General features: G+C 47.6%; 7 protein-coding genes, 1 long non-coding RNA gene, 2 other non-coding genes and 2 pseudogenes across 16 annotated transcripts; 4 read left to right on the forward strand and 8 right to left on the reverse strand.

Moving 5' to 3' along the window:
• Positions 1-4,569: 4,569 nt before the first annotated feature.
• On the forward strand, positions 4,570-25,050 carry OST4 (oligosaccharyltransferase complex subunit 4, non-catalytic). 3 transcript variants are annotated; one of them, XR_016511895.1, is made up of 4 exons: positions 4,570-4,665; positions 4,789-4,926; positions 20,177-20,296; positions 24,968-25,050. XR_016511895.1 is itself a non-coding variant. In XM_090281050.1 (3 exons), exon 2 carries the CDS (start codon positions 4,790-4,792, stop codon positions 4,901-4,903), a length of 114 nt encoding a protein of 37 aa, XP_090137176.1. In that variant the 5' UTR covers positions 4,570-4,665; position 4,789; the 3' UTR covers positions 4,904-4,926; positions 20,177-20,309. The 3 variants fall into 3 exon arrangements, 2 of the variants coding, with proteins under 2 accessions (XP_090137176.1, XP_090137175.1); XM_090281050.1 differs by lacking the exon at positions 24,968-25,050 and having other exon boundaries at positions 20,177-20,309; XM_090281049.1 differs by lacking the exons at positions 20,177-20,296; positions 24,968-25,050 and adding an exon at positions 5,608-5,854 and having other exon boundaries at positions 4,573-4,665.
• Positions 5,711-24,494, reverse strand: AGBL5 (AGBL carboxypeptidase 5). 3 transcript variants are annotated; one of them, XM_090281045.1, is made up of 15 exons: positions 24,374-24,494; positions 23,006-23,266; positions 22,618-22,789; positions 22,132-22,295; positions 21,385-21,562; positions 20,936-21,114; positions 20,073-20,529; positions 19,425-19,594; positions 18,958-19,093; positions 18,095-18,297; positions 16,547-16,761; positions 8,818-8,973; positions 7,528-7,640; positions 6,579-6,709; positions 5,711-6,235 (listed from the first exon to the last, which is right to left on the reverse strand). In XM_090281045.1, the coding sequence occupies exons 2-15, from the start codon at positions 23,218-23,220 to the stop codon at positions 6,064-6,066; spliced, it is 2,661 nt and encodes an 886-aa protein (XP_090137171.1). In that variant the 5' UTR covers positions 23,221-23,266; positions 24,374-24,494; the 3' UTR covers positions 5,711-6,063. The 3 variants fall into 3 exon arrangements, with proteins under 3 accessions (XP_090137171.1, XP_090137172.1, XP_090137173.1); XM_090281046.1 differs by lacking the exon at positions 24,374-24,494 and adding an exon at positions 23,932-24,174; XM_090281047.1 differs by lacking the exon at positions 5,711-6,235 and adding an exon at positions 7,187-7,233 and having other exon boundaries at positions 6,592-6,709.
• TRNAA-AGC (transfer RNA alanine (anticodon AGC)) lies at positions 24,861-24,933 on the reverse strand. The gene has a single exon. It is a non-coding gene; the product is annotated as a tRNA-Ala (tRNA).
• A 237-nt stretch (positions 25,051-25,287) lies between the features above and the next one.
• On the reverse strand, positions 25,288-25,376 carry TRNAY-GUA (transfer RNA tyrosine (anticodon GUA)). Its single transcript is given in 2 exon segments — positions 25,288-25,323; positions 25,340-25,376. It is a non-coding gene; the product is annotated as a tRNA-Tyr (tRNA).
• A 5,041-nt stretch (positions 25,377-30,417) lies between these two features.
• TMEM214 (transmembrane protein 214) lies at positions 30,418-38,708 on the reverse strand. The gene is made up of 17 exons (XM_090281051.1): positions 38,492-38,708; positions 37,370-37,569; positions 36,655-36,805; positions 36,221-36,355; positions 35,930-36,012; positions 35,380-35,485; positions 35,186-35,267; positions 34,814-34,915; positions 34,292-34,433; positions 33,792-33,883; positions 33,457-33,505; positions 33,152-33,265; positions 32,804-32,921; positions 32,132-32,228; positions 31,805-31,961; positions 31,521-31,660; positions 30,418-31,323 (listed from the first exon to the last, which is right to left on the reverse strand). Exons 1-17 carry the CDS (start codon positions 38,634-38,636, stop codon positions 31,197-31,199), a joined length of 2,040 nt encoding a protein of 679 aa, XP_090137177.1. The 5' UTR covers positions 38,637-38,708; the 3' UTR covers positions 30,418-31,196.
• Positions 38,709-41,997: 3,289 nt separating this feature from the next.
• MAPRE3 (microtubule associated protein RP/EB family member 3) lies at positions 41,998-93,258 on the reverse strand. 2 transcript variants are annotated; one of them, XM_090281054.1, is made up of 7 exons: positions 93,080-93,258; positions 46,426-46,553; positions 45,676-45,821; positions 44,903-45,059; positions 43,453-43,607; positions 43,165-43,317; positions 41,998-42,919 (listed from the first exon to the last, which is right to left on the reverse strand). In XM_090281054.1, exons 2-7 carry the CDS (start codon positions 46,544-46,546, stop codon positions 42,851-42,853), a joined length of 801 nt encoding a protein of 266 aa, XP_090137180.1. In that variant the 5' UTR covers positions 46,547-46,553; positions 93,080-93,258; the 3' UTR covers positions 41,998-42,850. The 2 variants fall into 2 exon arrangements, with proteins under 2 accessions (XP_090137180.1, XP_090137179.1); XM_090281053.1 differs by having other exon boundaries at positions 44,858-45,059; positions 93,080-93,257.
• On the forward strand, positions 63,187-63,791 carry LOC150005750 (proteasome maturation protein pseudogene; annotated as a pseudogene).
• On the forward strand, positions 92,595-112,586 carry LOC150005751 (uncharacterized). Its single transcript, XR_016511896.1, has 4 exons — positions 92,595-92,738; positions 102,532-102,622; positions 111,933-112,010; positions 112,406-112,586. It is a non-coding gene; the product is annotated as an uncharacterized LOC150005751 (long non-coding RNA).
• A 1,665-nt stretch (positions 112,587-114,251) lies between these two features.
• On the reverse strand, positions 114,252-196,113 carry DPYSL5 (dihydropyrimidinase like 5). The gene is made up of 13 exons (XM_090281052.1): positions 195,996-196,113; positions 160,001-160,265; positions 139,411-139,569; positions 137,219-137,398; positions 136,543-136,611; positions 134,852-134,896; positions 130,699-130,774; positions 128,638-128,794; positions 124,218-124,359; positions 122,896-123,038; positions 120,773-120,980; positions 117,426-117,594; positions 114,252-115,571 (listed from the first exon to the last, which is right to left on the reverse strand). Exons 2-13 carry the CDS (start codon positions 160,259-160,261, stop codon positions 115,486-115,488), a joined length of 1,695 nt encoding a protein of 564 aa, XP_090137178.1. The 5' UTR covers positions 160,262-160,265; positions 195,996-196,113; the 3' UTR covers positions 114,252-115,485.
• Positions 196,114-204,360: 8,247 nt separating this feature from the next.
• On the reverse strand, positions 204,361-213,816 carry CENPA (centromere protein A). The gene is made up of 4 exons (XM_090280194.1): positions 213,537-213,816; positions 205,487-205,593; positions 204,986-205,063; positions 204,361-204,713 (listed from the first exon to the last, which is right to left on the reverse strand). The coding sequence occupies exons 1-4, from the start codon at positions 213,628-213,630 to the stop codon at positions 204,579-204,581; spliced, it is 414 nt and encodes a 137-aa protein (XP_090136320.1). The 5' UTR covers positions 213,631-213,816; the 3' UTR covers positions 204,361-204,578.
• A 5,647-nt stretch (positions 213,817-219,463) lies between these two features.
• On the reverse strand, positions 219,464-233,381 carry SLC35F6 (solute carrier family 35 member F6). 2 transcript variants are annotated; one of them, XM_090280195.1, is made up of 6 exons: positions 233,173-233,381; positions 224,841-224,913; positions 223,936-224,107; positions 223,467-223,679; positions 222,567-222,677; positions 219,464-221,288 (listed from the first exon to the last, which is right to left on the reverse strand). In XM_090280195.1, the coding sequence occupies exons 1-6, from the start codon at positions 233,247-233,249 to the stop codon at positions 220,819-220,821; spliced, it is 1,116 nt and encodes a 371-aa protein (XP_090136321.1). In that variant the 5' UTR covers positions 233,250-233,381; the 3' UTR covers positions 219,464-220,818. The 2 variants fall into 2 exon arrangements, with proteins under 2 accessions (XP_090136321.1, XP_090136322.1); XM_090280196.1 differs by lacking the exon at positions 223,467-223,679.
• Positions 233,382-234,960: 1,579 nt separating this feature from the next.
• On the forward strand, positions 234,961-241,256 carry LOC150005755 (small ribosomal subunit protein eS1 pseudogene; annotated as a pseudogene).
• Positions 241,257-251,226: the final 9,970 nt, after the last annotated feature.

A 251,226-nucleotide genomic window follows, 5' to 3' on the forward strand; every position in this document is an offset into this window, starting at 1 on the left:
CAGGCCAGGAACTCTGCCAGACTCAACTATCAGCCTGGCCCCACAGCTCCACTTGAGACGTTTGAATGTGTCAGCTGGCCCTCTTCATCAGATGGCCCCTCTTCACCAGCTGGCCCTCAGTGTTGTGTTCTGGACTAGGTCTCCCTGGGTGGTGGGACCCTCGGGAGAGCTAAGCAGAAGTACTAGGAGAGAGTGCTGGGTAGTGAGCATCATGGAGGCGCCCGGGGCAAAGGCATGTGTATGTAAGACTGAGTAAGGAGCAGCTGGGGCTATGGGGGAATGGGACACACGCTCCAAAACAGAGAACTAACACAAGGCAGGATAGACAGAGTGCCAAGGGGGCCAGACAAATGGATGAGGCGCGTTCTGGGTAAGAGGAGGGGAAAGACAGCTGGCTGCTGGGGGAATCAGAGAAGAGCTATTGAAGAGATAGAACCTGAACAGTGTTGGAGGCAAAGAGGGAAGAACAGAGACAGGAGGGGAGAGGTTTCAGGTTGTGAAAAGTGACCCGCCTCAGTTTCCTCATCTGTAACATGGGAATAATAACAGTACCCTCCTTCTTAGGTCTGTGAGGATTAAGATAATATATGTAAAGCATTTAGAATAGTGCTTGGCGTGTGGTAAATGCTCAGTACATGTCGGCTCTTATTGGTGTCAAGGTGAAGCAGCACAGAAAGTCAGAGGTCGACTGCAGAAAACTTAGGGAGAGACTCAGGTGACTGGTTAAGAGCTTGGATGACAAGGTTTTGAGTAGGGGGTCAGTACACACACAGAAAGAAGACACTGTCAGCAAGAGCGGTGGCAGGGTGCTGGTTCTAGCTCCTTCCCTAAGTACTGTTATCACTTGGAGCAAGTCCCATGACTCCCCTGGGGGTCTGTTGTCTAAGGTCCCTTCCAAAGTCTACTTTGCAAAGAGATGCAGACCAGAAAGAGAAGGCTTGGTGATTGCCTGGGTAATAACGGACCAGATGAAGGGAGACAGCAGAGAAGAGTCCAGGGTTCTAGCCAGGATGGGCAAACTGAGAAGAGGAGCAGGTTTGGAGAAGGAAAGAGACCTTAGTTTAACTATACAAGCATTTCACTTTACTATGCTTCACGGATGTTGCCTTTTTTTACAAATTGAAAATCTTACAAATTTTAACAAATTGACTTCCTCCACCAGCAAAGAGATTACGACTTGCTTTATTGTGATATCCACTTTATTACTATGGTCTGGAACCAAACCCACAATATCTCCAGGGTACACCTGTACTGAATTTAAGATGGGATTAACACATCTCAATGGGAATAAATGTCCAGAATATGATTAGAAATGGCAGTCTTGACTCTGGGAACCACTTGCAGGGCAATAATTGGAAGCCACAAGAGGATGCCACCAAATCTTCAATGTGGATCTGAGTGATCTGCTTCTGAGGTTCTATGACCCAGCATGGGATCCTGAGGGTTGGGAGAATGTCATGAGAAAACAAGACGGTGAGAGTAAGCACTGGAGCCAACAGGAATGGAGGTTTGTGGCTGCCCCTTAGAGGTGCAGGGATCAGCACACAGGGAGACTTAACAAAAGTGGTCGGTCCTAGAAGACCCTGATTTCAAAGTCGCTGCTAGCGGAAAGTTCAGCATTCAGTATCAGTTCTAGGCCCTGCAGGAAGCCATTCACTTCCCCTAAAAGTTGCCCTGGAACTTTCTCTCCTCTTTCCCCTCTTCTATCCCTTCAGGGGACCTCTGGCAACCTGAGGAGTCATCCCAGCCATCTTGTCACTGCCCAGTTGTCACCCATTCCTTTGTCTGACCCCTTAAAATTAAAAATCTGTTATATTTTAAGTGTGTCAAGTCAGAAATGTTGGCTTTGAAATACAGTTGCAGTAGGTTGGATATCCATTAGTCTTGTAATGAGGGGCCAAGACCTAGAGACTGACATGAATATCTGTGAAATCTCAGATAAATCAGTGGCCCTGGGTTCACTAGAGAGGCCTGAGGTGTTGGGCAAGCAGGCTGCAATGGAGACCAAGGTTAGAGAGAATGCAGTGTGGTAGTTGCGGTGGTGGTATTGGCAGATAGCCACACATTTCCAAAGCAATTTTAATGCCAAAGAATTCCTGAGATCAAAATAGGCTACATCCGGGGGCACTAGGACAAGATCTATTTTATAACCTCTCCAAGACAGGGAATTTCCTAGGGTCTAGTGCCAATGGCTATACTAGGCAACTAACTCACTCAGTTAACCATCAGTCTGAGCAATGGACTCATGTGCCCAAGGCCAGGACAATCAGGGGACACCAGCAGTGAGGAACATTCTATGTCCAACATCATCTGTCAGAAGACTGAGTATTGGGAAGGAAAAAAGGGGAAATATGAGTTGGACCTTGGGTCATGCAAACCCAGATGGGAATTCAAGCTTGTGGGGACTCACAAGCAAAGGTCGACTCTCCCTCAAATGCATACATTTTCTTTTCCTTGCAACCCTTCCTACAGGCACAATGCTTTAGGTGCCAACCGCCCTGGACTCAGGTCTAGCCCCCCTTTCTCAGGTCTTGTTGCTTTTTCTCTCCTGAGTCTAATCCTAAACTTGTCTTTTGTTTGAAAATGCCACACGAATCACACATGGGCCTCTTCCAGACAGGCTTTGCCTGTCTCATTTCCCACATACTGTCCACCCAAGCTTTTTTCAAGTTCTATTAGTTCTTTGCTGTGTCTAGTTTTGCCCTGGAGACCATTTTTATTTCAGTTCCTCCAGGTACTAGGGCAAATGACCCATTAAAGGCTGATAAAGTCTCACTGACCTAGGCACAGGAAGTTCTGGGAGGTGAAGGACATTTCTGGATAGTTTTAAAATAAAACCTTTTCCTCTTGTCCCTGACCCAGGACAACCTACTGAGACCACAGTCTGAAATGAAGTATGGAATAGAGGAAAGAAAATCAGGTGACACTGTCTCTACCCAGTTGTAGAACCTTGGTCCAATCAATTACCTTCTGGGCCTCAGTTTCCTTCTTTATAAAATGATCCTGAAGGCACCCTTCAGCTTTGACAGCCTAGGAAACCTGACACCTGGCTCAGCTGTTTTCAGGACAGCCTTGAAAATCTGTAGTGCTTCATGTCATTTGCAGTCTAGAGTCTGCTTTCCATGTTCTAGTTCTGTTCAACAGTAGATCTCAGACCTGGTTGGATTTGAATCTGCTTCAAATTTCCAAGAGACACGAAGCACAATGTGTGTAATCCTTTAAGACCTAGACCCTCATTCTCCCAGAACAGATCTGGGAACAGACTGATCACTAAGGGTCACATGAGAAAGTACATTCTGGGGTTTTGAGCTTATGTGGAGGAGACATGGGCCTGGGATTCTAAATAGGAAACTTCTGGGAAATACTGAGTGGGGGCTGGAGGTCAATGGGGGAGGACAGGGGAACTAGACTACTAAAGGCAGAGGCTGAGTTTAGGAGTCACTGGGCTGGAGCATGGAGGACAAATGGCTGATGGTCCCAGGCCAGAGAAGGCCACTCTGGGCTAGTGTACCCTAGCTCACTGTACACATAGGCAGCACATTGGTCCCCTGATCCAGCTGTTCCAGCCCCATAGCAGCTCCTGTAGTTTTCTTTGGCTCAGAGAAGCTGAAGCGTCCCCTGGGTCCTGGCCCCCCTCTACCGCAAAGCAACTGGCTTCCATTACCCTGACAGCTCCAGAGCAACAGCCCGGCCCAGCTCAGCCCCCAGCCCCCGGCCCCAGCCTGGCTCAGTGCCGTTCCCTTTTTTGGTTAAGCTGAGGGAAAGCAAGGAGTGAGGGGGGAGTAGTTTCTGGCTAGGCAGAGGGTTGTAGAGCCCCAGAGTGCCTCTACCCTCACCAGAGACCCTCGACATCTACCCACAGTCATCTTTCTTCTTTCTCCTCCATGACCCCTTCTGCTCTCTCCCCTCCCTAACATCCGGGGGCGGGGGGGATTTCCCACTTGGCCGAAGTCCCAAGGTTTGGGTTTTGATTTCGGGAGGGTCTGCTCTATTTCCGACGCCTACCTCTGCGGGTGGGGTGGTGGGAGGGAGGCAGGGAAGGAGGTACTGGTTAGATCACAGGCAGGATCGATCTACTTGTTGGATGTGGGGCAGGAAGGCTGGTCTGCGAAGAGCACCCAGTCTCTCCAGCCCTGTCTCCATTCTGCACCGCCTCTCATCCCTCTCCCTGCTGCCCCGGCCAGGGAGGGGACCCCAAGGGCAGGGCCCAAAGGAAGCACCTGGCTGGGCCGGGCCGGGAAGCGAAGGGTGGGCAGCATCACGGGGGATCAGGGCGGGAAGAGGGATCAGAGTCTAAGGTCAGGCCGAGCCTCCCACCCAGCTCCACTGCCGCACCCTCGCCCTAGCGCACCCCTAGGCTCCACAGAGGCGGTCACACCACTATTAACCACGTCCCCTGCAGCGCCAGCTGCGGCCAGCTGCGTGCATCCAGCTGCGCCGTGCGTCCCAACACGCGCTTTGGCACGGGAGCCCCACCGGAGACCCCGCCCCTTACGAGCCCCTGCGGGGAGCAGGCGAGATGGCGAGGCTAGAGAGACCGTTCCGCAGAGCCGCACGGCCGGAAGTGCCTGGCCTGGGACAGAGCTGGAGCAACTAATTTCCGGTTCAGGTCTCCTACCTCGAGCTAGTGTGCGGACCTCGTCGGAGCCGAGCCCAGCTGGTCAGGTGAGAGGCACGCAGGCGCGGCCCGGCGCCCATCTGGTGGTGGCTGGGCAAGGGAGGCGAGGACTGTCCTGTCGGAGCGCGGAGTGTGCCGGCCCGAGGCTCAGTCCGTCCTCTTCTCCGCAGGATGATTACAGACGTGCAGCTCGCCATTTTCGCCAACATGCTGGGCGTGTCGCTCTTCCTGCTTGTTGTTCTCTATCACTACGTGGCTGTCAACAATCCCAAGAAGCAGGAATGAAAGTGGCGCTTTCTCCGCCCCAGGTAACCGTCCGGGGCTGTAGCGCCCAGCCCCTGGAGAGTGGAGTGATGAGGCCGCGTCAGGGCCTGCAGGGTTCGAAACTTTAAATCAGAAAGTGTTGGGCCAAGCATGACACAGTCCAGAACTGGGCCCCGAACTGGGCCCCCTTATCCGCACAGAGAAGGGAGTGCCTTGCCGTGCCCTGTCCCACGCCCTTAAACTGTTTGCTAGAACGGGGGTGGATTCCCTAAGTCCCCTCCGTCCCCAACTTCATGTGGTACCCGGATGCCCAAGTTGGGGGTATGGGTACAAGGACACACTGACACCGGCAGGAACAAAGGAACAGAGGCTGCTATCACGAATGAGGATTTGAGCTCTTCACTTAAATAGTCTTCACGTTCCAAGGTTATTTAGACTTATTTAGGCAGGTTTTTTTTTGGGGGGGGGGGCGTGTGAGGGGTTGTAAAGATAGAATTCTAGTTCCATGTTCTGGGGCAAGTGGCACTGATTTAGGGTTTGGCTACTGTAGACCCAAGTCATAGAGAAGACGGGGGGTGGCGGCTGAAGGGCTCGGACACAAACCTTAAGTGTGAGTCAAAATGTAAAGGGGGGAGAGGCTGGATGGGAGTTGATTCCTTAAGGGTTCCCCTAGCGGAAAGCTGCAGCATTTTCCTTACCTCGGGTCTTTTCCCCCTCTTTTCTAGGGTTCCAGGAAATAGTCTGAGGCAAGATGGAGGGTGTGAGGGGCCTTCACACTTCACTTCATTCCTTCTACCCATCACAACATGTAAAGGCAACTACACCTGGATTTTTCCAAACAACTTTTATTTCCTCAAAGTCTTAACCCTATGGAACAAGAAGCTGCCACTGAGTAGGGCCCAGTATAGGGGCTGCTTTCTTTTCTACTCCCTCCCCCCAATATAAAAATATAGATTTTTTTGTGGTCCCAAAGTCTTGTGCTGTTAAGGGAGGGAAGGGGTGGCACATTCCCTGCTTTGTCCTGTCTCAAGGTGATGCTCTGTGATGCCTCAGAACAGTGTGACTGGCATTCCAAGGAGCTATGGTTGTCACGTGGAGCTGGCAGCTGAGGAAGGGGACTAGCACATTTCTCACTGTGTTCCCCATCTTGTGGCTACATCCTGGGCATGAAGGCCAAGGCATCAGATCCGGGGAGAAACAGTGAACGGGGGAGATTTAGGGACAAAACAAACCTCAGGTTGGCCCAAGGGCCCCCCGCTGTAATAAGTCCGAGACTGGGAGTCAGACAGATTACAAGAAGTAGGAGAAAAGGCAGGGGCAGAACGGGGCCGTGGGGGTCCGGCCTGAGGCAGCCTGCAACAGAGAAGAGAGGAATCAGGGTTGTGAAAAAGCCTGCCCTTCTGGTGCGTCAGCTAGGGGCCAGGAGGTGAGAGGTGGGGTGGGTAAGGACAGGCGGGGTGACCATTGCACGTCGTCTGACGCTGGCACCAGCAGGCTCCTGGGCCTTAGACCCTAACAGTGTTTTCTTGTTCATTGGACTGAAGAGTGAGGCCATGATGGGGGGAAAAAAATCAGGGAACTAGAATTTTAAAGTATTTTTAGTCTTTTTTGGGGTCAAAGGGAGCAGAGAAGGAAGAAAATGATTTTGAATGGCAGAAATGAGAGGTGGGGTGAGGGACTGGATCCTTGTGCTCACCCTGGTGCAGAGCGGGGTCCTGGCTCTGGCTTACTGCTCTCCTTGGTCCGGGGGATAGGGGATGTGGGGTCCGAAGAGCCTGTCATCCCTCTGCGAGTCGGCGGTGAGACCTGGCCCAACCTGGGCCTAGCCTGTGGACAGGGGACGGGCTAAGAGGCTGGGTTCTTCCATGAATATTTTTTGCTTCTAGAGTTTCCGTGAATAAGGGTGTAGATTAGTGGTCAACACAGGTGCTGGGCCTTGAATTCCTGGGCACTGTCCCTAGCTGAGAGGGGAAGGCAGGATAACAGAATTCTCGGGTTCAATCTAGAACTATGTATTCTGAGTCTTATTTAACTGGGGGAGGCAAAGGGATCCACCATTTAACCGCCATGGCTATACTGTGGCCAAGGTCTAGCTGAATAGAGAAGTACTGTGTAGAAAGATGCTGGAGGATTGGTCGATCTTCCTCAGAGCCTTCTGTGCCTCAGCCTAGCCAGACCAGCTTAAGCTTCACCCATCGAGTCATCTTCTGCCTATTCCTAACTTGAGCCAACCTAGCATGGGGATCTGGACTGAATTGGAGTTGGTGGCACAGCTGTTCCTGGGGCAGTAACCAAATGTGTTACCTGGGGAATCCGGGACCCCTCCTGGCGGGAACTCTCCTCGGGCAGGTCTGGGCAGAAAGAGAGGAGAAGCTAAGGGCAGGGGCAGATGAAGCCAACACCAGCAGGCTGAGGTTGGGGTACATCTGGCAGGGACACGGGGTTGGAAGCAAGCAAGAGACCTGGCTAAAGGGGATGGGAACACTGGACAGACAGGCATTCAACACCAGAGCAGCTCTGAGATGGTTGCGGGAGAGGTAAAGCGGTGCTGGGCATTTCCCCTCCTACTGCCCCGATGAACAGTTCCTTCTTGGGCTCTGCCAGAGGTGTTATGCTGGGGACTGGGAAAGACCTAAAAATGTTACCTGCATTCGGGTCTTGATACAGGGGATCCGAGGTCCAGTTCCTAGTAGGCCTTTCCCAGTCACCATGACAGCCTCTGGCTTGTCCCCTGAGGATAGAACCGAGCAGCTGCCCCCTAGGGAACAAAGGAAACTGATATCAGGGTAGGGGCCACAGAGAAGAATCAGTAATTTCCTTCACATGAGGGTTTCTCAATATTGACAACATTGACATTTTTTGCCGTTGTAGGGTGTTTAGCAGCATCCCTGGCCTCTACCCACAAGGCGGCAATCAGAAATGTCTCAGACATTGCCAAATGTCCAGGGGTTGTGGGGTGGTTACCCTTGGTTGAGAAGCTTGGCATGTTCTAGTTTGTTCCGAGCGGTGGAGCAGCAAATCAGAGCTTGAATCAGAACTCACTCAAGCTAAAGCTGAACTACTATGAATTTATAGACCTTAGAGCCTGTTCTAATCAAATGTATGAGCATGTAAGGATCAAGTGAGCAGTACCCGCCAGGTGGGTTGAGGGCTGCCCAGTGACGGGAGGTAACATAGGGAGTGGCAGGCTCTGAGGGAGAGTCTTAGAAATCATTCCTGTCCAGTCCCTTATACAGGTGGGATACAATGAAAGGAGAGCCGAAGGCCAAGGTTTTATGTGGATAACATGGTCACACGTGTGCAGTGGTGACGGGAAAGGCCTGTGCACTCTTGCATTCTGCAGTTCTGTCTGTTGCCCCGCTCCTCCAGTCAGGGAGCTTGAATACGTGGGTAGGAAAAGTTCTGAGGTTCCTCAACTGTAAAAGTGAGAATTAGATAATGTGCTTAGAGCAGTGACTGCCACATAGTAAGCACTCAGTAAATGATAACTACCATTTTATTATACAAAGTTGTTCTTTAAATTCCAGCTTCCTGCACTGGCTGGTGTGGCTCAGTGGATTGAGCGCTGCCCTGTGAACCAAAAGGTCACTGGTTCGATTTGCAGGACAGGTCCGCAGTTGGGTGTGGGTGAGAGGCAACCACATTTTGATGTTTCTCTCCCTCTCCTCCCTCCCTTTCTCTCTTTAAAAAAAAAAAAAAAAACAGCTTCCTGTACAAGGGCATTGGTGTTAGGAGTTTGGGGTAATCTTATAATAAGAAAACTGATGGCCCTGGCCTGGAGTGGCCAATATCACATCAAGTCAAGAAAGAGGTCCAGGTCAGGTGGTGATCGAGCTGCAGGGATTTCTTCAGGCCTAGTCAGGAGCCTGATCTATGCCCTGTGTGGTAAGAAAGGTCGCTGGCCAACCTAGATCTCAGTGGCAGTGGGTACAGACCTGATACGCTGAGTGAGTTGGGCAGTAGGCAGGGGCCCATGTTGTGTGAGGAGGCTGGGCTAGAACTGCCTGGAGTTTGGGATGGGACCAGGCTGCTTGAAGTAGGGCGATGTGTCAGTGGCTGCTCTCGCCGTCTCCTGTCCTGGCCTCGGGGCTCTGAGTGGAAGGGACACAAGCAGATAAAAGGGCAAATAAGTGAGAAGTGAGGCACTGCCACTCCACTGCCCCACTGGTTGTCCTTAGTCAGAAGATGCCTGTTTTCAAGCTTGTCATCACACCAGCATCCCTGGTCTGAAGTAAATCTGAGATGAGTAGAAAGACCTCTAATGCTTATTCCAGTTCTCCAGTTCTCAGCCAGTCCTCATTCTGCTTCACCTCTGTAGCTAACGAGCTTACCCACCAGTTCGTTCTTCTGGCAAAGCAGTAAAACACAGGTTCCCTAGGTTCTCCTCTTGCTTCTCATTGCTCCTCTTCAACTACCCTTCTTAAATGGCGGTGGCCACCCACCATTCTATCTGTGTTCCTCGTGCACAGCGTACTTGAAACTCCCAAATCTCCCTCTGGCCCTTTCTCCTGAACTGCAGTTCTAATTGTCCACTGGACATTTCTACCTGGCAGTCTTTCATGGCCCAAACAAAATTCATTTTCTCCCACCCTTCCTTTAGTTCTCCCTGTGTTTGTGAAGAATCTGCTAGAAGCCTTGTTTCATCTTTCAACTCTTCCCTCACATTTAGATTTGCATTTAACCAAATCCAGGGAGTTCTGCCTCTGCCTTCATTTGAATTCCTTCTTTATTCTCCCTTGCCATTGCCTGTGTCCAGATACAGGTCTTCAGCTCATTCAGGCTTTTGAAAAAAATTCCCCACTGGTCTCTTCTTTTTCACAATCCACCCTTTACACAGGTGCCAGAGATTGTTCTTCTAAAATGCAGACCTGACCAAAAATCATTTTGGCTAAGTCATGGGGGAGATACTGAAGGTCTTTTAAAGGATTGAGTCTAAACTTTAGCACATAGCATTCAAATCCTGCCTGCTGTGGATCAGGATGCTGACTCAATCCTTCACACCCTCTGCAGCAACCCCTGGGGTGTCTAGCTGTGGGACCCTCTGCATTGTCTGTTTCCTAGTGAAACTGTATATCTCCATCCCACCTCTGATGTCGCCTCCTTGACTCTTACAGGTAGGATTAATTGTTCTCTCTTCATTGTCCTTTGTTCACATCGCTAGTAATTGTTTATGGTTTCTGTCTCCTTCATTAAATAAATTAGTACATGTAAAAGGCTTAAAATAGTACCTGGCATATACTAAGTACACAATAAATGTTTGCCAATATTTTAATTAGAATTTGAGCCTCTAGAGCAGTGGTTCTCAACCTTCCTAATGCCGCGACCCTTTAATACAGTTCCTCATGTTGTGGTGACCCCCAACCATAAAATTATTTTCGTTGCTACTTCATATCTGTAATTTTGCTACTGTTATGAATTGTAATGTAAACATCGGATATGCAGGATGTATTTTCATTGTTACAAATTGAACATAAGGCATAGTGATTAATCACAGAAACAATATGTAATTATATATGTGTTTTCTGATGGACTTAGGCGACCCCTGTGAAAGGGTCGTTCGACCCCCAAAGGGGTCGCGACCCACAGGTTGAGAACTGCTGCTGTAGAGGGTAGGGACCTTCTCTAATACGGTGTATCCCAGTGCCTGTCAAACAAAGACCTTAGTAAGTGTTTTGTTTACCTAAATAGCAGACACCTACTCTAGACCATGAGCTGGCTCAGTGATCTCTGTCTAAGGTCATATGGTTATGCCCTATGGGGCAACTCTCTCCGGTCCATTCCTTGTGCCTAGAGCCTCACTGCAGGTTTCTGAGAGGTGCTGGCCCACTGGCATAAGTGGTGACTAGTCAGGGTACGGATGCTTTCAGGTTTGGCTGGTCCTTCATCACAGAGGGAGAGCAGGTGCCAAATGCTCTCAAATCAAATGAGCTATTAACATTCATGGAGCTGAATTGGATGGAAGTTCCAGGAAGCCAGTTGACACCTAACAAAGCAACGTATGTTAGATGTGAAAAGCCTCCAACTTATTAGGCAGTAGGTGACAATAACTTTATCTTGTCTGGCTACACTGAGTAGTAGCCAGCAGTAATAAGGCAACTTCTGGAAGGTCCCAAACCAAATTTTTAAAAAATTGATACAATTTTTTGTAAGGACTAGAAAAAAGGGAAAGATCTCAGGATGGAAGTTACTCTAGCTTTGAGTTTGCTGGGTACCAATTAGAGTCTAAGACGACAGCCAAGATTCAAAAACAATCAGAACTTAGGGGCTAGTAAGAGTTGGTACCACAATGCCAATAAGACAGTGGAAATCAGAGACACAATGCCATAGTCAACCTGAAATGTTACCCACCACCACCGATTTGGAGATGATGCAGAGCCCAGGCCTGGGTAGTTCTCTGATTAAAATGGGGATGTCACTGATCTTGAAGTGACAGTGTACAGTAGGCAGAAATAATGAACTCAATAGAGGGGGAAACAGTAGGTTTCTGGATGGCTTGAGAAGATCCATACACAGAAACATGTTGAAAACATCATAAGAGATGAAGCCTCACCCACCCCAAGAAAAGATGAGAGAATAAGCAAGAGTTGGCGAGAGCCTTTGGAATTTGTAGGTTCTAGTAAGAAACTGCGTGATACCCCAGAAGGTATAGAGCTAAACAAGCAAATGATGTTAAAAAAAAAAAAAGAAAAGGAAAGTCAGCGTGAAATGTAGGAATCATGGGAAAGATACCAAGGCTACAACTCAGGAATCCTGCCTTAAGGAAAGTTTCAGGATGGAAGACAAGGTCTGGTTTAGGGAAGAAGCCTGACCTGGAAAGTAAGGCATTTAAAGATAGCATTGCAAATCATTACTTAAAAGGACTATCTTAAGATCTAACCAGGCCTGCCTATAAATTTGGCAATGTGAGCACTGAGATGAGAATTAATGGGAGGAGCCCCAACTCTGTTACTTCTTGGTTCTGAGCTATAGAAGCCATCGTTTAAGTGATACATGATCAGCTCTGCTTCCAGGGGCTGTGAGATGATGTATTTTAATCAATTTATTTATTTTTAGAGAGAGGGGAAGGGAGGAGGGGAGAGAGGGAGAGGAAGAGAAACATCAGTGCATGAGAAAAAGCCTCTCACACACCCCATAACTGGGGACCTGGCCTGCCACCCAGGCATATGCCCTGACCAGGAATCAAACTGACCACTGTTCAGTTCACAGACTGGAGCCACACCAGCCAGGGTGTGAAATGATGTTTCATGGTAATTAGCTATAGGTTCCATTTTGGGAGTGGCAGGATAGTCCTGAGGCAAAGGTCTGAGAGGAAGGGCCAGACCTCACCCTTGTATGAATTAGAATGGATATTCTAAGGCCTCACAAGGTAGAGGAGCAGTTATATGATTTGTGCATTCATTCACCTCCCAACTTGTTGCTTTTTATTTGTTCAGAAAATATTTGTTGATCATTTAATAAATGCCAGGCATGATGCTGGGTGATACAGGAATAAATTGATGTGTTAGGAGACATCTCCTGCCATCAAGTAAGTTTTAATGTGCTATTTAACATGAAGCTTTTGTTTGCAGTGGACAAAGTAAAAGTGATGATAGAGTAGAGGCACTCTTCTGTGTCCTCTGACTTCTCAGAGGAATCTCCACTCACTATTGGACTTGAGCTTCTCTACCAAACGCTGCCTTTCAGCTGAGCTGAGGCATCACAGAGGCCAGGAAAGGGCTCTAGGAGCCTCCGATTTATGTGCCAGGTCTGGGAGGAATGAGGCAGCAGTGGGAGGACAACAGCTGAGGACTTGACAGGTCCCTTATCTTCTACCCCAGTATCCCACTGGGTGGCCTGGAGAGCCAGTGTATGTGTTCCAGTTCGAGACTATTGCTTGATGAATCCAGGGCCAGGACTGATAGGGAGCAAGTGAGGCATCCAGGGCGCACATGTAAGGAGACCCTTGCCTGGCCCTGACACATGTGCCTTCTTTAATTGTGCGTTCTGGGCACTTCACTGGCCTCCCCCTAGTCCTTGCCCTGTTTTTGCCAATACAGAACCAATAAGAGACACTGGTTTACCTCTCCGCCCTCTCCCAGGTCCTCCTTTGGGCTGTTTGCACCTGCTATTGCACTAGTATCTCACAGACTTGACTATCCTCACTCCATCAGTGTATTAGATATTCCCCAGTGATCTCTCCTTCTTCCTCCTCTGCAGCAGCTGCTGATAATGCTGTCTGCACTTCTGAGCCAGTGGATGGGAACTTGACCACAGGTCTGGGGAGGCAGTGCTCACAGCCTCATTTGCCACAGGGGAGAAGGAGGTAAAGAAGATCCTGGCACTATGGTCAGTGGTGCTGGGAGTCAAGGCTTACTCAGAGTCTCTTCCAGCCTCCTGCCCCTGGAACATTCCTGTTCACCTCAAGTTAGCTATTTGTTAGCCTTCTAAAATGTCATCTCCCACCCTCTGAGGACAAAACCTGTCAGACTAGATCCCTGAACCTCTGTCTTAAGCTTCTGACTGGGCTGTCTAGATTTTTTCTGAAGTTTCCTGGTAGCCCAAACTCATGTTTTGTTCTAGCCAATGAAGGACAGTCACTAATTATAGTGAATGTGATATAATTTTTTATACATTAGTGAAATTTTCTTATAAATTCACAAGACAAAAAAATCTTTTGTCAAATCACAATCCCATTTTGGGGTTTGGAAAGCATAGCTGTTTTATAGTTAGATATCAGGGTTCGTATTCTTCCTGTCTTGGAACACCAAGTGTGTCTAGATGTGGCAGAGGCCAAGGAGACAGATGTGTGCAAAAAGGAAATGTGACAAAGCTATAGTATAGACAGATCACACTAGACAAATAAAGAAGTTGTTCTAAGGGTTGAAGATGCCAACTCCAGACACCACAGTTTGCATCACAGGTCCCTGTCCCAAGCCAGGACCAGTCTCACATCCTGGAATCATAGAAGGGACTTTAAGAGACAAAGCAGCAAAGACTGCAGGACCAGCAAATGCCCAAGGGAACACAGGAGGCAAAATTGCCAGGAGCTGACCTTTCAGCGCCTCACAGTATTCCTGGTTTGGTATAATTAGCAACCCTCTTCTTGACCCCTTTACCTTAGAGACATAGCTTTTTAGTTCTTAAAAATATTTATTCAAGTCCTTGGGGTTTCTCTTGACTCAGACCAGCTCTTTTTTTTTTTTTTTTTTGCTTCTAATCTCTTTCAACTTGGGGTACATAGCTTCTCACTTGGTTTTACCGGCACCTATATGTGGATGACTCCTAGATCCAACCCTGGTGTCTCTTTTTCTACAATTTGGCCCTATTCTGCCTGCAGGACATCTCCATCTAGATATAGTCCATGACGTCCAAGCAGATCTAAATAAGATACACTCATAATTTTTCTTCCAACAGTGCCTGATGTCACCATGATCTTTTTCTTTAGCTTGTAGCCCTAAAGATAAGCTTGTCTCTCTCCCAGCATCACTGAGTCCTGCCACTTCCATTTCTAATACATATATTCATCTCCTTTCCAGACTCTGGTACAGGCGCTAGTCTTCTCATGTATAAGCTACTCCAAGGGCCCCACCTCCCCTCCCCTGCCTGATTAATATACAGTTCAGACAGCCCTTCTAACATCTTTTTTTAAAAAAAACGTAAGTCTTTTCTTCCCATCATTCTCAGAAGTATGTATGTCTTGTTAACGCATAATCTTTGTTTTCAAGACACTTCTTCTCCTGCCCTTTTCACTTGACTGCCATAGTGAAAGGCTTGGCACTCTGAGCCAGCCAGGACACTTGCTTTTTGTCCTCTCTGCACAGCAGCTCTGGTCCTGGCTATCGTTCTCATCTCTGGAATGTTTTTGTCAAATCATATACCGCCACACAGTCTTCAAAACCATTTCTCAACTAAACATTCCTTGGCTAATGATCCCTGTGTTTATCTATGACAGTGGCTCCCCAGGTCCCCTGGATGTTTATAATGTGTGTGTGCTTTTATGTTGTGTTTACTGTCCTGTGTCCCCTATTAAGTTTCAAACCAGCCAACTGGGAATTACTTTGTACTAACTGCCTATTTTCTATTAGTTATTTGGGGAAGTAACAAAGAAAAACAATTCATTCAAGGAGCTTAATACAGCACTTGCATTGGGAGGGGGACAGGGAAGATGTTCAAAACTGCCTAGAATCCTCCAGTGAGAACCTAGAATAGATTCCTTCCTATTTCTCTTTTGTAGAAAGGAAAGGGGAATTTATAATGCTGATATTCTTTCCTAGGAACTATGCATTAAGAGGAAAAGAAATTAGAAGAAAAACGAAACTATCCAGATTTAAGATGGGAAACTCAGGTATACTGGGGCATGAAAAATATAAGCTCTGCCACTTAATAGCTGTACAGTCTTGGACAAGTCACCATTAAACAGGCTCAGTTTCCTCATCAGAAGTGGAAACTCCACCCATCCCACAGGGACCTCGTGAGGATTAAATGAGATATATGTGATACGGTTTTGTTCACTGTTTAGTGTTACTTAAATATAAGTCATTATTATTACTTTACTAATCCTTCAAACATGGTATGCAAAAGTGCCCTTTTCCATTGAAGATAGAATCTCAAAGAAGGGAAGTTGGAATATAGCAGAGGTAACTAAGATGCATGTTGTGGGTCAAACATCGTTACTGGTCAAAGCTGGGAAGGAGCACTGCCCTCCCCTGTGGCTGCTCTAACTAGTGCGGTCAGTTTCCTCAGCAGCGGCCCAGTGCATGTTTCTGGTCTGCACCAAGAGCTTGGGTGCAAGCCGAGTAGCAGGGAAGTGCTAACAAGGATGAGTACGGCTTGAAGACCAGGAAAGCTGTTAGTTCCAGCTTATAAGCCTCCATACTCTGGCAAGACTTCTGTAGCCCAGAAGCCACATAAAATATTGACTTGTGGTTTAGTGTACTTCCAGAAGTGGCACTGCACCAGTCTCCCCACCACAGTCCAGTCACTCCCAAGAAATGGCTCCATGGTCCTTTCCTCTTCTTTTCCCCTAAAGGCCCACCTGTTTTTGATTTTGACCCAGAATCTCTTCGTCTTATCAGGCAGGGGCCTGTCAGGCCAAACTAGGGGTAGTGATGCAAAGTTGAGCAATTGGGGCCACTGTTGGAAGAGGCTAGACTGTTGCTGTGTAAGCCTATAACAGAATCTGTCTGTAGCTGCAGTTTTCTTTGGAAAAGTTGGAATCCTTTCGATAACACTTTATGAACAGGCTCTGAAGCCAGGAACAATTTTCGTTCCCAGGACTTCAATAGGATTCTCTATCCTTCTACACTGCTGTATTTTGGATTGAGAGGGCATTTCCTTCTACTTTCTCCAACAAGACGGCCTACACTGTCCTTGAGGTGGAGGCTCCATGTCTCATTGTGGCCCTACTTCAGCTAGTGTTTCATTCTTAGAAACTTCCCTGCCTCCCAACATGTGCTGAAGCACAGAGATCCAGGACACCCACCTATGCCACACACAGGACCGCTATGGAGCTCATGCCGCAGGGAACACCAAGGTCGCAGGAGAGGCTGCAAATTCTGCTGTGAACTAATTTTATTGATTCACCCCCTTGGTCCCAGTCCAAGTGTGGATCTTCAAGCTCTCACTTCCCCCAACAATGCCCCAAACAACCAAACACCTGTTGAAGGGGCTCCCAGACTAGCTTACCTCTCATGGGGCCCAGCACCCGGTGGCTGACCTTTCGGGTGCTAGGGCCCAGGCCTGGCAGCCCTGCAGAGCGACTGCTGTGAAAAGGAAAGCTGGCGGAGGTCTTCGTCTGTGGAGAGTTTTGCTGGCTGCTGCTGCTCCCACCAGCACTCGTGCCAGTGCTAAAACTTCGCACATGGCTCAAGGTATTTTCAGAGCAGGAAACAGGAAATCCACTGCAAAGAGGCAGACGGTAGTTAACCACGGGCCAGGGAGGTTGTGTCCCAAGTCTTTCCCCATGATCTGATAACCTTCACCTCTAGGGTGAAAAGGCATAGAGGCTCATGCCAAGGGAGAAGGGAAGAATTCTTGATGTCTGAGGTATCTAACCTGGGGCATACCAACTGGTCTTAAGAATGCCTAGTTCATACATACATGCTCCTGTAGAAAATTACCAAGAGACAGAAGGGCCATTCCTGGGGAGCTTAAACTCCCAGAGAATTCCTCCCTTCCTGCCTTGGTGCTGGCCTTTGGCCCCCTCAACCATTGGAAGCTGAGTCCTGTCCCCACCCCAGTTATATTTGATTTTGTGCAGGGCTCTAGAGCATGGAGTCTCCTAGCCTGGTTTTCAGATATCTAGGAAGTACAAGGTCTGTCTGGAAAAAGTCCCAAGTCTACCCAATTTGATCTTCTCTCTTTTTCACTCTCACTTAACCATATGGCATAGGTTTTTAAAAATAAACACAGTTACATGTATATTTAATATATGAGGTATGTCCAGAAAATGTCCAGCTGTCGTTGATGTAACAGGAATGGTTTGCGTGATATCAGTGTAACCTGGCAGCCGAGAGGGGACTGGAATGCACATACGTGAACAATGATGGCTTCAGTGTACTAGTCAGTGGGGGCAGTAGACACCGGTGAGTGAGCATGTGTACTCTGTGGCCATTGCATTCAAAATGAGCATGTAGAGCAACAAATCTGCATCATTTATGTAAGCTTGAACATTCCTCCATGGAAACTATTCAGATGATTCAGAAGGCTGCAGCTATGGGCAACTGGTGACTGGCAACATGCCTGCTCATGCATCATGTCTTGTACAGTTTTCTGGTGAAACTTCAAATCACCCAGGTGACTCAGCCCCCCTACAGCTCAGACTTGGTGCCCTGCGACCTCTGGATTTTCCCAAAACTAAAATCACCTTTGAAAGGGACGAAATTTCAGACAATCAGTGAGATTCAGGAAAGTGCAACAGGGCAGCTGATGGTGACTGGGAGAGCTGTGTGAGGTCCCAAGGTGCCCACTTTGAAGAGGACTGAGGCATCATAGTCCAATGTACAATGTTTCTTGTATCCTCTTCAATAAATGTCTCTTTTTCGTATTACATGGCTGGATACTTTCTGGACAGACCTCATAGTAAAAGGGAACTAATCTTACTAATTTAAATTTACCCTGAAAATATATGGTCCTTTTGGAAGTAGGAAAAGAACACAAATCCCTGGGAATTGCTTGCTCTAGAGCCCTGTTCCAATCTCACACCCCTTTTCCCTTACATCCTGCTCGTCTTACTTGTTAGCTTTGGGTGGAGTTCGAGAGCTTCTCTTCTTGTTGACACCCACGTTCACAGTGTTGCTTGGGCCTCGAATGCTACGCACATGTTTTAGCATCCAGGCCCGGAGGTTTGTGAGGCTGCTGTGCTCTGACAGCACAATTCGGGGCCACGGATTGCATTCTGCCATGTCCAAAGCTGCAATGGCCATAGCTCGTCCCACCTGTGGGGGAGTCCAGTTTGGCTCAGTGTCTTGGTCTTCCAACCAAGGCTGCTGTGTTGGGGTGGTGTGTACAGCACAGTGGAAGGGAAGGAGAGGTCAGACCTCGAATCTGTTCAGTGTGTACTCTAACTTTTATGCTCAGGCTGTTCATCCCAAGTGGATTTAGAGCTACTCCCTAAACTATTGTTCATTTGGGAGCCCTCATCTGTTACGAGCTGGAGCAGGTGCGCTTTTTGGCCGGCACCAGGAGGAAGTTCTCCCAGCAGATGGCATTTGGATCTCTTCTATAACCCACAGCTCTTCTCCTCTTGTGTGCCCTAGGACACCAGGGATCACCAAGACCACTGCAGAGGGAATGCTTTTAGCCCAGGAGTGAACTAACCCGATATAAGGAAGACTAGCTCAGAGGCTAAGAACTGACTCAGATGTGCTAGGGGATTCTCTGTGCTGGGGAGGGGGTGGTTAGAAATAGCGCCCATTCATCCTCCCAATACACGTATAGTCAGAGGCTTGCTCCTGCTAACTGAGGAGAACAACCAGTGGTGAGATGGCGACAGTGCTGAGCCTCTCTTCAGAGGACCTTAAGAGTCAGGCAGCAGGAGTGAAGGCTTTTCCAGACTTTGAGGTTCACCTTTCCCCATTTATCCCATGTATTCATACCTGCTCAAACAATTCCACAGTGTATCTGGAGGGGAAAGCCGGTGGGGGAGGGGGGCTGGCACGGCCGTTGTCGTGGCAGGCGGGAGGGATGCTGTTTACTGAGCGTCCAGTGTTGTAGTTGCATTCAAGTGTATAGCTAAGACAGAGACCTTTATCAGTGTCCTGCCTGGACAGAATCAGGACAGAACTATGGGGGACAGCCTACGTAGTCTAAGGAGGTAATCGCTTGGAAAAAAAATGGACAAAAACAGAAAGTCCTAATTCCCAGCCACCAGCAACCAACCTTGGTATTATATCACATACCCAAGAAGTCCCAAAAAGGTCGTGTCCCAGACTAATGCCAGTAATGCTAATTGTGAGCCTGCCTTTTGAGAAGACTTGGGCTGTCCCCTGCCCCTCAAACCCCCTAGACTGGGTATTGCTTTCTTTAGGGAAGTATTTCAACCGTATCCCAGTCTCCATCCAACCTGTGGATTATCCCTGAGGCTTTGTAGATTGCAACCCGGCCGCTTCCCTCCTTAGACTGGCCATCTCTGCGGTCTCGGGCATACATGTTCTTCTCTGAGAAATTGCAGCCCTGGAAGTCGAAGTGGGCTGAGTTCAAGGAGATGAGCTTTGGATACAGCATATTTTCCACCTGTTCGGGGGAGGAAAACAGAACTGAGAAGACAGAGAAAGAAGGGATGAGGGCAAGGAAGAGATGGCAAGCATGGGGCCATGTGACATAGATACCTTCACAACCATCAGCAGTAGACAGCGTTTCTTGAATTCTCACGGAATGTTTGACATTATTTCCAGGGGTTGGAAAGGTGCAACTCTACCTCTTTGTAAGCTCTTAGCTTCTTCTCTCCAATAATGCAAAATTTTCCTTCTCCCCCGGTTTCCCAAACTCTAGAAAAGACTACGATGCCGACAGTTTGACACTCTTTCAAGGTCATGATGTAATAGGCCCCAGTGCCATCCCTTCTTGGCCCTTTGAAGCTTGTTCAGTAGTTCACTTTTTGCAGCCACAGTCCTTCCTCCCAGAAGGTCACTTTCCCCCTGTTCATGGCCTAACCTTTATCTCCTAACCTGCAACACTTCCCACACTCACATGACATTCTGTGGATTCCTACCTGGGTGCTCTCATCACTAAAGCTGTTTCCATACATGAAGCAGCCCCTTTTGGAAGCATGTCCGTGTAGGTCCACATAGTAAGCAACACCACTCTCTTTGGCAGGGATGGTGTCGGGGGCTGGCTGCTCAACCTCAGTGGACTGCTGTGGCATAATCCACACACTGCTGGCTTTCTGTTCTGCTGGCTCAGTCTGTGGCCAGGCTTCAGGATTATCCCCATCAGGTGAGTACCCTAGGTGAGCTTCATTTTGGAGATTGTTGGCTTTCTCAAGGTCAGAAAAGGGAGCATCGGGAGGGAGATGAGGACTGTGCTGTTGCGCAGAGGGACTCTGGGAGTTCAGACGGGAGTGCACATGGTGGTAGAGAAGCACCGCTTTAGCCCCGTAGATGGCCGGGTGCAGCACTGCATCAGGCCTCAGGTACTGGCGATTCAAGTTCACTCCACGCGAGTCTGTGCTGTAGGGAAATAAGGAGGGTCTAGAGGGCTGGACAGTGAGGGAGACACTAGAGTAGATGAAAAGGACACTATGGGAGACTGAGTTATAAAATGAGAGGCTGGACTTGCATTAGGATAGAAAGAACTGAGGACAGGCCCTCTCTTTGCTCTCCTACCACTCCTGCAGAGAAACCTAAGGATAGCTTCCAGACAGACCTGCGGTAATTCTAGCTCTGCTCCTTGCAAGAGTGCCACCAGATGGGATCCCTTTCCTTCTCTGGTCACTGGATGAGTACATGGGCTTGCTCTTGTTAGGGTGTGAGAAGACTGGGAACCCAGGAGAAGGTAGGTGAGAGACTGGTAGTATTGAGATGCAGGGCATGAGGGGGACTGCAACAATCCAGAGAGGTTGGGGAGGCTTCTTACCGGTAGTGGCCCCGGACCACACCATCGGGGTTCAACATGGGAATCAGTTTAAAGACAAAGAGACGACGTAGGGTTTGGGCCCGGGGATCATCAGGTCGAAGGATGAAGTCCAAAAAGCCATTGAAGACAAAGCTAGATGGAGTCTCCCCAGGGTGTACCCTGCTGCTTAAGAAGAATATCTGATGTGGAGAAGAGAGCAGTCGTTACGTCAGTTACACTGGTTCCACCGGAACAGTATCTGGGGCAGAGGCTAGGGGAGGGAGGAGGCAGGAATAGCCACTGGATTTCCAGCTGGCTGAGTTTGTAAAGTGGAGTGGGAGCTGTCACACTTGCCCCATAGTGCAGGCTGAGGCTGTGTCTAAGATGCCTAGAGGTAACATGGCTTTAAGCTATCAACTGCCTGGACTAGGGAAAGGTCAGGGGCCTACCTTCGTACTCTTCCCACTCACCCTCTTGCCTGTGAAACAGAATGGGCGGGGGGTATTGATATCAGGAAATAGCTGCTCTAGACGGGGTTCTCGATCTTCTCGAAGCCCATGGCAGGAACTGATGGTTAGCAGATCTACACGAAGTCCATCCAGAGAATAACAAAGGATCTCCCGGTGGTAATAGATGGTATCCAGGGGGCTGTAGGGGTAAAAATCATTAAGCCAGTCGAAGTCCCTAAAGTCTTAGCAAGAGGTGGGCCTTGTCACAAGCCCAGAATTTGTAGGATCTGGTACTTCACCCTAACCTTTGGGGCCTGACAGTTCCTCAGAGTGTTAAAGGAGGCTGAGGATTTGGGTGGGCATTCACTGCTAGAATGTTGGGTACAGGACAGGATGAACTTGATTTCCCCCCAGTTTATGACTCCCTAGGATAGATTACTTTGCATAGACAAAGAGAGTTGCCCTCTACTGGGACAGAGAAAAGGTGTGCTGAGCACTGGCAGTGCTGGCCGAATTCTGGATAACAGATGGGAGCTGGGATATTAAGGGCTTGAACTGGACAGGTGGGTGAGTGGAGTGTAAGTGGTGGTATGCTGAGACCAAGGTCACACAGAGATATTTTTGTCAAAGCTACCGAAAGTCCCACATTTTGTATAGAGAAAAGAACTGATGAAGTTTTGGTTCAGGGCTCTTAGGACAAGTTCCGGAAGTAGCAGAGGTGCTATCTGGTCTAGGACCATTCGGCAGGAGTAAGAATGGGGTTGGCACCTGCTATGGGTAGGGTGGTTCTCCAGAAAGCGCTGGTCTAGCTGGTTTAGCAAATCCTGGCAGTCACTGTAGGAGAAGGGGTAGCAGAAGGCGAAGAAGGTGGTGGCCCCACGGCCCTCCACGAACCGGTGAACAAAGGATAACACAAACTGTGTCTCTGTCATCTGAGGAGCAGAGGAGAAAGGGGGAGGGGCAACACGCCATCCATGGCAGAACAAAGAGGCAACTGAAGTCACCAGGAACTGAGTTCACACCCTCATCACTTTACCAACTTCCCTCCCCTCTGAGACTTCCCATATGACAACCAGCTCCTTCTGGAGGCAGGCACTTATCTTGGATTCCTGCTAACGCTGCAGGGAGAGCTGGGACCAAAACCCGGTGTCTGTCCTGCCTGCCTAGTGCTCGGTACTGAGGGTGACTCCTCTTTCCTTTCCCTCCTCCACTTTTAGCACCCAGCTCTTTCTTTCCTCTTCATGGATAACTTACCTCAAAGGTGGGCCGGTCTCGAATGCGTTCCCAGCGTGGCCGGGTGGGCAGTGTACGCACAAAGGGGGCCATGCCCTGGGAATAAAGCTTGCTTTGCTTGTTCATGTTCATAATATTGATCTTGATGAGTTTCCCTGGAGATCCTCCCCGGACACTGAAGTAGAACCATGACCTGAAGGCCAGAGTAGGAGAGACAGGTCATTGTATACCAGAGGGCCGGAAAGAGGACATGCAGGAGAGCAGTGAGGAGAGAGGGAGGGAGGAGGGGTAGGAAGAGAAGGAAGGGTAGTATGCTGTTAGGAACTATATCAAAGGGCTAAGCATGGGTTTGGTGACAGGGTCATGCCTTCTCTGTTCCTTCTTCCACCCTCCATTACTTCCCCCTTACCTGTTCCCATTCTCAAATTCTGTTTCAGCACAGTCTGGTCGGGTCCACACATTGAACTCATAGTCAGGGGAAGAGGCAGTGCTGCTGGTGGGGGCTAATGCCCCTCCTGCTACTCCTTCCCCATCACTAGCCACAGATTCCACCTTCTCCACATGGGCTAGGTTCCCTGAATCAAATCGAGAACTGAATAGCAGTCCCCCACAGCGCAGCTCCATGGTGGGGCTGGGAAAGCATCCTACTGCTCCACTCTGGCCCTGAGAGCTGGGGAAAAATGGGCACTGGGTTAGGGAGGAGAGAGAGGAAAAATGAAAACAAGTTTTTTGGGTATCTCCAGATAAATGAGAGCTACTCTTACGGAGTGCCCTACGAAGCAGGAGGCTCTCCCCCTGTGGGGAAGTCTTCCAGTAAAAACCAAGCAGTATTCTGTCCCCACACTAAGGGCTATAACTGACCAAAAAGGACTCCATTTTACTACAGCTTGGCTATTCCAAAATGAAATATTCAGTGGCTCAACTAGGTTGAGAGAAATACTAAGAAATACTAGACTCTAAGCTTCTTTGAAGCCCAAAGATTAGAGAATTAGAGGTCAGATTGCCCAAACCTAGCCAAGATACTGACACACCCACCACAACACATGGCCTTCTTGCAAGATAGGCCATTCTGGATCTCTGCTTCCCGGACTGGCCCCCCCACTCTCCAGCAAAGCAGAGTGGAAAGAACTAAGTTTCTAAGTTTAAATGGGCTGCTTCCTGTCTCCACTCCTTTGTCCTCACAAGTACTGACCAGGCATTCTTCTGTTGCTCCCCCGCGCCCTGGAAGGGCTGGTTCTCCCTTTTTTGTTATTACCCTATGCCTATTATGGAAAAAACTAGAGAAGTGTGGCCTTTGCCAAGCCAAAGGAAACTGGGCAGAAGCCACTTGCTCACCTAGAGACGGCAGCTCAATTCCAATTAGGGCACGGGTCTGTTTCCACCCTTCTCCACCCTGTAAGCATTGCAGTCCCTGAACAGGCTATTCTGGTAGTTGGGGGTGTGAATAATGGGTGTTGTAAGTACTCCTAAAAAGTGGCTGGTCGGGACCCACCTGGGGACGCGGGGTAACTTCTAGACCCTCAACTCTGAAGGACCCAGCTGGCCCTGGGCAGGGTGAAGTTTGTTGGCATGGACTGGGTGAATACAGACTCACAGTAGAGGGAGGGCAAGAAGGCAGGGAACAGGGGTCGGAGGTGAGGTCACTGGAGCGGGGGTGCGGCCGGGGAAGCCGGGTTGAGGGGCGGGGTGGGATTCCAAAGGAGCTCAGGGCTGAAAGGGCAGAGAAGGGGGCGGCGCCGGGGCGGGCGGGGCCCGCACTCCACGCGGAGCCCCTCACCTCTCTCTGGGCCGATGATCCCGCTCCCTCTCCCGCTAGCGAGGCGCCAGCTCGGGCCCCGGCACCCGGGCCCTCTACCCAGGACCCAAACAAAACCCGAGCGCCGCGGTGCCGGGACCCCGCTCTGCCAGGAGACAAGAAGTCTCTCGCCTATTGGCCACAGATACAGCTGGCTACCCACCCAGTAACGCTCGCTGCCATTGGTCAGTGGGCAGGGCTTCCCTTGCACGCGGGCGGGTTCCTGAGCCAGTGCCGTTTCGGGGCTCAGACAGGCTGATGGGTTCCGCCCGAGTCTACTCGGAAGATAGTTAACGGCCTGTCCGCGGGGAGGAGGGAAACGTAAAATAACCAGGAAGTAAACTGTAAAAGACTTACCTTCAAAATAAAAGGGCAATGTGTGAAAGTAATCGTTGCCTGCCGTGTACTATATATAAACACCCGACCCCCACTGATCAGCGATCCTCCAGCGCGTGGGCAAAAACCTGAGTGGAGGATGCGGGCATCGATCCCGCTACCTCTCGCATGCTAAGCGAGCGCTCTACCATTTGAGCTAATCCCCCAGCTGTTCCTCGTGCCTTTCCTTTTCTCTTACAGGCTGTTGCAAGCGCTCTGCTGACCAGTAGACCAAAATTGAAGAGATTTATTCAACACCAGAGTACAGTGGAACCATGGAAAAAATTCTTTTAAAGCAGGAATAGCTACACGTAAGCAATAGTAATAAAGCCTTATTTAAATTAAAACGCTAGTTAATATCGCAACATTTAATCCACAAGAGAGTTGACCTGTACGTACCCTACCTATCGCATATACCTGTATATTTTACCGAACATCGGCAGTGCTGACGCAAATTCAGCCTGCCTTTTTCCCCACGAGGGGACTTAATTAAGTGGAAGTTAAAAAAAGTTTTTACGAAGTCCTTCGAGCCGGAATCGAACCAGCGACCTAAGGATTGCCACGGCTCATCCACTACAGTCCTCCGCTCTACCAACTGAGCTATCGAAGGCCTCGCTGGTTTTCTCAGCTGCCTACTGCCCTCTAATGCTTACGGAGGGCTCGCTACGCTAGGGCTCCAGAGGTTCCAGATTCCACCTTCTAAAGAAGCTCACCTCCACGGAGCCCGTCCAGGCCACACAGAACAGAGCAAGCCGGAGACAGAAGTGAGGGTAAAGGACCTGCTTCCCAACCCTGGGTGGAAAAAACACGGGCAATACCCTTCCCTTCCGTTTCCCTGCTTTCTACAATACAACACACACACACCCGGCCCCCAGTGGCTTCTCTAGGATTGTGGACGCTTAGAGATCCCGCCCGCAACCCAGAGCTTCTGGGCAGCAGGGCCCAGCCGGGGCAGTACGCACGCCTGCTCTACAACTGCAAAGCTCAAGCCCCAAGTGTGGCTCCCGCGGCTAGCTTTTGCTATTTCTGCTCCGTATTTCCCTTCGTTTTCTCCGAGAACGCCAATAAAATCCTACCGCTTTCCTGCTGTGAAGTACATTCATTCAGTCAATTAACCAACGTTAAATTGACTGAATGTCAGGATGTATTCGTCCTGACTAGGGCAAGAAAGATACAAACCATGGAGTTAGTTGCTCCAGGATTGCAGAGATGAGCGGGATCCGGCTGCGCCGAAACTCCGCGTTGCAGGACTGCCGGGAGAAGGGCCCTGGGCAGGGCCATGCCCACCCGGCCCCCGCCCCTAACCGGCCCTGCCCACCCGGCCCTATCCAGCTTACACCTTCACCTCTGTTTCCAGGGGCCTGCAAAGCCAGCCCGCAATCCTTTGCCCACCAGAAACCCCCAAGATTTAAAAATAAAGAAACCAACCTAAAACCCAACTCTTCTGTGAAGCCTTGCTTCGTAGTCTGGAGGGGTGGGTGTGCGGGGAGACCTAGCCTCCATTTCCAGCTCTGTGATCAGCTGCCTGTGCAACCTGGAGTCACAGTCGCCCTGGGCAAATCCAGGTGATGATTTCATGCCCCTTGCAACTCCGACATTTCATGGGTTCTCGTAGACTGACTTTAAATCCGAGGTCTCTGAGGTTGTTGAGCACAACACGGCTTTGCGCCCACCCACAAAGCAAGAGGTTAGTATCTTGGCTAAATTTTGCTCTGTTGCTGCAAATGTTACCCGTGTGTCCCCAGATCGTTAGCTTGGGGTGTTTAGCACTCTTTTTCGGGGGATGGGTGGTGAAGAAAGCTGGTAAGCAGTACACACTTATGTTGTTTTGGGGGGGCTAAATTCACATAACACCATTAACAATTTTAAAGTATGAACAATTCAGTGGCATTTAATGCATTCACAATGTTGTGCAAATTACCACCTCTCTTTGTTCCAAAACTAGAACAATCCATACCCTTTAAGCAATTACTCCCCACTGCCGTCCCCAGGCAACCACTAATCCGCTTTCTACCTCTATGGATTTGTCCCTTCTGGAGATGTCGTAGAAATCACAAAACATGGGACCTTTTCTATCTGATTTCTTTCACTTATGCTATTGAGACTCATCAAAGTTGTAGCCTGTATCAGTACTGCCTTCTTTTTAATGGCTGAATACTAGTCCCGTGTATGGATACACCACTTTGTTTATCCCTTCATCTGTTTTCATGGACATTTGGGCTATTTCCACCTTTGGGCTTTTATGAATAATGGTTTTATGAACATTCATGTGCAAGTTTTATGTGGATATGTTTTCTCTTGGTTATATATCTAGGAGTGGAATTGCTGGTTTTTAAGGTAACTATATGTTTAACACTTTGAGGGATTGTCAGATTGTTTTCCAGTGTCTGAACCATTTTACATTCCCACCAGCAATGTGGGAGAGTTCCAATTTCTCCACATCCTTGTCAACACTTATTTTCTGTATTTTTATTATAGCCCATATTTCAATAAATTAAGCTCAATTATCAGCATTTTATTATATCATTAAAGGTTATTTGGAATCATATAAGTACCCATTTCTCATCCTTTGGTTTTACCACAACTAAAAAAAATATTCATCTGATTGTCGGACATAGTTTATGTCCAAATTTTCATTTTTAATACTCCTACAATAAATATTTTGGAACAAATCTTTGTCTATATTTTTATTTTCTATTGTTCAGAATATATATATATATATTCTGGAGACTATATATATATACAAACTATATATATAGTTTTTAATCTTTTAAAATTATTTTTACATTTTAGGAACCTCACATAATTTTGATAAAATTATGCAAAAAATCAGAATATATTTTTAGGAATGGAATTACTTGGTAAAACAGTATGAAACCTTTAAACCTTTTGATAAACATTAACAAATTACTTCCCAGAAACATTATATGAATTTCATCATAGTATTCACTGAGCATATTATTAAAATAATTATTAATATGATATGCAAAAGTGAACTGGTATTTTATTTTACATTTGCACTTTTTAACCAGTGAAATGAACTCTTTTCAAGTCTGTTCATTTGCATTTATTTTATGAATTATTTCTTTTATCCATATTGCTTTCAATGCTTTTCTAATTGACTTGTAAGAGTTCTTGAACATTAAGAATGTGTTTATGATAAGTCAACGGAGTCCTTGATCAATGCAGCAACTTGACCTTAGAAACATACGCAGAACATTCTACCCAACGGCAAGAGAACGCACATCCTTCTCAAGCACACATGGAATATTCTCCAGAATAGCTCACATGTTAGGCAACAAGTCTTAACAAATTTAAACAGACTGAAATAATTCAAAGTGTGGTTAATGTAAACTATGAACTTCGGGTGACAGTGATGTCAGTGTGTGGGAGAGGGTGTGCAAGTACGAGGGCAAGGGCTATGTACTTTTTGCTCAACTTTGATGTGAATTTAAAGCTGCTCTAAAAAAATAAGTCCATTAAAAAACTTGATAACTGGTGTGCTAACCCAGTGAATAAAAACTTATACCAAGGCACACCCAAAAATGTGTCTGAATTCAATTTTTTAATTCATAGGCAGAATAGTCAATATTTAATAAATATTCACTCATACCCTGAACAGAAGCTTCCCTCCACCCCCAAATTTCTTCTTATACCTAAGTCTGGGGCAATGAAAGTATCCAGTAAAAATGGAATGCCACATAAGGAAAAGCAAGGTCCTTTGTCTCCTCAAGCTTTTGGGGGAGTAAAAACAATGAAGAGTATGTACAGAAAGGATGGATCACTTTAAATGTCCACTTAAATTCAAACTCCTTAAAATGCTGAGGTCACCCACTCGTTGAAATTTCAGTGTAATTGACAACTGGGTTATTCTGGGACAGGGCAGGGAAGGCATGTCCCTCTCTGTGTGAAACACTTCACCCCAAGGGTGGTGGCATTTGAGAATGGACCAGCAATGCCACAGGTGTGAGACCAGCAACTTTATCTGCTTGGCAAGATTATCTAACCACAGTGAGGCTGGCCCATCAAGCTGGCCTGCTCTAAAGCTGATGCTGTAGACTGGGAACAAATAACCAGAGGAATCCAGAAACATATTTTAAGACTTAGAAAAATGGAAAGAAGTGTTTTAAATGAGTCATGTTCTACAATTTGCACATTCACATAACTTGTAATAACTAAAGTAAGAGATAACCATATTTAAACTGCCCTTCAGTTTTATGGCATGTTATCTGTAGAACTCCAGCTGTGTGTGAGAAGTAAAGTTACAATGTCCAGATGTGATTCTCTGCGGTGTTGGTTTACTTCTGTTCTTCCAGTAACACCAACAGTAGTTGTCTATCTGTCAGCACGTGTACTCCACTAGTCCACATTGGGTCAACTCACTGGCTCAGTTTGGATTCGTTTGTTGACAGTTCTGCAAAAATGAAACATCTGGATGTCTGGTTTAGTTTTAATGGACAGCAGGTGCAGTGTTGGACCACTCCTCTGGCAGAGGAAAAATTCTGGGCAATTCCAATACTGGGTCAACCAACTGCATCCATCAAACAAAGCCAATTCAGGTGTCCAGTGTCCTTGTGAGAGACTGTGGAGACCTCAGTTAACCTAAGTTGAAGAGAAATGTTGCACCCCAGGATTACATGTCAGAAGTGAAATGAACCCAAGGTATAGTACACACATTAAAACCAACAAAGCCCTTTAAGTGGCATTCTCTGAGTTGATGGATTGAGGACTTGGCCCAGCAGCCTTGGTTGGACTCGATGTCATTGTAGGATAGAATGTCATCACTTTGCCCTCTGTGTTGCCAACCTAGGATCATACCAGCCCCTTTTTCTACTTGCCTTGAACACAGGCCAGTTCCAAAGCTTCATTATTCTTAAGAATCGACCACGTTGATTGGTAAGAACTGAGGAAATGAAACATGTCTTGGGACCCTTGGACCGTCCTGCCTAGCAGTCCTAGACCACTGCTCTTTGCCAGACAGGGTTTCCAATTTCTGTGAAATATGGTCATGGCTAACTGCCACTAGGAGAGCAGGGTTCTGCCCAACGTTGGCTATTCAATTTCCAAGAGGTAACATACTAACAAGGAAAGAGAACAAAAACGTGAGCGGGCAGTGCACCTCTAGTACTGCCTACATTTGGAAGCATTCAAGAAACGAGGTGAAAACTGAAAACCTGTGCAGCTATGACATAGTCTAGAGTCAAAAATTAAAAGGGAGTTTGGTGATAAACCTTGATTCTGATCTCTTGAGTTCTCAATCTTTCACTCACTGCCTTATAAAACCAATTAATTAAAATTAAGGTCCTGGCAAGGAAGAAGACACCCCAATTGCTGGCCAGGAATTCCCCTAGGAGACTCTTCCCTGCTTTCCCAAGCATAAACTACTTCAGCTGTCAAGGCAAAATCACAACTGGGACACGAATCACAGTGACAAGTGGGACAATACGACTAGGGGAGCAAGGAGTGTGGCTGGAACCCTCACTAGGCTGGGGATGGGTGATGGGTGTGGCCTTTCCTTGTCAGAGCTGTTACTGCTAGTGGCCACAATGCCCAGGAGGGCAGGGACCAAAGGGGAATAGGCAGGTGCCCATATTTTGCCCTGTCCACAACTATGGGGATTCCTATATGAGGAGGCAGAGGACAGCTAGAAATCAAATCTGTGTCCTTTATTCCACCTAGTAGGCATATCCAGGAGCCAGATGCTAAATCCTGTCTCCACAGGCTGTTGGAAGGTTCCCTGGGCCCAAGGCACACAACTAACTGGGCCTGCTTTCTGGACAGACAGTGGGAACAAGCAGTAGGGAGAAAGTGAATTTGGAGGCACAGTCCCCCTAGCACTGAGGGGGAATGCTGAGGAAATAGGATCACAATGGAGGGGGTGGTGCCCGGCCCCGAAAGGCCTAAGGTGGGCTTTTTGAGGTGAGAGGTTTCTTCCAGCCAGCCCTCTGTGTCTAGGCTGTGGGCAGAGGTGGAGCGGCTCTTCCCCACTGTGGTGCTGTATTCTTCTGGCAGTCCCTTTCCTTCGCCTGCTGTGGTGACAGTATGGGAGCAGAAATGATTCCCTGGGAGGACGAAGAAGCCACTTGCTGGAGTCTCACCTTTGGGGATGAGCTGTTGGGGTCTCAGGAATGAGATGGAGGGCAGGAGACCAGAGGCGGCTAGGGAGACCCCGGCCCAAGGACAGAGGCTGGGAGCTATGTGCAAAAGGGCCAGAGAAGCATTTGGTGGAATCGTGGGTGGGAGGCTGAGATACCCCTGGGCTCAGTCACCACTGAATAGAGGAACTGGGGCAGAGGCAATCGGCCACTTGCTGAGGAAATAGAACTCAGGCTCCCAGTGAAAAAGGTCCCACGAAAACTGCCTCCCTCTGCCCCCCAGCAGTCTCAGCTGGCCCGTCTCAGACACAGCCCAGTGGCCAAGGAGACAGGGCCTATTGCTGGGATATCATGGCAAGTGCCCAGTCCAAGAAAGCCACCGTGATGTCCTGTAGGCAGAGCCAGGTCCAGCGGGCAGCCTCACTGAGTTGTGTCTTCATGCAGTCCCAGGTCACCTCGCCTCTGGGAGGAAAAGCAGAACACACGAAGGGGCTGGGAAGCAGTGGTATGCAGCTGTGTGAAGTCACAACCATGTACCAGCGCGGCCAACAGACGCGCACCGGGCTGCGCAGTGAGAGACCGAAGAGAGGAGCCGTGCCCCTGGCAAGAGGACAGAGGGCTATCAGGGCTCCTGCAGGAGCCCTGGATGAGAGGCTCACCTGCACGCCTCGTGGCAGCGATGCTGGGCCTGGGCCAGGGCCTCAAGCAGCCTGTGCCACACCGGCAGCAGCGCGCTGTGGTAAAGCAGCAGGAGGAGCTCCCTCAGAAAATGGAGCAGCTGGGTCAGGACATCAGGGAGCTGGGGCATGGAGAACGAATGAGATTAGAACACCCAGGGACTGCATCCTGGCCCTGAGGACCCCATCTATGTGGGGCTACACCTTCCCCAGAACTCAGCTCCTGGGAGGGCGGCCCTTCTCGGACCTCTCTGTCCCTGGCTTACCCTCTGGAAGAGGCTGCTGAGGCTGTCACTGAAGCAGGCAAGGTGGGCCGAAAGGAAGCTGACAGTGGCACTGATGTGCATCCAGGCCAGCTGCAAGCTGGGGCTCACCGCGGTTAGCAGGTGAGAGCCCCAGGCCGGCAATGTCTCCTCTAGCCAGCTGCAGAAGACGGGGGGTTGGGGGTGGGGGAGTTAGGGTTAGGCAGCTCGGCTCCCCAGACACAGCTGGGGGAAGGGAGGCCTTGGAACAGGAAAATCACTGAATGTCAATGCCATTGTGCTCTGAACACCCAACCCCTCTCTCTCCTCCCTTCCCCGGGAGGTACTCACCTGTAGCCTTGTAGGCTGTAGGAGTAGATCTTGGCATATGCTTGTTGGCCAGCAGACAAGAAACCAGATGACTGAAGCAACTGGCCAGAGAAGGAGGCTGGGTAAAGGGGACCTCTGGTGAGCTGGGAAGTGGGGTTAGGGTGGGGAGGGACTGGGCAGACAGACAGTACAGGCTGCAGAGCAGTCCCAGTGAGGGATGGGGCAGACCTCGGTGTGTTCACAGGGCTGCAGAGCACGCTTGGGGGGAGGGGATGCAGGCCTGGGGAGCTGAGCCCATTTCCTGCTGGGCCAGGGGAACAGCAATGGTGCAGCCAGGGGGAGCCCTGGACTTGGGCATCAGAAAGCCTCGTGTCTGCCGTCTGCCCTTCTAGTTACCAGCTATGATCTTAAAACTAATTGATAAAATCTCTCTGAGCCTCAATTTCCCCAAGAGTTAAAAAAAGGAGATAACACCTACTTAAGTGAGACCACAGACACGCAAGCATTTCTATCCTGCAAAGTACTAATCCAACCTGCAGTGGTAATGTCACAGCTGCGGACACAAAAATCTGTCTGAAAAGTGTTTATTTTGCAGCATCAAGGCAAAGCTGTGTGTGCTGGGGACAGAGATGCTACACACACCTCTCTGCCCCACCTCCATGCTATCTCCCTTGCCTGTCAATCCCTGCTTACCTTGGAAAGAGCTATGTGACCGGAAGTCGTGGCACAGGAAACCAATGGCAAAGATCAGCCCCAACAGGAGTAGCCGTGCCCAGGGCAGCCGGAAGCCCCGAGCCTGCTGCAGCAGACCCTAGGAGGAGAGGGGCAGGAGCAGCAGTCAGAGGGAGAGGGGCTGGTCTCGCCTCCTCAGGCAGGCCTCAAGCCAGGAGTTCCAGGGAGAGGGTCAAACCCTCACATTACCCTAGAGGTAGCGGGGGCTCCAGGGGCAGGTGGGGCAGGAATGTGACACAGGCCCAACCCAGGTTGTGCTAAGAGAGACGTGGAACAGTGTGTGGGTTGGGAAGGGCTGGGTGCTGACACCTTGCAAGCCGTGTCACAGGTGACGACATCCTGGTTATTACAGCTGCCTTTCCTTAGCAGCTCCTGGTTGGTAAGCTTGAAGGACTGGATGGTTTCTTGCAAAGACTTCTGTGCCTACAGGATAAGAAACATCTTGGTTGAGAGTATAGGATTTGGCCTGTGAGGAAACCCTGAGCCTCCACAATGCTTTGCTCTCCAAGTCAAATGTACTAACAGAGCACCTTCTCAGGGAAGTGGGCAGTGGCGGGGGTACGAACCCAGAACCCAGACGAGGCTCAGCCTGCCTTGTCCTGCCAGCTCCTCACCTTCTTGGGAATCCGCTCCCAGGACCTGAGCAAATGCTCCAGCAACAGGCTGTGGGGAAAGCACAACCCCTTCCAATCAGAGAGTCCACTAAGCCCTCCCTGCTCATCCTCTATTAGGCCCCTGGTGGCTTCGGACTGAAAGACTGCACCCCCCACCAGCAGGGGAACAGCTTCCTAGAGGCCACCCAGCAATGTGCCCACTCAACTTGAGAGGCATGAGCCTGAACAACAGTAGCAAATATTCCCCTTCTGCTTCTAGGACAGGGATAGGCTGGGAGGCATGAACTAAGGCTTTTCTCTGGGTGAGGAGGGGGCGACGCCCCGCCCCCACCTGCCTGGATTGTGACAGGTGCTTAGGGTACAGCTGCCTCCAGACACTGGCACTGAGGGGATCCACCGTCAGGCATTCGGTCAGGCTGCTCAGGAGCTGCGGAGGAACAGGGAGACGCTGCTGTAGGCGACAGTGCTGAGAAGTAACCCCTCTGCGTGAGACCCCGCAGGCAACCCATCCACTCGAAAGGGTGGTGAAATCGTGCCCAGACCCCAGAAATCTCAGAGGCTGTAAAGGGTGAGGCTGGGGTCCTGAGCTAGGCCTCGAGCTCTAAGATCATTTGTCCAAAAGGGGGAAGACATGAGAGACCAGCCAGACTGGAAAGTGCTGTCCTTTCAGCTCTGTTCTGAGGCAGAACATGAGGGGGTGGGGCAGGAGGCCTTCCGGAGTGAGCTGAGGGGTGTTCAAGAAACAGGCCCATGAAGGAAGGGCCTTCGTCAGCAGCCAGGGACTTCAGCAGCTGACCCCTTGGAGGGAAAAAGGGGCCTCCCCCCATTTCCTCACCTCTTTCTTCATCTCAGGAGGGCAGTTAGGGGTGGCTCTGGACAGGAAGGAGGGGAAGTAGGTATGCAGGGTGGATTCCGGCTTTGCCCCAAATGCCAGCACCTTCAGGCGGGGGTAGAGCTGACACAGCTGCTCCTGCAGGCTGGGGTGGGGTGGGAAGGAGAGTCAGGCATAGGCTCTAAATGGAGCTGTGCACTGGGTCCCCTCTCCTGCCTCCGAGTCCACACCCTGCCCGAGGGAGTCTGAGGGCCTTGTGAGGACTCTGAACGTAGACTCGGAGACTCTCTCGGAAATCTGTCAGAAGTCATGGATCCTCTACCCAGGAAAATGCCCACATGCCAATCACACTCGAGGGTCCATATAACTTCGAGGGGGTTTTCAGGGGGTTTACTGATTCCTTGAACCTGCAGGTTTGGCTCTTAGATTTGGGGTGACTGAAGAAGGGAAGGGGCAGGAATATCCTGCCTGCTTCTAACCCTGCACAGGTACTCTCCATGGCAGGCGTGTCCCAAGTGGCCTTACCTGGGTGTCAGGGAGTTGTTGGGCATATAGGCAAAGTCCAGAAGTGGGAAGAGGTCCTTGGGGCCAATCATGCCAAAGCCCTTAGTGAGGTTGGGGTGCATCCTGCGTGGGAAGAAACAAACAGGCTTGTTGGGGACCACCGCCATGAGCTCAGCTAAGACCAATGTCTAGGAAAAAGGACATAAGCTCTGCCCCGCATCTCACCCCCTCAGGGATCCCTCCCCTTCCTTCCTCACCAGCATATTCTGAGCTGGGAGGAGCTGATCTTGACTTTCCCCACATGGGTGAAGACCAGGATCCTGGCATCCCATTTTACTGAAACAGCCACTTGGAGACACCAGGGCCCTCCCCTTGCTGTCCCTGACTACTCACAGGAGCAGCCGATCCAGGTATGCGATGGCGAAGGGGGACAGGGACTTGATGCCCAGCACAGGCAGCATGATCCCCAGCCACACTGTGGAGACAACGGTCAGGGAGGAAGCCTCAGGTTCAGACCCACTGAAGGCATTAAAGAGGAGCTTCTCAGCTCCAGGAGCATCCCTCTCTCTTCCCCATTGCCTTGTTACCTTTCAGTCCCTCGGTGAGGCTGGCAAAACCTGCTTGACCCAGGGCCCACATGATGGTCAGACACTTTGCTGGTCGATTCTGGTGGGACCTCAGCAATTCCAGGAACTGGGGAGACCAGTGGGAGAGGCAGGCTGGGATAGAGCAAAGTATCAGGAGCACCCCCAAAACCACGCAGAAAAAGCTGTCAACTGGGAGAGGAGGGACAGGCCAAGGGACAGTGGAGCACTATGGCGGTGTGGTGCAGTCTTCAGAGGGCAGGCTCTGACACCAGCCTGTGGCCCTCGCCCATACTGGTCACTTACTAAGTGACTGACTCTAGGAACATTACTGAACCCTTCTGTGGCTCAATCTCCTCTTCTATAAAATGAGAATAACAGCAGTAGCTGCCTCTCATATATATAAGACACACGGTCTGTGCTAATAGTGTCAGCTGTTATGATTGGTCTTACAGGGTCTTCCGCTAGCCCTTGATGGGGTCCAACAGTGTAGATTCTGGCCCCGTCTCCCCAGGCCTAGCCTCCTGGTGTCCCCCCACCACCCTAAGCTCACCTTGCCCAGGTTCATGGTGGCAATCTTGCGCTTGTCTTGCAGAATGGCCTGGATACAGATACGGTACCCATGCAGTGACTCCCCTGGAGAAATTCATGTTCTTAGACCCACACACAGGAACAGGCGTCCCAAACCTGAAACCTTCCTATTGGCAGCTGCAAGCCCAGAACCCAGGCCAGTGAGTCCTAACTTCCTCTTCCCTTCCTGGAAACAACCCAGCCACTCTTAAAGCAGGAAAAAGGGAACAGGCCCCCAACTGGGGCTGGACTATCCCTCATGGGCCCCTCTTACCTGGTGTCTTATCCAGCTCTTGCAGCATGGTGAACAGACAGTGGTCAAAAAAGAGCTCCAGAGACCCTGATGCCTTTGCCAGCAGTCCTCGGATGATCCCCCGCAGCTCCCGGCTCACCAGGCTGTAGGGATAATCTGGGGCGACAGGCCTCCTCCTGAGAGCTAGGACCAGCAGCCTCTGCCATGGGGGCACACTGCTGTGCTCCCTGAAAGCGGTGAGTTGGGGCAGAGGTCCTCAGCATTCCAGTGAGGCCCCGTAACTTGCACAGCCATGATCATTTGAGCACAGCGCCACCTACATACACCAAGGCGGGGGGTGAAGGGGCGCTGGGGGCGGGGGTCACCGGGGTCTGTTACTAAGTAATGTGCTCACACATAGCCATTTCAGAATTTTCTTGAACTTGTCTGAGCTTGAGGGAGTGGAGGGAACTAACCGTGAGTATGCTGGCTCAGTGTGGGTTCACTGGGAGGTGCTTGGAGCTTGTAGTTGAGATAGCTGGCCAGGTCCTTCAGCCACACGGATGGGTTCCCAGAGAACATGCTCTGGCTCTTGTCCAGTTCCTTCTGCAAAGCTGCCACGTCCAGCTGCCAGGAACAGAGGCCCCCCAGGGTGAGTTGTGAGTGGAGGAAAATGGGGTAGAGGTGGGGAAATGGGTGAACTAGGCGGTGGTGGGAAGCACAAAGGGTTTTTGCTTTTAAACATGAGTATGTGGAATGCCAGCCACAGTTTTGCTGCATCCAGACCTTTAGAAAGTCTAGGAGAGCTGGAATTGCTGATCTCAAGGCCCTGTCTTCTCAGGGCTTTCACACAGTCAAGGGGAAAGACAAAGAACAAAATGAAAAATGAAAGATCACTGCTTCCATGGCGTGAGGAAGCACAAGCGGTTTCTCTAATCTCTCCCTGGTACCTCTGGATTTCAAGGCTCCCTTCTCAGTAATCTATGTTTCCTATAAGCTTCTCATGTCCTTTTTATCCTAAGGGCAAGCAATCCAACCCTTGGGGTTTCCATCCTTCCCCAAATGCCCCCTCCCAACTAATAGTGCCCCAAGTTCCACAGGTCCCCCGGCTGCCTGTCCCCGGCCACTCCTTTCGTCTCCTCCACATCTCTGGCCCTCGCCCTCTCCCCACCACAGTCTAGGCACACTCACAGCTTTCAGGGCCTCCTCCAGGCTGCGGAAGCGGCCCTGCTTCTGGTTGTGGTTAGGAGGGGTCGGCACCTTCTTTGCCTGCTTTTTGTTCCCGGGTTTCTTAGGCTCCACAGCAGGGGGTGGAACCTGCTCCTTATTCTGCTTCTTCATGATTTTCTCAAAGCCCCGCTCGTAAAGCGTGCTTGTCGTCTGGATGGGAGCTGAGGGGACAACAGGCAGAGAAAGGGGGGGCCATCCTTGGGTCATGAGGACCTCACAGGAACAGGCGTCCCTTCTCCCACACTGCCACATAACTCATGTCCTGGAGGAGCTGCCTCAAAGCCCCTCCGCGCGGTCCTGCTTGGGGAACAGGCCAGGGCGCCCTTTCAGGTGCTTCTTTCAGTCACCCCAGCTCTTGGGTTTGTGGGCTCTTTCCCAGAGGGGAGGCCTTTATCGGTAAATCAGAGTGTGTGTGGGGACTAGTGGGAGGGTGGAGACAGGGGGCTGGCTTCTCAGGTGAATGGTTACTAGTTGGGGAGGCCAGGATTTTTCCATCCTGGTTCTACCCCAGGTCCTCTCGGTTCAGACGTGACAGCTCCATCATCAACAAGTGGCAAGCTTTCTCCACTCCTCGGGGAGGCTTTGAGGAAACTGGCGCCACTTAGGATAAGGCGCGGTGGGTCCTTTCTCCCGGCCGGGCCTCCTATCCCTCCTCCCCTCACCCCACGCGCGGGTTACCTAAGGAGGGGCCACCTTGTATAAAATGAGCCAGAATGCCTCTTCCCAGCTCCGGCCACCTGCCCAGGGAGGCCAGCCAAGGGCCGGTAACAGCTGGTGGGGTGTGTGCCGTCAGCTGGGCGTCCCCAGACCGGAATCCTAGTCCCTCTGACAGGTGATGCCGGGCAAGGCATCTAACTTCACTGGGCCTCAGTTCACTCCTCCGCCCAGCCAGGACGGCGACCTCCCTCGCGCTGTCTACCATTTGGGAGGCTCCCAAGAAACAAGGCAAGGGGAGCGCCCGCTGAACCGGGAGGCGCCGCTCGGCAGGAGAGCTCGTGCCTGCGGCAGCCAGGGCTGTTCAGCTGCTGGGAGGCCTGGCCCGGTCGGGGCAGCGGCGAGGGCGGCGGGCCGGGGGTAACTCACGGGTCAGGTCGTACTTCCACACTCCGTTCGCCTCCCCGAGCGCCCGGCGGTCCACTCCGCCGCCTCGCCCACTGCCGCCGACCCCAGGCCGTCGCCCCTTCTTCACCACCTCCCAGCGACCCCCTCCCGCCGTCTTGGCAGCCATGGCTCAGACCGTCCCGCCACGGGCAGCCACCTCCCCGGGCTTTCCGCTCGATGCGGACTCGCCGCGCTTTGCCACGTCTCCTCGCAGAGCCTCGCGGAGCGTGACGACACCCGCAAGGCACCCTGGGACTTGTAGTCTTTCGTTTTTGCCAGGCTATTCCTAACGGGGGCTCGCGTAGGGGGTCTGGGCTCCTTCGTAGCAGAAAATATCCAGGCAAAGATGCTGAGTCGGAATGCTGTTATGTTGAGCAGACCGTTCTGTAGCACCTACTGTGAAGGCCGCTGCGTCAGGCGACTTGGAAATGGAACTGTTGCGGTTTTTCTTTCTCGTAGTGCCAGAAGGATGGAATGGAAATAGTTCTTTTCACCTCCAGGAAGAGCGTAGATTAAATGCTTCCTTCCTTCTATTGTTAGTGATTAAAACTTGGAGTTTAATGGGCTATAAAAATCTATGGTGAAGAAACAAGTAAGAGGATGAAGTTGAGGGAAGGGGCAGTTTTGGGAGGGTGCTGAGTGCAGGGTCCTTGTGATAGGAGGCAGAGAAAAGTCTAGGGGTCTAGGATGGGCAGGGCTGGGTTTCCCCTTCCAGGCAAAGAGAAAGAAAGGGCTCTGGCTCCCCATTGCAGTCAGTCCCCAGTCCCAGGTGTGGCAAGGAAATGATCAAAAGCTGTAGACCTCAGGAACCACCCAAACAGGTTACTGCTCAGACATTCACTACCCGTGGAGGGCCTCCTGCCCTGCTTGTAGTATCATGTAAGACCACAAAGCTTGAAGCATCCCAGCTCGGGAGGATGAGGGATGGTAAAATGAAAGTAACTTATCACAATTAAGGAAATGTGCTATTTTGTTTACACTCCTACATTTGAGGATGAGTTTCATACCTGCCATACTGAGGTACAAGGCAGGCCGGGCCTTATAGTGTTACCTAATAGAGTCCAAATTCCTACAGGATGGACAGCTTAGGGAGTGATGAATTCCTTAGGAAGGAGATGAAGGAAGGCTTCCTGGAGGAGTTGGCATTTGAGATGGGTCCTGAGGACTGGGAGAGTTTTCATGGGTTTGGGGATCAGAACAGATGGAGAGAGCAGGCCAGTTGTGTGGATTTATTGATTTAAGCAAATGCCTAGACTCAGGTCAGTGCAGGGCAAGGCTGGGAAGCTGGAAGTGGTTTAGTGTGACAGGGCTTAATGGGATTTTGGAGGTGATGAGATTGGAAAGGGTCTGAACTCACATGCCCTGGGTTGGTCTTGACTGCCAATTTGGACTTTATCCTCCAGACCCTGGTGAGGCAGGTTAGTAAGAAACTAGGAAAATTCCTTGGCAAGTGGAATAGGGAAACTAAGACAGAGAGCTCAAAAACAAACAAAAAACCCCCCAAAAACTAGCCAAGCAATTTATAGCCTGGTATAGATGGTTACCAGGGAGGAAGGTCCAGGTGCCTGGCAGGGGGCAAAATTGGGAAAACAAGGACCTCGACCCAAGGGTAACCTCTCCTCCCCTAGCCTTTCCTCCTTAGAGATAACAGCTAGGCCTCAGTTGTATTGGGTTAGCCAAAAAGTTCATTCAGTTTTTTTTTTTTGTATAATGGCTCTAGTAGGTCTTAGCTGTCTTTCATTCAAAACAATTTTGTTAGATTCTATTGTGACAGCTGTCATATCAGCATGCATTTAGAAACATCAAAACCGGTGCATTTTTGTGCAGCCATTTTAATATTGAAGATGGAAGAAAATATGCAACATTTTCAGTATATTATGTTTTATTATTTCAAGAAAAGTAAAAACGCAATTGAAACACAAAAAAAGATTCCTGCAGTGTATGGAGAAGATGCTGTGACGGACCAAATGTGTCAAAAGCAGTTTGTGAAGTTTTTTAGTACTATTGACATTTTAACCAAATAATTCTTTGCTGTGGGGCTGTCTTATGTATTGGAAGATGTTTAGCAGCTCCCCTGGCCTCTACCCTCTAGAAGCCAATAGCGGGAGATAGCTGACATGTGGTGAAAATGAAATATGTGTCTTTTATTTTACAGAAAAAACTAAACAAACTTTTTGGCCAACCCAATATTTCAGCCCCAGGCCCAGAAAAGCAGCAAAACCAGAGAAGCAACGCGACCAGCTGCATTGAATGACCTCCTGCCCTGGCTGCGACCGACCTGGTGGAGGCCAGGACCCTGAGAGGACACACCTGGAAAGCTGATGGATGCGTTCCCTGAAGGTGAATGTTGGGCAGTGCCAAACAACTACCTTAGCCTCTTATAGTATCTACCTGGGATAATGGAGAAAAATTACACAAGGGGATTAAAAAATCTTAAAGATCAATAAAAGTAGGCAAGGAACTTGTTGGAGAAGAAAAGAAATAAAATAAAGCTGGGAATATCTGTATGTGGGAATGGGAGTCAAAAGAAATGAATGAGGAATGAACATTTGCTTATTTTAGGCCTCTGTCTGGAGCCTTTAGGAAAATGGTGGTGGTCTGGAAGAGGGGCCACGGAGTAGGGCCTCAGAAGAAATAGCCCCAATTGTATTTCGATCATACTCAAGATGGTGAAGAAATAGCTACCAGGACTAGCCTGTACCTAGAGGAACATTCTGGAGGTGATACCTCTATGATCTTTGGGGATGAGTACCCAACCATGAGTTGGGTTTTTACCACTTTGAGGAAGTCATGCCACATGTGGGCCTCGGTTCCCTTCCGTGTATGTGATAGCGCTGGTCTACGTGACTGCCAGTGCTCTGCGTGAACGGGCCTAGTGCCCATGTTCGTTTCTGCACCCTCAGCTCTCGCTGGGCTTCCAGGACTTGGCTGCTACGGCTCTCTGCAGGGGCACAGACCAGGAATGTAGGGCTGTGTGGGCGCCGTGAAGGGCTTCCAGCTCCTGATTCCCGTGAGACTCTGTTCTGCAGAGGGAACCACGTGGGCACTGCTGTCCTTCTGGGCTTCAGTTGCTTACTCTTTGTAACCCACTCAGCTTTTCTCTGTCACATGAGCTCTTGTCCCCAGATGGGTCACTGCTGTGAGGTGTGTGAGCTTTGACAAGGGGTGGGAACAACCTGCAGTCTAACTGACCTAAAGGAGACTGTAACAAAAGCACCTCTTGGCCAGGCCACCCTGTTACACTCCAGTGGCTTTACTGGGCTGCCTGTCGTCACAGCCATGGCCCTGAACCTTGTTCCTCCTCAGGGCCTGGGGGTGCGGCATCCATGCCTTCCCTCAGAACCCTGGCATCATGGTTGGGAGACGGGGACTAGGTCAGAAAAGGCGGCAGTGGCACTGTGCTCCGTGGCCATCGCTTTGGAGAGGAGAGCACTCGGGAGGAGCAGAGCATTGAGACCCAGGCTGTGGCTCAGTGGAGGGAGACATGGCACAGACTTTTACCACACAAGTTTATTTAAATAAAAGTGAACACATATGCAGGCTGGGTGGCCTGAAGGGCAGGGGTGGGGGGGGCAGGTGGATGGGAGGCAGACGTACAGAAGGGTCTGAGGGGAGTCTGTGTGGTATGGACCGAGCTGCAGAGGGAGTGGCTGGGGGCTTCGGGGCAGTGCTGGCCTTTGGGGCTGGGGGAAGGGGCGCAGGGTGGGTGAATCTGGTGCCAGGAGGTCATTTTCATCCCTTGCATGCCCCCCTCCCTCTCCCTGACCATGGGGGCCTAGGCACCCCCACCTCAGACCGCTTATCCCTCTCCTGACATCAGCCTTCCCCTCAGCTATTGGGGAGTCAAAAGACAAAATAAATAAGAATCAGTGAGTCCTGCCACAGCCCGGCAACAGGGAAGGGGAGCCACGCCAAGCACACTGCCCCGGAGCCCGTGCTGTGAGCCCTGGGAAAAGAACAGGTAAAGTGCAAGGAAAATCCAGTAAGTAAAAATATACCAATGACTTTGTCAAATATACAGCTGCTGGCTGTCAAGGGAGCAGGCGGCTGCTGGGGCGGGTGGCAGGAGCACCCTGGGAAGTGTTGGCCAACGCAGCAGAGACAACGGAAATAAACAGGGGTGGGCAGTGGGCAGGTGTCCCACCCCCTGGGCCAGTGCCTCAGAAGGACAGGGCCTCTGCCTGCCCACTGCCCCAACCCCTACAGCCCCCCTGGCCTGACTCCCCAACGCTGCGGCACTGACACAAAGCTCCCGGCCGACTGGCTGTGAGGGAAGGATTATAATGTGGGGGTGTGGGGGGGGGGGGGGAGGCGTGCAGTCAGCCAGGGCTGGAGCCGCCCTCAGTACTCGTCCTGGTCATCTTGTTGGTGTTCCTCAATCTCATCGTCCTCCGGGGGTGCAAATCCTTCCTGGGGGGTGGAAACGGAGAGTGAAATGGTGAGGCAGGCAGGCTGGGCTTAGGGTGCGGACTTGCATAGGGAACCTGGGGGCAAGGGCCCAAGTTCCAGACCTCCTTTCCCTGCTAATGCTCTGTGATTTCAGCTCACTCTCCTTATCCGTACTTGTTCCGCAAGGCCCCTTCTGGTCTCAGGGCCAGGGGGCACAGGGGAGGGTCCAGTGGGCCAGGACACACGCGGGGGCAGGCAGAGCTCACCTCAGTGGCGTAGAGAATGCCGATGATGCCCGAGATAACAGGGCTGTTCTCACTTTCGTGCTCCTGGCAGATGAGCTCGATGTCTCGGAGTTTGCTGAAGTAGAAGTCACGCTCCTTCTCCAGCCCGTCCACTGTCAGCTTCAAATCCAATAGCTGCTCAGAGAGAAGGTGGTGCTCAAGCCAGAGATCCCTGCCTCAGGCTCCCCTTCCTGCCCCGACACCCTGACACCCTGAAGGCCTGGCTGTTGAGGCGGGGCTGTCTCAGCCACACTGGCCCACCCCACTCACCTGCTGGTTGAGTTCCAGAATTTGGGCATCAGTCTCATGGCCGCCATTTCGGGCTGATGGGGGATTCTTCCGGAGGATGCAGGGTGGGGCCACGTTGCTCAGTCGACCAGAGGTCTGCATATTTTTGGGGCCTGTAGGGGACGTCCTCTGTGGAACTGCCCAGAGGAGAAAATTCGGAGGGGGCCATGTGAGCCCGTAGCTCAGGTGGCAGGGAACAGCCTGGTGTGACGAGTGCAGGGCAGGCCTCTGAGAAGGGCAGGTGCTCTTGCCCTCCCCTCCTCTCCCACTTGAGGGGACATCTATGTCTAGACCTCAAGCCACGGCCACACTTGACACCATAGCAGCAGGCAGCCCCTCGGCAAGCCTGGGGAGAGCAGGGACTACTGGGAACTAAACACGGGGTGAGGCGTGGGAAGGGAGGAGAGCTGGCCTGAGGGAGACATGGGGGGGAGGAGGGACCTGGGGTGGGGAACACATGAAGTGGGGCTGGAGGGTGGGGGCCCTCTTGGACTGACAGCTGAAGCCTGAGGGGCAGCAGCTGGTGCAGGGGCTCGAAACTAGCTGTCGCTGGGTCTTTCCTGACAGAAGCCTGAGCCTGAAGCCCCCCACATGGGTGACCTCAGACTGGCGGACACAAAGGAAACCTGCCCCTGCCCCTCCCTGGCGGGGCTGACGCAGGGAACAGCATGCTGTGACAACTTGTTCTCCCTAGCTGGACAGCTCCCCAGGCAGAGCTGGCTGCTCCTAAAGCAAAGCAAGCAGGTGAGCGGGCAGGCCCGGCGGGGCGGCAGTGCAAACGGGAGGACTCTGCTATGACGGGTTCAGATGCGGGCTGGGACTGCTCCTCTCCCAGCCCTCCCGCCTCCCAGAGGCCCTGCTGCTTCTTCCCTCTCCTCTAGAACCCAGACAAAGCCTTGTTGTCAGAGACTCGTCTCTTGAGGACTTCGGGCCATTGGCCTTTGGAATGGCTGAAGATACAACCAAGTGTGGTAAACTCCTGTCCCCAGGCGTCCAGAGGGCAGGGGGCAAGAAGGATGCGTAGTGCTGGCACCAGGCCCTTGGCCTGGTTAGACCTGGACAGAGGAACCATGCCATGTGCTGCCCTGTCATCTTGAGGCAAACGTGTTCACTCATGTGACAGAAGGAAGTACCCTTGGCCCCCCACTGCCAGCTGCCACCTTGGCTGGTGCCAGTGACTCGCCGTTTGCAGCAATCTTTGGAGCCCTCTCCTCCCTACTGTGACTCCCCCTGGTCTAAGGGGGCAGCAGGCGGCATCATCTGAACTCCGTGATAACAGTCTCCTCTAGGCTGGCAGGGCCGGGCCGGGTGGCCCAGGAGGCACTCCTGGTGTAGAGCCCTGCCGGCCCGGCCCCCCACACTCCCTCCCCCAGCTCGGGCACGTTACCTGCTGTGCCAATGAGTTTCTTGGATTTGTTGAAGATCTGATCACCTGGGTTAGGAGGTGGCGCTACGTCCTGGCCCTGCCGCGCCAGCAGAGGGTTGTATTCCTTTCCATCATAGTTTGCGTCAAAGAATTTCTTAAACCACTGAATAAACTCAAAATTATCTTGAAATTTTCCTTTCACTAATTTCTCTACAGGAATGATCTGAAATAGACCACATAAGCAGAGAGCTTTATCCGCCTGCAGCTGGAGGGCTGCCTTCCTCTGCAAGAGGGCCGCTGCTCTCAGGACAGCCAGCCCTGGGCAGCGGCTGCCTCCAGCTCCTCCGCCGGGCCACCCTCCTGCGGCGCGGGAGCAGATGGGGCGGCTGCAGGCCCGGGCCTGGCATCCAGAGACAGCGTTCCTCCAGGCCCAGAGAAACTGTGTGGGGAGGAGTCCCTTGGTGCTGCTGCCTCCACGTGGGGTGGGGGCTGCTGGAACCAGGGGCCTGGGGCCGTGGGGCAGTGGAGTGAACAAGAGACTTTTCTTGGGCGCTGGAGGAGGAGCTTGATAGGAGCAGTCCACCAAGCCTCAAGTGCTGGGGTGGACAGGGGCCAGAGAGGAGGAAGGGACAGGAATGTCGTCAGGATGGGATGTGAAGTGTGGGGTTTTCCACTGTGCCTTGAGCTGGGGGAACATCCCCTCTGGAGAGTTGGGGGTGGTGGTGGAGAGAGACGTGAGAGCTGGAATGGCCCTAGCAGCCCCTGCTGCCCCTCTGTGGGCCATCTTCTTCCCCAGGGTCACTCAGCTCCTCAGGGCCCCTGGGAGCACAGGCACCTACTTTGTCAACACCCATCTTCTTGAAAGCTGCTTGCAGCACCTTGAAGTTGTGGATGTATTCATGCTCTAGTTTGGCCTGGAACTTCACCTTCCTCAAGTGCACACAGCCGGGGAAGAGCATGTCCATGAACTGGCAGTAGGCTGCCCCTGTGGAGAAGCATAGCGGACCGACGGGGTCCAGGCTGCTGCCCCACCTCGGCTTCTTCCTTTCCCTTCACCAGGCCCCCAAACTACCCAATCTCCTCTTTTCTCTCTTTGTTCTGGAGCCGTGGCAGGCCTGCTTGTGGGAGAGACACAGCCAGAATCCCCCCGCATTCCAAGAATAAGAGCAATTACTGTTTATTGAGGCAATTGCTATGCACCATAGCAAACGTAAATTAATCTAACAGCAACCCTAGTGAGATGGGTGACATTATCTCCATTTTACACTTGGGGAAACTGAGGCCTAGAGAGGTGCAGTGACTTGCCCAGAGTAATACATTACAAGAAGGGCTGAGATTCGGACCCGGGGTGGCTAGATTGGACCTCATGCTGTTAACCCCTGGCTTTACTGCCTGTCCCCACTGCCCGGCCCTGCCTGCAGCCCTTTCTGGTGCCTCTTCTGCTCTTCCCAGTTCACGGAGAACCTGACTAGGTTGGAGCTCTACTGCTCTTCTCCTTAATCCTAATTATAAGTTGCATTCTCTGCTGTGGCTCCTGCCTCCCCGCCCACCCCCAGCAGGGGTCACTTTCCCCCACCCCAGCCTCCTACCTGAACAGAGCTGTTCTATCTTGGTATAGTTGAGGTGCAGGGAGTCGTTGACCCACGCAAGCATATCATGGCGACTCAGATTCTCACTGGTCACGGATGTGGAGTACACATTGACGGCCATACCCCAGCTGCAAAGAGAGGACAGGCAAGGTCAGCACGGGGGAACTCTGGCTGTTCTTTAGCTGCAAGGAGAGCAGGAGCTGGGTGACCCCTGGGGAAACGAGAGGCGTCTTCCTCCGGATAGCCCTGCAGGTTCCCTCCTGGATAGGGGCACCTCTCCACTCTTTAAACATTTCACGAGTGTCTCCTGCATGCTAGAGGTGTGCTAAGAACCAGTGCAACAACGTTAAGTAAAAAGTGGTCTCTACCTTCAAGGAGTTTACAGACAGGCAAATCCCCGCAGTAGGGCACATACAAGGTTCAGGGATGGCACAAAGAAGGGAGTGATTGCTTCTGATTGGCAAGGTCAGCAAAGGTTTCAAAGTGGAGATACTGGAGCAGGGAAGGAGTAGGAATTTTCCAAACATACAAAGGGACAGGGTAGAAGGGCACAGCAGGCCCCAAGAACCAGCAAGAACAAAGGCATGGCTTATTCCAGGGCTCTGAGTTGCTCAGCAGGGCTGGGGAGCAGGTTTCGTGTTGGGGCGTGGCACAGCGAGGTTGGCAGGAATGGATCACGAGGGCTTTATTCACCATGAGGAGGAGTTTAGACAGAAGTGTTTAAGAGGTGTTTAGAGGTGTTTAAGCAGACAGTATCCTGACTAGATTTTTGTTTTAGAAAGCCAGCTAACCTTTGCCTTACTTCAGATCCCATATTCCTGTGGGGCCTGTGGTCTGCTAGCTGACCCAGGGGCACTTAAATTCTGCTTGTCCAGAACCTTTCCTTAAGCCCTGGCTGGTGTGGCTCAGTGGACTGAGTGCTGGCCTACGAACCAAAGGGTTGCTGGTTCAATTCCCAGTCAGGGCACATGCCTGGGTTGTGGGCCAGTTGGGGGCGTGTGAGAGTCAACCACACATCGATGTTTCTCCCTTCCTTCCCCTCTCTCTAAAAACAAATAAATAAAATCTTAAAAAATAAATAAATAAAAGAGGCTTCTGCTCCTGTATCCACTATCCCAGAAACTGTCACGGTCACCATCAGTCACCCAATATCCATGTCGATATCCATGTTAGAGACCCATGGGATCCTACTCTTCCTCATTCCTGGTATCTAATCGAGTCCTGCAACTCTGCCTTCCCAATATGCCCTGTTCTTCACCACCTCTCCTGCTGCCTTGGGGTTTATGGAGACGTTCTCTCTGGCCAAGGCTAGCGAAGGCCTCCTAGAAGGCCTTCCAGCCTCCGGTGTCCCCCAGGTCCCCCTGACAGTACTGCAGTCAGAAGCTATCTAAAAGCAGCCCTGGCCACAACACTCTCCAGCTTAAAGCCCTTGCAGCCAGCAGTCACAAATGAGACACCCGCTGGGCAAATCTGCCTTGCAGACTTGAACTCTTTAGTACTCACCGTGTTGGAAACATTTTTGAATTAGTTCCCAATGTTTTAAAGTCGGGCTGTTTCATACAAACAATTTTGGATTTCTGGCTTCTTTTGGTGACCCTGGGCCTATGCTCCCTGCACAGCAATCTGTTTTGGAGCTGAGCAGAGGCACCTCCTCTGGCCCACAGGTGGGAGCCCCTCCCCGAATCTCCCAGCAAAGGCCAAATGTCAGCGATGTTTATCGCTGATTTGTGCTGTTAGGGGAAGAGGGAAATATTTCCTGTAATGAGACTTTATCAGAAATGGAGAAACAGAAGACAGACCAAAAGGGCTGTGCATACAGGAACTGTGACAGTGTGTAGTTCTGGAGCGAAGACTGTTTCCTGAGGTTTATTTACTTGGCAGAGTGTCCCTGAAGGAAGAATACACCCAGCCCACTTCCTTGCCCCTACCTATTCTGCCTCTTCCTCAAGTCTGGTCTGGCACTGAAAGTGAATGACACCTATCCTGCCTCATGCACCCCAAAGGTTTTTATTAGGAGGGTACCTCAGAGTCTCCTACAGAGACTTCTCAGTAGGCTGGAGTGAAGACCAAGTGTGTGCATGTGTGTACCTATATATAACACATGACTATTTTATTTATATCTATTATCATATATAACAGATGTTACATATATAACTATATATAATATACTATGTAGAATATATATGGTATATTATATATATTTATACACGTTATATAAATGTAATTTTTAAAATACTGCCGGTAATTCTGGTGCGCAACCAGACCAGGTATCAGAACTACGGTTCTCATCTGATACACACCCTTGTCTTTACTCAAGACTGGCTCAGGTTCTCCAGATGATGCTCTCTCTGCCCTGGTTGGGGTCCTTTTTGGCTCAGGAGAACTCATGCAAGGCACCCAGGGGTCTCTGAAAGGATTCTCTGCCACACTTGCTCAGAGGTCATTGCCCTGGCCAGTATCTCGGTTGGTTAGAGCATTGTCCGGATACTCCCAGGTTATGGGTTCAACCCCATCAAGGCACATACAAGAGTCAACCAAGGAATGTATAAATAAGTGGAACAACAAATCGATGTTTTTCTTTCTCTCCCTTCTTTTCTCTCTCTAAATTCAATTTCTTTCCTTACCCCTCAGCATGACAGGGAGGGCAGGATGCCCTTTTAATTTTCCTCTCGTAGATTTGGCCCTGTAAATACAACTAAATTATGGCCAGCAGGTGGCACCCAGGTCCTGGGCAAAGACTTCTTTAAATGTTTCCCCCCAAGCGCCCTTTCCCTAGCTCCATTTAGAAAAGGAGAGCCCTAAATGTGATCTGGTCCCCCAAAGAGGGAGTCTGGTTGGGTCACAAGCTAGTGGTGTCAGGACGGGTGGCTGAGTGCAGTGCTTATTAAGAAGAGCTGGACTGGCTCAGAGGACTGGGTCTACTCTAAGATTCTGGACTTAATCAAACCGATTTTCCTATTCCCCAAAGCCTCGCGTTAAACTCATCAACAGGTCCAACTTCTGAGGACTTTTTTTAAAATTGGGTGTTGACTCAGGCCTACACTCAAACCAGATCAGCTTCTGGGAGTAGAGGTATATAAACAGTTGTCCAAACATCTGGCCCTCCAACTAGAGTGGAGACATTTTTCTGAAGAAACTCTTAAAGTCAACATGTCCATTATCAAGGGTTGCTTCACGTTCCCTGAGATAATGGTAGACAACCAAGAGCTATAATAGCGAGGTCTTCCAACCCAGTCCCCATGTTTCCACCATCACCTCTGGCACATGTGACTGTCAGGAGAAACAGCCCCTGATTTAGATGTGACATGTCATCCTCTAGGGCACCTGAAAACCCCATTCAGGATCAGACTGAGGACATGACCTTGGGAAGAGCCTGTTCTGCAGGGTCTTGACTCCTGCTATCTGGTGTGGAGTCATGGGAAAGAAAGGGTGAGGGGGTTTAATCTGGTGATTTTGCTAAATCATTCCTAGTTAGGATCATAAGGGTGATGGTGTATTCACTGATGATAGACAGGTTGTTAGCTCTCATCAGGAGAGGTGGAGCTGACTGATGGTCATTCTGTGGCCTGAGGCCTTGAAAATTGTCATCATGACCAAATCTTACCATCCCATGGCCAGAAGAGTTTTGAGAGACCATCCAGTTTCTTCCCAGACACACAGGACTGCACTGAGATCTAGGTATTTATCCTCCTGAATCACAAATAATTATGCATAACTCTGAAATCTCACATTTCATATTTATGAACCTTATCATCAGACCACTCTAATTTTGACTTTTGTTTTTGTCTTTGGTGGAAATCTATCTTCTTGAAGATAATTCAGGGTCCTTATAGTCTTTTCTAATTCTCTGGTCCCTAGAAGACTCCTCTGCAGTTCCCAGGCCTCTAGCCCCTGTTATGAAAGACATCTCAGGTCTTTCTGCCCTGCAGTGGGTGTTGGGCATGCTTCCAGCAGGCTCCAAAAGGTGCTGCTTAAAGAATACTGGCTCTCACCCTCACTGGTGTGGCTTAGTGGATTGAGTACTGGCCTATGAACCAAAAGGTCTCCTGTTCAATTCCCAGTCAGGGCACATGCCTAGGTTGCAGGCTAGGTCCATGGTTGGGGGCATGTGAGAGGCAACCACACACTGATGTTTCTCTCCCTCTCTTCCTGCCTCCCCTCCCCTCCCTCTAAAAATAAATAAATAAAATCTAAAAAAACAAACAAAAAAAAATATTGGCTCTCTAGCCAGACCACTTGGGTTTTAATCTGGGCCCTCAGTTTCCTCATCTATAAAATGGGAACAGTAGCCCTGACTAGTGTGGCTCAGTTGGTTGGGCGTTGTCCCGCAAACCAAAGGGTCACCAGTTTGATTCCCGGTCAGCAGTCAGGGCACATGCCTAGGTTGTACCTTCGGTCCCTGGTCTGGGCATGTACAAGAAGCAACTAATCAACATTTCTTTCTCACATCGATGTTTCTCTCCCTGTCTTTCTCCCTCCTGTCTCCTTCCCCTCTCTCTAAAAATAAATAAATAGAATAGAATAGAATAGAATAGAATAGGAACAATAACAGTCCCCACCTCATAGAGCTGTTATGAGGATCAAGTGAGTCATGTATACAAAGTGCTGCACAGAGCCTGGTACATAGTAAGTATCTGGTAAGTGTTATCAGCATTACTGGGACACACAGCGAGAATTCAAGGGCATTTGTTTGAGAAGCAAGTGCCCAATACACATCCAGGTTCAGGTATTCAAGATGCCAATCCAGAAGGAAGACTACACACTGTGCTTTTCTCTGCCCTTTCTGTCTGGAAAGAGCCATCTCGGCTCCTGAAGTAGGCCTGTGACCACCCCAACTCCAGATTTCCCATAGATTCTGCTTTGTAGATGTCATCCTACCAGCCAGGAGAACTGGAACAGATGCTGTGGGATCAGAGGAGGAAGAACTCCGCGGCACCTGCCAAAACGTTTCAGGCTCCTGACATGGGGCTATGCCCATTGTCACTGGGCTACCCCTTTCTGTCCGGGCCCAGGGGGGCTAAAGTCACCTGTTTGGAAAATATGCAAAAGTGCTACCGTTTCCCCCCTTGGATTACACATTCAGGTTATTCTGCGGTTGCATGGAGGTAATATGCGTAGGCAGGGATGAAGGGGTCTGAGGGACTGGAGGAGCCTGGCTGGCGGGTCACAAAGCCCTGGCAGCCCCAGCCAATCACATTCTTTTCATGGCTGAGCAAAGACCTGACTCACAGGGAGGCTCAGCCTCTCAGAGCTGAATTAGTCAAAGGGAGAGAGGGAGCAGGTGGAGCACTTCTGGGACCAACTGGGAACCAGCACATGCCCAGCCAGCAGAGAGTTGGAGGTTCAGGTAGGGACTGGAGCCTCTCCAAGATTCTGTCCTCAGGACACCTTTAGGTACATCGATTGGCTCTCGCACACCCCCAACTGGGGACCTGGCCTGCAACCCAGGCATGTGCCCTGACTGGGAATCGAACCGGCGACCTTTCTGTTTGCAAGCTGGCACTCAATCCACTGAGCCACACCAGACATGGCCAACTGGCAAATTTCATTCACATTCTTTTCAGCATCCTGGATGAATTCCCCACAAACCTCTGATCAAGGTCCTCATTAGGGCCAGGCCTGGCTTTCAGTTGTGGCTCTCAGGCAGAAGGATAGCTAAGCTTCTGGAGTTATGTTGCCATTTCTTTAATTAGCACGCCCTGGCTGGTTTAGCTCAGTGGATTGAGCGTCGGCCTGCGAGCTAAGTGTCGCTGGTTCGATCTTCCAGTCAGGGTACATCAGAGAAGGAAAACTCTGACTCCAAAAAACCTCCGCTGCCTTGCGGCATACCTCTTCAGGGGAAAGGCTAAGGGAGTAAACCCCGACAGAAAATCCGGAGCCGGAGTCCCTAAGGCGGTTTGACGTTGTAGTCAACACCGGCAACTCCTGCGGCGCACCTGAACCCAAGCTGTATCGACTCCGTCTTTCCCTTGGACCCTTCAGCTGCGAAGAGAGGGGGGGTCTGCTGCATGGGCAACAGCAGACCCTCCATATTACCCTGCCCAGGCTCTGTAGCTTCAGCGTCATCACAAGATGTCGATTCAACACGGGAGGAGACAGATACCATGTCACTCCCGAGTCGGACTGCACAGCCATTCTCGGCGGTGCAGATAGACTCTTAAGAAGCTACACCATCGTCTCTCGAGACGGACGGCTGCCGACGACGAGGGCCCTGTACATAATAGCTGCTCAGTAAATATTTGTTGAACGAACAAATGAATGAATGGAGGGAGAGGTTCAACCACAGTGTGGGGCTTCACGTGATAAGGTGGGCTCAGAAAGAGTGGTTTTCCAGCCTCATTTCTTGTTTGTCGGCCGGGGGAGAAGGGAGGAGAGCAGAATGCTAGCTGCACTACGCCAGCTGCACTCTGGCCACACAACCAGATGCAGCACGAAGCCTCTGGGTACTCAGCGAGAGATTTACAAAAGCTCTTCTTCTGATGCAAGTAAAAGAGAAACTGTATAAAATGCTGCCAGATTCCTCAGAGCAGGGGTAGGAGGGTTCCGAGAACAGAACTAGTTAACCTGCTGGGAAGACTGCGGGGTCAGGACCGCCTCTCAGTCCAGCTCTGTGCACCACCACCAGGTGGGGGAGGCCCTTTGCCCCTGGCCTGCTTTTTGGGGGGCTGGGTCCCTGGCCCATTGCAGCTAGCCTGAGAACAGAGAGGGAACAGGGCTATGCCATGCTGGGAAGAGAACATTAGTTTCTACAGCCCTAGTGGGCCTGCTGTTTCCTTAACGACCATTCACCCTTCCAAAGCACCCTTACCTCTTGGGGGACATATAAGCCATCTCACATTATTTTCCTTTAAAATGATGTTTCTGCAGACTGTGTGGTTTACAGTTGTCATCATGCAAAGGGGTACGCTTGCCTCTCCTCTGAGTCATCTTTGTTCAGCCTACTTTTCCTTGACCCCAATCCTTCTCTGCTCTCGTAGCTCCTCCCGCCTCACAGCCAATCCCTCGCAGAATCCTTCGGCTTTATTTCCTTGTCTTTTTGACAGACCACTCATATAAGCCTTTAACCTTTCCACCAGGAAGTCTACTCTGCCGATGTCTGAACAAACGCGACCATGTTCAGTGTTAGATTCTCTGTCCTCTCACACAGAATGCATAGCATTCTTTTCATTTTTTTATTTTCAGACAGAGGGGGAGGGAGGGAGAAAGAGAGGGAGAGAAGCATTAATGTGAGAAAAACATCAGTAGAGGAACATCAGTTGGCTGCCTCTCACATGTCCCCAACTGGGGACCTGGCCCACAATGCAGGCATGTGCCCTGACTGGGAATCAATCTGGCGACCTTTGGGGTCACAGGCCAGGACTCAATCTACTGAGCCATCCCAGCTAGGGCCAGGATGCATATCATTCTTACCACCTGCAAGACTCTATTCTACCTGCCCACCTGCAGGAGGAAGCTGGCCCCATCAGTGGTGATGTTCATGGGAATGGTTCCAGAAGGCTTGCCTAACCTCATATAGCTTCTCTTTGGTCTACCATGGTGCCTGAAATTCCTACCATAAATGCCATTATTGTGGATTAGAGCATTTGTATCCAAAAAGCCTTAGTTATTATCTTGATTTTGCACATAAGGAAACGATGGCTCTGGATTCAGGAGACTTGCTCAAGCTCAAGATCAACCACTGGCAAGGCCTCTGAACCCACACCCTCTGTTCTTTGCAGACCATCACACTGTGGCAGGAAGAGTGCTTTGATTTCTCACAGTTCTAGTGCATGATGACTCGCTCTGATTCAGGCCCCTGAGCATTAGGAGAAGGGGAAGGACATTTCAAAGGTTTTTTACTGCAAGATCGCCTTCATCTCAATCAGTAAGTGTTCACTGACCACTGACACAGTGGGCTAACCACTCCATGAGGTACCATGAGGACACAGGCTCATTTTAAGGCATGGGTTTTGTCCTTAAGGAACCTTTGGCTGAAGAAATAAGTAATTCATAAAACAAGGGGCCCTGCAAACCAGAATATATGAGGTACTAAACAGTGTAAGTACATTTGGCTTGTAGGTGCTCCAGGGGGGTGAGTATTAAGGACGAGGTGGGGCTCAGTAGTTAGATGCTTGCTGGGAAAAGTGGCACCGAATTTGGGCCTTTAAAGATAACAGAATGTCAGAAAGCAGTGAAGAGGAAATGGAAAATTTGGGACATGGGAAATATGTTTATTATTACTTTTATTTTTAAAAATGAACCTAAAACCAATGACTAAATCTTAGAGGAATGCTAAGGTACACGGTCAAGAGAGGAAGCGGGAGAGGTAGTGGTGTTTCAGGAGCCAAGGGTCAGGAGCAGGCTCAGGGAGGAGGTTACCTACCCTGTTTAATGACGTTACCAGACCTTCAGTGAAGAAACGGTTATCGGATTGTGCAAGAAGAAATGAAGGAACTCTGAGTCGTTTTGCTGGAGTATGAGGACAGAAGCTAGACCTGCAGACAACTATGGGGTCAGGTCATTCGCCCAGGAGGATGCTGAGGAGGGAGGTCAGGAGTCTGTCGTCCAGGTCATTTGTGCCTACTGCAGCATGGCAGGTAGACCGGAGAGTGACTGCGTGCAAGGCGGAAAACACCTTGCTTCTTTTAGTACAATTCTGCAGTGATACAGAGATTTATCATAGTTGTGTTCTTTACCTTGGCATCTCCCCCTTCCTTTTTAGGACCTGTGTTCTGTCCGTAAGTGCTAGGTCTCCTCTGTCCAAGGAGGCTTATGAGCACAACCTCACGGTCTTTCTAAAGCTTCCTACATCACTGTGTCATGAAGGAAAAGGAAGGATGGGAAAAATTTAAATATAATAATGTCTTAATGAAGTTGGATGTTTTAGATATTAATTTACTATTCTGTTCAACTGTGGTTAATCAGAATCCCTTTTGATCTTTGACAATTTTGCTTTGAAAATGATTAAGGCAGGGTAGACTAAACAAAATGTATTACTAAGGACTCTAAGAGCCTCAGACTCACTCACTCATTTTTCTGGAGTGTGTGTTCCAGGCACTGAGCCAGGCTGGCCTATAGGAACATTTGTTTCTACAGCCCTAGTGGAATGAGACCCAGTCTCGGCCCTTGAGGAATTCACAGACTAGAGTGGGAGCTAGACAAGTGAACCAAGATCAACACGTTACTCTACAACCGCCACATGCAGGAATGGCATGTGCTTTCTGGGTCAGGGAAGGCTTTGTAGTTTGAGTTGGGTTTGGAAGAGAAGCTCATCAAGCAAGTAAGAATCATGAGGACAGAGGAACGGACTGGGAGGAGGGATAACACTATGAGTGGTTCACCCCAGAATGCGTGTTGGGGCAGAAGGTGATGTGGCTAAAAAGTCAGACGGAATCCACACACCGGGAGCTCGGTAAGAAGGTCAGGAGCTATTTCATCCTGGGGGACACTCACCAAAGGATTTTTTCCCCTATGTATACAACATATTTGTAACAATACTATATTTAAAATAACAGCATAATTTCCAGATTGAAATTACAGCAAATGAATTAGTGCTTAGAAACTGCATAAAATCCACAATTCTTGAGGCTTTATCTTTTGTAGTAAAAACTGAAGAGATTCCCAAGTGCTGCTTGCAGAAATCAGGGTCCCTCCCAATTTTTATACTCTCTATTTTGAAGTAATTTTAGATTCACAATTGCAAAATAGGCCAAAGAATTCCATGTACCTTCCTCTAGCTTCCCCCATGACATCTTACATAACAATTGTTAAGGCCAGGAAGTTGACATTGGCACATTATTAACTCAGCTACAGACCTCATTTGGATTTCATCAGCTTTTACATGCACTCCTTTTTGTTTTTTGGTGTACGGTCTATGAAGTTTTTATCACATGTATAGATTCATGTAACACCGCCCTACTAGGGCACAGAACTATTGTATATCCTCCAAGAAACCCCTGGTGCTCGCCCTTTATAGCCGTGCCCCTCCTGCCACTCTTGCCCCTGGTAACCACAGGTCAGTTTTCCATCACCATAATTTTCTAATTTTAAGAATGTTAACAGGCCCTGACTGGTGTGGCTCAGTTGGTTGGGTGTCCTCCCACAAAGTGAAAGGTCGCCAGTTCAATTCCTGGATTGGGGCACATGCAAGAGGAAGCCGATCGATGTATCTCTCTCACATGACGTTTCTCTCGCTCTCTTTCTTCTCCCTTCCTCTCTCTCTAAAAATAAATAAATCTTAAAGAAAAAAGAATGTTATGAAAAGGGAATCATACAGTAACTTTTCGAGACTGGCTTTTTTCCCCCCTCAGCATAACACCTTTTAGTTCCATCCAAGTTGTTGCATGGATTAGTTCTTTTTTTATTGCTGAGTAATATTCCAAACAACAGTACAAGTGTGAACGTACCACAGTTTATCCATTCACCTAGTGAAGGACATCTGGGCTGCTTCCAGTTTTTGGCAATTACAGAAAACCTATGAGAACTTTCCTTAGCTTCATCTTGCTTTGTCCATGAGAGTCTGGCTCTAGGCGAGATCTCTGTACATTTTCCTGCTCTTTGGAATTACAAACTACAAGTCAGGTTGGGTTTGCAGCTGGAAGGAGCAGGAGTTAGGCTGGGGGCGAGGGAACTGAGAAGACATACCTGTACAAGCAAGTCTTTGGACTGACTGTTCCCAGAATTCTCAGTTTGTCAAGGTCTAAACCTGTCTGCGGCCCCAGCAAGCCAGATTCTTGCCTCTTACATGCATTTACACTATAACCCAGATTTGTGAATGTATCTTCCTAGTGAGCACGTACCTCATTTATCTGTCCTTATTTTGAAAGCACTGGCACAATTTCACCAAGGAGACTTTAGTATAATAGTGGCCAATTCAGGGAACCTTCACTATGAACAAAGTTAAGAGATGCTTTAGAACCAAAAGGAGAATAAGGTTTCAAATATTCAATTGTTTGAGTATTATTGGAGCTCAATCCATTAAGGTTCAGAAAGACCTGTCTAAATTTCTATCCAAACTTGCACAAAATCCTTTTAAATCAGAAGCTAAAGAAGGACTAAAATAGTCAAATATAAGATAAAGGATTCATCATACCTAGAATAAGTCCTTGTAACACCCCTACCCTCAGTCAAAAAACCAAGTGGAGGGGTAGAGATTTACTTGGCGCTTTACATAAACAGAAGAGTCATTCCCTGACCAGAACCAAGAACTCTCTTACCTCTAGTGCCTCCCACTGCTGCTTTTCTTTCTTGCTTGTTTTTTTTTTTTTAAATGTTTCTTTTGATTAAGATAGTCAATACTTGTTTGCCTTCTTCAGGGAAAATCAACAATATACCTGGTGTGTTATGCCCCAAAGATTTGCTGAGGCTTCCCCTACTTTTCACAAGTCCTCAACCACAAGCCCAAGGGCCTTGAATTTCCCTGATTCTGTTTTTTTTTATTTTTATGTTTTTTAAAAAATATGCTTTATTGGTTATGCTGTTACAGTTGTCCCAATTTCTTTTCCCCTGGTTCCCCCCCACCAAGTGACGCCCCTCCTTCCAGTTGTCCCCCTCTAGTCCATGCCCATTGGTGTGTATATAGTTCTTCTCAACATCTTCCTGTCTACTCCACTCCCTCCTACTATGCTTCTTAATTCCTGTACCATCTCACTCCCTTGCCCCCTCCCCCTTCCCCGCTGACCTCCCCCCAAAATATTCCCCATACCTATAATTCTTTCCCCACTCTCATTGCCTACTTAGTTTGCCTTTGTTTTGATTCCCTAGCTTCTGTTGTTGGTTGTTGTGATACAGTTTTCATTTTAATGTTCATAGTTTTGATCCTCTTTCTCCTGAACAAGACCCTTTAACATTTCATTTAACAGTGGTTTGGATCTGATGAATTTCTTCAGTTTACTTTGTCCTGGAAGCCCTTCTATTCTGAATGACAGCTTCGCTGGATACAGTAATTGTGGTTGCAGGTTTTTGTTTTTCATTACTTTGAATATTTCTTGCCAGTCCCTTCTTGCCTGCAGTTTCTTTTGAGAAATCAGCTGACAGTCTTATTGGGACCCCTTTGTACGTAATTCTCTTCTTCTCTCTTGCTGCTTTTAATATTCTCTCTTTATCCTTAATTTTTGACATTTTGATTATAATGTGTCTTGGTGTGGTTCTCCCTGGGTTCAGCTTTTTTTGGAAATCTCTGTGCTTCCTGAACCTGCAAGTCTATTTCCTTCCACAAGTTAGGGAAGTTCTGCTTCATTATTTTTTTCACATAATTTTTCAATTTCTAGTTCTTCTTCTTCACCTTCTGGCAGCCCTGTGATTCGGATGTTGGCCCGCTTATAGCTGTCCCAGAGGTTTCTGAGCCTCTCCTCCTTTTCCTCACTTTTCATTTCCTCTTTCTGCACTGGTTGACTGTTAAGTCCTTCCCTATGTTCCGATTCGTTGATTTGGTCCCTGGTTTTCTTTCCTTCACCACTAGTTTCGTATGCGTTTTCATTCATTTCAGCAGGACTAGCCTTCATTCCTTCCCCATCTTGTTTAAGATCTGCTGTCAGGTCTGTAAGCATCCTTATAACCAAAGCTCTGAACTGAGCCTCAGAAAGATTTCTTATCTGTTGATCCATTAGATTAGATATTTGCTGGCTGGTGAGCTGCGTCACCGGGATCTCTATCATGATCTGTGCCATCCTGACAGTTTTGTGTTTACCTTTGCTTCCTGCACAGGGCTGTCACACCTCCTAAGCTATAGGGGGCAGAGCCCCATGCAGTCGTCACTACCAGGTGACCCTTCTCACCACGCTGTGCCGTTTTGTGTGGGGGTGGGGTTCAAGATGGATTCTTGTCATTCACTCTCCGCTGAGAGACCAGGAGCCTCCTCCTCTGTCACTACCCCCTCCAGCCCTCACAGTCCGAGGCAATGGGGGTCTGCCTTCCCTGGCATTGGGATTGCGAGCTGATGTTTCCGGTCTGCAGCCGGGGGTGCTCCCCAGGTGTTTCTCGCCTCTTTTTAAATATGGGTGTCTGTGCTTACCGCTGTCCCGCCTCCGTCACCACAGCTGCTGAGGGCAGCACAGCTTTACCTGTCCACCCCGGCTTCGCCCCTCCTACCCATCCGGACAAGCACCACTTGTTTATAACTTCATACATTGGACTTCCATGTAGCTTTATTTTCTGGAACTTCTGACTATTTCTGGTTTTTGTATTCCTTCTTAGTTGTGGAGGGAGATGGAGCATGTCAGCCTAGGCCTCCATCTTGGCCAGAAGTCTACTCCTTGTGATTCTTTATGTGGATGACCTTCTATTGGATCTTACAGATGAGGTAAGCTTTACAACTAATTCTAGTATCTATTGTTTTCTTTCAGAAAGAGTATAAGATTTTCAAAGAAAAGTCACAATTTTGTCAAAGTGAAGTTCATTACCAAGGACATGATTTCCCCCAAGGAGGTAAATTCTTTACTTCTGACAGACTGTAGGCCATTGAAAACTTTCCAACTTTTCTGAAACTATCACACTCACAAGTTAACCATGTCCAAGGTATGCAAATCCCTTCCTTAGGAATCTGCACACGAAGAGGTCTTCTGTGAATTCACTAGCCCTTCAACACCACCCACTCTGGGCTTACCTAATTATCATAAACATTTCTACCCACGTGTACGTGGGCCATGTGGTCAAACCTTTGGTGTAGTGACTCAACTTCATGGGACTCATCAGACATCAACAGTCTACTGCAGTCTCTCCTGACCTGTGGCAAAACCTGCTCAGCTCTCCTACGGGCAAGAGCCCTAGCAGCTAAGCTAATGGGGACTTCTGTACACCTGGTTTTAGAGTCTCCTTTAAACCAGGGGTTTCACGCTGTACATCATTAGTAGCTCACTGAAAACACACACATTTCTTAGTAAACAGGCTCACCACTGGTGAAATCCTATTATTTTCTCCCCACATGTTTCTTTTTTTTTTTTTAAAGATTTCTTTTTAAAAAAAATATTTTATTTATTTTCAGAGAGAGGGGGAGGGATGGAGAAGAAGAGAGAGAGAAACATTAGTTATTACCTCTTGCACACCCCCTAAGCAGGGAGCTGGCCCACAACCCAGGCATGTGTCCTGACTGGGAACCGAACTGGTGACCTTTCAGTTCACAGGCCAGTACTCAATCACCGGAGCCACACCAGCCAGGGCTCCCCACATATTTCTATTCATTGCAGTAATACTTTGAATCCTGCTACCTTACTTTTAGATGTCTTGTTTTCAATGAGGTCATTTTGGCCCAGTGGTTTCTGCTCCAGGAAAAAAAGATTGTTAGATAATTCAAGCAGCAGAAAAACTGGGCCTTGATTTAAGAACCAAAGCTCTAGCCACTCAAGGGAACTCAGGCTTGCTTTTTTCCCCTCATAACACCAAAGGTTTGTCCGGACCTCACATGTACATAAATTTTAGTTTCTCTTCCTTTTTCTTCACTCAGGTGATCATAACTGACTATAGCTCCTCACACTTGGGGTGTCACCTCTCTGGAGGTCAGGGGAAGGTCCTGAAGGGATCACCAAAATAGAACCCTTATCATTTCCTTCCTGGAATCAGAATTCTGGAACTTTTTCTTACTTTAGAGAGGTGGTAGTGAGGCCCTGGGATCTGGCCTATGTTCCTGCACTGAGTACAAGTCTTGGGTTCATCACTCACTCCTTTGTTCACACATGACCATGTGCCTACACATAGGAATATTTAAGCGCCTCGTATGTGCATGTAGATGAACTGGCCAGAGGAATCCTCCTCTCATCTATGAGAGGCTCCTCATTTGATGAGGACTGTACATACAGAGTAGACAATGACTACTCCAAAGTGACGTATAGGGATAATTTACTCTTTTGACCACTTCCCCAGGAAGTTGCAGCATTTTGCAAAAACAGCTTAATATGATTAAATTCCCCCAGAATCCACTGATGCTGTCTTCTTCGCCTTCTCTGTTATACGTGATGAAGCAGGCCTAGGAGGCTGCCTTACTTGAGGTATAGCAGGTACCTCTGGTATGAGTGAAATGTTACCTGGGGGGAGGGCTGTTCCAAAAGAGGCCAGACCCCAGGGTACCTCATTTCCAGAGAAGCCAGGACGAGCTTTGAATTAGGACTAAGAGAGGGCAAGTGATGAGCTTTCAAAATAAGGATGGATGAGCGTGGTACACGCTCATGCGGATGGAGGACCCATGCCAGCCTCCTGAGAGCACAGGATCCTGCAGTCCTGGCACACCGGGCAGAGATGGAGAAGGGTGGGGGCTGGCTGAGGTTCTCAGGGTCACTGCTCTGGGTCCCTAGTGGTCACTGGGCACTTCAGTCTGGTCAGGGCTGGCATGAAGCTAAATCCATGTAATGGTCATAGGATAATAGTTTAATGATAAACAAAAACCTGTTATTGAGGATGCAGGGAAATGCACTTTTTTTTTTTTCTTTTTTGAGGATTTTTAGAAGAGTTTGAGCCAAACCGACAACATGCCAGGAAGCAAAATCTCAAACACTGCCTTGAAATGCGCTCTGAAACATGGTTGGTGAGAGTGTAATTTAGTACCATCTTTCTGGAGGGCAGTTTCGAAAAAAAAATTATATTAAACGCATTTATATGTTTTATATACTCCTTGACCTTTATTCTACTTCTAGGAATTTTATACTAAAGCAGTAATTGTGGGTGTGTAAGAAGCCTTAGATATAAACATATTTATAATAATGAAAAACTGGAAACGGGTGAAATGACCAATTCAATAATGAATTATTATATAAATAGTGGTGCACTTAAACTCTACAGCCACTTCAGGGAGTGGTATTGTTGAAGACTATGTAATGGCCCTCCGGCACTGTCGGCTGGCTGACTCAGCACGTGTTCCCAACACCCTTTCTCCTGCCTCTCTCCACTGCAGAGGTCAGAAAAAGGAAAAACCTGCTCTACAGCCCAGCAGTGTCTCCTGGGGAGCTTTCCCAACACACACCATCACGCACCTCTTTAGAAAGAGACTCAGGTATGTAGGAAAGCTCTCCATGTGATTTTGATTTGGTCTCTAACTTGTTTGAGAACCGCTTTCTTCTCCTAACCCCATCATTAACTAGGAGCTTTTCCTTTCCCATTTATTTTTTCATTTATCCCTTATATGAGTATAAATTCGCAGATTTTATTCAATGGGTTAAATACATTACAATGATTTATTTTTATGTTCAAACTGTCCCAGCATTGGTCACTGGGCGCTCCTTCCAGTTGGCTCCTCTTTTTGACACATCCCCAGCATTCTTGGAGAAGTTCCTTACTTTCTGGTGCAAAAAGATGTTCAACACTCAACTTATGCTTTCCTTGCCTTAGTCTTGGAACAAGCCATTTCCCCTAAGGATTCCTGGTCCTTTTTTTTTTTCTCTTAAATATTTCATTTATTTTTTTAGAAAAAAGGGAAGGAAGGGAGAAACAGGAGAGAAACAGCAATGTGAGAGAGAAACATCAATTGGTTGCTTCTTGTATGCCCCCTGACGGGGGACCAAACCTGCAACCCAGGCATGTGCCCTGACCAAGGATCAAACCAGCAAGCTTTTGCTTTGCCGGAGGATGCCCAACCAACTGAGCCACACTGGTCAGGGCATCTGGTCCTTTTAGGGAAGAGTGAAAACCACTTATGAAGACTTAAGCATCGTATTAATATTTGTGATAAAAGAGGACTGAGCAAAGTCAGGAAAGAATAAGAAAGAGCCCCTCTGTGATTATGACCAATAAGCAGGGGTCAGCAATTATGAACTGGAGCCTTTTTAAAAATAAAGTTTTTTTTAAACAGTGCTGAGAGGCTGTTCGCAGAGCAAGCTGAAAATGGCTACCAGAGGACTTGGATCTCAGCTAAAGGACAGCATTCCAGTTACTGAACTTTCAGCAACTGGGCCTTCGGAAAGTCATGATCTTCTTCGAAAAGGTTTTACTTGTGTGAAAAATGAACTTTTGCCTAGTCATCCTCTTGAATTATCAGAAAAAAATTTCCAGCTCAACCAAGATAAAATGAATTTTTCCACGCTGAGAAACATCCAGGGTCTGTTCGCTCCACTTCAACTGCAAATGGAATTGAAGGCAGTGCAACAGGTTCAGCGTCTTCCATTCCTTCCAAGCTCAAATCTTTCCCTGGATATTTTGAGGGGTAATGATGAGACTATTGGATTTGAAGATATTCTTAATGACCCATCACAAAGTGAACTAGTGGGAGAACCACACTTGATGGTGGAATATAAACTTGGTTTACTGTAATGCAGTGTGGTGATCATGGAAATGGAGGGGCTGCATCTTGTCTGTAGTCATCTTTTTACTCTAATTGTATGTATACAATATTAAAAGTACTGACACATGAGAATAGTTTCCTAAATAATATCTCATTATTTGAAATTGTTTGAGTCTTTGGTTCATGGCTATGTGAGAGTTGAAAGCACTAGAAATGATTTTAAAACTCCTGATTTATATTAAAACAACAGCCTTCTATGTCTTTAAAAAATTGTTGCTGATGAATAGTATGCTAACAACAGATTCTAGTTCAACCTATATTCTAGGTATTCTATAAATTGAATATTGAATAACCAAAAAAAAAAAAGTTTTATTGGAACATAGCCATGCTCACTCATTAACCTATTGTCTAGGTCTTTCTTTAAAAAAAAAATATGTAGTGTTTCCAGTTTTTAAAAAGTATTTGTAATTTTTTAAAAGATTTTATTTACTTTTAGAAAGAGGGGAAGGGAGGGAGAAGAAGAGGGAGAGAAATATCAGTGTGTGAGAGATACATCGATCAGTTGCCTCTCACATGCCCCCATCTGGGAACTTGGCCTGCAATCCAGGTCTATGCCCTGAGTGGAATCGAACCGGAGACTTTTTGGTTCGCAAGTTGGCGCTCAATCCACTGAGTCACTCTAGTTAGGGCATATGGCTGCTTTCATTTTACAACTGCAGAATTGAGTAGTTTTTTTTCTTTTGATAAACATTTATTGAGCACCTACTGTGTGCCAGGCACCATGCTAGGCACTGGGGATACATCAGTGACTGACACACAGTCCCTGTCCTTGATGAGCTAGAATCGAGTAGTTTTGACCAAGACTCTATGGCTTGCAAAGCATTAAATATTTACTATCTGATCCTTCTAATAAGTACCTATACATTACAGACAGGATCACCTATCTAGAGGAATAGTGTGACCTGGAGATATTGTAAATAAGACCAATATGTCTTCCCAGATGTCACAAGGCAGCACCTTTAACAATGCAAAATAAGCCACAAATCTGGAAAAACTGTAATATGTCATGATGTAGCATCTGGTTGTAAAGGCAACTATAAACAGAGGGAGTGCTTTCTATGGAATATAGAAAAAAGAATGGCTGGAAAGTCAAACTATGTTAGTGCAATTTTAACATTGTCCAATGGAGTGACACTTTGTTCAGTTGACATTGGTATTCTGGTCACTAGGACAGTGTCTCTTCCAGTGGAGAGGGGAGAATTAATCAAGCTTGACCACAGCGTGGATGACATACCATTTCTTAACATCTTCCAACTCTATTTGCTCTGATTTTGTGCTTGCAAAGGAAGATCGGATTACCTTTCTGATTTTCAACACACCATAATATAGGGAAGAAGTATATACTTTGCTGTATTAAATTTACTTTCTGGTACAAATGTGCCTGAGCAGAGAAATGTAAGTCAATTTTCTCAGGGCTCAGTGACTTTAAGGAGAGCTGATCACTGAAATATTAAATATAAAGACACCGAACTGTATCAATTCCCCTAAAACATAGCTCATGATAAAACAGCCAGATCAGTACATTTCTTTCAAAAAGGGCACATGCAAAAGTATGCTGAAATGTTGGACAGCTCCCACCCACAAAGATTAGGGCTCTAGCCAAATCCTGGGGTATCCTGGAAGCATTCTTTTAAGTCACTGTTCTCAAGATTTCCATTTTAGTTCTAGCTTTTCTGACAGACCTGATATTTAAGACCCAACCAGTGGTCAGGACCAAGCTGGGCCTCCAGCAGTAGGATCAAGAACCAGAACTGCCCTATTTCATAAGCCCTGCAAACATTAGCGTTGGAAAGACTGAAAAGGGGGTGGAGGGCTCCCCAGCTAGCCCTTTACCAGGCCATCTCACTGGGCAGGGAGACACACAGCACAGTATTTTAAAAATCTCATTTGTATTTTTAATTCTAAATCATGGCCCTAAAGTAGGTGCTTGTTTGCTGAGTGACCTGTGTTCTCTTCTCCTCAAACAATCCATCCCCAACTCCTAGATCAAGTCACTATTTAAAAAAAATTATCTAAGAATGTTACTCAGTGAGAATAAGTGTCCTATTTCCTCTAAACTATGACTTTAAAATCATGTTTTTTTTCCAACTGGCAAACTATTCTTTATTACTTATTTTTTTGACAAAAAGTATTGCTATAGCTTTTAGATGTAAATATAATGTCAACATATTGTCTCCCTTAGTTATAGAAGTAATAACAGTTTCTGATTTCCCAAAATCATGAAATTAGACAATTATACACACCTACTTCTCAGAGGAAGTTGGCACAAAGGAAGGATATGTGCAGGATGGTGGTGGTGAAGGTCAGGGAATCAGTTCTCACATGCGTGGATGAAGAAGGTCAAAGTGAATGGTCTATCATGATTTATAACAATGAGTTATTTCAATAAGGGAAGGAGAGGAAAAAAGCCCATTAATATTAGTGGAATGGAGAGAACACAGACAGTTATTGTCTGTGTACCTCTGGCCTCGTTAAGTTTGGGAGCCTGGTAAGACTGGGAGTGGATGCCTAAGAGTTACCAGGGCCTCCCAGAGAGATCATTTAAGCAATATCATGATTGCACAATCCTGGAGGGACAGAGACAGAAAGGAGATACTATGGAAACTGTGTGAAAATGAACCCATTTCTTTTTTATTTCAGTGGGGCTCTACAAAGTGAATGAGGAGTTTTATTCTTTTCTTTTCTTTTTTTTTAAGTAGGGGTTACTTTGGAGCAGGCAGACAGGGATCATAACTATAGAGCAGTGATTTTTAATAAAGCCAATGGCAGTGACCCACAGACCATTTGTGGTCCATTGTTAGACCCAAAGTCCTCTTTTCCCTATCACCACTGTCAAGCTCTTTATTTCATGATCAAGGCTGTGGCCAATACTGGTTCAATCACTGCTGTCAGTTCCTTTCTGCTTTATCCTGCTAGTATAACATGCCAGGGCCTCCAGACTCTGTTTTAGAGCTCTTAAAGTCAGTAAGTGTATACTGTGTAATGACTGTCAGGGACAGTGCTGGGCACTGGTGATAGACAGATGAACAAAACAAGGCTCCCACCATCAGGGAGCCCACGACTGAACCGTAGAGAGAGACATACAGAGACATCATATACAAAGGCCATAACATCAATCGATTCTTCCCTGGTAATTATTTGAACAATTATTCTCTGATAATTGTTATTGAATATGAAAAATTATAAAAGTGGTATTAAAGTTCAAATAAAACAGAATTTGTATAAAAAAAAGAAAAATTTCCTGGTATCAGGTATGAGTATTCTTCAGACCTCTTAATATACATATTCAAACTATATACACACATATTTGTTCCATTGTTTAAAGAAAAATAGAATTAAAATGTAAATATTCTATGACTGTGTTTTTTCCCCTCGAAAAACATCACGGCTACTTTTCTATGCAGGGTACACAGATTCACCACATTCTTGATGGCTGCATTTTTATTTGTATCCAGGAATAATGAATTTCTTTGAAAAGGTTAGGGAATGTTATGGGCAAAAGGAGATATGTGATCTGGGCCTTGAAGGACGAGCTGGGGTTCATTTAGTAGTAAGCAAAGCCCAGAGAAAATGCTTGAGATGCACATGTGGGGCAGGGACTGAGAGGGAGGTGGTTGGGGAGTGTGGAGTGGGCACAGACTGAGCATGCAAGAGGGTGTGGGGACACACGGCTTCGGGGCTCTGGTGAGGGCACGCTGTTCCTCAAACTTTGATGTGCAACACAGCCACCTTGGGAATTTCTTAAAAGCTGCAGCTGCCCATCCCCCTACCTTGAGATTCTGATTCAGTAGGTTGGTGACCCCAAAGTCTTTGCTCTTAACCCACTACACTAGGCTGCCTCTCCTTCCATGACAGTGTGCAGTCACACCATCCTTCATACAACAGGCAAAGGGAGGCCCTGAAAGTCCCCATGGTAGCAGAGCACAAAATCCCAACATCCCTACATTTCGCTCTCACTTAGCCTTCTCGTTCTTTGTCTTCTAGCATCCTCTTCTACACCAACTCTTTAGTCTGTAGTTTTATATCATTTTTCATCTGAGAAGTTCAAAGTATTTCCAACACTCACCTCATGATTGTGCAATGGGAGCAGGTAATAACCTAATTTTATAGAAGGATAAATAGAGGCCCCGGAGAGCTCACTTTCCCACCATGCTGAGTCAACACTGAAGCTGAAGACAGAATTCAAGGCTGCCTTTTATTCTGTGCATGATATTATTGTCCTTTCCCTGAATTACAGACTCTGCATCACTTTTCTCATTAATTGAGGCAGTGTATGGAAACCAGCCTGCATAATGCCCAGCTCACGGCAGAGACAAGTTGTTTCTCTCTGTGACACAACCAAGCGGGGGCTGCCCAGGTGCTCTGGAGCTTAGTGGGTGTTTCACGATGTTCTGCAAAACAGCCACCGGAAATTCCACAGAGCCTTTCTTTTAAGGTTGTCAAGAAAATCTTCCAAATGCCACCAAACGACGAAGACAGTGGCATCTCAAGGCTCTGCTTCTGTGTCAGCTGGGGAGACAGGGCGCTGCAACTGCACAGCTGGCAGACAGCAAGGACGAATGATAAACCGGGGACTGCATGCAGTGGTGCTGGGCTAGGGCGGGACTCCTTCCTAGGCCCGAGGGGGATGGAGAGAAGAGCGGAATTAGTTTCCTGCTAAGGAGCGGCAAGGGTCACATTTGAGTTTGGATGAAGCCTTTCAAGCCAAAGACACTTTCACCCATTACTTCAAGAAGGAACACTCTCTACAGCAGAGTTTCTCAGAATTTAGGGTGCAAGAGAACCACCTGACTGGTCTATTACTGACGCAGATCCTGGAGCCCGTTCCCAGTGAGGGACAGTGCTAGGCTGGGGCTCAGGACTGCGTTTTTCACAGGCTTTCCTGGTGAGTCAGATGTAGGACGACACCCGAGACCACCCTACCCTAAAGAATACATGCAAACATCCCTTTTACCTGCTCCTGTCCCTGTTAACCAGTCAGAGGCCTGACTAGCATCAAGCTGAATCATGGCCAAGCGTTTTTTGTTTGTTTTTTTGTTTTGACATTGCAGTATTCCCTCATCTCCAACAACTTCAGGCTTCTTTCTGGTTGGATTCCAGAATCTCATGATAGAGTAAAGCAATTGGGGAACAAATACGAGGTTTGTCCAGAAGGTATACAGCCATGTAATATGAAAAATAGAGACATTTATTGGGGAATAAGATATAAGAAACATTGTACATAGGACAATGATGCTCAGTCCCCTTCAAAGTAGGCATCTTAGGACCTCACACAGTTCTCCCAGTTGCCATCAGCTGCCCTGTTGCATTTTCCTTAATCTCATCAGTGGTCTGAAATCTCTTTCTTTCAAAGGTGATTTTAGTTTTGGGAAGAGCCAGAAGTCACAGGGCGCCAAATCTGGGCTGTAAGGGGGCTGAGTCACCTGGGTGATTTGACGTTTCACCAGAAAACTGCACAAGACGTGATGCATGAGCAGGTGCATCATCGTGATGAAGCTTTCAATCACTATTTGCCCATAACTGCGGTCTTCTGAATCATCCAACTAGTTTCCACGGAGGAATGTTCAAGCTTAATGCAAAATTTAATGCAAATTCATTACTCTACGTTTGCTCAGTCATTTTGAATATGATGGCCACACAGTACACGTGCCCACTCAATGGCATTTACCGCCCCCACTGACTAGTACAGTGAGGTTGTCATTGTTCACACATGCGCATTCCAGTTCACTCTCCTTGGCTGCCAGGTTACCTCAGTCTTGCCCAAACTGTTTTTGTTATGTTAACAATGGCTGGACTTTTCTGGACAGACCTCATATAGAGAAATATGGCTTTCCATATGGATGCTGAAAAATATTTGAATGTGGGGTCACAGCTATTAATGACCACTTAGTTAACTGGTTTCTTCTGCCACTATTGAAAAAGCAGCTAAATGTATGCAGTGTTCTTTCTTGATAATCATATATGCAAGTTTAAAAAAAGAGCTACAGACTAGGACAGATATTATCTCACACAATCACATACTGCCAAGATGCTGGAATGTTCTCACATTAAAATTTGTTCAGGAGGCACCTCCCCTTCCACCAAGACAGGATGCTGGTCCCTTGAAAGACAACTGGTGCCACATCACTGTGACTGCACAGACCAGTGGGCCAAGAGACACACCACATGACAATGGTCTTGGCTTTTAGAACCTGACATCCAGCAGGTCCTTCTGCCTAGGATGTGGAGGTAGAATTGTCAACAAAGAGGTGGCCCCAGGATGATGGGTTTTTGCCCCCTACCTTGAGTTTTATCTTGTAAACAGAAGCAAGCACCCAACAAGCTGCTTGTTTTTAAAGTGAAATTCGTTCACTAGTTTCAGGTCTTGGTGTTATGAAAAGAGGAGCTGAGGCAGAATTAAGCCATTAATTATTTGGCAAGGTTCCAAGGCATTGACCGAGCAAGTAGGACACCTTTGTCTAATGCCTTGTCCTAGAAATGAGTTTGAGTGGTTAGGAACACAGACATTTCTGTCCTAATGGACTCTCCTATGATTCATTTATTGGTAGTCAACTACCTTTTTAAAATTCTCTAACTTTATATTCAACCATCAAAAAATTTCCCAAAATAGGCACGAGTGTTTTCTAGTAGATAATTTTAACATTGAGGATTAATTCTCTTCCCCAGTCCCAACTCTACTTCTTTGAAGTTAGTGTGCCTTTCATCTGTAAATATGAAAATAAACATTAATAATTAATGCATTCCCATCCTCTCCAAGTAGGAAGTTTTATTTATTTCTGAGAAAGAAAGTATTACTTCCCAGAGTCAGAGAGACAGGCAGAAGCAGAATGGCACTCTGCTTTTGATGGTCTTGTTGCAGATTCAACCTGCTGCTAGTAATTCCATCTGCCTTCAAGAACAACTATTACTGGGTTGCCCCCTCATGAGTTCTCACCTCTTGATGGAAATATGTTTCAAATGGTGGCTCTTTAGCTCTCACTGTCCCTTCTGACCAACACTCCCCATGAACCACTTCCATCTTTAATGTAGGGAGCCCTAATATCTCACACATGCCCTGTAGCTCTCCCAGTACAATGAACTTGCCCCACTTACCTCTAATCCCAGTACCAGGTATACTTCCGTGACTAATCCTTCAGCTCATCCCAGAGGGCTGTCTCCACCGGCACCAGCTTTTTGACTGATGACGGCATAAAATGCCCTTATAGGCCCATTCAGCTTAGTCTGTATGATAAGCACCAAAGGGGGGTGGCTGTACAAGACCCCCACTCCATACATATCATCATCATCTCAAAGACTTAAAGGGAGCACTTCACCTTTCCTAGCTCACGTTCATACCTCCACCCTTTTAGCACAGCTGACACTGGCCTTTCTACACTGTCTGCCTGTAAGAACCCGTGACGGTAATGCATTTCATGTTTTTCACCTCTGCATAAAGAAGTGTTCCCTTCGATACTTCCTTTCTCACTTCAAGGACTAGCATCTCATTTGAATGCTCAGGGATGTGGTGAACAGATGCTATCCACACCCTTTAGGATTATACAGATTGTAGTAGGCCCCCAAAGAAGTCCATGTCGTAATCCCTGGAACCTCTGAAGTCCCTGGAGTCCCTAAGGCGGTTTGACATTGTAGTCAACACCGGCAACTCCTGCGGCGCACCTGAAGCCAAGCTGTATTGACTCCGTCTTTCCCTTGGATCCTTCAGCTGCGAAGAGAGGGGGGGTCTGCTGCATGGGCAACAGCAGACCCTCCATATCACCCTGCCCAGGCTCTGTAGCTTCAGCTTCACTGGAGAGGACACTCCAGCGTCATCGCAAGATGTCGACTCAACACGGGAGGAGACAGATACCGGTTATAAGCTCATCCGATTGGCGAAGGAAACGAGCGCCAGGGGTCTCCTCTGACGGTGGGAGAGGTCATCGCACCTCACTGGACAGCTACCGCCCGCCTCAAGCTGGGCAGCCCCAGCCAATTAGGTGCCGTCTCACCATGGCTCGCCTGCCCCACTGGGTGCGTGGGGATCAGAGAGGCGCCTCTCGAAAAGTGGGCCACAAAACACCCGCACCAGTTAATTCCAAGCAAACAACAAGAAAGAAGCCTCCGGCTCTTCGCCTCGCTAGCTGGAACATCAGGACCATGTGCCCCGGACTTACTGCAGACCTTCCGTGGATCAAGGGTGCCAGGAAAACCGCTGTCATCGATAGGGAACTGGCACGACTAAACATCGACATTGCGGCTCTACAGGAGACCCGGTTGGCCGACAACGGAACTATCAGAGAAACCAACTACACCTTCTACTGGCAAGGGAAGTCTCCGGACCAACCAAGACAGCACGGTGTTGGGTTCGCTGTGAAGAACACGCTTGTTAACTCCATAGAGCCACCCACAGGAGGCACAGAGAGATTACTTACCCTCCGATTGTCAACAACTTTTGGCCCAGTCAGCATTCTTAGCGCGTACGCCCCAACCCTCTGCGCCACCATCGAAGAGAAAGAACAGTTCTACCATGCACTGGACGAAGCGTTATCCAAGATCCCCAGAAGTAACGCTCTCTATCTCCTTGGAGACTTCAACGCAAGAGTAGGAGCCGACCACATGGCCTGGCCCACCTGCCTTGGAAACTTTGGGAGAGGAAAGATCAATGAGAATGGTCAGCGACTGCTTGAGCTTTCGTGTCACCACGGCCTGTGCGTGACAAACACATTCTTCAAGTGCAAAGAGATCCACCAGGTGTCATGGAGGCACCCCCACTCCCGCCATTGGCACCAGCTTGACCTCGTCATCACCAGAAGAACGGATATTGGCAGCACCCTCCTCACCCGCAGCTACCACAGTGCAGACTGCGACACGGACCATGCCCTCGTGGTAAGCAAGGTGCGCATAATGCCAAAGAGGTTGCACCACTCCAAGATGAAGGGTCGCCCACGCATCAACACCAGTTGTGCCAGCAACCCAGTTAAGACCCAGCAATTCATCAACAAGATGGAAGATGCACTCGGCGAGGGAGTGGCAGCAGATGACATTATCGAATCCAATTGGCCACGTCTCCGCGACGCCATATACAACTCCGCCATTATTGCTTACGGGAAGAAAGAGCGGAAGAACGCTGACTGGTACGAGGCTCACTGGGAAGAAATGGAACCCGTGATCGAGGCTAAGAGGAAGGCCCTACTGGCTTACAAGGTCACGCCCACTCCCAGTACACTTCAAGCTCTACGGGCTGCCAGGAACAAAGTCCAGAAGACCGCCCGCCACTGTGCCAACACCTATTGGCTAAACCTGTGCAGAAGCATCCAGGAAGCCGCCGATATAGGCAACGCACGAGGAATGTATGAGGGTATCAAGAAGGCAACAGGCCCAATCCCCTCCAAGATCGCCCCCCTTAAGTCCAAGACAGGTGAGGTCATCACTGACCAGGAACAGCAAATGCGGCGGTGGACCGAGCACTACCTCGAGCTGTACGCAACGAAGAACACCGTAACAGACACTGCTCTTAACACCATCCCAGACCTACCAGTCATGGAGGAGCTAGACACCCCACCTACTGCAGCAGAGCTCAGCAAAGCCATCGACCGCCTCGCTTGCGGGAAAGCACCAGGAAGCGACGGAATCCCTCCAGAAATCCTAAAGAGCGGGAAACCAGTCCTGCTACAGCCGCTCCACCATCTACTCTGTCGCTGCTGGAAGGAGGGTTACATCCCCCAGGATATGAGAGATGCCAACATTATCACCATGTACAAGAACAAAGGAGACCGCAGCGACTGCAACAACTACCGGGGCATCTCTCTCCTCAGCGTCGTCGGCAAAGTATTCGCCCGGGTCGCTCTTGCCCGCCTGCAGACCCTTGCTTCCCGCGTCTACCCAGAGTCCCAGTGTGGCTTCAGAGCTGGCCGATCAACAGTGGACATGATCTTCTCCCTACGCCAGCTGCAGGAGAAGTGTCACGAGCAGCATAAACCACTCTACCTCGCCTTTATCGACCTTACGAAGGCGTTTGATCTGGTCAGTCGAAGCGGTCTCTTCAGCTTGCTACGGAAGATTGGCTGTCCACCACATCTGCTTGCTGTGGTCATGTCCTTTCACGACAACATGCACAGCACGGTGTCCTACAACGGCGCAACCTCTGAGGCCTTCCCAGTCAGCAGCGGAGTAAAGCAGGGCTGCGTCCTCGCGCCTACGCTGTTCGGAATCTTCTTCTCCATTCTCCTCCAATACGCCTTTAAGGACTGCAGCGAGGGTGTCTTCATTCACACCAGATCCGATGGCAAGCTCTACAACCTGGCCCGTCTACGAGCCAAGAACAAAGTCAAAGAGGTGCTCATCCGTGAGATGCTCTTCGCCGACGACGCAGCTTTGACATCACACTCCGAAGAGGGACTCCAGCAGCTAGTCACTTGCCTTTCCCACGCATGCAAGGAGTTCGGACTAGCCATCAGCCTGACGAAGACGAATGTTATGGCTCAAGGCACGGGGACTCCCCCATGCATCACCATCGACGGGTACACCCTGGAGGTTGTCAACGACTTCACTTACCTCGGGTCCACCATCTCGAGCTCTCTGTCAGTCGACTTGGAGGTCAACCGGAGAATCGCCAGGGCAGCCACAGTTATGGCCAGACTGAACCGGCGAGCGTGGAACAATTCCAGCCTCACTGAGAAAACCAGACTGCGCATCTACCAAGCCTGCGTACTCAGCACTCTCCTCTATGGCAGCGAGACGTGGACCACCTACGCAAGGCACGAAAGGAAACTCAACAGCTTCCACATGAGGTGCCTGCGACGCGTCCTGCATGTCGCCTGGCAGGATAAGGTTCCCAACACTGAGGTGCTGAAGCGAGCCAATATGAGCAGTTTGCATGCAGTTCTTAGTGAGAGACGCCTCAGGTGGCTCGGCCATGTCAAAAGAATGGATGCAGGCCGTATCCCCAAAGACCTCCTCTACGGCGAGCTAGCAGAAGGCAAGAGGATGACAGGGCGCCCAAAACTGCGGTTCAAAGACATCTGCAAAAAGGACATGACACAACGCTCCATCAATCTCAACACATGGGAAGTTCAAGCAGACGACCGCCTAGCCTGGAGGCTCGCAGTCAGGCAAGGTACGTCACGTGCAGAGGCTGCGCGCAACGAGGAGGCGGTCCAGAAAAGATCGAGGCGGAAGCAGCGTCAACAGCAGCAACAACGGCCATCTGCCTTCACCTGTAACAAGTGTGGCAGGGATTGTCACTCCCGAGTCGGACTGCACAGCCATTCTCGGCGGTGCAGATAGACTCTCAAGAAGCTACGCCATCGTCTCTCGAGACGGACGGCTGCCGCCGCCGCCGCCGCCGCCGCCGCCGCCGACGACGAAATGGTAAAAGGGGCTTTGAAGATGAGATTAAATTAAGGATTTTGTGATGGGAAAATTACCCTGGATTATCCAGGTGGGCTTCATGTAATCACAAGGGTCCTTACAAGGGGAAGCAGGAGGGTGAGAGAGAAGATGAGGGTCAGCTGAGAGCACAGTGGTGCAGGAGCACAAGCCAAAGAATGCCGGCAGCCTCTAGATGTTGGAAAAGGCAAGGAAACATGTTCTCCTAGATCCTCCAAAGGAAATATTGCTTTGCTGGCACCTTGATTTTAGCCCACTGTGGTTGCTTTAACAAATCACCACAAATTGGGTGGCTTAACATAACAGAAATTTATTCTCTCGCTGTTCTGGATGCCACAAGTCCAAAATCAAGGTGTCAGCAGGGCTGCGCTCCCTCTGAAGGTTCTAAGGGGAATCTGTTCACTGTCTAGTTTCTGGTAGCTCCAGGCACTCTGTTTGTAATCACATCACCCCAGTCTCTGCCTCTGTGGTCACACTGTTCCTTCCTTTCCTCTCTCAAAACTCCCTCTGCCTTCCTCTTAAAAGGATACACATGATTGCACTTAGGGCCCACCCAGATCATCTGGGATAAGTCTCTCCTATCAAAATTCTTAACTTAATCACAATTTCTGTCATAGAAGGTAATTTTTTTCTTTTTCTTTTTTTGGGGGGGGAGGGGGGAATCATATAAGGTAATATTCACAGGTTCTAGGAATTCAGGTTTTTTGGGAGCTTCCATTCAGCCCCCTATAACCACCAACAAGGATTTTGGACTTACTGACCTCCAGAACTGTATTAGATCCATGTTGTTCTAAGCCACTAAATTTGCAATGATTTGTTACAGCAGCAATAGGAAACTAATAAACGGACAGGTCATATCTTCTCTCACTTGGACTCATGAAGGCCACTCTGGGTTATGTTGATTGCTCTATGGCCATGGCACTTGTCTGGGCCAGACCTGAGGTGTGGGCTTCTTTCTATGAGAATGGTCTCACCCATTCAGATCTACACTGTCAGAACCCTCCCTGGCTAAGCATTTGTACATGGAGAAAGGTGTACAGACGAGAATCTAGAACTAGAATATTGTGAAACATGAACTGGGAGAATGGCCCAGGTGGGACTCTGTCTGACTTTGAGGGCCAACACCTTTCCCCAAAGGGGAGAAAAGAGTTTCAACATGTCTTAACCTGCCTCAGGGCTAAAGCACCTTTATCTAAATGGTACTGTCGGCAGCCGTCCGTCTCGAGAGACGATGGTGTAGCTTCTTAAGAGTCTATCTGCACTGCCGAGAATGGCTGTGCAGTCCAACTCGGGAGTGACACGGTATCTGTCTCCTCCCGTGTTGAATCAACATCTTGTGATGACGCTGGAGTGTCCTCTCCAGTGAAGCTGAAGCTACAGAGCCTGGGCAGGGTGATATGGAGGGTCTGCTGTTGCCCATGCAGCAGACACCCCCTCTCTTCGCAGCTGAAGGATCCAAGGGAAAGACGGAGTCAATACAGCTTGGCTTCAGGTGCGCCGCAGGAGTTGCCGGTGTTGACTACAACGTCAAACCGCCTTAGGGACTCCGGCTCCGGATTTTCTGTCGGGGTTTACTCCCTTAGCCTTTCCCCTGAAGAGGTATGCCGCAAGGCAGCGGAGGTTTTTTGGAGTCAGAGTTTTCCTTCTCTGATGTGCCCTGACTGGAAGATCAAACCAGCGACACTTAGCTCGCAGGCTGACGCTCAATCCACTGAGCCAAACCAGCCAGGGCTAAGCAACTGGTACTAAATGGTACTAAGCAACTGATAACCAGGCTAGAGAAGGAAGAATTCAGTATCTGGGAATGTCCTTTCTTCTCTTTTCCAAATGTTTTAGTGAACTTCAGCAATTAAGCCAGTGACCCTGGGCATTAAGGCATGTATATGTCAGTCTAGCTAAGGCAAAGTTTTATTCTGCTCTTAAACAAGTCATTGTCCCTCCGTTTCAGCTTCTCCACCGGCACAGTGAAAGCATCTCCCAGGGTTGAGTTAAAACAAAGTTCCCTGACACGTGATTTCAGTCTCTTGGAAACAGTGCTACTAGGGACAAAACCTGGGCAATGGGAAGGGCTTTCCACATGTGTCTTGCACCGGGACTTGGACATGACTACTGGAAAAGCCCTAAATGGATATGATTCCAATTTAGTTAAAAACTGGAGAAAATGTGGTAAGAATGTTCACTATAGTAAACAGTAATGGTGGCTAACTGTTTTCTGAATGGAGGGGCTGAGGGCTGGTAATCTCGTGGGAAGAGAGAGGGAGAAGAGGGTCTTGAAGCTGCCCTGGCCGTACCAGCACACACTTGTATTGGGACTACACGTTTCCTTGGGTGGCACGGGGACAAGGCAGCATCAAAGACCTCCCAAACCAGCCCCTGAGGCTATGTTCTCACTTACTCTTTTCTATCTTTCCCAGCTTTTCTATAAATAAAAAGAGCCCATGTTTTAAAAAAGAAACCATATGTTATGTGTGTGTAGGAAAAAAGTTGGAACATTCAACAAAATAGTGGCAGTGATTCTCTTTGGGGGGGGCAAGGGTATGAAGGACTTCTACTTTCTGCTTTATGCATTTCTGTAATGTTTTAATTTAAAAATATTTTAAAGGCAATTCTGACTTACATTTGTTATCCAAAAAAGGGGTTTTTGATGACTACTATACACTAGAGGCATTAAACACACAGTGCTCGTAAAGATTCTCTGAAAATATGGGCAAGGTAATAGTGATTTTTGAGAATAAGTTTTAAAAACTCTTGGGAAAGCTAAAGCACAGCTGCCAGCTAGTCAGTAGGTAAGGGTTACTAGTGTGAGAGTGTGACAAGTGATACAAAAAAACTCTCAAGACAGCTGGGGACTTTGCAGCCGTTTGAGGAATCCCTTTCCAAACCCCAAGTCCCCACTGAGGAGAAGGGACCAGAGGGAGAGGCAGCCCCTGCTCCAGGCCAGCCTGTGGGCAAAGGCTCCTCAGCTGTTCTGGAAGCTCACCTCCCGCCCTCAACACCCCGACTGTAGCTCAGGTGCTTGGGAAAGCGTCATCAAACAGCTGACGGGCCGCCTCTTCGGAGAGGCAGTTAGAAAAGTCTGTCAATTCCAGAAAATGAAGCTGAAAGCAACGTATAAATTGAGCTATTTCAACTAACAGTTTTGGAAGCTCTAAAACAACTAGTTGTTCCCTCGTCCCTCCCAAAGAGGTTATCTGCTCTGGAAAGCACGCAGCATAATTTCCACAGAATAGCCCGATGTTGGCAGAACTGTTCAAATGATGAATTTTAAAGACAAAGAAGCAGCCCTGGCTGGTGTGGCTCAGTGGATTGAGCGTTGGCCTGTGAACTGAAAGATCATTGGTTTGATTCCCAAACAGGGCACATGCCTGGGTTGTCCTGTCCCCAGCTGGGGGCGTGCAAGAGTCGATTGATGTTTCTCTCTCTCCCTTCCCCTTCTCCTTCCCTCCCCCTCTCTAAAAGTAAATAAATAAAATCTTTAAAAAAAACATAAAGAGACAAATTAGATCTTCTTCAATATTCTTGACGAAGCCTGTTCTACCACTGGGTTCCTGAGGGCCTCAAAGGCACAAGTCCTCTTGAGTTGTGTGACCTTTAGTACATTCGAGAACAGCTTTGGGGCCAGAGCAGTGCCTGGCTGGGCCTTGCTAATGGAGGCTTCCAGGCCATTGGAGCCATGGGACGTCTCTGGGCTTGTTAGATCTGGGAAGGCACAGGGTACTCATGCTACCTGTTGGTACACTGGCTGGATTCAGACTGACACCTTGGAAGCAGATCAGTTCTCCGGAAGTGCTGGCAGTCAGGGTGGGGGGTCGCTGTAGGGGGCAAAGGAGTTCTGGAGTCTACCGTGCAACCCAGTGGGCTCCTGGGTCAGGATCCGGTTGCCCAAACCCAGGAGTGGGACATGAGCCCTTGGGAGAGGTTACACTGGACAAGTCGGCTTCCCCTTTATATAAGAACAGTTGTGTGGTGGGTTCAGTTTCTGAATGCCCTGTCTTTGCCTTACTAGGAAGTTAACTCTGCCCAAGTGAGGCCTATTGAATAGGGTAGAGGAGTCGTATCCTCTTCTCCTACTTCCTCCAAGAGGAGCTGGTAGGGGCCTTCCTGGTTTCCAGTGTCACCCCCAACCTAGAGACTGAGAAGTCAAAGAACTCTTTCTGGACTCTGGTCCACCAGGGACAAATGTGAGGCCCTTCTAGGATATTATGCAGTCACTGCCTACTCACTCCTAGGAGCCACTTCACAGACTAAGGATGTCAACCACAAAGTACCCCTCAGAAAACACTCATCCAGCAATTATTTGTTGAATCTGAACTATTTCTAATCTTATATCAATGAGTAAGTCAGTCTTAGTCCCTGACCCACAGAGCTTGTCATCTAGGAAATGGATGATCAGTAATCAAATAATTAAACAAATAAGTATATAATTATAATCACATTAAGTGCTATAGATGGCCCTGGCTGGTTTGGCTCAGTGGATTGAGCGTCGGCCTGCGAGCTAAGTGTCGCTGGTTCGATCTTCCAGTCAGGGCACATCAGAGAAGGAAAACTCTGACTCCAAAAAACCTCCGCTGCCTTGCGGCATACCTCTTCAGGGGAAAGGCTAAGGGAGTAAACCCCGACAGAAAATCCGGAGCCGGAGTCCCTAAGGCGGTTTGACGTTGTAGTCAACACCGGCAACTCCTGCGGCGCACCTGAAGCCAAGCTGTATTGACTCCGTCTTTCCCTTGGATCCTTCAGCTGCGAAGAGAGGGGGGGTCTGCTGCATGGGCAACAGCAGACCCTCCATATCACCCTGCCCAGGCTCTGTAGCTTCAGCTTCACTGGAGAGGACACTCCAGCGTCATCGTAAGATGTCGATTCAACACGGGAGGAGACAGATACCGTGTCACTCCCGAGTCGGACTGCACAGCCATTCTCGGCAGTGCAGATAGACTCTTAAGAAGCTACACCATCGTCTCTCGAGACGGACGGCTGCCGACCAAGTGCTATAGAGAAAAAATACAAGACTGGAGTGTTTTAAAAGCAATGGCTTTCAACCTTTTAGTAAAAAATACATTTTACACTACAATCTAATATATACACAAACAACACATATATACATATATGAGTATAATAAAACAAAGTTTCATTAAACAATTCTTACTCTTACTGTGAGTGATGCACTGATATTTTCTGGTCTATTCATTTAAAAAATGCTAGCTACGAAGGAATTACGCAGAATAAAAAGCCCTCACAGACACAAGCAATAGTATAGTGACCACCAGAGGGAAAGGGTGTGGGGGAGGTAGAAGAGGGTAAAGTGGGGGATAAATGGAGATGGAAGGAGACCTGACTTGAGGTGGTGAGCACACAATACAATATACAGATGATGTATTATAGAACTGTACACCTGAAACCTATTGCATTTTATTAACCAATGGCACTCCAATAAATTCAACTTTTAAAAATGCCGGTTACAGCCTGATAAATTGATTTGTAACCAACTACTGGCTGTGATGCACAATGTGAAAAACCCAGTCATGGGGCCCCAACCTGGAGCAGAGCTGGGGTGCAGGTCATGGAACACTTCATGAGGGAATGACAGTTAAACAAAGACATGTGAGGGTAAGGTCAGTTAGCCCGAAAAGCACAGGAAAGAATTTTCTAGGCAGAGGGAACAGTATATACAAAGGCCCTTCATTTTATAGAAAAAGGAAACTGGGGATCAGCGAGAGATTTGATTTGTTAATGGTCACATAACTCCAAGCCCAAGTCTCCAAACACCAAGTTCAAGGTTCTTTTTTTTAAGATTTTATTTATTTTCAGAAAGAGGGGAAGAGAGAGAAAGAGACATCAATGTGGTTGCTTCTCACATGCCCCCAACTAGGGACCTGGCCTGCAACCCAGGCATGTGCCCTGACTGGGAATTGAACTGATGACCTTTCAGTTCCCAGGCCAGGGTCAATCCACTGAACCACTCCAGTCAGGGTATCAAGGTTTTTTTTTAAATACTGCAGTCTATCAGTTGTAGTCTTCCTCTTCATTTTATTAACTATGGGTCAAGGACTAACTGTTCTCACCTAGCTGACTAGTAGAAAAGAGAAAAGAACAATGGCAAGAGGCTATGTTTACAAAGAACTGATTTAATTCTCGGAGCAAAACAATGCACCTCAGGGCCTACCCCACCTGGCTTGAGGCCTGCAGGCAAGCTGTTTGTTCCTTCCTGGTAGGGGCTGGCATGGAGCCATACTCCTGCTTAGTCCTGGCTTTAATGAAAAGCCATTTACAAAATGCCCCAGCAAGGTTTAGACTCAGCTGAAGGGCCTGGAAAGAACACGGAATGTTGGCCCCCGCTTTTCCATCTCCCCATGTTGATGCCGCACCTGACTTCCACATGTTCCGCTCCCTCGGTTCCCTGCTATCAGCCCCCGTGACTGCTGTTCATGGTTAGCTGTGTAAATGCTCCAGTTGTGCCGCATGAAGGTCACATGAACCCTGCAAGTGAAATACAGGCCACAACCAAGGGTGTCGGTCAGGATCAGGGTCAAAATGGATGACCCAGGAGGACATGAGAAAGAGGGGTCAGAGGAAACACAGGCCTTAGGCCAAGTTTCAAAACAGGCACTAGAGAAACAGGGCTGTCGGGCGCAGTTGCTCAGTCTGTGCATGGCACGAAACAACCGAGCAGGGGGTGCGTGAGGCTGAAACAGGGCCCATGCTCCACTCCCAGGCTGGCTCCTGACAGGGGCTGTGTCTGCCTGGAGGAGGAACCTCCACTCCCAGAGGCCAGAGAGGAATGGCTCAGTCGAGCTGGAAGCAGGCAGACCCTCACCACAACACACTGAAGACATGACGGTCAAGCTTAGGGAAGGTCTGCCTCCTCAGGTTTTAAACCTTTCTGGGGTGTGGGGGGAGATGAGGGCTGGTGCTTAGGTGCTGCTCCGTCGTCATGACACACTGCGACCATGGGAGCTACTGGCTGAGAAGCAGAGACACCTCCTAGTTCGAACACCTTGTCCAGCCATACTGCGACCCCTCCACCCCCACTTCTCCTTCATCAGGCTCCGAGGAACCCAGCCACACCCTGGAGGCGCAGCTCTCCTCCTGAGATTTTAATTATTAGTTTAAAAGATGTTCCTGGTAATACATGCCCACGTAAAAAAAAATCCAAACATTACACAAAGGTAAATAATTAAAAGTAAGAAGAGCCTCTCCCAAGTTTTTAAATTAGAATCTTTCTCTGTCAATAACCTCCTTACTGCGCATCGCTCATATTTCAAACCAGCTTTTCTGTCCTCACTGGAGCCTGTAATTACTCTGCCCCCTCATTCTGCTGACAACCAGCGCCTGTCTTAGATTTGTAGCGCTTTCCTCCACCTCTGACCTCAGGGCCAGCTGCTTCACTGTCATGTTAAACTCTGCCTCCTCAGGAACCTTGCCCCAAACATGCCAGGCAGCCCCCTGCATCCTGATGCTCCGGCACCCACTGCTGCTTCTCCAGGCCAGACTTCAGCGATTTAGCCCATTATGGATTCATGGGTCCAGCTCAGCCCTCACGCCTGTGCAACAAGACTTGTATTCATCTCGCATACGCCCAGGCTTATTTCTCACAGTGGTTCATTCAGGCCCTCAAGCCCTCATCCTCCACCTCGGCAAGTGGAGAAAGGTCTTTTCTTAGCAGGAACTCCAGTCATCCTTCCCGGACTTCACCCTGCAAGTCAGGGGGCAGAAAGAGCCACACCCACCCCTAGCAGTCTCAGAGAAGGGGACCCCTCGCCTGCCTGCAAGGTTGCCTCTTCCCGGGTGTCCTCAAGATCCTTCCAGTTTGCTCCTTTTCTCTCTTGCATGTGGATTACTTTCCTCAACTCTTTTTCCCTTTCTCCTTACTATCAGAAATCATTCCAAGCCAACACCAAACTCTTGCTCTAATTGTAAGTTGGTTGGATCACCACAGAAAACAATGTATAATAAGCCTATTAAAACAACAGCATGGAAGCAGCCGAAGTGCTCCTTGATGGCTGAAAGGATAAAGAAAATGTGGCATATACACACATATATACAAAATGTGTGTATGTGTATGTAAGTATTATTCAGCCATAAAAAGAAGGAAATCTTGACTTTTGTGACAACGTGACAGACACTGAGGGCATTATGCAGAGTGAAGTAAGTCAGACAGAGAAAAACAAATACCACATGACCTCACTTATATGTGAACCTCAAACCAACCAACCAACCAAAATCCACAATACCCTTAAAACCGAACTCACAGATACAGAGAAAAGAATGGTAGTTGCCAGAGGTGGGGAGGGGGGCAAAGTGGGTGAAGGTGGTCAAAAGGTACAAACTTCCAGATATAAAATAAATCAGTCCTGGGGATATAATGCACAGCATGGTGACCATAGTTAGCAATATTGTATTACATATTTGAAAGCTGCTAAGAGAATAAACCTTAAAAGTTCTCATCACCTGAAAAAGAAATTGGTAACTATGTGGTGACTGGTATTAACTAGACTTATTGTGGTGATCATTTCACAGAATATACAAATACTGAGTCATTATGTTGTACACCTGAAACCAACATAATGTTATATGTCTATTACATCTCAATAAACAACAATAACAATACTGTGTGTACCCTTTGCTTCTGTAATTCGACTTTGTGGGATATATCCTGAAGAAATAACCCACAAAGGAAAAGCAACTTGTACAGGGATGTGCAGGGCAGAGATATTTATGCTTGCGAAATGCTGGAAATACCCCTATTGCCCAATACAAGAGTGGTGGTTAAGCATATTTTGATATCAGTATGATGGGATACCACAGAAGGAATGGGATATTTGAAGTGACAAATATATGAATTATGTTGATATAGAGAAATCTGCAGATGAAGCACATTTTAATACACAAAATATAGATATATATATAAACAAAAAATACATGCTTATTACAATCTTACATATGTTTTCTGATAACAAACAGAATTGTTTATAACAATAAGAAATTTGATCCTGCCCCGACTAGTGTGGCTCGGTTGGCTGGGCATGGTCCCGCAAAGTGAAAGGCCCATTCCTGGTTGGGCCACATGCCTGGATTGTGAGTTTGGTGTCTGGGTAGCGGCGCATGCGAGGGGCAACCAATTTTTTCTCTCTTGCATGGATGTTTCTCTCCCTCTCTTGCTCCCTCCCTTCCCCTCTCTATAAATAAATAAATAAATAAGAAATGTGATCCTCCTGCTCTGGTTACTATTTTTCTTCCCTTCCTTGCTGTCTGGTGACCATTGCCTCTATTTTCTCTCTATCCAATTTCCCCCTTAACCCTGTGCAATCTGGCTTCTATCACCAGCGTTGTACTGGACTGACAGTGTTAGCAATCATCATGATGTTCTTCTAGATAAATCCTTCAGTCTAATGAAACTGCAGCACTGAAGCTCTCAATATTTCCTCTTACCTTGTGGCTAAACCATCCTAACGTCCCACATCTCTTCACTTTTTGCCTAATGATGGACAATTCTCAAAGCTTATTATTTGGAACCCTGGTCTTTGTATTTCACACCCAAGATGTCTGGGGAGAGCCCTCCTCGGGGAAGCCTGCCCTCCTGTCTGCTGACATCAGCATCTTAGCTCCACCCCAACCTTATCCTCAGCTTCTGGGTCTGCGTGATCAAGCCACTGATGTCTCCAACTGTCCCCTCTAGTTCTCCGTGTCTAAAACTAAACTCATCTCCAAACTGTCTCTTCAGCTTCCTAACTTCTGGATAATGTCACCAATGTCACCAAACTCAGAGTCAGCTCACTCCTTCTTACAGTCCTCGTCACCCGCATTCCCGCTGTCCCTTCGTCGATGCTGTGCCTTGCGTCGTGGAAGCTCTCCCTGGTGTCCCGTCTACTCATTTTCAGGGCAAGCTCAGGTTCTGCTCCCTTGTGACGTCTTTTCCAATTACTCCAGTTCACGACGATGTTTTCCTCTCAGAACCCTTTGTGAATGAGGCTGTATAGTACCAATGACACAAACAGACTGTTCTTTTCATTTCTTCTGTCTGGACTCTCTGACGCATTCACCAGCCCTCTGGTGGGCAGCATCCCGCACCACCCTGCACTCTCAGCTCCAGTGTGTCTCCTCTGAAGCCTCCCTGGCTCAGGACCACTCTTCCTTCTGGCTTACCAGAGCACCCCTTCCCATCACTGCTGGGGTTCCCATCCCTTTGTGTTGTAGTGACCTACATCACTGTGTGTCCAACTCACTCACCAGAATGTCAGCTGAGTTTCTTTGGGGCAAAGACTATGTCTTATATGATAAAGCACCACAGATGTATTAATGACATCTGATGTCATACACACTACTCATTCCATCCACCCATCTTATCTTCCAAACCAGACTCCCATCTCCTCGTGGACAGGAGTTAAATTTCATTTCTTTTACATCTCATAGTGATTAAGAATACAAAGCAGAAAGGACTTGGAGAGTACTTACTTAGAGTATAGTTAGAATAGGCCTTGTGAAGACAATACGCAAACTTATATGAATAACCTATAAACCTGGAAACTATACTTTCTGGGGAATTGAAGTCTTATCAAGTCTCAAAACATTGCACCTTGCTATTTTGGGGCCAGCATAACACATCTCGTACTTAGCAGTGGTCCTGTCACTTAAAGGTGTTAATAGGACGCCAATGCTGGGAGCTTTCTGCTGTGAGCAGTACCCATCTAAAATCAGAGCAAATCAGAGACTAAATCAGAATCCCTGATAAGTGGCAATAATCTGCAGGGAAGGGGGCGGGGGGTGGCGGCTGTCTGCCAAGAGTCTGGTGCTGCAGAAAAGTCTGGCTACACAGTACATATTACACCACCGGAGATAAGCCCCCACTGAAACACTCCTCATAAGGGAAAGGATATTTAATTTCATCCAGTGGTCCAAGGCCTGCCCCTTGCACATACAACACACATTAGTCCAACTATGATCTTGCTGACTCAGAGCAGCTAAGATTTCATTTCTTACCAGTCAGGAAACACCATGTAAATTACAAAGTGACCAGGACAACAGCACCCTCAAGAGAAGATGAAGGTCCCTCTGACAACCGTGTCCCCAGCAGCATACCTAAAGACTTACTAACAACCCCAGGTGGCAGGGAAGGCCTCCACCCCACTTGGCACAGGAGTTAAGCTGTTCAGAACCATTTGGGAGAAGCAGATCCTGCCTTGCAAACATCCATCACAGCACAGGCTGAACTGTGTGACAGGCCATATGGCCCTCAACTCTAAGTCCCAGATCCCTAGTGGTCAGAGTTGGGCAGACTCCACCACTAGTAGAAGGCAGGTTTCAGTCCACTGGACTGGGCCATCGAAGCAATGCACCATGTGCGCGTGGATGGGAAAGATGAGGCGAGGGGACAGCTGGCAGGCCAGCCCCTCCCTTCAAAACCAGCGGCTCTAGGGGCCCGGGGTAGCAAAGAAGGAGGTGCCCCGCCTGTCGCTGCAGAGGGCTTTTCTCATCAGATGACCCCTGGCGGGCACTCAACCTTCTCTATCCCTGGAAGAAAAAGGGCTTCTGAGCTGATGGCTGGTCAGAATACACGCAAGGGCAAAGGGAGGAAGGTAGCCGCAGCAGGCCTGGGCACAGTCTTTCAAAATAGATAGTTCAGATAGGTATGTAACCGCCAATCATGGAAGTCTCAGATGAGGCCCCCGAGACACTGTGGAACTGGGAATCCAGAGAAGCTGAAGAAATGGGGAAGGAAAGCCCACCCAACACAGCCCTGTGGTATGTATGGTTTTACTAAAACCTAATGAATTTAAACAGTAGAAGTTAAGAGACAAAGTAAACTATCTTAAGACACTTTCTGTTCACAAATCTTTTAAAATCTCAGTTGAGTGAAGACAGATGACTTTGGATGGATGGACCTGGAGTTTCTAGGCTGTTTTTAAATCACACACAAGACTACTTCAGCACACTCTCTCTCCAAAAGGAAATGAAATAGCTATCTAAAGAAACACCTTTGAGAAGTGTTTATCATTAATGATGGCAATATGTGAAACAAACTAATCATGAAAAATGGAATACTTTGGGATTTTCTTAGAGACTGCTCTACTACATGGAATCTATAAATCACTGGCTTAAATTTTTTGTAATAAAAGTTATAGTTCTTTAATGCAGAAAAGTTTGGAAAACACTTAAAAGCACTAAGAAAGAAACATTCATTTATAATTCCTTTACTTAACAATAATCACTTATGATTTGGCTTATGCTCTTCTAGTACCTTCTCATGCTTTTTGTTATAAAGATACATACTATTTTACCTTACTTTTTTCATTGATTATATCAAAAGTTTATGATATTAATACATATTCTTCTAAAGGATTTTTAATACCTGTGAAATATTTTCTCTAGGTGAACCTACCTAATCCCTAATTGTTGACCCTTTTGGCAGTTTTAAGTGTTTGATATTACTAATAATGTTGCACTAGTAAAAACCCTTATACAAGTATTTTTAAATATGCCTCTGGTTTTCTAAATATTCCTGGGATGACAATTTCTGGTCTAAGGATATCTGTCCTTTCAAGGTTTTTGATATATATTGCCAAAATTACTGAGCAGATTTTAAGACATGATTCTTGCTCGGTGATTTTAAACATATCACACAATGGTATGCATCTCCTATATATAGAAAATAGTTTCAAGAAAAAAATAATCTTATACAGAGTCAACACACTTCAGAGAGGCCAAGTCCTTATTTACTTCAGGCAAATGTCCGGAGCTCAAAACACTGATATTATGCTAAAAAGTTGGGTAACACTGCCTGGCTGGTTTAGCAAAGTTGGTAGGGCATGATGCTAGTTTGAACAATAGCTAGGGCTTAGGGCGGTATTGGCCAGTCAACTCTACCGAGAGAAAACACCATCCTGGGCCAAAGGGAAGTCTGGGTGATGGAATGTGGATTACTCAGCATAACACATCCTAATTCCTGGGTAAGCGAGCACGTGTCCTAATGATAGGTGTGTCATCTTTCTACAACAAACAGGACTTCTGGCTAGGAAACACAACTGCCCAATATATGAAATGATTAAAAGCTCAAAAATATTTAATAAAGTTGTCATAGTTTATCAGTAATTCTGAAGAGAAGCACTTAATAAATCTCTGTGTGAAAGGAGTGCTCTGTCAGTCAAGTCGTATCTAAAACGTGGCTACCGTAACAGAGTGTGTTGGCATTTCAGCTGGGGTTCCTTTAAACTTCAAGCCCTCTTGATGTTAGGTAAGAGGCATGGACTTTTCATAAAGACCATATGCTCATATGGTCTGATGCCATTTTCATCAATAGTTGAAAATTAAATTAGCTTATTAGAATAGTATTGATTATTTCAACTGGTCAGAGAAGGAGGGGGCCATTCTCAATAAGGAGATGGGAAAACTAGGAAAACGTGTTGAGGTAGGAGGTCAATGAAGTATGCTGGCCTGCCAGGGGAGCAGCCGCATTGGAGGGGCCTGCCATCACCCGAGAGCCTGGTTTGATGCAAACGGGCTTGGCCTGCTCAAAGGAAGCAGTCTAACACCCCTTGCCCCATACACTGCAGGCTCCGGGTAAAGGCAACTGCTTCCTTTGTACCAAGATGTATTTACCGAAAAACAGCCACTACCAATTCTGTTCGTCTTCATTAAATTGCAAGAGCATACATGATTCTTGTAAAAATTCATATATAAAAGCAGATATAAAATAAAAGTTCCCCTTTGAGTCCTTTCTTCCCTCTCCCACAACCAAATCCCACTTCCCCGAGGTAAACCCTACTATGTATATGTGTGGTTTTTTTCTAAGTCTTTGGATGCTATTCCTAGGTATTTTCTTCCCTCATGAAATTTACAGGAATTTAAATGCATTTGTGTTCTCCCATCTGAATGGCCCTGGCTCATTAATTACTTGGTAGTCTGCCTTGAGCCCATCTGGAGTTGCTGTCATCCAAAATGACCTCCCTTTATCTCTGCTCACTAGCGAGTAAGTTTCCCTCGGAAGATGGATAGCTCCTTTCCCTGGTCCTCCAGGTCTCCTGGATGTGGACGCTGATTTGAGAAAGTCACAGATGACAGCTCCACCTCTAACAGTAGAGGAAGTAAAAGCACGCCATGTGAGCTTTACTCACAAGCAAGAGCTCAGCAGCTTTTCCATTTCAAGTTAAGATCACTCCCCAGACTGGCCTCCCTAGCTGGAGGACCACCCACCCCCAGAAGACACATTAACACACCAAGTCTGTGTTCTCAGTCAACCGCTAAGAGAGCACAACCCCTGCCATCGCTCAGACAACCAGGTCAGCTGAAGACATGGAGTCAAAGGGGCATTTCTTATACTCCTACTTTGGCAGTTGAAATAACACTGCAAGTGCCAGGTGTTCACCGGACAAGTCTCTCTGTGCGTGTCAAGCACACCCGAGGGCTGCCAGGAGGTGGGGGCTGCGGAACTGAGGATCCCAGGTGGATTTAAGTCCCAATAAATTTTTGAAAGCATTATTTTTTATTTTATACTTTAGTAATATAAAACAATGATTGCTATTTCTCATTAAGCAGATACTTTATATACTTTCTTTCATTTAATCCTCACAACCACCATGTAAAAGTTATTTCCAGGCTTGCAGGTGAGGAAATCGGTACTCAGAGGATCCACAAGTCGCTCAAGCCCATGGAACCAGGAAGTGAAGGACCGGAGTGGGATTAGAAGTCTCTGTGGCTTTCCGGAACTAAAGAAGCTTACATTCTGGGAGCTGGAAGAGAAATTAGCCTCCTCCTCCTCTTCACCTTGCTTTCTGGAATGTAGCAGCCTCACAGGTAGGAAGTTAGGAAGACTTCAAACACCCACCTTCACATTTGCTTTATGTTAGATAATGCAAATTTAAAAATGAACAACCTTCCTGAAGTTGAAATGTGCAAGGAAAAATGATTATTTTTAAGGTGCAAGAATAAATATTAATTAGCAACATGACATTGAATTTTGCCTGACTTTGCAACATCTCAGACAATAAAACAAAGCCTTGTCTACAGGGCTAATTACAGATAACTAAATTATTTTTAATAAAACCCTCTGGAATATTAAGTATGAGGGATGAAGCTACATGGTATTGGAGAATAGCTCTAGTCTGGAAATCCAAGTTCTAATCCTGACTCAGCCACTAACAACCACCAATGTTTATCTGCATGGTCTACACAGTTTATAATGTTTTTACATACCTGCTACATTAGTTGGGTGACCTTGGGTAAGTCACTTAACTTTGGCGTCTGGTGTCAAATTCTGGAAATGAGGACACTGAACTATACCATTTGAAGTCCCTGCCACTTTTAACATCCTAAGGGTGTAGAATATGTGTTTTAGGATCTTTACAAATGTAATCAAATCAGGGCAGGTGCATTCTAGTTTACAAAAATTATATTTTCTGTTCAGCTTGTGAAAGATGTTGCTTGACTAAATTCAAGTATAACTCGTAAGGCATTTGCGTCCACATAGTTTGCTCAGCTTCTGGAGGGAACCCAATTAAGACCCTGAGTTGGATTCCCACATAGGAACTTTCCTCTGTTCGGTAGCCAACTACAATGCCTAACTTCAGCCAATCATGGTTTGGGGGAAGGACTTGAGGAAATCTGTTCTCATGATGCATGCATCTCAGGATGCTAAGTAAGTAATGGCTTCATCACACACCCAGGGATATTATAGATATTATTATTTCTCAGTTCTAAAACACACCAATCCCTCTTTCAAGTCTTGCCACTTACTGGCTGTCTTTATGTTCCTTAAATTAGGATGCACCTTAGAACAACAGTATATACTTTGATCTGGTAGTGTTCAATTATTTTACCTAAAAGGTGTCGGTAAATTGCTGGTGTGCTTAAGAGTGAAGAAAATATAGTGCTAAAAAAAAAAAACCACAACATAGATTACACAGATTTAAGTCTAACTTGGTTCAGACAATGTCTCTCTCCCTGTTCTTAACAACGACATTCAGTAACAACTGGATAGGTAATGTGTAAGAAACAGGTATTAGTTCTGTTTCCCAATAGTAGCAGTTTAAAGGGCATTCCAACATTATCTCATAAAACACTGGTATGGATTTCAAAGGCAAACCAACCCATGTAAAAACCCCTGTGATGCCCTGAAAATTGACTATCCCGCAGCAAATTGGAAAGGGAATATTTTACTTACACCCTCTTGATCTATCTGGCCTTGACACATTTACTTGCTTCTTAATTCACAACCCTCCACCCCAGGAATATTGCTGATTCCCAAAATACACTCAGCCCAGGAGGAGCAGCTCTCCAGCACAGCTGTCTGCTCCTGCCCTGCCCGGGTATTTCGGTGAGCTATGTGACACAGAGAGGACCACACCGAAGGAATGCAACTCTCAGGCCCCACAGCTCCCATCACCCCACGGGCAGGTGCATCCCGCCAAACCCCAGACTGGCATTCGAACAGAAGAAACTGCACTGCTGCATGGGGGCCGTAGTTTTCCTGAACTCCATCTCTATGTTTAAAACTAGGGCGACAGCCGTCTTTGCTCCTGTAAACTAATCTGATGGGCATGGGGTAGGGAGTGGCTCTGAGGAGGCTGCCAATAGGCCATGATTGAGCAAAGTCAAGGAGCAAAATCGTTATGTCTCACTGTTGGCAATCCCAGAAACTCCACATTAGTGGTTCCTTCAGCATGATTTTTAGGAGTGAACCATCTACTTCTTTTGCAGCCTGGAGTAAACAAAACCAAAGCCTCGAGTGCAGTTTAACTGGTTGATATTTACACATATTTTCTAACCGTGCATTGAAATCTGAAAGTCAGGGGGGAAAAAAAATCAAAGGAACTTGGCAATGAGGTGTGCACACAGTAGTTAGGAGCCCTCAAGTTGAGGCATGTTTATTTAGAGACAGCTCCTGGCTGTGGGCAACAACTCTGGCTTCAGCTCAATTTCTGCTGGAAAAACAGTTTGGGCTCTCTCTCTAACTCCAGATCAGGGAATGCAAGATGGGCAGGTGGATGGGTAGCAAACATAACCCAGGGACTCGTCCAAATATTCTAGAACCCCTATCAGGTGTCAATTCCCACAAAGACTCACAGCTGCAGGAGGCCAGGGGTACAGGCCTCAGAGAAACCTCAGTTCCTCTCCAATCTGCACATGTTGTGTGAAAACTCACTAGTACCCAGTTGGTTACGGCACGGAATTCACAGGCATCAGAGATCAAGTCCTGCCGCAACCCCTCAACATACACACAGTAAGCACTTGCTCTGCATGATATCAGGCCTGTTTCCAAATCTCACAATATACCAGGGTGGTACTACAGGAAAAGAAAAAAAAAAAGGCATTGCAAAGAGTACTGCAAGATGCTTCTTCACAACAACACGCCGGAAGCGCAGGAACTTCAGCTCCCACACGCAGCCGTGCCCCCTCCCTCCACGGCAACCCTCAGCCCGCTAGAAGGCCACCGTGACTAGCGGGTGCTCACTAACCAACCAGACCACGACGGGGCTGAACCTTCTCTGCGAAATCTATTCCGAAAGCCCCACAAGCTCTTGGCAGCCACTTAGAACTGTCCAGACCTGCTTCCCCGCAGTCAGGGCAGGAGCGGGTGAGGAAGGAACCCGAGGCCCCACGGTTTGGGCGGGTCGACTGCCCCCTCCCCCAAGTCTCCCCTTGGTCTTTCCCTTGTCACTCTTTTTCGGGCACAGCACTGGGGAAAACCGGGAAGGCCGGAGATGTCAGCCCAAGAGGGGTAAGGAGAAGGAACAAGGACGGACGGGAGGCAGTTTGGGGGAAACATCGGTCCGGGGCCGAGGTGCGGTAGCGCAGCATCCCGCGGATAAGGACCCCCGAGGTGGGTCTGGAGGGAAGGGAGGGCAGGGGGAGTGGCTCGCGAAGGCCTGACGGCGGTGGCCGCCAGGAGCCCGGGAGAGAGGGATGCAGGGAGGAAGGCGGGCGGGAGTGAGACGCGGTTAGGGGGCGGGGGCGCGGGTGGAGAGGCGAGGGGGGCAACCCGGCTCCCCTCCCCCAGCCCGGGCCCGGGCCTCCCGCTGACTCAGCCCCACGGCGTCCGTCGCCTCGGCCCGGACTCACAGTGCGCGAGGCGGCTCCGGCAGAGGCGGCGGGGTAGGGGACAGGCGGCAGGGGCGCTGCGGCTGAGGCTGCGGCTCCGGCCGGCGGCTCCGGGGCGGAGGGTCCTAGCAGAGGCCGCCGCGGTCTCCGGCTTCAACGCACAGAGACTGCGGGGGACGAGAGCACTGCGCAGGCGCGATGCGGCCACCGCTGTCAGTCCGAGCGGGGCGGGGCCAGGGCACCCGCCGTCTCCAAGGCAACCAGGCGGCGAGGGAAGGACAGCCCCTACTCCACCTCATCTTAGCAACGGCGGCGGGAAATGGGGGGCGCCGAGAACAGTCCTTCTAGATTGTCATAGCAACAAGGAGACGAACCAGCTTTATAAATTTACCGGGGTACCGAGGGAACGCTCTTACCTTGTCACCATAGCAACCGGGAACAGCCCCTTCCTTTTTCCTTAGCAACAGGGTAACAATTCCTCCACCCAGTCTAATCGCAGAAGGAATAACCGTTTACACCTGATTCTATAGTAGCCAGATGTCGGATTCTTATCTGTCTTACAGCTACTGCCAAGGAAAAAGTAGAGAGTATTCTCTTTCAACACCATGAGAGCTAAGGCTAGGTTTTACTTCCACTCTTGGTTTATGGCTTTGAATCAGAGCCTGTTATGCTAATCCTCAAATTCAATTTTCCTCTACCTGTATTAAACATTCTTTATCATTTTCTACCAGAAGGTCTACACTCTTACTCCTAAATCGAGCTAAGAAAATCGTGTGCACACACATCACTTGAGTTTTAATCAACCTTATTGTTTCTCTCCCAATGCATTTGTAAACAATTCTTGCTTTTTTCATCTTGCCCACTAGCTGGTTCAGATTCTACATCCTCATAACTAGCTCCCTCCTTAATATGTTCATTAGGGTTCCTGAATTCCCTATCCCAAGACTGCTTTTCTGGTTCTCCCCAGCTCTTCTAGATCCCTCCTCTTGCTGTCCATGCCTACTGGTACTGTCTCTCAGTGTCCTGCTCAGGGTTCCACTCTGCTCACCTCCTTTCTGGTTCTTTGTGCAGATGACTTCTGGCTCTCCCTTCCTCAGCCCTGGCTTCCATGGGTGTCTTGAGGTCGCCTCTGTACCCACATTCTATTGTCTTTGGTTTACATGTCTGTCTCCCCAATCAGACTATGTGCCCCGTGTGGTCAGGAATTGTCTTACCAGTTCCTTCAGCATCTGGGCATGGAATGGAACACAGTGTGGAGTTCCAATAAGTGTTTATGCAATTGAATCAAGAGAAGACAAAGATTTCTTTCAAAAAATTTCTTTGGCTCCAAAGAAATGGGTGAACGGGGTCAAAAGGTAAAAAGAAAAAGAAAAAGATTTTCATTCTTCCTCATTTTCTCTGACCTAACTGCCCTGAGTCTCAATAAATATTTTCCTTACGATCTTTACATGTATTTAATCTTTAGGTACTATTGCTACTGTTATAACTCACTTCCTTAGCTCTCCATCTTAATGCCAAAACTCTAGCCATCTATTAATCGAGACTCTCGTATTCTTTATTTCCTGAATGCTTACCTCTAGCCAGCCTCCCTTCTACAATATCCCAAATGTTTCCACTAAAGTAAATTTCTTCACTGGGTACTGACCACCTCCATGACTCCTGCCACCTTCTATAATCAGGAGCTTCTTCACACCTTACTAGTCTATCATCTTCTAACCCAGCTTGGATCGAGCCCTTTTGGTGAACATCCCTGGATGCCACTGGCCTTGTTGAAATGCTGGAGATGCTGCATTCTCTTTGAATGACTCAGAAGTAAGAAGGCTAGTATTCTTCTTCATGCTTCCCTGTCTAGCTCTCAGAGATTCCACCCAGAAATATTGGTGTCAGTGGGGTCTTGACTGAGCGCATTTTCTCAGGGGAGAAGGAGAAGGCAGCTGATTACAAATAGAGTGAAAAAAGAGAGGGACACAGCCCATGCTGACTTAAGCCCCTCTCCTCCCATCCAAGGCAACTCTCAGAAAGGGCAGGGTTCCTTGAAGAGGACAATTCCCAGGACAGATTAAGAGGTTAGGAGAGTGAAAACACAGGCTACACTTTTTATTAGCCACAGAGCTGGGGAACTGAAGGTGTTCCTAAATGTATCTGTGGGGTGTCTGGGTGCTACAGAGATATGGGAAGATTTCAGACTCAGTTTATTTTGCTTGTCCATTCTGAAGTTCCAACTCAGCTCCATAGATGTAGGTATAGACTCAGGTGGAATAGGAGACCATTCCTGCACGCCCTTTACCTAGGTTCTACACATGGTAACATTTTGCCACGTGCCAGTTAACTATTGCTACAAAATAAATCACTCCAACTTAGTGGTTTAAAGCAAGAACCATTTTATTCTCACCCTTTCTGTGGGATGGGAATTCAGGAAGAGCTCAGCTGGTTGGTTCTGGCATCCTTTTTATATAACAGCTTCAGATATCATTTCTGCCCTATCCTACTGGTTGAGCAAAATCATAAAAGTCTAACTAATATCAAGGGGAAGGGACATAGACCCCACCTCTCAATGGGAGGAATGCCCATGCCATGTAATAAGAGCATGTGGATGGGAGATACTGTTGAAGTAATCTTTGGAAAATAGGACCTACCACACTCCACCCTCTCATGACACCAATTTACACCCACTCAATGCAAAATACACTCATCCCCTCCTTCAAGATCCCCAAGTCTCACCCTGGCTGATGTGCCTCAGTGGATTGAGCGCTGGGCTGTGAACCAAAGGGTCTCTGGTCTGGTTCCCAATCAGGGTATGTGCCTGGGTTGCAGGTCAGGTCCCCAGTTGGGGGCCTGTGAGAGGCAACCACACATTAATGTTTCTCTCCCTCTCTTTCTCTTTTCCCCTCTCTCTAGAAATTAATTAATTAATTAAAAAAAGACCCCCAAATCTTATTCCATAGTAGCACCAACTTGAAGTCCAGGATCTCCTCATCTAACTCAGATCCCAGTTCATTGGCTATAACTCCTTGAGTACAAGTCCTCTTGATCTGAAGACCTGCGATGTAAAGAGACATCATTTGCCCCATGCACACCTACCATATACAAGTGGCATAGACAGGATAATTGCTACAGACATCATAATTTCAAAAAGGAGAAAAACAGAAGGCACACACAGCAGTTACTAGTTCACAGCAATCCTCAGATCCAACCAGGCATGTTGCTGCCAGTCCTAGTTTAGAGCTTGGACTCATAGCCACTTGTTTACTTCAGTGTTGACATGTTTTTTTCCTCTCAGTTGGTTATAATCCTTTCCTATGATTATTTGTTTTGATGCTCTATTTGTCACAGATTTGGCCAGTGAAAGAAACTTCAAGCTCCTGGGTCCTTTGGGTTTGTCCCCATCACTCTCTGAACATTTTCTTGCTTCCTGGCACAAGATGTTTCAGGCTCATCTTGTCCCTTCCCTGCCCCAGCCCTGGAACTGGCCATTCACCAGGGAGCCATGGGCACTCCTGACTTTTTGACATTTTTCTTTCTTTTTTTTTTTTCATTTTCCCTTGCTCCCTAAATCTTCCTTTAAACAGTGATGGTTCCCAGAGTTCCTATCTCATTTTATTCTCTACTCCCTGTGTGGCCCCACCTAGTACCACAACTTCTGGATCTGTATATCCATTCCAATCAGTTCTTCCAGCTGTCAGACCTGTATATGTAATTGCCTTCCAGATATCTCCAGCCCGATATCCCACAGGCACCTCAAACTCAGTGGGCGTAAACTCACTTACCCCTCCCCCTCAAACCTACCTTTCCTATGTTTCTAATGGCCTCACTGTCCAAGAAGAACTTGAGGGTGATCCTAACCCTCATCTGCTCTCCTTCTCCCTATACCAGAACAGTTTCCTAGTATTTCTATTTCTCCTTTAAGTGTCTGTCAGATCTCTTCCTCTTCTTTATCTCCATCATCTTTACCGTCTCTTGCCTGGATTATGGCAGAGCCTCTCGCCCAGTCTGTTTGCCTCCAGTCACTCCTATATTCGACCGATCCTCAGTATTTTTCCTAGAAGGCCCTTTCCAAATGGTAAATCTTATCACATAACTCCGCTGCTTAAATCTTCTCAAACTGGCTGACGCAACCTCGGAGCATGGGGGGTCCATGTGAGGAAACAGCGGAGCAGCGATGGAATAGTTACATCTTCCTCATTTCATTTTCTGTAGAATGTAAGAGTCACATGATTTCAAAGACAAGACTTTTAAAGAGAGTTTGAACTTAAACACCTCTGTGCCTGTACTATTTCCTGTTTTTGAGGGTACTTTCGTGGAGAGTCTGAGGAACCCTGGCTTAAAGGGTAAGACGCCTTCACATGGTGGGCGAGCTCTGTTGTAATCTGGCCCTTGCTAACCATTCCCACTTCACCTCCCATTCCTTTAATGCCCCAGCTTCATTACCTCTCACCGCAAATGGCCACGTAGAACAAGCCCTCGTGCTTGGCCGAGCAAGCAGTTTGTTTAGTGGCGGGGCCTGCGTAACAGGATTCATCCTCTTGGGGTCTCTCCTTTTCCTTCATTGGAAAAACTCCTACCCATTCTCCAAAACCAACCTTAGTGTCATTTCCTCCGTGACACCATCACGGACCTCCTCCAGAGAGTTAACATGCTCTCTTTGGTACCGGGTACATTCTTGATCATGGTCCCCCATTGCCTTGTGTTACCATGTTGTTCACATTTCTCCCCACCAGAGGTCCTCACACTCAAACACTATCTTATTTAGCATCACACGTGGGACTAAAAACAGCCAAGCAAGTTAAAACGGATCTGACCTTTCTGTAGTTTTCCCAGGGTGACTGGTGAGGCCAAGGGATGGAGAGAGTATAAAAAAGCAGGTTAACTCTGGCTGGTGGGGGTTTAGGTTTTAGATCAGAACACGCAGGGCAGTCCTGCCTGGGTGTGAGCTGGAGGCAGGCGAGAGCTGTGATGCCCGTAACTGTTAACAACAGTGTTCATTATTCATTTGAAAGTAGCTAAAAGTGGAACAGGGCACTCAAATAGGACTGATTCCTACACCTAGGAAACCCTTGACACGGTTTCAAAGTTTACAAGGACTTGTGTAACCAATATGTAATTTTACTGAGGAACGAATTTTAATCACACAACTTGCAGAAGACAAGTCCTTTTCTAGAGAGTGAATCTAACCCTCCACCCTGCTAGAGCCACACTAACATGGGGTCCAATACTTCCTGGTTATATGACCTTGGGCCTTGGTTTTTCTCCTTTGCTGTGATGGTTAAATGAGATAATATATGAAAAATGCCCAGCAGTGTCTTGTACACAGCAAATACCCAATAAATGGAGATTCTCAATAGTAACCGAAACTCTCATTAGGGTCGAGAGGTAAATTGATTTTCCTTCTCAGGTATACCCTGTTATATTAGATAGGAAAAAAGATGCAAATTTGAAATTTGCAAAGGTCTTAAGACTAATGTCCTGTGAACATGAATGACCTCCTATATTCAGAATGAGCAGCAGCTCTTGCCAGGGGCTCAGACTGCAAGAAGTTATCCTGCTTTTCCTGGAAGAAACCGACCATGATGTGAGGTTGATGGTGAGGGCCTGGGTTAACTTGGATGAGTTCAAGGTGGCCTCGGGTCCCAGGGCTCTTCTCTTTCACCCCCCTTGGGTTTTGCATCAGCACCAGCTGTTCCTGCTGCTCAGTGGGCATGAATAATGCCTCTCTCCCAGTGATCACCAACTCAAACGTCAAGGCCAATTATGCAAAGGTATCAGACTGAGGTCAGGAGCATGGGTTAGGAGCTGCATGGACTCGCATGGAAATACTAAGTCTTGTCACTCACTAGGCCCATGGCATGCTATTTAACTCAGTTTCTTCATCTGCAAAGTGAGGACAATAATAGTTAAAACCTCAGAAAGTTAATATAGTTAATATAAGGATTAAATGGGATCATGCTTATCAATCAGGTGCTTAGGACAGCACTTGGCATGTTGTGGGCATTCAATAAATGGTATTGGCTAGCATTTTCATTTTAAAAGTGAAGTGTTACATTCTGTGTATAGACCTTCCCAGAGCAGGTAAATGTCAGAACGCGGAGGCAGCTAGTATGCACACCTGGACTTTTGATATATACTAATCAACCTGGCCCTGGCCAGGGCTCCCAAAGAATATGCTGATGGACTTAGTCCATTCCCTGAGGATATGGTAACTAACCTGGTGATGGTGGTTTGGGGGGAAGCAATGAGATGCAAATGACCTACTGTATATGTTGATAAGCAAACTCACCCTCACCAAAATATATGGTTGACAAGTATAAAAAAGGTGCCTGCAGAAGTGCCGGTGGGACTCCTACAGGTCCATGAAGAGGAGCAGGAATCCCCATTCCCCTTACTCCTATAGGCCCTTGAGTCGGTCCAGGGGTTTTCTCTCTCCTCCACCCCCTTCCCCCTTTCCCTCAATAAACTGTTGTCTGATCCCACAGTGGTCTCTGGGTGATTTCTCAGAGCAAGGCTGCCCTGACAGTAAAGTCCATTGCTCCTGTGGCAATTTTAGTTCTCTCTCTCTCACAGTATTTCTTATTTAGGAAAGGGAAACTTGCATTTCTTCAGTTTCTACTACAGCCAGGCATGAAATGCATACCATTTCCCATAACCTCCCTGGTCATGTCCTGCGATTGGTATCATTCCCATTTTCACAATAAAAAGCAGAGGCCCCAAGAGGTTAACTCACTTCCTTAAGATCACACAGCTACTGAACATCAGAAGCAGGGTTTGAACCGAAAGCCAACGCCAAAATCCAAACTTCTTCTCTTTTCCCATGCCTACATTTTCCATAGTATAATTATTTGTCAATATATCTTTCTCCCAAACTGATCCCTAAATGCAGGAGCTGTACTTGATTCATTTCTGTACCATCTAACACATGCCTGACAGATATTCCATCAGTACACATTAAATGGAAGGTGGAAAATTCATAGAAGAAAACATAAACTAGAGTTTCCAGATAGATTAAGATGCTGAGTTAAATTTATATTTTAGATAATTAACAAATAATTTTTATTTTTAAAAATTTATTTGAGAGAGAGAGAGAAGGGGGGAGAGAAAGAGAAACATTGATTTGTTGTTCCACTTATTTATGCATTCATTAGTTGATTCTTATGTGTGTCCTGACAGCAATCTTGGTGTATTGGAACGACATTCTAACCAACTGAGCACCCTGCCAGGGCACAAATAATTTTTTAGTATAAGTATGACAAAGACACTATTTGAGACATATCTACAATAAAAATATTAAAAATTATTTATCTAAAATTCAAATTTAATAGAGCATCCTGTATTTTTATTTGCTAAATTTGACAACCTTAACTAGAACCCTGAGATTGGCCTCGCAAGGGACAACTTCTTCAGGGGTTTTCCTGGTACAGGAAAGGCTGCTATGACTACTCATTCACACTCACGACTGACCTCGTCCTGAGCTGCTCTGGGGAGCTGGGATTGAGAACATGGGAACCTAGACATACCTGCTTTTCTTGAGCCTTAACCTGTTCACCGTAAAGTTCAGGGTCCAAACCGAAAAAGTAGCCATTGATGAGCTTAAAGCGCCATCTGGAGGCCTTTATGAGTAGTACAGTGGTCAGGGGCCATCTCAGCCACCCATGACTTAGAGGAGCAAAGCAAGGCCAAGCAAGGAAGAGACAGGGGCCAGTGTGGAGGCAGGCAGGGGAGTATACAGCTTCTCGGAACTTTCAGTTTACAGCTGCTGCTCTGGCTGCCTGGGAACCGAAGGCACTGGCTCTCCGAAGGAGGTCATTGCTTAGGGCTTCACTTTCCCAAGATGCTCTGCCTCTCCAGCTGTTCCTTGGTGGTCCCCAGGCCTGGCAGTTAGTTGGCTGCACTGCTTCACATTCCCACCAGCAGTTGGTGAGGGTTCCAATTTTCCGCGTCCTTGCTAACACTTGTTCTCATCTGTCTTTTCCATTATAACCATCCTCGTGGTTGTGAAGTGAAATCTCATTGTGGTTTTGATTTGCATTTTCCTAATGACTAATGATGTTGAACTTCTTTCATGGGCTTATTGGGCAGTTGTAAATCTTCTTTGGAGAAATGCCTATTCAGCTCTTTTGCCCATTTTTTTTTATTATTGAGTCATAGGACTTGTTTATATATTCCAGATACAAATCCCTTATCAGATCTATGATTTGCAAATATCTCCTCCCATTCTGTGGGTTGTCACTTCACTTTCTTGATACTGTCCTTTGAAGCACAAAATGTTTTAAATTCTGATGAAGCCAAATTGATCTAGTTTTTCTTTTGTTGCTCATGTTTTTTTCCATCATATCTATGAATTCATTGCCAAATCCAAGGTCATAAAGATTTACCACTATGTTTTTTTTCAAGAGTTTTATAGTTTTAGCTCTTACATGTAAGTCTTTGATTCATTTTGAGTTAATTTTTATTTATGGTGTGAGGTAAAAGTTCCAATTTCATTCTTTTGCATGTGGATGTCTAGTTGTTCAAACACCATTTGTTGAAAACACTATTTTTACCCATTAAATTATCTTGGCATCTTTGTCAAAAATGAGTTGACTATAGACGCTTTGGTTTTATATTTTTTAATGAACTTTCAATCCTATTTAATTGCTCTGCATGTCTATCCCTATGCCAGTACTACATAGTGCTGTCTTGATTACTGTTGCTTTGTAGCAGCTTTTAAAATCAGGAAATGTGATCCCTCCAACTTTATTGCCTGTCTCTCTTTCCAGTCTTAGGGACAGCGGTTTGCCCTGTGTCCTCGCCTTTCTTAGGGATCCAAGAATCATTGTTGACTTTTCAGTCTGTTCAGTTTTTTGCTTGTTGTTAGGTTGGAATAGATACTTCCAAACTCCTTACATGTGGAAGGGGAAACTGCCATAAGCATTTTATGGTGCACCTGTTCCACTCAAAGTAAAGCATTTGAATTGAGAAAAAGATACATTCCTAGTATTTTACTGGACAAACACTAGGATTCTTTACAGATGTATATCTTTTTACTCTTTCAAATAGATTTTTTGAATTTTGCTTATAACCATAATGTCCACTCTCCTTTCCCAACTGAGTATCATGAGGTTTTCTTCTTTCTCCTTCCTGGGTTATAAAAATCCCCCTCCTCCATTGGTCATGAGGCAATTCCTAGAGAGGGCCTTCATTCACACCCATGGATATCAGAAAGCCTATCCTTTTGATTATTAAGGAATTGAGATGGGACAGTCATCAAGTCACCACTTGGTGAGAGTTTAACCTTCTCCTTCCTGCATGCAGACTCTCAGTAAATGATAAAACTTAATTTTAAATTCTGCATGTGTGGTTTTTTTTGAGTGTGTGTGCAACATTTTAACATAGTTGTGGCAGAATGTGGCACAACAGGGCCCCCGATGATGGTGGCAGACGGTTGCCAGACAAGGCCTGAGTGTACACATGGGAAGACCTATTGATGTCCTACTCTACAGACACCTTCCATACCTCCCCTCTGCTGCCTGGGATGCTGTGGTTCAGCGCCACCCCTGGGTGGTTTGAGTTCAGAAAGCTTTGCCACATAAGGTAGGTATTGACATTTTGATTGGACAATTTTTTAGTGTGTGTGTGTGTGTGTGTGTGTGTGTCAGGGGAGGAGGGGGCTGTCCTGTGCATTGTAGGATGTTTAGCAGCATCCCTGACCTCTACCCACCAGATTCTACCAGCACCCTCCACTACCTATTTTTGACAAACAAAATGGTGCCCAGACATTGCCAAATATCTCATGGGAGACAAAATTGCCCTGGTCCAGAGCCATTGGGCTAGATTGACTTAATGGGTTATTTCATCTCCAGGGTTTGGAAGGGAGCTCCTACCCCTGATGAGACATTGTTTAAACATTATGAAACCCAGTCTATTAAATTGGCTTAAAAAATGGAACTGGCCCTGGCTGGTGTGGCTCAGTGGATTGAGAGCCGGCCTGCGAACCAAAGGGTCACTGGTTCGATTCCCAGTCAGGACACATGTCTGGGTTGTGGGCCAGGTTCCCATTTGGGGGCACGTGAGAAGCAACCACACACTGATGTTTCTCTCCCACTCTTCCTATCTCCATTCCCCTCTCTCTAAAAAGAAATAAAATATCTAAAAAATATGGAAATGGTATAGCAGAGATGTCCAAAATGACAATTTCAACTTGATAGTTCCCATGACCATGATGCCAGTTGAAGGTGTGATAGCTATGAAAAAGTGAGAATTACAAAAGAAAAGCAAAATTATTTCATAATTTCTCACACAGATAGATACCCAGGAGAAATTACAGAACCGTTTTATGGACATCAAGTAAAAACTATAAAGTGCTCCCAAAGCATAAGTTCAAATCCTCACAACTTAGAAAAGATACCAGCCTTGAGTGTCCACCAGACCACACTGAGGAAAATTTAACTATAAAGTCTTGGCCATTGGAAAATCGAGTGTCTAATAGATCTCAGCACATGAGGCCCCTCGTCCTAAGACACCCTCGATGGCTCTTCCAGATTCCTCCTTCTGTGGACACCAGGGATTCTGCTGGAGCACTGTGAGACAGGGACAGGCGCTCCAGGCCCTGCCACCGAAGTCTCCTTTCCCTGAATGCCACAGTCCTCCCTTACAGACATTGTTCCCCAGCGGCTTCGGCTCCCATAGCAGTTAAGGGATCAAGGGACAAGACCAGTTTACTAAGAACTGCTCCAGTGCCTTGAAACATGGCATCTTTGGAAGTGATCAAAATGGAGCGACTTACCGCAAGGTAAGCCTGGACTGCAGAACTTCAGAGGATAGTTCAAAACCAAGAATTTTAATAAAGCCAGAGACACTGAACAGATGATGACATTGAAATACGCATAAGTGTAAGCGACTGTTTTTCATTGTGAGGCGATCTTTGATTTTTATAAAGAATTTGTTTCCCTCCAAAGGGGCTCAGAGAGCTGTAATTCACATAACATGTTGTCCATCTGTAGAGAGAAAAATTGTGTTCAGAAAGCTCAGGGTCTCCAAAATGATTGTTTAGTTTTAATAGTAAATATGCGAAGAATTTGCATTTCAAGGAAAACAGTCAACACATTTGTGTGATTCAAGCAGGAGAGACAGTATGACAGCCGGAGTGTATTTGTGTGAAGCTAAAAACTATAATAATTAAGAAATTGGTGTTACGTAGCAGAAATAAAAAGTATGGGTGTGTGTGTGTGTGTGTGTAAAAATGCCTCATGTGGCACTCTAAGATATTGGTATCTTGATCTCCCATTAAAAAATGAAAGATTTTACAACTGATACTGAATTTTAAAAGATTTCTAACTAGGGAAGTCATTTAGCACACATTCACAAACTTTAGCACAATATATTCTATGATATATATATGGGCGTGTGTGTATTATTTTTTAAAATATGCTTTATTGATTATGCTGTTACAGTTGTCCCAATTTCTTTTCCTTTTGTTGCCTTCCCTCCAGTTGTCCCCCCTTAGTCCATGCCCATTGGTTGTGCGTATAGTTCCTCTCAACATCTTCATATCTACTCCACTCCTTCCTACTATGCTTCCTAATTCCTGTACCATCTCTCTCCCTTTCCCCCCTTCCCCGTACCTGCTGACCTCCCCCCCATAATGTTCCCCATACCTATAATTCTTTTCACACTGTCGTTGCCTACTTAGTTTGTCTTTGTTTCGGTTCCCTAGCTTCTGTTGTTGGTGGTTGTGATACAGTTTTCATTTTAATGTTCATAGTTTTGATCCTCTTTCTCCTAAACAAGACCCTTTAACATTTCATTTAACAGTGGTTTGGATCTGATGAACTCCTTCAACTTTACTTTGTCCTGGAAGCACTTTATCTGCCCTTCTATTCTGAATGACAGCTTCACTGGATAGAGTACTCATGGTTGTAGGTTTTTGATTTTCATTCCTTTGAATATTTCTTGCCAGTCCCTTCTTGCCTGCAGGGTTTCTTTTGAGAAATCAGCTGACAGTCTTATTGGGACGCCTTTGTATGTAATTCTCTTCTTCTCTTTTGCTGCTTTTAAGATTCTCTCTTTATTCTTAATTTTTGACATTTTGATTAAAATGTGTCTTGGTGTGGTTCTTCCTGGGTCCAGTTTTTTTGGAACTCTCTGCTTCCTGGACCTGTAAGTCTATTTCCTTCCCCAAGTTAGGGAAGTTCTGCTTCATTATTTTTTCACATAATTTTTCCATTTCTCGTTCTTCTTCACCTTCTGGCAGCCCTATGATTCGGATGTTGGCCCACTTACAGCTGTCCCATAGGTTTCTGAGCCTCTCCTCATTTTCCTCACTTCTTGTTTCCTCTTTCTGCACTGGTTGACTGTTTGTTCCTTCCCTGTGTTTCGATTTGTTGATCTGATCCCTGGTTTTCTTGCCCTCACCACTAGTTTTGTATGTGTTTTCATTCATTTCAGCAGGACTAGCCTTCATTCCTTCCCTGTCTTGTTTAAGATCTGCTGTTAGGTCTGTAAGCATTTTTATAATTAAAGCTCTGAACTGTGCCTCAGAAAGATTTTCTATCTGCTGCTTCGTTAGATTAGAAATTTGCTGTCTGGTCAGCTGTGTCACTGGGATCTCTATCATGATCTGTGCCATCCTGAACAGTTATGTGTTTACCTTTGCTTTCTGGGCAGGGCTATCACACCTCTTACGCTATAGGGGGGTGGGGTGGGGGAGCCCTGGCCACTCGTCATAACCGGGTGTGTTTTCTGCGGGGGGTGGGGGTCCAAGATGAATTCCTGCTGTTCAATCTCCGCTGAGAGACCGGGAACCTCCTCCTCCGTCCCCACTCCCACCCCAGGCCTCACAGTACAAGGCAATGGGGGTCTGCTTTTCCCAGCTTTGGAATCGCAAGCTGACAGGTCTGGTCTGCAGCCGGGGGTGCTCCCCAGGCACTTCTCGCCTCCCCTTATATACGGGTGTCTGTGCTTACTGCTGTCCTGCTGCCATCACTGCTGCTGCGACGGACAGCACAGCTTGACCTCTCCTCCCTGGCTTCGCCTCTCCTACCCGTCTGAATGAGCCCCACTTCTTTATAACTTCATACGCTGGACTTCCATTTATTTTCTGGAACTTCTGGTTATTGCTGGTTTTGCAGTAGTTGTATTCCTTCTTAGTTGTGGCGGGAGATGGGGTGTGTCAGTCCAGGCCTCCATCTTGGTTGGAAGTCTCCTGTGTTTGTTTGCTTCTGTGTCCTAGGAGAGCTGTCGCTCCTACTACGTTTAAGGGGCGGAGCCTTAGGGATTCATCAGTACAGGGCGACCCGTTTCACCACGTTGTGGCGCTGTGTGTGTGGGGGAGGGGTCTGAGAAGGAACAATGCCGCTTGCCCAGTACTCGCCCCTTTTCCAGGCCCCTCTCCCAGTTCCGCACCAGACTGGCGCCCCTCTAGCTGCTGCCCTGGCCGTCGTTCCCAGAGTGGGTGGGTCTGTGGATGTTCTAGGTCCGTGGGGGCCCTTTAAACAAGCAGACTGCTGAGACTGGCAGTTGCTGCCTCCGTCTTAACCCCCACTGGTCTGCACAGTCTAAAGCAATGAGGCTTGATTTTCCCCAGTGCTGGGACAGTGAGCTGCTCTGGTGAGGAGCTGGGAACGTTCCCAGGTGTCCCTCCCGACTTTTTAAAACTTGTAACTGCACTTCCCACTGGCCTGTTGCAGTTGCCACTGCTGCCACCACCATGCTGTGTCCTCTCTGCCTGGGTTCCGCCCATCCTACCCGTCTGGATGAGTATTTCTTCTTTATATCCTTGTTTGCTGGACTTCCATGCACTTTGATTTTCTGGAACTTCTGGTTGTTTCTAGTTTTGAGGTAGTTGTATTCCTTCTTAGTTGTGGAGGGAGATGCAACATGTCTGTCTACGCCTCCATCTTGGCCAGAAGTTCAGTAAAACTGTGTGTGTGTTTATTTGCTCAAGGAAGTTGCATATTGTAATAAGAGAATCATGGAGCTCATAACAGGGACTAATGTAAATTTAAGTTATATCAGACTTTACTCAGGTGACCAAAGTCAATATCAACAGTGATAAATCATGTTGGTATATGAGTATATACCATAAAACTAATGTGATAAAAAAGGTCACTTCTGTGGTATTCCTCCTAAAAACCTATTAATACCAGCCAGCTTAACCTTACCTACCTATCTGTCTATCTATTTACTTTGAGAAGAACAGAAGACAAATTCCAATAGAGGAACATTATACAAAGTACCTGACTAATACTACTCAAAGCTATCATGGTCATGAAAAGCAAGGAAAGCCTGAGAAACCGTTAAAGCCAAAGGGAACCCAAGGAGACCTGCTGATTAAATGTATTTTGGTGTCCTGGATGGGATTCTGGAACAGAAAAAGGACATTGGGTAAAATGTCATTGGTTGTAACAAAGCACCATATTAATATCAGATGTTAATTATAGGGGGAGCTCAGTACTGTAGAGGGTGTATGGGAACTCTCAGTATTATCTTTTAAATTTTTCTGTAAAGTCAAAATTGGTTCTAAAAAAAGTTTTTTTAAAAAGAAAGCTATACAAGGACAATTTAAGTTACAATTCAAGAAAACCTTAAAATACAAAGGATTTAATTTATTCAATAAATTTTAAAGGAGGCAGAATCCATTTGCTAGAACTGGTATATAAATCTTGCACTGATAACTATATAGTTATTGTAAATGGACCCGATAGTGGTACAGTGAGACTCTGGTACCTAACTTTGGAGGTTTGAGCCATGTGAGTGGAGCTAGTCAGCAGCTCTTCCCTGCACCCTCTAGGAGTGGACTTGCCACCAGGACAAGGCTCATAGCTGAAGCCCATGAGAACTAAGACCTGGCAGAAAGTACAGAATCGAGAAATAAAGATTTTAAAGAACTGAAACCATAGTGTTAATATGTTTGCATTAAGAGAGAATCTGGCCCTGGCTGGGTGGTTTCGCTGACTGAAGTGTTGTCATGTGCACCAAAAGGTTGTGGGTTCAATCCCCAGTCAGGGCATGTACAAGACTCAACCATGAATATATCACTAAGTGGAACAACAAACCTGTCTTCATCTGTTTCTGTCTCTGTCTCTCTCTCCCTCTCCCTCTCGCTCTAAAATCAAGTTTAAAAATTAAAAAAAGAGAGAATCTGCACATTTGGTATTTTATGTATTTGTTAAAGAAAATTTTGACTTGTTGGAGTGAATGCCTCCTGACTAACTTTTAAAATATGTATCTTAAGACTTACGACTTTAAGTTAAAATCTTACTAACTTCTGGCCAAGATGGAGGCCAAGACTGACACGCTCCATCTCCCTCCACAACTAAGAAGGAATACAACTACCACAAAACCAGCAATAACCAGAAAATAAAGCTATATGGAAGTCCAACGTATGAAGTTATAAACAAGTGGTGCTCGTCCGGACATGTAGGAGGGGCGAAGCTGGGCGGAGAGGTCAAGCTGTGCTGGTGGCAGCAGCTGCAGCGATGGCAGCAGGACGGCGATAAGCACAGACACTCGGTTTTAAGGGGAGGCAAGAAGTGCCTGGAGAGCACCCCTGGATGCAGACCAGACCTGTTAGCTTGTGATTCCAATGCCAGGGAAGGCAGACCCCCATTGTCTCGGACTGTGAGGCCTGGGGTGGGGGTGGGGACGGAGGAGGAGGCTCCCAGCCTCTCAGTGGAGAGTGAACAGCAGGAATCCATCTTAGACCCCCCACCCCGACACAAAATGCCACAGCGTGGTGAGAAGGGTCACCCGGTTGTGACGAATGCATGGGGCTCCGCCCCCTATAGCACTGGAGGTGTGACAGCCCTGCCCAGGAAGCAAAGGTAAACACAAAACTGTCAGGATGGCACAGATCATGATAGAGAATCCGGTGACGCAGCTGACCAGCCAGCAAATATCCAATCTAACAGCTCATCAGATAGGAAATCTTTCTGAGGCACAGTTCAGAGATTTGCTTATAAAAGTGCTTACAGACCTAACAGCAGATCTTAAACAAGACAGGGAAGGAATGAAGGCTAGTCCTGCTGAAATGAATGAAAACACATACAAAACTAGTGGTGAGGGCAAGAAAACCAGGGATCAGATCAACAAATCGAAACACAGGGAAGGAACAGTCAACCAGTGCAGAAAGAGGAAACAAGAAGTGAGGAAAATGAGGAGAGGCTCAGAAACCTATGGGACAGCTGTAAGTGGGCCAACATCCGAATCATAGGGCTGCCAGAGGTGAAGAAGAAAAACGAGAAATGGAAAAATTATGTGAAAAAATAATGAAGCAGAACTTCGCTAACTTGGGGAAGGAAATAGACTTACAGGTCCAGGAAGCAGAGAGTTCCAAAAAAACTGGACCAGGGAGAACCACACCAAGACACATTTTAATCAAAATGTCAAAAATTAAGGATAAAGAGAGAATCTTAAAAGCAGCAAGAGAGAAGAGAATTAGGTACAAAGGGGTCCCAATAAGACTGTCAGCTGATTTCTCAAAAGAAACCCTGCAGACAAGAAGGGACTGGCAAGAAATATTCAAAGTAATGAAAATCAAAAACCTACAGCCACGATTACTGTATCCAGTGAAGCTGTCATTCAGAATAGAAGGGCAGATAAAGTGCTTCCAGGACAAAGTAAAACTGAAGGAGTTCATCAGATCCAAACCACCGTTATATGAAGTGTTAAAGGGACTTGTTTAGGAGAAAGAGGATCAAAACTATGAACATTAAAATGAAAACTGTATCACAACCACCAACAACAAGAAGCTAGGGAACCGAAACACAGACAAACTAAGTAGGCATAGAGAGTAGGAAAGGAATTATAGGTATGGGGAACATTTTTGGGGGGAGGTCAGTGGGGAGGGGGAAGGGGGGAAAGGGAGGGAGATGGTACAGGAATTAGGAAGCACAGTAGGAGGGAGTGGAGTAGACAGGAAGATGTTGAGAAGAACTATATGCACAACCAATGGGCATGGACTAAGGGGGAGGACAACTGGAGGAAGGGATCACTGGGTGGAGGAGAACAGAGGGAAAAGAAATTGGGACAACTGTAACAGCATAATCAATAAAACATATTAAAAAAATCTTACTAAGTTTATGCTTAGCAGTAAAACATCCAACAAACCCCTAAGCTCACTATATTTATAAGCTTAATTTATTAGATTGGTAAAAATTATTTAGGATTTAAGAAAGATAGTAAAAAACGGAAATAGAATTTTAAATATTGTTTAAAATGTAAGGTGTTCAGGTTTATAAATGGAATAAAGTTCCCTTAAAAAGAAATGACAAAATTTGTTAGACTTACAACTTTTAATGGAATAGTAAGGTCTATAAACTAAACTGAAAAGCTGAGGAATGTACTCTGACCTTCACCACTCTGCTGCATCCACAGCCCTGAGACCTCATGAAGCCTCCAAGAGCTGTGTGGAGAATCAGGGCTGGTGACAGGAAATCCTTGTCCCCACCCACTCCAGAAGGAACCCCTTTCCCCTCCTCCCACCATCCACTGCCCCTCATCTCTCAGTGATGGAAAATTTTAACTCCTGGGCAGACATGTTAACAGTTTAACGAATATATAAGTGCACATATAGTGGCCATGTCACTTATTATCCAAACCAGGACATATTTGAAAGTGAAAGGTGGCAGTATTAATAATTGCCCTGAGACGATAGACTTAAACCAGGATTGTCCTGGGCAAACCAGGAGAAGGTTCCCCTAAGTATAAATGTGTGGTTTGTAAATACACAAGGGGAAGAAATTGAAGAACTCAACTTCCATCATAAGACAATATCAAGTGTCAACAAAATGTTAGATCTTTTAATGTTTTACTGGAAAAGTACTAAGAGCCCTTCAAACGTGTTATTAGCCACACTGTCAAATAGCCTTTTATTAACCCAAGACTCTAAGGTCTACCCTCCCCGTGTAGCATGATGTTTCTTGTTCCTACCTGGGGTGTCACGAGGCTCTTCCTCCTTCACCAACTACAAGGTTCTTCTTAGTGTTAGGTTGGACCTGTATATAAAAGTAAACCTGTAATTCTGAGTGAAGAAATTAAGGGTGATTGTTGCCTAGCTGCTGTCTGGCTCAGGTTTCCCCAAATGCAGACTCTTTTTTTTTTTTTTTAAGACTTTATTTACTTTTAGAGCAAGGGTAAGGGAGAGAGAAAGAAGGGAGAGAAACATCGATTGGTTGCCTCTCGCACCCCCCCCCCCCAACCGGGGACCCAATAGCAACCCAGACCCATGCCCAGACTGGGAATGGAAGCAGCGACCGACCCATCAGTTCCCAGGCTGGCGCTCCACCCACTGAGGCACACCAGCGAAGCACAAATGCAGATTCTTAGACTTGACCGAACCTTACTTTGCCATCTGTGACCTTTTATTTCTCTACGACTAACTACATACATACAAAGGCGTGAAGTGTGTTCCTGGCACCTTGTATTTTCCCTCTATAAACCACCTGAGACTGTGCAATGTGGCCTGCCAAATGTGTGGTCATGTCATTTTTCATCCAAAGACAATGGATTTGGGGCAGTTAATCAAATTCTAGTGTGCTCCAATGTGACTGGAAAAGAGTAACACCGATGCTTTGACTCATCATCCCAGGGACTCAGCATCCTGCAAACCAGGTAATGGTGTTTCCACGGGGCTCAGAAACCCCACCAGAGCTTGCACACACAGCTCCTGTCACTACAGCCAGGTGTTTTTCCCTAAGGGCTGTGCTCCGGGTATTCTTCTGGCCACAGCCTGCCTTGCTTGCAGAAGGGGCGCGTCTTTAGTGAGAGCTGGACAAGTTCCCCTGCCCCAGCCATTTCCCTGCACTACCTAAAACCCCCTCATTAGGGTTTTGTCTTTGGGGGCTAAGAAATAAGTACAAGTGACCCTACAGTACTGGAAGCAACACTTTTACTCCCTCCTCAGTGTGAAATTGTTTGAGCAGATGATTCCTCCGAACCTCTGGCTGAGATCTGGAGAGAAGGCAGAGCAGTCTTCATGCAGGTGGGTGGGGTTTGCGGAAAAGCGGGCCAATCCAAAGCTTAGTTCTGGGGGAGCCAGAGAACAGCTTGAAGAGCCTTCAGACACAGTGGCCTTGGGGATCGTCGTGATTTTTCCAAGACCATAGTCCCATTACCTCAAGGTCCCACTGTGGGAAGAGTTTCCAAAATGGTAGCTAAGAGAACAGGTGACCAAGGGGAGGTAGGGAAAGCCTGGTTTTCCCCTTTTATATCTAATGTGTCCCCCTACCTGTCCCTGCTTCAGATAACTCATCAACCTTGTCCTGGGAAATGTGGTACCACAGACCTTGGTATTGTTCCCACCGGGTGACAGAACTGCTAGGTGTTGGGCCACTGAGGCTCCCATTTCTCAACTTAAAAAAAAAAAAAAATCTGCAGGTCCTGCTCAGGCCTCCCAGGAAGCTGCCACCTGCCAACATGAGCGAAAACCCGAAGCTGAGTCTTCTTAGCAATGTCAGCTTTACCGCAGCTACTGTAGAGGCGGTCCTCTGCCAAAGCCCCTCTTCTTTGAAGAAACACAACTGAGACCAAGTGAGAATAGCTACAGTTTAATACAAACCTGCACCAGAACACAATGTGTCGGGCTGTTTTGTTTTTGCCTCGGATGGGTGGCCAAAGCACAGGACCATGTGTTGTCTTGGGGTTGACACAATCTTAGCACCATGACTTTTACAGAGGAGTGAGGAAGTCACTTGGGTGCTGGAGGTTCTGTCCCGACCCCAGGCTGTGCCTGCCCCCTGGGCAGCTGGAGGGGGTTTGGGTTTCTGCGTGGTTCTGTGGTTTCTGGGTCAGTACTGGAAAGCCCTCATCACGGCATCGGCTTGACAGAGACCTACTGTGGACTCCTAGCACTACACACACACACACACGCACACACAGTAGCACGATTTTCTGTAACTTAACCCCACAAACCTAGAGAGCAGCTAAGGCAAGAACAACAGTATTTATTCAGCAAGTACAAGACCAGTTTGGGAGCTGCATTCAGTGCAACCAGAGACCCTTCTTATTCCAACCAGGAAGGAGCCAGCGGTGCTGGTGATGGAGCTGGCTGGAGCTCTGCACAGTGGCAAGGAGCAGGTGGCGGGGGCTGACCATTTATTTGGTTCCTCGAACCTCCTTCTGATTTTCATCTAAAAGCTCCTGGGCAAGGGTGGGGTCTATGTAAGGATCGGGGTGGATGAAGTGGAAGGCCTACGGTGGACCACTCCAAGAGGTGGCCTCCCGGAGCCCAGGCCACGCAGCTCTCAGGGGCAGGCACTCGGAGGAGGTAAAGCTTTTCTAGCCCAAGCAGGGACGCTCTGCCCATGGGCCACCACCACTGCGTGGCTCTTTGGCATCTGCCCAAGGCCCATGACCCAGCAAGGGCTGAGAGAGATAAAGGTGATGTGCACTGTACCAAGGGGTCAGTGTCATGGTTTCCCAAAGCCCAGACCCCTACCCCTGTCCCCATGGCTGCCACTCTCCGGGGATGCCTTTGCTGCATCTGCTCCCTGGGTTATGGTCCCTGTCATCTCAGCCCTAAGTGAGGAAGATGAGCATGAAGTGACAAGTGAGGGTGTGGAGAAAGCTCAAACCACATGGCAAACCCCCAACATGGAACTGGTTCTAGCTGAAACAGTGAGTATGCATTATTAGTTTGTTTACAACAAAAATCTACCCATCTGTGCAAAACAAAGTGAAATGCCTACCAGGGGGGTAAGTCTTCTAACTGGTTAAACTCTCAGTAGGGTCTACAAGGGACATCCCCCCACTCTTCCTTTCCACAGCTGGGGTAGGCAGCCACGCTCCTGAGGGTAGTCATGGTCACTTCTGGGGTCCAAAGGCCTAAACTTTCTGGGCATCATCTTTGAAATGGGAAGAATAATACATGCTCTGTTGTGAGAAGCTTGTATATGGAAGTGCTTTGAAAACATGTAAAGCACAATAGAAATGTACAGGGTATGATCACTAGCCCAGGAGTCCAGGAGCCACGTGCAGCCTGGGGTGCTCCAATGGAATGTGCAACATGGAATCACTTCCCCGAGGGGAGGACAAAACTTAACAAGGGCAGACAGCTGGGCCACTTCCCAGTTCACTCAGGGTGCATGAAGTTCACCCAGCCTCTAGTGTTTCCATGGAAACCCCCTGGAGCTTTGGAGGCAGGGAGGGCCCAGCTGGATGTGGGAGGAGATGGAGACCACAGCAGGTGAGGGCACAGTGCTGAGCACAGGGGGCTGGGGCCGCTGCACAGAAACGTGGGTTTTACAGTCAGGCCCTGCTGCCCTGGTCTCCTTCCCAGGCACCTAGCTCGCCCCTCTCCCCAGTCTTGCTCCCCCCCTCTTAGCAGGCATCAGGTGGCTTGCCAATCACACAGGAGGAGCAGCCAGGCCTCTGTCCAGTAGGGGGAATTTGCAGGAAGCTGGGTGATTGCGGGGTGTTACTGCTGGGAGTGATGGGGCCAGAGACTGGCAAAGGTCTCCTTGCTTCCCAAAAGTCTCCAGGGCCAGCATCCTGGGCATCCTGTCAGAATGGAGGGAACTAGACCAGGAGGGGAAGGGATGGGAGTCGGGCCTGGAGCAGCCTACAAGATTCCATGTGGGGAGAAGGGCCTCTAAGTCTAGCAACCGCCCCGCGCCCCCACCTGTGCTCTAGGCTGTCTGGTTGGCGTCAAGTGCAGCATCTCCTAAGGTCCACATCTATTCCTGTTCCTATGCTATGCTAGTGACACAAAGCACCGTTATTTTTCACAGGATGCACAAACAAGTCAAACCAAACCACTGCGTAAACCAAACGTGCAAAACAAAATCATGTACACGCGCCTGGCACCAGCCTTGCACCCCACCCAGCTAGCTCTTCTGGGCGTGACTCCCAGAGGGCGGGGAGGGAAGAGGAAGAAGCTGGCAAAGGGCGCAGAGTGTCCCCACCACACCCACACCCAGGGTGTCCCATCCACATCCACACAGGGCCAGAGTTGAGTCAGGAGAAACGGGACATTCTGGGCATGGCTGGGCAGCTAACACCTGGCTAACTTGAGAAAGGTGACCACGGGCCCTAAGGGGATGGGGAAGGGAGTCCTTTTAAAACACATCTGCTAAAGTGCTCTGGACAACTGGCGGCTAAGCCAGGGGCAGGGCACTAAGGTCTGGGCTTCCCCAAAGCCAGCACATGGATGCAGGTGTGAGAGGAGGGGCTGGGCCGGGCTCTATGCGTTGGGCTCTGTGCATAGTGTGGGCTTCCTGGGCCCCACAAGGCAGGGCAGGAAAGGACTGCAGCAGGAGGAACACATCTCAAAGTGCCTGTTAGGGTCAGCTTGAAGCACAGTGAATCGCGCGTCAGACATGGGGAGGGCTCCTGGGTCCCGTGGCCCCTCAGGTGGTGAGCTGCCCAGCCCAGCCCCTCCTGCCCCCGCAGCTGCAGCTGGAAGGTGTGCGGGCTGGTGACCGCGGTGCATCCTCACTTCGGGGGGCTTGTTGGTGCCTTTACCAAATGCCACTTGACCTGCCTCCGGGGGGAGCAAGGATCCGAGCCGAAGCTCGCTTTGGAACGTGGTCATCAATCTGAGAACCTGCAGGGAAGAAAGCAGAGGGTGAGCTGGGCTGCACCTGCCTGGTTCATAAAAGCAGGGCCACCTCTACTGGTGGAGGCTGTTAGGTACCCCATGTGTATGATCTACTTTAATCCTTGTGACACTCCATCCCATTTTACAGATAAGGAAACAGGCTCCAGGAAGTTAAGCAATTTGCCCAATGATACAGTGTGTGAGTGGCAGAGTCTGGATTTGAACCCAGGTCTTCCTGATTCAGAACCTCCACGATTAACTGTCCTACTAGGCCACCTTCACTGCTTCCAGACTTGGACATATGGTCTCTTGCTGGGAACTCAGACTACAGATTGGCCTGTTAACAAGTTGGCCTTTGTCCATATGCCTTAGTGAGTAAGAGAGAAAGAAGGGAGGGGTGTCCCATTGTTTCAGAAAACCAAAGAACTGCACTCCAAAGGTCCCCACATTGTGATATTCCAAGACATTTTTAGAAAAGGAGGCCTGGTACCCTGGGGAGTGCGGCGGGACAGTCTTCAGCCTGTTCCATCTAGAAGAGACAAGGTTTGGGGCAGAGGGCAGGTGGGATGCCGCTTAAAGTTGGCCGAGCCTGACAATTCTGCCCAGTCTCTGCTCCACCCAAGACTTGGGCTGGGAGTAGAAGCCAATGACCAGCGGGGCCCATGGCTCTGGGGGCCATGACCAGGCAGCCATGGGAATCTACACTTCCAGGAGTGGCAAGGCTGAGTGCCCACGGACACCCCACATCATGGATCCCTTTCTTACTCCCTGCACTCCTGTCCTGTCGCTGGGAGTGGTAGTGACCCTCAGGGCTGGGGAGCAGTTATCTTGGTGAGGAGAGGGAGGGGGATGGTGAAGAGGCCCCTCCCCATGGGCTATCAGGTACTCAGACAGGAACCATGTGACTTCTGCCCTGGGATGTTCTAAGCAAACAGCTGGTGAGAGGACAGAGGACACTCAGCTGGCAGCCCTCCTCCCTTGCGGTCCTTCTGGTTTGGTCCTTGGCCTCTCAGGTGTGGAGGGTTTGTATGCAGGTCTCATGCCACCGCCCACCCCCATCCCCATCTCCAGGGAAAAACCAAGCTGCTTGCAGAAGGATCTTGTTCTTGTGCTGTTCCACCCAGCAGAGCACCTGCGGAGCAGATGGACGCTAGGTCTGCACCTGGGCTAATCCTGAAGGCCATTCCCAGAGGTCTGGCCCCGCCCCTTCCACATGCTGTCAGTTTCCATAAAAGCTGCCTGCAGGGCCAGCTTGTTCTCCGTTGAAGGTCTCCATTTATGAAGCAGTGACCCCTGCACCCCCACCCCATCTTTAACTACTGCAGAACACCTGGAATACGGACGGCGCTGTTGACAATAAATTTCCTGCGCATCATCACATCCCACATATTATATATTGTATTACATAAAATTCCTAGCAAAAAAGGTGAGGGAGGAAAGAGAATAAAGGAAATACCAGGTCTTTCAGAGAGGCTAGTGAGGAGTAGGGATAGGGGAGGGTGGTAATGGCGGTACAGTCCCATGTGGCACAGAGAGGGTTAACCTTCCTGAGCTTGGATCATCTCTGGGGCACTACCTGTGTGCATAGTCCTCAAGATGTTTCAAGGGACCAAAACAGGAGACATGGAGAGATTCTCCTGCAACCCATGGCCTGTTACAGTGGCGCCCCGCGACCAGGAGAGCCCTCCTGCCCCCTAATATTGGTGTGTGTTTAATACTGGACCTAGCACTCATCACTGGACATGTGGTAGGGGAGGAAGGGGTAAGACAAGAGGAAAAGCAGCATCAATCTCATTGCCTGGCAGGTCTCCTGGCCCCCTGGCCCTCCTCCCACACAGCTGGAGTGGCTCTTGCTCTTACCAGAGAGGCTGAAGCTGGATTCATGAAGGTCCCTCATGCCCCCGTGTCGGGTAACGGGCCGGGTAGGAGTGTCCGCGAGCGGTGTTCCCATCTCTTTTTTCCCAGGATGCACAACCACAGCGACATCCCCCAGGTAGGGAGTGCGGTCCACTCCCTTAACCTTTAAGGTCTGGTGAAGGGTGGAGGAGGATAGGGGAAAAGACACCATCAGAGCCCAGACACCACCCCCACCAGAGCTTCCTCGATGGCCGACACAACTCTAGATGCTGCTGTTATGCTTAGGACCCGAATTCCTGCGACAGTCTTCCTTGAGCACAAGGGATGGAGAATTATTTTCTTGTACGTCCTAAATAGTGCATGTGCGTGTGTGCCCGTGCACCTGTGTGCATGCACAGAGATGACCACTGGCTCCCCCACAGTATTGGGGAATCCTTTCCAAGGTGGCAGGTAGACTTCTGAAATATCCAACCTTATAAAACACCCCTCACATGGAGCAATGTCATTCTCCTCACTTGCCTGGCTACCAAGAGGCCATGCCTTTTACTGTGATCTGACAACTTTGTGGGGATAGAGGCTAACTACAGTCAATTTGTAGATGAGAGCTCCCCAGTAGCAATACTAGTTTATTGTGTACTCAAAAAGGCCATGGAATTAAGAGCCTATATTCTGCAAACAGACTGCCTAGGTTCCAATCCAAACTCTGTTACTTGCAAGCTGTGTGACCTTGTGCAGGTTACCCAACCTCTCTGTGCCTGTTTCCTTAACTGTAAAATTAGGATGATAATAGTACCTATTAGTACTGCATACAGAGTTATGAGATAAAGGAAATAATGTATGTGAAGCTCTTAGAACTGCTCTGGCACATGGCAAGTGACATACAAGAGCCAGCAGCTATCATCATTGCAGAGGTCACTTAAGGGTGTTCGATCGTATCAAAAAGTGCTATGATGAGGAGGAAGACATGTGTTGGAGTGTGTGCATAAGGTCTGAAGGAGTGGCCCACCCCTCAGGCCCTCATCAGCGACCAGACGTCAATCTCCTTGCTGCTTATTGAAAATCTTGTTGAGAGAAACAACAGATGGGGTGATTTCTGGAAGGTTCTTCAGTCTACACATTCCCTTATATTCTCTGACAACAGACCTGCAGTTCAGCTCCGGCCCCAGAATGTCACGCTTGGTCAGACCTATTTTGGCCTTTGCCAGGCTGTATTTTGGCTCCCACTTCAGAAGCCTGGGCCCCAGTGAAGGGCAGCAGCAGAGGCCCTGTGAGAACCCTAGTGACCCCCAGCAGAGTTGACCCTTTGGAGTTTACGTTTAGATGACTGTTTTTCAAACATCAGTTTTCCATACCCTTACTTCATTGAGAGTGGAGAGAACCCAGCAATGGCAGTACTTCAAGGCCCTGAGCCTGTGAACCAAGAGCGCAGTGGTCACAGACACGCTCGTGTTTCCCTCTTGCGCCTTTAGGAACTCAGGACTCCCTCCCTGTCTGCCTGATCATTTGAAACGTTCTGCGGTCATCAAAGATGGACAATGGAAACCAGCATTATCTGACTAGCATTCCCTTTGCCCCACCATGCACTCCCTCTCAGCACAGGAGAGCTGGACCAGAGAGTGGAATAAAATTGGGGTTCTTGTGGCAGGGGCTCCACTGAGGACCAGGCTCAGGGTGAAATGAAGTCCTGGTTAGGGAGCCGAGAGAGAGCAGGAGGCCAACTTGCCCACCATCCCACCTGATAGAAACTTCCCGCCTCTGGTCCTCAGGTCGCCCCAGGGCTGGGGCTCTGGGACCAGCTGGAGCAGAGGCTGTTCAGAAAGTGGGAGGGTAGGGTCTGCAGGAGCTACCCCTGAAAGGCTCTGGGTGGTCCCAGGAGGGAACAGGGGTGGTACAGAACAGGGAGGCCTAAGGAGCTCAGAAATGGAGCCTGGATTTTGCATAAAGGATTAGAGAACTAAGATAAGAAAATTTGGGTGAAGGGAGGTCACGGGACCATTTGATGGCAAGTGTACCAAACTCTTATAAGGCCTATTCCTTAGGTGTTATTAAGCACATTTCTAGAGCTCAGTAATATGGTAGCTGAGTTTATTTTCAGCCAAGGTCCTTTAAATCTCTGGTCCCCTGCTGGAAGTCAAAGCTGGTCATGAGTGGATAGAATGGGACCTCAGAATGGGAAGCTGGTGCTGATCTGGCTGATTGTGTGATCAGAATGGGGAGCGGACGGGGATGGAGAGATCACCTAGAAGCAGCCCAGAAACTTGACCCTCAGCTGCTACTTAGGGCCTCTGGCTAAAACACACAGACTGTTTACTGGGTCTCCTTCCCAGGACAGAAAAGCAGTGACTAACAAGGCCAGACTCTGTAGTTTTCCTGATTCCCCCAGAAACCATCCCATGACCACCTCCAGAAGCCAGATTAAACACCTGCTGTGTATAGAGGATGGGGTGTCCAGGGCAAACGAAATAAACACGTAGGACACAGGAGAAGCTGGGTGAGAAAATTTAAAACAAAAAATGTTTTTAAAGGATTGCTATCTCTTAAGTGTGCAATGATTATAGCAGTGGCACCCCAGGGCCTGGGCAGCCAGTGAGGCATGGGACTCCTAGGCCCTCGTGTGACATTTCTAAGGGCACCTACCCTTTTAGACAGCACCTGGAAATAGCTAGGCAGTAGCCTTTTGAAGCCACAGTAATATTGCTTTAGGCCAGAGGAAGGGGAGGACAGAGAGCAGGCTGTCTCTTTACCAGATTTGTTCTGACAACTTGGCCACAGGCTCTAACACCTGGAGCGGTCCCTGTGGATTCCGGCCAGACTCTAGGGCAGCTCTGAGTTAAGGCTGGACATCAATCCCCAAGCAATGTGAAGGTGGCTACCCAGAGGACGGCATACTCCCAGGGTTCTTATGGAATCCGAGGACTGGGTGCAACCCCTGAGACGTGAACTATTTCAGACCTGGCCTGACCAGTATGTGTTGGGGGGCCCAGTATCACAAGTCCCAGCCAGCCTACTGCAATCACAAGGAGAGGGGGCGGTCAGAGAAAGAGCAACTCCAGGCCATGACAGGGATCCCTTGCCCTGGTGGACGGCAAGAATCCTCCCAGCGACCACATTTTGGGACAGCCATGAACAGCTCATAGTATTCCCTCAGCTCCAGGGGAATTGGGGACCCTTCCCAATACATTTTACTTTGTTACAGGTGCTTCTTTCCTATTTCTTGTCCCCAAAGGGGCCACTCCAGGCAACAGGATTTAGTGAGAACATCTCTGAGATTTAAAGCCATCATACGAAATGTTCCTAACAGGAGGCTCCAACCTCTTCTCACACATCTTATTCCCCGTCCCTCACCTTACCTTTTCTCTCTGCACCAGCTTCTTGTAGACAGTGTCTGGGAAGGACCTCAGGGGACAGAACTTGCCGGTGCCCTCGGCACACATGAAGACCCCATTCTCATACACGACCCGCCCCCGGCTGATGGTGACCAGTGGCACGCCGTGGCAGCGCATGTTCTCGTACAGGTTGAAGTCTCCTCCCTGCACCTGGGTGCTGGCTGAGATGGTCCTGGTGGGGGGGCAGGGGCAAGAGAGAAAGCTCTGAGGAGAGGTAAAGATGCCACAGCTCGCTGGGAACTGAAGCTGTTCAGAGGGAAGGGGAGCAGCTCAGAGGGAAGGGGAGATGTCAGTGGGAAGAAACGATGCCCAAACGGTGGCTGTTGTGGGCTGAATTGTGTTCCCACCCAAATTTACATGCTGAAGTCCTAATACCCAGTACCTCAGAATGTAAATGTATTTGGAGTTAGGGCCTTTAGTTAAAGCAAATTAAAGTAAAATGAGGTCATATTGGTAGACCCTAGTCCAATCTGACTGGTGTCCTTATAAGAGAAAATTGAGGCACTGGGAGAGCATAAGCAGAGGAAATGCATGTGAAGAGGGAGAAGATGGCCCTCTACAAGTCAAGAAGAGAGGCCTCAGAGTAAAATCAACCCTGCTGACACCTTGATCTCTGACTTCTACCCTCCAGAGCTGTGAGGAAATAGATTTCTGTTCTTTAAGACCCTCAGGTGGTGGTGTTTTTAAAGCAGCCCTAGCAAACTAAAACATTGGCTAACCTCCAGGGCAACGGTTCCCAACCTTTTTGGCACCAGGGATCCATTTTGTGGAAGATAATTTTTCCATGGACCGGTGGTGGTGGTGGTGGGGATGGCTTTATAACCTGCCACCAGATGCAGCTTAATTGTCACTTGCCACTCACTGATAGGGTTTTGATGTGAGTCTGCAGTTGATTTACTATGGTCTCTGTGCAGTCAGACCTCTCTGCTAACGATAACCTGTATTTGCAGCCGCTCCCCAGCGCTAGCATCACCGCCTCAGCTCCACCTCAGACCATCAGGCATTAGGTTCTCATAAGGAGCACGCACCCTAGATCCCTTGCATATGCAGTTCACAGCAGGGTTCCGCTCCTGTGAGCCTAATGATGGTGCTGATCTGACAGAAGGCGGAGCTCAGGCGGTAATGGGAGTGACGGGGAGCTGCTGTAAACCCAGATGAAGCTTCGCTTGCTGGTCCGCTGCTCACCCCCTGTTGTGCGGCCTGGAGGTTGGGGACCAGCACCTGGTGTCAGGATGCAGAATGTGGCTCCTCAAGGGCCCTAGTGGAGGGAACAATGTGGGGATCCTAGTGGTGCCCAGTGTGAACTTTCTTTGCAATGCAACCTTTATTTTCAATGTCCCAGCACATTTTCTTCTGTCTTGCTCACTGCTAGCTTGTGCACCTAGAAAAGTGCCTGCCAGACAGTAGCACTTAACACATGGGTGGGCAAAAGTAGATTTGCAGTTGTCAGAACACGAAATAGTTTATTCTTATATTATTACTTGTTTTTGTATTATTATTAACCAACTTTTACCCACTCTTGTATTTGTTGACTGAATGAAATTTAATGTTAAGAAACGATTCCCATTTCCCCTGCCCAAATCTCCGAGTGAACATTATCCTCTGCATCCAGGGATGTGCTCACTCATTGAATGCGGGTTCATTAATGTTGTGTCCAGAGCTGTGTGCTCAAGGAACCACACCCCCAGTGAGAGGAGCAGAGGAAGGAAGAGCCTGGAACTGAGTGTCAGGCTGTCTGTCTGGTTCAGCCACCTATCAGCTATGCAATGTGGTGAGTCCCTCTACCCTTTTAGTTTCAATAGTAAAAAGAAAATAAGAACTCCAGGCCCGAGTGCCTCCCAGGCCCGTGGATCAAATCAGATGAGATAATTGATGCAAAGCTGCTTTGCAACAGGAGCTGTTCACTGCTGTGTTCCGGGTGCCTGGACTACAGGAGGCCCTCAAACATGTGTTAAACCAAACACCCCTCAGGGTCATAATTCTCTATGCTAGAAGCAGTGCAAGGATGATATGCGTTTGGAGTTCTGTAACATAAATTCCTTAAAATCCCAAGGCCCCTAGCCCCGGAGACCAGCAGCAGGTTTTACTTTGTGGCTTCTGGGTCCCACACCACCACATCGGCATCGGCTCCCGGGATGATGCGACCCTTGCGGGGATACAGGTTGAGAATCTTCGCTGCATTGGAACTGGTGACGGCCACAAAACGGTTCTCATCCATCTTTCCTCCAACCTGAAACATTGCAGAAGTGTCAAGTCAACCAGGCTCTGTGTGTGCTTCCAACTCCTAGTCACCCTTGACTCTGGCCTGTGGCCTGGTAGGTGGCCAGAACAAGGGTGCTGAGGTGAATGATACCATTTCAGACAAGCCCACCTGCTTGGCTTGGTTCCAGGCACTCACTCACTTCTTTCTCCTTCACCTGGTGACAACAGCCTTTCTTCCAAAAGCTTGCCTGCCTGGTAGAAATCTACCTCCTGAACGTAAAACCAGCTCTACTCATGTGCCCACTATGGAGGAGTCAGGGGCCTCCCTCATTCTCAGAGGGACATATATTCTGTGCTCTGGAAAAGCATTCTATTGCCCCACCCCCCGACCCACCCACGACAGCACCATGGACTCTCTTCAAAGAGCATCCCTGAGCCATCCCGTGGGTCCTCCCTGAACTGGCGACTTAGTCTTGAGGACATCAAACCTCCTGGGGCTCATACTCTATGCTGCACCTAGTCTGTGACAGGTTAAGACCAATAATGCATATGCTTCACGGGCAGAACAGGTGGTATTCTAACGAAGTTCCTGTCCCTATCTTTATTGAAAAGTAATTGAGCAAAATGTATCAAGAGCCTTAAAAATGTTCATATCCCTTGGCCCAGAAACTGACTTCTAGGAATCTGTCCTCAGGAAATAATCAGAAGTGCTGACATATACTCATGAACAAAGAGGTTCTCTGTAGCATCATTTTTAAGTGCAAACATTTAAAATTGTTGAAAGTTCTAAACATCAGGAAAGGATGTACTGATGTTTAATCCAATGATACTTCCATTGGAGATAATATTTAGCCATTAAAAAAGATGTTTTTAAAGAAATTATTTTTACTGATATAGGAAGACACTCAACATTTGTTATATGAAAAAAAGGATGAACCCCACTTATTAAAATATAGTTCATCATAGAACTAGGAAGAAACATATGAAAGTATTAAGTTCAATTTCTTGGTGTGGAATTATGGGGAAAAAATTCCTAATACTTTTCTGTGTTCCCCAAGTTTCTATGCTAGGCCTTATTACCTTTCTGATAAGGAAAAAAAATCTTTTTGGTTCTGTTTTTGAGTGAAACAGGAGCTGTGGTCGACACGCCCTTCTAAGGGTGAGACATTTATTGGACCAGAGTGGGGAGGGGCTCTCCAGAACCTACCACGCCTCTCTCCCAGATGACGCTCATGCGGTCTTGCACGCCACTCACTCCATGCGGGATCTTGGTGAAGTCCTCCTTGCCCATAGCTTTCTGCTTGGTGGTGAATGGCCGATGATCTGATGCCACAATATTCAGAGTATCACTGGGTAGAGAGAAGGATGTGACTAGTAAAAGGAAGGAGACCATGGTCCCCGAGGGTGGCGACAGGTACAGGGAAAAAGTCTGCCTAAGAACCAGGTGGTGGGATATAAGGGCTCTAAATGGTAATGGAAAAAAAAAAAATACAATAAAGATTAAATTAAAAAAACAAGAAAGAACTAGGCAAAGCTGATTTTAATCTTGGCTCTGCTACTTAGTAGCTATATGACCTCTAATGAGCGGCTTAAACTGTGAGCAGCTCAGTTTACTCATCTGCAGAACGGCATCGGGTGCTGAGGGGGCACAGACCAGCAGTGTCACAGGGACATCGGGAGTCTTTTAAGTTAAGATAGCGGGTAGAGGAAAACTGAGCTTAAGAGTTTAGCTAGAGTAGAGGGTGGAGGTACGTTTACTACCTGAAACCATGTGAAAACTTCCTCTCATCTCAACCTTTTCCCCACCCCTAGTCCCTGCTGGCAACAAGCATGCGCTTGGGAAAACATGCAAGTTCAATGTTAAGCTTTGCAAATAACTCCAAGCCATAGCCTTCCTAGGATGTGGGGACTCTAATGGCCCAGCAGGGGAAACAAGGGACAAGATGGAAAAGTTTGCCTTATAAGCCAGCAATGGTATGCAAGTCAACTGGGTCATTGTCACTGCCATCCACGACCATCATCCTCAGTTACTGAGGCTGGCCTCAGTGCAAGGCGGTGGGCGGCTAAGGCATGGCCGGGCTCTCGAGCAAACTAAGAACTTGGGGCAGAGATGATGGTGAGCCAGTGTGCATGGGGGCAAACCCTCTGCCTGATGAGGGAGGCACATGGCCGGCCCATGAGCAGAGATTGCTGCAGGCCTCAGAGTGGCGAGGGGCAGACAGGAGAGAATGCCTATGTCGCCCAGGCCAGGACAACCTCGGGAGGGCAGGGAGGGGCCTGAATGGAGCACAGCGGTCATGTGGGAGAGGTGGACCACTGCTTGGACCACACATTGGGGACCTGAGAGTCTAATTTTACTTGTTGGAGGCATCAGAGCCTTGTGCAGGTGGGCCATCGAAGACACGCACTTAGGAAGGGGACTTTGGGAACAGAAGGCATGATTTCCCTTGGGGGAAAGAGGCATATCCTTAAGGTTCTCAAATGTTCTGGGTTAGGCTGCAGCAAGGGCTTTCCCCACTGGGGCCTGGCACGGCTCCTCAGTCACAGCTCTTGCCAAGTGACCGATGTTCGTGGCCAAATCCACAGTGAGAGGACTTAGCTCTTCCCTCAGCATGGCCTGCTATCTCCCTGGGCCAAAGACACGGACTGGGTCCTCTCAGAGCCTGTGGGAGGGACTCTTCCACTGAGCAGAAGGTTTTTCCTGGGGTCCTCGAGGGCTCCCCACACTCTCCAGGCCTGCAGAACCCACCAGAGACAAGCGGAATCTTTAGGGTCTCACTTTCTCCTCAGGGGTCCTCTAGATACCTGGACAGGGCTCAGATCAGACGAGGTGCCCATCAGTGTCATGGACTGAGGATCCTTAATGCCAGGAGCAGCTGGCTCTCCTCCCATCCCTTAACAAACAAGTCTTATTGAGCATCCACCTTTCTTTTTAGGGTGCCCCCCGGGGTGGGCGTGAATGGGTGTGGTCACATGTCAGGAGGGCTTCTGAGGTCTCCCAGTGCCGCCCTGGATCTGGGAGACAGGAAACACCCACCCTACTCTTTCAAGTGTAAAATATGACTGACTTTGTTAAGTAAAATATTACATGTTCAAAAGGAAAAAAAAAATCTGGTCCCCTTAAGAAGTCATATTTTAAATAAAGGATGAATCCTTACATCTAGAGGTACTTTTCACCCTGATATAGCCTGAGAAATTGTATCCTAAAGTAGATCATTGTGAAGCAGCTCATATTTTCTTACAGGAATATAATTGGTGTCTGGGCTTTCTATCAAATGTTTTGCATAATATCAATTATCACCAAAAAATGTGTCATAAAAACAAAATTACAGTAATCATAAATTCCTATAAATAATGAAAATGTTAAAACTATGCTCCAAATTTTATAAAATTGCACACATTTACCATATGCACTGATTAGAAAAGGGATTCAAACTATTCTCATAAGAAATAGTTCACATGAAATTGCAATTCTTTCAAAATGAATAGAACTTGTTTAATAATTTAAATAAATTTGCCAAAATAGGTTAGATATAAAAACTTGACTTATTCAATTAACACTACTTTCCCCCCTGCCTGTTTGCACTCCCGTGCGTTTCGGCACTGTAATTTGGGTGGATTAAAGCATTTACTACCTTTTTTTCTTTCAGTCCAGCTGCTTGTGGCAAGCAGGGATATTTTAAAAGATTCACTGACTTGGAACCTAGCCCAAATTATTATAGTAGATTCTTGATACTTGTTTTTGTTGTGTTGATAATAATGGTTTCCCCCAACAGAAAGCATTTTTATTTATTTTTTGAAGATTTTATTTATTTATTTTTAGAGAGAGGGGAAGGGAGGGAGAAAGAAAAGAAGAGAAACATCACTGTGTGGTTGTCTCTTGCACGCTCCCAACTGGGAACCTGGCCTGCAACCCAGGCATGTGCCCTGACTTGGAATTAAACAGGAGACCTTTTGGTTTGCAGGCCAGCGCTCAATCCACTGAGCCACACCAACCTGGGCACAAAAAGCATTTTTAAAAGTAACAGCGGATCTAGCATTTATTTCTGTCTTCGGCCTCTCTTACTCTCTCAATTTATTTCAACCTGTTTAAGAGCTGCTGCTGCTTGATAGCAGAACAAAACTATGGGACAGAATATAATTATTGCCACTGGGCCACCTCCACGGGCCACCTTCATCCTGGGCCGCTGAGGACTGCACTCCGGGACTATTTGGAAAGCTTCTGCACCCCGTACTGCTCTTTAGGTTGTTAACACAGCAGCACGTTGAGTGGGAGTTTTCTAGTTGTTGGAAACCAGGACTGAAAACTAAGAACGTGGATAAAATAAGTGCTCCATTATCTAAAGACAGCCACCTTCGGGAGGGGCTGGTCACTTCCCTCAACCCTCATCCCCCATCAGCCTGGAAGAAGTTTATCAGCACCCAGGTCTATAAAAGTAGAAGACAAGGAGGAGACTGAGGTGTTGGCGGAATGGTAAGTCCTGCAGTCTTTCTCCCCTTCCTCTTTTCATGGGCTGAGTGGTGCTTGCCTACCCTCTCCCCCACCTGTCTACCGCAAAGGCAAGGAGGGGACATTTTCAAGAGGTTCACTTGCAGAGCACAGAGGGGCTAGCAGTGGGCATCTGCCTGGGAGCTGGACTGGGAGGCCTGCCTCTGAGCCCCTGGGTGAGGAGATCTGTGGTGTGGGGACAGCCTGCCCTCCCACTGTAGGGAGTGGCAGGGCTGTGTGAGTGTCCTCTGAGCCCCAGACACCGGAGAAGGTGGCCAGGCTTAAACTGCCATGCCCGGGCCCTTGTTCACAGGGACATGCCCGGGCCCTTGTTCTGGAAGCTGGAAGGTGCAGGAAAAAGAGGCCAAGCTGGAATCCATCTCCGATATCAGGGGACTGTGTGAGGATGACACAAGAGGGCCCCAAAGGCCAGTCGCTTTTAGCCTGAGAACGATGACAACTTAATGCAGGAGCACAGGCATGAGCTTGAGCTTGGGTGTGGAGAAGAATCACCCCCCCCCCCCCCGCCACCCCAGTCCTGGGCTTGAGTTGGGGAGGGGAAGAGATTGACTTTTAAACTGAACTGGAATTTAATAACCAAAAGGGAAGAGAAGGCAATGGCATCTGCCCCAAATGTCACTAGAGCAAAGAGAGAAGTTTCAAGCAGTTATTGGGACAAAGCAAAGCCTTTTCATATTTGCGTCCCACCAAATTCAGACTGTTTACTAAACCATTTCCTTTAGGTTAGGATCCAATGGGGAAAAGCAGCATTAGGAAAAGAGAAGCTGGACCAAAGGGGTGGGGGGCTGCTGGAGACAGAGTAGGAAGGGACGGAGAAGGTGCAGAAGAGGGAAAAGGGGAAAACAGAGGGGAGGAGCACAGAAGAGCAGCACACAAGGAGAGAAAACCCACCGGAAACAATGAGAAGGGGGAGAGGTAAAGAACAAGAGGTAGAAAGGCCCACACATGTTCTAGGATAAGCCAGAGGCCACATCCTAAAGTTTCCCAGCAGCCTTCAGTGTGAGATATCTACATCCTTTGAAATTCTGAACATCCACTGTTCAGTTTTCCTGGAATGGCACGTGCTATGAGTTAATGATGTGCTAGGGGCCACGATGGCCTTGCTAACATGTCTTACTTGGCCAGCAGGCTCATGAGGTAGGTTGAGGTGTTGGTGTCCAGTCTCAGGGGAGGCACTGTGACGTAGGCAGCTGCATGGGACCAGTCCTGATGGTAGTAGTGCAAGCCCGTCAGCGTGGCATGCGCAGTGGTGGTCTCGGCCAGCACAACCTTCCCTGGAAGGAGGAGAAAGGTCAGCCATAACTAGGAAGCCAGTGAACCTGAGGGATCACTGGTCTGGGCGTCTCATTTGACAGGTGGTGGAGGTGAGGTCAGAGAGAGGAAGGGACTTGCCTAAGCTCTCTTGGGTGTTTGAGAACACAGCTGGGTTCAAGGGCAGAGTGCTCCCTGTTCCCATGCTGACTCCAGGCAAGGGGAAGGGAATGGCAAAGCCATCGAGGCGGGGCAGCACCAAGAGCTCCAGGGAGCAGTTTGCCTGGCGCATGGGTGCTGCAGGGTGCAGGTGGGAGGATGAAGGGCTATGGATGTCAGCTAAGGGCCAGTCTGGACTGTTTCCTGAGCAGGCAGGTGCTATGAGCCTCTTCAGGGGTCTTGCTGGGGGTGGGATCTGTAGCAGGGGCTAGAGGCCAGGGAGACGGAGGTGGGGTCGCCAGGAGGCAGAATGGTGGAAAGGCTAGAAGCCCTTGCTCCTGATTGATGCCCCCAGGTTTATGACCATGACTTCTCCTGTTTCCAGGACGTCACTGGCACCCCGAGCCCAGTGGGCACTATGAGCAAGTACAAAGCCTTGAGGTGCTGCCTGGTGCTCTGCGACAGGAGTCCCATCAGGTGCTGGGCTTATACACAGGGTTCCCGGGGGGTGGGGTGGGGTGGACGTGTTACAGAAACAGGAGAGTCCAAAAACAAACCCCAGAGTTTGCGGCTGGGAGATAGGGAGCAGGAAGCAGCTTTCAGGATGCCCTTGCATGCCTGGAGCTAGTGGCTGGATACATTGTTGCAAAGATCCGCTTTACATCCAAGACTCAGGAAGATGGGAGGGATCTTGGACTGTGGGCTGGTAAGGAAGAAGCAGGCAGAGCCTACGTAGTGTTCTGTGAATTGTCAGGATGGTTTGCAACACCCACTGCGTGAGAGGACGCAGGGAGAGAGAGGAGGCAGGGAGGAAGAGAGAAGCAGCTGCGGACACTTTGGGCTGGCTCTGGCTCTAGGAGGCTCTCTCTCTCAGGCTCTCTCTAGCCCTCACGCCCTCACTCTCTGGCTCTTGTGGGCTCCCTCCATGTGGCTTGGAGAAGGGGTCTCCAGGCTGCTTTAAGAAGAGGCTCTTGCCAGGCTGCTTTGAGAAGGAGAGGAGATCCATGCGGTTTACAGGAAGAAGGCAGTTTACAAGGAGGCTGAGAATCCAGGCGGTCCTGCATTGAGAGCTGGAGGGCACCACAGCACAGAAAGGACCTCCCCAATCAGAACTGAGTGATTGGCAGCTACTGGTAAAGCTGAACTGTGCCTAAAGTAGGGAAATGGTGTTTCTGACTTTCCTAAGACTGGCCATGTCTGGGAGGGGGAGGCAGGACTATGCGTAAATAAATAATTCTTTTTCTTTTCAGCAAACTCTGGTATTCAGAGTTATGATTCTGGCGGCGGGCAACTGGGCCCCTAACTAAACAGCCCGTGGGTTCTGTTTCAATCGAAGCAGCCCAAGGGTTCTGTTACAGAAGGAAAGTTGGGTCCACACACTGTTATTTCTCTAGAGATGTCCCAGACATCCCCTGAAATGTCCATTGGAACTGGTCCAGGATTTCATGCTGGTTACCGAGACAACCACCAGTAAAACCCAAATTAATGAGTTAACTGAAAACTTAAACAATTTTGCCAGACCCAAAAGAGATGACAGGCACTTCTGCAAAGCTGCTGAGCATATGCATGTGCAGAGGAACACTCTGATTCTAATGGACTGAACCCAGGCTAGTGCAGGGTGCTTCTGGGGAGGACAGGTGGAAACGAGGAAGGACAGGCACAGGCCCAGGCCTCCAGAGCCAGGGCCATGGAGTGCACAGAGCTAGTGGGCCCCATCTGGCTCCAATCCCACACCACATACCTTGTTCATCCCAGCTCAAGGACTCACCTTGCATCTTAGCAGCTGCAATAACGTCACCGGCCGAGATGCTGGACACATTGACCAGGTAGATGGGACAGTGAGTCTAAACACGGACACATGGCAGGAGGGAGAGAGCATCAACCCCATAAACCTACCCAGCACCAACATCACCCTGGCCCTGCCTCTGGCCCCAACCCCTGGATCGCTTAGTCCTGCCCTCAGGGTGCCGGTCTCACGGGAGTGCAGCACCCGCAGCCCCAGCACAAGCTGCAGAACTGCATGGCACCGGAGCCCAGCAGGGGAGCGTGGGGCAAGATGTCGAGAGCTGAACCTCATATTTTCTACCAACCGACAAAAGGTTTTTTATAACCTAAAACAAAGTGTAATTTTATCTTAATTTCATGTTCATGAATGTGGTAGCTTAGAGATAGCTGTACTATATTCCATATTAAACATTACGATGCCTGCCATCTGAGGGCTGCTTTCTCAGTAGACAGAATGTGCCCTGGAGAAAACAAAATACAAAGGGTTCAGGGTTCAGAGTCTATGCCAGACGGGGCTGGTCTTACCGACAGACACCTGGATTGTAATATTGATTAGCTTTCTTTCTACCGAGCTGTGTGACCATGGCCCATGGCTTAACTTCTTTAAAAAACAAACTATATTTTATTGATTATGCTATTAATTATCCTCATTTTCTCCCCTTCGCCCCACTCCTTCTAGCACCTCCCCCACTCAGGCAATTCCCTCACCATTGTTCATGTCCATGGGTAATGCATTCAAGTTCTTTGGCTGCTCCATTTCCTGTGCTATACTATACATCCCCATGGCTGTTCTGTGACTACCTATCTGTACTTCTTAATCCCCTCACCTCTTCACCCCCCCCACGCCTCCCAGATTGCAATCATCAAATGTTCTCTGTATCCATGATTCTGCCTCTGTTCTTGTTTGCTTTTTTAGATTCAATTGTTGATAGATTTGTATTTTTTGCCATTTCATCGTTCATAGTTTTGATCTTCTTTTTCTTAAATAAGTCCCTTAAACATTTCATATAAAAATGGTCTGGTGATGATGAACTCCTTTAGTTTTTCCTTGTCTGGGAAGCTTCTTATCTGCCCTTCAATTCTGAATGAGAGCTTTGCTGGGAAGAACTATCTTGGCTGTTGGTCCCTGCTTTTCACAACTTTGAATATTTCTTGCCAATCCCTTCTAGCCTGCAAAGTTTCTTTTGAGAAATCAGCTGACAGTCTTATAGGCACTCCTTTGTAGGTAACTCTCTGCTTTTCTTTCATTATTTTTTCAAATAGATTTCCAGTTTCTTGCTCTTTGTCTTCTCCTTCTGGCAGCCCTGTGATGTGAATGTTGGATTTCCTGAAGTTGTCCCAAAGGCCGCTTATACTATCCTCATTTTTTTTGGACTTTTTTCTTCTTGTTATTCTGATTGGTTGTTGTTGTTGTTTTTTTTTTTTTGTTCCTTATGTTCAAAATCATTGATCTGATTCCCAGCTTAATCTACTCTACTGGTGTTTCTCTGTGAATTATTCTGTATTTCAATTAGTGTATCCTTTGTTTCTGACTGGATCTTTTCCATGCTGCTGAGATCCTCAATGAGTTCCTTGAACATCCTTATAACCAGAGTTTTGAACTCTGCATGAGATAGATTGCTTATCTCCATCTTATTTAGCTCTTGGCCTGGAGTTTTGATCTGTTATTTCATTTAGGCCATGTTTCTTTGTCTCCTAGTTTTGGCAGCCTCCTTGTGTTTGTTTCTATGTATTGGGTAGAGCTGCTCTGACTCTGTGTCTTGGTAGTGTGGCCTAATGTAGTAGGTGCCCTGTAGGGTCAAGTGGCACAGCCTCCCCTATCACCCAAGCTGGGTACTTGAGATGCACCTTTTGTGTGGGCTGAGTACACTCTCCTCTTGTAGTTGACCCTTGGTTGCTGTTGGCAGATCAGTGGGAGGGTTTACCCAGGCCAGTCAGCTGCAAGGATTAGCTGTGACCACTGACCACCAATCTCTGCCCTCTGTGGAGGATCAGCTGTGCAGGGGTAGGGTGGTGGTGCTCTGATGTGGTCTGTAGCTGTCCGCTGCGTGCGCTGACCCTGGGGTTTCCTGAGTGGTGCAGGCCAAGGTTAGCCCCCACCTGTGTTTTTCCCAGGGCACCTTGCCTGAGCTATAAAGCAATATGAGATTGCTGCTACATGTGCTAGGCTTGGAGATTCCTGGGTGAAGCCAAGCTGTGAATCTAGGCAGGCTGCTGCTAGTGCTGGGCCTGGGGCTCACTAAGGCCAGCTGTTGCTTGTTTGAGAGGATTTAGGAGGTTGTGAAGCGTGAGCCAAGACCAGCCATTCATATTGAAAAGGAGCCTATGTGGGCCCCATGTGCCATAAGTTGGGTAGGGCAGAATCTCTGGGGATCTATAAGGTGGGGCAAACAGTGTTAGCCAGGTTGATGGAGTCTCAGATATGGCACCAGCTTGCTGGCTCTGTGGGGGAGGATATAGAAAAGGGACAATGGCCCTGCTGGCCTTAATGCTAGAGACTTCATTTTCTCCCTGTATACCACTGATGCCTTTCGAGCTGCTACCCTGGTGCAGGGGCTCATTTGGTGAGTCCGTGTGTGGGTTCTTTAAGAGGAACTGCTTGGGGCTCCAGCAGTTTCTTCCATTGACTCAATTCCCACTGGTTTTTACATCCAGAAATTGGGGGGACTTATCTTCTTGGCACTGGTACCCTGGGCTGGGGACCTTAGTGTTGGGCTGGGACTCCTTGCTCCCGAGATATCTCTCCTGAAATTTTATCCACCAAATGTGGGTGTGGGACCAACCTGTTCCACGTCTATGCCCCTCCTACCAGTCTGGATGGATGTGGCTTCTTTAATTCTGTAGTTGTCAGACTTCCCTTCAGCTTGATTTCTGGTGGTTCTGAGTGATGGTTGTTACATATTTTAGTTGTAATTTTGATGTGGTTGTGCGAAGAGGTGAGCCATGGCTGCCTACGCCGCCATCTTGACTGGAAGTTGACCCATGGCTTAACTTCTCTGGGCATATATGTTGGAGCTAAAAGATGAGGAACTGCCCTCTTGTTGTTCAGATCCTTATTCTGGGGTAACTTTCTATCAGGAAGTAATTGATAACAAGATTGTTATGACTGAAAAATAATGTCCTTATCCAGCCCCCAGATTTATAAACTGCTAATGGGAGACTGTGTTTTCCCAACTGTTATTCTGATGCCTTCCTTACTTATCAAATTCGGATAGAGTTTAGGAGCTGGACTGACGTTTGATGTTCTTGGCACAAGTTTGCTAGTTCTGAGACAGCTGGATTTCCAATCTCTCTGTTTTTCTCGGGTATTCCTAACAGCACACCCTCTTGTTTACATCCTTCCAGGGAGCCCAGGCCTTTCCAGGGGAGAGATTCTCAAGCATTAGCACCCTTGGAATCGCCGGCAGGCTCGTTAAAACACAGATTGCTGAGCATCACCCAAGTTTCTGATTCACTTGGCCGGCAGGGGCCCGAGAATTTGCATTTCTTTGTTCCTATCTGTAACAAGCGATGCTGATGCTGCCGGTCCAAGGACCACACTTAGAAGACCAGTGTCTGGAGGAGGTAACTTAGATTACCTGAACAGATCAAACCAATGATGCCAGAAAGAGAAATGACCTTTGTACAGTGCTCTGATGTTTCTAAAGTGCTTTTCCTTTCATGACTCCTGTGATTCTCACAACCAGCCCATGAGAAGTGATATTATCATTCTAATTTTAGGTAATGAAGTAGCATAACAGAGTGGTTGAGTGACTTGCATATGAATGAAAGCTTGTGTTTGGTAAAGGCCCTACATACATCTCTTGCTGCCCCCCCGCCCCCCCACATGCATCAGCGCCCTGGCCCCGACTTTACCCTGAGCCACACCAAGAAAAAACAGGACTGGCCCAGAGGCAGAGGTATAAAGCATGGCTCTCCAAGCCCACTGTCTGCCTATTCCTCCACAAGCAGCACTGTCCAGGCGCAGAGAGACTGCCTGTGGCCCCATGGCACCCGGCCTCCCTCCCTGGGGAGCCTTTCCCCTGGAGCAATGATGCTGGCACCCAGAACAGAAGGGGACTCCACTGTACAGGTTGGCTTCTGATGCCAGATTCAAGAATGGACTTAGGGCAGGTGGTGGGTGGGGTTCTACTCACCCTGTTTGCAATGGTGATAACTCGGTGAGTGGCTTCTGCTTCCAGCTGTTAGAAACAAAGGAAAAGCACAGGCTTCACCGTCTCTCACAAGCAAGCCCACGTGCACCTGAGAGCCCACCTCACAGCAAGCACACTAGAGTGTCTGGCACAGAGCCAGAGGGGCCACCTGCACCCCAAGGCTGGCTCTGGGGCAAGCCCTGGGCAGGGGCACCAGACTTCAACCACCTATGCTCACCCTGATGGACTCCTAGCACTTGGGGTACCAAGCATATCCTTGCTGGATGCTACTCAGGGCTGAACTAAAACGGAAACCAAAGCAAACAAAAACCCGGAGTTAGATCTCTCTGTTTTCTGGTGTTTTATCTCCACAGCCACCTCAGCACTGCAGCAAAGGAGCAACGTTGATTGATTTCAAGCTGGAAATTAGCCTAGATCAGGGTTTCTAAACCTCAGAGCTATTGACATTTTGCGCTGGATGATTCTTTGCGGTGGGGAGCTGTCTGGGGATGGTAGGATCTTTAGCAGCATCCTTTGCCTCTGCCTTCTAGATGCTAGGAGCATCCCAGTTAAGATAATCAATACCATCTCTAGACATTGCCAAATGTCTGCTAGGGAACAAAGTCCCCCCTGGTGTAGACCCAGGACCCTCCCCTTGAATCAGCAGACGATGATGGCGATAATTTTTGCTATTGCTGCCACTGCAGTCAAAGCTTTGCTCTTCCCCTCATATAACTTAACAAAGTCCACTCCTGTGCCCATCCCCCACCCACTGTGGTTCTCATGGGCACAGTATTTACTTTGCTGAATCGGGTGCATATTCTTGACCAGTTTGTAGGTATCAAAACAGGTGCTATGTTCAAGGACTCTGACAGATAGGGCCAGACCCAGGGGAGGAGTAAGGTGGGACCCCTCCCCTCCAGGCTGACCCACTATAGGCCAACTTGATTCCTGTCTGATGGAAGGACTGTTACATCCTATCTCCAGCTCCTTGCCCCTCGAGGCCTCCCCATGGACGCCTCCTGGATGTCCAACCACCACTCTGCACTTAAGGCTTTGAACAAATGGAAGAGAGCTTTCCCCTCACAAATGGCCAGGGATGTCTGAACAGGGTCATAGGGCAGGAAGGCATTATCTGTCTAATGGGGTCCCTCTAGAGCATATTTCTTTATTGGGGAGCCCTGGGGGATTTGTATTGACGTCCTGCAAGACTAAACAAGGGCAGAAGCAGAGCAGGGCTCTCAATTAGCATTGCAGTGAGTAATAAGGGACCAAAGGGGAAAGAATAGGAACCTCTGGTTTCGGTGGAAAGGGTCCCACGTTTTCCTCGGATACTCAAAGGGATCTCGTCCCCCAAACGCTGACCCACTGGCTTATAGTCTGGAATTTCTTCTAACATCTGAAGGGAGATGCACCTTTTCAGTCTGTCTTTTCTCTCCCGATTCAGTTTTGTGTAAAGCCACCCCTGGTGTGCTCACATGGTCTTCCCCTCAGATCCTTGAAATCAGAATCCAATGAGGCCAAGTCAGCTTCAGCCCAGAGGAAGCTGCTCCCCGAGAAGCTTCCCTGTGGGAACTTCACCCACAGAGAAGATGATGAGACAGAGCTGACATATATCAGCGTCTCTTCCATTCTAAAGATTCTGCGAATCTCAGGAAAGAGGCTGACAAAGGACACACAGGGGCCTTCCTCACCTCTTCTGGACGGCTGATCTCAATTCCTTCCGGGCCTGTGATACCCAAATCCAGTGCCTCCTTAGCACCCTGAATAAAAGCAAAAGAAAGAAAACTGAGAGACTCATAGAGACAAGAAAAACCAACAGTGAACCCGAGGGGCAGCAAAATATGCCAGACCCAGCGCGTTCTATCGGCCTCCTGCCCTTCTCACTTCTGTAATATTCATCTGCTAATGAGGGCAGAGTACGTACAGGAAGGCTCTCCTGAGGCTCACATCATAATAATCAATAAAATCTTTTCCTCTTAAAAATACAGTTCCATAACTAGAGAACAGGCCTGAGACACCAGAGACAAGCACGCTTTATGGATCTGAACGTCAGAATTTCCCTGCTGGAAATCTCATTAAAATATTTCTTAGAGCTGCTCCAAATTCCTTTGCTGTAATGGAATTCAAATATAGCATTAGAATAAAGACATCAGTTGAGACTCAGAAACCCTTCTGGACTATAAAGAGAGATCTGTTTTTCACAGACAGTAGAAAAGTTGAAATTTCCTAACAAAGATTTGTCATCTGGGGTGTTAACAACTTGCTTTGTCTGAACATGTGGGATAGAAATGGGTGGTCAGAAATCAACCTGCGAGGGGCCTCCATGGGTGTCCTGGCCCCTCCCCCCAACATTCTCTCCTGCCTTGCCTCGGCCACCAGCTCTCCATTTTCGGCATGGACTCGGGCGATTGCCCCGATGTCTCTGCAAGCGTGCAACACTTGGTACAGCTCACTGTCCCGAAGCATATACAAGTCCTTGTAGGTCATGAACATCTGGAACGAGTTGACACCCTTCTCTCTCACCAGTGTCTCCATTTCTGCTTTCACCTGGAGAGCAAAATGCAAAGGCCACGTGAGTACAGATGTCCAAGAGGCTGGCTGGCAGGTGCTGGCCTGGCATGGAGGAGACGCGGCTCAGTCAGAGATGTCCCATATGACCACCACATGCAACGTCGCAGCACTCACTTGCCTCCCAGCTCCCAGGCTATTCTCAGGTCCCATGAGCAAATGGATGAAGATGTACTTTGAAAACTGTCAAGCATGACACAAATATAGGAGCTATATTGTTTATTGTTACTGTCTAGGCATGTTTCTCCTACCATGTAGGCTTGTCCTGTGTTTCTGGCTACAGATCAGCCCCACTAACAACTTTTATTCCTATGGCCTAGTCCCCTGACCCCATACAATGGTATTACAAAAAAGGCACAGTAATGCTAGAAATTCAGAGACCCTGGGAAAAATGTAATTTAGGAACGAAGCTATGTGATAAGGAGATACATCCCAACATTATTTATATTAAGACAAAATGGAAACAACATTGGTCCAATGAGAGAAAAGTAACTTGAGGTCCATCTCTTTGCCAGAACGTTAGGTGGCCATTGCATTGTTGGTCATGAAGACCTTGCAGCCAGACAGAAAATGCTCCCACTTAAGCAAAGGAGTTACCATGTAAAAAGCATGTATGAAAAAAGACTGGAAGGAAATAAGCTAAATAACAAATAGTAACTGTGTTGCGGTGACCAGATTATGGGCTTCCTTTCTTTTCTAATTTTTAAAATCTATAGTTGGAAAAAAAAGTTAGAGAAACAAATATAAAATCTTAGATGCACGAGAGTCCCCACAACCTCTGGGGACAGCTGGTCTGACCTCAGGTTGCTGAGAATCTGACTGGGCCCTCTATTCCAGGCCAACACAGGGAGAGGGAATGGAGAAAGCCTGAGTGTAAGGGTCACCCATCCAGGAGACTGTCTGAAATGGACAAACCCCCACCTGAAAAATGGGATGACTGACATTCAGCATGGTCTGTGCCTTTGTTCTGGTACCAGGAGTGGGGGGTGTTCATAGTGCAAGGCTTGGGGGCTCCAAGGTCTTTTATAAGCACCAGGTTGGGAATAATGGAAGAGCCTTGGGGAGCCCCGCAGCCAAGGGCAGAAGTACAGTGATGCTTTTCATTACCATCTCAGAAGGGTTCAGACCCTTTAAACCAGGGTCCACAGCTGAAGCACTTTGAAAAATTTCTTCATGCTTGTTTATTTTTATGACTCCAGAGCACCCACCGGAGTCCTGACACATGGTGATTCATAAATAATTCATGAAACAAATATCCAGGTTGCTTCCCTGGGGTAATAAGCAGTCAAACTCCAGAACCAAAGCAAAAGCTACACGCCTGTATATCTGTTTTCAGGAAGATCAACAAGTGGGAATGTGGGAAGAAGGGGATGGACGCTGGCCCTGGGGCAGTGGGACCACAGCAAAGCCAGGGGCCTGGGGCGCACACTGAACGGAGAAAGGGCTCAGAGGGAGCGAGCGGCAGCCACACACCAGGGCAGCCTCGGGGCTTTCAGGGCAGGAGTGGGCTCTCAGTGGGAAAGAACTACCAGTCCATTTGTGCCAGGCAGCACTGAGCCAGGACAGGACTCTCCATTCTGAGCCCTCAGCTCAGTGCTGTCTCTCTCAGCACAAAAACATCACAACCTTTGGAGCCTGACCCTTCCTGAGCCCAGCACTTGGCAGCCTATGCAGCAGCTGTCAGAGGCACCTAATGTCAGGCAACAGGAGATGCTGAAAGCCTTGGTGTCAGTGGAAGGAGCCAGCGCTCCCGAGGACTCCCATCTCAAACCCCATGTCTGCTGGACACTGGCTCTTTAAATTACACAGGACAGGCCCACCCACTGCCTTATGGAATCATCAGTGTTTTATCTTTTGGCATTGGGGAAATTAGGATGGTGGTGGGAGGGGTGTCCCACACCTGCGGGACAGCACCCCATCCAGCTGGCTCTCACCAAAAGGCCCCTCTGCCTAAAAGAGCATTCGTTCATCTTTCAGGATTTCACTGTTACCTTCGGTGCCCACCAGGTGATCCCCACATGGAGGGCGTAGTCACAGCAGACCTTGGGGTCGGCCAGACCCCGGCACTTCTCATAGGCATCCACGAGGGAGGTCTCCTTGTCAGGCAGGACATGGCCGATGATCATGGTGGTCCCTCCGACGAGTGCTGCCTGAGGAAGACGGGCAACGGTCTCGTCACATCTCTTCCCACACCCAAGTCTCTGACATGGGGAGGCATGGGGTCCCCAGGTGGACCTCCCAGGGGGCTGTGAGGCCCAAATGCAGCAACGTTTGGGAAAGTGAGCTGCCTGAAGGTGCAGTGGCCAGTGTGTAACCATCATTACTGTCGGGTCAGCACACAAACCTGCTTCTTCCTCATCTTGGGTTGCAGTTTGGTGCTTTGGAAAACCACTTAGTGTGTTACCCAAGCCTTAGGCCAACCCCTATTTCCCAATGAGAAGACCCCTTCACACATTATTTTGGCCCGTTTGAATATACAGATGACATAATCAAATATCTACAAATGATATGATATAATACAAGTGATCATCAAATGTTTACTTAAAATATTTATTAATTTAGTTGCACATATGCGTTTAAAGTTTAAACCATAATAAATAAAATGTTAATTTGGATGTATTTTTTTGTTTTATTCTCTCACATTTCATGAAGTAATTCTACTCAAAGTTTTCATACGCATCTTCAACATCAGGGTCTTTGTCTTTAGTTTTCCAAGCACATTAACTTCATTTCCATCTATCCATGTTTATCAGCGAAAAATTGTCCTACTCATCATCTCCACAACATACCACTTAAGAAAGAAATCTTTTAAAAAGCCTCACGTGTAATCACATTGCATACTTCAAGGGATAATTACTAAATTTGTATTAAAGATCCCCCCACTCTACCCTGCGCTTCTTTAAAAAACAAATTTGATCAGGTGAGTTCCACGAGTTTCCAAAACCAGTATTGACCAAAGGCTGTTGTTCCAGGCTAATGTGCTATTCCCAAACAAAACTTTATTAAAATTAAACTAATTGAGTCAAGACCTCATAATATGAGAGACTTTGGGAGGGCTCTGATGATATAAGGTGCCTCTCTTTTTTCTGGTGAGTAAAAAGTCCTTCTGTTTGGGTCCTCACTGTGAGTTGGAGTCAGATCCAAGTTCTAGGCCTCACTCTTCCACCTCCCAGCTTGATAATCTCAACCAGGTTGCTTAACCTCTCTGAGATGCAGATTCTTTACCTACATGATGGCAATAGCTTCCTTCTTGGAGAGTTGTGAAAGTCAAGTGAAACAACACTTATAAAATGGACTTTGTAAAAAAAAAACAAAACAAAAACGAAAAACCAAAAAAACTGGACTTTGTAAAGTCCTGTCCTAATATGTGTGTTTAATCATCCAGAACTCAGCTGTTTGTTTTCTGTAGGAGAGAAATGAAATAGTCTTCAGTTAAATCCTTGATCATAAATCAGAAATATTGCTGGGGAATAAGGGCCATAAAGAAAATTCGTTCAGTGGCCAGACAACAATTAAAATGAAAATTCTTGCAAAATTGATTTTCCATGCTGATTCTGGTCGGCCACGTTGTCATGGGAAACCCAGGGGTATGACTTCTTGCACGATTTACAACGACCACCAGAGGGCGCAGTTCTGCAGCACCCATGAAGGAAGGAACCGTGATGAGTGCGGCAGAGTAATGCAGAGAAGGGGAAAAGCAGCAGATTGTAGCTTTACTAACTGGCTTCTATTTCTGATTTGGCTGGATTTTGCTGGGCTGATTCATCTTCATAGCAGGTGGTTGTACTCTACGTATTTTGTCTTGAAATACATTTCTTGCTTTTACACATGGACATGTGGGAGTCTCATATATTGGGATTTTAAACACTAAGTTGCTTCATTTTTCTGTGGTTCCAGATTGCTTTCCTTTGCACTGCACTCCCCACCCCAGGATGATAGTAGCCTTGGATAGAAAAAGGGAACCTGGAAACAGAGGAGTATAATTAGACTGCTCTTAAAATCTGAGGGTCCCAGAGCAAGAGTAGAAAAGGAGATCCATGTACCAAATCTCTAAATAGTTAAGTTATAGATCTAGCTAGCAAACTGTTACACAGAATACAGCCTCTCCTCCTACTTGGACAAGCATATTATCATAATGACCAAGGAGGCCAGGCCTGAATTTAGAATTCTCAGAGACCTTGTAGTTCTGAGCTACACCATAAGGGTTATTGACCTATAGCCTCTGCACCTGCCCCCAGCCCACATCCCCTGACCCATGATTCATCCTGCGGCCCACAGGTCTAAGCTCTGCTCACCACCACCCCTGCAAATCCTGCCCTTGAGCCTAGGTGGGCACATTCTGGTGGTCTGGCCCCGAGGAGGATAGATTCAGGCTTGTGTGGGTCCTGGAAGAGCTCAGGCCTTCCAGGGAATTCCAGGCACCCAGAGTGTGGTCTAGCAGTGGGATAGCGGGCTCTGGGCAGACATGGCCCCTCTTGCCTGGGTCTAAGGATGGTCACTGAAAGGGTTCTGAAAGAAGTCAGGAGCAGAGGATGGTGGGCCTGACGTTCCCACTTACTGCTGTGTGCCTACAACTCATCTCTCAGGTGCCCAGAGAAGATCAGATGGGAATGGATGACAGAGCATCAACAAGCTGGGAGGGGGCACATAAATATCTGGACTAATTATTTCTGTTCTCACCCAGGCCTCAAACTAAGGGTTTAATGGAATCAGCAAATACTCCCCCAGCTGCAGGTTCGAGCACTTGTTTCCTTTCAGGCAAGCGAAACACAGAGCTGGCGTTTTAAATATGTACAGTTCCTACCCACGGGATGAATGCTGACGAGCTCAGTCCTCCCGGGGATGTGATATCACAGATGTGACAGACCTTCATACTGTCATCCCCCACAGAACAGCCTTGTAGAAATCAACAGCGAGCATGACCCAATCCGGTTCCTCCGGCTTCCAAAAGGATTATGTTTACTAATATGTGACTGCTGAATGTTCACCACTGTTTTTATGCAAAAATGGCATTGGTGAAGCAAGCTGTGGAAGATCTTTAATGGAAGTCAATAGAAATGATGTTCTTGGTGGTTAACTTATAACATAGAAAAAGGGTGATGTTATAACAAGTGAAAAAGGCACAATTCAATGTGTATCCAAGATGCTTAGAACTATGGTTAAACACACACACCCCCACAAAGAACAAAAATGGAAGGAAATATACCAAAACATTAACAATGAGTATTTTGGTGTGATGCGATTCTGAGCAATTTATTTTTTCTCATTTTCTGAAATTTATTTAATAGAATACATTACTTCTATAATATACATTTAAAAATAAATTTAAAGGAAGATAAAACTATTTAAAATTTAGTTAACTATGCTTATGTGTTTTAAAATATTTTAAAGTTATGAAATGTTTCAACCATACAAAGTATAGAAAATAATACAACACATTCCTATGAACCTACTAGTCAAATGTAAGAGGGTTTTTTTGCTATATTTACTCTACATGCTTTTTTATAAAAAAATGAAATAAAATATTCCCAACATAACTGAAGCCCTCCTTCTTATTCCCATACCTCTCCCCTGAGGTTGATAAAAATCTTCCCCCATCATGTTTTTATGCCTTTACTGTATTTGTTTCTTAAATTTTAAAAATATGTACAGCCCTGGCTGGTGTGGTTTAGTAGGTTGGGTATCATCCGGCAAACTGAAAGGCCACTGGTTTGATACCCAGTCAGGACACATGCCTGGGTTGCAGGCCAGGTCCCTGGTTGCGGGCCTGAGAGAGGCAACCAGTTGATATTTCTTTCCCTCTCTTTTTCCCTCCTTTCCCCTCTCCCTAAAAATAAATATGTAAAATCCCTTTAAAAGTGTATATAGATGGTATTGTATTGTCCATATCGTTTTGCAGCTTACTTTAAAAAAACTTTAATATCATTAAGATTTATTTATGTATTTATTTCATTCATTTTAATTTATTGTATGAACACTCCTCCAGGTATGTGCTCATTTCTGAGTTCATGACATTTACTGTGACACAAGGTGATTGGAATTAGAAAAGCAGGATCTGCTACCATCTATTATAGATGAATAGATTAAGGGCAACTTGGTCTCTAAAGAGGGAACACCAGCGCACTGAGAACAGACAAATACATGGATGTGCTTTGCAAACTAAGTGCAATGCAAACATTTCAGCATTTCTGAATGCAGTTGAGAAGGCCATCGTTTGTTCCAATCGATCTGCTTCCCTTGGAATTGCTGAACCCCTTCCTTCTCTTTTCACATTAAAATTATCTTCCATCTTTGACTCACACAATTCCAAAGCACAAAAGAAGAAAAAGGAACAGCTGAGTGGTTTTTCTCCCTTCACCTTCAGAGATCTGTCTGCTGCTTATGAACCCTCTGGAAAGCCAGCTTTTTTTTTTTTTTTTACTTAAAACTTTTTAATTTTATTGTAATAATAATATTATTATTTTATGAAAGACAGCTTTTAAGCACCGTTACACCTTGGGACATGAAAAATTCCCCAAAAGAAGGACCTGAACATTTCACCACGTGAGAAGATGCATGTGTGGTACTTAGAAATATGCTTGGTGCTCAGTAGATAGCACCCTGCCCCACCCCTCTCACCCCCATTCTGAAACACAAGCACACCAGGCAGGGCCACCTTCATGGGCTTGTGACGCAGGCAGTCCTGCAGAGTCCTGTCTTTAGAAGGGCTCCATGCTTAGTTTAGTGTCCTGCTGTTGCCGTCTTGAAATTCCTAATACTAATCTTCTAACAAGGAGTCCTCATCTTTATCAGCTACACTGGCCAGATCTCGGGAGCTTGGGCTCTCACCAGGCTTTCACTGGTCTTCACTGATAAGTCAGCCAGCTCACCCTGGGGGCTCAGGACCCCGACCCTTTCTCTGACAGTTCCCTTGCAGGCTGCTTCAATGTGACCACAGCCTTATCCTCTTTCAGAGTCTCCCCAACACCTTCTAGCAAATGCCCCTTTTCTTTGAAAGACAAACAAATAAACAAAACACACAGAACACCCCCCCCCCCAGCTTTTCTCCAGGGCACCCAAGTGATTGGTTCCCTGAGGCCATTCTCTCTGTCCCTCCGGCTACATGTGTTTCTCCAGCATTTTCTTGACCCATAATTTGCAGCCTGTCGAGCTCTTCCTGCAGTCAACTGGTTTTCTCCAAACTGTGCATTTGCAATTCATTGCACCCCGAAACTTCCTTTAACTTTCCACTCCTGGCATGCACAGCCTCTACTACATCATCTGGGGCTCAGTCGGAGGCTCTCACTCTAAGCATTACCATCTTTAAAACTCACACTTCCTTCTTTGAACTTTCTACAGAGGAAACAAGCAACATTCAATCCACAACACACTCCGGGAAAGGGACAGTTTCCTGCTCTTGCTCTCCCTGTCATTTAAAGGCACATTATAAAGTTAAAGACAAAATAGCACAGTGACAAGAATCAGACTTTATGGCAGGCAGATTAAGGTTTAAGTCCCAGCTCCAGCACTTATTTACTGTAAGACCTTGGGCAAACTATTCTCCTCCCTGACTTGTAAAATGGGTTAATGATACATACCTCCTGGGCTGTATACATACTATGAGAATGAAAGGAGATAATGCATGTAAAGCACCTAGCACAGTGCCTGCACATAGTAGGAGCCCAGTAAATAGTAGTGATTTATAGTATTATAATAGTTAATAAATAAGCATCACTTGCAGGCAGCACTAATGAGCCCTCTGTTATGTGTATGGGATGCGCCAGATGAAGTGAGAAATGTAAGCAGCTTGAGGGAGTTTATGAGCCCAGTTAGCAAACAGGACAAAAACAAAGTTCCTGTTTCATAGAAATGACTTCAAAGTACAATGAGAGTCCCGGGCATCACAGGGTAATATTCCTCAATGACCACAGCAGCGTCAAGTTCAAAAGAAGAGCAGAGGAAGGAAAGATGCCTTAGGATGGGCTGGCGGAGAACTGAACAGTGGGCATGATGTAACACACCGGGCTAGCAGAGGATGTGGGGAGGCTGGGGACACAGCTGGGGGACAGAGAATAGATCTGTTTGGTTTCAGCTGAGGCAGGTCTGATTAGGATCAAATGTATGAACCTTATTGAACCTGGATTCCCTCTGGTTGGCAAAGTCGAGCCACTAGTGTTGGTGGAGGTGATGGTCATGAGGGAGCTCAGGGGTTTAGAAGGACTCTGGGCACACCTCTATCCCTGGACACATCTGTAATCACAGCAGGCTTCTGGGCAGAGGAAGGCATGAAAATCAGACTTGGGCACATTTCTGTGGCTGTGGAATGCAAACCCAGAAGCAGTGTTGAGGGGATGGACCTGAAGCTCAGGGATGGGATGGCAGGACATGCGTGTAATGTGTTCCTTGGAGGAAGCAAGGTTTGATGACAGAAGAGGAGGTCATGTAAATAATGGGGGAGGTTTTACGGTGTGTGGCTGAAAAAATGATATTAGGAGAGGAATAATTGAATATAGGAGGGAAGAAAATTTTTAGACATCTTAAGACACAGCTGACTGAGGGACATTTGAGTGGAGATGAAAATCTAATTATAACCATCATCCATTGAGCACTTATTCTGTGCCTGTTTAATTTTCACAACGGCCCTTTATAATAGGTGTATTATTATCTCCATTATTTAGATGAGGAATCTGAGGGTTGATGGTCATCTCTATTAGGCTGAGAGGAGCACCTCCTCCCATCCATTCCGGAGGAGGGCAAATAAAAGAAGAGATGATCAGAGGTGACACAGAGGAGAAATGAGGGCACCCAGTTCCTCTTAGCAAAACAGGAAATAATGCCAATATCCTGGAGGAAAGGTTTTGGGGAAATCAGGAGTACTGGCCTGAGCTAAGATGAGGCTTGGGAAAACTGTAAGAGAGACATACAGAATCAACAAGAACATGCCATTGTAACCAGCTAGTTCTGTCACGCTGGGAGCAGGGGCAGAGAACCCAGGCCGAGCGAGTGGGAAACACTGAGTCAGGGATGGCTGACAAAGGGGTCCCGACAAGGCGCTGCATAGCCAGTAAATGGGGAGGGGTTAGTTAGAAAAGCAGTTCGATTCTCTGACGGTGTGGGAGGAGGCAGGATGCTCTGGTGGGAGAAGCCTGCACTCTGGAGCCTGGAGGCCTGGATTCGAGTTTGCTGAGGAGTCCTGTAGTCCCGGGCAAGTGAGTGCTGGCTCGGGAGGATGGGGAGCCATTCCCGGAAGGAGGGTTCTCTGGGAGAGGAGTGGAGTTCTGATGGATGTGTTGAGTTTGGGGGGGTGCACAGAGGTGTCTAGGCTGTAGCTATAAACACGGGAGTCATCGGTACCAGATTAGCTACAAAGCTAACTAAAAGAGGAAGGCAAATTGGGTAGGACAGTGAGAGGTAGCCACATAGGGAGGATTAAGACATAAAACCAGGAAGGAGACTGGGTAGAAACAGCCAAGAGATAGGAGGAAAGCCAAGCTGGGATGGGGTTATGGAAGCCAAGCAAAACCTCCTACTGAGGCAAGAAACCCTGGCTCACTGGCTCCCAGAGAGGTGAGCTGTTCTAGAGCGGCCCTCCCAGGAAACACAAGGTCCTCCTCCCTACAAGTGAATAACCCCGGGCAGCTTGCAGGTCTCAGGGACAGTGAGCACATGGGTTCAGAAAGTCTGGATTGAAGCCTGCCTGGCTCCTGCCCGACAGGTAGACCCTGGGAGCATACTGCACTACCAGCAGCGGTGACTGAGAAGTGAGCAAGGTCTGAGCTTCCCACGAAATCCCCATGTCCCTTCCGTCCTTCAGCCTCATCAATAAAGAACAGGCCTGACTGCCAGGCTGCCTGGGTCATGCAGGGGTCGCAAAGAGGGGTCGCAAGGAGGGGTCACAAGAGCTCCTGCGCCCCTCCCCTCTGGCACAAGTTTCTAAGTACAAAGGGGAGCTGACTCCCTCCAGGCTGCTCGTGCTAATTTCAAAGGATCTACCGGGGAAGACGGTTCCTGGGATCCTAGATGTCCCACAGCAGGAGCCAAGGCAGCAGGGGAGTCACCCCCACCATAGAAACTTTTGGATGAAACTAGACCAGAGGGAACCTCCCCAGAGAGCTGCAAACCAGCCTGAGGGCCTGGTCCCTTTCTCCCCCAATGCACGAAGTGTTCCAGGAGTGTGTCCTCTGCAGAGCAGAGCACTTCCCTCATCTAATTGTCACGGACACCACATGCGACACATTTCATTGCCTCAGTTGTTTAGAGGTGAGCGAGACTGGGATCTAGGTATTTTTACTCCAAATCCCTCACTCTTCTGTAATACTGAGAACAGATCTGATAGTGCTGAAATAGTGGCTAAGCACAGAATCTCACAGCCTGGGGGGATCCCACTGCAGCTTCAGGGTCTCCCAGAGGGTGTACTTAAAATAGACAACTTATAAGGAAGTATAAGTGTCAGTCCTAACATTTCTCATTTTGGAACTAGGAACACATGAATACCAACCTATAGGAGACATGTAAAAAATGCATGGTTTTATTCTTTTTAAAGATTTTAGTTATTTATTTTTAGAAAGAGTAGAAAGGAAGGAGAGAGGGAGAGAAACATTGATGTGTGAGAGATACATGGAGGGATTGCTTCCCTCACATGCCCCCAACCGGGGACCTGGCCTGCAACCCAGGCAGGTGCCCAGACTGGGGGAATCGAACCGGTGACCCTCACGTGCATAGTTTTTATTGTGAGACTTAATGAATATTTCCATGCTTAAGACGTTCCCTTTAAACTCTGGAGTGAATTGTGTTCACTCCCAGACACAGTTGACTAGCTTATTCCAGGGATATAGAAGCAGCCTCGCAGCAGAAAGTGACACCACTCTCACTAAAGCCACTGGACCACTGTGGCAGTTCACTCCTGCAGTGAAGTCACCATCAGGAGAGAAAGTCGTATTTACTTATGGCCTACTACGTGCAATGTTCTTAACATTTATTATCTAATTTGATCCTCAGAGTGACTCTGTAATGGGAAGCACGGGCTCGGATATTTGCACACCGTGTTCATAGCAGCATTATTCCAAATAGTCAAAAGGTGGAAGCAGCCCAAGTGTCCATCAAAGGATGAACAGAATGTGGTGTATCCATATAATGGAATATTATTCAGCCTTCAAAAGGGAGGAAAGTCTGGCACATGCTACCACGTGGATGAACCTTGAGGACTTTATACTAAATGAAATGTCAGTCACAAACAGACAAATATGACATGATTCCACCTACATGAGGCACCTAGAGCGGTCAAATTTACAGAGGTGGAAGGTGGAGTGAGTGTGGTTGCAGGGGCTGGGGAGGTGGGAGGGGGACGTTAGTATTTAACAGGTAAGGAGATGAAAAAGTTCTGGAGTTGGATTATTGTGGTGACAACATTGCTAACGTACTTAATGCCTCCGAACTGTACACTTAGAAAGGATCAAAATGGTAAATTTTATATGTATTTTATCACAATAAAATTAAAAAAAAAACAACAAACGATTCCATAGGGTGCGGGTTACTCTTCTTATTTTATGGATAAGAACACTGAGGCTGAGAGATCAGGCAGCCAGAATGAATGAAGGTCCGCCAGACTCTAGACCCCCAGGTTTCCTTTCCATGATGCTGCCCCTTCTAGGGCTCATAGTGCTGGCCTGACCCAGGGTCTCCTGGCTCCAAGATTCCTCCATCAGAGTGAATTTGGACCTCACTAGCTTGGACACAGAGTGGTAGGTGTGGCTTGTGCTCGAATGCCAGGGCTAAAACGGAGACTTGTGCCAACATTGAAAATTATGAAATGAGGAGCTCCAGGCTTCTCTCTAATCCAGAATGAGTATCTTTACTGTTGAACACCCAATTTAAATTCATTGTGTTTAATACAAAGCCACAGTACAGAGCCGGCTGTCTCCTGACTTGCAGTTACCATGGAGACTGGAGATGATCCTCAAAGGGAGTTATGTGGCAGAGAGAACGTGGCTGCCAGCTTCCGAGAAGCCCAGGGGCCCGGGAAACTATTCTAAAATAGAGCCACACAGAGGGGCCCTTTGTCACCCTCCTCCTTAGCAAAGCCACTTCGAATCCTAAAGTGGGAAAGTTTACAGGCAAGCAGGCCACGACCACCTTTATGAAAAATCCAAGCTGCCCACAGAGGGGAGGGATTGGTCAACAATCCAGAAATAAACCACATGTAACCCTGCTGTCTCTTCTCCCCTTCGAGAGTCCTCATTTTGGTCCCAAAGCTAAATGACAACAGTGCTACTGAGGGAGGCTGCCCCAAGTCCTCCCTGCATACTGACCTGGAGGAATGGGGGGCTGGATTGAAAAGGGGGGCAGGCAGACCTGTCCCTACACTTATTAACTTGGCAAGTTATTTCACTTGGGATTCAGCCTCCCTGCCTCCCTGGAAAAGAAGAATAATAAGACCTGCCTGAGGGGGGCTTTAAAGATCAAAATAAGTGTATAGTGCAAAAATAAGTACTCTGACAAGTGGGCCTGAGGTCCAGCTGGTAGCTCAGTCAACCCCATAGTAGGAGCAGAGAACGGAAGTTCAGGTGCAGGTCCCTTAGAGAGCTGTGCACAACCAGGTGCCATTTGGGGGTCTGGGATCCTAGAGCCTCTAAGGAGCTCAACAAGCAGGAAAAATATCTTCTTTGGAGGGCCACTAAGCCTAGGGCTTAGAGATCCAAAACCAGAGCGCTCTACCAAACAAGGGGAAATAAGCCTGGCAAAGTGTGAGTGAGGGCACCAAACCAGAAAAGAGAAGCCATAGCCCAGGCCTGGCGCTAACGAAGGATACTAAGAATGAAACCTGAACGAAGGGAGAGGAGAGGGTGGCAATGGCTCAGTGGTTAGAGCTTCAGTCCAGGAAAGTGTTATCCTAATCCAGTCATCTCTGAACCCCCTGGTCTACCCCTGTTCACCATTGACTCTAAATGGAGGCGAAGAGGGAGCTGAACGAACACTTCCCCATAATGTCATCACAATTTACTGCACACTAAGATATGGATCATGTGAGGACAATATATCTGCATCAACATGTAGCCCTCTGTCATGGAGGACAACATGCTTGTGGACCTCATCTGAATCCCAACACCTAACACACTTCCTTTCGTATCAAGTGCTTGGTTAATACACTCAGTTTATGGTTCTTTTGGTTTACAGCCTGCACTAAAAAAATTTGCTCGCAAGGGCACAGAATAGCCAAAACAACTTTGAAAAAGAAGAACAAAGTTGCAGAATCTATAATACCTGCTTTCGAGTCTTACTGTAAAGATATGATAATCAAGATGGTGTAGTATTGGTGTAAAGACAGACAAATAGATCAAAAGAACAGAAAAGAGAATCTAGAAATAGACCCATATGTATTATAAAGTCAGCTGATTTTTTTATAAGGAATAATCTTTTAAACAAATGGTGCTGGAACAATTGAATAGCCATCTGCAAAAAAACCTGAACCTTACCATATACCACATATAAAAACTAGCTTAGCCCTGGCTGGTGTGGCTCAGTGGACTGAGTGCTGGCCTGTGAACCAAAAGGTCACCGGTTTGATTCCCAATCAGGGCACATGCCTGGGTTACAGGCCAGATCCCCAGTTGGGGGCGCGCGAGAGATAGCCACACGTTAATGTTTCTCTCCCTCTCTTTCTCCCTCCCTTCCCCTCTCTCTCTTAAAAAAAAAAAAAAAAAAAAATATATATATATATATATATATGTGTGTATATATATGTGTATATATATATATATTAGCTTAAAATGGATCATAGACCTAAATGTAAGAGCTAAGATGATCAAACTTCTAAAAGAAAACACAAAATTCTTAGTGACCTTGGATTTCACAAAAATTTCTTGATTACAGTACAAAAATGAAGTATAAAAAAATCAATAAATTGAACTTGAAAATCAAACACTGTTGCTCTTCAAAAGACACTGTTAAGAAAAAAAAAGAGGGAAATCACAGACTGGGAGAACTATTTGCGAAACATACCCAACAAATCACTCATACCTAGAATAAACAACTCTGACACCCAATAAAAACAAGACTAATGACTCATTTAAACATTAGCAAGGAACAAGTTTTAAAAATGTGAATACTTCACCAAAGATATATAGAGGGCACATACAAAGACATTCGACCTTAGCCATTAGGGAAATGTAGATTAAAACCATGAGACAACACTATACACACCTGTTAGCATGGATAAAATTTTAAAAACTGAATGTAGGAAGTGATGGCTGAGATGTGAAGTGTGGAAGGAATTTGAAATGTTACAATCGCTTTGGAAATCAGTATGACAATGTCCTAAAAAGCTGAATACACACATACCATGTGCCCTAGGCATTCCACTTATAGATAATTATGCAGGGAGATGTAACCATAAATACACACCAACACTTGCACACAGATATTCATAGCAGTTTGGTCTGTTTTAACCAAAAATTAATAATGCTGAGTGAAAGAAATCAGACCAAATGAGGAATACATACTGTATTATTCCATTTACATAAAAATGTGAGAAAATGCAAACTGATCTAGTGATAGCAGAGCAATGGTTACCTGGGGTGAAGAAGAATTACAAAGGACACAAAGAAAGTTTTGGGCATGATGGACATGCTTATTATATTAATGGTGATGGCTTCCCAGTGTATACTATACATTTTAAAAATGAGCAGCTCATTGTATGTCAGTTATAACTCAATCAAGTTGTTGGGGGGGAAAAAGCAGCAGAGATTTAAGAAAAAAAGGTGGCTTTCTAGGTTACTTAATCATGAACTTAATTCTATATATACTCTTCCCAAGAATAGAGTTCCCATATATCAAGTTTAATTTTATTTTAAAATATTTTAATTAAGAATACCGTAGAGAGTTTAAATCTAAACAGGAAAGTTATTAATGGATTAGGGGTTAGATTCATTAATGTAATGGTTGGTCCTTCCAGCTCTAAAGTTCTGTGTATTAGTGAGTGTGAGTGTGCATATGTGTGAGTACGAGTATGTACAAGTGTATAAATGTGTGGATGTGTGTGTGTAATATGAGAGATAAATACTGGTTAATGAGAACATTCTCACTAGAGCTGGCCCACCCAGAGTTTTATATTCTTATGGTCACTAATTAAGGATCCTATAGCTCCTAATTTTTAATTAACTAGAAACAAAAAGGATCGCAAGGAGAAAAAGATGTGGTTGGCTGCAGCGACAATTGAGGGAACAAGGAGGCAGGAACCACCAGTAGAGGAAAATGCGGTGTCTACCCACATTTCTACCTGTTACTGAACCATTCTAAGACCCTTACATTCAACACTGGAATATGGCAAACCTCAGTGAGGTCTGGGAGAAGAGTTATTTCCAGCTGAGACTTTTGAAGCTTTCAATAATTCCATATTCAAATATTTCTTGAAATGTTAAAAATATATGCAAGCTTTAAGAAAAAAAAATGGAAAAAGTATCATTCATATACTATATGCGTCATTGAAGTGTACACACCATACATAATGTGTTTTCCTTCTTCTTTTTTCTTTTTTTAAACCCCAAAGGATGAGAGTATAAAAGCAGAACTTCTTGTATGAAGTATGAAAGGTTTCCCAGGTGCCTGGGCTCCATCACAGAGGGTGTGTTGATCTCTTCTTGAACCAAAGGTTTTTAAAATGCAATAATCTCTCTGTAGATAAATTCTTTGCAAATACTCTTTATCATGAGAATGGAGGGCCTGCTTGGACACCATAGGAGATTTTTTTCCAATACTAGCTGTGAAAATTTATAAGAAACAATAGATCCTCTCTTGAATTTGTTCTAAGGAGGGTCAACCTGGCCTACATTTTGGCCTGCCAACTGATGTAAATGTGGAATGAAAGTTGCCAGGAAGTTCTCGTTGAGCAAGTTAACTGATCTGAAGCAGGACATCTTTAAATAGCTCCGAATGCCTGCAGAGTTCAGGACTGGCTAGTTCTGCTTTTAAGAGAAAGAGAGAAAATTAACTAGAATTCATCACCATTACTATTAGGTTCCATTTGAAATCTAAAACACACATAGTCAAATCTAAGAGTCGAAATGGAATCCAGTTTTTTTAGTTTCTGTTGGATGTTTAATGCATCTACTCATGAGGAAACTGTACAAATGGATTTTGTAGGGGTCGGTCCTGCAAATAAATGATCTATTTATTTATTTAGCAAACACTCATATTGTGCTTCGTAAGCGCCCAAGACTATTTTTTGTTCTTTAAAAATAGTCATTCATATTCACAAAATACTACTGTAATCTCCATTTTTCAGAGAAGAAAACTGAGGGACAGAGAGATGAACTCACTCAAGTCACACAGCTAGTAAACGTGGAGCTGAAATTCAAACTCCTGCAGTCTCCTAAAGTCTGTGTTCATCACTACATGCTATGATGACGTTCATCTATCTCTTTAATGTCTACTATATGTTTGGAGCTATGTGAATTCTGTGGTGAGTCATGAGTTAAATATAAATTGTGGTCTTTGCCCCTCAAAGAGACTCCAATCTAGCTGGACATAGACTTTATACAGGAAACCATGGGACAGCCCCAGGATGCCAAGTTATTTCAGTTGGTGAGAAGAAAGGAGGGGTCTGGATTTGAATGAGCTGGAGGAAGAATGTGGCAGGGGTGGGGCAGGCCTTGAAGGAAGGGTTTGTGGATGGGTGGGGAGCAATGGCAGCAGGGGTGTGGATGCTCATGAGGGAGGGACTGAGAAAACCATCTTCCTGATGGATGGGCACATGCTGGGGAGCAGCTCGGAATGAGGATTAGATGGGAACACAAGGTCTGATGGGGGGCTTCCCCGGGTGAAGATCCAGACATCCACACTTGATGTCTTAGTCAATAGGGACCCACTGCAGGTTCTCAAGCAGGGACATGACGTGAGGCACAGAACGCTGTGAAGGAAAGGATGGCCAAGGTGGTTTTGATGAAAAAAAAAAAAAGGTAAATGTGGGATTTTAGAAAGGTTTAAGTAGTTTAAGCAAGAGATGACCCAGGGCAAAATGTCTACAGGATGGTCATGTTTTAGTATGGGACCACCATAAGGTAGGTAGACTCCCAGTGACCCAGGCTCTGTATAGTCCTCTCAAATTCAGAGTGGGAGGAACCCTGTGAATAGATGGAATACCACACCCACGATTAGGCTATGTTATATGGCACAGCTGACTTAAAGAAAGGGACATTGCCCTGGCTGGTGTGGCTCAGTGGACTGAGCGCTGGCCTGTGAACCAAAGGGTTGCCAGTTCAATTGCCAGTCAGGGCACATGCCTGGGTTGCAGATCACCAGGTCCCTGTTGAGGGTGTGCAAGAGGCAACCACACATTGGTGTTTCTCTCCCTCTCTTTCTCCCTCCCTTCCCCTCTCTCTAAAAGTAAATAAATAAAATCTCTAAGAAAAGAAAAGAAAACAAAAGAAAACAAAAGAAAGGGACATTATTTCAGTGGGCCTGAGCTAATCAGGTGAACTTTGAAAAGGATGGGTTCTACCTGTAAAGAGATTCTAAGTCAGAGAGATCAGAAGCGTCAGAGGGATTCACAGTGAAGAGTGTGTTGCTGGCTGTGAAGATGGTGGGGCCACGAGGCAATCAATGCTGACAGCCTCTGGGAGCTGAGATGGGCCCTTAGCTGATAGCCAGCAAGGAATTGGGGACTTGAGTCCTTGACTGCAAGAAACCGAATTCTGCTACAACCACGTGAACTTAGCAGAGGACCCTGAACTCCAGATGAGAATACAGCCCAACTGACACCTTGGTGGCATCTTTGTGATACCCTGAGCAGAGAACCAGTCCTTCCGTGACCGGATGTCAGACCTACAGAACTGTGAGCTCACAAATGGATATTGTTTTAAGTTGCTACATCTGTAGTAATTTGTTATAAAACAGGAGAAAATTAATACATCCCCTGTGAGGGTATGAGGTGCCACCAGAGAGGTAGGAGAAGGGATGTCCTCCCAGGTGGCTGGGGAGGGGAAGTCGCCTCATGAAGCTCTCACGGAGTTCTAGTGTGATGGTGGATGATTCAGAGAAGACAGACACTGACCCACACAGCCAGGCCAGAAGGGTGGCAGGTCAGCGGGAAGAATGGGCACTGTGTGGCAGCAGCTGGCCCAGGGACACAGGCAGGATGGGCGCTAGATGGACAGCAGAATAATTTCGCTGCAAAGTCAAAGTGGGTGGATCAAGTAACCTAAAAGACTGGAGGACAGAGAGCCTAGGCCAGGCCTGCAGTGAGGGCCGGTAGTTGCAGCCTAGGGACAACATTTACCGCAGGCATGCTCTGTGCCAGGCCCCGTGTGCAGTGCTTTTCACGCATCACCTCGTTCATCTTCTTGATGACTGTTTGTCGGTAAAAACTGTCAGCTCGAAGGCACTGACATCAGTGTTACTCCTCCAGGGCCGCGTGGTGCTTTATAAAGGAGCAGAGCTCACTGCACTGTCTGCCTGAGGCATGTCAGTTCTGCAATGCCTTCCTCTGGTCCAGGCAAGTGTAAAGCCATGTGTCAAGGATACTACTTGTGTGAAGCCCATCAAGAAGTCACAGACTGTCTGAAAGGGGTGACTGTCCAGCTCTGAGGTTTCAGGCGTGGTGAAAAGGGCCTCAGACTGAGAAACTTGCATTCTGGCCCAACTACCTGTGAAATTTGGGGCAACTCATTCACCCTTCTATCAATGGGAAGGTAGGACTAGATTTCTAAGGTCCCTTCCAGTTTTTCACAGACATACATGAACGTGGGAACATCAATTAATGAGCAAGATCCTATGAGTCTGGATCCCAATAAGCAGGAAGTGTTATTGCAGAGCTTTTTAAAAGACTAAAAAGGTATTTTGGTCAGAATTAAACAGTAATGGACAGAATAATGTAGTCAAGCAAAAAAAGAAAGGGAGTGAGAAGCATTGAAAGATTTTATTCCAAGAGAGCAAATTTCAAAAGCAAAGAGCAGTCTGTCCAATGGATAAGTGGAAGCCTTGGCAAGGATGTTGGCAGGTAGGGCACCAAAGGAAATCATTTATGTCCTAGCCTGTCATATCTCAGGACTCAGGATGGGGCAGAGGAGGAGGTGTGTTAGGGACCCTTGGGGAGCTGGGATGTAGCAGGCCCGCCTAGTTTGATTATGCCACAGGACATTCCCTGGGCAGATCACGTGCTGGCTAGGCACCCTCTTGGTTAGAATTTGGCTTCCATTGTAGGTTGACTACAAGAATAGATGTCCTGCTGCTACTGATTAGTTAGTGGGAGGCTGTCTCTGTGACCAGATGGCTCTGGCACAGACAAGAGGGAGTCTCTGGGCCCTTAAAGAAGAGGGAGAGACCCAGCCAGACTTCTGTTTGATGACACCTCTACCGCGGCCAACTCCTCTCTCACTGATGGTTTCTATGGGGTATAAACAGGAGGGCAGAACACAGGGCCAGGGAAACTTAGCAAGTATAGGGTGGGGTTTTGGAGCCTGATGATGGGACCCTGGAATATAAATAGGAGAGAAGCAGATGAATAAGACTGGCAAGGGCAAGGCAGGCCCAAGTTTTCAAAAAGGATTTCAGATGTCAGCCCTGGTATGTAAGGGGAGGGTCAGTCGGATGACAGAAGTAACAGGCAGGACGATGTGCCATTCAAAATAGCTGAGAAAGTTCCTTAATAATGTGCCTGCCAGTGTTAGAATCACCAAAGATGCTTTAAAAAAATACTGATGGGGGCCCTAGCCAAGTAGCTCAGTTGGTTAGAGCATTGTCCCAATATACCAACGTTGTGGGTTTGATCCCCAGTCAGGGCACGTACAAGAACCAACCAATGAATGCATAAGTAAGTAGAAGAACAAATTGATATTTTTCTCTCTGCCAATCTCTCTAAAATCAATAAATTAAAAAGATTTTAAGAAATACTGATGGGGGAGAGGTAGACTTAGAGACATTGATTTCATTGGCTGGAGGTGGGGCCTGGACACTCATAGCATTTAAATTAATACCCCTCAAGTATAATTTGCTACCAAGAGTTGAAAACCATTGGCCTAGATAGTGGTTATTAATATACTTCTGGAGGAGCAGGAGGCAGAAAAGGCATCTAGGAAGCTTGTTTCCATTGTCCACTCCTGCCCCCTCTATCAACATCTGAGTGAAGGGGTTGTACCTATAGTTTAAAAAGCCCGATTCTGATATTCCCACCTGGCCATGAAGAGCCATTGCTGGGGTGCATTCACATCCTTTATTATGTAATATTAGATACACATTAAAGAAATAAATATAACTTGCAATGTAAGCAGAAGAATAATAAAAGACCCCGTGACCCTTCCTAGACCTTTATTAAGCCGGTTGGTGTTACTGGTTCTCTCTCCTCCCCTCATTCCCTTGCCTTTTCACAGGAGATAATCTCTGTCTTCAATGGAGTCTGCAGTATTAACAAGCAGGTGGTCCTGGCACCTCTGGAAACCCGGGTACTGGACCTTGGGGAGGGAGGGGTCTAAAGGTGTGGAGGATGTGGGGTGTGGGGAGGAGGATCAAGTGACCAGCTGTGAGCATGAGCTGCAGAGCCAGGGGAGCCAGGCAGAGCCTGCCACGGCTTCTGACAGGCAAAGGCAGGTCAAGCGTTTGTTAAAGGAGTGCTAGAGAAACCCCTTCAGACCCAGCACAATAGAGAGCCAGATGCTCTTGGAAAGGCCAGGCTTTCAACAGTCTTGTTTTCCCAGCCCTGGCTGCTGCTGCCAAACTGACAAGCCCACAAGAGCTTAGGGGGTGCAGAGTTTAAGGCTCCATGGATCTGTCCGGGGAGAACAAAAAGATGCAACTTGATCTCTCTTTTTCTCTAGGCTAGTCACTTGGGTGAGCTTTTCCTTGGGATTATTATTCCATTATAAACCCAGATGCATAAAGTGATTCAACTGTTACGTTTCTTAGAAGGTACTAAGTAGGTCAGCGGCAATTTATCAGGGTACGGACTCTGTGCAAGAGCCACAGGCCGTGTGAATAATTAAATCCACATGTCCCCGGGAGCCGGTTGCAACAGCAGAGCATTTTCTTTTCCCAGGTGATTGTCAGAAACCAGAGGAAAGAGGCACCCAAAATATCTAGCGGTAGGAGCACCAATGTGGAGGGGAAATCCTGGAAGGGAGCGGGTTCCGGGGCAGGAAGCCAGTTCTTAGGAGGTTGGGAGGCCACAGGCAGGACTCTGGGTGGTGTCTGCTCAGGGGGTCCCGGGAGGACTGGGTCATGGCTGTGTTAAGAAACAGTGCTCAATATGAGCTGGGGTACAAGGACAAGGTGCAATCTTGCTCAGGGGATGGATATAGCCAAAGGGTCTGTTTAGGTGATACCAGCAGCCAGGTTGGCTTGGAGGTCTATGGGCCATTAAATTCCCCACAACTAGGGCCTGGCATGGACGGTGGGGGTAGGTGCCTAAAGTAGTCTAAGTCTGCAGGAACTGGGAGAACAGGGGCCTTTAATCACACAGGGGCTTTTCTGTGTTTCCCAGAGGCAGCTGCTTCCATGGATGAGAGGCCTGGAAAAGATCAAGAGTTACCCACCACTTTGCACTGAGATGCATGTGCAGAGGCCTTCATTGGCTATAAACAGCTAAAGGCTCTCAGGGGAAAAGTTGTCACTCCTGGCTAATGAGGCCCTGGCAGATGACAGTGTAGAAAACAAGACAAAGAAGGCCACCCTCCCTTCCGAGAGACTAGTAGACAAGAGTAGTGATGGTGTGGCATTCGGCCCTGGACCAAAGGTCTCCCAAGTGGGGAAAGTAACCAGAAAATTACATTTTAAAAAAAAATTGATTTTAGAGAGAGGAAGGGAGAGAGAAACATTGATTTATTGTTTCACTTATTTATGCATTCATTGGTTGCTTCTTGTATGGTCCCAACTGGAGATCAAACCCACAGCTTGGCTCAGGTGCGTGGGATGGTGAATTGGATGTGCTTACTCACTTCAGAAAGGGCCCAAATGCAAGAGGACCCTGCAAGTGTTTGAGGACGGGGCTCCCCATTTCATCAGTGAAGCACTACCTTCAGGGCCCAGCGGGTATTCTCAGAGAATGCAGGGGATGTCTGCCTACCGCCTCTCTCCCCCGGGCTCAGCTAGAATGGGCAGGTGTGGCCCCAGACGCCAGGGTATTAGGCTTAGGAGCATCCTGGCCTCAGCACAGCCTTCCAGGGCTTGGTCCATTGCTCCTGAATTGGGAAGGGGGCATATCCTCTGGGATACGTTAAGGGCCATATGCCTGAGGTGGGCTGGCCCCTGCCTGTCCCGGCACCCGTGAAGAGTTGAGAGCAATGACAGAGGTTCTGGAGCACAGTAGAAAGGTGAAAGAACCTACTTGTGGCTCTTTAAAAAATACATAAAAATAAAGTCAGTTCCCAGCCTGAGTGCACTGATAAGTGACGTGATCAGCACAGTAGGCCTAAATACACTCTTTTCTGGAATCATAGAACTCTATGACATCAAGTCTGGAATTTCCAATTTTAGTTGCCACAGTGGCCCTCCCTGAGAGCACCCTCCTCCTTTTAGCAAAACAGTGGGAGCTCCTGGCTCACGTGGGTCTAGTCTGGAGCAGCCCCAGAAACAGAAGAAGCCAAAGTGGAAGGCACCTTCGGCAAAGGGGAGCGTTACCTTGGTCCCGTGGTAAAAGTCGTCCACACACGTGGCGTTCATGAAGGTCTGGTGGAAGTGGGTGCTGGTGTCGATGCCTCCAGGGATCACCAGTTTCCCAGTGGCATCGATCACCTTGGCCCCTCCTGGGATCATGAGCTCCCGGCCCACCTGCTGGATGATGCCATTCTCAATGTAGACATCAGCCTCCTGGGTGCAGTCATCATTCACCACCTTGCCCCCCTTGATGAGAATCCGCACACTGGCTGAATTGGCAAGCATGTTCCTATGGAAGAGGAGAGGGGGATACTGGTCAAGGTCAAAGTCTTTCTGTACTGTCACCAAGGCCCCACCCCTTCCCTTCAGAGCCCAAACTCTAAGGGCAGAGTTATTTGGGTAGGGATGAGGAGGAAGTTTCTCCATGGCCTGAGGACACTGGTCCTAGAGCCAGCTGGGGTCATTGACCTGACAGCAGGACTTACTGGGAATCATGACACAGTGGCGGTCAAGGTGAAGTTGGGGCCCAAAGAAATACCAATGTTTACCTTCCTGAAATGCCATGTGGGTCCCAAAGCCTTTTCATATCCACCATCGCATTTTATTCCAGAGAAAACCTGGGGTTTGGCATTTTACATGTGAGAAGGTTGAAATTGCTAAACAAGGAACTTAGGGCTACTAAGTAGCTGAGTCAAACCCAGATGTCTTGTATGACCGATGTCCCACTACACCACATGGTCCTGAAGATATCAAAGGCTCCTGAGGCTGGTCTCAGAGAGCCAAATTCTCCAAGCCTCGCAGCTGTTTAAGTCACATCGTTCTTCACATGGATTCTGCTTCACTTCACCCTCCAGTATTTGCCTCAAAAAGTCCACTGCCTCAACTGGTTGCACATTAGTAAGCTCACCTAAGGAGCTTTAGAAAAGGAGCTATGCTCAAGCCCCACCCCCAGAGATTCAGATTTATCTGGTCCAGATTGGGTCCCTAGAATCCATTTTTAAAAGCTAGAGAACTTCCTCAAAGTCACACAACTCGTTTGTAACGGAGTAGGGACTGAAAGCTAGACAGTTGTCTTCAGAGCTATTATGTACTGAATGTTTGTGCCCTCCCAAATTTCCATTGTGGCTGTATTTGGAGCTGGGGCCTCTAAGGAAGTTTTTAAGGTTAAATGAGGTCATAAGGGTGGGGCCCTGACCAGAGAGGATTAGAGGCTCTTAAGAAGAGACACCAGGACACTTCGCTCTCTCCCTTCTACCCCGTACACCATGCGTATGTACCGAAGGCCCTGTGAGGACACCTAGAGAAGACAAGATGGCCATCTACCAGCCAGGAAAAAGGTCCTCATCAGGAACAGACCATACTGGGCACCCTGATTCAGACTTCCAGCCTTCAGAACTGTGAGGAATTTCTGTTGTTTAAGTCCCCTTGCTGTTGACATTCATTATGCTTCTCACCTCCCCCAGTAATCTCATTAGCACTTCATTCCTACAGCTTTCTCTGCTAGTCTTTGCTACACTCAACAAAGAAACGATGTTATTGACATCTTTTTCCACAGCGTCTCTGCTATCTGTGTGTGCCCCAGTGTGTGAATATAACAGTGAGGTGGTCGGGGAAATACCTTGGACCTCTTAGGAGAGTCCCCCCAAAAGGAAAGAACTTGAGCACAAACTGTTAAAATACATGCTCTTAAGCACTGTGCAAGCCACTGGCTATTACTGTCTTTCCCTCTGCTCTGGTTGGGACAGAATATTCAGAGAATATTCTAGTCAGTGGTCATGGTCTAGAGAGCATCAGTGTCAGTTTTACTAATTTATGATGTTTCAACTCATCCATTTTATTCTAAAACGTGAATTAGCCAGTGAGCCAGTATCAGGCCCACTGGCTAACTTCATGCTATGGAGTGAATGTTTATGCTCCCCTATGCTGAAGCTCTAATCCCAATGTGATGATATTTGGAGGTCGATCTTTGGGAGGTATTTAGGTCACGAGAATGGAGCCCTCATAACTGGGATTAGTGCCCTTATAAGAAGAGACATGTGATTGGTCTCCCTCTCTCCATCACGTGAGGACATAGAGAAAAGATGACTGTCTGCAAACAAGCAAGAAAGTGCTCACCAGGTACTAAACTGGCTGGCATCTTGATCTTGGGCTGCCCAGCCTTCAGAACTGTGAGGAATGAGTTTCTGTTGTTTAAGCCACATAAGTCTATGGTACTATTATAGCAGCTCAAGCTAAGATACCACATTAGACAGAAATGAAGATTATAATCAAATCATCATGAAATAACAACTGGGCCCTAAAATAAATGTCACCTCCTTTAAAGATTTCTGGCTATATCACACATTCCTATTGGCTTAATCAAAAACTTTGATCATCCAGCTATTTTGTCTATACAAATGAAAGAATTCAAACCACATGTCTGTCCTCCCAGGCAGAAATAAAAAATACGCCAGAGAGTTAAATGCTATTAGGAAAGAAAACAAGTCAGAGACATGGACTTCTAGAGCCGCAGAGCCTCCAGTCTACCTTTCAGTCTGTTGGACTTAACCAACAGTGACCTTGAATCGAAGGGGACCAGCTGGGACTAATGGGGTGGTATTATGCTGCAAACATAGGTATCTTAACATTTTTTCACTTTATTCAGGGAAGCAATGATGTCTTCCATAGCAAGATGGTAGATACATTTGAAATGCCAAGTTTCATCCAACTGTACACATCTTGTATCCCCCAATTTCCTGATTCTGTGGCACGGGGTCCTTAGGTTCCTGAACCAGTGGTAAGTTAGGTGATGTGCAAGCTGGGGAACCAGGGACTTCTGGGTGTGGGCTGGGGGGGATAACACTATAACCTGGGAGGGCAGTCTTGCATGAGAAAGTCTCTTCATGTTTAAAATAGTAACAGTTATTGCTATCCAATACCTTTTGCTGGATCCCAGAACATTCCTCGCACTGCCCACCCTCCCGCTGTTCTGACTGCCGTTGAGCAGTCCATTGCAGAACGGCAGAGAGTCAGGTGGCGGCAGCTGCTGCTTCTCGGTCATGAAATGCACACACCCCTCTCCTAGAAGGCATACAGTGTTAGTGAGCCCTGCCAAGGAAATGACAGCCCCAACACTGTGTTTTGGAACTGCCTGCTTCTGTCATCACCTTCCGCGGTCCCCTTGTGCCTGCAGGGAGGTGCGAGACAAGGAGAGCCTGCGCAGTCTGTCCTGCCAGCAGCTCAGCGGGAGGGCCGCTGGGGGAACTGGGGGCTGGGCACAGACACAGGAGGCCAGAACTGGGCAAAGATGACACTCTCACATAAAGACCTTAAAATTAATCTGATGGGGATCGGTTTAAGACATATATCTCCTCTTTTTAACAGGCATTGGTTTAAGACTCACATTTCCTCTCTTGGCAGAAAAACGTGTGATCTTACAGACAAATGGCAACTGTGGTATCAAGGAACATGAGTGACAAGGGCTACACAAGTGCCCTGTGACATCGAGGACCTGTGGCATTTAAGCCAATCCTAGTGGCAGACTGGGGTAGTAATGGAGGAATAGTGAGGCCAGTCCTGAGGTCTCTAGGGACACACTGAATGGCGTGGCTTGTCTTTTGCTCCAAGCAGATAACATTTGCTAAAGGAGCAACGGGCAACATATGGCAGTAGTTTGGCAAAGGAAATGGGAACATGCGGCTACTTTTCTTCTTCTGAGCAGCACCTAGGAGAGAACGATGGGCGAGCCGTCTCTAACAGGGCTGGCGGGGGCTTACACCTGCAGTGTTCCGGGTGATTCTGGCCAGGGAGCCTCTTTGAGTTGAAAACTGAGAACTAATGATAGGTTCAACAGAACACAAAAGACAAAATGGGAAGTTTGAGGTGAGTGGGGAAATAGTCAAGTGTTTAAGTTAATAAATGTCATTTAAAACATAATAAATTGCTTTCTTAATAGTGAAGCTCTAGAAAATTTTAATTAATATTAAGGCACAGTATAATTTTATAATTAATTCTTAACTAGCTTCATCATCTCTTGAGTAGATTTAACGATATTCATGATATACATGTAAGGTATAAAGAATAATGACACAAACACCTATAAACTCACCAGCGTCATTACTGGTGAAGCCCCCAGACCTCATTCATCCCGTTCCACATGCTCCTCCTCGGAGGTAACTACTTCCTTAGTCAATTTGTATGGACGAATGACTAACAACGGTTTGGTGAAAAGTTAAGAAAAAGAAGACGAGATCATGACTGTCACTGTCCCATGACCACCAGTCATGACTCTTTACCTGCCCTCTGACTGATTTCTTCACCACCTAGTCCTCCACTTTCCAAAGCAAGCAGGCGTCTGAGAACCTAATCTCATCACACTCATAGTGCCAGAGTGCAGGCACTTCAACATTATCCAAGTGCCTACTGGACCGTTCATTCCACTGGGAGGTTCCACAGGCCTTACACCCGACCTGCCCCAAACCAAAGGCACCATCCCCAATGCCCCACCCTGGAATCTGGGACTCTGCTGGACTCCTCGCCAACTCAGGCTGGTGTCAGCATCCAACAGGGCTGGTGGAAGTGGTGGGCCTGATTTTGGTCACCTGGGAGTTTTGTGCAAAACATTTTGATGTATTCTGTAAAGAGAAGCCAGCCAGTCACGGGGACAGAAACTGAGGAAGGTCCATCTCTCATCTGGGGCTCTGGCACCTCCACGGACTGGTGGGGACCTGAGATCAGGGACCTGGACAGGAAGAAGGGCCGGTCAGGCTGACAGGACAGTACATGGAGGGCAGAGACCTGTGGCCGATGTTACACCTACCCTGAGACAGTCACCCTGGGCTGGGCAGGATGAAGTCCATGGGTGTCAGGTGAGGGCTGGCCCAAAGTGCTTGTAATCAGGGATCACATGTTCAAGGCCATAAAACATCTGAGTCTGGAATACTGCCACGGCCTCTATCACTGCACAACAGCGAAGGTAGAATGAAACCAGAAAGGTCAGGAGAGGGCAAGTCCATGGGTGAGAGCACAGCCCCGAGGCTGCCCATGCGGGGTGGTTAGAGGGAGGCAGACAAGCACGGGCCTGTCTGCGCAAGGGATGGGCGTCAACACGGTGGACAAGGGCTTGTTCTGAGAAAGCATGAAGACAAGCTTAGGACAAAGGAACTGCCACAGTGAAGCCCAGAGGTGGTCTGGCTTCTGGGCAGGTGTATGTAAGTGCGGTGGGGGTGAGTCCTCAACAGGCTAAGGTCGAGTAAGAGGTTTTAATCCCACGACTTCATCAGACCTGGCCTGGCCCAGTGTGGCCGGGCTGAACGAGCAAACACCAGCTGTGTGCAGGGGGCAAAAGCGAAATTCCAGAGGATTAGGCAGGAGAGGGTGGTAAGAGTGGAGCTGCAGACCACTTGTCCAACCAGATTAGTGATGCGAGAGAGGGGGCAGTTGTCGGAAGACAAAGCCAGAGTGTGTGCAAGTATGTGGACAGGCCTCTCTGTATGTCAACACAGCCCACCCACGCAGGCTTTGGCACTTGGGCAGCAACCTAGCTCCCTTGGGGTGCCCACTCACTCACTGTGGTCAGGAGCTGTTTCACTTGAGGCTCAGGGAGGCCAGGCACCACCCAAGAGCAGGAGGCGCGAGTTCAGTCCTTCCGTGAGCCCAGCTGCTGCAGGGCCCTGGCAGCGGGGCAGAGGGAGGTGTACACACGTCAGAGACCAGAATTCTTGATTTCTGACTGAAGTTGAGCCAGAGGACGCCAGGCCTTTGGTGACCAGGAGAGTCACCATCAGCCGTCCCTCCCCTTGGCTGACCCTCTGGCAGATTCCTCAGCCTGCTGTGCTCTCCATGGTCCCCCCAGCTGTCTGCAGGCCCCAGAAGGAATTCCATCACTTCCCTTGTAAGGGAGGCAGCTGTGGCTCAAGGGCCTCCAGTGGCCCAGAGGGGGCTTCCTAGAATGCCAGCTACAGGGCGGAGAGGCCAGCACCGCCTGCCACAGGGGCAGAGGGCACAGGGCTCTTCTCAGCCAGAGACCTACATTCTCAGGGGCAGGGTGGGGAAAGTCACAGCAGGGGAAAAGAATGAGTTTTCCTAACTAGGAAAGTATCATGAATCTGGGCTACCCGATAAAGTCTAAATTTGGGGAAGAAGTTGAGCGGGAAAATAAAACTTCTACTTTTTTTCTTTTAAACTGAATGTGAGTATGAACTACAGCCATACACAGCATCGCGTGAACGACTGGGGGAAAGACACAAAATAGTAAATATGGTATGATTCCATTCACGTAACATTCAAAATCAGGCAAAAGTGGATCGTAGTGTTTAGAGTTATAGTGTATAGTGTTAAAGGTAAAGAGTGATAGAACCACGAAGAAAATCAAGGAAAATGATTATCAAAAAAGTCAGGTTATGGTTTTCTCTGGGGGCAAGGGGCTGAGTTTGGAGAGGGGTACCTGCAGGGGGGGCTTCTTGAAAATTGCATATTCTCTTTGTAGTCTTTTACTGAGGGGTAGAGGGGAGTTACAGAGAAGTGTGCTTTAAATTACTCTTTAAACACTATGTATATTTTCTGCACTTTTCTGTATCTCATAAAACATTTAAAAATAAAAATAAAAAAAACAGAACTGCATACTAGAAATAAACTAAAAAAATTTTTTTCATTAGTTTACTAAAACACTAGTAAAAAATGATATGGACAGACTTCTGGCCAAGATGGAGGCATAGATAGACACGCTGCATCTCCCTCCACAACTAAGAAGGAATACAACTACCTCAAAACTAGAGACAGCCAGAAGTTCCAGAAAATCAAGCATCATGCACGTCCAACAAACAAAGATATAAAGAAGAAATACTCATCCAGACAGGTAGGAGGGGTGGAGCTGGGGAAGAGAGGATGTGGTGTGGTGGTGGCAGCAGCCGCAGCAGCAGAGGCAGGCCGGCGGAAAGCATAGTTATGTTTTTAAAAGTTGGGAGGGACACATGGGGAGTGTTCCCAGCCCCAGACCACGCCGCATAGCTCACAGTCCCAGCGCCGGAGAAAATAAGGGCCTCATTGCTTCTGACTGTACAAACAAGTGGAGTTGGGCCGGAGGAAGAAACTGCCAGTCTCTCAGCAGACTCTGCTTGTTTGGAGGGCCCCCATAATCCTAGAGCGTCCGCAGACCCACCGATTCTAGGAATGATGGCCAGGGCAATAGCTAGAGAGGCACCAGTCCCATCCCATATGGAAGTGGGAGAAGTGCCTGGAAAAGGGGTGAGTGCTGAGCAAGTGGCATTGTTCCCTCTCAGACTCCTCCCTCCCCCACATACAGTGCCAGAACGTGGTGAAACAGGTTACCCTCTACTAACGAATACCTAAGGCTCTGCCCCTTACAACATAACAGGAGTGACAGCTCTAGCTAAGACACAGAGGCAAACAAACACAGGAACCTATCAAGATGAGGAGACAGAGAAGTATGGCCCAAGAGAGGGAACGAATCAAGGTTCCAGTGGGAGAACTAAGTGATGAGGATATAGCCAACTTAACAGACATATAGAGTTCAAAACACTGGTGATATAGATGCTCACAGGCTTGACAGATATCCTTGAGTACAGCAAATGCATAAGGGAAGAAGTGAAGGCTATGTTAAGTGAAATGAAGGAAAATCCACACAAAACCAATGGCGAAAGGAAGGAAACCAGGGTTCAAATCAATGATTTGGAATATAAAGAAGAAAAAAACAGTTAACCAGAATAGAATGAGGAAACAAGAATTGAAAAAAATGAGGAAAGGCTTAGGAACCTCTGGGACAACTTAAAATGTGCCAACATCTGAATCAGAGGGGTGCCAGGAGAAGAGGAAGAGCAAGAAATCAAAAGCTATGTGAAAAAATAATGAAGGAAAACCTTCCAAATTTGGTGAAGGAAATAGACATACAAGTCCAGGAAGCAGAGAGAGTCCCAAAGAAACTAGATCCAAAGAGGTCCACACTAAGACACATCATCATTAAAATTCCAAAGGTTCAAGATAAAGAGAGAATCTTAAAAGCAGCAAGAGAAAAGAAGAGAGTTACTTACAAAGGGGTGTCTATAAGATTGTCAGATGATTTCTCAAAAGAAATTTTGCAGGCTAGAAGGGTCTAGCAAGAAGTATTCAAAGTGATAAAAAGCAAGGACCTACAACCAAGACTACTCTATCCAGCAAAGCTATCATTTAGAATGGAAGGGCAGATGAAGTGCTTCCCAGACAAGGTAAAGCTAAAGGAGTTATCATCACCAAGCTATTATTATATGAAATGTCAAAGGGACTTACTTAAGAAAAAGAAGATCAAAACTGTGAACACTAAAATGACAACAAACTCACAACTATCAACAACTGAGTCTAAAAAAAGAAACAAAATCCAACTAAGCATACCAGAATAGGAACCGAGTCATGGGTATGGGGATCACTTGGAGGGTTATCAGCTGGGAGGGAGAAGGGGGAGAAATGGAGAAATGGTACAGGGATTAAGAAGCATAATTGGTTGGTACAAAACAGACAGGGGGAAGTCAAGAATAATATAGGAAAGGGTGAAGCCAAGGAACTTATATGCATGACCCATGGACATGAACTAAGGGGGGTGGAGTTGCTGGAGGGAAGGGGGATGCTGGGCGGAGGGGAGCAAAGGGAAAAAAAATTGGGACTACCGTAACAACATAATCAATAAAATATACTTAAAAAAAAATGTTATGTTAACTATTATTACAACCATGTAAAAATATGCACACAAAAATCAGACCAGATGAAAGCAAACAATAAGGTTTGTGTTAGGTGATTACAGTACTCCCTCACTTATTGAGGGTATTACGTTCCAGACCCCCCCCCGTGAAGTAGGAACCTTACATTTATTCTACACTCTTAAACCTACGTAACTTTAACAACATACGTATACAGTACCGCAAAATCCCATGATATAGCAAAAAATCCATGATAAATAATTAAATATAATATTTTAAAAAATCCCGCAATACAGTGAGGCCGCAATAAGTGAACTGCAATATAGCGAGGGACTAATGTACAGATAATTTTCCCTCTCTCATTTTCCAAACTTTCTCTATAAGATTATATTGATTTTATAGTGAAAAATAAATATGATTCATTTTAAACCATGCACATACATCTATATTGCTTGGAAAAAAAATTGAAGTAAGGTGAAAACTTCCCCCTCTTCTTTTTAGGAGGCCCTGCCTTCACTTCTTCTGGAAGAAGTCCTGAAAGGACTGGGCTCTCGGGCAAACCAGTCTTCTTCCTTGTTCCGACTCAAACAGATTTCAGAAGGGCATAGACATTTTTCTCTGTGAGGGAAGAGTCCTTAAAAGAGGTACCAGATAGTCCACCTTGTATTTCCAATGGGCTTCTAGCTCTTGCTCTCAAATGTGATGCTTTTAGCTGTCATTGACTTTATATCAATGACACTCCTGCCCAATCAGTGACACCCTCCCTCTGTGCCTGCTTCTGCTGGCTAGCTGCCTTCTCATACACCTGACACACCTCCATCACTGAGCCAAACAGGTGTTTTTACCCCAACCCAGAATTCCTGGAGCCTGAGAAGCAAATCTCATTGGTGCTTGTGGAAACATGTGAGTAATGGAACCCAGCTTTGAGGAGATGGGCAGCCAGGTGGACAAGCCACTGTGGGCTCGATCATTTCCTTGCCAGAGACCAACTCCCACGGGTGAGGCAGCCGGGCTCAGGAGGGAAGCACCATGCCAAGGGGACACTCAAAGGAGACTTCGAGAAAGGACTATGGGTGAAAATGACCATCTGCCCCCGACTGGGGCAGTGATGCCACTAGCCTGACGGTGCCTGCAGCTCAGAGGCCTGTTTCAGAGAGCAGTGAGCCGGAGTGAGTGGGAACACAAAGGGTGCCAGGGGGACGTGAGCAGGACATGGAGTGGGCAGTGCTAGCTCAGAGCCTCAAGTACCAGACTTGGCTTTGCCCCTTGAGCTGGGTGACTGTGGGCACATCCGTAACTGCGCCAAGCCCGTCTTCTCAGCCGCCAAGTGGGCACCATCAGCATATCCTGCTGTTACTCTTTATGCGTCAGGCTCACAAACAATTTCATATAAATCTTACAACAGCCTTATGAGGTAATTAGACATTATTATCCCCATGTTATGGCTGATGAAACTGGGTTGGAATTCATACCTAATAGACTGGAACTCCTTGAGAGCAAAGCCCAGGTCTTATTTTATCCTTGGCACTCAGAGGGGACTCCTTAAGTGCTAGCTGCAGGAAGGAAGGAGGATTGATCGAAAGAGACAATGTGTGAAAACACTCTGTGTGCATCAGCCACAGTAACAGGCTATTGATGGGGAGGAAGGCTTCTCAGGAGCTCCGTGCTGGCTGGGAGGGTGTTTGGTGCAAAGCTTGGGGCAGAGGAACAAAGCAAGCATTCCCTGGGTTGGGAATGGCAAACAGACTACACACACACACACACACACACACACACACACACACACGCACACAAACGGCCTTGGGGCTGAGAGGTTAGACTGAGATGAGGAAGCGCTTGGAGAACCACAGTGTGAAGTCAAGGAGAGCAGAGCAAGAGATTCAGGTTTCTGAATGAGAACCCGAAGGCATGGGACAGCCTTGGGGGCCGGTCATTCTGCCTCTTTACCTGGCCCAGGTTGACTGCAGGCTTGGGCAGCAGTGACTGCGGTAACCCAGCTATGAGGGTGTAGCAGGTTCATTAGAAGGTGTCATGGAATGGAAAAGGCAGGAGCAGAGCTGGGAAAGGACTGAATGCTGGAGCTTCTTTGGAGGAAAAAGGAAAACAGACTGGGGACGACAGTCAGAATGGCAGCGTGGGCAAACGGGGCAGAGCGGAGAATGGTGTGGACAGATAGAGACCAGCTGTCAGGGGCGCCTGTGGTCTGTGGAAACCAATAATAAAACTGATTTCAGCTTCTCTCTCCAGGAATCCTTTAGATCAGTCAGAAGATGGTAACTGACCCAATCACCCATGGTAAGGAGGTAACTGGAGAACACTTAGCCAGAGCTACTGTATGTGGGGGCTGTGAAGGCCCTTAACACATGGTAGTTAATTGAAACCACAGCACAACTGCCCTGGGAGGTGATATGCTACCTCCACTTGACAGATGGAGGTGATGACTACCCCAAGACATACAACTTTATAGAAAGGAAACAAATAGGGGGAACTCTACACACCAAATAGTATCAGAACCAGAAGGTCTGAACCATGCTGATGGGCTAACATTTTGGCTTACTCCTCTGTTGAACATTTAGGAGACACTTCAAACCAAATAACCCAGGCACTGTTTATTCTACCTACTAAATCTGTTTCTTATCAAAGCCTCTGTTTAGGCCCTTGTCATTTACCCGAACTATGACATCACTGTTACCTGGGTACTTCTTACTGGTCTCCAAGCCTCTACACTATTAGCATATTGCTAAGATGCAAGGACCACAGAAGCAGGCCTGGCACCTACTACATGGTACTATACTTAGTGCCAGGAGCTGCACCAAGCCCCAGGAACTCACAAGTTTGAAATGGGAAGAAATACAAAATGCAGATTTCAACGTGAGTGAAGCGAAGGTCCAGGGAAGCCCTTATCGCTGACTGAGATGGAGGACTGCTTCTCAGAGGAAGTGCGCCTGAGTTTTGAGGGATGCTTAGGAATTCACCAGGGGGTGAAGGGACACCCAAGGAGGGCAGGCGAGACAGAAGCCTGCACTGTGATCAGGCTGAGCATTCAGGATGGCTGGTGTCTTTGATGCATGAGAGTGGAGAGCAGGGGGCGATGTCACTCAAAGCCCGGCCACACATGCTGCAAGTGTGGACTAGACACTGAGTGTGCCCGCAAGGCTTGCTGGTGTGAGGTGGCAGGCAAAGAAATGGCCTCATTAGATTTGCCTTTTAGGTAAAATATAAAATACTAAAAGGAAACATGGAAAGATAATGTTTATCAGTTATGGATGGGGTAAGCTGTTCTTAGCATAACCCAAAGCCAGAGATCATAAAAGATATAATTGCTTTAGATATGACTACATAACAATGAAAAGCTGTGATTTAACAAAAGATACTGCAAGACTACTTAAAAAAAAAAGATTTATTTATTTATTTTTAGAGAGAGGGGAAGGGAAAGAGAAAGAGAGGGAGAGAAACATCAATGTGTGGTTGCCTCTCACAGGCTCCCAACTGGGGACCTGGCCCGTAACCCAGGCATGTGCCCTGACTGGGAATCGAACCAGTGACCCTTTGGTTAGCAGGCCAGCAGTCAATCCACTGAGCCACACCAGCCAGGGCTCAAGACTACTTTTAATAACATGTTAGCAACATATAACCGAGGATTAACATCTGTAATAAGCAAGAGCACTTATAAGTCTTAAGGGAAAGACAAGTACATATTTCAATATAAAAAATGCAAAATAGGCAAAAAATGCAAATAGGCAGCCCACAGAGTTGGGGTGGGGGGGCATAAATAGCTAATAAGCAAATGAAGAGGTTCATTTATATTAATGATCAAATAAATGCAAATGAAAACGAGGTGCCATTTTTGCCCATCATCACAGAGAAAAGGGGACAATGCCCAGAGCAAGTGAGGAAAGCGTGCGCTCTCATACACCGTTCGTGGGAGCTAAAACTGGTGCGCCCTTACCAGAAGGAAATTTGAAAATCTATATGAAAACTTAAAATTGCGTTCACATCTAAGATTTCTCCTAAGGAAATAATCGAACCATTGCCCACAAATATGTTATGTGGGTATTTTGTTACATTGTTGTTTATAATAGCAAATGTATTTTAAGAACTGTTTAAATAAAAATGGCATAGTCATATAACAGTAGGCCACGCAGCCGTTGAAAAGGATTATGCAGACCTTGAAGCACTGACAGGGGAGACTAACCATGACACAGTAGAAAGTGAAGAACAGAGGTTGCAGAACAGGACCCATGGTATGTGAATCTACTTGTGTATTTATATATATATTCATATACAGCTATGAAAGCTTGCTGAAATACAGATGAGCTCTTTACATAAAACATTGGGAAGGTTATTAACTGTATTTGCTTCAGAAAAAGAATCATAGCAAGACTCAGACTCAATCTCTCTGTACTATTTAATTGTAAAAATATTCTTATAATAAACCAGCTGTGGAATCAACAATAGCCTTGGTCCGGGGCAGTAGTGGTGGAGTAGACTCAGTCTGTGCCAGGACAGGCAGTTCACTAGCAAGTTGGCATCTCCACCATTAATCTGTACATTTACTGGCCTACTGGAGCTCTCTACTCTGATGTTTCACTGGCCCTTCAAACTCACTCACATCTAAAACTAAGCTAATCATGCTCTGTCTCCACCTGGCTCCTCTTCCAGGGGCCCCCACCTCAGTGAAAGACTCTCCAACCCCACCCTGAGAGCAAGCCAGCACCACGGACCTCATCTTCAGGGAAGAGAGCAAATGACAGGGCCACCTCCATAGGCAACAGTGATGGCCCCTTCCTCCATTCTGTTCACCAGGGCCCTAGACAAGGCAGCATCTTCTCAAATGGCTGCAAAATCAGAGAAGAATATCCCCTTTAACTTGGCCCACCTGGCTGTTGCTTTCTGTGAATGAATAGTTGGAAAGACGGAGCAATTGATTGCTTAGGGTTCAAAGGCTTTTTCTGGGAAAAAAAAGAAATGGAGATACCTTCATTCACTTAAATAAAAAGAGGTAATGAGCCTTTCCTTGGAGCCCTGGCTGGGCTGTGGAGCACCTGCGGAGTAACTGCCAACAAAAGAGATGAAGAAGTCTCCACCCCTTGAAAACAAGTCGAAGAAGTCTCCACCTCTTGAGAACAGTCAGGGGGAGTAATGGGAAGTCTGACTGCCTGCCCATCTAATTCATCCCCAATGCCAGCATTTCTTCTTCACCTGCTCCCGCTAGCTGAAGTTGGAACTGAAGACAGATATCTAATTACTTTTATAAATACAATTTATTCCCTTCTGCTTCCCAGAAAGGCTGGCCAGATTCCCTTGGTTCCAAGGCCCTGGCAGCCTCCTCCCCATCCCCAGTACAGGCCAAGGACCCATCCCTGAAGGCAAGTCTGAAGATGAGAGTCCAACACGCTGAGTGTCTGGGTCAGGACACCTGGTGCCGGACAAACCCTGACTGTGTGCCAGCTCTTCTGCTGCTGAGGGCAGACCCCGCATTGCACCCCGGTACCTGATGCCCTGTGCCCAAGCCCCGTGTGGTAAAGGGCCCACTCCCCATCTCATTCTCAGTAGGTGGCACACCCTCCCTTGTTGCCTACCGCCTTCTCCGGAAAGCCGAGGCCTGCCTGCCTGGGTCTGCGCCCTTCCCTCTGTTGGCACACTCTCCTGACAGCAACTGCCTGCTCTCACTGCCTGTGCCCACACTCCTGTCACTGCGCTCTACCTGCCCATTTTCTGCCAAATGCCTGTCTGGGTTCCCTGCCAGCTGTGGGCTCTGATGTCATTGGTTGTTTTGCCTAGTGGAATGAATTCCTCCAGTGTCTGTGACTAGCTGTCCCCTTGCCTCACCCATTCCTGTCCTAGCCCTTCCCAATCTGCCTGATTCTGGTACAGTTCATTGTGACCCATTGCTTTTCCGAGAATTGGCAGAAAGAGAAAACTTACAACATTAAAACACATATAGGCCAAGATGGAGACATAGGGAAACACTCTTCGCCTCCTTGCACAACCACAGAAAAAATTACAACTAGACCTCAAAACAAATAACACCCAGAACTGTCAGAAAATCAAGTTGTATGGAAGTCTGATGACTATGGATTTAAAGAAGCCACATTCATCCAGACAGGTAGGAGGGATGAAGATGTGAAAATGGGTGGAGAGGTGTGAAGACATGGTGTGGCTCAGCGAGGCGGTGGCAGCGGTCCCATCTTCATGTGTGGTGGGTGAAAATTGGGAGGGATACCTTGGGAGGAAGCAATCCCAGCCCTAGGCCAGACCACACATCCCAGGGTTCCAGTGCCAAGAAGATTAATCCCTGTAACTTCTCACTGTAAAAACCAGTGGGGGTTGGGACAGCGAAAAAAACTGCCAGATTTTCAGGAGACTCCACTTAAAGGGTCCACTAGACCTTAGAATGTACACAGATGTACCCCCTCTGGGATTCAGCACAGGGCAACAGCTGGAAGGGCATCAGCTGCAAGGGTACCAGCTGCATACAGGAAAGTGACTGGAAACAGGGCAAGTGCCAAGCAAACCTCCAGAAGCCAGGCAGCAGCACTGTCCCCTCTGCAAGCCCTCCTACCACACAGAGCCACAAAACGGTGAAGCGGGTTGCCCTGTCCTAACAATTAGCTAAGGCTCCACCCCACACAATTTACAGGTGCTTTTCCTACAATAGGCCATGCTACTAAGGAAGTCAAAGCAGCTCTACCTAATACACAGAAACAAACACAGGGAGGCTGCCAAATTGAGGAGGCAAAGCAATATGGCCCAAATGAAACAACAAGACAAAACCCCAGAAAAAGAACTAAATGAAATGGAGACAGCCAACCTATCAGATGCAGAGTTCAAACCACTGGTGATCAGGATGCTCAAAGAACTCATTGAGTATGGCAACAAAATTGAAAAAAGACCGAGTAAAAAAATGAAGGTTACACGAAATGAAATAATGTAAAATCTATAGGGAACCAACAGTGGAAGGGAGGAAGTTGAGATTCAAATCAATAATTTGGAACATAAGGAGGAAATAAACATTCAACCAGAGCAGCAAGAAGGAAAAATAACTAAAATATAATGAGGATAGTATAAGGAACCTTTGGGATATCTGGAAATGTACCAACACCTGAATCATAGAGATGCCAGAAGGAGAAGAGGAAGAGCAAGAAATTAAAAACTTATTTGAAAAAATAGTTAAAGAAAACTTCCCTAATTTGGTGAAGGAAATAGACATACAAGTGCAGGAAGCACAGAAAGTTCCAAACAAGTTGGACCCAAAGAGGATCACACCAAAACACATTATAATTAAAATGCCAAAGGTTAAATGCCAAAGGTTAAAGAAAAAGAGAGAATCTTAAAAGCAGCAAGAGAAAAGTAGAGTTACCTACAAAGGAGTTCCCATAAGACTGTCAGCTGATTTCTCAAAAGAAACTTTGCAGGCTAGAAGGGACTGGCAAGAAGTATTCAAAGTGATGAAAAGCAAGAGCCTATAACCTAGATCATTCTATCCAGCAGAGCTATCATTTAGAATGGAAGGGCAGATGAAGTGCTTCCCAGACAAGGTAAAGCTAAAAGAGTTCATCATCACCAAGCCATTATTACATGAAATGTTAAAGGGACTTATTTAAGAAAAAGAAGAAGATCAAAATTACCAACATTAAAATGGCAACAAATTCACAAGTTACAACTGAATCTAAAAAAAACAAACTAAGGCCCTGTCTGGTGTGGCTCAGTGGTTTGAGCGCTGGCCTGCAAACCAAAGAGTTGCTGATTTGAGCCCCAGTCAGGACACATGCCTGGGTTGCAGCCAGGTCCCCAGTTAGGGGTGCGCGAGAGGCAACTATACATTAATAGTTCTCTTCCCCTCTTTCTCTTTTTCTCCCTCTCTCTAAAAAACAAACAAACGAAAAAACAAACTAAGCAACCAACCAGAACAGGAACAGAATAATAGGTATGGGGATCATTTGGAGGGTTATCAGCTGGGAGGGGGAAGGAGGAGAAATGAGGAAATGGTGCAGGGATTAAGAAGCATAATTGGTTGGTACAAAATAGACAGGGGGCAGGTAAGAATAATATAGGAAAGGGTGAAGTCAAGGAACTTATATGCATGATCCATGGATATGCATGGGGTGGAATTGCTGAAGGGAATGAGGGTACTGGACAGAGGGAGGCAAAGGGGGAAATACTGGGACAATTGTAACAGCATAATCAATAAAATATATTAAAAAACACATTTATCTCATAATAACATCAAAGACATGATGAATTTAAAATATGTGCCAAACCTGTACAATGAAAGCTACACAACATTGTTGAGAGAAAGTTGAAGAAAAAGTAAATAAAATATTTTGTGTTTGTGAATTGGAAGACTTAACATTGGCATGTCTATTCTCCCTGCCCTGACCAGTGTGGCTCAGTTGGTTGGAATATTGTCCTGCAAAGCAAAAGTTGCCAGTTCTATGCCCAGTGAGGGCACATGCCTGGGCTGTGGTTTGGTCCAAGTTGGGGTGCATGCGAGAGACACCTGATTGATGTCTCCCTCTCATCTATGTTTCTCTCTCTTTCTCACTCCCTTCCCCCCTCTCTAAAAATAAATAAATACAATCCTTAAAAAATGTATAGGACCTAGAAATAGGCAAACCAATTTTGAAAAAGAACAAAATTGGAAGACTTACACTACCTAATTGCAAGGCTTACTATAAAACTACAGTAATCAAGACAATGTGGTACTGATTTAAGAATAGACAGATACATGGGTGGTACAATAGAGACCAGAAATAGACCTACATATTATATATGGTCAATTGATATTTTACAAAGGTGCCAAAGTAGCTCAATGAAAGAAATGATAGTCTTTTCAGGAAATAAATATCCATGTGGGGAAAAAGTAAACTCAGAATAAATAAGAGATTTAGTCATAAATGCTAAATTATAAACCTCTAGAAGAAAACACAGGAGACAGTCTTTAGGACCATGAACCCTAAGAGATAAAATTGACAAATGGAACTTTATCAAAATTTAAAATTTTGCTCTTCAAAAGATACTATTAAAAAAGTGAAAAGGCAAGCCATAGACTGGAACAAACCATTTGCGAAATATATCCACAAGATAAAGAACTTACATCCAGATTATAAAGAGAACTCTTATAACTCGATAGGAAGACAAGCATGCAATAAAAAATGAGAAAAGTATTTGGAAAGACACTTCACAAAAAACATTCAAATGGCAAATAAGCACATGAAAAGATATTCAGCATCACTGGTTAGCAGGGAAATCCAGATTAAAACCATAATAAAATATCATTGGTCATTAGAAATACGAAATATGACGATCAGAATGGCTAAACTTAAAAGAGCTAATGATATCAAGGTTAGAACAACTGGAGCTCTCATGCATTGCTGGTGGGAATGTAATATGGCACAAATGATTTGGAAAATATTTTGTCAATTTCTGTTAAGTTAAACACACTCACCAAACTACTTAGTAGTCTCACTCTAGATTTGCCAGAGATATAAAAATGTGCGCACACAAAGACTTTTGGTAACTTTCTCATTATAGCCCCAAATTGAAAACAACTACTGACGACAAACAGGTGAATGGGTAAACAATTTAATACATTACTAATTCCAAATAAATACAGGAATAATACTAACAAAAAGCAAATAAGTCCCAGAGAATGGGAGAAAATTTTGCAAATCATATATCTGATAAGAAACTTAAAGAATTCCTACAACTCAGTCATAAAGACATATAATCCAATTTAAAAATGGGCAAAAGATCTGAACAGACATTTCTCCAAAGATACTCGAATGGCCACTAGCACATGAAAAGATGCTCAACATCATTAGCAATCAGGGAGATGCAAATCACTACTAGAGATACCACTTCATACTCACTAGGATGGTTATGATAGAAAAGACAGATAATAACAAGTGTTGGCAAAGACGTGGAGAAAACTGGAACCCTCACACACTGCTAGTGGAAGAATAAAATGATACAACCCCTTTAGAAAACACTGCAGCAGTTCCTCAAAAAGTTATAGAATTACCATATGACCCAGAAATTCAACTCTTAAGTATATACTCAAGAGAAAGAAAAATATATGTCCACACAAACACTTATACATGTATGTTGGTAACAGCCTTATCTATAACAGCCAAAAAGTGGGAACAATCCAAAAGTCCATCAACTGGTGAATGGATTAAAAAACAAACAAAAAAATGACGAATCCATACAATGGAATATTACCCAGCAATAAAAACTACTGCTTTATCCTAGAAGCCACTCACAAAGGACTACCTATTGAAATCAACTATAGCATATGGGTTGTACCAAAAAAGGCAACAAAGGCTGGATGTGCGCCATAGGCCAGCAGAGTTTCTCAATCTTGGAGTAACTGAAATTTTTGGCTTGTTAATTGTTTGTCGTATGGGACTATCCTGTGCATTTAAGGATGTTCAGCAGTATTCTTGGCCTCTGCCCATAGATGCCAGTGTGTGACAACCGAAAATGTCTCCAGACATTGCCATATGTCCCCCAGGCGCAAACTCGCTCCTGGTAGAAAAATATTGCTCTATAGTGATAGATCACTGGTTGGGGTGAGAGGGGGTTGAATAAGAAGAGGCACAAGGGAACTTTCTAGAGAATATTCTCTAACTTGACTGTGATGATGATTACTCAGGCATATAAATATATCAAAACTCTGAAATGTACACTGAAAATGGATGTGTCTATTGCATGTAAATTACACCTCAACAAAGTTGATTTAACAAAAACATAGCCCTGGCTGGGGAACTTAATTGGTTAGAATGTCATTCCGATATACCGAGGTTGCAGTATCAATCCCTGGTCAGTGCACATGCAAGAATCAACCAATGAATGTAAATGCATAAACAAGTGGAACAACAAATTGATGTCGCTCTGTCTCTAAAATCGATAAATAAAAATTTAAAAAAATACAAGAACACATATTAAAGAGAATTGCTAAAGGAAATCAGAAAAAGAAGAGCTATAAATTAGGAATTAAATTTGTCACTAAGCTTGGCAGTCCAAGCAGAAGAAATGATTCAGGAGGAAAAACTGTTGTTGCATAAAAAGGAGGCTCTGATTCTCCCACCAGGAATAGCCTTTTGAACCCCAAATAATTCATTGCTTTCCTCCATCCAAACAAATATTCAAAAGAAGGTTTCAACCTCTAAAAGAAGGTTTTAGAGATAGCAAGTCTGCTTTCTATGTAGATAATTCTAGAAGGAATGTATTGGGTTACTCTTGAAGGAAAATAAGAAACATGACAGATATATTTGACTGCAGTTTTGCAGAAGGTGCAGAATTATTTTTTCTAATGGCCATTTTTGATATAGAGCAAACATCAATAAAAGGCTGAGAAATACCATTAAATTTTAACTTAGGGGGACATTTCTGTGTAGTGTGAAAGTGATATAGTCCAATTATAAATTTACATCGGATGCTCTAACCGACATTATGAAGAGAACACAAATGTGCCTTGTACATCCTCTAACTGGTAATGGTTAGAGAGGTGTCTAAATATTACTCCTCTAGTTCAGTCACCCCAACCCCAGCCATCACCTAAGTCAAATTCATGCTCCCTGAGGGCTTCTCCCCTCAGCCCAGTGTTCCAAAATTGAGGGACGTGTGTACGGTGATTCGAGGGAGTACAATACTCAGACATAATTATACTGACTCATGAGGGAGAATGTGGTCCCTTTAACGATTTGCTTTCTATACTTCTGATTACATCCAGGAAAACATGTCAATTGCTAGGTGTGTACCTTCTAATACGCAGTGCTTGCTAATTTCCCTTTTATTTTTTTTTTCATTTTTTAAATTATTTCAGTTGTCCCATTCCACCCCGCCACTAATTTCCTTTTTTAACAAAGGGAAGAGCAAGATCTAGTTTATTACAGGAATTTAATAACATTGCTTGGCCTTCATTGTACTTGTTTTTCTAGTTACCTAGGTATGACCAATGTTTCAATTTATGGTGTTGATATCATTTAAAAAATTAAAGTAAAAAAGGCAAACCTATTTAAGGAATAATATTAAGCATCAGTCATGTAGATGGTATTATAATATGAAATAATGGAAGGAAGGTACATGCAAACGGCTCATGTGGGCCGACAATATTCTTGACCAGGAGTCACTAAGCTTTCCTTGTAAAAGGCCTGAAAGTAAACATTTTAGGCTTCGTGGGCCACATTTGGGCTCTGTCACATATTCTTTTTTAAGTAATCCCTTGAAATTGTCAGCACCATTCTTAGCTGCCCAAGCTGGACAGAAGCCCCCTTGGTCACGGTCTGCTGACCCCTGCTCCAGGAGCGGTGCTGTCCCAGCAGCCACCAGCCAGTGTGGCCACCGAGCACGGGAAACATGGCCAGTATGGTGACTGAGAAACTAAGAATTTAATTGCGTTTTTTTTTTTTTGGTGGCTAAGGCACTAGACTATGCAGCGCCGGCCAATGCCTAAGGAAAGGTATAATTATTTCATACCAGGGTTAAATGACAACCATCAATGGAAAGTTACCTGCCTCTCAGCCTTCTTTTCACTTTCCTGGCCTCTACCAGTTAGTTCATCAGGAGTTGTCAATAAATTACATTTTGATGGCAATTCAGTCAATATAATCAGGAATAAAGCAGGGGTGTCTTCTCTGACCACAATTATTAAACAACATAATTTCCTTAAAAAATGCAGTAAGATGAGAAAATTAAATCCTCATGATAAATATGAAAAAAAAGAAATTGTGTTATAATTATATGCCTAGAAAACCTAAGAAAGTTGCTAATATAATAGATTATAAGATAAATATAATAAAATCAATGTATTTTTTCCTATACTAGCAGCCAACCAGCTAGAAATAGGAAAAAAAAAAGTCGTATTCACAAGACTGAAAAACACTGGAGGACATTTACACATAAAGAATAAAGCATGAAGAATGGTCAAGAAAAGACAAATCTAAGTATAAAGCATTTTCTCTATTTTGGTCTTTTTTGTTTAGTGACTACCCAGGGCTGGGGTTGGGAATGGGAGTGACTGCAAATGGACTTGACTTTTCCTTTTTTGAATGATAAAAACCTATAAAATTAAATTTCATGACTGCACACCTCTTTATATATACTAATAATCAGTGAATTGTACACTTAAAGTCAGTGAATGTTATTGTATGTAAATTATACCTTCATATAGCTTCACATGCACATATGTCACGCACACGCGTGCGCACAACACACACACCTAGGGCGCAGATTCCTATAGAACTTCTCAAAGTACATAAAATAGTATTTAAACAGAATGAAAGAAATATATTTTTAGATGGGAAAAGCTAATATTAGAAAATGTCAATTCTCCCAAAATAATATATAAACGTAATGCAATTCCTATTAGAATTCCTAATGGGTTTATTTTGAAATGGTTAATAATGAAATTGTTAAGGGTCAAGAAAATTAAGAAAAGGAATCCTGTGGAGTAGGTAAAGGACTTCCTTAGGAAAATTAAAAGATGCTATATGAGATTATTTTAATTAAAACTGTATGGTGTCAGCATATGATAGACAAATAAGGAAGTGGAGCAGAATACAGTGTTTAGTAGCGGATTTCAGTTAAATCCAACAGAAGTGATATTTCAGTTCAGCAGGGGAAAAATGGATGGGGCTGACATCACTGGCTATTTGTCTGGAAGAAAATTAAGTTGGCTCCCTACCTATAGCATCTACCAAAACCTGTAATCTACCTGGAATTTATTTAAATGTAACACCTAAAACAATAAAAATATTAGAAGAAAGCCCAGGAAACCACATGGACAACCTAGGAATAGGTAAGACCTTTTAACTCTGCCTGGAAACCCAGAAGCTATAATGGAAAAATCACATTTCTGACTTTATAAAAAATTTTAAGATTTGGTAAAGTAAATGATATCATAGAAATAAGTCAATAAACAATAGCCTGAAAAAACATATGCATATGATAACTATAAACACTTACAAATTGATAAAAGTATAATCATGAGAAATATGGGCATAGGATATCAATAAGTGATAAACAGAAAAGCACATGTAATGAATAACAGCACATAAAAAGATGTTCAACTTCTCCAGCAATCAAGGAGTTGCAAATGAAAGTCACAAGGAGGTACAACCTCACATCCATCAGAGTGGCAAAAATTCCAGGGTGATACCTGACATTGGCAGGACTTGGGGGAGGTGAAGGGTGGGCAGGCAGGTTGGGAGTGGCTGTGGGGCAATGTTGATGGAACTGTGAATTACATGCTTTTGGGAAACAGCATAAAAAGACCTCTATTAAAACTTTGAAAATATCTCTGAGTCAACACTACACCCCCAGGACTCCACCCCTACAAATAAAAGCACAAGAACATGTACAAGACCCTGTGCCCAGTATCAACAGCACTGTTGGTAGTGGAAGGAAAGGAAAAAAAAAGAAACCAAATCCCATGGCCCCATCTGAAGGAAAACTCTTTATCTACTCACAGTTCCAACACTAACCATCTTAAGTTAGTGCAGATCCTCCCAGGCTAAAGGCTCCATCCCACAAAACTACTGTCACTGCAGGTGCCAGTCACATGTCCCAGGTTGTAACCTGTATGTACTTCCTGCCAACCAGCTATAAATCAGAGGCTCCTACCGCCCCTTCCTTGAGTTTGATAATCTGCTGGAACGGCTCACAAAGCTCAGAAGAAACACTTTACTTATTATTACTGAATAAAATGTAGGAACAGGGAAACGGGAGAGACGCATAGGGCCAGGCATGGAGAAGGGATGTGGAGCCATACCCTCTGGGTGCACCTCCCTCCCAGCCCCTTGATGTGCTCAACCTGGAAGCTCTCCAAACTCCTTAGGGTTTTTACCTGGGCATGATTGATTGAATCATTGGCCACTGGTGATTAAATGCATCTCTAGCCCCTTTTCCCTCCCCAGAGGTGGGGTCGGGAGTAGGAAGTGGGGCTGAAAGTTACAACCCCGTAATCACCAAGTTGGTTTCCTTGGCAACCAGCTTCTATCCTCTGAGAGTCACCTTATTAGCATAAACTCAGGAATAGTTGAAAGGGCTTATTACGAATAAGAAAAGACACTCCTCTCACCCCAATCAATCAGGAAATTACAAGAATTTTAGGAGCCCTTTGTCAGGAACTGGGGATGAAGACCAAATTATTTTATATATGTACATACAGTTATATCATGATATCACATTATGTACGCCTTAGAATATTATGCTATTTTAAAAAAGTTAGATCTATACCAATCAGCTTAAAGCTTCTTCTAAGGTGTAACAAAAAAGGCAAATTGTAGATGATAGGTTTTACCAAAATGGAAATCCAATACATATATCCATGACATCTATACATAATAGTGTTACAGAGCAAAAGGGGGTTCTTTCACGTGGCATCTTGGTGTAAAACCCAATAACTAGTGTTGAGGGAACAGGTCTTTATTTACAAAATTCCAACCTGGGGAGGGCAGTGAGCACTTCAGTTCAGAGCCCTGTTCTCCCACGGGACCCAGCACTTCCCTTGCTCCCCAAAAGGCTATAAGCCAAAATCATGCACAGAGAAGTTCCCCATTTTTTTATCTGTTAGCTGTCTCCTTCAGGATCTGGGGTACAATGTCATCAGCCTCCGTGTAACAGTCCAGGAAAACGTGTGCCGTGTTGCACTGGATCATGCATGGTTCTCTCTTTGCCCTTTCAAAGCCACATGGATCTCTTCTTCTACGCCTTTGCAAACTGCATGGTACTCCCTACTCTCTCTCCAAATCCTATGGATCACATCTCCTTTCTCTAAAAATGGCTGCCACCTTATTTTTAAATCCCTGACCATGGCCTATGACGCAGTGGGCACGGTAACCAGTTCTGACTGTTCACAGAACCCTGCGCAGGCCCCCTATGCTCTTTCCTCACCATTCTATGGTCAAAACCCCTCCCATCTCCTTGGGGCCTTGGAAGAAGCAAATCCATTTGCATAGCTAACACCCTAGTTATGCTAAGGTATTTTAAAAGCTGTTCCCTTCTCCCCATCCCCCAACCCGTAGGCTCTGGGGAGTTTTGGGGACCCTCACTCTGTAACAAGAGGATTCCATTCCAAAATGAATAAGGGCAAAAAATATCTACGTATATGTATTTATCTTGTATACAATAATGTATATGAAGCACAATGTGGGGGAAAACACCCCTGCTGACACTAATTACCTGGCGTGAGAGGGTGGTATGTCGTTGGAAAAGAGACATGCAAAACGGAGGAAATGAGAGAAAGGGAAAAACATCTGGTTTTTTAAAAAAGAAAGACAATATATCAACAATTAAAAAACAGAATGGATGTTTTGTGTGTGCGTATGTGCGCACGCATGTCTACATAATCAAACGCATCAAAAATTACCAAAATACAAATGGTAGCTTAGGATAATGGGATTTCAGATTAATTTTATTTTCTTTTTAATATATTTAGCATTGTTTAAATTTTTCAGTGAATACAAAACCAGGGGTGGAGGAAGCAACAAAATTTTCACCAAGGCAAAAACTACCAATCCATCCTTTTAGGCCAGTCAAGTTTATTGAGCCCCTATCATGTGTGATGCATGTGCCTACTAAGCCTCACAGCAACAGGGCAATGAATGAGGACAATGGGGTTCAGAATGGTTAAGTAACTTAGAGGGATCACGTGGATTATTAGGAAGTGCAAAAGGCAAGATCTGCACCCAGGTTTAGCCCCTCTGCCCTGTGCACTCACACTATGGGCTATACTGGTCACAGGCATTTACCTTCTGTCCGGCCAACCCGCCAGGTGCCCCTCACTGTCCTGGATGGTTGGCTTCAAAATGAGTCCTGCAGAATCTTCAAGTCTCTGCCTGTGCTAGCATCTCAGCCCATGACTGTCAGGGTGGGAACGACTGTATTGTGTTAACAACTGTGATCATACTGGGCACAGGGTGTTATAAATAAATGTCCAATTTCTTGACTACTCCTTTGGAGTCGAAAAACACAAAAAGAGAAGCCCTGAGCTCTGTTTTCTTGACTCTCAGGTTCTTGACTGTCTGTTCACTTACAGGGCCTTTCTCATGGGCCATACCCATGATGATGATGCATAAAAATGCTCCGATTACTTGAAGTTCACTGTACGCTGAAAAACAAAAATACAAAACCTATCTATACATCTTAATTGAAAACAGAGGATTCCACAATTAGGAGGAAAGACTGCATTTCCTGTGCTATTTATTGGCTATTAGGAGCATGAAGGATGTAGGCAAAGGTTCTCAAAGAAAGGAGGAATGAGTCATTATTTTAATGCAAGCTTTAAAAAAGAAAAAGCACATCACATTTATGCACGGGATTTTGTTAAACACGCACTAAACTAAATATATTTTGAAACTTATCATTGTCTTCATTGATTTTCACCAGAAAAGAAAAATTGCCGAGGGTGGTCTGGAAGCCCAGGGGAACTGGTGTGTACATTCTCACAGATAAAGACAAACTCTCCTCATTTTCAGCCCTCTCAGGCCCCATCCTTGTTACTCACCTGAGCACACAGACCCCAAAGGAAAAGTCAGGAGGCGATGGAGCATGAGGGTGGGCACGTGCTCAGTGGCTTGTGTGTGTGTGTGTGTGTGTGTGTCCGCAACCACCCCCCCCCCTCACGCCACTGTTGCCCAAGCCTTTCTAATCTAACATCAGCCAAACTTATCCTTGGCCCGACCTGCAGTTTTGCACCCACCCCTCTGCCTGAATGCCCTCTTCCCTCAATCCTGTCGAAACCCCTTGTCAGGATTTTTAAGAAATCCTCACCCGAGGATATGTTTATTGATTTGAGAGACACACACACACACACACACACACACACACACAGAAAGACTGATATGAGACAGAAACAACGATCTGTTGCCTCCCATATGCGCTTGGGGGAATCCAACCTCCAACCTAGGTATGTGCCCTAACCAGGAATCGAACCCGCAACTTTTTGGTGTATGGGATGACGTTCCAGCCAACTGAGCCAACTGGTCAGGGCTAGAAAGACTTTTGAAGTACATAATGGCCACCACTCTCAGCCTGTGGCCCTGCCCCACCTTAGTTACACTCTGCCACATCGACAGTTAGTTACATAATCTCCAAGGCAGTGCCTCCCTCCACCTTCTTTCTTCCCACTGTACTTATGATGGTGCCTGGCTAGCAACAGATACTCAGAGAATGTTAGCTGCCTTCCCCTTTAATCATCTACTCAAATGATCCCACTTTTGGATTTTTACCTGCTCCGGATAGAGATGTGCAGGAGCTGCCAGAATTAGCCCGGTCTGCCCTTTCAGACTGGGGCCCAAGGAGGGTGGCATAAGTGAGCCTTGGGGCAAACAGGGCACCTTTTCCTGCAGCACATTTTAACTATATATAATTTCCAAAATTTTTTAGAACTTTATATCAAAACCAAAAAAGTGTATATTATGAATTAAGAGTGCAGACATTGCATTACTTTTTTAAGATTAAAAAATGAGGCTTCAACTGTCACAAAAGGCCACATATGATTCCATTTGTATGAAACGTCCAGAACAGGAAAATCTAAAGAGATAGAAAGTAGATTAGTTGTTGCCAGGAACTGGGAGGTGGGGTCGGGGTGGGAGAGTGGTATAGGGAGGTGGGGAGTGACTATTAATGAGCAAAAGGTTTCTTTTGGGTGATGAAAATGTAAAATTACAGTATGGTGATGGTTGCATAACTGTATAAATACACTAAAAACCATGGAATTGTACACTTTACGTGGGTGACTTCATGGCAGGTAAATTGTATCTCAATAAAGCTGTTAATAAGGCCTCAAAGACATTTTGAACTTGCATCAGGATGCTTCAGGCTCAGACCACAGGGCAAACTTTAGAAGCAATAATGGGAAAGATGGGAACTCCAGCCTAGTCCACAAATCGAGAAACAGGCCCCCAGGAGGGCATTGGGGTACAGGTATGGGCCACAGTGCCAAGACTGTCCCCACTGCTCCTAGCCAGCAGCTGAACTGAACCAGTGCAAATGGGGGTGAGGTGCCAAAGCTCTGGAGCTGTTTCTGGATATGTACCTGTAAAAATTATGGGAGCATATGGGCAAGATTTGGTAGAAAAAGCAAAAATCACATTAGCTGTATTAGCAAAATGGCCTATAGGTGATTTTATAATTGATTAAATATTAGAATAATATATTTATACATTTTAAAGTACAAAATTAAGTCCTATATTATGAAAGACATAAAATATTTAACTGCTTAAGGGACTCAGAGTTTAAGCAGTAAATCTAGGCTTGAAAGCAATGATAAAGCTGATCTCACTCACCCGCTTGTTTGGGGACTAATGTCAAACATGGCAGGATATGTGACAGGAAAAAAAATCTTTCTCAGGACAACTTGGGCTGTGAATGGGTCTCATAAAGAAAAACTAGCCAAGTTAGGAACTCATGACTGCCTTGTCATATTCTTTTGGTGGCAGAGGTTTCATTACTATCATCCTATCATTATGCCTAATTTGCCATCCTTGACCTACAGGGGACATGTTCATCACAGCCACAGAGCTGAGATGGGTTTGCCTTGGACCCACAGTCTGAAGTCCATGGTGCATATCTTTGTGCCTCATCTGTATTGTTTTTCAGTATTTGCTGAGCTTTTTTCCATTATAATCCAGTTGCAAAAATTACACCCATTTTAAGTCTTTTTAGAAAGCCACAAAAAATGGAATATATGTTATCTTATGAATTTCCAATTAAAAAATATGATCTTTGTGATTACAAGCTGAAACTTTTGAAGCCTTTTTTAGGCCACAGAAATCATACAATTCAAAACAGCTATCTGACCCAATATAAGAAATACAAAGTAGTTAATGGAATAGAAAAATTACTTGTTCATCTTGTTCAAGGCTAACAGAACATCTCTGGAATGATCTTTAGGCCCATGTTGCAATTATAATTATTCTCACCTTTTCCTTAAGAAACAGGGGTAATGAAATTGCTACAGCAAGACTAAGACTGAAGCACAACTATTTAAAAATGTTCATTTCAGCTACCATGGAGTCAGACACAGCTTAAAGTTCTATTTTTTTGCTGAAGAATGAGTTTGAAACAAATCTCTGGTCAAGCTGCACATTTTATCAGCCTTTGAGGTTTCTAAAAATAGTTTAATCACAGCATTGCATACCTCAGGGTGTCTTTAAAAAAAATTCACTGTTAATCTTACTATTTAGGATGGTCTACTAAAAATACAATGTATGTAAAAAGAATAGTAAAAACAAAACAAAAACACACAATGTATACGTATCCTTGACCCAGCAATTCCATTTCTAAGTACATACCCAAAAGAAACACACATATGTTCACCAGAAGACACATGTTACAATATTCACATTAGCACTATTCATGATAACCCCAAACTGAAAACTACTGAAATATGCATAACAACATAATGAATAAAAAATGTTGTAGTACATTTACACAATGAAATACTACATAGCAATGAAAATGAGCAAATTAAATGCAACAAATGTAACCTTGAGCCAAAAAAAAAAAAATCACTTATGAAAGAGTACCCCATTCTATGACTTCACTTGTAAAAAGTTCAAGAACGGGCAAAGTGGATCTATGCTGTAAGAAGTCAGGATAGAGGTTAGTAACGCTGGTGGAAGAGTAATGGCTAGGAGGGGATTTAAGAGGGCTTTTGGGTATTGGTGATCTGTTTCTTGATCTGGTGCTAATCATATATATATCATATATATATATATATGTATGTTTTGTTTTCAAATATTTATTAAGCTATATATTTATGATTTTGTATACTTTTCTGTTTCTGTTATACTTCACTAAAGTTGTTTAAAAAGCTATTTTTAAAACATACCCTCACCCACCCCACCCCCCAAAGTCACCATTTTATGTATGCCTATTACCTACATATTGGTGATATGGCAAATCTAAAACAATCCAAGTACAATAACTACATGAAAGTTGTGTTTCACATTTGTTGGAAATAGGAGCAAAAGGATATTAAACGAAAAAACTAACAGAATGAACACATCGCCCCACAACAACAGAACTGGTTGAAGTGGTAAAAATAAGAAAGGAGGCGACTTCTCCATGAATAGTGGCTCATGCTCTGCAGAAGGACAAAGGGCAGGACAGGCCCAGACAAAAGCAGGGAGAATAAAGACCCAAGGCCTGAGAAACCAGAGCGAGCCCATGTGGATTTGAAATCAACAAAAGGGCTGTCTCTGTAAATGGACACTGAAGTGGCACAAAGATGGTGTGACTGAGTGCTGGGCACGGCTAACATTCACAAGGAGTCGAGGGAGTGACAGGCCCAACTAACTTTGCTGAGCCAATGAAAATGCACAGATGTGAAAAAAAAAAAAGAAGAAAATGTACAGATGTTGAGGGGTGGGGAGTGATACAATCCTCAACTCGAAATGCAGACATTCTCCATTTGTCAAGAAGATCTAGTCATCCATAAAACCTGTATGTCACGTGGGCAAAAATTATGTTAAATTTAAATGGGGAGCCTCAATGACTGGAAAATCTTGTAAAATATCACCAAATCATTCAGTTGCTGATTCTTTCAATATTACCGACTGAACACTTTCTCGGAGCAATATATTGTGCTAAGAAGCTCCATGGATGAAAAAGAGGTTCAAATTCTATTTGAAACTAGGTGAGGAGCACAGTGGGACAGCCCATTGCTAAATTATCTTTAGTTTATTGTAACTCTTATAACATGTATGGTTCTTAGCTTGAGGTAGTGTTTTTAAAAGTGTAGACCCTGTGGTGGTTAGTTTTTTGTGTCAATTTGGTTAGGTTAGGTTCCCAGTTATTCAAATACTCATCTATAACTGTTGCTGCGACTGTACTTTGTAGATGTGCTTAACATCTACGATCAGCTGACTGGACAGAAAGGAGATTTTCCTTGATATTGTGGATGGGCCTCATACAATCAGTTGAAAGGCCTTAAGAGATAAACGGAGGTTTCCCGGGGGAAGAAATTCTGTCTTAAGACCTCAATCATCACCTCCGCCTAAGTATTCCCAGCCTGCCTGCCTGCCCCGTACCTATCGGACTTGCAAGCCTCCACAGTCACATAAGCCAGTCTTTCTGGTTCTGTCTCTGGAGAACCCCAGCTTCTACGGACCCTAAGCAGATTGCAGCTAAGCTCTGCCACTTCTCTAGCTGGGTGATTTCTGTACCTCTGTTGCCTGGACCCCCTCCTCACAATCCAGGCTCAGAGGCAATGTGCAGAGGAGGGAGAAAGGACCTCAGCCAGTCAACCTGAGGTCAAATGCTGTCTGTAAAATGGGGTTAATACTAGTACTTAATTCACAGGAACTAGATAGAACAACCCCCAGCACAGAGTAAGTACTTTGAAAGTGTTTGTTAAATAAGTAATTCTGTGGTGCTGAGTTTTCTTCTCAGCTGGAAAACTTGAGATGCTTTTATTCCCAAATATTTGCCATCTACCGAACATGATGGCTTTCCCCCCCACACCAAGAAAAGAACAGCCTCAGAACAAACAGCACCTCCCCAGCCACAGGTGCCTGTTCATTTAGATGGTGCAGGAGCTGGGTGAGACAGCAGGCCAACTCTACACATGGGCATGATTCAGCAGAGCTGGGGTCAGAGCACTTCCGGACCATTCTCAACTCTGCAAGTTCTCAGCTGCTGTAGACAGCTGTGCTTAGAGTCTCAGACTGAGCACAGAGCTATTTCTACTATTTGCAAAAGTGGGAGCTTTGGAAAAGGGTCCTAATCATTCTCCCTGTTCCCACTGTTGATACCCAGAGCATCCTGCCTGGCCCCTTGGGATGAAAGGTTAAATGGGGGCCCTGGCTGGTGTAGTTCAGTGCATTGAGTGCCAGCCTGTGAACCAAAAGGTCCCCGTCAGGGCACATGCCTGGGCTGTGGGCTGGGTCCCCAACTGGGGGCATGCGAGAGGCAACCACACATTGATGTCTCTCTCCCTTTCTTCTTCCCTTCCCCTCTCCTGTAAAAATAAATAAATAAAATCTTTTTCTTTTTTAAAAGATTAAATAGGGGAATCCAAATGTTTTTGTGAGCACACATTCTGGGGGAAGAGGATGTTGCTGGTGCTGATGGTGATAACTAACAGTCTTTGAGCACTTACTAAGTACCAGACACTGCCCTCAGTGTCTCATATAACCCCCATTGTACAGAAGAAGAAGCTGAGTCCCTGAGAGAAAAGTAACTCACCTAAGGATAGATGGACAGAAAGTGGCGGAGTTGGCATTTTACCACAGGCTGTCTGGCTCAGACCCTCCCACCCTTCCATGTACATTGCCTCTGAGCTTGGATTGTGAGGAGGGGGTCCAGGTGGGATGAGGCATAGGAACAAGCACCAAACTGAGCTGTGGCTGATGGGAAGGCATGAGGGGTCCAGGCAATGCAACAGTTAAGTCAACTTTTTTTAAATTAAGTGCGTTTTAAAAATCAAAATAGAACAAATCATAAATAATACTCCATCATGAATTTCTTTTGTTAAAGTATATGATGTGCCTGCTTTTATACATAAACATTAAAGTTCATTAAAGATTCATACCACCATATTTGAACCTTTCTCCTTCACATAAAAAATTTAAGGCAAAGCAATCTTGAGGTGATTTCTCATTTATTCACTAGCAATGCACTAAAATCAAACACCTCACTTGTTATTCTCAGTTGTTTTCATATGACACTAATTTCTTCCCACAGTTTTTCACATTGACAAAGATTTTCTGTATTATTATTCTCCTACAGGATAGTATGAACTAAACCTTAAAGGACTATTCTGAAATATTTTCTCATAGCTCAGAAATTAAAAATGTATGCACAGATCAGATTCTATCAGAATTTGGTTAATTTTGACAACAGAACAACAGACTGAGTCTTGGACACTCTTTTCTAACAATACCTACGTCTCTGGCTCTCAATATGTATTGAACCCTAATTCACTCCAGACATTTGTCCACAGTTGTGATGGTCTTTGGCTTACAGTTCCCTGGAGCTAATGAAGGACCACGCTGAATCCTGGCTCGGAGGAGCTGATATTAAGGAGGACAGAGAAAGTTGGAGCTATCACAGATGAAGCTTATACCAAGTCCCCTAACCTAATTTTGACCAAATGTGCAAACTTGCCTTGCTGTGTAACTTTTTCTAGGGGTGAAAACATGCAGTGCATTGAGAATATTGATATTACCCTGGTTACATCTGCATCCTGCAGAGGCTTTGCAGGAAAAGGCCAGGTCTTCATGTCCCATGAACATCTTCTGTACACCCAGCCAAGGTCTCCAGGCTCTTGGAGATGGGAATTCAGAATGGTACCCCAGAATTCTGGGGACATGAAGTCCCTTCTAGGGCCACCTGGTTCTCCCCTCTGAGCCCTGTCTCTCAGGCATCATCACAGGAGGTGGGAGGGGAACGCTGCTTTCTCTCCATCTTCCCTGTAGAAATGAGCTGGTCATCTGACATCTATGAACTCCCCACTATGAGGAAGACATTGGGTTGGATGTTCACACAGTGCCTTAATAGAATTATAACCTTAAATCCACAAAAATATTTCAAAAAGAATAAAACAAGACAGCACCCCCTCCTAAAACTTTTTCCCTTGGGTATTGGCATGAAAACACATCTCTCATTGGCACTTTTCCACAAGAAAAACCTTCAACGTCAGACTTCCGGTTTTCTAATATGGGGATACCTGGTTTTCACCTACTCTGGAGATAGGGAGATCTATTTAGTTAAACATATAATGAGCAGCATTCCAGTTAGTCGTTCCAGACTAGTTTTATATTTTGAGAGCCACCTTCTCAAAGCACCATCCTTTTAAACCAGCAAGATATCGCTTCCTGCTGCTGTCCTGTGGCCACTCGGTACAACCCAGACAAGAGACCTTCACTTCAAGAGACCAACTACCATACATTAGGGACAAGAGTCAACAGTCACATCACAGCCCCTCACCTTATGGATCAGCCTGGTTAAGAAAGAAAATCTTGAGGTTTCAAGGCCAGGTTAAGAGAGCCAAAAAACTCATCAGATAACTTAATGGGGAATATAAGCCACATCGATTAATTTTATGATGCTGTCATTTAGCCAAGCTTCCTCCACTCTAGAATAAAAATGCTTTTGCCTTGCTCTTTTTTATATTAATGAATGACCATTTTAAATTATAAACCTTATGCTAAAGAGTCGCCTTTAAGATCAGCTAAAAATGACCAGAATTCTGGTTTTTGGCTGTCATTTCACACGTCAGGACACTGCAGCCGCACAGGGAAGGTGCTTAGACAGGGGGCAGGACTGCGAGTGCTTGCTTGGAAAGCTCTGTTGATGCCTTGTTGTGTTTGCATCGCTGTGCATCTGCTCTCCCACGGGCAGGCGGCCGCCTCCTATCACAGAGCTGTCCCTGTCTCAGGTCAGCAGACAATACATGTGAGATCTGCAAAGGATTTGGGTGTGGCCACTGGCAAAGAGAAGCGCCGGTCCCCGGGCTGCAAGCTCTCAGACCGGGAGCCGCACCCTTGGAGGCTCATCTCCAAGACATCTGCTCCCCATCTTACCACAATCCCCACCGGCCCCGACTGCACCCTCTAGAAACACACAGCTGCCTTTCGATGTGGCCGCCTCCTCAGACAAAGCCAGGTGCTCAGAGAGCACCGAGGCGACCTCCGGGTCGCCGCCGAGTCTCCACGCCACGCCTCGGCGGCTGGCCAGCAGCGTGGGGCAGGCCGCGGTGCCGAAACCAGAGGCACCAACGCCGGCGGCGGCGGCTGTCTGCCGGCCCCACGGTCGGGGGGGACGCGCGACTCCCACCCGGGCATTAACGGCGGAGCCGGGTGCCCTATCACAAACCCCACGAAGAGCACGTGCCCTGAGGTTGCTCCGGGAGCATTTCCTGCCCCCAAAAATTGCGCACGAGGTCTGGTGGGCCCTAGTTCGTCATCGTCGTCGGGCGGAGACCAGTGCCGGCTATTGTTCTCCTGGTGTCCCCGGGCGGGAGACGGCCCCCATTCCGCCTCCCTGGCAGCATCTGCCACTGGACCAAGCCTTTCAGCTCCGCGAAGAAAAGGGTGTGCCTGTGGCTCTGCGGATTATCACAAAACCCTGAGTCCCCAGGGACTTGTGTCCAGCCGGGAGACAAAGCTCCTTAGGGGGACAGGCCAGTCCGGTCCAGATCCACGTCCAACAGCTACACCCAGCCGGCCACCTAGACTTACAGGCCCCACGCCTGGAGCTGAGGGTCCCCGCCCGAGGCCCGCCTCCCGGCTGCCTGCCCCTCCCTTCCCCAGAGACCTCCCTCTCGGTACGGCTAGAGCCTCTTCCTCCTGCATCTACCTCCCTTAAACCCAGGCTGTCTCCACCCTCCAGCATCGCCCCTGGCCGCCTTGTTCTTCATCAGCGCCAGCTTCGCCTCCCGCCACCTGCACCAAGCTCGCTCCCTCCTGCCTGCGACCCGCCCTCCGCGCCCTTTTCCTTCCTCCTCGAACCCTGGTCTCCCCTTACCCCTCCTCCCAGACCCAGGCACCTGTCCCACCCAGTTTCCCCATCTCCCCATCTTTGCCCAAACGCTGGCCTCGCCTCCGCCCTCCCCATCCCAGCTTCTCTCCAGCTCGGACTTCTGCCCCCGCCCTCGCCCCCGCCAGGCCTGGGGCGTCACCGACTCTCGCCCGCCCAGCTCTTCGCTGCGGGCAGGGCTCCCGCGCCGGACTCAAGCGAAGGGACCCAGCTGAGCGCCTTCCCTGGGCCGGGCAGCGGCAGCCGGCCTTTGTGGTTCAGACAGGTGCCTCGGAGGCGGGAGGCTAGTGGTCCTCGGCGTCCGCTCCGTTAGCCGGACGGGTGGAACGAGCCGCCGGGTCTGGTCCAGGCTGGTCCAGGCTCGGTAAGTCCCAACCCGAGGGCGAGACAGGCGAAGGGTGCGTGTACGTGTGGGGATGGGGGACAGCGCCGAGCCAGGGACTCGGGCAGGACGGGCCCGCAGCCAGGGAAGCCCCCGCCCAGCCTTCCAGCCGTTCGCTGCACCTAGACGAGCGGGGCTGGGCGCCTACTGCGTCCTAGGGGTGAAACCCTTTCAACCACGCCGCCTACTCCCTCCCGTTCTTTGCGATCCCACGAGCACACATTAAACGCCTACTGTTCACAAGTCACCGCACGCCGTGCTCTGGGCGTACAAAGAGGACCGGATTCGGGCCCCAGTTTAGCCCTTAAAGCTGCCCACGGCCCCAAATCATCCTCTCACCGCGTTCGCGGCTGCCGGGCCCCTAGGCGCACACCAGTCCCTGCCCTTTTGTGCGCCTCTCAGAGAAACAGAGATCGTGAGGTGGACATGCTAGGCCGGGGAAAAGAAGCCCACCGCCCGCCCCGCCATCACCCACTCTTCCAGGATGCTGCGGCTGCGAGGGTCCGTGGGTCCGTCAGTCTCTCCCGGGTCTCGCCGCGGCACCGGAGCTGCGGGTGCTCGGGGCGGCGGCGGCTGCACGCGCGCTCTCTCGATAGCCGCCCAGGCGCGCGGGGCGCTGGAGTCCCCAGCCACGAGCGGGGGAGGGGACGTGGGTGGTGGCTGGAGGCCGCCCGGGCCAATCACGGATCCGAAGGCTCCTCCCCGGCCCCCCACCTTGCTCTAGAAGGTTAGGGGGAGGCGGGAAAAGGCGGCGCCCTGCATCTCCGGCTAGGCCGCCGCCTTGGGACTACAACTCCCGACAGACCCTGCGGCAGGGCCGGGGTCCGAGAGGGGACAGAGGGCGCGGCCCGGGAATCCGCCGACTCCCCCGGTGACCTTCCCCGCGTTCCTTTGGGTTTCCATGGTGACTCCCGACAGTTCACAAAGCACTGGCGCTTCGACGCGCTGATGCACGGGTCCCCCGGGAGGGCTAGGAGGCGGGTCCCGAGGACAGACGGCCTCGCCCCTCCTGCTGAACCCCACCCGAGGGGCTGAAACAATGCCCGGCCGCCTCTCCCCGGCGGCTACGGGCCGGACCAGAGCCTCTTGGTTCCCACCAAGACCCAGTCCGACGCCTTCGATGTGGGCACTCGGCGGGATTCCAGGTGGAGAAGGCGGAGGTGGTCATTAGGGGAACGGTTCTCACTTACAAAGTGCACGGCCACTCCGGGCCACCTACGCTCGCATCTTCCTCCTGTGGTGACCCCAACCCGAGTTCAGTCTCGGTGGCGCTGAGCTGGGCTTCTCCTTCCAGAGCTCTCAGGTTCAGCTGCCTGTCCTGACACCCCTTGTTCGGGGGATGATGAAGCCTCTAGAAATGTTTTATAACTCAATTTTCATTTACTTCACCTTTTTTTTCTTTACGTTATAAATGTGCACATAACAAAAAACAACAGATCTAAAAAGGAAGAGAGGATCATTACGCCTTCGAAACACCTTCCTGATCCCTTCAAGCCTTACCGTGTTATTTTATGTAATTGTAATAATATAGATACGGTTTAGTAATTTGCCTCTTTTCACGTAATGTCACCTCAAAGGCACTGCTATTGATATGATGGTGAAATGCGGCATTGAGTCCTTACTTCCAACCCCATCCCGAGGTCCCCGGGGAACCCCACTGTGCTGTTGCAGAAGCCCTCCCCGGGAGGGCCCGAGAAAGGGTGAAGGTGAGGGAGTTCCCCGACCGCAGCTGCACAGCCTCGAAACGTGCATCCCTCTGCGGGATGTTTTCAAACAAAATGGTGTTTCGCTACTCTGGAGAGTGCCCCCGCCCCTCTCAGCAAAATCTACGCGGGCGCTGGCCCGCAGAGCCCGCCGAAATGAGGTGGCAATGGGCCGCCCTCCATGCTGTCCTTCGCGGTGGGCTCAGAACCTGGATCAGGCCAGGCTGGCATTTGGGGACTGCACTTCTGGATTATCTCCTTTGAGTTTTCATATGTCGTAGGAGGAAGGTTTAATTTTCTGCCCTCTCCCTACCCTCACGCAACCATGAGCTTATGCAGGGAGCCTTGGGTCCACCCCACAGCACCCACCACCCAGGGGAGCCTGGGATGTGTGTTTGAAATTTGGGGGGAGTGGCTCCGCCTTTCCGCACTTCTTCCAATTGGGGCACTGCCCCATGGATTCCTCCAGGAGCTGGCCAAGCTCTGCACTGACCCAGGGATTTAGGCGAAATGGATCGAACCTCCGGGAAGTGAAGTAGATCTCAGAACCGCCACTCCGCAGCCGCGGCATCTGCAGGCATGTTCCACGTCGCCCTTTTTGCCTGAGGGGAGGGCTCCCTCTAGTGGCAGGAAACGGTTTTGCACCATTTATTGGACCTTGGGATTCTTGATTATTTGCTTTCCTGGGCAAACCTCCTCTGGTCAAAAAAAGAGCTGCCTCGAAGTCACCTGTCGACATGGGATATTGATGAAAGTCACACCCAAACTCGAGGTTGTAAATGTCCACAGTAGTTTATTTTAGCTTTGTTTATTTATAATCTAGGCTCTCTCTCCTGGAAAATAGAAAGAACACAGGGCTTGGTGTCACACATCGCTAGGATGGAATCCTTGCTCTACTTTCTGGACACTTGACCATGGAGAATTACTTAATTCACCTGAGTTCTAGATCCCTTACAGACCATGGGAATCATAATACTTCTTTTAATCTTGCTGTGATAATTACATGAGGAAATGCATACAAAGGGCATAGCTTGCTACCTGGCATATTATCATGCACTCAACAGATGTAGCTATTATTATTCACAGATTCAACAACAAATGGTTATTCATTAGTGTGAGAGATATAAAAATATTAAACTCCTGTTATAACGGCCACAAAAGGCTGTGACCTTTACTGTAAAGCTCTTATGACCAGTTCACATAAGGTGGAATAGGAATTCAGACAAGAGAGAAATCAGTTCTGAGCAGATCATCAGGGAATGGAGGACCTGAATTTGGATTTCACCTGGATATTGATTTGCTGGGTGGCTCTAAGCAGAGGCCTGAGACTCCAGGAAAAGGAGTAAAAGCTTGTGGGTGGAGAAGCAGAGGGCTGTTTGGAAGACAACTGAAAATCAAGTCTTTGCGGGGGGGTGGGGTGGGAAGAGAAGGGATATTAAGGCAGGCCGGTGGGTGTTGGGGCCAGACTTCACAAAGTTCAGGGCTACCGGCTTTGATGAGTAAATGTGTTTGGGGTTCCACATTGCCTTAACAGCAAGCTTCTGAATAACGGGCAAGTGAAGGGTTACCATAAAAAGGAGAAGGAGGAAAGACTAGTAGGTGTTTTTAAAACATGTCATTTAATCTTCACCACGCCACATAGCAGGTAGCCTTGCTCATTTCTTACAGATGAGGAGATTGGACTCAGAGAGGTCCGTTGACTTAGTTTGGAAAGTCACCCTGCTATAAGTAGCAGAACCAGGGTTCCAAACTCCATCTGCCCCATGCAAGCTGAGCCCTTTCTGCACCCGCACACCCTTCCCTACAAGTCCTCCAGAAGCCTGACAGACTGCAGGGACCATGAATGACTCTCAAGGAGAGCCTATGCCAAGCCGTGGCACCCAGATGGTCCTTCCTTTGCAGTTTCAACCTGTTCCTCCTCAAGGTCCCCTTTGAGAAAGGGTGTTCTCCAACATTCCTGAGGAGCTTGACGTCTGCTTAGCCATTAAAAAAGAAATTGTGAGCCAGCAGTCAAACTTCTATGTTCAAGTCAGTGCCATAGGGTAGGAGTCCAAAAGGAGTCTGGGAACCTGATCGAGAGGAGCCATGGCAGAGCAGGGGAGGCACTGGCTTCAGAATCAGACTGCTGTGAGCTGAACACATGCTGTAAGGCTCAGTTGCTTTGTCTGTAACCTGGGCTAACAGTCCCCATCTCTCAAGGCCATGGTAAGGGTAGATGGTACAATACCTGCAGCAGCGGACCCCTCGATGTATGGTATTTATCATAACTTGGATGATTGAGAAGGGTGCTTGGTGAGCAGTGGCAGTTAAGGGTGAAGGTAAGTCTGCTTATAGGCTGAGCAACAACCATTGTGGATAGTCCAGGGGAAGCTTGCCAGGGAGAGGCCAGGTTGGGGAGGAGGTGGCTCCGGGGAGGGGCAGCAGGGTTGGGGGTGGGCGGGGAGTTTTCCCAGCTTTGAGGACAAGGCCATGTTTGTAGAAGAGGAAGAATGTCCCATGAACAGCAAGAAGCTGAATGTAAAGGGGACATATAATACATACATGTATAGAGGGATCGAAGAAAGTGAGTCCTGGGGAAGGGGAGAGGGGAAGAGATTGGGAACACAGGAGGAATTTGGGGGCATCCTGGGAAGGAAACAAGAGCAAACATGGCAATGCACAGAGGACACCTCCCAGCCTGGGACTTACTGGAGTCCCAGAGCCTGCAGCCGGGACAGTGTCGGCTGTGCTCAGCACTGCATGGGGCAGCTTCCATCGTTCCCACGTGTTCAGGCAGGGGCACTGGGGGCATTGTTGTGAGCTGCTTGATTCCAAGACCTTTCGGGAACCTGGCCCTGCTTGGGATCTGTGTGGAATTTGGCACCTGGCAGAAAACAGGAATGTGCAGCAGTGTGATGGGCAGCCCTCACTTGGGAGAGGCACTAAGCTCCTGGGCTCCCGTGTGCCCATCTGTAAAATGGACTCAGTCCCACCTGTCTGCTCCTGGAGGGCCACTGAGGATCTATGTGCAAAAGCCATATTCTCATAAAGAATTATAAAATGTCAAAGATGACTGATGTTAAGTGTAGCTCATAGGTGAAATGGGTTTTTCCCCACTGGCTTCTTTCTCAGAAATATTTAGAGGCAATTATTTTGAAGTGCTTTGATCTTCTTGGCAGGAAAGCACCGAATAAATTCAAGATGTCATGGTACATTAGCCCCTGTGCTTTGGAACTGAGGGTGACCAGTTTTGTTCAAAGCTGGTGACAACCTTTCAGGAACTCTTAAAATCCCTGAGCCCCACCAAGCCCTCACCCCCAAGACCGTTCCCCTCTGAGCCACCCTCATGAAACCACCCTGAAGTAGGGTGTGGGGCTCCTCGTGAAGGCCAACACCATGTTTAGGTGGCCATGCTCACTGCCTGGTACCAGGGTGTCCATTCCCATGACTTAGGCCTGCACTGTGGTCAGGCCCTGCTCTGCCACCTGGCTACGCAGCCTCCCCGAGGGCATTACCATGGAACTGTAACCAAAGTGGCTGCTATTTATTGGGTGCCAGGCCCTTTCCCAGCATCATCAAGTTCAATCCTCACAACCCCTCAGTGAGAAGGTTCCTGCAACCCATCTGCCAGACCCCAGGGCCTACAAGGGACTCTGGAGATGGGGCTTAGAGGGAATGAGCGACTTGCCCTGGTCATGGAGCTACAGTCAGTCAGAGTTCAAACCTGGGGCTGTGACATGGAAGAAAGACCCAGGTTTCTTTCTGCTGTTATTCTATGACCTTGCATGGATGGTGAGAGTCGTAACACTGACCTCACAGAGCGGTCAGGAGGAATAGGGAAGGATCCGCCCATGTGAAAGCCCTGGGAACACAGATTATTTGCCAATGTGTTCTTTTTTTTTTTACAATTGTAATCTATTCTTAAAAAAGTATTACAGTATTCCCTCACTTATGGTGGGTATTACATTCTAGACCCCTCCTCTCCCGCGGTAGGTGAAAATCCATGAAGTAGGAACCTTACATTTATTTTAGTATTTTAAGGCTTTATAAACCCTTCCCACACACTTATCAACCGTTCCCAGTCCCTTATTAACCTTTTCCACACTTTTATAAACACTACTTATGTTCTTAAACATATTCTACACTCTTAAACCTATATAACTTTAACAACATACATATACAGTACCGCAAAATCCCGCGATATAGTGAGGCCGTGATAAGTGAATCGCGATATAGAGAGGGACTACTGTATTCTTAGAGAGAGGATGTTGGAGACCCCCAACCCGCAGGGATCCCCTGGTGTTGTGGATAAAGTGAAGACTTCCCAAGCAGGTTGTGCTCGGGGAGAGAAGGCCAGCAAATGTCTGAGAGACAAATGCCTCGATTGCCTTCCTCCCAGGTCTTTTATTGAGTGCAGGAAGCTTAAGGGCATATAGCTTGCATGTAAAGCTCATCAATCAATGTTAAACAGTGCTGATTACAGAAAACACATATTGTTTAGGGATAACAATTGAAGGAACGTTCAGATCTCCCTCAGGTCAGGGTGTGTTGGACACAAAGACTTCAGGTGGCTATAAAATAGGGAGGGTGAGTTCATTTTGAGTTAAAGTTAAAACCTCTGCAGCTGGTACGGTAAAGCAATCAAGCGAGGTAAAAGAACTGGGCAAGCTTCAAAGGACATAAAGCATTTTCTCATGGCCCGATTCTCACTGGGGCCCACTGGCTATAGCATCAAGGCACGTATGCACCCAGCTTTCCTGGTTTTCCTGTCAGGTCTTACAGGCTTCGTTTCCTATGCCTGGCCTGCATGGGGCTCCAAGTCTCAATACTTTCCCAGGGGGACCCCGACAAGAGGGGAAGGGAGGGAGAAAGAAGAGAGTAGCATTGATGTACGAGAGATCCACCAACCAGTTGCCTTTCATATGCCCCCAAATGGGGACCTGGCCCGCAATGCAGGCAAGTGTCCTGACTGGGCATCACAGGCCAACACTCAACCCATTGACTCACACCAGCCAGGGCCGATTGTTATCTAACTTAAATGCCTGCACAGATGTTGTCAGTGTGATGATATAGCTGGGTTTATTTTCCTTCAGGTTTCTTCCTGGGCCCATGGCCTGCCCATGGAAAATGCTGGTGGGGCCTGGAAAGCAGGAGGAAAAAGGAGACATTTTTCTTTTATGGTTTCAAAGTACCTTTGGCCGCACAAGCAGCAGTGGATGAAAGGGCTTCCTTGGTGTCGTGGTGGTTGGAGTGGGGGCTCCTCTCCCGAGGTCGTGCTCAGTAGCAACAAGTACGGTTCACACAGCGCTGGCAGGGGCCGTGCTTCCAGAAGCGGTGAGCTGGGCCACGGGCGCCAGCAGCTTCCTGGTCTGTGAGCAGCATCCTCTCTTCCCTTTCCAGCCCTCCATGATGTTATTGCAACCAAATCCTTTCCATTAAATTCCTCTGCTTGAACTATCTAGATTGATTTCTGTTTTTTGAGTCAATACTGACTGGAATGCTATAAAAAATAAGTTAAAAAATGAGAGAGTTCTTAGATATTAAAAATGTGAAAGCAGAAATAAAAACTGAATGGAAAGGTTAGAAGATAATGTTGATGGAATCACCCAGAAAGTAGAGATAAACAAAAATCCAAAAATGTAAGCGTCCAAAATTTACAGTGACTTGTAATAATGTTACATAACAATGTCCTGATGTAAACTACTTTTCTCATGTTACTGTACACATGTCCTGTCTGGCATTTGACTGTGACGTGTGGACAGGTGTTGGTTGTAGTGGTGTTCCGGTTAGTACAATTTGAAAACAAGAAAGCTAGAGAAAGACAATAATCTTCTAATTAATAACACTCTGACAAGAATTTTAAATATAATCATAGATAGGTGAACTTTATTTGAATGCCTGCATAAATATGAGTTGAGGTCAAACAAGGTTTTTCCAAAGGGTTAAAATGTATTAACAACAGAACTGGGTCCTACCCGTTAGTTTGTCTCTGAGCTCAGTTGACCAGTCTGCCCTCACCCATCATTTTTACCAGGCACAGAATCTAGAAATCTTTGGGTAGCATTTCCCATTTGCCTGGAAATCTCTTAAAAGTGCTTTCAGTTACAAGGTTCTCATTTGCTTGTGCACTGCTCCACAGGAGACAGAAACATATTCCTCAATTGCGAACAGTGTACAAAAACTTAATGTTAACACACAAAATATACATGTGCTTTGTAACAGTAACTTTGCTTTAAACTTTTTTCATTAAAGAATTACTTTGATTTTTATTATTGCTCCACAAAGAAGTTATAAAAAATACCTGTCAATACATTTAAAAGACATTTTATAAAATCCTGGAATGAAAATTTAAGGTATAAAGTATACTACATCTTCTGTGATTTACAAAATAATAAAATTCTGATTGATTTTGATAGAAATTTCCTAAGAAGAACCAGAACATAAAATCTTAAAAGATTTTCAATTTTCACCCCAAACGAGTTTTTGAAAAGCTCTAATTTGTTGGCAGGCACAGGCCACATGGGCACTTGCTGCCACCACTAATGAAGTTAACCTGAAGGACAGAGATTTGCATGCCAGACGCGCCAGGCTCTTCCCTGCAACTGACTGAAGTGCTCTTCTCTTATTTTTTCCCTTATGTGTTAAATAGAAGTAAATATACATATGGTAACAAATCAAACGGTACAGAAAGATTGAAAATAATAAGCAAATGTCAGCAAATCCCTTATGTGTTAAATAGAAGTAAATATACATATGGTAAAAAATTTAAATGGTACAGAAACATTGAAAATAATAAGCAAATACCAGCAAATCTGATGTCTCCAAGGTCACTAAGCAGTCATAGGAATAATTTACAAACTGAAGTCAACCTCGGAGTCTCTTTATCTGAAAAAAATTCTCAGACCTCTGGAACCATGTTGATTATCTTATAAATTTCCTCAGTTGCAGAGGAAAGCCTTGCGGCCTGCTCCTTTTTAAAAGAACCACTTACAAAAGCAACATGTGCCCTCTGCTCAGAACAGCAAGTCCAGGCAGAGTCCCTGGTATCATCCCTGAAATGAAGGAATCACATTTACTAAAAAGGCACTTTCAAAAGTAAGAAAACCTCAATCAAAACGGAGAGGCTTAACTCTGACAGAAATTCGGGTTGGAGTCCGGTCATCACTTTAGGGCGTGAGCCATAGAGGTCCAAATATTCAAGGGAAAACCAGGTCGAACTTTTTCTTGAGAACAAAGAGAAGGCAAGATGGCAAGGGACTAAGGACTGAGAAGAGAAATTCCTTCTGAGAAACGCGCCCCTCCCCACTCATGAGAAGCCGGTGCTCCTCCCACCCCGACCTCTGGTGAGCGGGCCGGGGTACAGGGGCCGGCGCAGCTCAGCCCAGCCCCTCCTGGATGCCTCGGATCCTCCTGGCCAGCTGCACATCCTTCGGGAACAGAGTGACGCGACCCGCATGTAGGGAGAGGAGATAGGCGTCCTCAAAGAGGTGCACTAGAAAGGCTTCTGCCGCCTGGGGACAGAAACAGAAGTAGACCTAGGCGAGGGGGCAGGGCCGCTTTTCCTTGGGGACCTGCTGAACTTGGTCTCTGAGGGCTCAAAGGTCTATACGAAAGCCTGTTCCCAGGATGAGACTGAATTGCCTGGGAATTCTGCTACCCCCAAACCAGACCCAGCCTCCAAACCCTGGGGGTTCTTGTGACACGCTTCACAGCCAGCCCTGTGGGACTCCAGAACACCCTCCTCCCATACTCCCCCTCACCCACTTGTACGCGGCCCCCTTACCTCTTGTAGGGCCAACAGGGCGTGGGTTTGCCAATTGAAGTCTACACCACGAGTGAACTGCACACATATTTCTCTTGCCTGTGAAGGAGTGGAGATGGAGGGCAAAGGAGGAGAGTGGCGAGGAGCAGAGAGTAAAGGAAGAGAGGTTCAAGGAGACTGGACTTGGGGAAGATAAGACTCTCTCCATGAGCCTCCGTGGGCAGAGGAGGAGGCACCCTCCCAGGGCAGGGCAGGGATGAAAGGGTGGATGGGTGAGAGGGTTTCTAGTTACATAATCAAAGAACACTGTTTCAAAGGTGGTGGGGATTGGAAATTAATTCCGTAAAGAATCAGAAGGTACCCTTGGCAGGCTCATGTTTTTAGAAGATAAAAGAGTCCCCTTCTAAGTTAGAGAAGAGGTCCCTTGGCCATTTGGGCGCAAGACGATAGGGTCCTCAATACCTGGGAAATTTAAAGAAAGGAGGCAGCCTAGGAGTGGGTGGGAAGCCCCCTGGAGCTCACCAAACGGCTGAAGGGGGCCTTCCTTAACAAAAGGTGTGTGCTCTTCTGAAGAGTTCTGATCTCCTTCAGAACCAGAAGTCTCCGGCGAACAGCTCGACGGGGAGGGCCTGGGCAAAAGAGTTGGGTCATACAGGTGGGGTGCAGTGGGAAAAAGGGGGTGCCTCGCAGCTTGGTTATCAAACTGTTAAATTTCTAGACCTTAATATGATCCACAAAAGCAGGGATTTTTGTCTATTTTATTCACTGCAGCTATCTTCAGCAACTGGAGAACAGCAGAGGTGCTAAATAAATATTTGTTAAACAAATTAGTGATCCTTTGACCCTCAATAATGAATCTTTCGAGGGTTTGAGGGTATTATCTTAAATGCCTTTCCTGATTCCCAATCCCTTCCAAACTGATTGGTCACCTCCTTCCTCTGGGCCCCACAGTACTTGGTACATCTTTTCTATCTTTCCCACCTCAGTTGTTTTTATGTCTCTGTTTGTTTTTCAGTTGTTTTTATGTCTCTGTTTGTTTTTGGAGCTGGAAGGAATCTGAGAGAGTATCTAATACAATTCCCTTGTCTTGGTTGTCCTTAGGCACAGAGAGGTGAGGACACTGGCCAGAACTCATTAGTGGCAAGGTGGGAACCTCAGAAGTGGCATCACTCAGCACCAACGTCGGGCTCAACACCTAGTTCCAATAACAATAAAAAGAAAGAAATCTTAAAAACATTCCCCAAAGTAGAAATCAAAAGTCAAACTCACTGACTAGAAATTAAAAACACAGTAATATAAAAAAATTAAAAAATTTCTAACTCTTGTGTTGAAGAGGTAACTTAATTGCAATGAGCCTATTTAGAAATGACTAAAACTAAAATTTACATCTCACAACTTATGAGATAGAGCCATATAGTACTAGAAGAAAATGTATAGCCTCAACCCAAGATCTGTTAGAAAACAAGAACATTAAAAGATACCTGACCTAAGTGGTCAACTGAAGTATTAGGAAGAGAATTATTAAAATAAGTCAAAAGAGCCCTGGCCGGGTAGCTCGGTTGGAGCATCATCCTGTACACCAAAAGGCTGCGGGTTCGATTCCCGGTCAGGGCACATACCTAGGTTGTGGGTTTGCTCCTGGGTCAAGGCACATATGAGAGGCAACTGATCAATGTTTCTCTATCTCTTTCTTACCCCCTCTCTAACATCAATAAACATATCCTTGGGTGCGGAGTAGAAAAAATTATCTTTAAATAAGCCAAAAGAAGGTAGAGCCAAAGAAATATTCAATAAAATAAATTAATGAAAAAAGAGTAAAATAAAAAACAGTAGAGCTGCTCCATAAATTAAGTAAAGGACCAATAAAAAGAAATGAACCTCTGATAAGTTGAATAAAGACTGAAAAAACAGCCCTTGCTAGTGTAGGTCAGTGGATTGCACATTGGCCTGCAAACCAAAGGGTCGCTGGTTTGATTCCCAGTCGGGGCACATGCCTGGGTTGTGGGTCAGGTCCCCAGTTGCGGGCGTGCAAGAGGCAACCACACACTGATGTTTCTCTCCCTCTTTTTCTACCTCCCTTCCCCTCTCTAAAAACAAATAAATAAAATCTTAAAAAAAAATCTTTTAAAAAAAAGAATAAAAACAAACAAACAAAAAACCCCACAAAAACATTTTGAAGGGTAAAATCAGCTTCAGAAATGTTACTTAAGGAACTTCCGGCCAAGATGGAGGCCCAGACTGACATGCTCCATCTCCCTCCACAACTAAGAAGAAATACAACTACTGCAAAACCAGAAATAACCAGAAGTTCCAGAAAATAAAGCTACATGGAAGTCTGACGTATGAAGTTATAAAGAAGTGGTGCTCGTCTGGACGGGTAGGAGGGGTGAAGCCGGGGCGGAGAGATCAAGCTGTGCTAGCGGCGCCAGCTGTTGTGACAGCGGTAAGCACAGACATCCGTATTTAAAGGGGGGCGAGAAGCACCTGGGGAGCAACCCCAGCTATAGACCAAACCCATCAGCTCGCAATTCCAACGCTGGGAAGGCAGACCCCCATTGCCTCAGACTGTGAGGCCCAGAGGGCGTTGGGATGGAAGAGGAGGCTCCCGGTCTCTCAGCGGAGAGAGAACGGCAGGAATCCATCTTAGACCCCCGCCCCCACACAAAGCACCACAGCCTGGTGAGAAGGGTTGCCCAGTAGTGATGAGTGCACGGGGCTCCGCCCACTAAAGAAGAGGAGGTGTGACAGCCCCGCCCAAGAAGGAAAGGTAAACACAAAACTGCCTGGATGGCAGGGATAATGATAGAGATAGCAATCATGCAGCTGACCAGAAAGCAAATACATGAATTAACGGATGAACAGATAATCTTTCTGAGGCTCAGTTCAGACCTGTAGTTATAAAACAGCTTACAAAAATAACAGCAGGACTTAATCAAGAAGGGGAAGGAATGAAGGCTAGTCCTGCTGAAATGAATGAAAGAAAACATACAAAACAAGTGGTGAGGGAAGGAAAACCAGGGATCAAATCAACAAATCAAAACATAGGGAAGGAACAAATAGTCAACCAGTGCAGAAAGAGGAAACAAAAAGTGAGGAAAATGAGGAGAGGCTCAGAAACCTATGGGACAGCTATAAGTGGGCCAACATCTGAATCATAGGGTTGCCAGAAGGTGAAGAAGAAGAACTAGAAATTGAAAAATTATGTGAAAAAATAATGAAGCAGAACTTCCCTAACTTGGGGAAGGAAATACTTACAGGTCCAGGATGCACAGAAAGTCCCCAAAAAACTGGACCCAGGGAGAACTACACCAAGACACATTATAATCAAAATGTCAAGAATTAAGGATAAAGAGAGAATCTTAAAAGCAGCAAGAAAGAAGAGAATTACATACAAAGGGGTCCCAATAAGACTGCCAGCTGATGTCTCAAAAGAAACTGCAGACAAGAAGGAACTTGTAAGAAATATTCAAACTAATAAAAAGTAAAAACCTACAACCACAATTACTCTCATATTTCTGCCTCCCCCTACCAAACCAGGCTAGTTTTAGAAAAGTTAGAGAAACGGTTTCTCTACTTCTTAGACACAGTTCAGCTTTACCGGTAGCTGCCAACCATTCAATTCTGATTGGGGAAGGTCTTGTCTGTGTTATGGTGCTCGCCAGCTTTTAATCCAGAGCCATGTGAATCCCCAACCTTTCCTTTCCAAAACCACAAAGGTATTCCCCCTCCTCAAAACCGCATGGTCAGACCCCTTCTTTTCAAAGCAGCATGGTGTGTGTCCCCAGTTAAAACTGCATGGTGTACCTCTGCTTTCCTTGCAAGCTGCATGGAGAACCCAGTTAAAATGTCTGCTGCTTATTTTTAAATCCCTGACTGTGTCCCGTGACACAGAGGTCATAGCCCCCAATTCTGACCATTCACAGAACCTCACGCAGGCTCTGTGTGCTTTTTCCATACCATCCCCCAGCCCAAGACCCCTCCCATCTTCAGAGCCTTGGATGCATTAAATCAATTTGCAAAACAAAGACACTAGCCCCTAGCCCCAGGCATGTGAAGGCATCCTGAAAGATGCTTCCTTCTCCCCATCCCCCAGCCGCAAGCTCTGGGGGGTTTTGGACATCCCTCTTCTGTAACACTAGTGGATGCAATCTAAGCTTTTCCGAATCTCTGCGCCTTTCAGTAATTCATTCATTCATTGGTTCAGCAAATGCGTACCAGCTATGTGCCCACACTGCACCCTGGGGCTACAGGAATGAATGGATCTCCACCCTCTTTTTGGGAGTATGAGAATTTCTAGCCATGGGAGAATACATTCATTGCTACAAGGGGAAAGCAGGTCTGAGAGAACAAAGTAGGAAGTCAGTCTGTGCTTAGCAGAGTGGCAACTGTCTTGTGGTTAAGAGTGTGGGCTCAGAAGTCAGATTGCTTGAGTTTGACTGTCTTTGCAGGTGACTGACCCCCTCTGTGCCCTAATTTCCTCATCTGTAAAATGAAATAATAAAAGGACTCACTTCATCCAATCATTCTTCTATTCTATGAATACTTATCAAGTACCTACCATGTGTCAGAGCCCTGGCTGGTTTGGCTCAGTGGATTGAGCGTCAGCCTGCGAGCTAAGTGTCGCTGGTTCGATCTTCCAGTCAGGGCACATCAGAGAAGGAAAACTCTGACTCCAAAAAACCTCCGCTGCCTTGCGGCATACCTCTTCAGGGGAAAGGCTAAGGGAGTAAACCCCGACAGAAAATCCGGAGCCGGAGTCCCTAAGGCGGTTTGACGTTGTAGTCAACACCGGCAACTCCTGCGGCGCACCTGAAGCCAAGCTGTATTGACTCCGTCTTTCCCTTGGACCCTTCAGCTGCGAAGAGAGGGGGGGTCTGCTGCATGGGCAACAGCAGACCCTCCATATCACCCTGCCCAGGCTCTGTAGCTTCAGCTTCACTGGAGAGGACACTCCAGCGTCATCGCAAGATGTCGATTCAACACGGGAGGAGACAGATACCGTGTCACTCCCGAGTCGGACTGCACAGCCATTCTCGGCGGTGCAGATAGACTCTTAAGAAGCTACACCATCGCCTCTTGAGACGGACGGCTGCCTCCTCCAAAGGGACTTGTTTAGAAGAAGGATGATCAAAACTATGAACATTAAAATGAAAACTGTATCACAACAATCAACAACAGAAGCTAGGGAATCGAAACAAAGGCAAACTAAGTACGCAACGAGAGTGGGAAAAGAATTATAGGTATGGGGAACATTTTGGGGGGAGGTCAGCAGGGAGGGGGAAGGGGGGAAAGGGAGGGAGATGGTACAGGAATTAAGAAGCACAGTAAGAGGGAGTGGAGTAGACAGGAAGATATTGAGAAGAACTATATGCACACCAATGGGCATGGACTGGGTGGGGGGACAAGTAGAGGGAGGGGGGGTCACTGGGTGGAGGGGAGCAGAGGGAAAAGAAATTGGGACAACTGTAACAGCATAATCAATAAAACATATTTAAAAAAATGTTACTTAAGGTGCAGCCAAGAAAAGAGAATCCACACCAAGTAGTTCAATAGAAGTGAACTCATTGCAAAGGGCTAGAAGAGCTGTGAGAGCAAATGGGGTCAGTGAGGCAACCCAGGGATGCCTTATGCCAAAAAGCTGGCAGTGGGGACTTTCTCCCTGGGTCAGGGAATGTGGGCCAAAAAAGCAGGGCAGTGTCTAGGGGATTGGTGACATTTAGGAGAAAGAGGGAGGTGCACACCCAGGAGGCAAGCTACTGGCACCTGCCCGCCTCCCTCCTCACCACCAGCCAGCAATCCAGGCACCGGAGGCAGCCTCTAATACACAGGCATAGCAGTCTCAGAACATGACAAAAGGCCATCAAACGACTGAAGAAGGCCAACACCATGAAAGGAGGCAACGAAACTCAACAAACAAAATAACTAATACCAGAGGAATCTGAGTCCAGAGAGAAAAGAGAGTGAGACTTTGAAATATACATCATACCTTCAGAGGGGGAAAGGGAAGATGTGAAGCCATGACCCAAGAACAAGCGGGTATGAAAAGCGGCTGCTTACAGAGCTCATGGGCAAGGACTGGGGTTAGTGGAGGCTTGAATGCCAACATGAGCTGGGACTTAATCCTAAGGTAATGGGAAGACATGGAAGAATTTTGAACAGAACAGAGAGGTGATCCACTTACACTGTGAAGATCACTCCAGCTGTTGTGCAAGGAAAGGAACATACGTGGAAGGGGAATAGTGGCTGGGTTGGTTAGGATGCTGGTGGCTTGGACTAGGCTGGTGGCAAAAAGTGGAGGTAGAATTGCCTGAACTCACATTTGGGCTGGACATGGGGGTGACAGAAAAAGATTTCTCCCTGGTTGCTGGCTTGAACACCTGGGTGGGTGATTGTGCCATCTACTTAAATAGGGGAAAGTGGGGATGAAGAGGTAGAGGGGAGTAATCAAAAGTTCAGTTTTCAGGATGTTTAGTTTGATTTACTCAAGCGCACTTGGGAAGAAAGGCAGCTGGCTATAGATATCTGGGCTCAGAGGAGCGATCTGGGTTAGAAATACAAATGTGAGAGCTGCTGATGTATGAGTGGTATTAAGAGTCATGGGGGTGAGACCACCTGGGGGAGGGAAAGAAAGGGAAAGAACACTAAGAAGTGCAACATCAAGTTACCGCAGAGAGGCGGCCAGGCAGTAAAAAACACTAAACAGGAACGACAGAGAGTGTGTGTCATCATGGAAGCCGAGGGGACAGTGTTTCAAGGAGAAAGGGGTCCGCTGTGTCAAATGCTTCTGAGAAGCAAAGTAAGAAAAAAAACACAAACATGTCCATTGGGTTTGGCAACACAAAAGCAGCTGTTGACTTTGACAAGAGTAGTTCAAGTGCACTAGAGGCAGGAGGGGTAGTCAGACTGAAATGAGCTGAAGGATGACTGAGAAGATGAGCAGTAGACATGTGCAGACTTAAGTCTGGCTAAGCTACACAGGGTGGCTAGGAAGGGCAGTAGAGAGAAATGGAGAGCATGAGGGGGACTGGGCTGTGGGGACAAAGACCCACCCCCTGCCCTTATCTTTAGACCAGGAATAGCAGAGCACATTTGCAGAATACCAATGTGAGGAGTCTGAATTTAATTCTAGGTGCAGGCGAAGATAACAGAAAGCTCCTGGGAAGGCAGGAGAATATGACAAAGAGCCCAGTGGGAGGAGTGGCCTCTGCTAGGAATGGGGGCACCTAGACTCTCTGTGTGAGAAGATAAGGGGGGGGTGATAGTCCAGTCTGGAGGCTTCCGTGTCCTCAGTGAAGCAGGAGGCAAGGTCACCATCAGCTGAGAGAGATGGGGGTCTGCAGCTGTAGGATTCAAAGAGGAAGAAAAAGACGAGGGCTAGTCATTGGTCAATGGAGAAGCAAGACTGCCAGACCAGGGCAGTGAGCTGCCTGGAAGTGTTCAGTGTGCGTTTGAGATAAAACATTTCATTTGAACAGGAGTGGAGAGATACTTATACATAGGAAAGCAACAGCAAACACCATACTTAACAATATTCCGTTAAAATCACAAATGAGACAAAGATGGCCAAAGCACTGCTCTTATTTCAATACGAGTCTCAGGGCCTCACTGATAGAATACAGTAAGAAATAAAATGCATACAAATGAAAAAGATTCAAAGGTCATTATCTGCAGACAATATAATAGCCTACTTAACAATTTCAATTAAAAGAATATGAGGATTAACAAGAGAATTCAGCAAGTTGGCTGCATGCAAAGGTTCTTTATATTTAGGGAAGAAAACAGAACTCCCATTCACAATGGCAACATCTATAAATGATCTATAACATCTTTTCTCCCTCCCTGCTCTCAGCTATGCAGCAGAAGACAAGTAAAACAGCACCATGGGGTCTCCCATCCACCAGACCGCAGTACAGACGCCCGGACTGCGGCCAGTCTTTCCGGGCACACGCCTCCCAAAGGAAGCAAGCTCAGAGCTCTGTGTTTGAGTTAAGAGCACAGCTATTTACGGAAAAACCAACAAAGTGAACCTAGAAGGGCACCTTCTAACAGTAGAATTGTTGTTTGAAAGAATCACAAAAAGCAGTCAGTAATGTCGCAATTTGAAAAAGCACAAACACTGACTTGTAGAAAACCTGTACCCGCTAGAGCAAGCTGTGGAACCTTCTTCAAATGGCCTGGCCTGCCAGCGCCTCAGAGTTCCCATCTGTAAAATGGTCACAATGTAAAGCTGAGATGGCTCACGTAAAGAGTTTAGCACAATGCCTGGTAGGGGTAAGCACTCAATGAATGCGAGCAGTATCAAGAATTAGCATTAGGAACTAGGTCGTCCGGGCCAGGCCTTTCTACTCGGAACCACCTTCCCCAGTCCCTCGCCCGGCTTGGAACTTGGGACCCGCCTCGACCGCGTGCCGGAGGGCCTGCGGACCAGGGGCTGGGAAGTCGGGCTTATCCAGGCTCAGCAAGAGCCTCGGTTTACCCGTCTGTGAAAAGGGCGCGCGGACACGGCCGTGTCCAGCTCACAGAGAGGCTGCTGCGGGGCCGGCTCAGAGGGACAGAGGCCGAGGCCGGTTACCTGAAGGGGGGCGCGGACGGGGGGCGGCGCGGGGCGGGCTCGCGGCGCGTCTCCTCGGGGTTTCGGGCTTGCGTCTCCGGCGGCGCGGGCCCATGGCTGCCACGGAGGGTCTCGGCCCCGCGGTCCCTTCTCGGCCTTCTGGGTTCGAGGGTAAAGGCTGGCGTACGGGGGAGGTCTAGGAGCGCACCGGCAACGTGAGCCCGCGGGATAGGTCCCACGCAGACGGCGCTGACTCGAGTTCAAATGGCCCGCTCCACTGAGTACTGCCAGCGTTTTTTAAAACCCGAATCCTGCGACTCCCAGTGGCTGCCTCTGAAGCAGAGCGACTGCAGAAAGGACCAATGAGAGCACAGGCCGAGCGGCTAACGGCGGCGGTGATAGGAAGAAGAAGCGGGGCACGACGGATCGACGGCGGCATCAGCCAATAGACACTTGGAGAGATGAAAGGAGGAAGGAATTTCTCCCGTCCTCTACTTGTGGGTGGCGGTGCTGTCAAACTCAAGTACTCCGGTGCCCTCTGGCGGAAAAAGGGGGGCTCGATTCTGGAGCTGCAGATGTGATTGTAGAACGCGATTCTCTCGACAAATCACTTTGCTCAAACATTTTATGTTTTGTCTTATCGACCCAGTAATAGCATTTTAAGATAAGGAGGCAGACTTACAGAGAATATGACAACACCTTATCTCGCCTGTGAACCGCCCCCCCCCGCCCCGCCCAGAAACACCCCGCGAATATGACTCAGAAGCCAATGTAACTTGCGCGTACGTTACTGATGATTAGGGTCCTGGCACAGCCAGGAGTGGGGCTCTCTTGATGGGGTCAGGCCGGGCAGGCCTCAGCACTATTCTTGGGTCACACTCTCCAGCATTACAATAGAATCAATAGAAGCGTCCCAGGAAAATGTCACCTTCCCTTCCTGGTGCGGATAATCCGCATTCAGATCAAGTGTAGATCTGGGTAGTGAGAATAAAGGGGATCTTACTTTTTAGGCTTTGCTTTCGTGCATTTTCTAAATGTTCTACAATGAACACGTACTATAATCAGGAAAAATGTCATTACACTGTGCAAACACAGTGGAAAATAGTATGACAATTGGTAAAAAAAAATTAAACAAAATTAGCATATGGTGCAGCAATTCCACTTCTGGGTATGCACTCGAAAGAATTAAAAGCAGGGACTTGTGAGAGAGGCTCTGGGTCCCTCGGAGTGGATGAAGAAACTACTCAGACACTCACCATCTGAGGAAGGAAGGGAGAGGGTTTTCTGTGTGGAAAATTGCCCTCGTTTCTTTATTAGCCAGGGTTTTCATCTACTTTCTACATGGGAAATGCGGCCCTTCACCAAATGGTTGGGAGTCATAACAAAGGGAAATGCAGATCAATACAGGGAGAAGCGCCCAGGTATTTTACACAAGTTTGAAAACATTTACTCTTACTGAGTTGTTCTGTTTTTCACATCCTACTGACAAGAATTTGGGGCTATTCAGAGAAAAACAGAGCAGGTTCCCTTTTCCTTAAAAGCCACTTTGTGTTTCTGTTCTATCTTTAAAATCTCTTGGAGGGTGGGATTCATAGCAAACATGGAAGACAACCTGCTGGTCAAGGCCGGGGGGGCGGGGGGGGGGCACAGCTCCACACAGTGGTCAAAGTCTTTAGAACCACGCCTGCCTGTCTCCCACATCTCCCCATGCCTGTCTGTCCCCCAGACTTGAACGGTTATATGTACACTAATATTTATAGCAGTGTTATTCATAATAGCCAAAAAAGTCCAAGTAGATGAATACGTAAACAAATTGTGGTATATACAATACAATGGACTACTATTCAGCCTTAAAAAGGTAGTAAATTCTGAATAATTTACATGAATGTTACACCATGAATGAATCTTGAAGTCATTTTATTAAGCAAAATAAACCAGACACAAAAGGACAAATATTGTACGATTCCACTGGTATGAGGTGCTTACAGAGGTCAAATTCATAGACAAAAAGTAGAATGGCAGTTGCCAGGGATGGGGAGGGCAGGGGGAGAAGGAATGGGGAGTTAGTGTTTAATGGGGACAGAGTTTCAGTTTGGGAAGATGAAAACGTTCTGGAGAAGGATGGTGATCATTGTAAACAATATGAATATTATTTAATGCCACTGAATACACTTAATAATGGTCAAAATAGTAAGGTTTATGTTGCGTATATTTACCACTAGAAAGAAATAAAGAGGAGGGAGGAAAGAGAAGGAATGTTTAACTGAGTCCTTTGAAATGCAATCAAATCACAAAAATATGACTGGTTTTCAGAAATCCAGGTTAAAGCAGAGGCAAGAAGTCCAGCTACCCCAGTCCTCAACACCCATTAATCAGACACAGCAAATCTTCACTTATTAATTCTGCTTTAGTCATATAGCTCCTACTTTGCTCTTTTGAAGTAGAAAAGGTAGAAAAAAGGATTAAAAAAAAAAATCCTCACCCAAGGATATGTTTATTGATTTTAGAGAGCGAGGAACAGAAAGAGAAACATCAATGTGCAAAAAAAAAAAAACGTTGATTGGTTGCCTTCCATAAGCACCCAACTGGGGACTGAACCCTCAGCCTAGGAATGTGCCCTGACCCGGGATCAACCCACAATCTTTTGGTGTATAGGATGATGTTTCAATCAAATGAGCCACTCGGCCAGGGTGAGGATTTTCTTTTTAGCTTCCACATAGAAGAGATCATATTGTATTTGTTTCGTTCTGAATGAACATATTTCACTTAGCATAATGTCCTTACAACAGCAATTTTCAACCTCTTTCATCTCATGGCACATGTAAACTAATTACTAAAATTCTATGGCACACCAAAAATATACATATTTTTTGCAGATCTGACAAAAAAATAATTTTTATTCACTCACACCAGGCAGCTATTCTTGTGTTCACTGTTGTCATTTTTTCACTTGACAATTTAAGGGAGAAGAGGTCAGCGCCCCTGACTAGTCAGGTATTGCATGTTTTAAAAATTCTTGCAGCATACCAGAATTCTTACTGCCTTATACAATAGAATATCCTATAACCAAGGCTCTAAAAGGTAAGTCTTCTTCTTGAATGGTTCTTGTGTTCATCCACACCACCATTTCCATAGTTCAGATCCTAATCAACCATCAGTGATCTTACTGGCCTTTAGTACATCCTAATGCCAACCAAATGTTTCCATATAACATGATGATCTTCCCAAACAGCCAATTTGGATCATGTTGCTCCCTTACCTAAAACTTTCCTGGGCACCCTATAGTCTGCTGAGTCCTAACGCCTCAGCTAAGCCTACTCTGGCCTTGTCTGTGGCCACTTCCTGTGTGACACACTTAGTGCCAGGCATACCAGTCGATCTATTTAGCTGCAGTTCTCAAGTACATCACCTTGTGACACACATTTCTGTGCCTTTTGAAAGCTATCCCTTCCTTTTGAAACACTTCTTCATCTTTCCCTCCGCTCACACCACCAAGCCTAGAAGGCTCCTGCCCATCCTTCCAGCCCAAGTGGAGCTCTCTCTGGGTTCCAGGCAGTGAGCTGATCTGTCCTGTACCACCTCCCTGGATACAAAGGCCTCTTATCGCACACTGTGTTGTTGGAATTCTTGCTTTGCACATTCATCTCCTGTTTTCTTGGATGGATCCACATCAAAGAGCACATCAGTTCTCAATAAAGTTTGCTGAATTCTGAGGCAGAATTCCTCATTGAATTTTTTGGACAAGAGTTCTTAATGAAGGATGATTTATAAACTTTCATGGCTACATAGGGAACTAACTCCCTGCTGACTTCGGGTTTTGAAAGATGTAGTCAACTAAAGACTAGAGGGTTTCTAAACCAAGGCAAATAGGAAAGAATGATATTGATCTATAAGTGGGTTAGGGAGATGAACACATTTAGGAATGCTGGGAACTTTGCCTTTTTATTAGTAGCCAAGGTCTTGAGAAGTAACATGACTTGTCCGAGGGTCACCCCCAGTCAAGGTAGAGGCAGGGCTGAGGACACAGCTCCGACTCCTGATTCTGCTTCTTTCCCTTACACCAGGTGACCCTTTGCTCCAGTCCTCCGTCCACCCTCCTCAGGAGACAGAGCTCTGACCTCCTGGACTGTTGTTTGCTTCAACTACACAGACCTTTGGACAAAGTGAAGGCAAACAGAACTTGGCAAGGTCCTCAATTTCTGCCTTGTGGGCAGATTCCTGGTGAGAGGAGCCTGAGGGGTAGGTATTCCAGGGCCTAGAGGGTAGTCCTGAAAGAAACCCCAGCCCCAGGACCACTCTGTGAGGGGCAGGGCCTGACCAGTCCACTACAATACAGAAGCTTTAAATTACATTGTGTTTGAGCTGATGTTTACAGAAGTCTATCAGTCAATTTTGGTTTGGGTGTTCAGGGCCTCCATGCTAAACTCCCGCCATCCTGGGTCTCCTTCCTCCACTCAGAATGGTAGGGACACAGCTACAGATACCCCTACAACCCTCTGGACTCAGCAGGAGGGTGGGGGTCCTTACTCTCCTGCCAATATGTCCAGCATGATATAGCAAAGCTCCTCATACTCACCCTCTGAAGCACCCCTGAAAAAAGGATGGAGTGAACATGCCCCTGGGAGTTGGAAAGGTACCTACTATCAGCATAAAATTTTCTTCTATTTTATCCTATAATCTATGAATTTTATATTCTACTCCATGATGGTGCGTATAAGGAAACATTTCTTCTCCTCTGAGCAAAGTGGATGCTCCTGTGTGCTCAGCAGGGACTTCAGTGCCCCTGAGAGACCCCCTGGTGGACAGTGCAGCCTTACATGACACCCCACTGTGCATTGGCCTTTATAGGCCCCTGCAATTTATTAATTTCATGTAACTTTCATGCTTATCCTGCCAGATGGAGGCTGGCTTCTCCATTTTGGAGATGTGAAGACCCAAAGCTCCAGGAGGTAAAGTGATTTGCCTGAGTTGGTGGCACGCCTGATGGGGTGTTCCTCCTCTCATGCTCTGCCACCCCTCAAGTTCCATTATAATTCCCCCTGACCCTTCAACATTAAAACCCAGTCCCCCGTGCAGCACTCCAATAAAGGCCAAGTGCTTCCCTTGCACCCGCTTAAGCGGTGTGCACAGGCTGGGCACCTGCTGCACAGCAGCCCCGGTTCCCGTACAGGCTCCTGGCTGCACTCGCTGTGGCAGGAGGGGAAGGGCAAGGACTGAACCGGGCAGTCTGGCTTTGCCATCTCTGGCTGTGTGACCTTGGGAAGTATTCCTCTCCCTGGGCTTTAGTTTCTTCATCTGAACAGTGTATGATGGGCTGGGTGATTTCTATGCTTTGGTACATTAGATTTCCCAGCAACATTCCAGGTGCTCTGCTCAGGACTATCTCAACCCTGGCACTCCTTTCCTCATTTAAAAAAAAAGTCCATATTGCCAATTTCCCTTTTTTAACATAAAGCTTAAAAACAACATCCTAAGGCAGTTTTTTGGGACAGGGCAGTTATAGTCCCCAGCACCCTCAGTCCCTCCATTTCCTTCTTCCCATGACACACACCGTGGCCCAGAGACGCTCAGGGGCCCCTGGGACTTGGAGCTAGTGGGATGAAGACCCTCTTCTCCCAACAAACGTTAACAACCTGCTGGGTTCCCACACAGCCTGGGGGTTTTGCTTTTCAAAGATCCCTTTCCCCAGAACCTATTTTAAGGAAGGCATTTGGTGTTTTATGACCCAACTGCCCAGGAAAATGGTCTGAGGCTCCAGAAACTGCCACATAGTGAGGAACGCTGGAGTTGAGGGCCACTCAGCTCCCTGGGATCCCTGATGCCAGGTCCCTCTCTTGGGGGGAGGGAGAAGGGGAGTTACTGAGAGGATGCTGGCTCATGAGGTCTCTACTCCAGCCACAGGAAATTCCCCTGAAAACCACAGAGTAAGGCCAGTACAGTCCGTGCGGTTACAGATTTGGAATCATGCAAATGTTTCTTGAATATCTGCTCTGCAAGGAAGTCACTTAACCTCTAAGCCACAGTTTCCTCATTTGCACCCACCTGTGCAGGTTGTCATGCAAGCGAATCAAAGTTAAGCCCTTCATATAATGCCTGGGATACCAGAATTACTCTGAATGGTAGAATCCTGGTCAATCCATCCCCCTGGAGGGTGCTCTATGGAGTCAGGTTGCTGGGGTGGGGCTGAGAACCAGTTATGTGCTAGATCCATGGCAGGACACCCCTCTTGCCAAACAACTTATAATTACGGGCTTCAGTTTCTTCACCTTTAAAATGGAAGGTTCAGAGTTCGTAAAAGCTGTTATCAAGGGCTGCCTGGAATTCCCCTGGAATCTCTTTCAGGAAGAGAGGTCCTGAGAATGTGTGAGCAAGGACCCCCAAGACCAAACAAGCCTGGGGAGGAGGCACTGTGGGCAGAGAGGAGTTGCCAATAAACGGCTGTTACTCCTTTCCCGGGTTGATCAAAATCACAGGCCCACAGAATGAGCCCAGCTGCAGCTGCAAGGTGCTGAAGCCACAGTGCTGACACCATCAGTTTTTTAGGGCAGGACAGCAAGGCCAGGAGCGACTAGGCTATGGGCTGGGGAGCATGCAATGAGTTATTGAAACCTAGGGCTCCAGGTAGGGTCAGGAGATATCTTACAAGTTTAAAAAAAATGGTACTTAGGCCCTGGCTAGTGTGGCTCAGTGGATTGAGTGCTGGCCTGCAAACCAAAGGGTCACCGGTTTGATTCCTAGTCAGGGCACATGACTGGGTTGCGGGCCAGGTCCCTAGTCTGGCGCATGTGAGAGGCAACCACACATTGATGTTTCTCTCTATCTTTCTCCCTTTCTTCCCATCTCTGTAAAAATAAATAAGTAAATCTTAAAAAAAAAAAAAAGTTACAATTCTACTTTAAAAAAATGGTACTTAGTTCTGCTTCGAATTTGCTTCACTAATCTCTTTTTGGAGAATCAATTTTGGCTTGACTTAGAATGTCCTAGGGTTATTAGTTCCTGCAATTCCACTTCATGATTTTACTCTAGTGCTGCCACAGGGGTCTAGGGGGTTGGGGGGAGCTTGGTGGGGTCAGTCACTGCACTCAGGCCTGTGGGGCTGGGTAACACCTTTCTGCAGGAGGTGGTGACAAAGGAGGACCTCGGTACCCTGTCATCTTCTATGGTAGCAGCTGTCCTGGGGGGTCTGTGGGGAGGGGCAGGGCGAGGCCTTGGAGACCAGGAACTTAGGGCTCACTAGCCTGTGTGACCCCAGCCTCAGGGTGAACAGGTACATGCAGGTGGCAGCAGAGGCCCCGCAGGAGACTCAGCTGGCATCGTTGATGGGAGTCCGAGAGGCATCCAGCAGTCTCTCTCGCTCGCCCTCCTCTGCTGGGGGCTGGCTGCGGGACAGGCAGCTCAGCAGTGGCTGGTGCAGCCCATTGTAGAGGGCAGTGCCCACCAGGAGGATGAGGAAGCCGAGGATCTGCAGTGGGTGGAAGGCCTCCCAGCCCAGTGCCAGGCTTAGTGCCCAGATGACGACGGTCCGCAGGCTGTCCAGCACCATGCGGGTGGTGGCACTCAGCTCCTTGGTGACGCTGATGCCCGCGAAGTTGAAGAAGGCGATGCTGCTGATGTTGCCCAGCAGCGCCACAGCGATGAGCGGCTGCCGGCCCACCTGGCAGAAGGCGTCTAGTGCATCCTCCAGGGTCCCCCGAGGGTTTCCACTGAAGGAGCCGGCAGGGATGTAGTACATGGGCACCAGCAGCAGGGACAGGATCACGAAGCCAAAGAGACCTGCAGGAGAGGAGGAAGCACGTGATGCTCTCTGCGTGGCCCTGATGCCCTGCTCATCAAGGCCAGCAAGGCCTCCCCTGATCCCCTGCCACCCCTTCCTAGTGGCCCTCACACTAGAACCTTTTTTTCAGGTCCTGGAGCCATCCCCTCTCATCAATGGCCTACTGAATGGGCTTTAGCTACCCCTTCTCCACGTTAATCTGCATTTTCTGACTGGGCCAGGAGTAAGCAGTACATTTTACATTGTGACCAGTGTAAGTATGCATAGGCACATATGCACACGCATGCTTTCACAAGACAAGAGCTATTCCTGCAAGGTACAATGCTCTCTGATAATTTTAAATTCTAGTCTATTCATTTAAAAAAGAATTGCTGGCTATAACCATTACAGTGCTCACAAGTGTGGGAAAACACAGCTCTCTCATTCACTGTCATTGGTCTGTGATAAGGAGCTGAACCAGATGTAAATCAATGCGCTGCTTCATTCAGAAAGTCCTGCTAGAAAAAAAGGAGCAGAAACAGACAGTATGCTTGAGGACGTCACTGAGTTAGCTGATTGACTTTCTGCCATAGCTCTCAGCTCACGGTGGACCAAGCACACAGAGCTCCTGGCGCAGCCCTCAGGCCGCACTTTGTAGCGCTGCTCTGATCTTCCCTGCTAGTTTCATATTCTTAAAGCATAATTTTCATTGTTATTTCCCTGCTCAAAAACCTTTGCTGGGTCTTCCCTGCCTGTCACTTAAAGTCTAAATCTGCTTGCCTGATGTTCAAGGTTCTCCATGATATGACCAGGACCTGATCGTTTCCCCGGCATCAAACCTGCATCTCACCCACAATTCCTCACTGGTTTCCGAACTCGCGTCCAGCTCCCCATGTCTTTGATCTGTCTGGAGTTCCCTCCTTCTCACTCTGCCTTTAGAAACTGCAGCTCGAAAAGCTACCTTCCCTGACTCAAGACACTCAGATATGCCCGGCAGGTGAAACATCACTTGCATCACTTGAGCTTGAATGCACTGCTTGGTCCTTTCTTGCTCGTCAGCTCTGGAGTGAGGTTTACAGCTAATTCATCTTCAGCCTCATCCTTCCTGAGCCCCTGGCCATGTGCGTGACAGGTGTCAAGAGTATTTGTCAACACACACATGGTGAAGGGAGGAAGGAATGGAGCAGGACGCTCACCCCCGCCCAGTGGTCCCTGGCTCCTATGTACGCACTCACTCCATGTGCTACCCCGTAGTGTGCCACCGACCAGTGCCCGGCTCCCAGCCCAAGCTCACTCACCCTCAGTGCCAACGGCCCGCAGAGGGTGCACATTGTGCTTGTAGATGAACTTCTCCTCTAGCACCATCTGGATGGAGACGATGATCTGGGCCATGATGATCAACAGGTCCCCTGTGGGAAAGGATCAACAGGGCCCAGGGTGAGGGAGGCAGGGGCACAGCAAGGTCCCAGGGCTGTTGGCAGGGTGGCGGGCCCAGAGCTGAGGGAAGACCGCTCCCATGGGGACATAACAACAGCCCCTGTCTTTGCAGGCACCATACAGTTCACGAGGCACAGCCATGACCACCCTCATGCCTGATCTCCTGGTCCCTGATGGGTGTGGTGGGATGACAAGGCAGGCAGTCGCCCACACTGGACTGAGGCCCCAGAAGGTCCAGAGGCCTGTGCAATGGTGCAAAGCAGGTCTTTTGAGAAGTAAAGGCTTGGAAATAGACATTTCTGGTTTAATCTTATCTCCGAGTGACCAGGTGGTCACGTCACTGTAAATTGGGCAGCACTACTTTCTTTCTGGGATTGTGGGGATCACTGTGATGACACACAACAGTGCTCAGCACCAAGCTGGTCACTTAGTAAGTGCTCAATAAACGTTTGTGTCTCTCTTCTCCCCAATCCAGCAGTTTGGGTGTACATAGGTACATCACAGCACAAGCCCTCTGCTTCCTTTGACCTCTGGCTCCTTACCTACCCACTTCTCACACTGCTTGGGCCTCTGGCCTTTCCTACACTATCTGTCAACTTGAGAGCAGATGCATGTCCACAGCAGCCAGTCCCCGCATACCCTCACCCAGGGCTTGGCACACAGCAGAACTTGTAAAAGTTTGTTGAATGACTACGCTGGGCTCCTAGACAGGACAGGACAGGACAGGAAGGGCAGCCCTGGATCCCCGACCCCGGCCACACCTGTGATCACTTCGCTGAGCTTGCGCTGACCGTCATGCTTGCTCAGGAGGTCAGCCAGGCCCACGACCACCAGCCCTGCAATGGTTGTGAAGATGCCCAGCCACTGGCTTGGCACCAGCCTCCGCCCCAGGAAGGCCACCGAGAACAGGCCTGTGAATATGATCACCGCTCCACGCAGCATCTGGAAGCTGGAGGCGCTGGTCATGTTCAGGGCTAGGAGAGGACAGACATGCGACATGAGCTCCAGAGGGCAGAGGCGGCTCGTTCACTGAGGTGTTCCAAGGCTGAAGACATGCCTCCCACAGAATGTATGCTCAGTAAGTCTTGGGTGAGTGTGATCTGTGAATGTCAGTGGGAGATGGGCAGGGGTGAGGTGAAGATGAGCTGGGGTGGGGGTGACTGTTTCGGCAATGGTCCCCTGGGGTCATGGGCTTCATTAAGCCCCACTCCGCCTGGCCTGGCTACGTACCCACATACATGATGCTGGTCCCGGTCATGTCGCAAAGGGCTGGGGGTAGGAAAAGAAGGGGGTTGAAGGGCTGCTGGAGATCCATGCTGGCATCTGGGTGCCTCGCAGCTCTGCACCAGAGTAGGTAGAAGGCAGCCAGACAGGAGAACTCCCCCAGGAACATGCCCACTGCCTGCAGACACAGAAGTTGAGGAGTTTAGAGCTGGAAGGAGGATCACCTTTAACAAAACATCTTTAACAAAGCCCTTCTTCAAACAAGAGCTTACCTATAACCCCAACAACATAAAACAGGCAAAAGCAAAGCTGCTGTGTGTGGGAGGCCAGACACTGCCTCCTGGGTCTACCCCTAAGCCCCTGACACATCTTGACACAAACTCTAAGGTTGTGTAGAGCTCTGTCTGAAAACTGCTGATCTAGGCCAATCCCAGGTCAAGTTCCAGATCGAGAAACTGAGGCCCAGAGGGGCGCGAGAACTTATTTAAGGTCATAGAACAAGTTGCTGGCAGAGCTGGGCTGAAATTTGGGTCTCCCACTTCCCAGATGAGCAATAAGGTGCTTCCTGTTTATGGTGTCTGCCCTGTCCCAGTGGGGTCTGGGCTCCTGGTGGATGGAGAGCAGGTTTTGCTACGAGGGTTGATGTTTTCCAAATGTGTTCCGACTTACACGTGGTGAGGGCTGGCCTCATGGTGCCCAGGGCATTACTGCTCACTCAGGCCTCTCACAGAGGACTGTGCCCTCTGCCCTTTCCAGGGCCACTCACTCTCTGGCCTCTGTTCTAGGGAGGGAGAGAGAAGTGGGTAGCTCTTCTGGGAGCTGGGGAGGACTATAGGCCAGGAAACAGAAGGGCCTCTGGGCACCTGGCCTGAGGTCTGGGAGATGGGAAGTGGGAGGGACATGGCAGATACCTGGAGAAAGGGATGCTGGAATCTGTGCTCCTTGCTTCCACCGCAGCCCTGAGCCTCGAAGTTGTCTGCCCACCTGCAGCAGAGGGAAAAGGTCAAATCCTGTGGGGCAGCAGATGCCTGTGGACACGCTCGCTCCTCTCAATGCCAAGAGGCCATGCTTAGGAGACTTGGCCCTGAGCGGGGCTCCCTCTCAAAGGGGCCAGTCTCCATGGCAAGCAGCTTTCATCTGGGATCGTGGACAGAATGTGGGGGCCTGGGGACCTTTAGCTGAAATGTCATGAACTTTGAACTGTAATTAAGCATTTCCTCTAATTATGAACGTAGTACTGCAGACCTGTGGCTTTGTTAACACAGAAATAATAGTTATTCTCATTATCACCTAAGAGTTGTTGCAGATATCGTGAAGTATTATTTACATTCATCATGGCTCCAAAATACAGTAATTAGACCCAATATTTATAATTTTTATGTGTTACAGAGCATATAAACACATACATTGCTATATCACAAATTTGCCTTTTTAATGTTTTGATAATTTTATTTATTTCAGTAATCTGCAGTCTTTTATTTCCACATTTTAAAAGACTACTTCAGTAGTGTTTTATCACCAGATTATCAAATGGACCACATGGCACAAAAATATCAAGAGTCACTGGTCTGCAAGGGCACTTGGGCCCTGGGAAATGACTGCTTGACACAGACCACCATGTCACCTTCATGTAACCTAAAGGGTTTGGAGGGTCTTTCTAGTGCAGACACTACAGCAGGTGGCAAGCATCTGGCACTCGTGGAGTGGCTTCCCAGACAGCACCCTGGCAGATGGTATAACTGATTATGGCACACTTCCTCACTGAGCCCACACGCAGACCCAGAATCCCTTGCGGCATCGCTACCACCAACATTCTGCATGTCTACCATCTGCGTGCTAAAGCTCCTGCTCCTGAATTTCATTTTTGCTGGGCTTAGTTGTGTCCCTGTGGTCTAGTCTGATCTCTTTCATTTGAAAGCCCTTCAGATATTTGGAGACTTTCCATCTTCTGAATCTTCTCATCTCCTGGCTAAACAGGCCCAGCCCTTCCTGACCTTTCACTTCCCTGGCTGCTGACTTCTGGAAGCGTTCTGGTGGGCCCAGGCCCAGAGCCAAGGGCATGTGATCTGGCCCAGACTGAGCCTGGCAAGATAGTGGTCCCTCCCTCGTGCTGGATGTCCTGGTCAGTTGACGTGACTTTGACGGTGTCCGCTGACTTGTTAGTTGACACAACTTCAACTATGTCACGCTGCTGACTCCAGTCAATGCAGACCCTGGGCGGCTTCCTGTAGGTCATTGGCCTGCTCCCTCTGCAGCACCCCACAAAAGGCAGTGGCTGTCTCTTAACTGAAAGATTCAGGACTTCTTCCACTTAAATGTCTTTCCTGGCAATGTCTGTCAGGAGCAGTCACACTGTAGTGCCCGGCCCTATGCCAGTCATCTTTGCACAAGCCTGAGCTCCTAAGGGGCAGGGGAGCCTTCTGCTTCCTGTGTCCCCCATAGAGCCACAAGCATGGGCCACTGGTTGGGCCAAGCAGTTAGGGTCTGGGCTTGACAGATATGCTGTCCAGCCCTGGCTTCTCTGTGCCTCGAGTTTGGGGAGGGGAGCAGGAAGTTCTTTCCCACAGCCCAGGGCAAGGTCAAGGTGCAGGGATGCTGGCAGTGGGAAGGGTGGGCTGAGTGATGGTGGATCTCCTGGTATCACAGAGCTGTGGGGGGAGGCTACATCTACTCAGAGATCTGAACACACCCCAAGGCGCATGAACAAACAAGGCAAAGGCAAACCTATCTCATACCCCGCTCCCTGAGATGCGGAGGGAGAGGGGCAGTTAGGAGGGCTGTGGCTCCTGGGAACGCCGCTGCCCAAAGGAGAGCGGCACAGCAGGGAGAAGTTCTGATATGATGGGTTGGGAGGGCCGAGAGAAATCTGGGTTGGGGACCAGGTTATAACCAGCCCCAGTACCAATGGAGAAAGGAGGCCCTCACTATAGAATGAAACCACTTGTTCTCTCAGGTCTCATTTCGGCCTGATCTGCTACAGGTTCTCGCTCTTAGATCCCCAGGCAGGGCAGGACATGGGGTGTGGGTGGGGGCTACAAACTGTGGCCCAGGGCAGACCTGCTTTACAACCAGGCTTGCTTTTGCAGAAAAAGCTCCCTGGGACGGTCTGGGCGAGGCAACTGAGTGAAACAGAGGGGAAGGAGTGAAGAGGTCAAACCTTACCAAGGGCACAGAGCCAGCTTCCCGGGAGCAAGCAGCAGGTCAGAGGTGCGATTTCCTGGGGATGGAGCCAGGGCTCCTCCAGGGGCAGGAAGGAGGTTCTGCCAAGTCTATAATGTCAACAGGTGGCTGAGGAAGCCCCATCCTCATTTGCTCATTCCAGAGCAGAGACTGGCAGGCTCAAGACCCCCAGATCTAGTGGTGGAGCCACCGGCGACCCTCCCTCCCTCCCCCCACCACACCAACTACCGCCTACATAGCTTACAGTAATGACAACTCACATGGGTATCACTTTCTGGTTCCAGTCACTGTCACCTGAGAGTGTGAGTTTAAGCACCTAGCAGCTTCCACATCTCTCAGTCCCCTGCTTCTGGCACATTACTATACAGAAGCTCAAACCATTTTTGGCTGAATGAATGAGACTTCCAGATCCCCCTAAGCAAACAGGCAGGTACCACATACAGTTCAGAGGCAATGTCTCATGAGTGCTAATTTCTCACCTGGTCTGTGGTGTCCCCTGCTGGTGGGACAGACTGGGCCTGTCTTTTCTCAGGGTGGGACCCTGTGGGGAGTTGGCAAGCTCCCTTCCTCCTACCCCAAAAGGCCATCTTTGCTTTCTCCAAGGGGTAGGTCTGCCTGGACAGGCTGGGGCTGGCAGCATTCCCAGCCGGGGAAAAGGAGTCTTTTTGTATCTGAGGGCCTGGGGATGGCTTATAGCCCGAGGGATTAGGTATCATCGGGACAGGCTACTCTGCCCAGCCTCGCTTCGGGCCAGGGAGAAGGTCAGGCCAGGGAGGAGGTCCAGCCAGCAGGCACTTTGGGAGGAGTCAGGCTTCTCGTCCTGGCCCCTGAGACAGACTTCGGTTCACTGTGCAGGCACAGAAGGCCCTCAGGTAGCAGAGAACAAGAGCCAAAATTCAGTCCCAGTTCATCTGGGGATGACAGCAATGACCCCTAAGGTGGGATAGCACTTGGCCATTTGCAAAACATGTCACCGAAGTGTTTTTTTCTGACTTTGTGCCAGGCCTGTGCTGAGCACTTCATGTGGGTTGTCTGCTTTAGGCCTCATCTTACAGATGGGGCCTTCAGGGGGTGGGGTGGAGGGGTGGAGGGGTGGAGGGGTGGAAAAAGGCATGCTTAGGCTCGAACAGGTGACGACAGGGAGATCTAGGCCCAAACCCATGAGCTTGAATTTACATTCCGAAAAGGCAGCAGGCTATATAGAAAGCTGATTTTCAGTCTCACAGGCTGGACAAGTTTTAGTGCTCTTATGTATAAAATGGGGATAATACTAATGAATTGTCAGAAGTAATAAATAAAAATAAGGTATAGAAGACCTGGCACATGGCAGGTGATCAATCAAAGTTCTTTTCTGCCCCTCCTCCCTTTCCCCCTCTACTGAGCAGGAGCCACGCCCCTTGTGTTATGTGGGGCTCTGCTCTAGCCCGGAAGCTTCCGGGAGAGCATCCATTCTCTGGGACCTGCCCTGCTGGCCCAGGCAGAGGTGGCTGGAAGGCCTCAGGCTACTGCGCCAGCAGGTCCGCAGAACCGCAAAGTACTGCAGGAGGAGGGGAAACCCAGCTATCAAGTGGAGTCATGAAGCTTCTTATTACACAGACAAGGGACCCAGGGACCAGACAGGCCTGAGGAACAAGGCTTGCAATGTACCCAGAAAGGCCGGCACCCAGGAGTCTCCGCCTCCAGCTCCAAACCCTCTCCTCACCTTGAGGTTCTTTTATCACCTCCTTACTCCAGCTTCTTCCCACTCTCCTGGCTGCAGTGGGGAGGGGTCAGCTCTGCAGATGACCCCCCCCCCCCCATTCTCTGTAGATACTGTATCCAGGGGAAGGCCACGGTCTCCAGGGCAGGCTGGGCGGGCTCCCCTTCATAGCAGGTGAATCACTATACAGGGCCTTGTCCAGTCAAACTCAGAGCTCAGCATTCTGAGAAGTGAGCATATCAGCATGTGGGCCTGGGTGGCGGACTGAGTCGGAGGAAGTGGCTGGTGTGGCTGCCTCAGACCAACTGGCTGTGTGGCCATTCCCTGCAGAATCTCTGCCATTTCCTCTCCAGTTCCCGGCTCGTCAAGCCCAGTGAGTCAGCTCCTTTCTCCCACAGTGGGATCTACAGAAGGGCCGCTCCACTCCCCAGGGTAACCCTGGCTTATGTGGTGATAAATGAGGATGAGCCCCTCATCTCTTAGTGCAATCAGAAAACCTTCCTCAGTAGATCTTACTTAGCCTGTGTCTGGGGAAAAGGCAGAAGCCATCCCCATTTTATAGGCTTGGAGAGGCCCCCTGACTCATCTGATCGCACACCTTCCACGTCTTGCACTCTTCCCACTATCCCACACTGCCCCCCTGATGTCAGGCCCTCTAGCTGGCCCAGGAACCCATGCCAGCTCAAGGAACCCAAGGGTGGGGGCAGCAGCCAAGGCAGAAGTTAGAGCTGGCATAGAAAGGACAGTGACAGTCCCTCCTTAACAGAGGCCCAGTGGTCCCAGGCTTCCTGCCACCTTCCTGGCAGGGTCCCTGGACCCAGTGGGCCTGACAGGTGTAGGGGAAGTCACCCCATAGCCCCTCCCTGGCTGGGTGAGCCTCACAACCTGCAGATGTTTAGGAGGGGATCTGAGCCTTACTCCGGAGTGTCTACTTGACCTTGGCTCTTTCCATGCAGAACCCCAGCTGGATGGAGGAGAGCAGGGCCCAGAAATGTGCACAACCCCACAGACAGGCACTGGTTCAGGCAGACAGACTGAAGCAGTGCAAAGGAAGACGAAATGTTTTGTCTCCAGGAGACACATCAGCAGAAGTTCCTGGGGTGAAAGCAGCCAGAGAAAGGAGAAGGAGCCACTTCACAGGGAGGGGCCCTCTGCCAAGACCCAGGGACAAGGCTAAAGGGACGGCCTGCCCGGTGGCTTTCCCTCCTGTGGGTATGTGACGCCCACCCCCTTCCCAGCCAGAGCAGGCCCATGTGCCTGCAGCGCAGCCTAACCTGCTGAGTGGGCAGAGTGGCCTCTCCAGTGGAGAGCTGACCTGTGGTCCCGGCACAGCAGGCAGCACATGCTCCTACTCACTTCCTCATCCATTATCTTGAGTCCTCCCAAGAGCCCTGGGAGGGAAACACGCTCACCTTCCAGGCCAAGGAACTGCCAAGAGGCTACTAAAGAATCTAAACCTGAATCTTGCATGGCCTCCGGCTAGAGGGGAACAGAGCAGGGTGACAGCAGGATCCCCTGGGCTGGGACAGAGAAGGGGAGGGAGATGGCACTTACAGAATCACACCTTCCACAGGCACATGTTTGTCTGTTCTTGCCTGGGGAGATGTGAGAGAATGTCCCAAGGAAGAGGGACTTCTGGGGACTGCAGTTGTAAAGTATCAGGACTGGACTACAAAGCTGAGACATGGGTTCTGGTCCCTGTGCTGACACCAGCCAGCTGAGTCACAAAAAGAAACTTCTCTTGGGACCTCGACTGTAAGTTGTGGGGATTAGAATGGACGATTTCTATGTTTCTAATAACTCCAAATGCCCCCAAAAGTGACTAGACAAGTCCCTAGCTTCATCCCGTGTTGGTGACTAAGAACATGGATCATAGAGCTGATTAGTGTGGCTCAAGTATAACCTCTATATAGAGGAGTCAAATCTGGGCAAGCAAGTCCATTTTTCCATATCAGTTTCCTAATCCAGGGACAATGAGTTTCTCTACCTCATAGGGTGGTTATTAGAATTCATTAAATTAACACAGAAAGGCAGCCAGAGAAGGACCTGGCACATGGTGCTGCCTGTGTATTAGCTGATTAGCACTTGCTATGATCACATTCTTGTCTGTCTGTCTCCGCCAAAAACTGCAGGTCAGACTGTGATTTCAAGCTGATAATTAATTCCTATCAGGATGTACACAGCCACTTTCCCAAGTTCTTTCCCTCTGAGAGCATCGTTCTTGAAGTCTGGCCTTATTTAGAGTCCAATTCTGTGGCCCGTCTCAGGTAGGGAGGCTCCTGAGAGGTACCAGAGCAGGGGACAGATCAAAGGTTGGGTCCTCACCTGGGAGCCTCTTTCTTGCCTTTCAAGCAAGGCCTCCTGAGACCGAGGATCCCCTACTAGGATTCCTACCTGACTGGTTTGGAGCTTTTTAAGGAAGGAGCTGAGTCAGCACAGTTTACCCCAGTAGTAATCAGGGATCTCAACACTCCTTGCGGACAGCAGCCCTGGCAGACCTACAGCCATTCTCTACACACTTAACTAAAGTTTTGGCTGATGTGACAGATGGCTGGACAGCAACTTGTTCTGCTGCGTGCAGATCCTAACTTGAGATAGAGGCCCTCAGGGAGAATCCCCTTTATAGCTAAGGGCTTACAAAAGAAGTGACCTTCAGGAGGCTGCAGGGCTCAGCGTAAGACAGACACAGCCACAGCTGACACAGAGAGAAGGGGTGCCCCACCCAGAGCTCCACTTCCTTTGGAGAAGGGAGGTCATTGTGATGGCCAAGTGTGTACACATCTGTCTTCCACCGTAGGTTCTAAACATCTCAAAGGCAGGGACCTTTTTTTTAGTCACTTCTGTCTACTTCCCTGGGTCCAGAGAGGGCCTCGCACACTGTAGGTACCTTACACCTATCTGATGAACTGAATAGGATACTTCTCTCTCAGACCTCTCTTCTGGGACATTTCTCATGTCACTGATGGAGTGTGCTGGGAACAAAAGACTCAAAAATGAATGAGACATGCCACCCCAGGGAGCATAGGCCAGAAGGTGACTAGGGTGACTCCCTTTTGCTCGGGAGCCTAGCAGGGCCCAGGTGGGAGTGAGGTCTGACTGGGAGACCACTCTCCATTGTTCTCCATGTCTGTTGCTTGGAATTGGTTCAGAGAAAGACCAGGCTCTGGGTCGGGGGCTCTCAGACGGTGAACAGGGAGAAGGAAGGCCCTATTCTGAGGTGGGGCAGAGAAAGAGGCAAAGAGCTGCTAGGAGAAGGGGTTGCCTCCTGGGCCCCTGTCCTCCTCGCACAGCACAGAGAAGAGGCTAGGGCTGGTCCCTCATCCTTGTGACAGCCCTGGGTCCTCAATCGCCAGCCTCCTAAGGACTGTCCTCATGGTGCCACCAGCACCTCATCCTCATCCATTACCACTGAACTGCCTGCCTGCCTGCCCTCCCTGTCTGGGTTAATGGCACTTCTGTTTTCTCAGACAGAAATCCTGGAGTGACCATTGTCTCTTGAGCCTGTGGGTCAGGCCTGTGGCTTCATTCTTCACCTGGGGTTGTCTTCCCTGCACCCAGCTACTATTCACCTTGACCAACAGGTTCATTGTGATCACACTGAGCATGTCACTCTTCTGTTCAAAAGCCCCCCCACTGTCTTTTTAAAATTTAATCTTCATTGTATTTTTTTCCCCCATTATCATTTAGTGCTCTCAAAAAGTCTCTCTGATTACGGGATAAAATCCAGCTTGGACATTTGGTCCTAGTTACAATCTACTTTCATCTGGCCTTGCTGTTCCCTGCCTCGCCGTCTCCAGCACATGTGAAACTCCGGTTGTAACCTTTCCTCCATGAGGGTCTGATAGGGCAGCCCCTTCTCTGCCGCCGCAGTCCTCTAGGCTCACTAATGACTCACCACTCGGCTTCCTTGGCCTCTACTGTAGCTCATGTGCACAAGTCTGGGAGACTCTTCCCGGCCCCCCTCCCACGACCCCCACAGCTCCTGGAGGGTGGGGTTTCCCACGCCGCCATGGAAAGGGTCCTGGAGAGGAACTGGTCCAAGCCTCTCGTTCAAAGATCAGGAAACTGGGGCGCGAACCGTAAGGTGACTCGCTAGGATCAAGCACAGAGCGAGCTAGTCAAAGCCGGGGCTCGGATCCGCCAGCCAGGGGTACGAACCCACTCCGCAGTTTCCCAGGCCTCGCACCCCTTGGGTGGTACAGAAACCAAGCGAACCGACCGGAGAAACTGGACGAGCGGGTGAAGCCGGGAGGGTACAGCTTAGAGGGGCAGGGCCGGTAAGGTGCGCGGGGGTCGCCAGCACCCGGGCGCGCTGCGGCAGACTCGGCAGAGCCCCTTCCCCTCCCCGCTGGGCCTGAACTCACTTTGCTGAGAGCGTGTTGATGGAGCCGGTGACGAGCATGAGCCCGGCCAGGAACAGCTGGTACTTGGTCCAGGCCATGGCGGCGGAGGCGGGGAGCGCGACACTATGGGGACCCCTGAGACCTCCACGATCACTCAAAACTACAGCCCCTGACCCGGTCACCCGGGGGTCTCGGGGCTAGCGCTTCCGGGCCGGGCGTCACGTGACCAGTGCCGATCCCGCCCCCTGCCGTCTCGCCCCGCCCCTCGGGAGGGTGGCATATTGGGCAGCTGTGCTCGCCCAGCCCAAGCGCCTGCGCTCGCCAGGGCTGGAGCCTCGCTCTCTGTTCCCCACAGGACCAGGTCTCCTCCTTTATAAAAGGGACTGACGGGACGATGCAATGAGGATGCATCTCGGATGTTTTGTAAACTATTCAGAGAGGCTGAACCGAATAATGTCAGAGGCAAACTACAAAGTGTTCCTGTCCAGTGTGGGAATCTCCTCTCCATATGGAACCCAGGGAACTCCCAGAAGGCTTGGGAATTGTCCTTAGGGATCCCAGCCCGCGGTGTTGCTCACATCTTCCAGAAAAGTGGTGTAGGAAGCTAGTCCCTGCTGCCTGGGAGACCATATTATAGCTAAGGAAACTAAATTTAGGAGCAACCAAGTGATTTGCTTATGATCATGCTAGTGAATGATGGGGTGAGGATTTGCACGCAGATTCTTCAGTCCACTCCTTCGTGGATTCCCGATGCTGCCAAGAGGCAATCACGGCAGAAAGCCCTAAGTTTGTTTGCAGGAGCTGTCTGGCTTTTTTACAGCCCTAGTCCTGCTTTTCAGCCCCCAGCTGCACTCTGTCCTTATCTCCAGGTCTCTAGTCTGCACCCCATGCCTGTCACACCACAGGTTGGAGCCCAGAGCACTCCAGGAACTGCTTCAGACCCAGTGGGTACATCTTCCCCATCATTGAAGATTTTGTTACTAAAGTTGCCGCTATAGCTGCCAACTCTTCCTGCTTACCCTAAGATTTCCTTGAACTTGTGAAAATGACCAATATTGAATCAGAAGAACTCGCAAGGGGCTGCACCAGACCCTTTTATTGCAGGGACACCTGATGTAGAAGGTCACCTGATAGACAAGGGAAGGGGTTTCCCAGAGGACGGAATGGCACAGAGGTATGCGTGGGCACGGAGTGTGCCTGGACCACAGACCGCCTCTGGAGCCTGTTCTCATAAGTCACTGGGGGAGATGGGAGACTCAGAAGGATGTTTCTTCTGAGCTTCTTGTCCTCAACAATATCATGAATTTCATGTGATTTAAAAGGAATTAATTCAGTTATCCAAAAATAATTACTGAGATTCTGGGGCCTGTAGAGATAACTGAAGTACATCAGCTGGACAGCCCCATCACAACTGGAGGCAGTTCCTACAGGCCACAGTGACACACTCAGTGGGACTCTGGACCATTTCGCCCCCGTGTCCAAGCCAAGGGCACTGACTTGAAGTAAACATTACTAATGATCAATAGTGTCACCAGACTGACATGATGTCACTAATAGCACAGTCTTTGTCTCTATAACCCCATCATAAAGTGAATTTTAATTTTTTACCATGTTCTGATCATTCATCAAACTGCTGTCCCTGGAGCCAAGGAGACAGAAGGGTTTGTAACCCACTCAGTGCCAGGCCCAGAGCCAGTTGTGAGACCCCAGGGACAACCCTCAAGGAGTTCAGGATCTTATGGAGGAGAGGGGTGAGCACATGGGTAACCACGCAGCAATGAGTAAGAGGCAGAGGGAGCTGGGATAAGCATGGGCTTCCTCAAGAGAGGTGGGAGCGAGGGCATGACAGGGTCAACCAGAACTGTGCTGAACAGGCACCCTGTCTGTGTCTGCTTGTGCTGGAAGCCTGACCAGTGTGGTCTCAGTTCTCACAGCTGCCCTGTGTGCTGGAATTCAGGGGAGATTTGAGCAGGGGCTTGATGGAGGAGCAAAATTGCTCCAGGTGGAGAAGGGGGTCTCCTGGGGCAAAGACCACTATGTGGACATCATGAGGAATGGCCTACAGTGAGGCTCCAGGTCTCTGCCAGCCTGGCTAGACTGGGTTTTACAGGCGAAAACCAGGGTTGACATTAGTGTTCCCAGGTAGCAGCGAGTGAGGGGTTAAGGCGCCGCAGCCTCAGGATACAGGAATTCTGAGACAAGTAGAGAAGGATCAGGGCAGGTGTGTTCATACACAGGCTTTGCAAAATCCTTTGGATTATTATTTGATTAAATTCAGGCATAGAGCTTAATGTATATGTTGGATGCAAATTTGCCTTATAATTTTAGAAGCTGTGATTTCCTGGAGTGAATAATATACGCACAACCGGAACCTGAGACCTTTCTGGGCCTTTTTAGGCCAAAGGTGGGCCAGTCCCTCTGTGCGGTGTTTCCTAACTGCTCAGATGTGATCACCTGAGTAAAGGCTACAGCTTGCCTGAAGATCATGAAGACTGGAGTTACATGAAAGGGAGCAAATTTTCAGCAAAGGGAGGAAATTTACTGAGCATAGGGGTGGGGTGGTGGACAGAGATGGAAATTTCTTCATGTGCCCCTAAGAGTACAGAATCTTCATGAGTGGAAATGACATCTATGCAAGTTATCTAGACTAGGGAAAAGAGGGCTGCTCGAGGCTGGAAGGGATCTGTCACTTAGAGCCCTACTTTCCTATCTGTAAAGTGGGAAGGGTAATATTCACAGCTTGTGTGGAGGGAAGGAGGACAGAAGTGGGAATGCTACCAGAGGCCTATGGAAGAATCAGCTCAGCTGCTGTGAGGTCAGAGCCAGACTAGCGGATAGGTTCAGAAAGGACCCCAGGTTGGGCATTAAATGGCACTTCTTATGATTTGCATAAGTGCCTTTTCTCCCAGAGTCAGGGACATTTTGAACAAATTTGTATGCTACCCTCCAAAGGGCCTCTAATTTCCAGAGTCAAATAAAACACATCTATACAAACCCCTGCATTTGTATTCAAAGCTTACTGCCAGCCTGTGGCTTGTCTGAAAGATTGAACATTTTCCCAATCAATTTAATCACATTCTGGATTAGGAGAAAGTTATTTTATCCTGGGAAGGACAGAGACAATCCAGTCAGACCTGTTTGGTTTAGAATAAGTGTCTGCTGTATGTCCTTGGGCTATTTCCCTCACTTGTAGCCTGTTCCTCTGGTAGAATGTCACTGTCTGATGGGCAGGTGACAGATTCTTTGATTGATCAAACTTTAGTGAAGCTCATGAACCTACTCCTAGGCCCATCAGTGTGCTTATGAAATGCAGTTTTAGCAAGAACCCTTCCAAGTCACTTTAACCAGAACCCCCCAAGCTCCATATCTGATCACCTTCTTGTCTCATCCTCCACCATCCCCTTGGGGATATCTGATTATGCCAGCCTGCCTTCAGGTGAATCCTGTTAGGTCAGGTTAGCCAGGTGTACCTGATGTTTTCTCTTAGCAATTGTCCCCCATTGACCCAGCCCTGCTATTTGGCCATAAATGATCACCTGCCCAGGCTGTATTTGGAACTGAGCTCTGTATAACCTCTTTCCCCTATTGCAGTATTGTTTTTATTGCTTTAGCTACTGTCTGGTTCTGGTTTTTCTTTGACACAGGACTGTGTATCCAGTTGCCTGTCTCTCCCAACAGGGGTGGGGGTGGGCACTGCAGGGCAGCCATCTGAGGCTGCGGCTGGGAAGAGGAACCAGGGCCTTGGGAGGAGGAAGGCAGGATGGCTGTCTCCTGGGGGAAACTTTGGGACAATGACCTAACCAGGACTAAACCAGGTAAAGGAGTGTGGATGGTTGGTATTGGTGGTGAGGAGGTAGATTTTGTTTACTAGGTCTTTCTGGTGGATTTTATGGCTTGTTTCTATGGTGACTGAGAATGATTAGATCAGGAGTCACCTGCTCCTTCTAGCTCAGGACCTCATAAGGTTATTCTCAAAACTTCCCTCTTTGCCTTTCTTTCTTAATATGTATTAGCCTTGGGGTGGGTCACTGCATCCTGGAAGCTGGTGTTTGGCTTGGTCCTCTTGGAGCAGGATCAAGTCAGATCCAGATAAAGCAGGGACTCCTGCTTAAATTAGATTTCAGATGGAAAATGAAGAATTGTTTTAGTGTAAGTATATCCTCAATATCATTTGGGAATATACTTATACTAAACAGTGATTTATGATTTATCTGAAACTCAAATTCAATCAAGTGTCCTGTATCCCATTTGCTCAGGCTGACACGCTGCAGGCCTGGCAGCCAGTTCAGCGCCCTGGCTCAGACAAGGTGAACCATGACATCAGCCGCATGGAATTGGTGTGTCTCAGGCAAATATCTTCCTCTGAGCACGCTGTCCAGTGAGCTCATGGTATCTTCTCTTTTCCTGTTAAGTCTCTAAATTGACACCAGTCCCCTTGGAGGTGAGTCGCACACGGGGGAGCCCTCAGGCTCTTGTGTATAACACCCTTCTGATTAGAGATGAGGGACAGGGGCACCTATAGGAGATTCTGAGGCAGACAGGGTTGAGAAGCCTCTCCTCTTGCATACTTTCAGGGTCTCCTCAGCTCCCACGCAGCCCACACACGGATCCAGTCTATAGTAGTTTGTTAGGGCAGCCTGAGCAGACTAAGACAACTCTAGAAAAAGGAAAAACAAAAGCAAAAACAGGACACAAGAATGGTAGACAGATGATGGCTGTTGAAGCTGAGTTTTGGGTACATGGAGGCTCACTGTACTATTATCTATGATTTTCTGCATGTTTGAAATTTTCCAGAATAAAAAGTTAAATATGCAATCTTCATGATACTGATATGTGGATAGATAGATAAGTAAATGGAAAAGAATAGGAACTCCACAAATACTCCCAAATACAAGTAGGAATTTAGTAAATAAAAGCACGGCAATGCAAATGAGTGGGGATTATTGAAACAGTATTGAAACAATAGGGTGGCTATATGAAAAAAAGAAATATGTATTCCTATCTCTCACCTTACACCAAAATAATTCAGTTTGAGAAAAGATTTGACTGGAAAAAAATTAAACCATAAAATTTCTAGAACATATGGAAATCCGTTTAAAAAACAGTAATAGTTCTGCGGCGGGAAAGGCCTTCCTGAGTATGATACCAAACCCTGCAAAAGGGAAAAGACGTAAAATCAAAGATCTGTGACAGTCTGTGAAGATTTGCAACTCATAGTCAAAGGGCTAATTTCCTTAACATAGAAGGAGGTCTTAAAAATCAATATGATAGATAGACATTTCTCCAAAGAGGGTATACAAAAGGCTAGTAAGCACGTGAAAAGATGTTCAACCACACTTAGCCATTAGCGAAGTACAAATCAAATCACAACTATCACTTCACCCTAATGAAAAAAATGAAAACTAACAAGTGTTAAAAAGGATGTGAAGAAACTAGAACCCTCATCCATTGCCGGTGCGTGTAAAATGGTGCAACTGCTTTGGAACCCAGTTTGGCAGTTCCTCAAAAGGTTAAATGTAGACTTACCATATGACCCAGCAATTCCGCTGAGTCGTTACCAAAGAGAAATGAAAACACATGTCCACCTAAAAACTTGTACGTGAATATTTCTAGCAGCATTATGCATGATAGTCAAAAAGCAGAAACAACCAAAGTGTCCCTCAGCTGTTGAATGGATAAACAAAATGAGGTATATCCACACAGTGGGATATTAATCAACAACAAAAAGGAATGAAGTACTGATACATGCTACAACATGGATGAAACATGCTAGATGAAAGAAGCCACTCACAAAGGACCACATTGCATATGATTACATTTATATGATCTGTCCACAATATGCTAAACTATGGAGGAAGAAGCTTAGTGGTTGCTTAATCATGGGAGGTGTTGAGGATGAGGGTTGGGTGGGGACTGAGTAATAGTGAGTACTGTATTGTGTTAATTTTTTTGTGGAGGAGACAAAATGTTCTAAAATTAAATTGTGGTGATGGCTGTACAACCCTGTGAATACACTAAAACAATGAACTGTACACTGTATGTGGATACATTTTATCATATGTGAATTGTATCTTAATAAAAGTATTAACAAAAATTCAATACAAACAAGATCAGAAACACAAAAGGAAACTGGACAATGACTACAACCAGGCAATCCATGGAAATGAAAATACTTCATTCAACTTTACTCACAGGAAAAATGAAAATTAAAAGTACAATGAATACCATTTTTACCTACTCAGTTGTTAAACTGTAAACAAACTATGATGATGTGATGTTGACCAGGCTGTAGGGAAATGCTGTGTACACTCGTGGTGGAAATCAAGACAGCGCAGCCTCTGAGGAGAGCAATTTACAGTATCTGTCAAAATGACACAGGCACACCCTTTGCCCCAGCATGGAGCTCTGTGTGCCTCTAGGCCTGTTTTACATGAGATAATGAAGCCTTAAGTGTTTACACTCTGATTATGTTGGGTTTTCTGGTATATCAAGTCAAGATGAATCATAACTGATCATCTCAGCAGTTCCACTTCCTATTCTGTAGGTTTTCCCATGTGTGTTTGTTATAGTATCATTATGTCATCAAAAGGAAAGGAGTTAAATAAGTGATGGCACTTCCACATACCACACAAGGAATAATACCATGTGGCTTTACAAAGGATACTCTTTCAGTGCTGATGTACAGTGACCTCCAAGATAACTAGGTGTTCTGTGTGGAAAATGCTACCATTTGTGTAAAAAACAAAACAAAACAAACAAATAAACAAAAACCAGTTTGAAACACAGTCTCTGGACAGATGTGTAGGAACTGATAACCCTGGTTGCATCTGGGTTGTGGAGGGCTGGGGTGAGAGTCTTACTTTTCACTTCGTACCCTTTTTGTGCCTTTTGGACTTTGCACCATGCGTACCTTTACCTATTCAAATATGGTAAACAGAACAAAGGGTGCAATGCGAGGAAGATGGTGTACCTTGCAAATGGGACCTTTCCTTTGCTCTCACAGCTACTGCAATTGAGAGCTGCTTCCAGACAAACAGCTTCCCCAGAACACCAGGGAAGTTTGTGAAGCATAGTTTTGCTGCCCAAGCTGCATCATGGTCCTGGAGACTGGATACTAACCTGCTGTGTGCCTTTAGGTTGGTCACTTTCCCTTTCTGAACCTCAGCTGGACCACCTGACAACTTAAGAGCCTTCCAGATCCCTGGCTCGGTTCCCGTAGGTCCGGCAATACGAGATTCACTTCACAGCCACTAGATGGCGTGCTGTCCTTGCTGCTAAAGGGAAGGCGCTGTGTCTGGGGCCCATCAGCCTTTTGAGTCACCGGGTCTGAGCAGCACCAAGGCGGTAGGCAAGAACAAGCGGCTTACAAACGGTGGGAAAAAGGGGAGCCAAGAAGAAAGCGGTTGATCTATTTTCTAAGAAAGACTGGTATGCTGTGAAAGCACCAGCTGTGTTCCATATAAACAACATTGGAAAACACTAGTCACGAGAACTCAAGGAACAAAAATTGTCTCTGATGGTCTTGAGAGTCGTGTTTTTGTAGTGAGTCTAGCTGACCTGCAGAATTTTGACGTTGCAATTAGAAAATTCAAGCTAATTACTAGGATATTTAGGGTAAAAACTGCCTGATTGATCTCCATGGCATGGATCTTCCCAGTGACAAAATGTGCTTCATGGTCAAAAAATGGCAGACCACGATCAAAGCTTGTGTTGATGTCATGACTACTGATGGGTATTTACTTTGTCTATTCTGTGCTGGTTTTACTGGAAACTGAAACAATCAGATTTGGAAGACTTCTTATGCTCAGCATCAACAGGTCTGCCAAATGCGGAAGAAGATGATGAAAATCATGACCCGTGAGGTGCAGACAAATGATCTGAAAGAAGTGGTCAATAAATTGACTCTAGACAGCATTGGAAAAGACATAGAAGAGGCCTGCCAATCCATTCATCTGCTCCACGATGCCTTTGTTAGAAAAGTCAAAATGATAAAGAAGCCCAGGTTTGAACTGGGAAAACACATGGAGCTTCATGGTGAAGGTCACAGTTCTGGAAAAGCTGCTGGGGATGAGATAGCTGCGAAAGTAGAACAAGCTGATGGATAGGCGCGCCCACTCCCCTTCCAAGACTCGGTTTAAAATTCAGACTTTTAATGGTGACAAATAAAAAAATCCTACCCGTGAAAAAAAAACAACAACAAAATTTGAGTCGCTTGATGGAATTTTAATATTAAAAAAGCAAACCTACAGTAGTATCTTGGACATTGTAGGGTAAGTGATTCAAATAAGCAGAATAACAAAAAGAAAAAGAAAAAAAGAGGGCTAAGGGCTAAGCTTCTCTGGGCTCAAATGGTGGAGGGTCAGCCAGGTGTCCTTGACCAGGATGGCAGGGTGGACTGGCTTAAGAGGTTGGCGGGACCCCGGGCCTGGTGCAGGGTTTCAGTCTCCCTGTCAGTTTCGAGATGCCTTGGCTGGGCAGAGAGCCTTGTGGAATCAGGGTGGGCTGGTCTGTTGCCCTTTCTGAGCCCTTGTTTCTCATCTGTCGAATGAATATGAAAGTCATAGCTGCCTTACAGGGCTGACCTGTAAATCCACTCGTCTGTAGCTCTCTTAGAAGTCTGTGCCCTTCACACATTAGAAGAGTTCAGTAAATGTAGCTGTCATGTGCACAAAGAATGGAGAAGCTTCCTCTGAGGCACAGCCTGAAGGGGAAGCATGAGGGCTTCTTGGAGGAGGAAGTGCCCCTTTTTGAGGCAGCAGTATTCCAGACTATGTGGAGACCGAGCTAAGCATCGCTGGGCTCAGAAGACATTCCCTAGTTATCCAGTGTCGATGGTTCCCAGATTTTACTTTTTACGGGTACATGTGAGGAAAGTACTGCGTATCTTTGCTTAAAAGCAGTTCTGTTTAAATATTATAAAATGTAAACTCCATGGAATAAGAAGGGAGGATGGCCTTTTTAAGAAGTTTTGGCCAAAGCCAGCATTTGGAACTGTTGGAAATCAGCAGGGCTAGTTAATGTGTAATTTTTAGCGACTCTGGGCTAAATGACATTTTCTCTGCAGCAGAGATGGGCTTTAGTTGGTAGGGGGTGGGTGGGGTAGGACATTCTGCTCCTGAGTGAAAAACGACCCTGGGGGAAGGGCAGCAGGCACCTCCTTGCTCTATTTCCCAGCTGATCATCTCTCCAAGCTGTGTGCCTGGAGCAAGGGGTACCTTTCATTTTTTCTACCCAAAGGGGCTGCTTGTTCACCCCATGAGGCTGTGCCTTCCAGAAGGGGCTCCTATTCAATTGTACCCAGGGGGCACCCCAGCTTGCTTTAGCCCTGGGAGAGTGGAGTGGAAATTGGTTTTCCCTTTTCCAAAGTAGACAGACCCATTGACCTTTGCTGATGTCTGTCTGGCTTGTGCAGCAACACCCCATGGGGACTCGTATTTGCTTTCACATCCATATACCTTGAGACAGATCTGGCTTCATGTGACATTGGTGACACCATGCTTATAGCCGTTCTGGGTTGGGGTGGGCATTGGTGGCCTCCCCACTGATTCCCTCCAGCCCGGACACCAGGGCACACTGAGGTGTGGGTGGGTGGGGCGTGCTTGGCTTACCTGGGTGGGCCATGTTCAATGCCTCTGCACCTTGTTGTTTATAAATAGCTTGTTTTTTTGAGATAATGTTGACATAATAAACCACACATTTAAAATGTAGAATTTGATCAATTCAGTGTGTGTCTATACCTGTGAAACTTTCAGCTCAGTCAAGACAGTGAAAGTCCCTGTCCTAAACTTCCTTGTGCCCTTTTCAATGCCCCTCCTGCCACTGCCCCCTCACCCTTCTAACCATGGACCTACTTTCTGTCCCTCTAGGTCAGCTTACACTTTCCTCAGCTTTGTATGAATGGGCTCCTATGGCATGTACTCCTGTTCATCTGACTTCTTTCACACCGCATGGTGATTTGGGACTTGTCCACGCCGCCCCCATCACTGGTTCATTCCTTTGTGCTGCTGAGTAGGAGGCTGTTCTCAGCACAGATGCACTCAGTCGGATTGTCCATTTACCTGCTGGTGGACGTTTGGATTGTTTCCAATGTTTGGTTGTTACACGCTCTGCAGCTTGTGTCGATGTGGAAGGAATGCTCATCAGGGAGCCTTGGAGCCCCTGGCTTTGTCACCCACCCACTGCACACACGTCCCCTCTCCTCTCTGAGCCTCCCTGTTTGCCTCTGAAACAGAAAGCACTGGACTCACGGTTCCTCAAGTCTCTCCAGCTCTGACTGTTGCTGCCTATGTTTCTGTGTTGTTCTGGCACCTGGTGGCCCACCCCACCTCGATGTGCTCATGGTGACAGTGGGCGCCGATGGGCGGAGGCCGGGCCCGGTCAGGACCTGCTGCTCTGGGCACTGCACTGCTCAGGCCTCACTCTGGAGCCCCAAGGAGGAGGAGGTCCTTGAGCTCAACAGTTCCAGTGGGCTTAAGCTACGGAGTCTGGAATCAGCAAGGACTACCTGGCTGGCCCATGAATTCCTGCAATGTTCATCCAGGCTCTGCTTGAGCACCCCAGGGGTGGGTGTCTGCCCACTGGTGGGCGGAGAGCTGACCCTCCATTTCACAGGCCCTGGGGGCTCTGCAGGGTGGGTGGAGCTGGTTCTGCACCTCCTCTCTCTCCCTGACCGACTGGCCACCCTTCCCGCCTCTGAGCAGCCTCAGCAGTGCCCTACTTAGACCCGGGGAGGAGGGGTCTGCGCATCTGTTCACCACGATGGGCTGGAGGGGGCGGGGCGGCAGCACGTTCATATTGCATCTGCGGTGCCAGGTCTGGAAGATTAATCCCAGATTGCCCAGGTCTCGGGAACACTGGCATGGTTTCCCTGCCACCTGATGTCACTACACCAACCTGCTGCTTCCTCCTGGCAGGTCAGGAAGGACTGTGCTCAGGCTTGTCCTGTCTTCCAGGGGCCACTGAAGCAGCAGCTGGGGTCCCAGTTGCCTGGGATGGGAACCTGGGAAGGTGAGAAGACGGAGGCACAGAGAGCCAGGGGGTGTGGTGGCCACTGAGGAAGGCAGAGCACACAGCCCCAAGGTCAAAGCCTGATTCTACCATGTACTGGTTGGATGACTTCGGGCAAGTGATGTGATGTCCCTGAACCCCAATTTCCTCCCCCAGGAGACGGAGACAGCTGTGCCTGCTTCTGCAAGGCTGTGCAGAGGAGCTGGTGGCACACCTAGCCCAGTTCCTGGTTTAAGAAATATTCTCTGCTCTGCGTACTGCAGCCCCAACTGACCGAGGGACCCTGGACACCAGCAGTTTCCTGTGGCAGATCGCAGCTCTTGGGGCCATCCTGAGTGCTCCAGTGACTGTCCTCCCACCTCCTCCCCTCAGGGACAGACCAGTTTCCTGACAGAGGAGCTGAGACTGAACCAGGAAGGCGGTGAGAAGGGCAGTGCTGAGCTTAAAAGCTGGGGCTGGATGTGGGCTGGGCAGGGCTTAGCATCTGAGGGGGTGGGAGGAAGAGGGTAAAGGCTGAGCCAGGCAAGGACACACCTGTTTTCAAGAAGTGCACATCCCCAGCCCAGGTCCCTGACTTCCTGGGGGACTAGCAAACCGTGGACTGGAGCCCAGCCATGAGTGAGCTTTGATTAAACAGACAATTTGAGAGCACAGATAAAAGGAAGTGGTGAGTAGCTGGTGCCAGCAACTGTTCACCAAGAACATGCTGCATACATGTCACCCTGAGTCAAGGGGCCTCTGTTTGGGCCTGTTCTCTTTGATGTTTTCATCAAAGGCTGGAATAATGACACAGAAAGCTGGATTATCAAATCTGTGGGTGACGCAGGGCTGGGACAGAGCCGGATAGAATTAATAGTGGAACCAGGCTTCCGACACCTGGTGCATCATCAGAAGCCTGGAGTCAACCGGATGGGATCTGGTGGCACCAAGTCAATGAGATGCTGACATTAAAGAGGAAACTGCTCAGCTTCAACGCATGAAAGGCCTGGCTTGAAGGTTACATAAAAGGCACACACTTCTTCTCTGACCCTGGAATGTGCCACCAAAATACACCCTCAAGGTCAAAGAGACATCCTCAGTCCTCCCCGGTCTGGATAAATAAGCAGGGGATCAGAGAGAGGAGGGAGAGTCTCTCTAATTGTGAGCTGTGAGCCTGGGAGAAGAGGGCTGTTGTTCCCCACTTCTCCGACCTAGCCAGGCTGGGGGATCACTCATAGAAACTACAAGACGAGCACGTGGCATCTTCTTTCTAGGTTGGATGTCTATTTTGGAGATGAACTTGCGGTCCTACCCTCTGCCTGTAGAAACAAGGGTAAAGAGCACTGCGGAGAGGTGGCAGGGTCACTGGGAGCTGTCAGCGCTCCCACCATCTGGAATGGTCAGGATGTGTGAGTGTCCTCTGGCACAAGTAGACGCTGGATGGTAGCTGGACCCCTTTAGGATTTTTACAGTAGTCCACCCAGGAAGGCTGGCTGTGGAGCTACAGGAAGCTGGGGTGGGGGCGAACCCCAAGAGCTGGAGCTGTGGGGACTTGGGAGTGCCCTCTGTGGAACAGGGCAGTGAGGATGTTCCTGTGTGGGTTCTGCGAACCCCACCTGAAACCCCAGAGAGCTGGCACTTGGAGTTGGGCCACATGGGGGACTTCCACTGTCTTTTTAGTCTCTCCTTCCCTCCGTGGAACAGCCAGAAGTAGAAGGTGGGCTGAAGGATGATCTATATTTCTGGGAGCAGGGACAAAATTAGCATGCAAATGGATTTGAGATTAAAGTTTTAAACTGGACTAGACTGGACTGGACTTCTTTATACCTAACAGTGACCACAAAGCTTTGAAATTGGCCCCAGTTGTTATTAAGAAACAAGAATGGGAGACTCAACTTAGTGCTACTACTAGAAGGGAGGAAAAACAAAGCCACTTCTCCTTTGTGGTTCACCAGGTTCGGATGGTACAATAATCCTGTCGCAGAAGCCAACATGGTACGTATGGGCTTTCAGCTGTCAGTAAGGGAAAACCCGTCTGGGTCTTTCACTTTCCCTCAGGAAAGGGGTTCCAGGGATCATTCAAAGTCTCCTCTTTCTGTCATTCTCATTGTGTCCATGATGTCCTCTCTCATGGTCACAAGGTGGCTGCCACTGTTCCAGGCGTCACATAGACCTGGTGGGCCAGTTAGAGTAGCGCAGCATTTCCTCCCCTGTGGTTGCTTTCAGGAGGAGGAAAGTCTTTCCCAGGAGCCCCAGGAGAATTCCCCGAAGAACCCACTAACCAGAATTGAGCACTCTCATTCTTAATCCGATCTTTGGAAAGATGCTGGAGGTTACCATAATTAGCTTTGCCCCTGGAGCTGGGGTTGGAGAAAGGTGAGCACCTGAGGAGTGTCAGCTCTTTGTCATCAAGGCAAGGAGGGTGCAGAGATGGCTCTTTATTAGATAACCAATGGTGTCTGCCACAGTGCTTCTTCACAGGACATCCATTGTGGTCGGGGGGTGAGGGGCTGCAAGCTCAGTGCGCTTGCCTGTAAGTCAGAGGCAGGCTTAGGCAGCATTTATAGGAGACTAGCCTCCCGATCTGGTTGGGCCACACATGGTGTATCAAGCTCTGAATCGGCTTTGGGAGTCAGCTGAAGCTCTTCCAGAGAAGGGAACCAGGCTGGTGGGGGTGGGGTGGGGTGGGAGGCGGGTCTAGATGCACTGTCACAGAGAATAGGACATTTAACTTGGAGAAGACAGGGAGACACCTGTCCATGAGGGGAACCATCCTGAATCCACAACAGAGGGAATTACTTCATGTGGCCCCAGAGGGCACAGCCGATCTGGAAGCAGTTCTTGTCTCAAGAAAAGGAAGACGCTATGGCTATTAGAGCCGCTGCTCAATGAATGAAGGGGCTACTCAGAGAGTGAGATCCTGTAAATTAAGACCATATGGCCTGTTGGGGGAGCTGTTGAGGGGATTCTTGCTCTGGGCAGAGGCTGAGCTAGGTGCCTTCCAGTCATGGATATGCAATGGAAAGTGCCTGAGCTTTAGAGACAGAGGGTCCTGGATGGGGCCTTGCCACTTGATAGCAGTGTGACCTTGGGAAGTCCCTTTTCCTCTCTGAGTCTCACCTTTCTTATTTACCAAAATGAGTGTGGCTGCCTGTCTAGCAGGGTAGTTGTGAGATTTATTATGTCTATGAGCACATAGTAGATGCTCAGTAATGATGTAGCCTTAACTCTCTGGCATTTCCTTTATCTTTGGAGATAAGCTGGCACTAGTTGTACAGTAGCCCCTGGCAACCAGAAGTTTCCTTAGAACTTTTTCTGGCCTGGAATGAGGGAAGACTGAGAGTGGTTACTGTGAAGGTGAGGGCAGGGCACCAAACAGAAGCACCCCTTGTTTCCCAGGTTGGACCTATACAATCTAGAAGGACAGTGCCACTCAAAGGACAGTGCCACTCAAAGCCCAATGCTGGGGCCAGAACAGCCCAGGAATGTGGCCTTCCCCCTGCCACTCTGATCCAGTAGTCAGGTCAGAATATTTCCTAGTCAGGAATGACCTGGTCACATGCTCCCTCTTCAGGGAACATGGAAGAGTGTTTTGATCTGGGGAGCTGACCTGGGTCAAAGGCTTGACCATTTCCCCAGGAAGGGCCAAGGTCAGAGATTGCTGGCTGGGCATTCTGTTGCCCTTTGTTCAAAGTCCAGGGCTCTAGGCAGTGTTGGACAAGCACAGGGTGAAGTGGGCAAAGTGTTTATAACTCTCCTTGTCTTCTTTTGCCGGTGGGTTCTGTGAACCATGTCCACCTGGGGGCTCCCCAACCCAGGGGATCCAGTTGGTCACCTGCGTGGGACACTGGCTGGCCCAGAGTTACTAGACTGTGTTGCCAAGGAAATGCCTGGTGGTTTGGTCAATGCTCAGAAATGGAGGTGACTGTGGGAGAGTCCCTGCTCTCAGGACCCTGGCTCTTTCTGAACTTTAGTTCTGTCATCTGCAAAATAGGGGTGTTAGTCTTTCCCTAAGTCACAGAGTCATTCAGTCATTAAATGGGAGACCAAAGGGAGAGAGCTTTGTAAATGGGAGACGCCATTAATGTGGATTCTTGGAGAGTTCATGACCAGAGAAGATCATGGAGGCCAATTCTGCCGCAGCCCCTGCCCGGAGGGGGTGGCGCCACCCACAAGGCCCCCTCTCCTGCAGCTGGGAGACTGAGGGGCGGAGATTTGAGTCTCCTGATGTTTGTCCAGACCTAGATGTGGGAAATTTCCAGCATGAGAATGACTCAACTGCCGAGATTAGCAGCTTTCATCTGAAATCAGAATCAGAGAGGCCTGGGCCCTCATTCCGTGTTTATGTGTGTGTGGGGGTGGGGTGGGGTGTGGAGGGTGGAAAGTTAGGCTGTCTGAATACTGATCCTGGCTATGCCATTATCTTGCTTCATGACCTTGAACATCTCACTTCCTCTCTGTAAATAAAAATCCCTTCCTTTGAAAAAGAGGAGCTGGGCCAAGGGTCCAGAGGAGTGCGTGTGTGTGTGTGTGTGCGCGCATGTTTATGTTTCTGAGCAATCCTGACAGAGGTGGTGGCAGTGCCTGAGGCTGTTGTTCTAACATCATTGTCCTCTGGGCAAGAGAAGGGGACTGGACTGTGTCCATTATAGACTGGGCTCTTCCTAGGAAAGTGGAGTCTGAACTGGCTTTGGGAGTGGGCTTCTCAGAAGATGGTGAGGTATGCCCTGGGATGGGGCAGCTAATGGTCAGCGTGGGCAGTTGTTCTTCCCTCTGGCAATATGTCTGTCCTGAAAAAGTTCTTCCTTGGCTCTGGATAGCCCTCATGGCCCCAGGCTTCCTAAGATAAGTTGTGGGGTGCTGTTGGGCTTGGGAGCAATGCTGAGCCTATAGAAAGAGCTAGATGGCCCATGTGTGGCAGTGGGAGGGTCTGGGTATGACAGGATTTCTTAGCTCCATCAGAACTGGTTACCTTTGAAGGGTAACATTTTAGGTTACAGCCGCCCCTCTCATTGAGGTTCTGTATGAGAAATGATATGTCCTAAAAACAGTTCTGTGACTTCTGCCAAACCTTTGCTGAAGACATGGGCCAGCCTGGGGACAGGACACGAGGAGGTGGGTGAGAGCGAATGCTTCAGAGCCGCTGGGCCTGGGCTCAGGTCCCAGCTCAGTCACCAACCCACTGTCTAATCTTGGCTATGAGCCTTAGGTTTGAGCTGACACATAATTGAGAATAAAATATATATTTGGTAATGTCATGGCCTTCAGTTCTAGAAGGACTTATAAACTAAACTCTTTTTAGAATTTATTAGGGAGGATTAGCCTTCTCTCTTCATCAGACAATGAGATTTTGATAGATCAACGTATCCCAAAACATGTTCTGTGGAACGCAGGGCCAGAAGAAATACCGCACAAACGGAGGGGCTGGGGGTGAGCATGAGTTTGGGTGAGGCTGGGATAAGCAGAGGTAAGCCGCTGTGTTTGCTGCAGGGCTTTCCAGAGCCTTTCTAAGCTAAGATGCCTTGTGAAGCTCCATGCATGAATGGCATACACTGCGTTTCTCCAGATTCATTTGACCAGGGGACCCTTTCCCACAAGCCTTACGTTGGGACGCGTTTGGGGAACAGTTGCTGTTGTAGCCTCTTTCTCTCTTGGCTCCCAGGAAGCCTCTGTCTCCATCTGATGCTCACACGGGGTAACCATATCAGCCAGGGTCTTGGTATATTGATACCCCACCCCCACTCTGCTCTTTGCATTACTGTACATGTATTTTTCAGCGCAGGGTGCCTCAGATGCCGTGTGGAAGCGGGGAGGGTGGGGTGGCATCACCTGGAGTCTGAGCCCTGAGGAGCTGTGGGCAGCAGGTCACCACTGCCACGATTCTGATCACCCCTTGGAAGACTGTGATGAACGCAGCCCTTCCGGTGTTCCTGCGAGCTTTGATTATTCTGTCTTGGGCAATGAAGCAAGGAGGGCAAGTGCCAGCATGTTTGTGTCCTGCAAGAACTGTTTAAGAAAGTAAAAGCAACCTTGGACTGGTCACTGCTGACCTTAAAAATGACATTTCTGCTGTTGTTGCACTAAAAGAGACAGAGGCAATTAATTGGACCATGGGCAGGAAGCCCTGGCTTTTGATGAGGTGGTCTTAGGTGCGGGTGAGCCAATGGGAGCTGAGGCCACAGGCCAATGAGGACTATGTTGAAGGAGCCTGCCTGCAGCTGCAGGGAGCAGCCAGGAGCACTGTCACATTGTGTCCTGCCTCCTGGGGTAGGGCTGGTAATGATGGTACAGGTGTCACCACTTCTTTCTTTAATCCTTGAATCCCTGATAAATACGTCTCTCTCTCTCTCTCTCTCGCTTTTAGTTGACTCCTGTGGGCAGGTGGGAAGACTGGGACAAGGTACCCTTACCACCAACCTCTTTATTTCTCCAGTATAGTCTACCTTGCAGGGAACAATCAGTGGGGAGAGAAATAAATTTAGTAGGTCATGACCAGCATTTTATAAGATGAACTAGAAGAGAATATAGTAGAATGCATTGACTGTAGTAGGGGCTAAGTACAGCTTCATGAAAGAAAGGTAGGTGGATAGGCATATTTGTAGACGGGACAGGGTTGCAGTATGAAAGGCATTACTCTGGGTTGCACTCAGCGACATCTCAAAGCCAATGGCTAGCTGATTGTGGGGGCTGGTACCAGCTGGGCAGGATGCATCTGTTCCCTGGGTCTATCTGGGGCTCTGGGGTCTAGTCCCAGGCCAAGTTGTCCCTCCAGAGAAAAATGTGTCCCGAAGAAAGGTGCTTGGCATGTGTGTCCCTTTGAAAGAGATATTATTGTGTGTGTGTCAATCAGGCCACTGGGCCTGGAAGTCCCTGCTGGAAGAAAAGGGCATTCCCACTCCTGGCTGTCACTGTCAGCTAGAGTGTGTCCAGTCAGACTCCGCAGGCTATTTGAGAAGGGGGAGCACTGGACTTGAAATCCTCAATTCTGGTTCTAATCTGGGCTTGCCACTCACTGCTATGCATCTCAGGGAAAGTGACTTACCCTTTCTGGGCTTCAGTTTACCCATGTACAAGGGAGAATTGGACCAG

The sequence above is a fragment of the Furipterus horrens genome, unplaced genomic scaffold (assembly GCF_987537825.1).
Source record: "Furipterus horrens unplaced genomic scaffold, mFurHor1.1.pri manual_scaffold_6, whole genome shotgun sequence".
Lineage (NCBI taxonomy): Eukaryota > Metazoa > Chordata > Mammalia > Chiroptera > Furipteridae > Furipterus > Furipterus horrens.

What these genes read in the sequence shown, in the direction of transcription:
- DPYSL5 (XM_090281052.1), bottom strand. Translation starts at nt 160,261, where the DNA reads ATGCTTGCCAATTCAGCCAGTGTGCGGATTCTCATCAAGGGGGGCAAG. An exon ending in CTCATGAGCCTGCTGGCCAA is followed by an intron (nt 124,360 to 128,637) that starts GTAAGACATGTT and finishes CTCTCTACCCAG; the next exon opens with TGATACTCTGAATATTGTGG. An exon ending in TGGGACCCAGAAGCCACAAA is followed by an intron (nt 120,981 to 122,895) that starts GTAAAACCTGCT and finishes CCCCCCCACCAG; the next exon opens with GACCATCTCAGCCAGCACCC.
- CENPA (XM_090280194.1), bottom strand. Translation starts at nt 213,630, where the DNA reads ATGGGCCCGCGCCGCCGGAGACGCAAGCCCGAAACCCCGAGGAGACGC. An exon ending in CCGTCCGCGCCCCCCTTCAG is followed by an intron (nt 205,594 to 213,536) that starts GTAACCGGCCTC and finishes TCTTTTGCCCAG; the next exon opens with GCCCTCCCCGTCGAGCTGTT. An exon ending in AGGCCCCCTTCAGCCGTTTG is followed by an intron (nt 205,064 to 205,486) that starts GTGAGCTCCAGG and finishes ACTCCTTCACAG; the next exon opens with GCAAGAGAAATATGTGTGCA.
- SLC35F6 (XM_090280195.1), bottom strand. Translation starts at nt 233,249, where the DNA reads ATGGCCTGGACCAAGTACCAGCTGTTCCTGGCCGGGCTCATGCTCGTC. An exon ending in TCCAGCATCCCTTTCTCCAG is followed by an intron (nt 224,108 to 224,840) that starts GTATCTGCCATG and finishes CTGTGTCTGCAG; the next exon opens with GCAGTGGGCATGTTCCTGGG. An exon ending in GACCAGCATCATGTATGTGG is followed by an intron (nt 223,680 to 223,935) that starts GTACGTAGCCAG and finishes GTCCTCTCCTAG; the next exon opens with CCCTGAACATGACCAGCGCC.
- TMEM214 (XM_090281051.1), bottom strand. Translation starts at nt 38,636, where the DNA reads ATGGCTGCCAAGACGGCGGGAGGGGGTCGCTGGGAGGTGGTGAAGAAG. An exon ending in AGAGCTGGATAAGACACCAG is followed by an intron (nt 36,013 to 36,220) that starts GTAAGAGGGGCC and finishes GAATTTCTCCAG; the next exon opens with GGGAGTCACTGCATGGGTAC. An exon ending in AAGCACCTGTCACAATCCAG is followed by an intron (nt 33,506 to 33,791) that starts GCAGGTGGGGGC and finishes CTTTCCCCACAG; the next exon opens with CCTGTTGCTGGAGCATTTGC.
- OST4 (XM_090281050.1), top strand. Translation starts at nt 4,790, where the DNA reads ATGATTACAGACGTGCAGCTCGCCATTTTCGCCAACATGCTGGGCGTG.
- AGBL5 (XM_090281045.1), bottom strand. Translation starts at nt 23,220, where the DNA reads ATGGAGCTGCGCTGTGGGGGACTGCTATTCAGTTCTCGATTTGATTCA. An exon ending in GCCTCAGGGATAATCCACAG is followed by an intron (nt 19,094 to 19,424) that starts GTTGGATGGAGA and finishes TCTCTGTCTTAG; the next exon opens with CTATACACTTGAATGCAACT. An exon ending in GGTGCTGGGCCCCATGAGAG is followed by an intron (nt 8,974 to 16,546) that starts GTAAGCTAGTCT and finishes CCTTCCACTCAG; the next exon opens with AGCCCCGAGGCCAGGACAGG.
- MAPRE3 (XM_090281053.1), bottom strand. Translation starts at nt 46,546, where the DNA reads ATGGCCGTCAATGTGTACTCCACATCCGTGACCAGTGAGAATCTGAGT. An exon ending in GAAACTCATTGGCACAGCAG is followed by an intron (nt 43,608 to 44,857) that starts GTAACGTGCCCG and finishes TCCTCTGGGCAG; the next exon opens with TTCCACAGAGGACGTCCCCT. An exon ending in TTCTGGAACTCAACCAGCAG is followed by an intron (nt 43,318 to 43,452) that starts GTGAGTGGGGTG and finishes CTCTCTGAGCAG; the next exon opens with CTATTGGATTTGAAGCTGAC.